This window comes from Schistocerca gregaria, chromosome 3, assembly GCF_023897955.1.
Source record: "Schistocerca gregaria isolate iqSchGreg1 chromosome 3, iqSchGreg1.2, whole genome shotgun sequence".
Classification (NCBI taxonomy): Eukaryota; Metazoa; Arthropoda; class Insecta; order Orthoptera; family Acrididae; genus Schistocerca; species Schistocerca gregaria.
The window spans coordinates 918,765,680-918,989,637 of record NC_064922.1 but is presented as its reverse complement, the minus strand read 5'-3'; the positions used below and the strand labels follow the sequence as shown (position 1 = coordinate 918,989,637).

The 223,958-nt window shown below is 40.0% G+C and overlaps 1 protein-coding gene across 1 annotated transcript; it reads left to right on the top strand.

Moving 5' to 3' along the window:
• The first annotated feature begins 48,286 nt into the window (after positions 1 to 48,286).
• LOC126355732 (RRP12-like protein) lies at positions 48,287 to 205,497 on the top strand. The gene is made up of 23 exons (XM_050006101.1): positions 48,287 to 48,527; positions 69,771 to 69,945; positions 82,335 to 82,461; positions 87,815 to 87,997; positions 100,873 to 100,989; positions 105,690 to 105,920; positions 114,919 to 115,154; positions 116,329 to 116,596; positions 120,508 to 120,672; positions 127,378 to 127,505; positions 134,051 to 134,183; positions 134,693 to 134,929; positions 139,280 to 139,506; positions 156,754 to 156,877; positions 174,375 to 174,539; positions 178,566 to 178,698; positions 178,784 to 178,941; positions 179,033 to 179,295; positions 181,438 to 181,601; positions 181,771 to 181,935; positions 199,609 to 199,728; positions 204,949 to 205,132; positions 205,242 to 205,497. Exons 1-23 carry the CDS (start codon positions 48,398 to 48,400, stop codon positions 205,348 to 205,350), a joined length of 3,942 nt encoding a protein of 1,313 aa, XP_049862058.1. The 5' UTR covers positions 48,287 to 48,397; the 3' UTR covers positions 205,351 to 205,497.
• Positions 205,498 to 223,958: the final 18,461 nt, after the last annotated feature.

Sequence of the window (223,958 nt, the reverse complement as noted above, 5' to 3'; positions counted from 1 at the left end):
CAATACATTGTTGACCATTGATTTCCGTGTCCGTTAAATATTCTTGGCACATCTGCAATGGTACCAGCAACGACGGCAATTCTAGTGACGAGGTATTCTTGTGTTTCCACAATGCTTTCATACACCAGCTGCTCCAACTGCTTAATCTGCCGCCAGCGGAAGAAATCCAGACACGTGAGGTCAGGTGAGTTGAGTGGCCAGACCACAAAACCACCTCGATCGATCCGTCGATTCCCGAAGGTGGCTCTCAGATGATTCCTTGTAACAGTGCTGAAACTGGCTGGCGCCCCATCGTGCTGTATGTACATCCTTCGTGTAACATTCAGAGGTACGTCCTCCAGCAGTTCCGAAAAGACATGTTACACGAAGATACTATACTTCCATCCTCTGAGATGGAGTGGAGAAACCTATGGTCCAGTCAACTTATGACCGAGAAAGCCGGCCCACGAATTAACGCCGAATTCCTATTGATAATTAGCACAAGGTCGAGTGCCTCATGGATATACATGCGCCAAACGTGCGAATTGTCGATATTTGAATGTCAGTTCACACTTCCACTCGGCAACACCAATACAGCAGCTTACGTCAGCACCACTTACAAAATGCTGCCTAATATTACATACATCAGATACCATATGTTCATTATCGAAGTATATTTGTTTCGATGTTCTTACGTCTCATATTAGTTGGAACGAACAGTTTCGGAACACCCTGTATTATAATTACTTGCATGATAATATCTTTTGTTGATGCTTTCTCTTATGAATTACGCAAAAAGTGCAGAACATGAATAATTTCCCATATTTTGCAACCGTATGTAAACTTCACAGTGAGCTTAGGCGGCATAATTCGGCTAGGTACAGGTCGGCAGAAGGCAATATAAACACATCAAAAAAAGTTTTGCATCACCTCGGTTCCGAGAGTTTCGGAACCTCTATAGAAAATTGGGATAGAGATCAACATAAACATCGTTTCGCCCTTTTTATTGCTCGTGAAAACCACACATTGCATGTTGTACCACCATACATCGAGACCTTCAGAGGTGGTGGTCCAGATTGCTGCAGACACCGGTATCTCTAATACCCAGTAACACGTCCTCTTGCATCGATGCATGCCTGTATTCGTCGTGGCATACTGTCCTCAAGCTCATCAAGGCACTGTGGGTCCAGATTGTACCACTTCTCAATGGCGATTCGTCGTAGATCCCTCAGAAAGGTTGGTGAGTCACGTCGTCCATAAACAGCGCTTTTCAGTCTATCCCAGGCATGTTCAATAGGGTTCATGTCTGGAGAACATGTTGGCCACTCTACTAGAGCGATATCGTTATCCTGAAGGAAGTAATTCACAACATGTACACGATTGGGGCACGAATCGTCTTCCATGAAGACGAATGCCACACCAGTATGCTGCCGATATGGTTGCACTATTGGTTGAAGGATGGCATTCACGTATCTTACAGCTGTTACGGCGCCTTCCATGACCACCAGTTGCGTGCATCGTCCCCACATAATGTCACTTCAAAACAGCTTTCGCTGGACAGTGTGTCTAAGGCGTTCAGCCTGACAGGGTTGCCTCAAAACACGTCTCCGACGATTGTCTGGTTGAAGGCATGTGCGACGCTCATCGGAGATGAGAACGTGATGCCAATCCTGAGAGGTCTATTCAGCATGTTGTTGGGTCCATTGTACTACGCTGCATGGTGTCGTGGTTGCAAAGATGGACCTTGGCATGGACATCGGGAGTGAAGTTGCGCATCATGCAGCCTATTGCGCACAGTGTGAGTCGTTACACGACATCCTGTGGCGTCCTGTGGCAGCACGAAAAGCATTATTCAACATGGTGGCGTTACTGTCGGGATTCCTCCGAGCCATAATCGGTAGGTAGCGATCATCCACTGCAGTAGCAGCCCTTGGGCGGCCTGAGCGAGGCATGTCACCGACAGTTCCTGTCTCCCTGTATCTCCTCCATATCCGAACAACATCTCTTTGGTTCACTCCGAGACGCCTGCACACTTCCCTTGTTAAGAGCCCTTCCTGGCACAAAGTAACAAAGCAGACGCGATCGAACCGCATGGTTGAACTACGGACAACACGAGCCGTGTACCTCCTTCCTGGGGGAATGACTGGAACAGATCGGCTGTCGAACCACCTCCGTCTAATAGGCGCTGCTCATGCATGGTTCTTTACATCTTTGGGCTGGTTTAGTGGCATCACTGAACAGTCAAAGGAACTGTGTCTGTGACACAATATCCACAGTCAACGTCTATCTTCAGGAGGTCTGGGAACCGGAGTGATGCAAAACATTTTTTGATGTGTGTACATCATACTTTCTCTCACTGGTGACTGTCCTTGCTACCTACAATGATTAGTTGGAATTACAATTGTACTTGAGCTATGCAGCACAGGAAGAGTGTTGCCAGCACTAAAAGATATACTTCCCTTCACACCAATACTCTCTCTAGCTCCTTGCCCTCTCACCGCCATCGCCTCTGTGGTGAGTTCAGTATGAAATTACAGTTTATTACAGACTATATAATAATTATTATTTAGACTTGAAAAGTTTAAGGAAACATGACAGGACGTTGCTTCGTGGAACTGTGCACACAGTGCAGCAAGAATATGTCACTAAACCATTTCCTTTCCACTGTTGCGAAATCGATCGACAATGAAACCATTTTCATTGTCACTAACAACGGAAAGTAGTTGAATTCTGTACCATAAGGGATCTAGTGAGGGAGAGTACGTGATAAATTTGTGCCGAATTATAACTTTTAGATACGGCTCTTACTGGGTACGCAAAAGGAGATCTAGTCAAATTGGATGGAGGGAAAGGAATTTCTAAGAACAGACGTTGCCGTCTTTTATTATGACTGTCACAATAAATATGCAAGCAGCTGCGTGTTTATCTTATTATTATCAGTCAGTGGTGTATTTGATACGTTTTCATTAGGTCGATTTCTTGTCTGTTTGTGTGTTCGGTACAAACTTTGCGATTGGTTCAAATGGCTCTGAGCACTATGGGACTTAACATATATGGTCATCAGTCCCCTAGAACTTAGAACTACTTAAACCTAACTAACCTAAGGACATCACACAACACCCAGTAATCACGAGGCAGAGAAAATCCCTGACCCAAACATTTCGATTGATTCTAAACTTACTTCCCGATGTGTTGGAGACTCTGTAATGCCACTTCCTTCTGTGGAAGCCTCTTCATCTCCCAGTACCTACTGCAACCTACATCCTTCTGAATCTACTTAGTGTATTCATCACTTGGTCTCCTTCTACGGTTTTTACCCTCCACACTGCCCTCCAAAACTAAATTGGTGATCCCTTGATGCCTCAGAACATGTCCTACCAACCGATCCCTTCTTCTGGTCATGTTGTGCCACAAACTTCTCTTCTCCCCAATCCTATTCAATACTTCCTCATTAGTTATGTGATCTACCCATCTAATCTTCAGCATTCTTCTGTAGCACCACATTTCGAAAGCTTCTATTCACTTCTTGTCCAAACTATTTATCGTCCATGTTTCACTTCCATACATGGCTACACTCCATACAAATACTTTCAGAAATGATTTCCTGACACTTAAATCTATACTCGATGTTAACAAATTTCTCTTCTTCAGAAACGCTTTCTTTGCCATTGCCAGTCTACATTTCATATCTTCTCTACTTCGACCATCATCAGTTATTTTACTTCCTAAATAGCAAAACTCCTTTACTACTTTAAGTGTCTCATTTCCTAATCTAATTCCCTCAGCATCACCCGATTTAATTTGACTACATTCCATTATCCTCGTTTTGCTTTTGTTGATGTTCATCTTATATCCTCCTTTCAAGACACTATCCATTCCGTTCAACTGCTCTTCCAAGTCCTTTGCTGTCTCTGACAGAATTACAATGTCATCGGCGAACCTCAAAGTTTTTATTTCTTCTCCATGGATTTTAATACCTACTCCGAATTTTTCTTTTGTTTCCTTTACTGCTTGCTCGATATACAGATTGAATAACATCGGGGAGAGGCTACAACCCTATCTTACTCATTTCCCAACCACTGCTTCCCTTTCATGTCCCTCGACCCTTATAACTGCCATCTGGTTTCTGTACAAATTGTAAATAGCCTTTCGCTCTCTCTATTCTACCCCTGCCACCTTTAGAATTTGAAAGAGAGTATTCCAGTCAACATTGTCAAAAGCTTTCTCTAAGTCTACAAATGCTAGAAACGTAGGTTTGCCTTTCCTTAGTCTTTCTTCTAAGATAAGTCGTAAGGTCAGTATTGCCTCACGTGTTCCTGTGTTTCCACGGAATCCAAATTGATCTTTCCCGAGGTCGGCCTCTACTAGTTTTTCCATTCGTCTGTAAAGAATTCGTGTTAGTATTTTGCAGCTGTGGCTTATTAAATTGATTTTCACATCTGTCAACACCTGCTTTCTTTGGGATTGGAATTATTATATTCTTCTTGAAGTCTGAGGGTATTTCGCCCGTTTCATACATCTTGCTCACCAGATGGTAGAGTTTCGTCAGGACTGGCTCTCCCAAGGCCGTAGTTCCAATGGAATGTTGTCTACTCCGGGGGCCTTGTTTCGACTCAGGTCTTTCAGTGCTCTGTCAAACTCTTCACGCAGTATCGTATCTCCCATTTCGTCTTCATCTACATCCTCTTCCATTTCCATAATATTGTCCTCAAGTACATCGCCCTTGTATAGACCCTCTATATACTCCTTCCACCTTTCTGCTTTCCCTTCTTTGCTTAGAACTGGGTTTCCATCTGAGCTCTTGATGTTCATACAAGTGGTTCTCTTATCTCCAAAGGTATCTTTAATTTTCCTGTAGGCAGTATCTATCTTACCCCTAATGAGATAAGATTCTACATCCTTACATTTGTCCTCTAGCATCCCTGTTTAGCCATTTTGCACTTCCTGTCGATCTCATTTTTGAGACGTTTGTATTTCTTTTTCCCTGCTTCACTTGCTGCATTTTTGTATTTTCTCCTTTCATCAATTAAATTCAATATTTCTTCTGTTACCCAAGGATTTCTACTAGCCCTCGTCCTTTTACCTACTTGATCCTCTGCTGCCTTCACTACTTCATCCCTCAAATCTACCTACCTTCTTCTACTGTATTTCTTCCTCACATTCCTGTCAATTGTTCCCTTATGCTCTCCCTGAAACTCTGTACAACCTCTGGTTCTTTCAGTTTATCCAGGTCCCATCTCCTTAAATTCTCACCTTTTTGCAGTTTCTTCAGTTTTAATCTACAGGTCATAACCAATAGATTGTGGTCAGAGTCTACATCTGCCCCTGGAAATGTCTTACAATTTAAAACCATTATATAATCTGTCTGATACCTTTTAGTATCTCCAGGGTTCTTCCATGTATACAACCTTGTTTCATGATTCTTAAACCAAGTATTAGCTATGATTAAGTTGTGCTCTGTGCAAAATTCTACCAGGCGGCTTCCTCTTTCATTTCTTAGCCCCAATCCATATTCACCTACTACGCTTCCTTCTCTCCATTTTCCTACACTCGAATTCCAGTCACCCATGACTATTAAATTTTCGTCTCCCTTCACTATCTGAATAATTTCTTTTATTTGATCATACATTTCTTCAATTTATTTGTCATCTGCAGAACTAGTTGGCATATAAACTTGTACTACTGTAGTAGGTGTGGGCTTAGTATCTATCTTGGCCACAATAATGCGTTCACTATGCCGTTTGTAGTAGCTTACCCGCATTCCTATTTTCCTATTCATTATTAAACCTACTTCTGCATTCCCCCTATTTGATTTGGTGTTTATAACCCTGCAGTCACCTGCCCAGAAGTCTTGTTCCTCCTGCCACCGAACTTCACTAATTCCCACTATATCTAACTTTAACCTATCCATTTCCCTTTTTAAATTTTCTAACTTACCTGCCCGATTAAGGGATCTGACATTCCACGCTCCGATCCGTAGAACGCCAGTTTTCTTTCTCCTGATAACGACATCCTCCTGAGTAGTCCCCGCCCGGAGATTCGAATGGGGAACTATTTTACCTCTGGAATATTTTGCCCAAGAGGACACCGTCATCATTTAACCATACAGTAAGGCTGCGTGCCCACGGGAAAAATTACGGCAGTAGTTTCACGTTGTTTTCAGCGTTCGCAGTACCAGCACAGCAAGGCCGTTTTGGTTATTGTTACAAGGCCAGATCAGTCAATCATCCAGACTGTTGCCCTTGCAACTACTGAAAAGGCAGCTGCCCCTCTTCAGGAACCACACGTTTGTCTGGCCTCTCAACAGATACCCCTCCCTTGTGGTTTCACCTACGGTACGGCTATCTGTATCGCTGAGGCACGCAAGCCTCCCCACCAACGGCAAGGTCCATGATTCATGGGGGAGGGGGGGGGGGGGGGGTAAACATCGATTACGAACGATTAATTACGATTCTTGGTGAAGTAAATAACTCACGCACGTCGACGTTTCGGTTCAGCACTGTTATTTTGTGTAATGTCGTCTTCGTAACTTGATAACGATCTCAACACTGTACCAACTGTCTCCGAATTTTAGCCGAGGCCAAGTACAAATCAAATCAAATCATCAAGAATAAGAGCCGTCATAACTTGTAACTTTCAACATAGATCGGAACTATATGACATTGCAGTATTAACTCATTTTCTTATCTGGTGTGTGGGGAAGGGTGCTTTGTGTCCCATTGTTACTTCACTCTTCGTCTGTTCCAGTCACGAATGTTTCGCGGTAAGAAAGATTCCTGGTAAGAATGCGCGTGATCTGGAGTCTCTCTAATTCTTATCTTCACGGTCTGTTCGTGCGATATCCGTAGGGTGAATCTATGCAGGGTGTTTGGGGAGGAAAGGTCAATAGTTTCTACAGTGATAATACAGATAATTCTGAACAAAAAATGTTATACGAACATAGGTCCGCAAATGCTCCGTTAGAGAGGTATGGGTATTGAAAGGAACTTTAATTCTGCAAAACTAATGTGCACAACGTAAACGTATACGCAATACAACTGGATCGTAACGTGATTTTCTTGAAAACAATGTTACAGAGAAGTACAGTTATGTTACACAATTTTACATAATGTTTATTTACTTTGCAATTAGTACACAATGCATTACAACGTGCGTGTTACATGTATTCAGTTGAAAAAAATGTACCACGTCTTTTACAAACGGCTTTAACACTTATCGTACAGATGTTATACAGTTCACAGAACAGGTTCGAATATCCCACCATCAACGTCAATGCACTTTTGCACTCTAGCGACAACATGTCGTGTTGCTTGTTCCGAGCGGTTCTAGGCGCTTCGGTCCGGAACCGCGCTGCTGCTACGTTCGCAGGTTCGAATCCTGCCTCGGGCATGGCTTTATGTGATGTCCTTTGGTTATTTAGGTTTAAGTAATTCTAAGTCTAGGGGACTGATGACCTCAGATGTTCTATAGTGCTTAGAGCCATTTTTTTGTTGCTTGTTCAGTTGCCTATGGTTGGTTCCTAATCAATTCAGTAGCGTCCATGATGCGACGAAGCAGTCCATCGCGTGCACCTCTGATTTCATCCAACCCCATCAACAGAAATCTAAAGGTGTAATGTTAGATGATCTTGGAGGCCAGTTAATAGCATCGCCACGGACAACCCAGCGATTAGGGTGGGTGCGTTTGAGATTGTCCCTCACACGTAAGGTAATAGGTGGAGGGGCACCGTCATGTTAGAAGCACATTCCAATTCATTTGGCTAAAGGAACGTCTTCCAGTAGCACCACAAATGAATTTTCCAAAAAAATGCAAGTACCTCTCTCCTGTCAGTTGCTGATTGATAATAAATGGACCTACCAAAAGGTTACCGGTAATGCCGCACCAAACATTTATTGCAAAACGAACTTGAAAATTGCTGTCCACTGAAGCGTGTATATTTTCCTGTAACCTTCGATGATTACTGCTTGTGTTGTTTATTCCATGTCGTTAAAACTGGGCTTCGTCTGTGAATAGTATGTATGGAAGCAAATGACTATTCTCAATTACCCAGAGATAGAATTGAAGTCGCCGGGGATTGTCGCTTATGTGGAGATTTTGCTCACGCTTTATGTGAAATGGGCACAGGTTTTCAGCATGTAATGTTTCCCGTACACGTGTCTGTGGAACATTTATGTGCAGGAACATTCTTCCTATGCTCGTACTAGGACTTTGCTCAGCACCTGTCATACTTTATTCCTGTTCTTGAAAAGTTTGTTGACGTGCACGCTCGGACGAAAAATGTCTAACAAAACTAACTGACCAATCGCCGGTACACTATACAATACGGCTTACAAGGCACAACTGCTCAACGGCGTCATGGACTGTGCGGCTGGTCCCGGCGGAGGTTCGAGTCCTCCCTAGGGCATGGGTGTGTGTGTTTGTCCTTAGTATAATTAAGGTTAAGTAGTGTGTAAGCTTAGGGACTGATGACCTTAGCAGTGAAGTCCCATAAGATTTCACACAAATTTGAACATTTTTAAACTACGTACGTCATATGACCGTAATACGTGGTAGGTTGCATAGCATAAACATGCCATGTACCCGTGCATTGTTTGCATGAAAATCACGTTACGCTCCAGTTGTATTGCGTATACGTTCATGTTGTGCACATCAGTTTTGCAGAATTAAGGTTCCTTTCAATGCCCATACCTACCTAACGAAGCATTTGCGTACTTATGTTCATATAATAGTTTTTATTCAAAATTACTTATACTATCACTGTTTAAAATATTGACCTTCCCTCCCCAAAACGCTATTATTGGTTGACTCAGGTGAAAAGAAACTTAAATAACCTAAAATTCACCACATGACTCTGTTGTAATCTCACCACAATGTTTGACTCGACTGAAAAATTTCACAGACACAAAACCAAAAAGCAGGAAATAACTTTACTTAAAAATTACTTTCGTATATCATATGCACATTTATGTGAAAAAGTACTTAGCAGTACAGTCAGTTTCCACATTCACTCACCTAAAAACACGAAGCAATTGTTTATTTTTGACACTGCATCAGAGAACTGCAGCACTTTTTTATTGTAAAATTCTAGGAAACAAATCTGGCATGTGAATGATTTTCTTCCATGAATGTAAAAATTAATTTTATGAATTTAAAATCGCCTCAATCCTCATGACATCTGCTGCATGAGTTCAGACACAATCCTCGGTTCCTTCCGCCGGCTGCTTCTCTGAGCCAGCCGGTGTGGCCGAGCGGTTCTAGGCGCTACAGTCTGGAACCGCGCGACCGCAACGGTCCCAAGTTCGAATCCTGCCTCGGGCTTGGATGTGTGTAATGTCGTTATGTTAGTTAGGTTTAAGTAGTTCTAAGTTCTAGGGGACTGATGACCTCGGCAGTTAAGTCCCATAGTGCTCAGAGCCATTTGAACCATTTTTCTGCTTGTCTGAAGACACCTGACCTAGCTCGCTCGTAAGGTGGAAGCAGAGCCAGCGTTTTGCTGCCGAACCGTTCACGATCCTCTGGTTTGGAGACGAGTAGAAGGCTCAGACGATTCTGTGACGATTCTGAATGCTGGGTAGCCACGCGGTCTAAGGCGTGTTGTCACTGTCCGCTCGGCTCCCCCCATCGGAGGTTCGAGTCCTCCCTCGAGCATGGGTGTGTGCGTCGTCCTCAGCGAAAGTTAGATTAAGTTAGATTAGGTAGCGTGTAAGATTAGGGACCGATGAAGTCAGCAGTTTGATCCATAAAACCTTACCACAAATTTCCAAAAAAAGCAAAAAATTGGGAATTTCTCGATCTCTGCTGCAATTGGGTGGAGAATTGTAGACCCCCCCCCCCCCCTCCGACAGGTCAGACGCGAATTAGTAGGACTAGGTAACTAGGGTGGCAGAGTATGGGCTGTGTGCACATGTGGGTTTTTTAGTACAGAGATATCCCTTCAGAAGACTGCTAAGATGCCTTCCGATTTCAGATAGGGAAAAATACTATCCCCATCAGTTAAGGAAAGTATCTTTCGTCGTGGCAGATTGGAGAAAGAAAATGTTAATATACGAGGGTGAATCAAATGAAAACCTTAAATATTTTTTAAAATATTATTTATTGTGCAGAAGTTGTACAAAGCTGTATCACTTTTCAACATAATCTCCCCTGTGCTCAATGAAAGTCCTCCAGCGCTTACAAAGTGCATAAATTCCTTCAGAAAAAAATTCTTTTGGTAGTCCGTTCAACCACTCACGCGTACCTCTTCATCAGAACGGTACTTCTTTCCTCCTATTGCGTCTTTGAGTGGTCAAACATATGGAAATCACTTGGGCAAGGACTGGTGAGTATGGTGGATGAGGAAGACACTCAAAATGCAGATCAGTGATTGTTGCAACTGTTGTATGGGCAGTGAGGGGCCTTGCATTATCATGTTGCAAAAGAACACCTGCTGACAGCAATCCACGTCACTTTGATTTGGTTGCAGGCCGCAGATGATTTTCTTAGGAGATGCACTGGTGACAGTAGGCCCTCTAGGCATGTAATGCTCCGAAATGACGCCTTTTTTCGTCCCAAAAGAGAGTCAGCATAACCTTCCCTGCTGATGGTTCTGTTCGAAACTTCTTTGGTTTTGGTGATGAGGAATGGCGCCATTCTTTGCTCGCTCTCGTCGTTCCCGGTTGGTGGAAGTGAACCTGGGTTTCGTCCCCAGTAACGATTCTTGCAGGGAAGCCATCACCTTCTCGTTCAAAGCGTCGATGAAGTTCTTCACAAGCATCAACACATCGTTATTTCAGGAGTCAGCTGCCGTGGCACCCATCTTTCAGACACTGGAGCACATCATGCACAATGTGATGTGCTGACCCATGACTAATCTGTAAACATGCTGCAATGTCATTCAATGTCACTCGTCGGTTTTCCTTCACTGTGCCTTCATCTGCTGCAATGTTCTGTGGAATCACAACTCGTTGTGCCTGACCTGGACGAGGAGCATCTTCCACTGAAGTCACACCATTTGCGAACTTCCTGCTCCATTCTTATACTTGCTGCTGTGAGAAACATGCATCACCACGCTGAACCTTCAAAAACCGAATAACAGGACGCTGTTCTTCCCTGGTGCAAGTCGCAAGTGGGACGACCATATTTATACTGATACTGCGACGGTATTTGTGCATCTGCACTATGCTGCCACCTAAAGGCCATTCTGCACGCTGTTTGTAGCACGCTTACCAACTTACAGGATAACGGCGCGAAATTCCGATTTGTTATTACAAATTTAAGGTTTTCATTTGACTCAACTTCGTAGTATTAGTTAAATGCAGGTGCGTTCATAGAAAGATCCCGGAACTAATCACGTTTGTAAACGGCAACAACGCTCACATAGTACTAGGGGCAAAAGCTGGCTGAAACCATATGTTAATAGCAAAGAATACCAAATTTTCCGCTTACAATGTACATCGCAAAAATAGAGTGAACTCCAGCGATGGAGGTGTGTATATAGCAGTAAAAAAATACGAGAATATGTTGTGTCTAGGATTCCTGCCTACTCGGTTTGCTAGACAAACAATCAAACAACTCGTATTAACGAGTTTTGTTACAAAAAGACAATTACAGATGATTAACATTGGCAGTTACACAGATGTGTCGTAAGCAAAGAGCGACATACGAAATACTCAGTCTTTGCAGTGACTGCTGATCTCTAACTGGCAAAAGTCTTTCCTTTATTGCTATCGAAGTGCCTAACGTTTCAAGTGGCTAACACTGAAGCTGCTATTGCAGTGCCTAACACTAACACTGCTATCCACCTGGGCCGTCACTGGTCGGGCGCGGCGCGTATGTCCTCTTCACGTAGAGGCCGCTGCTGTTACGTTGTCATCCTGGAAGGGGATCGGTCAGTAGCGGTTGGCTGACCTCTTCTCACAGCCACCACTTCGCTTTCGTTCCCTTCTGGCGTCCCGCTTGACTTTACGCCGTAACAGAATATCTAGTGAGAATAATACAGATTCCAAATGCGAAATAATTTGGGTGAAGACAAGAATTAAAGGTGGATCAAAAATGATCAATGCTTTCATAGACGCGATGCTTCAGGAAAAATAGTGATGGAACATTTGACGGGAAACTTGCAGAATGTTTCGCGTAAATTTTCTGGCTGTGTTATAGTGTAATGTGATTGTTTCAATTTAATAGCTATAGACTGGGAGACTCAATGATTAGGGTAGGTAGTAGGGACAGGAAATCGTGGTAATTTTACTAAATGCTTTAAACAAAAAAAAAACGTGAGCAGTTAATCAGATAATACTCTCGTGAATGTAACATATTAGATACGCTGGTGACGGAGAGACCTAAACTTTTTTACTAAGCGTAGAAAAGCGTATCAGTGATCAAAGGCCGTTACAGTGCGACTGAATAGGTATTAAACAACTACATAAAGCAAGACTCGGTGATGTTTACGTTTAACAAGTGTGAGAAGAAACAGATTTCGGACTCCCTGAGCTGTCAACAAGAAAGTTTCATCTCCGGCACTGACAATGTTGAGCGTCGGTGGATAAAGTTCGGGAGTGCAATACGCTTCAGACAGGTATATGCTGCGTGAAGTTGCGAGGGATAGATAAGATCCGCCTTGGTTCGAAAGTGATGTCAAAAAGCTGCTACGATGGTAAAAAGAGCACCACTGCAAATTTAAACGTAGCAAAAGTTTCACAGATAAACAAGAACTGAACAAACCCAAAATTAGGGTATGGAGAGGCCGCTTGAAACTTTCAGCGGGGTCGAAAGTAATATTGTACCTACCGACGTTACAGAAAATCCTAAAAAGTTATGGTCTTATGTTAAATCGGTGAACAAATCAACGCCACCTCTTCAGGCTGTCAGTGATCATAATGAGATCGGAACGGAGGGTCATAGACGGAAGACCGAAATGCTAAATTCGTTTTCCCGCAACTACTTCACTGAAGAACATCGTATTGCAGTTCCTCCTTTAAATACATTCATACGAACGTCAGAATGGGAGATATCGAAAATCAATTAAGATAGCTCACAATAGGAAACATTACTGCACTTTCTCCTAAGGGCAGGTCGTGAAATACGACGCGGGGGTGGCGTGGCTGCCTATGTTTGCTCTGATCTGAACCCTACTGTACTATGCACATCGGATGCAAAGGGCGAAGGAGAAGCAGAGTTCTTGTTTTTCGAAATAAATACATCAAATCAGAAACTGTTAATTGGAGTAATCTATAAACCTCCAAACGTCGGTGCTATATCCTCCTTTCAGTCTACCCTGTCCTCTCTCGTGACACAGTATGAACACATAATCGTTATGGGCCTCACAAACATCGACTTACAGTTAAAATCTCCCTCTGCAGAAAAACTAAGGAGACTTCCACTCCAGTGATATGAGTTTAACACCGCTGGACCTAACCCATCACACGTCACACATCTATAGATATAATAGCAACAAAGCGACTAGATAAAATAATTCGCACCAATTAAACGTCCGCTCCGGGACTCTCTGCTCATGACGTGATATTCTTAAATTACTCAGTGCATACTACCAAAGAAAAATCTCACCTGGTAACCTACAGAAACCTAAAAAATGTTAACCATGACGCTCTTCAAAAGGATTGCTCAGACATCCCTTCGCATGATATAAGCAACGAACCGACTTTAGACGGAAAAATTTGGGAATTATGTCGCAAAATTATTGCACTGTATGATAGACGTGCTCCTCAACGCACTGTCAAGGTAAAGAGAACTCCTGCTCCGTGGCTCACCACTGCATTACGCTAGTTAATGAATAAAAGTGATGCTGCAAATAGGTCCTTCAAGCGTAACCCAACTCCCGACGCATACAAAGCTTATAGGAAACTCCGAAACAGAACCAAGCCAAGCGTGAGGAATGCCAAAATCAGACATGCCCGCTCTCTCGTATGCGGCATATCGAAATCTGCTGCACTCTGGAAAAATCTGCGCAGTTTCGGTATAGGGAAGCGAAGATCTGACGCTGATTATCAAGCGTCTGCAGAAGAATTAAACGATTTTTTCTCAACAGCTGTAAACTGCCACGCAGCGACAAATTACCAGCCCCAAGATATCAATCTTTCGAGAGACAAGTTTTTCCTAAAACATGTCACTACCGGCACAGTACACAAGGCAATTATGAGAATCTCTTCCGAGGCAGTAGGAAATGATGCAATGAGCATTGGCATGATTAAGAACGTGGTAGACACTATTATTCCAGTTATCACAGACATCTTCAACCTCTCTCTTGTCAGTAGTACATATCCTACTGAGTGGAAGCACAGTTTAATTCAACCTATACCCAAGACTGACAACCCTAAGCCGCCAGGTGACTACAGGCCGATCAGCATGCTACCTGCAATATTTAAAGCCCTAGAATACATGGTCCATGAACAGCTGACGGATTACCTCAAAACTCATAACACCCATGACAAATATCAGTCAGGCTTATGAAAGCACCATAGTACAGCAACTGCGTTAATCAAAGTAACTGATGACATTAAACATGCTATGGACAGACATGAAGCTACCATACTAACACTGCAAGGCTTTTGATACAGTTGACTTTGATATATTACTAATTAAGATGAAACAGCTGAATTTCTCAAACAGCACAATACACTGGTTTGACAGCTACCTCAAAAACAGAAGTCAACAAGTCATTTGTGGGTCGGAAAAGTCATCATGGAAAAACGTGCTCTCTGGAGTTCCCCAAGGCTCCGTCCTTGGTCCATTACTCTTCTCACTGTATATTAATGATATTTCTTCAGTGATTCACTCCTGCGACTACCATCTATATGCCGACGACATCCAACTGTACATAAGTGCAAGCCCCAAGAACATTGCTGACGCAGTAGTGAGTATGAACACAGATCTTTGCTCTGTTTCTCGATGGGCACAGAATCTAGGTCTGAAACTAAACCCCAGGTCATACTTATATCTAATCCAAAGTTAATCAGCCGGTACTTTCGTGAAACAGTCCCTCAAATACTCCTCAATGGTACCCAACTACCATACCAAAAAACAGTAAAAGACCTTGGAATAATCTTGGATCAACACATAAACCGGTGTAAGCAGGCATGTAAGTAGGCTGTATAGGTTTTTTTATTGGTAACGCCATGTAGTGCTCTGTATGAAAATCACTGTCTGTGCTGTGTGGAGTCTGTGGCTATTTTGCATTGTTGTCTGCCATTATAGTGTTGGGCAGCTGGATAACAGTGCGTAGCATTGCTCAGTTGGAGGTGAGCCGCCAGCAGTGGTGGATGTGGGGAAAGAGATGGCGGAGTTTTGAAATTTGTAAGACTGGATGTCATGAACTGATATATATAATATGACTTTTGAACAATATTAAGATCTATTAAATAATAATTTTATGATCCATATTATTTCGAAAAAGGAGCACTTGGAATGGAAAGAACAATAATAAGGGATTAATAACAGTAAGTGCATACATAATTTTCTTTTCAACTACTTGGTAATTTTTTTGGTAGAGTAAGTTATCGTGATGCATCAATCTAGTGTTAAGATGTGACATAGGTATTAAATATGGCCATTTTTACTGTAATATTTTTTCTGCTTGAGCTTTGTCGTATTTAGATATAAGTTATTGCATCTGCTGCTGCTGTTTGCCAGGCATAGTGCTATTGAATTTCACTTTGTATTACTCTGTTAAGCCAATTTTACTACTCATTTATTTTTCTTGTTGCTGCACATTGGCTCATATTAGTTGTAATGTTGCATCTGCTTGGTAACTTATATTTACTGTAGCTTGCACTTTTTTGTTATTGTTGTTTGTGTTAATTGTTTTGTACTGCTGCATTGCCTCGTCCCTTAGTATATATATCTGAGCTCAGTAGATTTAAGTTAGCTTAAGAGGGGGTAGACTATATAAGAAACTAACTATGATGAATTGGAAGAAATGCTTTGAGAAGCTATATGAAAGTGGTTTCATCAAAAAAGTAGTGTACAAGGGAGAAAAACTATTTTTGAAAGAGGATGTGACAGAATACAGAAAGCATACTTGGATATAATTTTTTTTGGTGGAAACAGATGTTGGAATAAGAGGAAAGAGCTACGGAATGAAGTTTTGGGTTGGACTGCAGTACCAAATGTCACACTGAAAACAAAACCCTTTCCTGTATTTTTGTGTTATTACACTATTTGAATTTGTATTTTTCCTGTCTTCTTGTGTTTAGCTAATAAGATTTACGTTGTAGAATTTTTCTGATAATGTTATTTACTTTGCAAAGATGCTTAGACATTATTTATTCTGTTTTCTTTTAATGCTCATGTGTGAAGTTGATGTTTCAAAAGTTATTCTGATCTTTTATGTATGTACTTATGTCATAATTATTGTAACACTGATGTACATGTTGACTTGTATTCTTTTGTAAAGCCTATTTTACTACAAATGTTATCTGTATTGTTATGTTCTTTAATGATATATTTTGTACCTTTGTTATTGTATTCTTATGTTATAAAATTGTAATTGACACCAGTTCATCAAATTAAACAACTTCGAGTTACATTTCACTGCACACGTTTCTGTTAGTCGTAGTATATGGACAATATGTGAGAAGTAGGGACTGATAGTGTTTGCATGTGTGTTAATAATTCAGCAAGGGACTGGTTAACAGCATTGCTGGTTCTAAGGACAATTAGAAAAAAAACTTTGTGATTGAGCAAGTGGTGGTTTATGGACTTGCTATATTCTCTGCAAGACTCTTCGATGGTGATTGTGCACCTGCACAGTCGCAACGAATAGGTGCTAGCCATCTCTACAAGGACTACAGTGGGTCTACACCTTTGATGACTCACCAATACCATTATTTCTACAAGGACTGCAGTGGGTCTGCACCTCTGGTGACACACCAATACCATAAGCTCTACCAGGACTACACTGAGTCTACTCTGTGGCGACCTAACTACCAATATTCTTAAAAACTTTGACTGACTCTGTTGTGGGTTTGCTCTGTTCTGGCACACTCTGCTCTGTCTGCATGTCAAGAGTCAGCACTGTCTTTCCGTTGGAAGGAGAACACTACTTCTTCAAGACTGCATGAAAATCCACTACTTCCGTGTGCATTTTCTTTTACTGCTTAGACTTTGAGAAAAACACTGCAATTTTACTGTGAAGAACGATCAGGACTGTCTTTATGGACTGTGAGAAAATTTTAGCTTTTGACCAACACTGTATCGATAACTGTGCGCATTTGATATCTTTGTTACTGTAATTATGAAAATTATTTTTCAAATCTGTATTGCCCATGGCCCAAAACTATTTGTAAAAATTTTTGTGGGGAGCATGGGGTCTATGTAAGCAGGCATGTAAGTAGGCTGTATAGTTTTTTTTTTATCGGTAACGCCACGTAGCGCTCTTTATGAAAATCACTGGCTGTGCTGTGTGCAGTCTGTGGCTATTTTGCATTGTTGTCTGCCATTATAGTGTTGGGCAGCTGGATGTTAACAATGCGTAGCGTTGCGCAGTTGGAGGTGAGCCGCCAGCAGTGGTGGATGTGGGGAGAGAGATGGCGGAGTTTTGAAATTTGTAAGACTGGATGTCATGAACTGCCATATATATTATGACTTTTGAACACTATTAAGGTAAATACATTGTTTGTTCTCTATTAAAATCTTTCATTTGCTAACTATGCCCATCAGTAGTTAGTGCCTTCCGTAGTTTGAATCTTTTATTTAGCTGGCAATAGTGGCGCTCGCTGTATTGCAGTAGCTTGAGTAAGGAAGATTTTTGTGAGGTAAGTGATTTGTGAAACGTATAGGTTAATGTTAGTCAGGGCCATTCTTTTGTAGGGATTTTGGAAAGTCAGATTATGTTGCGTTAAAAATATTGTGAGTCAGTTTAAGCACAGTCGTGTATAAATTGTTCTAATGGGACGTTTCACTGGGAAGAACAAACAGTCGCAGCTTGCCAGAAATCGCTCGCCTCCCTACATGCAATTCAAAAATTTAGAAAAGTATTTCCAAGCCATGTTAAACAAAACTTAGTCCAAATACTAGTCTTGCATAATCTGTATTACTGTGATGTAGTTCAACACGACACAAATAGTGAAAATTCGAGATGCCTCGAGCTAGTGATGAATGCTTGCGTTAGATATGTGTGCAATATATGGTTGTATGATCATATCAGTCCTTCATACTCCCAGCTAGGTTGGATACGCCCACATAAGGCACGCGATCCCCACGCGATGTTCTTACTTCATCGATTTCTTAGCCACTGGTGCCCCCAATACATATCTTTTCACATTAAACACCTGTCTTCATTCCACGACCGCAATACCAGATCGGATACGTGTAGCACCTTGGCTGTACCTTTACATAACACAAAATCTTGCTCCGTGTCATTCTCCATCTCAGCCATACGACTATGGAACGCGCTCCCCTGTAAACTGCGTCCCATCCAGAACCACTCATTCAAGAGGGAACTCAAAAGTTACATATTAGGGACGGTACAGCCACCATTGTTGTGCCCTCTCATCTCTTTCTTTCTCCCCTCTATTAAAGCTTCGAATTTTACCATTCTATTTCTCTTCCTCTAACTTAGCTACCTCTTCTATATCTCTGTCACCCCATTCTACCGTCTTATGTCTCTGCTCGATGAGAATAACTCACAAGCTGCGAGAACATAACGAGAAAATTCCCTACTAGCAATAGGACTGACATTCATAAAACAAAAATATACATAGTCATTACTATTATTATTATTATTATTATTGATTGTTATAATTATTTTTTGATTGTAATAATTATCATTGTACTACTGTTATAACCTCTATTTTTTTCTTTAACATTAATACTGTATAACACGTTATATGTCCTTAATGTTCTGTACAAACTGAAATTCGTTCAGTCTGAGTATGCCTGGTTAGGTGTAAGAGAGGGCTTGAAGGCCCCAATCTTGCCAGGTAAAATAAATGCATAAATAAATACACGATCGTGTATGTTGTATGCAAAATTACTAGATCCTCTTCTAGCAGCATTCTCCCGTCCGTCAGTGGCGGAACGAAGCATTGTTAGCTTTTTCAAAACTTCGCAGGTCTTTCACGCTTTCAACAAGTGTCGTCAAACAGGAGCACACCACTTCAAGCCCATGTCTTAGAGCACGTGTTAAGGCACGTTTACATTGAGCTCAGAACATGTTTTTGTTCGGAACATTGTGTGCAACTTGTTCCTTCAACATGTTGGCAACATTGTTCGTTGTTCACATTCCCATTTACATTAGAGACCAACATTTCTACGTATTCGCATAGTCTGGTGCGGTGAACTGATAGGTTACTTTGTGTATTCACATCAAGAGATACGCTATGTCAAGTGAAGAGGAAAAATTAATGACATTTCGTGTTGCATTAATAATACTTAACGAAATAAACAGACGAAGAAAACGATGTAGTGGTCGTCGGTGGACCAAATTATACTATAGAAGATGTGGCGGGAATGACATTTTTTTGTGAGCTGAATTTGGAAGACGGTTCTGGCTGTCGCAACTTCAGTAGGATGTCGCCGCCACATTTTGAAATGTTGTTGAATATTATAGGACCAGTTGTTTCAAACAAAGTCACAAATTTCAGAAAAACAATCCCTGTGAACCAAAGACTTGCTGTTACTCTTCGTTTTGTGGCATCGGAAGACTCCTATCAAAGCCAGCCATATCTCAAATAGTTCCATATCATCTAGGAAACGTAGATATTTAAATCCAGACCACTTCATTTCGTAAAGTGTGTGAGTACCACATCCAGGTTATTTACTTTCCTCTATTTTTCTTTTCTCTCGTCAGTACTGAGACAAGAGAGATTTAACTTTTTTGTCCACGTCACTGCTGCTGGTGCCAAGCGGCGCAGCAACTTTTTGTAATGAATCATGTTTGATTTTAGTATTTTTGTAACCTGCGCAACGTACATTCCACAGTCACTCCTCTGCCTCAAAGAGCGACATCAGCTGGAAAGTTTTGTCTCGTGACCACTCAATTTCAAATAAAAATGAAGGGACATAAAATAAACGCACCTCTACACTCCAGCAAAACAAACACCAAAACACTCACTCACAGCAAAAGAACAGTAGCGCTGAGTAACGGAAGTTTGTGGTAGCGGCCCACGAACAATGTTTCTTTGATTTCTACCGACACAGCCGTGGAACATTGATTTTGAGTTGTAAACATGTTGCGAACATCGTTAGTCCATTACTAGCCACGAACAATGTTGCGAACAATGTTTTAACAATGTTGTGAACTCAGTGTAAACGTGCTTTTATACTCGCGTATTGTGACATTCCTAGAGACCGAAATTCTCCTCTGTAGGTACCAACATGGGTTTCGAAAACAACGATCATTTAGAATCCAGCTCGTTCTTTTCGTCCATGAGTGCCAGCGGCGGCCATGCTGATGCCGCGTTCCTTGGCGTCCGAAAGGCGTTCGGCACACTTCTGCACTGCCGCCTAATGAACCAAATACGATCGTTTTACGAGGTTTGTAACGTAGCAAATTATTACGTGTTGTCACCTTGCGTAGAAAGCATAGCTTGCCGTGGAGCCGAGAGGAGGGCAGATTTTCATTCTCACGCTGGCACAGCTGACTGGGCCGTGCGAGCCGTATACTATTGAATATTAATCGACCTTTTTCATATCCATTATACCAAATTCAATCGATAGCACAAACATACTAGTAAAATTTCAAATCAACAACGTCAGTATTTCTGGAGATATAATTTTTACCTAAACCACAAAATAACCGTGCTGGCATTGTAAAACTGAGTTGGGTAGTATAATGTATTCATCTGTAGTATCAACTGAAACTACAGCCAAGAGGATAGGCTCGTATAATCTAATTCTCTTTAGTTTCATTACGACATATTTGTGATGTAATTAAAAGTACTTTGGAAAATTATTATTTCATGGTGTTTCTGTAGTGTGAGAGTTTTTGGAGAGACTGAGACAGTAAATGGAGGATATACGTAAAGTGAGGATGTGATACTTTATGTAAATGTATCCATGAGAAAGCTATGCAGTAAGGGAATTGGTGAGATGTCGAAGTGAGCTTGATTTTGCAAAAGGCAGCCAGAAGGGGCCTTGAGTATTAAATTTGTTAGTAATTTATTTCGCAGAAAGTAGACGTATTATGCTTTCATTAAATTTAATTTAGTTTCTGAATTACGAAATTTCTAGTCTAAAATCCTTGTGGTAAATCATTGGCTGACATTAGAAACACCACAAGTATAGAGGTGCTCGAGATGATCTGATTGGCTGCTTAATCTACTAGCCCAGGGGATGTCAACATTTTCCGCACTTTTGAGCAGTGCCTTGTACCTCAGGCCTATGTGTCGATATAGTCTATCCAGAGCCGTCTTCTGGTAGACATCTACGTTAAGCCGCGCTGATCAAAATTGTACCAAAATGAAGAAATTCACGCGTTTGAGCGGTTCTCGTGTCGTTAGCGATGGGCGACCACAGTCGTGTATTTTATGAAAGTTGAGTTTTGTGGGTGGTTTATTTAAGGAGATATTCGCGTGTGAACATTTCATGTCGTCCATAAACTTCGCGTGGCGTATTTCGTGCAGATAAGGAGAAATTGTGGTGATCATTTCTTGACAAGAAGCCTACTGAACGGCTGAATGTGTTAACTCGCAAGGGGTCGTGGGTCACTGACTGTTTAGGACGTGAAAAATACCAGGTCGGACTAAATATCTTCCGGTTGCTTTCAGGTGTGAACCAGTCACATAGACAGTCAGTAACATTGCATAATTGATGTCTGAATACTAAATGCGGACTTGACAGCCATGATCTGTGTTTTAAAGACAATAAGCCAACTTAAATGACATTGTAGACATTTTTTTCAAACGAATCATGCAAGAATCCTCAATGCTCGATAGTTTAACTGACTTTCAGCTGCTGCCCACGTGAAATAAGTGGTTTGTGTAATGTTAAAACAACAGCTGATTACTCAAACAGGGTCCCACAGGGTTTGGTCTTAGGTCCTTTACTGTTCTTGATATATATTAATGACTTACCATTCCACATTGATGAAGATGTAAAGTTAGTTCTTTTTGCTGATGATACAAGTATAGTAATAACATCCAAAAACCAAGAACTAAGTGATGTAATTGTAAATTATGTTTTTCACAAAATTGTTAAGTGGTTCTCAGCAAATGGACTCTCTTTAAATTTTGATAAAACACAGTATATACAGTTCCGTACAGTAAATGGCACAACTCCAGTAATAAATATAGACTTTGAACAGAAGTCTGTAGCTAAGGTAGAATTTTCAAAATTTTTAGGTGTGGCCATTGATGAGAGGTTAAACTGGAAGCAACACACTGATGGTCTGCTGAAATGTCTGAGTTCAGCTACATATGCTATTAGGGTTATTCCAAATTTTGGTGACAAGAATCTCAGTAAATTAGCTTACTATGCCTACTTTCATTCACTGCGTTCGTATGGCATCATATTCTGGGGTAATTCATCGTTGAGTAGAAAAGTATTCATTGCTCAAAAACCTGTTATCAGAATAATTGCTGGAGCCGACCCACAGTCATCCTGCAGACATATATTTAAGGATCTAGGGATTCTCACAGTAACCTCACAATATGTATATTTACTTACGAAATTTGTTGTTGATAATCCAACCCAGTTCAAAAGTAATAGCAGTGTGCATAGCTATAACACCAGGAGAAAGGATGATCTTCACTGTGCAGGGTTAAATCTGACTTTGGCACAGAAAGGGGTAAATTATGCTGCCACAAAAGTCTTTGGTCACCTACCTAATAGCATCAAAAGCGTGACAGATAGCCAACTAACATTTAAAAATAAATTAAAAGAATTTCTAGATGACAACTCCTTCTCCTCATTTGCTGTATTTTTAGATATAAATTACGGAAAAAACAACTCAAATATTAGTCTCATGCAATATTTTGTGTAATGTAATATCTTGTACAGACATCCTTTATTAACCTGACACTTTCCACATCATTATGAAGTGACGTATTCATGAAATATGGAACAAGTATTACTGTAATCTAATCTTATATGGAGTTATATGGTCTTTGCATGGTAGGCACTTAGTCGAGTTTTTTATCAACGCTGCTTTTGTCGGCTAAACTTGTATCTTCCAATCTTCCATCTCAGAGTGAAGGGGCAGGAGTGCAAAACCCATGTTAGAAAGACCCACACATGTGTAGATAAACTTTTCAACTACAGTGATAGAACAAGGACTTAAATCTAGTGCAGACCCTGTGGACAATATTAGCAGAGGGACGGGACACAGTACACAGAGAGGTCAGTGAACTTCAGGGACGCCGACATAAGGAGCTTGGAGCAGCGAGCCATAGCAGATCAGCAGCAGGAGCAGTTGGCAGCCGTGGAGGGTGCTATGGACCAGAACTGGTAATCTCTGGCAGAGGGACTCGCAGTAGAGTCCTACTGTGTTGACAACTTGGAGGAAAAGCTATGTAGTGTTTTACTTGATTTGGTGTGTGAGTGTGGAAAGAAATTTGTCAACATGGAGAAAAGTGGTAAACCTGTAATAAGGGAAAGGAATGTGGTTTAAGATGTCGATGATTCAGTACTTGCAGATGATAGTATGAGAGCAAATTGTGGTTTGGGTGTGTCTCTAATTAATAACACTGGTTATCGAAATGCAGTCTCTGATACTGGTTAAATTAATGAATAAGACACTGTTGGAGCTGATGTTAAGTTGGCACCAAGTCTTGTGAAGGAAATAAAAAGGGAGTCAGGTTTTGAAGTTGATGAGAGAAATATAAATACTCCTATTCATGAAATACTTTGGGAACAAACACCCAGCCCCAATGTTAAATTAGTACCATTTACTGTTAGTGACGCAGAAAAAGAGGTTGGTGAGCAGAAAGTTAGCATTGCATGTTCCAAAACATTATGAAACAGATGGGTGGTATTAGCAGTATTATTATAAGTGGAGTGAGAGCTGAAATAAGCGATTTAAGTAATGAAATGAATGGACTGTGTAATGAAATGAATAGTAAAATATAAGTAAGTGGACTGGGTACTGATATAAGCAATATGAATACAAAAGGAAATGAACTTGGATCTTATGTCAGTAGAAAAATAATACATATATATATATATATATATATATATATATATATATATATATATATATATATGGTCAGAAAAGTTTGATAACAATTTAAAAAAATTTAAAGACGACATTCAGAGGAGAGTGGATCACAGAATTTCAGACTTGAGTGAGTCTGTAAAAAATGAGATATCGCAGCTTAACGAAAGCATGAAAGGGCAAATTTGCTATGCAAAACAAGAAAGTGAGAGTGATATTGTAACAGTAAAAGGTGAGATAACTATCCATATAAAGCGAATTGCTGAAGGTAGTACACACTTAGGTGAATAGTTAAATGCTGACTTGAATAAAGTCCAGGAAAAAGTAGATCATGTTGAATAATAGTGTAATGAGTATCATGAAGTTCTGGCTAGTAAAATTAATGAGGAAAGTCACAAATGTAAACTGTAGGGAGGTCATGTAAGTGCAAGAATAACTCTTTTAGAAACTAACTCCTCAGAATTTAGTACAACAGTAAATGGTAATCTACAAAAACATGACAGTAGACTAGGAAATGTAGAGCAGAAAATTACTGAATGAAGTGGTTAAGTAATAATAAATAGTGTTGCAGAATCCTCTGAAATTGCTTGTGTTAACCACAGACAGTTTTTGAGATTTGTTCCGAATAAGAATGTGCATCCCTAGGAGTTCTGGAGTGATTCTGAGGATGTTTGGATGTTTTGCGAGGTCATGGAATCACAAACAGAAAATAGGCTTTGTGGTGTCTAATTGTATAGAAGAAGCTCGTGATTGGGGAAATTTAGCTGCAGACAAGTATGACAGCATTGAATGTTTTAAACAGGCTTTATTTGAGGAATACTGGGGAAAAAGAAAACAGGTGGAATTATTAAATAGCTTTCGGTCAGGTGAAAAGTTTAACCCAAAGAATGACACTATTAATAGGTTTGTGCAGAAATGGGTAATAACTTTATCTTATATGATTACCAATACAGAAACAGAACAAATTAGAATAGGGTTAGAGAATTAGTTGCCTTTGTACTGGCGAAATAACATAATAACTGCATCCAGAGAGGACATTAAGAAGTTCAATGGTTATTTGGAAAGGGTAGAGCATCTTTTGTAAGAAGAGGGAAATAATAATAGAGATTATACGGCTCCCACTAGGCAAAATGAAGTGCAAATGAACAGAATAGGTGTGCAGAGATCTAACAATCACAAAGGACGGTCCAGAGGATGAGGAGGTTTTACTGGAAATAGAAATTACGACTGGAGCAGGAATGACAGTTATCAAAATCACTAATCAACTGAGAGAACAGAACAGCATTCCAGGTATTCGAATGAACGCAATGCTACGGTAATGGCAGAGCAGGCGATGAGGAAATCTAATAGCAGCCTGTAAGGGTGCCAGCGTTTGCAGACTGCTAAAACATAGGTTAAATTCGCTAGCAAAGCCCTTTGTAAGCCAGCAACCAACACAACAACACAGTAGTGGCTCAGATACTACAAACATACCGGAGGAAAGGGAAGAAGTTAGAATATTTACTTTTCAGGGAAATGTGGCAGAATTTTGTGAAAGACCAGACGAAAAATAACAAATCTAGGATCAGACTAGCAAGGAATAGAAGTTACCTGATCAGATTGTGGAGCGGCATCTTAGTCTAACCGATCACTGCAATACTAAAGAGGATTCTATATGGAACGTGGAAGAAAGCGCTGTACATGGATGAAGTGAAGCAGAGGAGGAAGATATACCGGCAGATGAAGTTTTAGATAGAATAGAGAAGTTTCTGTCTGTTAGTGATGGAGCAGTTGCAGGCGTCGAAGTAGGTGTAAGTGGAGTGGAAGAGAGCTCATTGGACAATTCTTGCCACATAGAAGGAAGTGTTGCAGAATCTGAGAGGATAAGAGACGACGATTTTTGGAAAAAAAATTTTGTCCATCACTGAACTGACTTGAACTCCGTCCGAACAGGCCTTGGAAGGCCAATCGGTGCCGACCGGCCACCGTGTCATCCCCAGCCCACAGGTGTCACTGGATGTGCATATGTAGGGGCATGTGATCAGCCCACAGCTCTCCCTGCGCTATGTCAATTTACGAGAACGGAGCCGCTACTTCTCAGTCAAGTAGCTCCTCAGTTTGCCTCAAAGGGCTGAGTGCATCCCACTTGCCAACAGCGCTCGCTGGCCGGATGGTCACCCATCCAAGTGGTAGCCCAAGCAGACAGCGGTTAATTTCGGTGATCTGACGGGAGCCGGTGTTACCACTACAATAAGGCTGTTCACCCTTGACTTGTCACTAATATAGATTAATTAAAGTGCCACAAGAAGTATGTGTATTCTTTCCACAGAATGTATAGGATTCGACAGAGCTGAGATAGTGTGGGATGTATTGAAAAAACCAGCTCCTGAAATTGTTGAAGAATCATCAGGTCAACCGGTAATAGAGACTCAAGTTTTTGATGAAAAGGTTCCTTGCTTACTTGATAGTGGGACATTACATATGTGTGTACAGTGACAAAAAATTTTATAGATGCTATTCCCAATCAGAAAGAAATATTTATTATCAATGGGATGACGTTCTTTGATAGATGCCTCTGTGCGTTGCAGGTGACCTCCTAAGCGTAATTAATCACCACCTAAATGTGGGTTGAACCATTTTACCTTGGATGTGCCAGGAAGTGGAAGATCTTTGCTTACAGCAATGATTTGCGTGGAGAAACATTCTTGCTGCACAGTTTTATTGCGATAATGACGAGCTTCTACTACCTCTCCTCCAGTGAATTTTTCACACTTGTCCATTTTTCTGAAGCAGTTCTCTTTCGAAGCGGAGGGCGTAAGCAGTGGTTCATAACAGTTCCCAATAAGAGCTGAACCTGTTTAAATCAGTGAGTGATAGTGTAGCCTCAATGACCAAAATCTGAGGAATTTTATCTAGCTTCCTAGCTTCCAAGAAAATTGTAGGTGCTTTAGATGCATGATGATTGTGTAACATTCCCTAGGCTGATGTGCTACTTTGTAACATACCCTCTGCGGAATGGCAAACCCTAACCTATAATGTACAGGACCTCTTGGACTGTCTGGTACGGTAAGCGGTAGATTTACAGGAGGTGCATAGCAGATCCTCATTGTGACTTACCTGCATGGTGGCAGCATAGTCAGCTACCGTACTTGCTTGACCTGTAACCTTACTTGCTCTTACCTGCAGGTCAGCTGCTCTTAAGTTATTCGGCTCCCTGTGGATTCTGAACTTCGTACATACATAGAACTAAGGGTTTGGAGAGGAATTCCGGTGCTACTAAACAATGAAACACACTTCTGATCAAAGCAGTTATATTAGCCTCAATATCATCTGACACTCTTTATTACAAACAAGTTGCAACATCGTAGTTTGCACACCAAAATCCATCCAGATAGCGCTCAGATGGACATGCTCCTCAACTGGGTTTAAAACGACTGTCGGACACCGATTGCATTTTGTTTTCGTCTCAATCAGGCTAATCCCAGTTGTGATCGTATTAATATAGCTGCGACATGGGTCTTTTAGTGCACAAGACCAGGATCTTGTACTACTGGATGCCACGGAACTCAGTCTTTACCTACACTTGATACTCCACGTGAAAATTACATCTACATCTACATCCATACTCCGCAAGCCACCTGACGGTGTGTGGTGGTGGGTACCCTGACTGCCTCTATCGGTTCTCCCTTCTATTCCAGTCTCGTATTGTTCGTGGAAAGAAGGATTGTCGGTATGCTTCTGTGTGGGCTCTAATCTCTCTGATTTTATCCTCATGGTCTCTTCGCGAGATATACGTAGGAGCGAGCAATATACTGCTTGACTCTTCGGTCAAGGTATGTTCTCGAAACTTTAACAAAAGCGTGTACCGAGCTACTAAGCGTCTCTCCTGCAGAGTCCTCCACTGGCGTTTATCTATCATCTCCGTAACGCTTTCGCGATTACTAAATGATCCTGTAACGAAGCGCACTGGTCTCCGTTGGATCTTCTCTATCTCTTCTATCAACCCTATCTGGTACGGACCCCACACTGCTGAGCAGTATTCAAGCAGTGGGCGAACAAGAGTACTGAAACCTACTTCCTTTGTTGTCAGATTGCATTTCCTTAGGATTCTTCCAATGAATCTCAGTCTGGCATCTGCTTTACCGACGATCAACTTTATATGATCATTCCATTTCAGATCACTCCTAATGAGTACCCCCAGATAATTTATGGAATTAACTGCTTCCAGTTGCTGACCTGCTATTTTGTAGCTAAATGATAAGGGATCTTTCTTTCTACGTATTCGCAGCACATTACACTTGTCTACATTGAGATTCAATTGCCATTCCCTGCACCATCTGTCAATTCGCTGCACATCCTCCTGCATTTCAGTACAATTTTTCATTGCTACAACCTCTCGATATACTACAGCATTATCCACAAAAAGCCTCAGTGAACTTCCGATGTTATCCGCACGTACATTTATGTATATTGTGAATAGCAATGGTCCTACGACACTCCCCTGCGGCACACCTGAAATCACTCTTAGTTTGGAAGACTTCTCTCGATTGAGAATGACGTGCTGCTTTCTGTTATCTAGGAACTCCTCAATCCAATCACACAATTGGTCTGATAGTCCATATGCTTATTATCATAAATAATTGGCCCTAATGATCATTATCAGAAAACAAAAACAAAACTAGCAACAAGAGGAGTGAGTGCATTAGCTGACTTGTCCTGTTTAATGACTGTCATGTTGTTGCATGCACTAAGCTTTTCTCAGTTAACTGTTGGCTTCTGTACCTCAGTGAACCCTGGCGGGACTGGCGCCAGTAGTATCTCTGACATGGGTACGATCGATTTCCGTGTGCAGAGGTTTGTGTTTGGGCTTGGGCCGGCTCGAGATATAAGGGAGTGCCGACCCCGAGTAAAGATACGATCTCATTTCTTTCCCCCACCTCCTCCTTTTCCTTCAAAGGATACGGATCCTGTACACCTCCCGCAAACTCGACCCTCCTCACCCTCTTCTCTCGCCCATCCTCTCCCACCCACGCCCGCTGCCGCGCCTGTATTCCCACATCCCACCCGGTCTCCATCTCTCCACCCTCCTTACCCTCTCCCAAGGTGGCTTCCGGCAGCTCCCCCTCCCTGATGAAGTCCTCCTCCCCTCCATCTACCCCTCCTATCAACTTTGATCCTACCCTCCCCCACTTCCTGTGGCCTCTCCACTTGGCACCCTCCCTCCCTCCCTTCTCTCTCCTTTTCCCCTGTCCCCTTCCTCCACCCCTCTTCCCTTGGGCTCCCCCCTTTTTTTCCTCCCCTCCCCCTGTCTCCCTTGCCCATGGCATCTGCCCACCCCTCACCCTGTCCCACTCCCCTTCCTCCTCCCCCTCTCTTGGCAGGTCCCCGGACTCGCACACGCTCAGTGAACATTCGTGCGCCGGAGATCATCGTTATCAGTGTCTCGTGTATGTCCTTCGTTTTGTGTTCAGTGTCCTTTCGCCATCACGCCACCACCGTTCACGTGTGCCGTCGCAGACATCCGTGTTATGTGCGCTGTGTCACCAAGTGTTAGTGTTTTTCTCATCCAGTGTGAACGGCTTCATGTTTACTGTTTTTTTTATCTACATTTTTTGCCCGCCGTTTTTATTGTATTGTCTGTGCCACCTATATGTCATGTTATTGTACCACTCAAGGCTGGAGAGCAGAGTAATATGCTGCTGCCAGCCCACCTTGTACTGAGGTGATTAAAATTACAATAAAGAAAAAAAAAAACGAGTAAAGAGAGAGAACGGAGTCGGCGATTGGCTGGCAGACAGAAGCGAAGACGGTGTGCCTGAGGCCGGGCGGCGGTTGTCACGTGGTTGTACTGGAGACGGCGGGATTGGGCAGGCGCTGTGCATTCTCTGGCAACCTCGTGAGCTGTGGATGTGTCTGCTTCCTTGGAGGGACATGCTGTTATGGTCTTGGGTCTGGCATCTTCGCAAAATCGTCCCAGTTAAGTACGCTTATTACTAAGAGCGCTTAGTTAACTGTGATTGTGATCGCTCTTGGTACAGTAAGACATTGCACGGCGTGTCATGTGATGATTGTTCCATTACATTTGAGGCCGCCTACTAAGCGTGTGCTCTTCTTCTGCATTGTATTGATGTATTTGCAGATGTCGGTTCTCGTGAGTCAGTTCATTTCCCATTCTTAGTGCTTGTTTATCAAGTACTGTTTTACATAAAGGAAGCACTCGCGAGTGAGATTAGTTGTTGTTTAGCCTTGACTTTATAGAGTAAATTTACTGCTTAATCTTAAATGTTTAAGTTAAGAAAAGTTTTTGTGCGTCCTGTTGTCGGGTGTGGTCTGTGTTTCTGTGAGCTGAGGCAGAGGGCAACCGAAGTACAGGGCTTCTCTATAGATTGCAAGTTTGGCTTACAGGCGGTGGACTTCACCTAAGCTCGTGTGTTCCTCTTCGGTAGTGTTTGCTTGGTTCACATTTTGGTGGCATACTCGTCGAGGGGTTGCAGACGGAGCCACACCTTGGTTCGAAGTTAAGTATTGCTAAATGGTTAAACTTCGGCCTTACAAGCTTGGACCTTGCTTCTGTTGCTATACATTTACCATAGTACAAAACTGCAACTTTCTATGCCCTAAAAGTCCATTTTACAAGTCAGTGGAGTAATTTCATGGTTCGATCTGCAAGATTGAACAAGTTATAAATATGTTTTAAGTATTTTGTTAAAGGTAGCCTCAATGGCTTCTGTCAATTTTGGTGGGAATTGTGGGCTGCATGTAATGTTAATTGAAATAGTCTTAAATAATGTGTTTTAACTAGAGTTGTTTGTTGAAGTTATTTATTAACTTGCATATGATTCCTGTAATTAATGTCTCTTAAACAATCTTGCCTGATTGGCGTCTGTCAAATTTTAAGTGAAATTCTTTTGGTTAATTAATATATCTGTTGGAATTGGAAGGTTCACTTTATGGGGTCAGCCCTTCCACCCCACTTCTGATTTAAAAGTTTAGCAAGTAGGTGTTAAGTCTCCCCGTTCCACTCAGTCTTATGCAGATTAAGCCACAAAGCAAGGCTTATTTGGTAATACTGTGGAAGCACAACCCCTGGTAATCCGTACTGCTTCCCAGTATAACCGCTTGTCCTCAACAATGGCGAGCTGTGCGCTGCTTCTCCCCCACTAAACTGCTTGTGACGTCAGCCACCCTCTATGCCCTTAAAACAGACACATTTTACTTTATACTTTCACTGTTGCTTTCTGTGCAAATACACTTTTGATTTTCACTCTTCTGCAAATTTTACTCTGGCTCTCTCCTCCAATTTAAAGTTTTTACAAACGAACTACTTTTTTACCCTTAGGCAGCCTCTGGTCGTACCAGTCCACCTTCTCTATCCCCAAGGGGTGCATGCCTGTGGATGTTGCGTCGTATTTCTAAGATACCCCTGGCTTTTCTGTGTCCTTCCGCCTTAACGTTCTTGCAAGTCACCGTGCTAGCCTACTGCACCCAACTTGGCTCTTATCGTAACCTTTCGTCACGCTACCTCCGCTCTGGCCGTCTGTTCGTCTGCCATCCTGCTGCATTCTAATTTGCGCCTGCTTAATTAAAAAGGCTTAAAACTAGTGCTTAGCTGAAGCGTGGTCATTCGTGCGCAGCACATTGCCACGTTTCAATTGTTTGACCATATATTAGGATGTTGTGATAGCCATGGTGGTCCATTCCAACATATATCCCGTATTCGCAAAGACAGATGTGTGAATCCTCTTGAAACTAAATCTGTTGGGTTGTCTTTATCTGGACAGTGTCTCCACCTCCGCTGAGGAGGGTGAGTGAGTTTTTGTATTTCTGTGACTCTGTTGCATACAAAAGTTTTCCAAGTGGAGGGACCACCCTTTATCCATCCAACGTCTACAGCAGAGTCAGTCCAATGTGTTGCTCTACTAAGGTCTCGCAATAGTACTGCAGTGATTGGGTCCTGTCAGTGATGCTAGCAGTTCACGCCCAGGAAGTGTTATTGTCCTCACGTGTCCCTACTTACTTTTACTACTTATTAATGAGGAAATGTTATTGCTAGAACTTGTAAATAAAACAGGCCACATGCTCTCTCAGATGCATCACATAGGAGCCATCGTTCTCTGAGGAGTTGGATCCACCTTGAAATAGCAATATTGCATTGGTCAGGAAGATCTGAGATGCACTTGCACCATTCAACCGATATGTTGTGAGGTAGGGGTTCGTCCCAACATAGTTTGAGCAACCAAATGCCTTGAAATAGAATTTTTCCTACCACGGAATCGGAAATTATTATTCCCAGAAGGACATAAAGACCCACTATTGCTCATAGTAAATTGATTTTTTGGGCAATTGTCTGAAAACTTTTCGGTGACTTGCTGCTGACTCGTTGAAAATGTCTACTTCCGAGTTCCATGTCATACCTAGGATCGTGACTTTCGTTTGAATGTCTCTTGCTTCCACCTTCCAAAATGCGGATAACTGTTGCGAATAAGACGCCAACTACGACAGTGTCAATTTTAATTTTCTTCATTAGTGAATATAACATATCATATGGCGAGACTAGGCTGCTTTCCGATTCTGTTCCTGCAGAAAAGTCATTCATCTACATGTTCTGACGCTGTGAAGTAGCTGCTGCAAGAAATTGGGAGTGATAAGCATCCAATAGTTTATGAATGGTTGCTGAAAGCAGAATCACGCTGCATTCAAGGGAGAAAGGAAGACGCGAGAACGGAGAAATTTTCCTTTGTCTTGCATTAATGTGGTATTCAAACTTATTATCATTTGTCTTGTACCAGAAGAATCTAGTAAGATCTCTATCGTCAAGGAGTAGTGGGAGCAGCAGAAAAGCATGAATACTGTTGGCAATGACTACAAGGCGTCGCAAACGGAATCTGTAAAGGAACTCAATCACTTCAGGTAACAAGTTTGGTTCGACTTACAAATTATAACTAAGAGAAGCTTGCACCTCATTCGTCTGAGGAACTATCAAAGATTATCCGCCACTTCGTGCTCACCTCTCTTTCTCGTCATACCAAATGATGAGGCAAAGAGGCTGATACTGCAGATTCTTCTCTAGGAGCCAACCCCACGAGGTCATTTTTAAGTGTTGTAAACGTGTCTTGGGTCATCATTTCAGCATAAGTACGCCTGCATAAGTATGCTGTAAGTACGCAAAACGCCTCCCAGCATTATGATAGTTAGGTAGAACAACAGCGGATTTTCGAGGGAAGTTAAGCACTCACTGCTGGCCAGCAAGCATGTACTTTGCGCGAAACTCTTTCAATACCGCTTGCTCTTTCTCACTCGTTAATCGTTCTCGGTCGTTGCTGATTTCGATGGATTCTAAGTCCGAAAATCTACATTTAGTGCCATCATTCGGTTCATTAACAGTAAATGAATGAGATTAACGGTTGCGTGTTTAGCTAAAACACTCAGGCGACATCAACAGAGAAGCACAAGCTTAGAGGGCAACAGTGCCAGAGACGGAGAAACCCGCCAGGTTAGTTGAGAGCGCTAATGCGCTGCTTCCTGGACTCGGGTAACGCGCGCCGGCCCTGGATCGAATACGCCCGCCGGATTACTGACGAGAGCCGGCGTGCCTGCGAGCCTGGATGTGGATTATAGGCGGTTTTCCACATCCCTCTAGGTGAATACTGGGCTGGTCCCCACTTCCAGCCTCAGTTACATGACTCGCAGACATTTGACACACATCTTCACCTTTCCATGTTTTACATTCGACGCAGACAGATGGGGTACTCTTATTCTGTCCCGGGGGGGAGGGGGGAAGGGGGGGTGTACTGGGTGGCGGCAGGAAGGTCATCCGGCCACCCCTTCAAATTAACATGCCAAATCCGATTTAACTCCGCCAACCCCGCACACAATGCGGTACAAAGGCGCAAGTAATAGTAGTAGTAGCAGTAGTAGTGATAGAGATGGAGAAATGCATAATGGCGCTGCATCGTCCACTTTTTCCCAGTAGTGATCCACTCCAGTAAGTAATGCTATGGAAATATCACCTTCCCCTTAAGTCGGGTCCGCCAGTTGTAAATGTTTAATATTTTGATTTATCTTGAAAGTTTGGGCACAGTCGAGTGTTTCGTGAATCTCTCGAAAACAATGACCTTAACAAGAGAGTTTTTGTATGAGCTGTTTAGCCTGAAAAGCACAAACTTGCGAGGCATGGACATCAAAGAAGACCGGTGGAGGCCGAGCATCGATAACGTATAGGTTTAGATTATCGGTCAGATTCCGGCGAATCTGTGGATTGGCTACATGCACTCGCAGTACAATGTGTGACTCAGCTTTTGCCTGTTATGGCATTGCCCACTGAACTATTAATGGGGACGCTGAGAAAAAAGGATTGTTTGCGGAATGGCCTAGCTTGATTCAAATCATTAGAAATTGATTGGTGACGACTCCCTTTGCAGTACAAGCAGGCAGCTCTTCCTGACTTCTAACAGTCTTTGACAATATGCCCATGATTAAGCCAAAGAAAACAGCGATTTCTCGATCTTAGTATCTTAAGGCGCTCTGGAATATTCCTTACCATATTGCAGTCTTGTGTCCAGCGAACACTATGTTCACAAGAAACGCAGTAAGGCTTCACAATAAGTGTGGTCTTACGTTTCGAACGGCCTGGCTTCGAGATAACGTAGCGAGTGGTTGTGGCAGGAGTTAATTTGCCGCAAGGACCAGATGCGCTCGTGAATGGCTTGCCCTTAGATATCTTTTGCACACTGAGTGCAGCGTTGAGTTCTTCCATTAAAATCTCCACTGAACATAGTACGTATACTTTGGATAGTTTCTCCCTCGTGACGTTGATAATCTAATACCGGTAAATGTCTGTGGGGAAAGCACACAAAACTTTTAGCGTGAGAATATTGCCATAGACATTTACATCTTAACCCAAGGATTTCAGAGCTTTGATGCGTTCATTGCATTCTAGGAATGTCATATTAAGAGTTTCAAGACCTTCACCTCGAATGAGTTGCAGTTCTTCTAAATAGACTCAGTGGGCCTGTAGTATGCGGTTGCCTTCTCCATATATTGTCCGAAGAATTCCTTAGTGTCTTCTTAAATAAAAGCAATCGTTACTATGCCAACGACTAGTTGTCGACATATCCTCTTAGGAACGCGGTTTATTAATAGTAGACACGCAAGCATTCCTATCAACACAGCTTTCAAACGGTTCCCAAAATCTGGGCCAGACCACAGTGTGTCTAGAGAATGGTCGAGCTTTAACATACGGCGATTTAATTGGCGTAGGAATCTGAACCAAAGACGGACTGAACCAGTCGGACACTATGTCATCAAAGAAGTAGGTAGTTTTTCCTGATACCGTCTAGGGCCTTGAAAATTGCGTCAAGAAATAAGTCCATAATATACTATTCGTCCGGGAGATGATTGTGTAAATTGCCGTCAAGCTGTGAGGGAACTGGCAACTCATCTTCCAAGCGTTCCTTGCGATATTTGATATCCTCTGGTGTTCCGTCACCTGAAAATGTCTCAATCGTGCACACTAGACGCCTGATAAGGCTTCTCTGACGAGGTCGTTTTCTTTTCTACATCTACATTTATACTCCGCAACCCACCCAACGGTGTGTGGCGGAGGGCACTTTACGTGTCACTGTCATTACCTCCCTCTCCTGTTCCAGTCCCGTATAGTTCTCAGGAAGAGCGACTGCCGGAAAGCCTCCGTGTGCGGTCGAATCACTCTAATTTTACATTCGTGATCTCCTCGGGAGGTATAAGTAGGGAGAAGCAATATATTCGATACCTCATCTAGAAACGCACCCCCTCGAAAACTGGATAGCAGGCTACACCGCGATGCAGAGCACCTCTCTTGCAGAGTCTGCCACTTGAGTTTGCTGAACATCTCCAAAACGTTATCACGCTTACCAGATAACCTTGTGACAAAACGCGCCGCTCTTCTTTGGATCTTCTCTATCTCCTCTGTCAATCCGACCTGGTACGGATCCCACACTGATGAGCAATACTCAAGTAAAGGTCGAACGAGTGTTTTGTAAGCCACCTCCTTTGTTGATGGACTACATTTTCGAAGGACTCTCCCAATGAATTTCAACCTGGCACCCACCTCACCAACAATTAATTTTATATGGCCATTCCACTTCAAATCGTTGCATAAGCATACTCCCAGATATTTTACAGAAGTAGCTGCTACCAGTGTTTGTTCTGCTATCACATAATTGTACAATAAAGGATAATTCTTTCTATGTAGTCGCAATACATTGCATTTGTCTATGTTAAGGGTCAGTTGCCACTCCCTGCACCAAGTGCCTATCTGCCGCAGATCTTCCTGCAATTCGCTGCAATTTTCTAATACTGCAACTTGTCTGTATACTACAGTGTCATCCACGAAAAGCCGCATGGAACTGCCAACACTATCTACTAGATCATTTATATATATTTTGTTATATATATTGTGAAAATCAATGGTCCTATAACACTCCCCTGTGGCACAACAGAGGTTACTTTAACATCTGTAGATGTCTCTCCATTGAGAACAACATGCTGTGTTCTGTTTGCTAAAAATTTTTCAATCCAGCCACACAGCTGGTCTGATATTCTGTAGGCTCTTACTTTTCAAACCTTGTAACTCTAAAAAGACTTTGTTCTTATCTTTCAAATGATACACTACATGCGCTGTTCACAATAGTCCACTGTTTAAAGTAAGCAACGATTGACTGCTTGAAGCAGCTCGCCATCGTCTCGTGTTTACTCCCTGTGACAATTGACGAGCAGTTCTATATTAAATATGCACAGCCATATAATTTTTTTCTTGGTGGACAAGACATTTCCTAGTGTTTTTCTAACCGTGAAAGCACGATCCACTGGCCGTGATTATTTTCTTCTCAACTGCAAGAGCAGTGGGCAGTGTTTTCTATGTAGTGTGCCTGCTACACAGCGTGCTTGCGTTATACCTTTTTAATGTTGTAGTAGCTCCATCCTCCATCAGTGGAAAGAAGGTGACAGCGTATCATCCAATAATAGCCCATGAGCTCCCAATTCCTGGATTCCGGCGTCAGAAAATGTCGTCATCTACTTCAGAAAGTGAGAAAGTACAAGCCGAGCACTGTAACGGAATGTTTATTTGTGTAACAGTAAAAACAAGACAATCAGCGATATTATACAAACTTAGGTACAAAGATAAAGCCCTCAGGCCAACGCTGTACAATGTCGCTGATATTCCACACTTAATGTTGCATGTCCAGATCGAGAATTTGGGCAGGAAACGTGATCCAGTCCTGTTCCTAAGCGCGTTTCAGTGCCTTTGGAAACAGGAAGTTTCTAATATCTTAGACGGTCCACGATATCTCGCCATAAAATTTAACATGAGTTGTGTTGAAACTTCCTGGCAGATTAAAACTGTGTGCCGGACCGAGACTCGAAGTCGGGACCTTTGCCTTTCGCGGGCAAGCGCTCTACCAACTGAGCTACCCAAGCACGACTCACGGCACATCCTCACAGCTTTATTTCTGCCAGTACCTCGTCTCCTACCTTCCAAACTTTACAGAAGTTCTCCTGCGATCCTTGCAGAACTAGCACTCCTGAAAGAAAGGATATTGTGGAGACATGGCTTAGCTACAGCCTGGGGGATGTTTCCAGAATTCCGCGAAAGGCAAAGGTCCTGAGTTCGAATCTCGGTTCGGCACACAGTTTTAATCTACCAGGAAGCTTCATATCAGCGCACACTCTGCTGCAGAGTGAAAATCTCATTCATGAGTTGTGTTGCAAGTTCAACACAGTAAAAAATGAAGCTGTTGGTTAACTCCCATACATTTATGGGTGCAAATTTGGTGCGATTTGTGATGCATTGCACTTTCTGAGTGGTTTCAGCGATCCGTTATGACATGAATACAGACCCAATTCTATGAATTTGACGAAAGATATTCGGAGAACGTCCTAATTAGGGTTCCTTATTTGGATATTTACACACAGATTTTTGATTTATTATGTGGAGGGCCCTTAAACGAGTATATTGCTCTTCCAAGGGATACAGTTATAAAACATGATACTGTTATTGTTCAAAACTCTAATGACATACACTTTGCGTGGTACCTACTGCCTTGTGAGAAAAATTTCAAGAGACAACCAGAGCGTAAGAGTCAATGCTACATGCTTGATATTGTGTGTGTTATAATCATGAAGGCACTGAATTCAGAATGAAACTCCAGGACGTTGCAGTATTCTAGACATGAATTCCTACATACCATATCAAATGTAGAGCCTGGAGAAAAACAAACATGATAATCTCAATGTACAGAAGAAGAAGGTCGAATGTAAGGTTATCAGACCCCTCCAATTTTCCCAGTCCGTATGTGAGTGCAAAAAATTGCGTATTTGTTGTTCATCTGTGGTGACACTAAGCAAAATTACTTCTGGGTCAAGAATATATCTCGTCTTACTTTCTCCTAGCTGACTGCACATAATATATTTGTCCAAGTTATATTAATTAATTTTATTCAAATAAATAATTAACAGAGCACCAGAGGTGTTGCTCCAATCAGGAACTGGTGAGTGTAGAGATGCCTACTGAAATTCAAACATTTTTTAAGTTTAAGAACGTTTCACACAAGGGGCGATAACCTTTTGTAGTGTATCCTGAGTTTAAATGCCTTCTCACTTCAGTAAGGTTTATCTACACCTCACATACAACTCTCATAGAATGACACATAACATTTGTGGCAACATTATAGACTGTAGTTTCATACAACTCAACTCATAATTATTTTAAATCTTATGATAGGGAAGATCGTGCAAAATGGTTGCTCTCTGAGCTACAATCACTTGCAAAGTAAGTTGACAAGATTTATCACACCAGCATTCCTTGAACTGTCCGCCACCATAACTGAGTGGACAGCATGCTGGCTTGTTATGCTGGGAGGCCCGGGTTCGATTCCCAGATGGCTTGAAGATTTTCTCCACTAGGGGACTGGCTGTTTGTATTGTCTTCATCATCATCACTTCATCCTCATCGACACACAAGTCGCCAAAGTGGCGTCACCTCAAAAGACTTGGATAAGGCGATCAGGTCTACTCTATCAGGAGTCCTTCGCCACATGCCATTTCATTTCATTCCCTGAACTATTACTTAGGAAATCTGAACTTCTCATTCTAATGTTATTTTATTTTTACTGCATAAAAATTTGTTTTAGAGGCAGGTTTGAAAAATATTTGATCTAGAATTCTCTACTGTAACCAGCTTTTTGAGTGTGTAGCTTGCATCTAGATAAAACGGACTTAGAGGGACGTTAGATAAGATTTTCGAGAAATTGTTGAAATTCATTTCATAAGAAACCTTAATGTTAAATATGCTACAAATTGTTAAGAAATTTGTTGAAGCCATACAAATCCTCATGATTTCACCTAAAATTATCATCCGATGAAGCCATACTTTTGATGAGTCTGTTCTTAACAATACACAAAGCGATGGAAGAAAAAGAGATGAACTTAACATGGAGTGAAACCTACTATGACATGCTTAACATGATGATTAATAATTTTGTTGTCAACATTGATAAGTAACTAGAAATCTGTCCCTGTGTTACGGAAAATTCTCCACATTAAAAAAATTATACAGTGACCAAACACATAAAAAAGGAATTAAGAGAAATGCAGCAAACTCATTTTGTCATAACAAAGACTTTTTACAAAAACTTACCTTAGGAAAAAGAAACAGAAAGAGAAGACTAGGGGAAATGATCGTATGTTGAAGAAGAAGACATAGGAGGAGAGCGCTAAGTGGAAGTAAGTATCTCTCTGAATGATTGTAGTGTCACACACATTGATAAATGAGGGATTTACTTTAAATGCACGCACACTGCAGGTCCAACAGAATGGTTGATTCAAGGTTCATGCAAGATATTTATGAGGCGATGGTTCTTCATGTCACTCACCTGTGCTTAAAGTATACCTATAGTTCAACGAATAAGGATTTTTAATAATCCACTGTTGTGAACATTAGTGCGTTAAAGTACTGTTCAACATTCATGTAGGCATTTTATTCGATATTCAGATTTAGTTTATTCCAAGATTTAGAGCACAATTTTCCAGGAGGTGCAAATAACAATAGCACATTAGTGGCGCTAACTACATATGTGGTTGCCCATGACTGTAATTTTTGATGCTGTAACTTTGCACCATTAAAAAAATATGACAAACTAAATAATTATTATCACAAAACTGTTTGTATTAGGAACACATGATACAAACTGCTTCTTATGTAGTTGTGTGAATTCCAGTGTTAAGAGTATAAGAAAGTTATCTGCATATTGCCAACAAATATGCAGTTGATGAAAATCTCCTGGGCTTCCAGCACTGTGGCTGTGTTACAGTATCATGATATTTTGAGGAGTGCCAACTCAAGCTGATGGCTTGACACTCTTGGAAACTTTGCAGTATTTTGACACATTCACCCAGCTGGAAACCCAAGACATTCTCAGCAGTTGTATGTGCCAGATAAGTCTACATTCACACAAGTATACAATTATTCCTTTCATATTTATTAAGAAAGGTTCAAGAGCAGCATCTTGGTTCCAGCCGAAGTACCTCCTATAAAACGAGAATGTAAAAGACAAACAAATAAAAGAATATTTATTTTGAAGACTCCAAAACCCTATTGCCTCACCAGTCTCAGACTGCTGCTCAACCAGAAGTAACATATTCCGCATAGCCTACACCTATGTACCTTCCTTATCATTTCCCCATGAAATTTCCATCTCCACAGGCAACGAAATAAGTCCTCACATTTATTCTTCTTGTAAGATGTCTTCCTTTTCATTTTCTCTCACATTTTGGTTCCCTCCCCTATCCCAACCATTTCCTTACTTCCAGTGTTTCTTTCCTCAGTGGCTTGGTTTCCATCCTAGTTACTCCATCTCATATCCCTTTTCATATGACACCTGCTCTCTGACAATAAATATTCCCAAATACCAATGGATCCCCTAAATTCTGAAAGTACCGTTTAATTACTGTATTCGTGACTTATGCATTCCCGTCCAGGTCCTTTGATTCACTGCACTGCAGTGACGTATTTCATTTTCGTTCTAAAGTGTAATGTTTACACTATGCGATGAAAAGTATCCAGACACCGGGCTGAAAATAACTTACAACTCTGTAGCGTCCTCCATCGGTTATGTTGGGATTCAATATGGTGTTGGCCACCCCTTAGCCTTGATGACAGCTTCTATTCCCTCAGATATACGTTCAGTCAGATGCTGGAAGGTTTCTTGGGGAATGGCAGCCCATTCTTCACGGAGTGCTGCACTGAGGAGAGGGACTGATGTCGGTCAGTGGGGCTTTGCACGAAATCGGCTTTCCAAAACATCCCAAAGGTATTGCATAGGATTCACGTCGGGACTCTGTGCAGGTCAGTCAATTAGAGGGATGTTATTATCGTGTAACCACTCCGCCATGGGCCGTGTATTATGAACAGGTGCTCGATCATGTTGAAGGATGCAATCACCATCCCCGAATTACTCTACAACAGTGGGAAGCAAGAAGGTGCTTAAAACATCAATGTAGGCCTGTGCTGTGATAGTGCCACACAAAACAAAAAAATGGCTCTGAGCACTATGGGACTTAACACCTATGGTCATCAGTCCTCTAGAACTTAGAACTACTTAAACCTAACTAACCTAAGAACGTCACACAACACACACAAAACAAGGGGTGCAAACCCCTCCATGGAAAACACAGACACACCATAACACCATCGCCTCCGGATTTTACTCACACACTGGTAGATTACGTTCACCAGGCATTGGCCATACCCACACCCTGCCATTGGATCGCCACATTGTGTACCATGATTCGTCACTCCACACAACATTTTTTCACTGTTCAATCGTCCAATGTTTACGCTCCTTACACCAAGCGAGGCGTCGTTTGGCATTTACCGACATGACGTGTGACTTATGAGCAACCGCTCGACCGTGAAATCCAAGTTTTCTCATCTCCCGCCTAACTGTCATAGTACTTGCAGTGTATGCTGATGTAGCTTGGAATTCCTGTGTGATGGTCTGGATAGATGTCTGCCTATTACACATTACCACCCTCTCCAACTGTCGACGGCCACTGTCAGTCAACAGACAAGGTCGGCCAGTATGCTCTTGTGCTGTGCATGTCCCTTCACGTTTCCACTTCACTATGACATCGGAAACAGTGGAGCTACAGAAGTTTAGGAGTGTGGAAATCTATGCTATTTACAAATCTGTGGGACTGTGTATGTGTGTGTGTGTGTGTGCGTGTGTGTGTGTGTGTGTGTGTGTGTGTGTGTGTGTGTGTGTGTGTGTGTGTGTGAGAGAGAGAGAGAGAGAGAGAGAGAGAGAGAGAGAGAAGGAGAGGGTTTTTTTATTCGTCTGCTGCTAGTTGATCAGTCAGTCTCGTCTTCCATCTCTTGTATATATTGTATAAAGGAATGGAAACTGTACAGGAAAAAAATGACTCTTGTAAAAAAGAGAAAAAATTGATTGTAAAAAATACGTAAATAATCAAAGAGAAAAATAATTAAATGCGAAATGCAGTATTAAGGTGCTACACCAGTGTATTTTTAAAAAATCTGGTTTTTTCAAAAGATGCATCTGCAAAATGAAAGTCAAGAATCATTAACTACTCCACAGTGAGTCTTGACCAATACCTTTGACCAAAAGACAGCCAGTATATAAAGAAATTTAGAGGATGTTGGACGATCAGATAACTGAACATTTACACGATGAATATTTCTACCTGATGCACACAGTAACCAAAGAGGCACTGTGCCTAAAACTGTGAATGCTCATGCTATGAACTGCATTATTCTGTCACAACACAAACAACTGGTGAACTTGGATTATCTTTTACAAAGGTGTAAAAAAGTAAAACACTTAAGCAGCTATGACCTAATGATTAGTTACTGGCAACTACTGTTAGATAGAGATATCAGAAAATACATAGAACCATTACTAGTTAAACCTATTTCTGGTGAGTCCCACATACTTCAGCATTAATATAGGTTATATCACAGGAGTATTTTTTAAGCTGTTTTATGTAAATTGTAGGTGGAAAGGGGAAGAAACGAAAGCAAAGGGAGGGTATCACTGCTAACAGCTCCTTAACGACATTACGCAGAATCAGCAGCGATGAGTGAAAATGTGTACTGGAACGGAATTTGAACCCAGAAACTCCTGCTTACTAGGTAGATGCACTAACCATAGTGCCGTTCAGGACACAGTCTTATCGCAATTGTGCACTGACAGCAGTGATCCCTTCCCTTTCCTTTCCTTTCTTTTTCTCTCCACATTCAGTTTACATATAATCTATCACAGCTATGGATTCCTCATGGTGTCTGTTCTTCTGGACATGTCCGAAAAACAAACACTACACACTCTCATATATTTCATAATGTCCTGATGCAGCTGACAGCAGTGTTCCCTTCCCTTTCCTTTCCATTCTTCCCCTCTCCAACTTCAGTTTACATATAATCTATCACAGCTGTGGATTTCTCATGGTGTCTGTTCTTTTGGACTTCTCCGAAAAAACAGACACTACACATTCATATATATTTCATAATGTCCTGATGCAGCTGACAGCAGTGATCCCTACCCTTTCCTTTCCCTTCTTCCCATCTCCATCTTCAGTTTACATATAATCTATCACAGCTGCAGATTCCTCATATATATATTCCATAAGCATTCTCATATGTTTACTGCCTTTATGTTCCCAGCAACTTACCAATGAACCAAAATCTGCAACTTGCCTTACTCATGACTGAAGCTGTATGGTGATTGCATTTCTAGGTACTTGTAGCTCACATGAAGTTACAAGTAACACTGACATGCCTGGGAACTGAAGACTCTCTTATTGTGACTATTGTGTGTTTGATGCATTTTTAAATGCGCAGTATCTATGTTTTGTATGAGAACTTACTATGCTTACTATTTACAATTTACTGAAGGTAAAACTGAAAGTAAAGTTCTTCTCTCGATTTTTATTTGCTTTTATTTTTAGGTTTATTCTGGATCTTCAAATGTCACACAACAAGATGGCGGCAAGTAGCGTCAGCTCCCAACAGAAGTAGAATTTTGATGTGCATAAATTATGAGAACTGTAATAAAATGTGAAAAACGGAATTCTGTCCAATGGCTGTGATTGTTGGATATATTTTCCATGTGTAAAGTTAAAAGAAAATAATAGGCTCAAATGGCTCTGAGCACTATGGGACTTAACATCTATGGTCATCAGTCCCCTAGAACTTAGAACTACTTAAACCTAACTAACCTAAGGATATCACACACATCCATGCCCGAGGCAGGATTCGAACCTGTGACCATAGCAGTCGCGCGGTTCCGGACTAAGCGCCTTAACCGCGAGACCACCGCGGCCGGCAGAAAATAATATTCCAGACGAAAATAGCGAACTGAAGTGCAAATTTTGCCTGGAGGGTAAATACAATGTGGTGACGCTGGAAGAAAACAAACACCAGATAAACTCAGTCTATGAGACTACTATATTTTTATATCTGCTGTTGTAGAGGAGAACTTAACTATGAATAAAGAAAATAAGGAATTGAGAAATGAATACACAGCAAAATCTTTCCCAAGATGAGGTCAGTTTATTGAAAATTTCCATAGTACCAAACAATCGATGTAGGCCAAAGGACAACTTAGGATACTGGGCCATTGTTCCTATCACAAAAAGCTGCAATCCAAGGCTGAAGGAAAATAATGTAAATTTACCATCCTTGAAAAACAGATGTAGTGTTCTTGAGCATGTTAAACATTAAAATAGCCTTATGAGTTAAACTGCTTAAGCCTAATGAAAGTGAAGTGAGTAAAGGGTGTAGTAAAAATTTCAGATCGAATGTCAATGAAAGTAATGAAATAAAAACCTCAAGACACCAAGCTGTAAAGGCAGACGTAGGCCTGTGAAAATACATATCTATGCAACAGCCAAGTAGGAAAATAAGGAACAATATCGAAACCCGTTTGAGCCATGATATCTAACCACAATAAACCTCGGTGCAAAATTTAAAGGTGTTTTGATACGTTCTTCACCAACAGATGCTACTGGAGGTGCAGTTTTCATGCTGGAACAAACTATGTAACAGGAAATGAGGGAAAGGTTTCTTATGGTCATTAAGAAAAACGTTGCATGAAGTACAAAACAGAAAAATTATGCTGTTCTCCATATCATTTTGCCATGATCTTCTGTTCTGACCATGTGTGAACACAGAAGTGACAAGAGTAAATGAAGGAATAAGAAACTTTGTAAACACTTTAAAATTGTCTCCTTTGTAAACATACCTGACTTGGGTAAAAGATTTATACCACTCGTGACCTCCATCTGAATAAACGTTGAAAAAAAATGTGAATGATGGATCATAAATCTAGCTGTCACTTAGGCTTAGCATAAATATATAGGCTAGAGTCACTATCACTTAGTTCTAAGGAAAATTACTTTTTAGAATTTTGCACACAGTTCCTCACCTTGTGATATGGTCCAGTCTAAGGTTAGTCATTGTTTTGAAAAAATAGCTGGATTAATTAATGTCCTTATATTACAACTTGCTCATCAACTTTGTCGTTTCAAATATACTGTCTCAATGTTGAAGGTATGAGAGGAAAACATATAGTTTCAAATGATTTTGCAAATGAGAATATGCTTGATTCATTATATTTGCATGAACAGTGGTGTAAGGTAAATGAAATAACTTGTCTTGTATTGGATGATTTCCATGTAATCAATGCTTTTAGCAGAGAGCAGCATATTCAAGGGAGTGTGTCAATTTATGTTAAGAAAGTTTTTATACATGGTAGTAGTGAATTAGATCTGTTTTCTTTGTGTATTGAGCAGCACTTTCAAGCTACAAGTATATATTTTGAGACCTTAAAATTGTCATTGTATCACTACATAGGTCATCCGATAGTGATCCACTAACCTTTTTAGAAGAACTTGAGAATTTATTAATTTTTTTGGTAGTGCTCGGTGGACAAAGAATAGTATAATGATGGGTGGTGATGAAACAAAAGATACACATAATATAAATGAATTTAAAAAATATGTTAAGACAATTTAACTATAGTTTCACTAACTGCAAATTTACAAGAGAGACTGCTTGTCTCCACAATATACTTATAAATATTAGTAAGGATTAAAAGTGTTCTGGTGTTCTGTTTATGGTTCCTTACATTATGATTCACTTTGAGTAGAAATAATTAAGCCTACTTTTTAGTCTAAAGAGCTCAAAGAGACTAAAGTGACTGTTACAAGATCAATAACGCAGGACAAAGTTTCTAATATTATGGTTTCACTTGAGAATTACGTTTGGAAAGGTTTTTTTAACAGTAATAGTTATTGTTGTGCAGATATAATCTCAGATACATTTTCTATGGTTTCTTAAATATATTTGAGACCAACTTCTTTCACTGTAAATGTAGAATCAACCCCAACACAAATAAACGTGGGCATAAGAATAGATGGCACACTTCTCAACTACCAAGTATGAAAAACAAAATGTTAAACTATTTCAATCTTTATGGGACAGTCAAAACAGAAATGCCTAAGCTAAGATACTTAAGAGCTCAAAAGGATTATAAGCATGCAACAAATGAGGATAAGAGACTAAGAAACAAAATAATTTATTTACTATAGTCATTCTAAAATAAATGCAAGAAACCATGGACTATAACAAAACTCTCTGCCCAAAAGCAAACAAAAAGAGGCTGTAGTTGTATCACCAGCTGAGTTTAACAACTGTTGTATATAGCCCATTGATTAAATTTGTGAAAGCATAAAATGCAATGGTGTAAGCTCTGCATCGAAGGACTATTTTTTTTTTGTCAAAGGTGACACCATATGTTGTTTTGAGTACTGGAAATAATTTTAGGCCTTCTGACGATGTATACATATATGATAATTTCACTAATATGTTAAAAATAGTTGGTTTTTAATATTTCCTCTCACTTATCGTATAAATAAGTGTTTAATGAAGGTGTATTTCCACAGGTGTTAAAATTGTGCCTGTTTGTATGTAGAGACAGTGAAATTGCCCCACAAGTTATTGCCCAGTATCTCTGACACAAGTTTTGTCTAAAGTTTTAGAATCTATCGTCTAATACCAGTTATATGATTATCTGGAATATAACAACATTTTTTTTCTGTTTCACAATTAGGCTTTAAGACGAGCAAATCTACTGTTAATGTTATTGACTGTTTGATTAAAAAGGCGTTTATTGCTTAAGGATAGAAAAACTTTGCTCAAGCTACTTTGTGGTATCTTAGCAAGGCTTTCGACTGTGTAGAGCATGATTCGTTTGTCAACTAATTAGTTTATTATATAATCATTAACAACTAAGTAGCTAACATTTTTCAATCACTTCTTAATGACGATAAACAAATTGTATGTATTGGGAAGGAGAGATTGCAGATAGCTTAAATTAAGTGCGGAGTGGGTTCAGTTTTGGGACCTTCGTTGTTTATTCTAATAATAAATAATATGTCATTTTATATAACTACCCACTCTCTCTACACTTATGATATCACTTTTAGTCATTTTACACGTTGATACCTTCAAACTATGACTAAAGACACCATATCACAGGTAGTATTCTGGTTTTCGAGCCAATGGATTCTAGCTCAATGAAAGCAAAACTCAACAAATTTTATTTGGTTTATGGGATTTGTCAGTAGAAGCCAGTTTCGGTAATGTTAAGTTTTTAGGTATTGGTATTGATAGTAAAATGTCTTGAATCCACATATTAAGTGTGCTTGAACAAAGTTGTCTAAAGTGGTGTATTTGTTAAGAATTTTAAAAAAACGTGTATCTGGCTTTTGATGCACAAAAGAAAGCTAAATTTCATATAGCAGCAATTGCTAAAGTTGTTAGGTGATGGTTAATTCGTTATAAGGAGTTAAGTATGGTTACATAGTTATTTACCTATTGTATAGAAGATATTCACGATAAACGGTATTAGTTGAGAAGAATCAACTGAACAAACACAAAATATATATTTAAAAAAAGAAATTAAATATTTACACGGCTATATTATGGCCATTTACGGGATATGTCTGTATGGATGGTTAATTATGGTGAGAGAAGCTACATGATACCAGTATACTGAACGGTGTTTTAACATTTTTTGGTAGTCACGCTAGTTGGCATTAGTCTGTGCGATATTTTCAATGTACGAGCGATGTAGAGGTATGCCGGCGCAAGTTTCTAATGCGCGTGGGATCGTAGTTGGTGACTTTGTGGTGTGATAGACTTTGGATACATGTCCAGGCGTATGAACTTTGGCGAAACTTGGAGGAGCCCATGTGTTGTGTTGTTTACAATTACACCTAAAACAGCGTGATATCGTCATGGGATCGTTTCGGCATCGTGTAAAAGGAAAAGGCAAGAGATGGAAGAAAGGTCATAGTTCCAGTTCAAACCCGGAAATTCAGAAACATAGAGATATTGCCAAATCTAGGTTCTTTCAGGAAAATTTGGGTATGTATAATCTCTAAATTAAGTTTGTGTCGCCCACGTTACCATATTGCAGTCAGATGCATTAAAAAAAATTATATTTGAAGAGTATTTATTTAGAGAAGGATTTCTCTGTGAAGTACACGTTCAAGTAAGAGACGGAGGAAAAAGTACTTGCTTTACCGCTACAGGCAGCAGTTTATTTTGTGTGTCTTTACTGTATGCTACTACACATTTGTTGTAGTACAACGTAGATTTAGACTTAAAGCTGTGGATGTTGTTGTATACAGCTTCACTGTTGACGTTTGCAGTTTGACAACAAGCGATAAGTACGGTTTCGCAGCAGTGCCATACGGGATACTACTGCATACGTGATCAACATGTATTAATTATTTTGCTAACACCTTTTATTTCTTACTGTAATCAGAGTTTAATTTGGCACGAAATTCAGTAGCTGAATGTGGCATATCTTGCACTAAATTTACGTACTGAGTATGTGATAGACATGCTCAAATAATTTTTCTATAGGTGTTCCCAAGCTCAGGAAAACAGTTCAGACAGTATATACCCCGATTTATCATTGGCAGAAAAACTTGTTTCACTATGCACTAAATATTCTTTACTCTGATCCTACTGTGCATCTTCAGTGACAACTTGCCGTGTCATTAACGCCTGTGCAGTTGTAGGTTTGGGTAAGCTGTTGCCTGAGATACTTTCTGTCGAATGTTAGAAGACTTGTGTGTCTTGCCTCGCATAAGTTTTTCCAGTGTCTATGTAGTTAAATTAATTACATTAATCAAATAGGAACTGCCATTAGCAATGTTGTGACTTGTCGTATGTTGGATTTGAACAATGATTTGTTATAGGAAAGTTAATTAATGGGCCTACTTCATTGCCCAACAGATAATGGTACAAGATGTGGTACAAATTTTAAGGACATTGTTTCAGCCCGAATCGTTTATAGAAAAAGGTGAGATGCAATATGTCACACGAACCTAAACTGTATGTGATTAATACAAGTTGTTGTCCATTTAAGCAGCGATTCCTACTGATCACACATTTTAACTTGACATTGGAGCAGACAATGCTAGGAGTGGAAGCTTGCGATTGGCTCCTTCTCCCAGGGAAGCCAGATTATAGCTTATCAATGAAACAAACATGTAATGGGTTAATGTGTTGCAGAAGTGACCCAGAAGTTGACAGCAATTTGCTAGAACAACCAGGTACAGCCTCTTTGGTCATTTTTGTAAATAATAATATCAATCGCCACAACCAGACATGAATAAAAATTAGGTTGTAGTGGCAGCTGCTGAGTCGAGAGGATGTGCAGCAGAGCAAAAGCAGCACTTGTCTGATAATCTGTGAATTAATTTAGTCTCTGTTTTTTTTTTTTTTATAACATTCTTCGGCAAAAAAGTTAACTGCCATGTGTATTTTACTGTGTAGATTAGTGGTTAGAAAATTAATCATTGTTTTACTTGTTACATAAATCTTGTGAATATCATTGTGTAGGGCGGCTTCCTAGTGTAAATTTTACTACCATCAGAAACTACGTCATGCCACTAAGAATTAATTTTGTGCTGGTAGACAGCACACAGTTTAGGTCAGTGCATTCTAGTTTGAATATTTGTCTTGTGCAGTAACTTTTCGGCGAACAGGATTTCTAATAACAGATATCTGTAACTACATCAACTTCGGTAGAGAAATTTATTTCTGTTTAATAGCTTGTGGTCTCAGAGTACAGTGAGAAATCTGTACAGCAAATTTTAGTGTTACTTTATACTCCTTTGGTATATTTTCAAACTCAGTAGAGCCATTTGAGTCCTTAAGTCTATTACACAGTACGATAAGGCTACGGACTGTGCTGTCCGTGAACAGCTGGAAGCTGTGTTGGCTGCTGTCAACATGCTTCTAGCTAATGCTCAAAGTTGCGGTGACATTGGGATGCCAGTGACGAGACCTGCTACACCTTTGGTGGCACTGGAATCCCCTGGTGACCTGGATGTCGTTGCGGCTTCTGATAAGCAACATCTGACTGGTCCGTCCTCATTCCAGAGTGGTTGGCTGACAGTGGTGGGTTCGCATGTCACTGGGTGGAAGGCAAAAGGGGGAGCAGGCCATGCAGCTGGCTCCCTACATCTTAGCAACAGGTACAAGTTGCTAACCAGTGTTGATGATAACTCTGAGCCAGCACGAGATGTCTCTCCTGCTGGGCCGGAGGTCGATTTTCCTGCACAGTCTGGACAAGTAATGAGGTTGATTATGCTAGTCATTGGGAGCTCCAGTGCTAGGTAGGTGGTGGAGCCCCTCACGGAGATAGCAAGTGGGAAAGAATTCCAGTGTGCATTCGGTATGTTTGCCAGAAGGTCTCATCCGTGATGTGAAGGAGGCTCTGCCGGCAGCTATTGAGCGCACTGGGTGCAACCGGCTGCATGTAGTGGCACAAAAAAATTTTATATTTGCTCGGTGAATTCTCCAATGTTTAGTGGCCACAAAAATATATATTTTTTAAATTGATCGTTTATTATTTTGAAATGGTGGCTATATTTGTTCCAGGCCACATGTGTTTTTTTTTTTTATATTTGCAAGCATCTACATTTTTTACAATTATTCAGTAGTGGATTCTCCTAAGCCTTTCAGATAAAATACATTTAGTTCAGCACACTCTGGGCTACAAATTAACATCATTATCACTTAGCTGAATGTATTTTTAATAGTTCAATGTTATCAGCCACAAATTTAAAAAAAAAAAAACCAAAAATACTTTAATTTTTGAACAGTATTTTTTCGAAGAAAGATTAATTTCTCAGCTTTAATATCAGTACTGTTATGACACTGTATAGTATAGTTACTTTTTATAGAGTATCAATGGTGAGCAGCTTACACTTAAAAAAGACACTATTTAAAAAAAAATGATTTATTTTTAATTTTTCCATTTTGTGGCCTGGGATGTCGTTGTTGACACAGTCCGGAATCGCGCGACTGCTACGGTCGCAGGTTCGAATCCTGCCTCGGGCATGGGTGTGTGCGATGTCCTTAGGTTAGTTAGGTTTAAGTAGTTCTAAGTTCTAGGGGACTGATGACCTCAGCTGTTAAGTCCCATAGTACTCAGAGCCATTTGAACCATTTTTTTGTCGTTGTTGACGGACCAGATAAAAATCTGAAAATTTCACAGTTAATAGACCTTTATGGTATCAAACTTCAGTATAAACTTCAACTTTGAGATTCAATTGGAAGCTATGGGGAAAAGATTACAAACATGGGTCAAAAATACGTATTTTAATGTCTGTGGTATCTGGTAGGCTAATTAAAAAAAAAAAAAAAAAAAAAAAAGACCTAATTTTCGGATGGGGCAGCAAGTCAATATACAAACAAAACAAAAAAATTATTAACATCTCCTTTCATAAAGAAGATTTTGGATTTGATGTAGAATGGCACTTTTTGCTTCATGCCATGGGGAGAATGCTTGTGATGGTGTCGGGGGTACAACAAAGTGAGCTGTCACAAAAGCAAGTCTGCAGCGGACCGATGGCACTCACATCATAACACCTCAAGAAATGTTTGAATTCTGTAAAAATCATTGCAAAGGAATTACCTAAGCTTTTGTACAATGTGAGGAAATATAAGAAGTCTATGACAGTGTCTTGAAGGGAAAGTACAACACTTGATCTTTTCATTGTTTTGGACCCCATTCACAGAACTTACTGAAGTGTAAGGTCATATCAACTTCACCTGATAGTGAACTTCATCAGTGTGGAAAACTTGTACAACTGGTAATTAAAAATAAAGACATAGTGGGTAGGTTAACGATGAACAGTGGTGGATTGGCGAAGTTGATAATATTGACTGTCAAAACGAAGATGTACATGGACCAAGGACATCTTTTAAAAAATTGGAGAAGGGTCGAGTTTGGATTCCGCTTAAAAATGCACCAAATGTCTCCCATGGAATTTACAACTGTGACTGTGGCTTGTAATCTAACACCCAAACTGAGTGAACAAATTTCTCAAATGTTCAATAAGCGATGTACTAAAAACAAATAACAAGAGAACAATATAATGTAATTAGTAGGTTTATTTACAATGAAAAAAGTAAGTAATCATAGATATGATTAAATTATATACTGTAACTAATATATTTTATTCCATAAGCCTAGATATCGCAGATGTTAAAAAGTGTATTTTTTACTCGTGTTTGTCATTTTTTTCTGTAACTTCCAATTTAATCTCAGAGTTGAAATTTATACTGAAGTTTGATATTATAGAGGTCTATTAACTGTGAAATTTTCAGATTTTCCTCTGGTTCCCCAACAAAGATATCGCAGGCCACAAAATGGAAAAATAAAAAAATCCATTTTTTAAAAAAAATGTGTTTTTTAAGTGTAAGCTGCTCACCATTGATACTCTATAAAAAATAACTACACTATACAGTGTAATAGCAGTACAAATATTAAAGCTGAGAAATTAATTTTTGTTTGGAAAACTACTGTTCAAAAAGTGCGTTTTTGAAATTTGTGCCTGATAACTTTGAACTATCAAAAATATATTAAAAAATACATTCAGCTAAGTGATAATGATGTTAATTTGTAGCCCAGAGTGTGTTGCACTAAATGCATTTTATATGAAAGGCTTAGGTCAATCCACTACTAAATAATTGTAAAAAATGTAGATGGTTGCAATTACGAAAAAAACGCTTACTGCTTGGAACAAATATGGCCGCCATTTCAAAATAATAAACAATAATTTTTTTAAAAAAAATTTGTAACTACTAAACATTGGGGAATTCATCAAGCAAATATAAAATTTTTCTGTGATGGTCCACTTGGTATGGATTGACCCAAGGCCAGCCTCAACCAATTATTTTTTTCTTGGTCCACTTGGTATGGATTGACCCAAGGCCAGCCTCATCTCCTTTCAGCAGCTGGATGATTTGGTGAAGGTAACTAGCAATGCACACACGGTGTATGCTAAGCTGTCTATTTGTAGCATCATACCCTGGGTTCATTGCGGTCCTCTGGTTTGGAGCAGAGTGAAAGATCTAAACAAGAGGCTCAGACGATTCTGCAACTGTTTTAGATGCAAATTACTCGACCTCCGCTATCGGATGCATAATTGTAGGATTTCCCTTAATAGGTGAAGCATGCACTACACACGGAGCAGCTATGAGCGTAGTGGATTACGTGTAGTGTCTACATGGGCCTTTTTTAGGTAACTTCCCATCCTTCTCCACCTCCACTGTAAATCTTATGTTCTGGTGTATACCAATCAAATGATCAACAAACTACTGCAGTGCATCATTGCCATGTGGCCAGATTAAAAATGTATTGTCAACATACCTGAAGAAGCAGGATGGACATAATGTAGCACTGTTCAGTGCTCGTTCTTCGAAATCCGCCATGAAAAAGTTAGCTATGGCTGGTAAAAGTGCCGAACTCATGGCTGTTCCGTCAGTAATTTCATATTATTTTCCACCATACAAGAAATAGGTGGTCGTCAAAGTGAGTCGAAATAACTTTAGTATTTCAGGAGAAATGAGCAGCCAACAGTTGTAACGTATCTTCCACTGGTACCTTTGTAAACAAAGAGACCACATCTAGGCTGATCATGATGTCCTTCGGACCTATCCCCATCTGCTTTATGATGTCAACAAACATTTTGGAGTTATTAATATGATGGTTACAGTGGCCGACTATAGGTGCTAATAATTTGCTTAAGTATTTTGCCAACCTATATGTAGGAGACCCAATAGCACCAACAATAGGTCTCAATGGGACCCCATCTTTATGGACCTTGGGTATACCGTATAACTTGAGTGGCCTTGGTGCTTTTGGTTGTAGATTCTTGACTAGTTCTTCTGGGAAGCCAGTGTTCTTCAGTAGCTCACTTGCCTTCCTGCTAAATGGTGCTGTAGGATCCCGTTTAAGAATGTAGTATGTGGTATCTTCCAAAAATAGGGCCACTTTCTTATGATAATCGGTAGCATTGAGGATAACTGTGGCATTCCCTTTGTCGGCTGGTTGCACAACTTTGAACCCGTGGTCTAGGGATAGCGTCTTTGATTCATGATCAAAACGTCTTCGGTCCCGGGTTCGATCCCCGCCACTGCCTAAATTTTGATAAATAATCAGCATTGGCGGCCGAAGACTTCCGGCATAAGAAGTCAGCCTCATTTTGCCAACGGCCTTGTGAAAGAGGGCGGAGGAGCGGATAGAGGTTCAGGGCACTCTCTTGTCCTAGGGGTGGGAAATTGCCCCTAAAAGCGGAAGAATCAGCAATGATCAACGACATGAGGATGCAGAAGGCAATGGAAACCACTGCATCAAAGACACGTAACGTGTATCCACAGGACATGTGGCCTGTAGTTGAAGAAGTGTCATGATGATCTCTCCATTGGCAAAAGATTCCTGAATAGTCCCCCCATTCGGATCTCCGGGAGGGGACTGCCAAGGGGGAGGTTACAATGAGAAATAGATTGAATAATCAACGAAAGGATAATGTTCTAAGAGTCGGGGCGTGGAATGTCAGAAGCTTCAACGTGGTAGGGAAACTAGAAAATCTGAAAAGGGAAATGCAAAGGCTCAATCTAGATATAGTAGGGGTCAGTGAAGTGAAGTGGAAAGAAGACAAGGATTTCTGGTCAGATGAGTATCGGGTAATATCAACAGCAGCAGAAAGTGGTATAACAGGTGTAGGATTTGTTATGAATAGGAAGGTAGGGCAGAGGGTCTGTTACTGTGAACAGTTCAGTGACCGGGTTGTTCTAATCAGAATCGACAGCAGACCAACACCGACAACGATAGTTCAGGTATACATGCCGACGTCGCAAGCTGAAGATGAACAGATAGAGAAAGTGTATGCGGATATTGAAAGGGTAATGCAGTATGTAAAGGGGGACAAAAATCTAATAGTCATGGGCGACTGAAATGCAGTTGTAGGGGAAGGAGTAGAAGAAAAGGTTACAGGAGAGTATGGTCTTAGGACAAGGAATGAAAGAGGAGAAAGGCTAATTGAGTTCTGTAACAAGTTGCAGCTAGTAATAGCGAATACCCTGTTCAAGAATCACAAGAGGAGGAGGTATACTTGGAAAAGGCCGGGAGTTCCCTGAAGATTTCAAATAGATTACATCATGGTCAGACAGAGATTCCGAAATCAGATACTGGATTGTAAGGCGTACCCAGGACCAGATATAGACTCAGATCACAATATAGTAGTGATGAAGAGTAGGCTGAAGTTCCTGACATTAGTCAGGAAGATACAACATGCAAAGAAGTGGGATACGGAAGTTCTAAGGAATGACGAGATACGTTTGAAGTTCTCTAACGCTATAGATAGAGCAATAAGGAATAGCGCAGTAGGCAGCACAGTAGAAGAGGAATGGACATATCTAAAAAGGGCCATCACAGAAGTTGGGAAGGAAAACATAGGTACAAAGACGGTAGCTGCGAAGAAACCATGGGTAACAGAAGAAATACTTCAGTTAATTGATGAAAGGAGGAAGTACAAACATGTTCCGGGAAAATCAGGAATACAGAAATACAAGTCGCTGAGGAATGAAATAAATAGTAAGTGCAGGGAAGCTAAGACGAAATGGCTGCAGGAAAAATGTGAAGACATCGAAAAAGATATGATTGTCGGAAGGACAGACTCAGCATGCAGGAAAGTCAAAACAATCTTTGGTGACATTAAAAGCAACGGTGGTAACATTAAGGGTGCAACGGGAACTCCACTGTTAAATGCAGAGGAGAGAGCAGATAGGTGGAAAGAATACATTGAAAGCCTCTATGAGGGTGAAGATTTGTCTGATGTGATAGAAGAAGAAACAGGAGTCGATTTAGAAGAGATAGGGGATCCAGTATTATAATCGGAATTTAAAAGAGCTTTGGAGGACTTACGGTCAAATAAGGCAGAAGGGATAGATAACATTCCATCAGAATTTCTAAAATCATTAGGGGAAGTGGCAACAAAAAGACTATTCACGTTGGTGTGTAGAATATGAGTCTGGCGACATACTACCTGACTTACGGAAAAGCATCATCCACACAATTCCGAAGACGGCAAGAGCTGACAAGTGTGAGAATTATCGCACAATCAGCTTTAACAGCTCATGCATTGAAGCTGCTTACAAGAATAATATACAGAAGAATTGAAAAGAAAATTGAGAATGCACTAGGTGACGATCAGTTTGGCTTTAGGAAAAGTAAAGGCACGAGAGAGGCAATTCTGACGTTACGGCTAATAATGGAAGCAAGGCTAAAGAAAAATCAAGACACGTTCATAGGATTTGTCGAATTGGAAAAAGCGTTCGACAATATGAAATGGTGCAAGCTGTTCGAGATTCTGAAAAAAGTAGGGGTAAGCTATAGGGAGAGACGGGTCATATACAATATGTACAACAACCAAGAGGGAATAATAAGAGTGGACGATCAAGAACGAAGTGCTCGTATTAAGAAGGGTCTAAGACTAGGCTGTAGCCTTTCGCCCCTACTCTTCAATCTGCACATCGAGGAAGCAATGATGGAAATAAAAGAAAGGTTCAGGAGTGGAATTAAAATACAAGGTGAAAGGATATCAATGATACGATTCGCTGATGACATTGCTATCCTGAGTGAAAATGAAGAAGAATTAAATGATCTGCTGAACGGAATGAACAGTCTAATGAGTACACAGTATGGTTTGAGAGTAAATCGGAGAATGACGAAGGTAATGAGAAGTAGTAGAAATGAGAGCAGCGAGAAACTTAACATCAGGATTGATGATCACGAAGTCAATGAAGTTAAGGAATTCTGCTACCTAGGCAGTAAAATAACCAATGACGGACGGAGCAAGGAGGACATCAAAAACAAACTCGCTATGGCAAAAAAGGCATTTCTGGCCAAGAGAAGTCTACTAATATCAAATACCGGCCTTAATTTGAGTTTGTGTCTGTCAGTAGTGGTTTATCTTGTAGTGAAGTCGAAATTGATACTCTGTGCATGGCTTCAGGAAACATCGCTCTTGTGCAACGCAACTAGCTCTTTATTCGCACGAAGTAATGGCCGCTATCGACAGGGGATCTCAAGTTGATTCCGTATTTCTAGATTTCTGGAAAGCTTTTGACACCGTTCCTCACAAGCGACTTCTAATCAAGCTGCGGACCTATGGGGTATCGTCTCAGTTGTGCGACTGGATTCGTGATTTCCTGTCAGGAAGGTCGCAGTTCGTAGTAATAGACGGCAAATCATCGAGTAAAACTGAAGTGATATCAGGTGTTCCCCAGGGAAGCGTCCTGGGACCTCTACTGTTCCTGATCTATATAAATGACCTGGGTGACAATCTGAGCAGTTCTCTTAGACTGTTCGCAGATGATGCTGTAATTTACCGTCTAGTAAGGTCATCCGAAGACCAGTATCAGTTGCAAAGTGATTTAGAAAAGATTGCTGTATGGTGTGTCAGGTGGCAGTTGACGCTAAATAACGGAAAGTGTGAGATGATCAACATGAGTTCCAAAAGAAATCCGTTGGAATTCGATTACTCGATAAATAGTACAATTCTCAAGGCTGTCAATTCAACTAAGTACCTGGGTGTTAAAATTACGAACAACTTCAGTTGGAAGGACCACATAGATAATATTGTCGGGAAGGCGAGCCAAAGGTTGCGTTTCATTGGCAGGACACTTAGAAGATGCAACAAGTCCACTAAAGAGACAGCTTACACTACACTCGTTCGTCCTCTGTTAGAATATTGCTGCGCGGTGTGGGATCCTTACCAGGTGGGATTGACGGAGGACATCGAAAGGGTGCAAAAAAGGGCAGCTCGTTTTGTATTATCACGTTATAGGGGAGATAGTGTGGCAGATATGATACACGAGTTGGGATGGAAGCCATTACAGCATAGACGTTTTTCGTCGCGGCAAGACCTTTTTATGAAATTTCAGTCACCAACTTTCTCTTCGGAATGCGAAAATATTTTGTTGAGCCCAACCTACATAGGTAGGAATGATCATCAAAATAAAATAAGAGAAATCAGAGCTCGAACAGAAAGGTTTAGGTGTTCGTTTTTCCCGCTCGCTGTTCGGGAGTGGAATAGTAGAGAGATAGTATGATTGTGGTTCGATGAACCCTCTGCCAAGCACTTAAATGTGAATTGCAGAATAGTCATGTAGATGTAGATGAGTACAGCATTGTATGGTAGTGAAACATGGACTGTGGGAAAACCGGAACAGAAGAGAATCGAAGCATTTGAGATGTGGTGCTATAGACGAATGTTGAAAATTAGGTGGACAGATAAGGTAAGGAATGAGGAAGTTCTACGCAGAATCGGAGAAGAAAGGACTATGTGGAAAACACTGATAAGGAGAAGGGACAGGATAATAGGACATCTGCTAAGACATGGGGGAATGACTTCCATGGTACTAGGGGGAGCTGTAGAGGGCAAAAACTGTAGAGGAAGACAGAGATTGGAATACGTCAAGCAAATAATTGAGGACGTAGGTTGCAAGTGCTACTCTGAGATGAAGAGGTTAGCACAGGAAAGGAATTCGTGGCGGGCTGCATCAAACCAGTCAGTAGACTGATGACCAAAAAAAAAAAAAAAAAAAAAAAGCGCAACTAACTCTTCATCCTTCCCCAACAATTTCAATGACAGTTTCACAACTCTGTTTACATTGGACTCAGGAGACTTGGCTGTCGGTAAGATCCGATTAGTGCAAGCCTTACCTCATCTCCTGCCTCTTCAGGAGGGTGCCAAACCGCTTTTTCTACTCCACTGATAATCTTGGCCACTGGTAGCTTTTGTGGAGTGGGAGAAAAGTTTAGTCCCTTACTGATGACGCCACCATCTCAGTTCTTTCCCCCATTCTTGTCAATCGTTCCCTAATGCTCTCCCTGAAGCTCTCTGCAACCTCTGGTTCTTTCAGTTTATCCAGGTCACATCTCCTCAAATTCCTGCCTTTTTGCAATTTCTTCAGTTTTAATCTACAGTTCATAACCAATAGATTGTGGTCAGAGTCCACATCTGCCCATGGAAATGTCTTACAATTTAAAACCTGGTTCCAGAATCTGAGTCTTGAACCAAGTTTTAGCTATGATTAACTTATGCTCTGTGCAAAATTCTACCAGATGGCTTCCTCTTTCATTCCTTACTCCCATTCCATGTTTACCTACTATGTTTCCTTCTCTTGCTTTTCCTACTATCGACTTCCTGTCACCCGTGACTATTAAATTTTCATCTCCCTTCACTATCTGAATAATTTCTTTTGTCTCATCATAGATTTCATCAATCTCTTCATCTTCTGCAGGGTTAGTTGGCATATAAATTTGTACTACTGTGGTAGGCATGGGCTTCGTATCTATTTTGGCCACCACAATGCATTCAGTATGTTGTTTGTAGTAGCTCACTCGCATTCCTATTTTCCTATTCATTATTAAACCTACTCCTGCATTACCCCTATTTGATTTTGTATTCACCTGACCAGAAGTCTTCTTCCCCCTGCCACCAAACCTCACTAACTCCCACTATATCTAACTTTAACCTATTCGTTTCCCTTTTTAAATTTTCTAACCTACTTGCCCGATTAAGGGATCTGACATTTCATGCTGTGATCTGAAAACACCAGTTTTCTTTCTCCTGATAACATCGTCGTCCTGATTAGTCCCCACCTGGAGATCCGAATGGGGGACTATTTTACCTCTGGAATGGTTTACCCAAGAGGACTCTGTCATCATTTAACCATACAATAAGGCTGCATGCCCTTGCGAAAAATTACAGCAGTAGTTTCACGTTGCTTTTAGCCGTTCGCAGTACCAGCACAGCAAGGCCGTTTTGATTAGTGTTACAAGGCCAGATCAGTCAATCATCCAGACTGTTGCCCCTGCAACTACTGAAAAGGCTGCTGCCCCTCTTCAGGAACCACACGTTTGTCTGGCCTCTCAACAGATATCCCTCCGTTGTGGTTGCACCTACGGTACGGCTATCTGTATCGCTGAGGCACGCAAGCCTTCCCACCTCGGCAAGGTCCATGGTTCATGAGGGTGGGGTACAATCAATATTTGCCCCTAAAAACTTTGTGTAACACAAACTATCTGTAGATTTATCGTCTATGCCTAATGTTACAGAGTTTTTTTTATGTTCAATATTAATTTATTACATACTCAGTACTGTCCAGTCATAAACATCCTTGGGGTTTCATTTGCTTTCTCTAATAGAAGTTCTGGTGTTTTATCAATGACTATGATATTGCTGTCATATGCAAAGACAACTTTTTCTCCATGTTTATGCTGTCTGAAAAGTCATAAAAAAATAAAAAAGTGAAATCGACCCAATATACCATGAGGACTACCTATATTTATATGAGTGTTGTCTGACAGTTGTTTTATTGTAATAAAATGAAAGAATAGTTGCTGCTCTCCATATACCAACTATTCTTTTCACAGTATTGTCATATTCCATCCTGGATTTTCCATATTTAGTTGTTTTACTAAATATTTATCTTCAGTAGATGTGTGAATTATCTTTACCTTTTGCAATCTTTTTTCTAGGTAAAACTGGAACCACTTGTTCACTCCTCTTATACGTACCGCTTCTAGTTTGCATAATAGTATTTTGTGGTCAGCCGTGCCAAAAGTGTTGGAGAAGTGAAAAACTATGCCTGTAACACAATCCACGTCAGGAGCTTCAAGTACCACTTTTGTAAACTTTGTAATGCCCGATATTGTACTACTCCCACTTCCGAAACCAAACTGTGCTTCATTAACACTCGAGCAGATGCACCGTTTCTCATAACACAACCGGACACTTGGTGAACTTCGTACACATGTAAAGAATAGCTGGCTTTATGTTACCAAGATAAACATGCTTGAACAAAATTACAGTTTAACCTTAGTTTAGTTAAACAACGATAAAATACTTACATTATATGATCTAAAGCATGGTTTAATTAAACAACATTAAAAAGAACTTTCATTGTATCATTCTGTTGCCACGTAAAAGTGTTACCCCAAAGTAATGACCCAGCTGAGGTGCTTCGTATCCAAGCAAACTGCTTATTCAATTACTAATTATCTCATAGATAACACCTCATTGTTGGACTGTGCTGCTACCTCATAATCTAGGTCATTTTCTTGCACAGTTCGTAAATTTTTTTCTCACCTAACTTGTTTTTGATTTTATATTACTGCTGCTCACTTGGACAAGTGACAAAGCAACTTATCACTGTGTTGGCTGAAGTAACAATGAAATGGTACAAGACAATTTTCTTTGTACAATACATATTGTAGACACATGAATGTACTTATTTATATAAGTTGTTAGTGTTTCTTTCACAGTTGATTCAGTTATTTTGAAAATGAAGGCAGTAGTGAAACTGGCTTGTGGTTTTCATTGCTTTCTGCATTAATTTTCTTTACTAAGGGCTAGTTGCCTTGTTTTGAAAGCTGGTTGTTGGTGCATTGTTGGCTAGTTAAACCTATCACAAATTCACCAGAGTCCCTTTAGCCACCATGTTTCAGAATAAGTTATTTGAAAGTGTCTGTAGAAGGAAGATCTGGGAAGTACTAGAAAAGAAGAGAGTGTAAAAAGAGACAACAAGCAGAATGGAGGAGATTTGCTGTGGTAGTCTGTACTTGTGAATGTGGAAATAAAAAGGACAGCTTGGTTCCAGCAAACAAATAATGTGAAACTAGGAGATGCATGGTCACCTCTCCTCTTCGTTGTGGTCTTGGATCAGATAGTGACTTAAGATGTCACAATAAACTGGAGAAGACAAGATGGAAGCATTGGTATTTGCAGATAACTTGATGATACGGGGAAATGGAGGAGGAGATTCACCAACAGCTCGATGCTTGGAAAGAAACTGTGCGACTGTATGAAATGAAATTTAATGGAAACAAATGCAGGATCCTTGTTACAACTAGAAAGAGAGAAAGACCAACTGGTGGAATAGTGATTGGAAGTAAACAATTCAAGAAAGTGGAGTGTCAAGTACTTGGGAAGTGTGAAAAAGAAAAATGGAAGAAATGAGAAAGAAATCAGTGAATGTGGCAGACAGGCAAAAGCATTCCTGCGAGGTGTTAGGAGCTTGGTTTGGAACAAAGATGTCACACAAAAAGCAACGAAGCATTACGTATAAATTACTGCATCCCAGTGTTGACCTATGCATCTGAAACAAGGGTAATGAAGAAAAGAGAAGCAGATGTGAAATGAAGTTCCTCAGAAGTAGGGTAGGAGTAACAAAGAGAGATAGGATAGGAGTGAAAGGGAAATAATAGAAGGGGGACCCTTGCAGAAACATCATGGGTACAATGGTATGAACAGTTAAAGAGAAGGAAAATGAGGATTTCCAAGACAATATATGAAATGGAAATGAGAAGGAAATGCCAGAGAGAGAGAGAGAGAGAGAGAGAGAGAGAGAGAGAGAGATGACTGAACCAGAGTGAACACAGAATGATGGGGTAATAGGACTACATGTGATGCTTATGTTCCAAACAGACCCAGCCTGATGATGATGATAAGGGCACAACTGTAGCATGATTTAGGTATTATGGAAAAACACTCAAATGAAAAGACTCATTTATTATGTCTGTTAATAGGGCTTGTATGCCATCTGTGCACACCTTTAGAACAGAGGAATGAACTCCATCTGTGCCTGCTGAATTATTATTTTTTAATAGCTGTGTTGTCTAAAGTCACTGTCAGTGCTACATGTATTTTAGGAAGATTTTGCTGCAGCTACTCCACGGTCCTGGAGAAATAATCATTTACAAAATTTGCTATTTCCTGGGGACTTTCTAAAATTCTATCCCCACTTTTGCTTATTATATAAGCGTACTTGTAGATTCCTTTTCTAGTTTCTTGTTTTATAAGATGCCATGCTAATTGGCTTCTATTTTCTGCATTATTTATTATTGTATAATTTTTTGTGGCAAGCAGTACCCTCCTACATAGGTTTACATTCCCTCAGGGACTCACACCTAGTGAGTATGTGACTAGCGGCCACGGAGCCCCGAGCTGTGTCCTGGCATTGCTTCCATTTACTTATGCCAGGCTCCTCACTTTTATCTTCCCTATCTGGCCACCCTCGGCGAACTCTTGTTCTTTTTCAACCCTGACTCTATTAGGTTTCCAGGGCGAGGGATCTTTCATTTTCCAACCTATACTTCTCATGCAGCATCTGACCCGGAGCGGGCGGCTGCGAAAGGCATCTATATCCCTTGTTAGGGGCAGCCTCTAGAACTGCGGAAGGCAATGGAATACCACTACAGATTATCTTCCCTGCATAATGCAGTCTCCATTTTATGCACAATAATGGCTTCCTCTCATGTTAAATCAGTATCCTGAGGTAAAATAGCCACCATTCGGATCGGGGGGGGGGGGGGGGGGGGGGGGAGACAACTTGAAAGGAGCCAAAAAATCAAAATGAGAATTGATACCTGGAATGTTAGAACTCTGCTACAAGCAGGAAAACTAGAAAACCTTAAAATAGAGATGGAAAAGAATCATATGGACCTCGTAAGAGTTGCTGAGGTAAGATGGAATGGATGTGGAGAGTTACATTCAGAGGAATAAGTATTGTACTACTGAGGAGAAGTAAAAGGAATGAATGGAGTAGGAATGATTATGACAAAGGAATTGGCTAAATGGGTGGAATATGTGGACTATGCAAATGACCAGATTATTGGTGTAAGGCTGAAAGAAGTGCAAAAAGGTTTACTGATTGTCCAGGTATATATGCCAACTTCAGAACATGATGACCAAATTGTAGAGTAAACATACAATGTAATAGTGAGAATAATGGATGAAAATAAAAAATGCTGCAAAATAGTAATGGGGGACTGGAACACCATTGTGGGAAAAGGGAAAGAGGGAAACATAGTAGAATGTCATGGTCTTGGAAAGAGAAATAATGGATGTGAAGCGCTAATTGACTTCTGCAGGGAAAGGCAGCTGGTAGTAGGAAATACAAGGTTCAATAACCACAAGGGGAGGCTCTACACTTGGAAATCCCAAGGGGATAAATACAGAAACCAAATTGATTTTATTCTACTAGAAGAAAGATATAGGAATGGAATCAAGAAGGTTCACACATTACCAGGTGCAGATATTAATAAAGACCACAACTTATTTATGGCAGAAATAGAAATAAGAATGAATAAACTGAAGAAGGTGACCATTGTGAAGAAGTGGGATCTAGAGAAGATAAGATCCAACAAAGAACAAATTACAGAAATGCTGTTACGTGAGTTTCTAAACACATTACCAGACAGAGAACCACCTGATAATGTTAACGAGTACTGGAATATGCTGAAAGAAGGAATCATTAAAGCAGGACAGCAAAATATAGGATATGTAAAAGGGAAAAGGGAAAAAAAACCATGGGTCACATGAGAAATGATATCCGAGATGGAGGAGGGAAGAAAATTTAAAAACAAGAACACTGAAGATTCAAGAAAGATGTACTGAAGGTTAAATAATGAACTGTGAAGAGAAACAGATTAGGCTATGAAAAACATGGCTAAAAGAGGAATGTGATGCAATTGAAGAACTGGATAGGAAGGAAAGATACAACTTACTATACATCTGAGTAAAGACTATGACACAGGGTCAAAATAGAGCAGGAAGTGCCACTATGGAAATTTTGAGTAGAGATGAAGAGGTAGTGTACAAAGATTGTGACAATGTCCTCTAGAGACGGGAAGAATATCTAAAAGAACTATATTACACAGATTGCAAATCAGGAACTCTTTAACCTGAATCACTCAACAGTGTAAGTGATGACGAGAAAGGACCAACCATCATAATGGAAGAAGTATAGTCTGCTATAGCTGCAATGAAAAACGGCAAAGCGGTAGTTACAGATATGATACCAGGAGAAATATTAAAATGCTTGAACCAAGATGAAATAAGATTAGATTAGATTAATACTTGTTCCATAGATCATGAATACGACACTTAGTAATGATGTGGAACGTGTCAGCTTAATAAAAGATGTGTGTACAATATATTGCAGTACACAAAATATTGCATGACACTAATGATTAAGCTAGTTTTGTTTCCCTTAATTTATATCTAAAAATTCTGCCAGTGAGTAGGAGTTGTCATCTAGAAATTCTTTTAATTTATTTTTAAATGTTGGTTGACTATCTGTCAGGCTTTTGATGCTCTTTGGTAGGTGACCAAAGACTTTAGTGGCAGCATAATTTACCCCTTTCTGTGCCAAAGTCTAATTTATCCCTGCATAGTGATGATCATCCTTTCTCCTGGTGTTATAGCTATGCACACTGCTGTTACTTTTGAACTGGGTAGGATTATTAACAACAAATTTCACAAGTGAATATATATACTGTGAGGTTACTGTGAGGATCCCTAGGTCCTTAAATAGATGTCTGCAGGATGACCGTGGGTGGGCTCCAGCAATTATTCTGATTACACGTTTTTGAGCAATGAATACTTTCCTACTCAACAATGAATTACCCCAGAATATGATGCCATACGAAAGCAGTGAATGAAAGTAGGCATAGTAAGCTAATTTGCTGAGATTCTTGTCACCAAAATTTGCAATAACCCTAGTAGCATACGTAGCTGAACTCAAACGTTTCAGCAGACCATCAGTGTGTTGCTTCCAGTTTAACCTCTCATCAATGGCCACACCTAAAAATGTTGAAAATTCTACCTTAGCTACAGACTTCTGTTCAAAGTCCATATTTATTACTGGAGTTGTGCCATTTACTGTACGGAACTGTATATACTGTGTTTTATCAAAACTTAAAGAGAGTCCGTTTGCTGAGAACCACTCAATAATTTTGTGAAAAACATAATTTACAATTACGTCACTTAGTTCTTGGTTTTTGGATGTTATTACTATACTTGTATCATCAGCAAAAAGAACTAACTTTGCATCTTCATCAATGTGGATTGGTAAGTCATTAATGTATATCAAGAACAGTAAAGGACCTAAGACTGAACCCTGTGGGACCCCGTACTTGATAGCCCCCCAGCTTGAGGAATCTGCTGTTGTTTTAACATTACATGAACCATTTATTTCAACTTTCTGCATTCTTCCAGTTAAGTATGAATTAAACCATTTGTGCACTGCCCCCCTCAAACCATAATGATTTAGCTTATCTAAAAGAATTCCATGATTTACACAATCAAAGGCCTTTGAGAGACCACAAAAAATACCAATGGGTGATGTCCGGTTATTCAGAGCATTTAATATTTGATCAGTGAAAGCGTATATAGCATTTTCTATTGAAAAGCCTTTCTGAAAACCAAACTGACATTTTGTTAGTACTTTATTTTTACAAATATGGGAGGCTACTCTTGAATACATTACTTTCTCAAAAATTTTTCACAGAGCTGTCAGAAGAGAGATTGGGCGATAGTTGTTGACATCCGTCACATCCCCCTTTTTATACAATGGTTTCACAATGGCATATTTCAGTCTATTGGGGAAAACACCCTGCTCCAAAGAGCTATTACATACGTGGCTGAGAATCCTACTTATCTGTGGGGAACAAGCTTTAAGTATCTTGCTGGAAATGCCATCAATTCTGTAAGAGCTTTTACTTTTCAGTGAGTTTATTATTTTACCGATTTCAGAGGGAGTGATAGGTGGAAATACGGTTGTTTCAAACTGCACAGGTATGGCCTCTTCTATTAGAAGCCTTGCCTCTTCTAGTGAATATCTAGATCCTATTTTCTCCACAACATTTAAAAAATGATTATTGAAAATATTTTCAATTTCTGATTGTTTGTTAGTACACTTGTCATTCAGTTTTATGGCACTAAAGTCTTCCTGTGCTCTTGATTGCCCTGTTTCCCTTTCAATAATATTCCAAATTGCTTTAATTTTATTATCAGAGTTACTGATATCAGATATGATACACATGCTTCTGGACTTTTTAATAACTTTTCTTAGTACTGCACAATAGTTTTTATAATATTGAACAATTTCGGGGTCAGTACTCCCTCTTGCTGTTAGATACAGTTCTCTTTTACGGTTGCAAGATATTCTTATTCCTTTAGTTAGCCAAGGTTTTATTATATGTTTTCTTGGAATTGGAGAAATATTGAGGTTATGTAATAAAATATATGACAATGGTGATTGGCCTGAGGACTTTCTGACAACAGTTATGATTCCACACAGGACAATCAGCCTTATTACACATCCAGCCAAGGTGATGTTAAGAAAAATTAATAAGAGACTTGAAAAAGAAATGGACGTGAATCTTGGTGAGGAACAGTTTGTCTTTAGATGGAATACAGGCACGAGAGATGCGATAGGACTTCTACAAATCTTGGGAGAAAGGTTTATTGAAAAAGGAAAAGACCTCTATATGTGCTTCATCGATCTAAAAAAGGCATTTGAGAATGTGGCTTGGGACAAGCTGGCGACTATAATGAGGGAAAAGAGTGGGTCGGAAAACCATAAGACTTGTAAACTCATTATATTTTAATCAGAAAGTCTCGGTTGAAGTGAGAGGAGAAAGTACAAACTGGATTGGACTAGGAAAAAGGAGTAAGACAAGGATGCTGTCTATCACCTACCCTTTTCAACCTCTACTTTGAAAATATGATTGACCAATGCTCATTAGATGACAAAGGAGTAGAAATTGGAGGAAGAAGAGTAGGGTGTTTGAGGTTTGCTGATGACATACTCCTCCTATCCACAGGGGAAAAATAATTACAGGATTTAGTGTACACCATTGAAGGAAACAGAAAAAAATTGTGGAATGAAAATTAACACAAAGAAAACAAAAGTCTTGGCACTACGAGGAAGTAAAAATTATGCTGAATGGAGAAATATTAGAACAGGTGCAAACTTTTAAGTATCTCAGAAGCAGAATAGACACTGACTGGAAGTGCAGCTCAGGAATTAAAACAAGGTTAGCAATGACAAAAGAGGCATTTTATAAGAAAAGGAGAATTTTCTACAGCAGTCAGACAGAAAACTCTGGAAAAGACTCATAAAATATCTTGTGGGGATTGTTCTTCTGTATGCTGCTGAAACATGGACTTTGAGGAAGAAAGACAGAGAAAGGTTGGAGGCTTTTGAGATGTAGACATGGTGGAGGATGGAAATAATAAGTTGGATGGACAGAGTAAAAAATGAAGAGGTACTGAGAAGAGTGGAAGAGAAAAGACATTACTAGATGTAATAAAAAGAAGAAAAAAGAAATTGGATTGGGCATATAGTAAGAAGAATGACTGTGATAGAAACAGTTTTAGAAGGTTATGTAGAAGGGGAAAGGCAGTGAGGAAGGAACAGATTTCAGATACTGGATGACGCGATGGATGGTGCAACATACAGAAGCCTTAAGAAGGAAGCAATGAATTCCAGAAAATGGAGAGGCAAAGGACCTGCTAATATAGTAGAAAATTGATGATAATGATATATCCCTGGTTTGGTTTGCCAATGCCCATTAAAAACCATATAGCTTACATTCTGAGAAGATTCTTTTGTAGGCCTGCAGTTTTGCAGGTTTTGGCAAGCCTGTCTTTAACTTTTCTATCTGACAGTAATGGTCTGGAATGTCAAGGGCTATTACAAATACTTCACATTTTTTTCTGTCAGTATCTGTAGGTACTTGGTCTAAATCTGAAGTTGGACTTCTTGATACACTCATAGCAGTGTTAGCTATATATGCCACCCCAAAAGAGCTCAAAATGTTTGGGAAGTTATTACCAATTTCACCCTCAACACCTATGTTAATATTCATGTCTCCATATATTATGTTAATTTTGGGGGCTGAGTCTCTTTCCAGGACTTCATTTAATTTGTCAAAGAAAATACTCGCCATTACCTAGATGAACGGTACACACATGGAATGATTTTCTTAAATGTTTAGTTTTGTTAGTTCAACAGCTGCTAATTTAAAATGTTTATCTTCACTAATTGTTATTAGATCATCTAAAATGTGTGCCACCTCGATATAAATACAATATTCCCTACCCTTTGAGGTAGCTCTATAATCTTCACACCCCTTCCAGCCTGGCTAAAATCTATCTCATATGTCTGGGCTCAGAATAAATTTCATCTCTCCCCTTTCTTCTTCCATTGTTTTGTGGATGGATAAAACCAGAAGTAAAATGTTAGATGTGTTTAATACTTTCTGTAGTGAAGTTTTTGTGTCTACCTTCTCTGGTTTACCATGTAATATTTTTAAGAAAAATTTTCCCATGTTTGATTTAAGAAAAAGTTTTCTTGGTGTATGCAGCCTTACCTGAAAAGACATTAGTTCTGACATCTAAGTTACACAAACATTGAATCAATGTTGTTATATTTTATTTTCAGGACAGAGTGGATTGACAACCGAGGCACTTAAGAAGCATGATGCATTCACAACGAAAATGGATACTGAATCTTCAGTGGCCGGGGATTTTGAGGAAGGGACAATTGGAGGAACTTTCAAGACATTTCAGACCTTTGCAAGTGACTGGAGTAGTTGCAGTAACATGTCATTTAGTCGGTAAGGGAGTTCTTTCATTGAGTACAATAGGCATTTTGTACAAGAATAAATATTAAAGTCAGATAATTATGTTGCATTATTCAGGTTTTCAAGACAAGGTATATGTGTGTGTGTGTGTGTGTGTGTGTGTGTGTGTGTGTGTGTGTGCGCGTGCGTGCGCGCGCACGCGCGGCTCAGCATATGAACAACTTGATGGATAGTGTTTGCTGTGTAAACTATTATGAATATCGTTCAGTAGTATAATATGATGTTTAACGCTGTTAATATAGCCATAGCAGGCACTGAATGAAACTTGTTTTCATGTTCAGAAGTTATTCCAAAGCATTGACTTACATAGATAAATTGTTTGGAAGATTTAGAGCACTCTGAGTAGAAAGACATCCTCTGCCTATCTGAACACCATATAACTGCAACGTTAGAGACATTAAATATAAAGAATTATACTTTCTAGTCTTCTTCATGTAGAACTAATATGGGTGCAGTACGTGAGTTCAGAAACATTGAAACAATTATATTTTGTAGGAATGGGCACAAAGAACTTAGTGCTTGTGAATTAATACTGAGAAATATCAACAATGGAGGGAAAAATAGATTGCTACTTACCGTAAAGAAGACACGTAAAGTTGCAGACAGACATGATTAAAAGACACACACACACACACACACACACACACACACACAAAGGCAAGCACACTTAATGCGTGCACAACTGCTAACTCCAGCGTCTCCGTCCCTAGATGCTGGAGTTGGCAGTTGTGTGTACAAGAGGTGTGCTTGCCTTGTGTGCGTCTCTCTCTCTCTCTCTTTCTCTCTCTCTCTCTCTCTCTCTACTGACTAAGACTGTGGCCTAAAGTTCAATGTGCATGTCTTTTAATCCTGCCTGTCTGCAACTCGTCTTCTTTACAGTAAGTAGCAATCTGTCTTTTCCTATACTGTTAATAATCCCACCTGGAGTTTCCATTGTTGAAATACTGAGAAATGGTTCACTTTAAGTTGTAACTGTGTATAGATTCCCACTGGGAACTTTCAAACTGTTTATGAGGCATATAGATTCCTTACTACACTCTGCCAAGCAACAAGAAGCTGTTAATAGTCCGTCGATTTCAATGTTAATTTTCTAAAGGTTGTAATTGGAAAAATTGATGGGAAATCTTGTTTTTCTCCTACTGTTTGACTTCGTTAATTAAATTTCCAACACTGGTGAATAAAGGCAGTAGAGCTCTGATAGTGTTTTCTTCGGTGAATTGTGAAGCAAGAAAATAACTGTACAGGCTCCTGCCCAGCACAAAATGCTCTCTCTGATGATGATACATAATTAGGTGCAAGATAGTGCCTCCCAGTATAGATTTCCTCAGTGTAAATCTTTCTACGAGAATGTTTAATCCCTCTAGTGGTCTGTTTTGCATGACAGTTTGTCCTTAGTGATTAGTTTATGAGAAAAGCTGTTTTCAAATAGTGATATGAATTTTACATAGGATGTATTAGATTTAATGCCATCATCTGTTTCACTACAAAGGTCATGCAGTAGTTGCACATTGCAAAGATTTTAAAGAGCAGTAATCAAAATCAAGGAATGTCACATTATCTCAGAAATAAGTAAGGCTGACAATAACTTAGTGAAGTGAGAGACAGGACAACAGGTCAGAGCAGGGTAACGTTACTGTTGATTTAAATGGACAGCAAGTATGTTTTGTAATCATTTCTTAAATGTAGTAGAAAATGTAGAAACAATCATTTCAATAGAAAAATCAAAGCAGTATGTTGAAAAAGGAGCACTCATAAAATACAGAAATAAAGACATCTCAAATACCTCTGAAATAAGGAAAATTATACATTCTCATTCAAACATGAAAGCTCATGTGAATTTGATGGTGTCTCCAACAGAGTACTAAAGAGCCGTTCTCATACAATACTATATGTACCGTCTTTTCTGAAGTATGTTATGCGTTACTAATTCAGTGCATTTTTCAGCAAGATTGAAATATGTTGTTGTTAAGCCCCTACCTAAGGAAGGTGATATGAAAGAGAACAGCAGCTACTGACCCATTTCAACTACTCACATTTTCTAAATTTTTGGAGTAGGTGATGTACTCTAGTATAGTATCCTACCTGAGCAACATTAATATCCTTAGTAAATCACAGTTTGAATTTCATAAGAATTGTCCAACTGTGAATGCCTTTTATGTGTCAACACACTGAATTTTACAAGCATTAAATGACAAAATCGCACTTACTGGTGTTTATGTGACCTACCTAAAGGCATTTGACTGTGTTCGTCACAGTATCCTCCTAGATAAACTGAAATTTTACAGAATTGATGTTTCAGCTAACAGATAGATGCCATATCTAACCTAACAGTCCGAACAACGTAAGCAGGGGAGAATCTTCTGACGAGGCAGAAATCATGTAAGAAGTTTCAAAAGACTCAATCTTAGGTCTACCACTATTGTTTTAAAAACAAAGATTCCAAGACTTACCAAGCGGGAATGCGCCGGTAGACAGGTGCGGATGGATGTGTGTGTGTGTGTGTGTGTGTGTGTGTGTGTGTGTGTGTGTGTGTGTGAGAGAGAGAGAGTGAGTGTACACCTGTCCTTTTTTTCCCCCTAAGGGAAGTCTTTTCGCTCCCGGGATTGGAATGACTCCTTACCCTCTCCCTTAAAAACCACGTCCTTTCGTCTTTCCCTCTCCTTCCTGAAGAAGCAACCATCGGTTGCGAAAGCTAGTAATTCTGTGTGTGTGTTTGTGTGTTTTGTTCATTGTGCCTATCTGCCGGCACTTTCCCGCTTGGTAAGTCTTGGAATCTTTGTTTTTAATATATTTTTCGCATGTGGAAGTTTCTTTCTATTTTATATATATATATTAAAAACAAAGATTCCAAGACTTACCAAGCGGGAAAGCGCCGGCAGACAGGCACATGAACAAAACACACAAACACACACACAGAATTACGAGCTTTCGCAACTGGCAGTTGCTTCGTCAGGAAAGAGGGAAGGAGAGGGAAAAATGAAAGGATGTGGGTTTTAAGGGAGAGGGTAAGGAGTCATTCCAATCCCGGGAGCGGAAAGACTTCCCTTAGGGGAAAAAAAGGACAGGTGTACACTCGCGCGCACACACACACACACACACACACACACACACACACACACACACACACACACACACACATATATCCATCCGCACATACACAGACACAAGCAGACATATTTAAAGGCCATATATATATATATAAAATAGAAAGAAGCTTCCACATGGGAAAAATATATTAAAAACAAAGATTCCAAGACTTACCAAGCGGGAAAGCGCCGGCAGACAGGCACATGAACAATACACACAAACAGAGTTACTAGCTTTCGCAACCGATGGTTGCTTCTTCAGGAAGGAGAGGGAAAGACGAAAGGATGTGGGTTTTAAGGGAGAGGGTAAGGAGTCATTCCAATCCCGGGAGCGGAAAGACTTCCCTTAGGGAAAAAAAGGACAGGTTTACACTCGCGCACACACACACACACACACACACACACACATATATCCATCCGCACATACACAGACACAAGCAGACATATATAAAGGCAAAGAGTAAGGGCAGAGATGTCAGTCGAGGCGGAAGTGTAGAGGCAAAGAAGTTGTTGAAAGACAGGTGAGGTATGAGCGGCGGCAACTTGAAATTAGCGGAGGTTGAGGCCTGGCGGAAATCGAGAAGAGAGGATATATTGAAGGGCGAGTTCCCATCTCCGGAGTTCGGATAGGTTGGTGTTGGTGGGAAGTATCCAGATAACTCGGACGGTGTAACACTGTGCCAAGATGTGCTGGCCGTGCATCAAGGCATGTTTAGCCACAGGGTGATCCTCATTACCAACAAACACTGTCTGCCTGTGTCCATTCATGCGAATGGACAGTTTGTTGCTGGTCATTCCAACATAGAAAGCGTCACAGTGCAGGCAGGTCAGTTGGTAAATCACGTGGGTGCTTTCACACGTGGCTCTCCCTTTGATCGTGTACACCTTCCGGGTTACAGGACTGGAGTAGGTGGTGGTGGGAGGGTGCATAGGACAGGTTTTACACCGGGGGCGGTTGCAAGGGTAGGAGCCAGAGGGTAAGGAAGGTGGTTTGGGGATTTCATAGGGATGAACCAAGAGGTTCCGAAGGTTTGGTGGACGGCAGAAAGACACTCTTGGTGGAGTGGGAAGGATTTCATGAAGTGTGTCAAGATATAAACACACACACACACACACACACACACACACACCCACACACACACACACAACCTTACATCTGATATGCGGAATTGGTTCTTTTTGCAGAGCACACTGGTATTGTAATCAATCCAAACATACACAGAATAGAAGAAGTGGAAATTAATGGTCTTAATATAGTCTCTCTCTCTCCATTTCAAAAAGACACGATATATTCAGTTCTGCACATCAATAGAGGTACATCAGTGGTAAGTGTATTAACTTGGGAAAATAATAACTTGTATGAAAGCTTCAAAATTTTTAGGTATCCATATTGATGATAATGTAAACTGGAATAAGACATTTAAAAGAACTCGCTTAGCCCCATTTTCACTTCAAATCATTGCAAATCTTATTGAGAAAAAAATCGGTAAGGTAGCATATTTTCATTCAGTTGTATCACACTGAATAATGTTCTGAGGTAACTAATTTTTGAGAAAGAAAGAAACTTTTCAGTGCTCAAAAACATGTTGGATGTGCAGTATGTTACGCTTACCCAATATAATCAAGTACACGACTGTTTAAGGAGTTACAATACTGACTAGTGCTGTGCAGCATTTATATTCCCTTGCGGAGTACTTCAAATAACCCATTGCAGGTTCAGAAGCAACAATGATATACATAACTACAATACTAGAAGAAAGAACGGCTTTCACTATTTCACATCAAGGCTGACTTCAGCACAAAAAAAGGGTGCATGGTGTCGCCACCAAAATTTTTGATCACATACCTATTGATATAAAAAGTATGACAGACAGTAAAGTTAATTTGGGGAAAAGCTGAAAAAGGTAGAAGTTTCTCCTTGAAAGCTCCTTGCATCCCATTGAAGAATTTCTATTTGTGTAATATGTTCAAGGTTTTGGAAAAGAATTATTTATTCGCATCTGTATACAAAACCTACCATTGTGAATGGCCTGCATGTAGCCAGACAGTTAATTTTATAAACAATATACAAAGAGAACTTAATATCTTTTTGAAAATACACAGTAGTCAAGCAAATTAACTGTAACAGCGCCATCTTTTAGTCTTTACGGAAACTACTTTTATGCAAAGAACAGAATGAAAAGAAAGTTTTTTACATACAACTGTACAATACAGAAAATATTTTCATGAAGGTATTTCAGCAGCACATAACTATGAGATTAGAAGAAAATAGCGTTTCGAAACCAGAAGCAGGGAAAATATAGTAAAAAAAGAGGAATCAAAATCTACGAGCAGTACAATGGAACCATTGCAAAAATGTTTGTTACGTAGTTGTTCTCTAAGGATGAGGCCATCATTCTTAGAAATATGCTTTAAAATCTCTAGCTCTTCGAATAGATCGAGCTTATGACCTTGCTTTTCTGTATGTAAAATGGAAATTCCTTCAACACATTTCGTTTTGTGTCTTGACATTAGCAGATGATCAGCAAAGGTGGAATTGTGTACATTAGTGCCTCTTCTTCCCAACAAATATTCCTTGTACCTGCCACTAAAAGACCTTCCAGTTTGTCTTGTTTAATAAACGGGACATGTATCACAAGTGATTTTATATATTCCTGAATTGTATATTGGAGCAACATTTGTTACTTGAGATTGTGGGTGAGACTTTTTTGCAACTTATTATTTGTGCAAAGGGCAACTTTGAATCCATATTTTTTTAATCAGAAGATGGCAAAGTTTATATGAAATAGGGTGTAGAAATGGTACCGAGAAAACATTTTTATACTCATTTCTTATGGGAATGAGGATCCACTGACCTAGCAGGCACGATTTGATCTGCGTTAGTGGCTTTTTGAAAAATACTGAAAGGAAGTCTGTTGTCGACAATAGCAACACTGAGGTCCAAGTAATGAAGCTGACAGTCATTATTTTTTTAACTCACAAGTGAAGCTACTTTTTTCATGAAGACTATTCAATATTTCAAACCAGTGCTGGATTCCTTCCCAGCAGCCACTTCATATGATCAATAATTTATCTATGTACTGAACATAAGACAAAATAACAAGCTCAGCAGTTGAGAAATTATTGAAGAATTTCTCTTCCAGGGAATTAATGAAAATATTGGTCAAGATGCCTGCCAGTGGGTTACCATTGCCAGACCATCAGGCTAATGGCTTTATTTGTCGTTGAAAACAAAATAGTTGTATTGTACTACTATTCTTAGCAGACAAATTAGGATAATGATTTGCTCACGAGAAATATCTTTTTTAAAAGTACATAAGTTTTTCTCAACAATGTCAATGGTTGTTTGAACAGGTACATTAGTATATAGGTTCATAATGTGTAATGAAAACAATTTAGTATCTTGGTCGCACTGCAGATCTTTGATTTTACTGACTAGATTTTGACTATTCATCATGCTGTCTCTATGCCTTTGTCACCTGACAAGCTTAATGAAGAGATGAACATAATAAAAACTATTTCAAGTTCATAATGGCTATGATCCCATGTTAGTTGACAAGATATTCAAGTCAAAACTGATGCTAATGGGACCACTGTAGAAAGCGGTGCTGTTCCTGACAGTAACGAGTATAAAAATGTTTTCTCTATAATTTCTGTTCCCAATTTCGTGTAAAATTCATCGTCTCCTGATTAAAAAAAAAAATACGGATTCAAAGTTGCCCTTTCCATAAACAATAACTTGCAAAAATATCTCACCCACAATCTCAAATCCACAGTTACTCCGATATGCACAATTCAGGAGTGTATAAAATCACCCGGGACACGTGTCCCATTTATTAAATAAGACAAATTGGAAGGTCTTTTAGTGACAGGTACAAGGAACATTTGTTGGGGAAAACAGGCACTAATGTACACAATTCCACCTTTGTGATCATCTTCTAATTTCCGGACTCAAACTGAAATGTGTTGAAGAAATTTCCATTTTACATACAGAAAAGATGTACTCGAATAGCTGGAGATTTTCAAGCATATTTCTAGGAATGATTGCCTCATCCTCAATGAACAGTTACAGCTATGTAACAAAAATTGTTTTCAAGGGCTTCAATGCACTGCTAGCAGAATTTTGGTTCCTCTACTTTTACCGTATTTCCCTTCCTCTGGTTTCGAAATTTAGTTTTCTTCTAACTTCATAGATACATGCTGCTGAAGTTAACTTCATGCAAATATTTCTGGATTGTACAGTTGTTTGTAAAAAAATTCTGTGTCATTCTGTCCTTTACGTAATAGTTATGTCTGTATAGCCTAAAACCCTGTCTCTGTTACACTTCACCTGCTTGACTGCTGTGTTTTCAAAAAGACATTAAGCTCTCATATATTGTTTTTAAAATTAACTGTCTTGTCCTTCTCAGGTACTTCTGTTATAATGTTTCAAATGGATACTTTACTGTCCGCACCTGATAGTCAGCGCAACTTATATTGCTTTTGTGGCAGCAATGTAAGCCACTGGGCCGATCAGTCTGATGGTGTTCCCAGCTGGGCACATGTGGCTAAGGCTGCAATGTTATATTTCACTTTTGCCAGGAGCATAGTTGTTCCAAATTTACTATTGCTTTTTGGCAATGTCGTTCAACATAAGTAACCTTTGTGCGTCATGAAAATTGTCATCTCGATTAATATGTTTTTGGTTATATCTCATTTCCTACGTATTATGTTCCAGGATTTAGCAATATTTATTCTGATGATGACACCCTGAGTAGGTGTTGAAACCTGCTGTTTATGTGCAACTAGTTGGCTGATTAATCAATTCTATGCTGAGCAATGAAGAAAACATGTCAGATTCAAAAGAAATCAGTCTCAAAGGACAAGACAGATTCAGGTCCGACAAGTAGCGTCATTGCCTCTGCCCTGACCAGCATATCAGCTTGTTCATTACCACTTGTTCCCGAATGACAAGGGAGCCACTGCATGTATATCTTGTTGTTTTCCCCTGGTCTAACAAGGGATTGATGCCTTTTTGCAATGATCTTTGACCTCATTGCAGGGGCTGATACTTTGCTTCCTGAATGAGTGCAGATACTCTGATCCTTGTAAGCCCAGTGTAAATTCTCCTCCATGCAGATTCTGATACTGAATATATCTGCCTGGAATACCATAGCCAGCATTCCTAAAGAGAATGGATATCTAGTTTATGCTGTATACCCTATTTTCAATCTGTCAGTAAACCAGACTCTCTCTCCTGACCTGAATCGTGGTTCATACTTCCACTGGTCCCTATCTCCAGTCATTATGCTGACAAGTTTCTTGAAGCAGATGGAAGTTATTGTGTAGTCAGCTGACATTTCCCCAACTATTTATATATTCATCACTTTCGTCATATTAGTGTGGGACTCCAGATGTTCTAAAGCTCCCAGTTTTTAACCTGTATGCCCTTCCACTGCTGTCATTGTAACCCAAAAATATGAAATGTGCATGCCCAGTTTGATCTCAATTTCAGTAGTGGTTGTGCTACTAAAATACCTGTTATGGCTAGCAGCTAATCTCTGCATCTTCCCAAGCTCCTTAGCAGCCACCTTCTGTTCTACTTTATTCCACTGTACTACTGTAGCTCCATAAATTATCATTGGTCTCATTACAGTGTTGTATATCCCGTACATGCTCCTGGGTTTGGACCCCAGTTTTTATCACAAGCCCTTCTAATGCACATGAGAGCACCTTTTTTTGCCTTGGGACTTGTGAGAGATCCACATTAGTTTTGCATCTGAGGTTACCTCTAGCCACTTTGCTACCCCTTCTACAGGTAGAATTCTGTCGAAGCGATTAAGATTCCCGTACATTTGGATGTGCTTCCTCTTGAACGGTACTACATCTGTTTTCTTGGGACTAATCCTTAGGTCCTGTTTCCTATGCCAGCTTTGCACAATGTTCAGAGCACATTTTGCCATTATTGTAACATATTGGCAAATTTGCCAAATGTTACTGTGATTAAATTCATTTGCATATCCTAGCCAAAGTAACCTCTGCCTTTCCACTCTTTAATCAGTCCATTCACCAGTAGGTTTCACAGTAGGGGGGACAAAACCCTACCTTGTGGACACCATTGGCGATGTTTATTGCCGTTTTAATATCCCTCAAGGTGGCTTCTATCTTTCATTCACTCAGCTCGGTCTTAGTCCATCCACATATAGTGGTCTTAATGGCATGCTCTTCTGCACTTTTAACCATGGATTCGAAAGTCGTGTTGCTAAAAGTCCCCTGAATATCCAGGAAGAAGCAAAGAGCAGTTTCCTGAAAGTGTAGAGCTTTTTCCACCTTCTCAACAAATAAGTGGTGAACTGCTATTTCACATGATTTGCCTTGTTGATGCACAAGTTGGTTTTCATGTAGAAGACCCTCAGTTAACCTCCTTTCCCTAACATGCACTTTTCTTGTTTCTTTAAAAGGAAGGGCAGAGTGATCAGTTTTATACTCTTAGCCTTGGTATGATGAATTCTGTTTGTCTTTGGAATGAAAACAACCGTCTCTGTCCTCCAAACATTAGGAATGATTTAGAGCCAGAAAATTTCCATCTGGGACTGAGGACTTCAATGGTTGAAACATCCCCACTGACAACTGGATTTTCTCGTTTCCACACATTCTCTGGCAGATTTCCAGGTCTCCCATTGGTGTATATCCTCATTCAGATTGCACAAGGGAAGTGAGTCTTGAGGAGCACATCCAGAGTCTCATGTGCTGTCCTTGTATCTCACTGTCCTCCTTCATTAGTGTGCCTCCGGGATTTGTTGCTGTTCTTGTAAGGATTTTATAAAGGAGGCTTCTGCCAGCTGTAGCTTCCAGTTCCTCGCAGAATGCCTTCCAAGGTGATTGCTTTACTTACGTAGTAGCAAGGGCTTACCAGTATTTTGCCCATTGTCCTTCACTTCTTGCAAACTTCAACAGCCGTCTTACCTGCTTCCTTTGCAATACAAGATTGTTGTTCCACCAAGGTACAATCCTGTTAGTGCTCTTCATGGAGATTTGACCGTTTCCTAAGTATGGGATTAGTTCACAATGGCAGATGTGCTTCATCTTGCCATTTCCTCTGATTGTACTGAATTTCTTATCAAAATTTTAACTTCAGAAAAGTGCGAGTGTGTCTTTCCTATATGAGCCCCCTGTCTGTTTCCCTAGCATTCCTATACACTGTAGCATCAGTCTTCTTTAGGTGTGCCTATCTGCCACTCAGCACTTCCTCTGCGTGGTGAGTAGCAGTCTCTTATTTATATGTAAAATAAAGGAAAGGCAACCCCTCACCTGTAGCTGACTGACTTGTGGTGCAGAGAAACAATTGATAGAATACAGTATTTACACTAGTTTTTGACCTCTTAATTTTTCTGTAGCAGAGATACACACATTCACATACACAACCACACAGACACCCAAACGGTTACACATGCGGCGGCGGTGGCAAGAGTGACTGTTGATTATTGATGGCAATTGCCAGGGTAGATGGAGATAGGAAGGGGGTAGAAAGAATGCAAAAGGTGAGGAGGAGGTAGTGGTATGGTATAAGGCAGGTCATTAGACAGATGAAACAGTGGCTGCACAATAAGACAAAAGGAGATAAGAGGGTAGACCAAGCCAGGGGTAGAGAGAAGGTGAAAGTAAGAGGAGGAAAGAAGATGAAGGGAGAGACAGCGAAAGGAAAGAGAACGGGAAAGGGTTGGAAAAGGGAGGGGGGGGGGGGAGAGAGAGAGAGAGAGAGAGAGAGAGAGAGAGAGAGAGAGAGAGAGAGAGAATGCCCTCATGGGTGGGGGGTGGTATATGGCAGTACACAATATTGAAGGGGAAGGAGCGGTGGGGACAGAAGAGAGAAGGAAAAGGTAAGTTGGAGCAGTGTGAAACAGGTTACTGGAAATGTAGGACAGGAGGGTTGTGAGAGTGCAAGATATGCTCGAGAACAATTCCCACTAGTGCTGGAAGGGAGTATCAAAACGACTTGTGTAGTGAAGCAGCTGTGGAAGCCATTTGTGTTGTAGTGTGTAGCGTGTTCAGAAACGGGATGGTCAAGTTTGCAATTTGTCAGAGTTTGACAGTGGCTATTCGTGCAAGTTCGTAGTTGGTAACGTGTCGTGTCATGCTCATATAGAATGCTGCAATTTAATATCTTTTTTCATATTCTTGTCATAAATAAAGCTATGTGTAAAGTTTGTGGTTGCTATATTTCTTCAGGTGAATTAACTAAACAAAGACAGATTAATCACACTTGAGAGAAATCGAAGTTTGGACAATTTTATCACTGTGGAGATAAATTTTAACGTGTAGATATCTGGAGCTTGCTTTATTGTTCAAAGAATAACGTCAATTGCTATTGATGAGCTGCACTTTAAACCTTTGTTGATCAGAGCTTATTTTTAAGGCTTTTTTCGTTCACCTATTAAGCTTCTATTGGTATTGCAATAGTCATCATTGTACTTCACACTTAACAGTTCATCCCTAGTAGTATACCATTGACCCTTCTTATCGTAACTACTACAAGGGGTAAATGTAGACACTTGCAAGTACAAGAAAACCAAATGTGTAACATCTAGTTCACTGGATTGCCTTATCACATGCAGGATAATTAAGGAGGGCAGCTTTATACATTTGGCTACACACAAATAGTTTTCCGATGAAGAACCCAGCATCAGTAGATAAGCCACAGTAATCACTACTTCTTTGTAACCTTCATTGAACAAGGGTCCACAGCTGTGCCAAATTTTTAAAATGATTTGAAACCGCCTGCAGCTGTGTATTATTGCACAATTTTAGCTTCTAACATTCTCAAGTAACTGTGCAGAAACTCAGCATTGGCACATACATGGAAATATGTGTAATTTTAAATTCATGACATACATGCATTTATTTTATGACAGTTACACTTGTACTTACAAGCACATTTACAGTGGGTGTTATTCACATGTAACATGTGCAGGGACTAGTATGGCATTATGTAACATGATTGAATTTTTGTGCCGATACACTTGAAAATTTTCTAAGACCAAAATTGTACAATAGTACACACAAAGAAAAAAACAGAAATCATGCTGTACCATGTCACTTAAAAAATACGCTATATGCATAAGGAACTGGCCAGGACTGCCAAGTTATAACAGTGTTTGTGTTTCTTCCTTTTATCTCTGTTGTCCAGAATTTTTGGTTATTATGATCAAAAGTTGAAATTCGTTTGTACATTTTATCACATATTTACAACTGTTCTGTAAGAACTGTGAAACAGAATGAATTTAATGTGTTATACAGGCTCCTGAATGGTTTCCGATCAGATTCTGCCCTTCATAAAGAAATGCTTGCTGTATTAGCAGCAGTTACTGAGGTCATTAAGTCATATAAAGGAAGGGAGTCATCTGTGGAATACTTTGCAGCACTGGTAAGCTCTTCTGTGTTCCTTTTTTCTTTTAATACAAATTTGTAATTTTAATACTAAGTACAGTCTAAGCATGTTCGAAATACAGCGCAACACATTAGAAATTTAAATGGAAAAACACTAACTCAGTTTTCTGGATTGATTTAATTTCATTTATATTTCAGAACCAATTAAAATCTTCTTGAAGTTTCTGGTAATAGATCTACTTCAGTAAAATATTTAGGTATTCTGAAGAAAATATGATTTGATAGACTAGAGAACAGTGACACTGACAGCAGTTTTCCCACCTCTCATTTTCCCTTCGTTTATAACTGCAAATGAGCAGTCTGTGGTCTGGTCTAACGTTGACTGTGATTCCAAATGCACATTGTTACAACAGTTTCTTTTCTGCCACAGTTGCTAGCTATCATCATAAGAAGCAATGACTGCTGAACTGTCATCTTAAATTGCGAGGCACTAGTGTTGGCCAATTCGTACCTTCAGAAGGCAAAATGTTTAGTGCTGCATATAAAAGTGACATACATTTCTGACTTTTAGAACTAGAAATTACCTCCTCAAGGAGGAGAAAGGAATAGGTTGGGGAAAGTTAAACAGGAAAGGCAGGCTACTGATGTCATGATGAGAGGGACCTACCTGTGCTGAGGGCAATGGTAGGCAAAGATCCCCTCCTTTCCCTGAGGAAGGAACTAATTGTTCCAAATACCAGGAATGCATGTCCCTTTCATGAGTGTGTATTGTGTGTACCTGAAGACAAGTGCTGACCAGCAGTTCTTTCTCATGGTTTGTAAGTTTTCACAGTTGAATTTCCCTTTGATAAAATGGACAGCTGTCACATACAGAGTTAATGTGGCATTGCTACACTTCATTCATGCTGCCATTGGTACAGCTTTTTTGTTGATTCTGATCATGCTTGTGTTAACTTTATGGGGCTGTTGCACATACACAGAGAGAGCTGTGATTTAAATCACATACTATACTGTAAGACGACTCATTTAAAAGGCACATAGAGCCAAACAAATGGAGTCATATTACAAAGTGTAATTTTTTTTGTGGCCTTAAAGACAGCTCCAGAAGAGAGAGAATCTTCTTAGCACTGCAAACTGCTACAGCAAATGCATGTGGTGTTTCACTACATTACAGTATAGAGAATATGTGCAGATGCACAGAGATTGGAAACCTGTGATCAAGAAATCTCCAAGGAAATATATTATTAAAAAATGTACTGCCACTGATTTTGACGTTCATTCAACATACTGTACTGGAATTTTACAATTGTGCGAAGTCTCCTGCAAGACAGATGTACTAAATGACAATTCACAAGGGGCCACCATTCAGTAGGAAGAATTCAGAAATCGTAGGGATTCAGGTACAGAAAGTGCAGTGAGGGAAAAAAAGTGTTCTGATGGAGATATCCATTGTTATAGCAGCTTGGGCTACTTTTTGGAGAAAAATGTGTATCATCAGGAAAGAAAATCATTGCCCTATCATGTGTCTCAGTGAGACCTGGCTCAATGAGAATCATGCCAGAAAGCACACCTGTCAATATTCGAAGGACAGTGGTGATCTTAAGGGGCAGTAGGCAGAGGAAAGAGACTTACTGTCTTGTGCAGGATCATCTGACCATGGCTTTATCAACAGTGCAAAGCCAATATTTATATCCAGTGATTATAATGATGTGATGAATAGCGATTTGTTTAAATTTGTTTTTCGGATTTGTTACATGATTTAGAAGTCGATTGTGTGATCGTCATGAATAACACCAGTTATCATAAAAAGGGAGAAATTTCCTAATTCAAACACAAAGAGAATTAAATTGTGTATTGGCTAGAAGACAAAACTAATTCAGTATTGAGTTGCTGTAAGAGAGCTTAAATGTTGAACGAAATCAATATGTACTTGACAGCTTAGCATCAGAAATGGAGAACCAGTTTCTGAGGATTCCCCCTTATCACTGCCAATAAAACCTAATAGGAAATATAGGGGTGTTAGAGAAAGGACAGGTCACATCCAGAAGTTTCAAATCCAGAATTAAAGACGTGCAAAATTTACTTGAAGCCATTGACGGAGGTACCATGGCTAAGTATCTACACTGTGCAAGAAAATTACTTTCTGAAGAAACTAATCTGAGAAAATACTGTTGATAGAATTGTCATTCTTCAAAATTACTTGTCAACTAGAAACTTGTCTAATACACTGAGTGCTTTAGAACAGGATGGTTAAACAAATTATTTAAGTGTTCTTCTTTCGAAGTTGTAGGCCATCTCTCTCTCTCTCTCTCTCTCTCTCTCTCTCTCTCTCTTTCTCTCTCTCTCTCTCTCTTCTCTCCCCCCTCTCTCTCTCCCCCTCCCTCCCCCTCCCCCTTTTCTCCTAATTATTTAGCAGTACAAGGCAGAAGAGGAGCAGAGTAATACTACGTTTGTTGGGATGTTTGTCGCTGTTGTGGCAAACACAAAATCCTTGTTTTCTGGTTTGTGTCAAGGTTAAAACTAACACACAGAGCTAATGAATATTTAAATGTTAACATAATTAAAACTGAAATATCTTTAACAGCTAAGCAGAGTACTGTATTTTGCTACAATATGTCTTGTAATTCACTTAAGGATTCATTCGTGTGGTAAGACTTTAGAATGGAGCTATGAGTGTTTTTTCCTTACAGTAATTTCAATTTCTTGACAATTGGTTTTCCAGCCATAATAAATTATAACTTATTATCTGATTCTTTATTGCAGTGTGCTACGTGTTGATTTCGGTATTTGTGCTATTTTGAAGTGAGCACCTGGTAATGCATTGCACATACTTTTCGGATAGCATTATTTGACAGTGCAGTTTACCAGTTTTGCTTGACACGTGGTGGCCCTTTGGTCTGAAGGCTCCAGTTTTTTTTATGGCCGAAGTGAACTGAGAGGACATGAATGGGAGGAAATGTGGAGAGGGTCACTTCTATACTTGGCCCTACAGCTGCCAGTTTCATTGCTCCATAGTGTACAGTAGTTCCATGACTGTTTTGAACATTTGCAATGTATTGAATGTTTTTGATGCAGCATTTCACCTGTCTCCCCCCCCCCCCCCCCCCTTTCCCCCCACCCCCCAACACACACACACACACACACACACACACACACACACACACACACACACACACACACACACACACACACACACACTCAGCCAAAAAAAAAAAAATACTGTGTACACCATTGAATATGTTTACCAAAAATGTTTGCATTAACGTGATGCTCATTCCTATGGTCTTGATCTAGGCTGTTTTCCTAATGATTACATGGTGTTGCAGTTATGAGCATTGTTACGGCACAGCTTCACCATTCCTGGGATACTTGGCATTTGAATTAAACATTTCCTCCTTATTAGTTAGTTGTTATACATGTGACCATGGTATACATATGTTATAGCTCTGCAATTTGCTTTACAAGACTTACAAAGAGCTCTAACGGTTTCAGTGACAAGAGAAGCGGTGCAAAACTGGATTGCGAACTTCACACTTCTTATCCAGTCCTCTTCTCTGGATATGCGGCTGCATCAATCTCCATAACTCCTTCTCTGAAGAAATAATGCTGGTTAGAGGAACCAAAAAATTACTCTTTTCTCTCTCACTTGAAATAACTCGGTACTCTCATACTTTCAGTTGAGCTCAGGTGTATTTTCCTTTCCACAAGTTTCATATAAGCATACAAACTCTTGCAAGTCAACTACACCAATATCCATTAGATAGAATTAAATATAATCACAATTGCCTGTTTTTAACATGCAAATAATTTATAGATGCCCCGTGATGCATCTTGCTTCGTTCAGAGCTAAGACATGAAGTAAGTTAAAAGTCTATAGTCAAATGCTCATTTTTTTTCTCCAACAGTCACATTCACTAACACAGCAAAGAATAGCATTTAATTACTCCCTGTCCTCACACACAGTGTCTGTGGCTCTTGCGGCAACACTTGTCGGTGTCATTTGACTGCCCCACTTATCGTTTTCTCATTATTAACTTCCAACCTGCACACAGAAACCGAAGGCACAGTAGATATGTTTCCGCTTACTTACTTTTAAAATATTGAGTGTTTGAGATGGTGGAAGGCCGAGTATCTCTAGAATTTACAGCGAAATTCTCGAGTCGCTACTATTTGTTTGATAACAATCAACAAATGACAAAGTGTATTTAATGTGATTTTCAGTTGCAGAAGGAAATTTTCTGTTCTTGAATGTGTAAACAGTGTCTTAATCATTGCACTGCCACTTTCAGTAATAATTTGCATAATAAGACAGACAATTTTTTTTGTCTATTTTGGTGCTAGACCACACTATATTATGAGTAAATGTGCCTATTATGTGAAACAAAATATTGAGAAATGGACAGAATAATTTAAGACACCACAGTTCGTAAACAACTGAATAGTCAAAAGATGCTTTGAACAGTGGGATAGCAACTAGTTCCATTAGTACTCTCTCAACAATTGTTTTTTAAAAAAAGTTGAAGTCACAAGATTTCCCAGATTCATGGTAAACTTCTGGGAACTGAAAGCGACGCAGAAAGGAAATATATGTACCATCTATTGCAAGAAAACAAAAGATTAGTGCTACAACTTTCTTGTATGAACTGTGTGAGGAAACAGTTACAGATTGTTTACAATGTGAGGTTTTAATCACAGGATATGATATGAGTGCTGAGAAACCGGGGTGGAAGTAAAATACCATGGATTTACCTTTTAAATTACCTCTTTGTCTGTGCCAGTGGGTTGGAGAAGTATACAGTTTTTGGGTTTTGAACTGCGCTTAACTTGTACAAGAAGTCTGACAATTTGAGTGTCACTTCCCTTGTCTTCTCATAGAAAGTCATTGAATGGGTCAGGCCTTTTTAATAAGCTCGTCCAGCTGGATATCTATGGACTTAACATTAGCGTTAGTATATCTCATATTCTCTTCACATTGCTAATGTTCCACATAAGGTGCCTCAGAACCATTTACTCCAGAAAAGACTTACTTCATTGGCGTATATGAATTGCAAATGATAACTTATAGTAAAATATTTTCACATTTTATATGTGCTTGCAATACAACTATTGGATAGTGTGAGGAATAGAACATCCATACTGTGGTTATATTTTGATTGCTGGTGTGGTACTCCTGTTTCAGTCTGAGTATGCACTTGAATTTTGAAAGCAATTTCCATGTGTATTTAAAGGGCAACATTCCAGTGTGCAAAATAGATATCTTTCATCAAAATAATAGTAAATTTTTTGGTCTTTTGATATCAGGTATTTTTTATTGACTTCATGTAATAATGAACATTGAATGACTAAATTGAGATGATTGTCCACAAATGGATTTTTCCTCTTTCTTACAGATGTCAACATTGGAGAAGAGCGATACAGAGATTTCAGTGGCAGCTGTCCTTTCGTTAATTGGCATGTGTATAAAAGGAGTCCCCGAGAGTCTTCTGAAATTGAAATTTTCTGAGACATCAAAATTGTTAGTTGATTTACTTGGAAAATATTCCGAAACTGAGAACAACGTGATACTGAGAACAGTAAGTACAAAGCTGTTATGTATATCTTTGTGTTTACATAATCAAGGAACCATCAGTGACAATATGTTCAACTACCTGTTTCCTGTTTTAAATGCAGCATCTACAAATTTTTTATGCTCAGTGAAAATATCTGCCATCTTCCACCCCCCTGCGGGCTTGGGGGTTAGAATAGGCCCGCGGTATTCCTGCCTGTCGTAAGAGGCGACTAAAAGGAGTCTCAAACTTTTCGGCCTTGTATGATGGTCCCCTGTTGGGTTTTGACCTCCATCTCTCAAAATTTTCCGAAGAGCGAGCCGATTGGGGAAGGGCGCCTTACTTGGTGCATTGTGTCCATCTTGCGATCAGACCTTTCGCCAGCTTATACACTGTTGAAACTGCAGTCCTGTGCGCTCTCCATCTCTTGGGCATGACTCTTTTTTCTGCGTGCAGATAACACCTTGCACTGTGCAGTGCCTCTTTCTGCACCGACGGCGACCATGGACCACATGTTACCTAACATCCAGCACGGTAGCCAGTCCGTTGTGGTGGGGCCGCCACGTACCCTGTTGGTTGTAGCCCCCTGACAACACAGGGATCGCTCTACTGATGCCTGCGCCGTTAATTCCCCACGTATGCCAAGGAGTAGATGCCTATCCTCCTGGGGTATCGGGACTCCCGGCAACGGCCAACCTGCCAGGTGGCTCTTGCCGTGGCTGGGGTGGCGCCTGTGGGGAGGGCCCTTGGTCGGAGTAGGTTGCATCAGGGCGGATTACCCACAGTGAACCGTGGTACATCGTCTCTCGCTGGTGGCCAGCTGCCAGCAGTCTCTAAGCGTTCTCGGCTCAGTTTAACACTCAGAAGTACGATCCGAAAACGTTCCCCTCCCTGGCCACACCGTGGGAGGAACGTAAGTCTCAGGATGGCTAGTAACAGTTATTCGCCCCGCTTCTTAGTTTGTACGAGGGTTGATGGGGGAGTCTTTTCTCTCCACAAAGCCTCAGTTCTTCGTCGAGCATTTAGAGGACAAGTTTGGGGAGGTGGAGAGCTTGTCAAAAATGCGCTCTGGGTCAGTCCTGATACAAACAGCGTCCTCTGCCCAGTCACGACGGTTACTCGCTTGTGACAAGTTGGGGGATGTTGCCGTTACGATCACACCCCATAAGAGTTTAAATATGGTCCAGGGAGTTATTTACCACAGGGATCTTCTTTTGCAGTCTGATGAAGAGCTGCGCGCCAATTTAGAGCACCGAGGTGCACATTTCGTCTGGCGCGTTCATTGGGGTCCGAAGGAAAATCAGATTGCTACCCATGCCTTCATCTTGGCCTTCGAAGGGGGTACATTACCGGAAAAAAGTCAAGGTGATGGTCTACCGATGTGACGTTAAGCCCTATATCCCTCCCCCGATGCGGTGCTTTAAGTGCTGGAAGTTCGGCCATATGTCTTCTCGCTGCACTTCCAGCCTCGCATGTCGAGATTGCGGATGCCCATCACATCCCAATACTCCATGTGACCCGCCTTCCATCTGTGTCGACTGCGGGGAGCACCATTCACCTTGCTCGGCAGACTGCCGAATTTTCCAGAAAGAGCGTAAAATCATGGAATACAAGACCCTGGACCGACTAACCTTATACTGAGGCCAAGAGGAAATACGACCGACTCCATTCTGTGAGAATGACATCTTCCTACGCTGCTGCTACAACACCTATGCTAGCCCCGTCTGTTTCTCCAGTTGTCGCCGGATCGATGAGTAGTAAAACTCCTCCTGCCCCCTCGCCAGTGGGGGGGCTCTACCCACCGGGTTGCTCCTGCGCCACCTACCTCAGGAGCAAACACCATCTCACCCATCGGGGACGTCCGTCCCCACTTCTAAGCTGGAGAAGTGTCCAACTTCTTTGGCTTCTCACGCTCGCAAGGGGTCCCTTGGGTCCCTCCCTTCCCAGGTTTTCCGCCAGCGAGAAGCCTGACGACCGACAATGGCGTAAGTGCCCACAATCAGCTGGTCGTAGGGCTTCACGATCCTCCTCCGTCCCGGAGACTGAATCAGTGAAGCCCTCCCAGCCGGTGTGACCCAAGGAACGGCGTGCGGCGTGAGAAACCCAAGAAGAGCTCTCAGCCCAAGGAAGTCGCTGGTGGCAGCCATCGCACCGCAACCTTCCAGCTCTGCGTCTGAGGATGCGGTGGAGCTTCAGGCTTCCGCTGAGGACCTCGATCTCGACCGGTCCATCAGACACCATGGAAAGCACTATCACAGGTGCTAAATCGGATGGCAGCAGGTGACCCAGCGGCGTAATCTCCCCTTCCCAGTCCCGTCAAGCCTTTCTCAGCCATGGTCAACACCATCCTCCAGTGTAACTGCAGCGGTTTCTTCCACCATCTAGCTGAGCTCCACCAACTTGTCAGCCTTCACCCTTTCCTCTGCATTGTTCTGCAGGAAACTTGGTTTCTGGCAATGCGAACCCCCGCCCTCCGTGGCTATCGGGGTTATTATAAGAACCGGGCAGCTTATGAAAGGGTGTCTGGTGGCGTCTGCATCTATGTCCTGACTCTCTTCACAGCGAGTCTGTACCTCTCCACACACCTTTAGAGGCTGTCGCTGTTCGGGTGTGGACGCCACAGGCTGTTACCGTCTGCAGTCTTTACCTTCCACCGGATGGTGATGTCGTGCAGCATGTCCTGGCTGCTTTGATAGCTCAATTGCCTCCACCTTTCCTGTTACTTAACGCCCATAACCATCTGTGGGGTGGGTCAGTGGCAACAGGTCGAGGCGCCATCGTTGAGCATTTATTGGCGCAGCTCGATCCCTCGATCTTAAATGATGGTGCCTTCACACACTACAGTGTGGCGCATGGCACATACTCCGCCATTGACCTTTCGATCTGTAGCCCTAGCCTCTTACCGTCTGTACAATGGAGAGTGCATGACGACCTTTGTGGCAGTGACCACTTTCCGATCTTTCTGTCACTGCCACAGCGTCAGTCTTCTGGGCGCCCTAGCAGATGGGCTCTGAATAAGGCTGACTGGGACTTGTTCTCCTCAACTGCCGCTATTGAGCCTCTCTCTACCGATGCCATTGATGCAGTGGTTCAATCGGTCACCACCGGCATCGTTACTGCCGCCGAATCTGCCATTGCACGTTCTTCTGGGTCCCTTCGGCGGCGGACTGTGCCTTGGTGGTCGCCTGAGATCGCTGAAGCGATCGCACAAGCGACATCCCTCAATCGACCACCTTATCGCCTTCAAACAGCTGCGTGCGCGAGTCCGCTGCATTATCCGCCAATGCAAGCAGGAGTGCTGGGAGCGGTATGTGTCCACCATTGGCCTCCATGTCACTCCATCGCAGGTCTGGGCCAAGATTCGCCGCCTCTATGGCTATCGGACCCCTGTTAGTGTCTGTGCGCTCTCACTGAATAGAGCAGTTTGTACTGACTCCGACGTCATTGCAAACCACTTGGCAGAGCACTTTGCTATGAATTCCGCTTCTGCCAACTACCCCTTGGGCTTCTGCTCCATTAAGGAGCGGATAGAACGTCAGAGTCTTTCTTTTCGCACTCACCATCCTGAATTGTACAATGTTCCATTCAGTGAGTGGGAATTTCGAAGTGCCCTCGCCGCTTGTCCTGATACTGCTCCTGGGCCAGATAGCATCCACTCTCAGATGCTGAAACACCTTTCAGTGGACTGCCAGCGACGCCTCCTCGATCTTTACAACCACATTTGGGTCGAGGGTGAGTTTCCGTCGCAATGGCGGGAAAGTCTTGTTGTCCCCATTCTGAAACCAGGGAAGAACCCTTTGGAGGTGGACAGCTACCGTCCCATTCGCCTCACCAACGTTCTTTGCAAGTTGCTTGAATGGATGGTGAGCCGGCGCTTCAATTGGGTACTGGAGTCTCGAGGCCTTCTGGCTCCGTCTCGGGGTGGGTTCCGTAAAGGCCACTCCGCCGCCGACAATCTGGTGAGCCTGGAGTCGGCCATCCGTACTGCCTTTGCCTGCCGTCAGCATCTGGTTGCTGTCTTTTTCGACATGCGGAAGGCGTATGATACGACATGGCGTCATCACATCCTTTCTACGCTTCATGGATGGGGTCTTCGGGGCCCTCTGCTGATCTATATCCGCAATTTTCTGTCGTATTGTACCTTCCGCGTGCACGTCGCGGCCTCATATAGTTCCTCCCAAGTCCAGGAGAACGGTGTGCCGCAGGGTTCTGTTCTCAGTGTGTGTCTGTTTTTAATAGCTATTAACGGGCTCGCTGCGGCCGTGGGAAATACTGTCTCCGCTTCCCTGTATGCTGACGACTTCTGCCTTTACTACAGCTCTATTGGCATTGCAGCTGCTGAACGTCAGCTACAGGGCACAATCCGCAAGGCGCAGTCTTGGGCTGTAGCGCATGGTTTTCAGTTTTCCGCAGCCAAGACCTGCGTTATGCATTTCTGCCAGCGACGCACTGTTCACCCGGAGCCGCGGCTTTATCTTGATGGCGAGCTTCTTAAAGTGGTGGAGTCCCATAGGTTTTTGAGGATGGTTTTTGATGCCCGGTTGACTTGGCTGCCTCATATTCGGCAGCTTAAACAGGCGTGTTGGCGGCATCTAAATGCTATGCGATGCCTGAGCCACACCAGGTGGGGCGCCGACCGATCTACTCTTCTACGGCTTTACCAGGCGTTAATCCAGTCCCGTCTGAACTACGGGAGTCTGGCTTATGGCTCAGCATCCCCATCTGCGTTGCGGGTGCTGGACCAAATCCTCCACAGCGGGATACGCCTTGCCACTGGTGCCTTCCGAACCAGCCCTGTGAACAGCATACTTGTGGAGGCAGGTGTCCCTCCACTGCGGTTACGACGCCAACAATTACTGGCTGCTTATGCTGGCCATGTTTTTAGCTTGCCCGGGCATCCAAATTATCGTGTCCTCTTCCCGCAGTCAGTCGTTCATCTGCCAGAACGTCGGCCCCGGTTGGGTTGTCCGATCGCCGTACGTGTCAAACAGCTTCTTTCCTGTCTTGGGTGTTTCCCTGTTCCACCTCCTTTCCGGGCCCCTCTGCGTACACCCCCGTGGTGTGTGCCTCGCCCTTGCCTTTGGCTCGACTTGGCACATGGCCCGAAGGACTCAGTCCCTCCGGAGGCCTTCTGACGCCGCTTTTATTCCATCCTGGCCACGTATCAGGGCTCTGGCGTTGTCTACACCGACGGTTCGATGGTTGCTGGTCTCGTCGGTTATGCACTAACTCTAGGGGACCATTCTGAACAACGTTCGTTGCCGGCTGGCTGCAGTGTTTACACTGCCGAGCTGGTCGCCATCTTTCGTGCCCTAGAGTATATCCGCTCCTGCTCAGGTGAGTCCTTCGTTATCTGTAGCGATTCCCTGAGCGGTTTACGAGCTCTCGACCAGTGTTTCCCTCGTTCTCATCTGGTGATGGCTATCCAGGAGTCCCTGCATACTCTCGCCCGTAGCGGCAGGTCTGTGGTCTTTGTTTGGACCCCAGGCCATGTTGGTATACCCGGCAATGAAACTGTTGACCGCCTGGCGAAAGAGGCCACCAGTGCGCCATCTCTGGAGATTGGCCTCCTGGCGGCTGATTTGCGGACAGTCTTACGCCGCAAAGTTATCTCGTTTTGGAATGCTGAATGGCGCGGTCTGACCACCCCTAACAAACTCCGTGCCGTCAAGGACACGACGACTGTGTGTCGGTCATCCGTGCGAGCCAACCGCAGGGACTCAGTCGTCCTTTGTCGGCTCCGCATTGGGCACACCCAACTCACGCACAGTTATTTACTGTGTCGTGAGGATCCCCCTATTTGTCGTTGTGGGGCGTCCTTGACGGTGGTCCATATTCTGTCGGAGTGCGCCCTTTTAACTGTGCTCAGGCAGACTTTTGCAATGCCTGACACGCTCTCTGCTCTTTTATCAGATCACTCTGCCATCGTGGACTTGGTTTTGTGTTTTATTCGGGCAGGGGTTTTTTTATCCTTTAATCTGAGTGTTTGTTTTTTTAGTGTTGATTCTGGCTTTTAGCCTCTGATTTTAAACAGAGTTTTTAAAGTGTTCTTGGTGCTTGGCTTTTCCTCTTTTTCTTTACAGTCGGCCAACCACCGTCACACTGTGTGTTTTAATTTGTTTTGTCTGGTCTCTGTCAGAGTATTTCATGTCCTGTTTTGTCTGCTGTCTTTCCTGTTGTTCGTTTTTTATTCTCTTCGGGTGGTTTTAGTTTTTATGGAACAAGGGACCGATGACCATAGTAGTCTGGTCCCTTTAATCCCACAAACCAACCAACCAACCATCTTCCAAAGTGAGAGAATGTTCTGGTTAGAACCAGGAACAGTTTTGCCTGATGTATAAGTTACATAGTAGCTGGCATAGGTAGTGTTGCTGATATGGTGCATTGTTCCCTTGCATGTCAGCATGTATGCCAGGTAGTAAGATTTATGTACAGACAGGAGTGGAAAGTTTATAGTGATGACCATCATCTATTGGTGGTGCCATAAACACACCCAGAAGGCAACATTATGTAAGGAAGAGAACAAAACTAAGTAGTAGTAGTAGATCCAGTATGTTGCTAGCTCATACCAGAATAGTTTCTGTACCACGGGTTAACGATATATAGCCCTACTTTTTAGGATTATTGTCAGGCTTAAAAATGTGGACAGTATTCATGTGAGTGTTAGATCGCTGTGTACAATTTTATTTTTATATTTTCGCAGAATGAGTATATACAACATGTCTTATGCAGATTAACCTCAATATGTCTCCATCATATATACAGTATATTACTGAAATATTACAGTGGGAAATGTGCAGTAAATTTTCCATTTTGAATCACATGTAGGCCTAAGGTGTGTTGGAACAAGGAAAGTGGTAGTATTAACCTTGCTGTCCAAATATTTAATGAAGTGTTTGTGATTTAGTTCACTATCAGATGTCGTGTTTACTTGACAAGGTTTCTCAAACACAGGGGCAGTTCTTTAACATTGGTGTCACTAATTTTGTGTATTCAGATTCCTTTACATATGCACAACAGTTTCCCTGAGCTCTTGCAACAAGTCTTTCTTCTATTTGCCTTCTGTACTTCTGTTTATCTATGGTCGTCCAGTTTCAAATCACTTTGTAATGTTATTCCAAGATATTGAACCAGTTGGACAGGCTTTTCAGATATGTACCACCTCTCTCTCTCTCTCTCTCTCTCTCTCTCTCTCTCTCTCTCTCTCTTTCTTCATTTGTCAATTACTTTGAGTTTCTTACAAGAAGCGGCTTACTTAGTTTTACCTGTACAGTGTGTTATTTTATTCTTAAATTTCTCGCGAGTGTGTGTATTTACTAATCAGTTACACATTGCAACTGACCGAGCGAGGTGGCGCAGTGGCTTGCACACTGAACTTGCATTCGGGAGGATGATGGTTCAATCTCGCATCCGGCCATCCTGATTTAGGTTTTCCGTGATTTCCCTAGATCGCTCCTTGCAAATGCTGGGATGGTTCCTGTGAAAGGGCATGGCCAACTTCCTTCCCCATTCTTCCTTAATCCGATGAGACTGATGACCTCATTGTCTGGTCTTCTTCCCCACACAACCAACCAACCGCATTGCAACAACTGTGTATTGTATAGTTCCCCCATTTTTAGTATGGGTAGGTATTGTGATTGCTGTGTACAGATGCAAGCTGAGTTGGTGAGCCTTCACTCATAGCTCCAGGCAGTTGTTGCTGGCCTCATTCACAGAGCTTGAGGATGTTGCCAATGGGCATCATTGGGGGAGCAGGGCTTGGTCTGACAAGAATGAGGCTGCACTATGATTTTAAGGGTGATATGAGCTAAAGTGTTTCTGGACACATTCCACATAACATCTTTTCTTTCTTTGTGTGTGAGGAATGTTTCCTGAACGTTTGGCCTTACCTTTTTGTAACACCCTGTATACTTGCTGTGCCCGTATATATTTCCAACTAAAGTGACTTCTTGTTGATACACACATTGATGAACAAGAAGTTAGAAGCCATGGCAATGCTGTTACCCTCAGGGCTGACTACATTAATGTCTATTGCTTGGGGGTCCGAGGGTGTGGCTCACGTGGTTGGTGAACGATGTATCCCCACAGTTTGTCCTTTCATATGACTGTGCTGACAGAAAGATCAGTGCATGGGGCAGTCAGGCCAGTCATCTTGAACAAACGAGTGGAGCATGAAGGAAAGGGCTTGCTGAAAACAGCTTGTCTTGGACGTGTTTGTGATATGTTTGGCTTATGGGCATGCTGCGCCCCCGTGATTTCCACCTCCAAGGATGTGCCAGGTCCAGAGTGCTTGCCATTGTCCAAGTTCACAGCATCCACATCTGCCCTGTGCTCCAACTGGTGGGCTGCCGCATGAAAAACTTCAAACGATTGACGAATAGAATGGACCTCCACCAAGATGGGGTCTTCAAATTGTAGTGCCCATTGCCAGACTGAGCGGAACCTACGATCTCCCTGACGATAGTATCAGCTTAAGACTCCTTGTCCTGAGAGGCAACAAAGTGACACTTTTGGCTGAGATTTTGCAACTCTGCAGCCTGAGCATGATTCATTTAATGAGGATGCTTCCTGCACTAATAAAATTCCACCATCAAAGAAAAAACATGAGTACACCAGTGATAATATGAAATCACTAAGTGACAAGTTTTGTCAAATGAGAGGGAAGCAGGTTTCTGAAATGAGGCCAAGTTGCACAACAAGTGATGCATGTGGGCATAATCCACGACAGTAATGCTATCGGTGTCCATTACATTAAATGCAGCAAAGTGTTGGTGTAACACGTCATATGTGTTCCTGTCCTCTGTGGACTCACCTTAGGTGAGGAAGGGAGGTGATGGGCTGGCAATTGCTTTGCCAGCAGTCTGGTGAACACCCTGTCCAACATGGCTGTGTGTTCATACTGTCACAATTCTGAATGCCACTGGCTTTCCTGCTGCTGCTGCTGCTGCTGCTGCTGCTGCTGCTGCTGCTGCTGCTGCTGCTGCAACTGATGCTGCTGCTGCAACTGCAGTAAACTTTGAAGCACCACATCCAAGGATGCGCCTGTCATCATTGTCAAATCGACGAGAAACACACATGAAAGTCCAACAGCCCTGGTCATCACTTGTGGAGTAATTCCATATACGAATAAAAACATACACTAAGTTAAATTATTTTAATGTGAACTCAGTTCCAATATTCCATAGAAGTCCAGAGTACAATCTAGGATGAGTCGAAGAGACAAGTCACAAATCTCCCGAGAGCAGAGACCAAGTTACTTACAGAAATTACAATAATGAAATGTGAGAAAGTGCCCTCTGCTCTGGTGTAAATATGGAGTTAGCTTGTTGATTGGTGAGTTGAGATGGTGCTGACCACATGCGGCACATGCAGGCTCTGCTCTCCCTGATGCAGTCGCTGTCTTCTGATGTTCAGTCATGCAGCTGCCTGATGGCCAACCCCGGTTCACATGGTGCTTGCGCGGGTGAGTTGAATAGCAGTGGCTCATGACGGTGCCTCATGAGACGTTATGGCAGACTGGCAGTGGTGCCAAAATGAGATGGGTGATAACATGGTGGGTCACCACATTGTGGTTCCATTCAGGAGGCTATTGCACTCAGTGGCGGTTATATTAACTTGTAAATAATAGATTTCAGCTATCAGTTGTCCTTTTTAAATTTTATTGGCAGATCTAGATTTCAGCTAGAAACTAGCTATTCTCAATGCACTATCATTTTTGATCAATGCTTGTAATGCCTGTTGGTCGGGCTTCATCCACAGTTCATTGAATATGCAGTAAATATTTAGTGAGTGAGTGACATTGATTTCCTGATTTGTGTGTTACTTTCTACTTTTATTTGAAGCATGTAATTTTATTTACATCTTTAAATTTGTCAATATTTTGTGCTGCTGTTGTGGTTCTAAGTCTGAAGATGGGTTTGTTGGAGTTCTCCATGCTACGCTATCCTGTGCAAGCCTCTTTATCTCCAAATAAATTCTGCAACATCCATCCATTTGAAAATGCTTATTCTGTTCATCCCTTGGCCTGACCCTACAATTTCTGTCCCCCACACATCCCTCCAATACCAAATTGACAGTTCCCTGATGCTTCAGAATGTGTCATATCCCTGTGACGTCCTCTTTTAGTCAAGTTGTGCCATAAACTTCTTTTCCTTCCTCGATTCAGTACTACCTCATTAATTACATGATCTATCTACGTCATCTTCAGCTTCTTCTATAGCACCACATTTCATTTCCATGAAAGGCTACAATCGAAACAAGTATCTTCAAGAAAAGACTTCCTAAGACTTAAATTTATTTTCAGTCTTAATAAATTTATTTTTTCCAGAAACACTTTTCTGCTATATCCAGTTTTCAACTTATTCCTCTCTGCTTCAGCCGTCATAATTTAGTTTGCTGCCCAAGTAGGGAAACCCATCTGATACATTTAACATCAAATTTTCTAATCTAATTACCTCAGCACCATTTGATTTAGTTTTACTACATTTCATTACCCTTGTTTTACTTTTATTGATGATCATCTTATAATCTCATTTTGAGACACTATCTTTCATGTCATTTGCTGTGTCTGAGAGAATTACAAATTCTTTGGCAATCCTCACTTTTTATTTCATCTCCCTAAACTTTAAATCCTTCCAGATTTTTGCTGGTACCCTTTACTGCTTGCTTGTTGTACGAATTGAATAACCTCAGGGTTAGGCTGCACCTAGAGGGAACCCAAATGGAATGTGCAGACCGAGTGAGAAAATCACTGTTTTTGTGCATGGCGTGACCATTGGAGCATGTGGCTCCAGCAGAATGAGAGCTGCTGCTGCAGTGGGAGAAGGTGGAAGCTTGGATCTTTGTTTGTTTGTGTTTGTGTTTGTGTGTGTGTGTGTGTGTGTGTGTGTGTGTGTGTGAGAGAGTGTGTGTGTGTGTGTGTGTGTGTGTGTGATTTGAAGAAGTGGAGGATCATGTTGTAGACCCAAGTAGTAACATTCTTGTTGTTACGGTTCATGAACTTTGTTCGGGATGGCAGCAGCTGATATTTTACGACTTTGACATTTAGATGACAGTGGCAGTGCCAAACTCAATCCTTTCCTCATTTCATAATATAAGCGATAGTGTCATCGCAGTCATTTCTGATCTTGGGTTGAAAAATTGCTACAAGACTCAGTGAAAAAATGTTGGAATTTTCAGATGTCCCTCATATATACAAATTACTTCTCAGCCACTTTCCTTATGACAGCATAAGGTTTTCCAATGGAAAAGTAATTACAAAAGCACCAATCAAGAAACAACTATCATTAGATAATGCAGAAATTAAAATGTTCCCCAAACTGTCACAGTCTCCTCTCAGTGTTGGAAAAGTAGAGAGCGCCAACATTTACATCTGGCTCTGAAACTGTTTCCGAATACAACTGCTCAGGCAATTTGTTATCTGTTACCGGAAGAAGATGAAACAGCAGACTTCTTTCAACTTATTAATAACTCTTTTCACGTTGTGAATTATTGTAAATGGTTGGCAAAAAGACAATAGGGAGTGCTTGTGAAACTAACGAGCAGCTTCAGAAAACCATCCTCAACAAAACGTATTCTTATTGTGAAAAAATGCAGGTAGGCAATAGAAACTAACTACTGCCATTCCAAAAATGACCGTGAACTGAACATCAGTTAATTTTTTATTTGGCCTTCAGTCTAACCTTCTATCATAGCCTTTGAGTGTACTTATGGCTGAACCAGGATTGCCTCGAAAATTTGTTTTCTCAGGTTGAAGGTGTCGGTCAATTTTATCAACACCCTCCTCCAAAAGAAATGAAACATCGCCTGTGTTTGTTGCTTTCGGAAAAGAATGCCCATGACATTCCACTGTTGAGCACGTTATCTGTGAGACTGGAAGATGACCAACAATTCCTGTCATTGAATTCTCTTTCTGGAATTCTGCCTGATATGTCTGAAGCAATAGCCATGCCAGATGGGGAAGCAGAGATACAGAACATAAGTTTTGGCTGTGAGGCTGCTGTGTTGTCTGCTCTGAGATGATGTTCAGTGCTCAGCAGGAGGATTTAGATATCTGTCAACTTATATTCCACATCATGCTGCAAAATTTGAGCACACACTTGGGACATCATTGAATGAATTGCTTTGCCCTCTTACAATTCCTCTCAGGATTTTGATGGATAGAATTTCTATTAGGAGGAGATTTGTTAGTGCTGTGTAACAAGTGGGTGCAACAGATATCAGAATTTGAGCTCGTGTTCAACAAGGCAAACAGAACTGATGCTGTCAGAAGAGAAAAATACTTCTAAGAGATTAGCCAACATGATTTTGCAGAAATATCCTTAGGTAGCACCAGAGGTCGTTAAAATATCCTTATGCACCCTAATTGTTACTGTCACCTCTGTCTTTTCTGGTTTTTTCCCATCCTTTAATGAAGGTAATTCAAGTTACAATATAAGCATCTCTCTCCCTCTCCGTCTCCCTCTCCGTCTCCCTCTCCGTCTCCCTCTCCGTCTCCCTCTCCGTCTCCCTCTCCGTCTCCCTCTCCGTCTCCCTCTCCGTCTCCCTCTCCGTCTCCCTCTCCGTCTCCCTCTCCGTCTCCCTCTCCGTCTCCCTCTCCGTCTCCCTCTCCGTCTCCCTCTCCGTCTCCCTCTCCGTCTCCCTCTCCGTCTCCGTCTCACCCTCACCCTGCCCCTCACGCTTTTTAAAGTTATTCTATGCTATTCTTATGTTTTTAGGCCATACTTTGGGAAATGGTAACCTCAACTTTTCGATAAATCCTTTTTTTGTCCTAAATGATGATACTTTTTTGTTTTCAGTAAAATATGACCTCAGAGTTCAGTGTTTCTTGTATCATTACTTGATGTCTAATATTGTGTTTATATGTTTTTAAGTAATGCTGTAAATGTTTTATTTATTTACAGCTTATAGGGTGTCTATCAGTGCTACTCAGAGCCCAAGATGCTGCAGTGTGGACATATTCTTCAACATTGCAAGTTCTTGATTCTATCCTCACTTTCACAACTCATTCAAAACCAAAGGTATAAATATATATATGTTATGAATACTTTGTATGTAGAAACTGAAAAATGAGCTGAAATGAAGTTAAAAGTGCAATTAATGGCTATTTTTGTACAATTTGTGGTAGCAACATTTCCTTTTTTCTCCATTTTTAGAATTTTTTTTGTATCAGTGTGAAAATTTAGTTCTTTGTGAATGACCAACAGAAATATGTTTCATCATGTCAGCTGGTAATACATTGATTCCCTTAAAAGTAAGTAACTTGCACAGCTATAGATTCCTTGTTCTGGAAGAGAACTCATATTTTCAGTATTAATTTGTGAAATGTAATTTATCACAGATAAGCTTTGTTTTTTTAATCTCTCGAGCAGGTGTGCCTATGTTTAATGTGTGCCAACTATAAGTAACATTTTTTTGTACCATTTATTTTATTTATTTACACGTCAAGTTCTGTAGGACTAAATCTCCAAGGTCATGGAACGTGTCGGTACATGAAACTACAACATAAGAGTAATAGCAGATAAAAATAAAAAGTTTATGAACCGGAAAAAAGTCAATCCATAAGTTTAAGTAAACGCAATCAACATTGCAACAAGAATCAGCTTAATTTTTCAAGGTTCTTCTTGACAGAATAGAAGCAGCGACCCATGAGGAAACTCTTCAGTTTCGATTTGAAAGTGCATGGATTACTGCTAAGAGTTTTGAATTCAAGTGGTAGCTTATTGAAACTGGATGCAGCAGTATACTGCACACCTTTCTGCACAAGAGTTAAAGATGTCCGATCCAGATGCAGGTTTGATTTCTGCTAAGTATTAACTGAATGCAAACTGCGTATTCTTGGGTATAAGCTAATATTGATAACAATAAATGACAGTAAGGAATATATATATATTGAGAGACCAGTCTCAAAATACCCAGACTCACAAACAGGGGTGTGAACTTACACCATTTACTGCCTGAGCTGCCTGTTTCTGAGCCAAAAATATCTTTTTAGAATGGGATCAGTTACCCCAAAATTTAATACCATATGACATAAGCGAATGAAAATAAGCAAAAGAGACTAATTTTTGTGTCCAACAATCACTCACTTCAGATAACATTCGAACAGTAAAAATGACAGCATTAAGTCTTTGAACAAGTTCCTGAATGTGGGCTTTCCATGACAGTTTACTATCTATCTGAACACCTAGAAATTTGAACTGTTCAATTTCACTAATAATATGCCCATTCTGTGAAATTAAAATGTCATGTTTTGTTGAATTGTGTGTTGTAAACTGTAAAAACTGAGTCTTGCTGTGATTTAGCATTAGTTTATTTTCTACAAGCCATGAACTTTGGTCATGAAGTGCACTGTTTGAAGCCAAGCCAATGTTGCACACGACATGCCCTACTACCAAGCTAGTGTCATCAGCAAACAGAAATACTTTATAGTTATCCGTAATACAAGTGGGAATATCATTTATCCTAATAAGGAACAGGAGTTGCCCCAACACTGACCCCCCCCCCCCCCCCACTTGGCTGTACCCCAGTCAGACCCCACATCACAGCCATTCTCAACATTGTGAATAATGACCTTTTGCTGTCTGTTGCTAAAGTAAGAGGTGAACCAACTGTGGGCTATTTACATAGTTGTTTTACAGTTGTAAGCCTGCATTTATTCCTTCAATATTCCTTCACCTAACACAGTGATAAGCAGTGTTGCTATACGCCGAAGTGAACAAGCAGTAATATAAATCCACCAGGTAAGTCTCCCTTGATCTGGGGTTTTGGGCAACTTTTATGTAACACTTACTGTTTCCTAAACCTCACTAGCTGTCTTGTACAGTGGTCAAAATGCAACATATTGCCAAAAATTTAATACTGAATATTGTGATCCAGAAACGTGTTTTAATGTCGACACACTGTTTTGTTTGTAATGTAGGAGCAGCAGACTCAGTCCACATTTCCACTGGGGAGGGGGCAATATATACAGCTTGTGACAACCTTGTCACCTGTAAATGTTGCAGTACTCGTGCTAGTTGTCATTACAAGAGTTGCGTTGCTTCAAAATGGTTCGGACAACAATAAAATACGATCAGAGGCTCTGTATAGTCACTCTAACATATGAGGGAATGATACAGGTGGACATTGCAGAGAATGTCTCTGTGAGGCAAAGTGATGTCTCCAGAATCTGGCACAAGTTTCTAGCAATAGGATCAGTTGAGGATCGTCACAAAGGTGGTTTGTCCGTTTAGTCTTTGTATCAATCTGGGAAATGTCAGACACTGATGTAAGTGATCACAGAACAGAAATTCTTATATCTCTAGGGAAATTGTCTTCCTTCATTGCATTAGAGTTATGCAAAATATTTTAAATTACTGTGCCTGTGGGACATTAGGCAAGGAGTTCCATTTTTTAAGGAAACATTTATGTGTGAGGAAAGGAAGCTGCGCTAGTAATATGGTTATGATGGCATCAGGTAAAATCTTCATGCCAGCAAAACTGTACTGAAGCAACTTCTGAAGACTGTGGACAGAGACAGATTCTATTTTCAGTTTTTATTAGGTTGGTGCATAAGTACATAACATTTTTATTTTTCAGGCTGGTATTCTGGTTGTTACAGGTTTATGGATCGAGAGTCATTTTTTATTTGTAGTTCACTGTTGCTATTTGAGTTTACATGTTGTCATTTTGTCATTTGTAGATAGTGAGTGGAGCTGTGTAAACTAGAAAATGGAGTGCAAAGTGAAGGAATCTGAATATTTCTGACATAGTCTTTGTTTTGAGCTGAGTTGAGGGTGGCAACAGTGCAGGCAGCCAGAAAGATTGGTGGATAGGGGGATAAGCCTGTTGGACAGAGCACTGCAAGAAAATGTTTTTCTCATTCTAAACATGATTGTTTTGACATTCGTTACTCTCCATGTTCAAGAAGACCTTCTCGGTTTGATGAAGATTGTTTAAACACATTAGTACAGAATGATCAATGTCAGTGCACTCAAAAAATGACAGATGTGATGATTTATGATCATTCCACTACCGTGCAACATTTGCAAGCAATGGGGAAGGTTCAAAAATCGAGTGTATGCTCTAAGCCAAAACCACAGAAATCGATGGGTGGTTATATGTGCATCTCTGCTTGTTCGTTGTCATTTGGCTCTTGAACAACACTGACCATTCCGAACTTGTATCATTACTAGTGACAAGAAATGGTGTCTTTATGCTAACATAAGGAAAAGAAAGTAATGATTTAGCCTAAACAAAGCAGCAACTCCCTGTACAAGGACCTGCGTGCATCCACAAAATATATGTTGTGTGTCTGGTGGAATAGTGATAGTGCAGTGTACCATGTATTGTTTCCCCGAGGCGTAACAGTCACCACTGACATTTATTACCAGCAACTGAGATGAGATGTCTTGCAGACACAATCCAAGAATGACATCCAAAAAGACTGCATGAAGTGGTGCTACTCCACGATAACATCCACCTGCAATCTGCTAGACTGGCAAACACTATATAGGAATTCGGTTGGGAAGTCATTCTTTACCCAACTTATTCACCTGATATAATGCCCTCAGAGTTTCAGCTTTCCTGTTCTCTATTGAACAACTTTCAAGAAACTTCCATTCTGCATGAAAATGTGCTCTGAACATGGCTTGCCTCAAAATTATGTGATTTCTACAGCTGCAGACAGACTTTTGTAAATAGTGAAGGAGAATGTCTCTGTTATGTGAATTTGTTGTGTTTATTAAACTTGCAGAATATTACTATGAACTTGTGCACCAACCCAATACATTGACTTACTATAAAAACTAAAACCAGAAAAAATGATGGTTCATAAACCAAAAAATTTGAAGATAGTTAATGTTTTGTAAGATCTGTTGGTGAAATGATGCCTATGAGGTTGTCAGACTACCAGTCTGAATGTGTATTTTTCAGTCCATAGGTGGCCCTAGGTTTTACCATGCAGTTTCCATAACTTCTATTGTGTGACAATATTTTGGTCTATTTAGGGAAAATTTGGTCTCTACATTTAGGTAAATGTCCCTCTATAATTTGCTCAATGGTTTGTTCAACTGAGTTTCCTTCCTTCCTTGCTTCCATAATTGGCCGGGCAAGCCACACCTTCACCAGTGGGACCATGTCTATGTAAAGCTGTGTGATGATCATATCAGCTTTTAGTGTTGACTGCAGCTTTGTTTTTACATATTATTAGTAAATAAAACAAAGCAGATCTATGCTGTATGTTTGCTTGGGAAAATCTTTCCAGACTTGCAGAAACCAATTAAGTCAGAAAGTAGTAAAGAGGATGCTTTCAAATTTTATGATCTTTATTATAATGCACCGATTTCTTCCCCAGAACATCTTGTAAGTCAAATATGGAATCCCAATAAAGAGCCCATGCAAAAGAATTACTAAAGAATTTGATACCAGATTGCTGTTTTGACCTTCAGATGAACTGTCTTGAAATATTTGTGTTCGTATTTAAATATATATTTGTTTGTGGTAAACAGTCAACTTATTAATAAATATTTATAGCAATAGCAAATAGTGCACACACTAGGTTCTGCTTAATGTCCAGTGTAATTGATTACATACATGAGTTGTATCTCTGAAACCATAGCTACTGGTATTTTGCTGATTATTGTAGCAATAGACTAATATCAGACTTGTCTTCTGTACCACACATTTATTGGTGAGTATTGGTTAATGTTTCTTGACAATATCTGCATGCCTGTTGTAGGTTCGCAAGGCAGCACAACATGCTGTCTGTGCAGTACTGAGGGGTAGCAGCATAATGCTGGATGGAGCCCCTACTCCACCGCCAGCTCATCACCCTGCAGCAAAGCATGTTGCCAAGTTCTGCAACACACAGATGGAGACAAGTGGTTCTCTCGGAGGCTCCACGACAACACTACATGTTCTTAATCTCCTCAAGGATATAATTTTTGCATTTCCGAAGGCTCAGGTCAAGGTTAGAGACTTGAATTGCCATTGAATTTTGCCGGGTTTTGTTTTTCTTATTACCAAGTGCGTGTATATATCATATCATCGTCATTTTATTCCCATTCTCTTGTCATTGTGCCATATGTCTCCAGTATTGCAGTTGATGTCAATATAAACAAGGTGGCAATGGTGGACTCCACTTGGAAGACAAATTAGCAAAATTTTAGGATTAAACATTTGCTTCATTTATTGTAACCTGGCTTTCTGCCATGTGTGTATTTTTGTGATGTTCTCATGTAAATTGAATCATTCTAAGGCATTACTATAATAAGGCAATACTATAATTGTTAGCTTATATAGATCACCAGGAGGAGATGTAAATACATTTTTCGAAAGATTTGAGCTGCTTATGAGGAAAATACTAAAATCTAAAATAAAACTGATTATCTGTGGCAATTTCAACATTGAAATGGCCAACATTGATGAACATGTTACTAAAACATTTTTTAATATCTTAAGATCACTAAATTTACAATATACAAATTACACACCAACACGGGATAATGGGTGCTTAGATAATATTATAGTAAATTTTTCTAGAGATATGTATGACGTCAGACTTGCCAGTGCCTAGCTGATCATGAACCATTTATTCTACATCTACATCTACATCTACATCTACATGACAACACTGCAATTCACATTTAAGTGCTTGGCAGAGGGTTCATCGAACCACAATCATACTATCTCTACTATTCCACTCCCGAACAGCGAGCGGGAAAAACAAACACCTAAACCTTTCTGTTCGAGCTCTGATTTCTCTTATTCTATTTTGATGATCATTCCTACCTATGTAGGTTGGGCTCAACAAAATATTTTCGCATTCAGAAGAGAAAGTTGATGACTGAAATTTCGTAAAAAGGTCTCGCCGCGACGAAAAACGTCTTTGCTGTAATGACTTCCATCCCAACTCGTGTATCATATCTGCCACACTTTCTCGCCTATAACGTGATAATACAAAACGAGCTGCCCTTTTTTTTTGCACCCTTTCTGCTTTGATCAGTTGCCTAAATCAGACAAATTGGTCAGAATCAAGTCTAATACCACATGGGTAAGATGACAGAAAGATGAATAAATTAATTTATGTATTGACAGATTATCTGATGCTAACTGAGACTTTGTATACAACACACAACCTGAGAAGGGTGCTGGTGAAATGGTGTTAAACAACTTCCTGAAAATACTCACATAGTTACGGTACTCCTGCTCTCCATTAATCTAAAGTAGCCCTAAGCATAAACAGAAAAACAAACAGCTAAAATGGTATACAGATGAGCTAGCTCTCACTAGGGAGTAGATGCTCAGACTGCACAGAATATATAAAAATTCTTGTAAACAAGGACCTGAGCTAGATAATACTTCTTATAGAGCTTATCTAAAATGTAAAAACATCTACAAAGACAAACTGTCCTTGGCCAAAAAACAGGCATGTGAACATTACATTGAAAGTGCTCACAACAAATGTAAAGCAGCATGGGATATCATCAACCAATATAATTCACAAACCCATACACAAGATGCAATGCTGGTCCCAGAAGAAGTAAATAATTACTTCTTAACCTCAAAGAGTGAGCTGAAAAACAAAACCAAGCAAAATGGCACTTGTGCACTAGATCTTCTTGGTGATGTGTCCCATAGGAGGTATACTTTCCACTGGAATGTTGTCACCCCAGAGGATATTATAAAAGCTGTGGCAAGGTTCACCAATTCCAAAAGTATGGACTGTTATTGATTTTCTAACTATGCAATGAAAAAAAAATAATACACCTTATCTGTCAACCTCTTTCTTTCATTTTTAATATGTGTTTAGAATCTGGAATTTTCCCAGATGCACTCAAAACTGCTAAAGTGATACCAGTCTTTAAAAAGGGAGATAAGCATCTGCCCCAAAACTATCGACCAGTTTCTGTTGTCCCAATTTTATCAAGTTTTTGAATAGCTAATGTACAGTCAACTAAATAACTAATTTGAAAAGCATGATCTCCTCTCCAACAGACAGTTTGCATATCAACATGGTAAAAATACCACTACTCCTGTCACTGAAGTTGTTAACCAGATGTTAACTGCATTCAAAAATAAGGATCTAGTATCAGTTGTACTGTGTAATCTTAGCAAAGCCTTCGACTGCATACCATCTAACACCTACTTGCAAAACTTGATATTTATGGCATACACAAACCATCTTTAGATGTAATCGGATCATACTTAAGTAACAGGAGACAGTTTGTATCAATTAAAAATAGATGTTCCTCACTGAAGGAAGTTCAGACTGGAGTGCCTCAGGGCTCGGTCCTAGGTTCTTTTCTGTTCATCATTGCAATTAATGATTTACTTTACCATGTAGGAGCAAATTCAATTGTGTGCTATGCAGATGACACAACATTGCTCAGCACACACTATGACACAACAGAACTGCATCAGACAACGCAGGAAAAACTAGACCTAGTAATTAATTGGTTTTCTTCTAATGAACTGTGTGTAATCCTGATAAAACACAAGAACTAATTCTGGGTTTAACGACAGCTGTTAAAAGCAAATCAGTAAAATTGTTAGGATTCCAAATTGATTCAAAATTAAACTGGGAGGAACACATTAGCCATATCTGCAAGAGAATAGCAAGAGTGTGTTATCTCATCTGGAGACTGACAGATGTAGTCACTGATGAGTATCTAAAGGTGGTAATTTTGGCCTGTTCCAATCACACATTTCCTACGGCATATTGTTACGCGGACATTCTTGCTTTGTCAGTGAAATTCTGAAAATTTAAAAAAGAAGTAATCAGTATAATGAACAAAGTTAAGCCCTAGGAACACTGCCGCCCCCTCTTTATCAAGCACATGATATTAACTGCTGTGAATCTATACATTTACACAGCACTACTTTATGTCAAAAGCAACTTAAATGAGTTCAAGACCAGAGAGAACATAAGTCCTCACTACACCAGAGGCAAACTGGACATTGACATACCAATACACAGACTCACAGAGACTTTCTCAGATGGGTCTACTGTGCAACACAAAACAAGGACTACGTAAACCTCTGTTTCCATGAGGAAGATTTTGAAGTGGAAGCAGAGTGGCCCTTTTTTGCCACAGCACATGGAAAAGGGGCTTGTGACAGTGTTGGAGCATCTGTAAAGAGACTGGCAGCTTGCACTAGTTTGCAAAGGCCCAATGAAAACAAAGTACAAACCCCATTGCAACTTTTTGAATGGGCAGTAGAAAACATTACCAATGTAGAGTTCATATTCAGCTGAAGAAGACTATGTTGAATCAGAATGTTTCTTGAAAAATCACTTTGAACAAACATTGTTTACCGAAGGAACACATCAGTACTGTTGGTACACACTAGTGAAATCAAGGAATCGACACAGTAAAACTTCTGCTCACACACATTTATTTCCACAACGTCCAATTTCAGTGAAGAACTTATATATCCGCTGCAGAGGGCAGCTCAACCTACAGTATAAACACAACAACAACAGATGGCGTAAGAGTCTTTATTCCCTGACACCCTCCCCACCCTGGTCCATCTCGGGAGGGATGACCAGCTGGTCCGGCCGGCAGATCTTCATACCATCTGGCTGGTGGAGGACGATGCACCATGTTTTATTGTTTCTACTGTGCCACACTTCTTCCACCACAGTCCTCTTCGACAAGTGCTGTGGTTTGCAGAACAACCTTTCCAATTCTCAGCTTCCTTTGTGAAAGGTATCCCTTCACCTCATGGTATTGTCTTGGCAGCAAGAGGTATTTGGTCTTCCACCTACGCCAAATGTTCTCATTGACCTTTTGTCTGTCGGAACTCCTCAGCAAGGTCACTTCTAGTTGCTGGCTTTGGCCCAAATGGAATTGTTACTAATTTTCCATTGTTTAGAAAGTGGGCTGGCATCAATGCAGTATCGCTCTTTCCTTGAGTGATGGGTTGTGATGCTGATCAAGGTTGTGTTCAAACTCTCTTCATCCACGTGGGGGAGACCAAGAACTTTTCTCAAGCAGCATTTGACAGAGTCTGTCATGCATTCCTACCAGCCTCCCCATCAAGCCACACTTGGTGGTACGAATTTCCAAGTGATTCCATGGTGGGCACAGTAGAGCTGTATGTCAGTATGACGCATGGTTTTGGAAAGCTCTGACAGTCTGAGTTGGCTGCATGGAATATTGTAGCATTGTCCGAGTAGACAGTGACTGGTAGGCTCTTATGTCCTGCAAAGTGTTGCATGGCCATCAAAAATCAGTCGCCAAGTTCAATGTGAATGGCCCATCTTGTGGCACATGTGAATAGGATAAGTAGGACTTCTTTGTTTGGTGTCCAGATTTGAGATATAATGGTCCCGCAAAATCGATGCCTGTTACTGCAAATGTTCTCGAAGACTGAACTCTGTATAGTGGTAGTGGAGCCTCCATCTCTTCATACCGGTGACTGTATTTATGGTAGGCAAGAATGAAGAACTCTCCAAACAGCTTGTCATCCTCACAGAATCCAAAATTCTTCTCTCAGTTTCCCTAACATAATCCGTTCACCGAGATGATACAGTCTTTCATGTGTGTGTTTCTGAGGAGAAGCTCAGTGAAATGGTGACATCCATCCAATATAATTGGATACTTCTCTCAGTGTGACAGTGCAGCATGTTGCAGCCTACCACCATGTCGAAGGATGCCATCATATATAAAGGGATAGTATCGAGTGATCTTTGATTCCTTGGGCAATTTTTCTCCCTTATGCTGTGCAGACAGTTCAGCAGTGAATAGTTTCTCTTGAACTTTTATGATCCAGTAGGTGTGTGCATTTTGTAATTCCAAAGCATTGAAACTGCCAGAGATTCTATTTTTATTTCTTGTTGTGCTGATAAATCGAAATACAAAGGCAGTTACATGCAGTACTCGCCAATATGAACTAAACCCTGCTGTGTCCAGTAGTGGTTCAGTGGTGGTGATCAGGGTGATATTTGCTCCCATTTTGGCTCGTGGCATTGATGGAAGTGGGGCTGGGCTGTCCAGTGGCCAGAACTGCTTGTCTTCTGAAAGCCATGGTGGACCACACCACCAGATATCAAGAGAGTGACCAGCAATTTGTTTGTAATTCCCACGTGAGATGATCTGCAGTATTTTGGCTTCCCAGACAGTGTCTCCATTGGCTCTGTGTGGTTTGTGTCAATATCTCTGTCACTCAATTACAAATAAAGGTTTTCCATTTGTTTCAGGGTGTGTACGACCCGGGACAATCGGGAGATCCAGGAAAAACCCGGGAAGTTTTTAGAATTCCCGGAATTTTTCATTGTTTTAGTTTTCAGTTAAATTTTTATAATTTTGACTGGTAAGAACTGATAATCTACCAAAGGATATTACTGTATCCCCGTACTGCAGAATAATATATCAGAAACATAAACGAGAGAAAAAACAAAAATAACTCAAATTGCAGAGGAAATGTGCCATGTACAACAAGGACACACGGTGTTCATGCAAGCGTCTGCCAACAGCAAAATGTGTCAAAGGCTTTAGGAAGATTATGCAATTCTTCATAACAACAAATTGCCTCTGATGAGTGTGAAGTCACTACTGTTTACATTAGATTCGTTTTAGCAGTTACGAGCAGGCTCATGTGCAAGCGCAGTTGAGTCACATTTGAGTAGTAGATTCTCCGGCTTATGGCTACAGGAATGTGGCTGTTGGCTGTGCGAGCAGTCGCAGCCAACAGCTAGATGCTACCGGGAAAAGGGGGTGCCAAATTCATATTCTTGTGGGGGAAAAAAACTTATTTCACAAAGCACCTAGCATCCATAGACATTTGTCTATTGATTAATCATGATTTTGAAATGCATCCCTGTAGGTTTTTGAACATTTTTCAACACATTTTAAGTTGATTTCTGAACGAATCAAAAGTTGATTTTTGAATGCATGCATAGTGTATGTGATGTCTCTGTCAGGAGAATCCTCGTGGCATCTAGAAATAAAGTTTCCATAGACAAAAGAGGACGGGGCTATACAAGCTGAGAGGAGTAAAGCCGAATGGACGAACTCCAATCGCTGTCTGATTATGTGGTTAATTGGGCTTGCAAATGTTCAACGTTGCTATAATTACTGGTGAAATCCATAGAGTCAGACTACCAGGGTGGAAATAAACAACTAACAGGAATAACAGGTGAGAGAGATTACATATTATCTTCTTGGTGTATCCAAGAAAATGAAATTTTGACAGAAAATTTTTGGCCAGATCGCTACACTAGTAAGAACCAGTTGTACAGTCCCCGGCTAGAAAATGCTTAAGTTACGTTCTGGAAATAACGCGGAAAACGTGTTGTACGAATATATAACAATGCCTAACCAGAGAATAATCATGGGATAACTAAACCTGTGATTCTGGCAGGGTTTGTGAAGTTAATCGGTGAACAAATTTTGACAATGGCAGGAATAGCTACAGAATTTATGATAACAAGATTGTTTGTTAGAACAAGGAAGGGAAGAAACAGAGACATCACACAAAGTGTGGAAGAATAAGATGATTACAAATTCATATAAAATTTTGTAATACTACTTTTCGATCTCGTGCTTGAGAAACTGGTGTGTATGAATGAAATGTGAAACTATTTCCTAACATAAAGCTTATTGCTAGTAGTAGGCCTTATATGCATCTGATGATATTGGTACTTCGTGAATTATATTTTGTCGTGTTATAAAAATGACCATTTGTGCCAAAACAGTCTTGTTTATTTGGTGTGTGTTACAAAATTTCTTCAATATTAGAAAGGCCTATTTTGTTTTATCTAGTAGACAGTGACTAAATAGATTTAATCAAATTGAGAAACCTCACTAATCTTGGGTATTATTTGTATTAACAGCTTTTTCAGTATTAGATAACGACATTTTGATTTTTCATGTAGCAAAAGTCTGACGAACTTTGATGAGGTAATAGATTCTTTTGCAGAAAGGAAAGCAACAAGAAATAAATGTGGTGCAAGAAGAAAGCTGTAGCAAGATTGGTCTAATAAGTCACGGCTGCAAAATACTAATGCGAATTCTTTACAGGCAAATGGAAAAACTGGTAGAAGCCGACCTCAGGGAAGATCAATTTGGATTTTGTAGAAATGTGGGAATGCTTGAGGCAATACTGACCCGACGACTTATCTTAGAAGCTAGATTAAGAAAAGGCAAACCTACATTTCTAGCATTTGTAGACTTAGAGAAAGCTGTGGACAATGTTGACTGGAATACTCTCTTTCAAATTCGGAAGATGGCAGGGGTAAAATACAGGGAGCGAAAGGCTATTTACAATTTGTACAGAAACCAGATGGCAGTTATACGAGTCGAAGGACATGAAAGGGAAGCAGTGGTTTGGAAGGGAGTGAGACAGGGTTGTAGCCTCTCCCCGATGTTAATGAATCTGTATGTTGAGCAAGCAGTAAAGGAAACAAAAGAAAAATTCGGAGTAGGAATTAAGATCCATGGAAGAGAAATAAAAACTTTGAGGAGGTTCACCGATGACATTGTAATTCTGTCAGAGACAGCAAAGAACCTGGAAGAGCAGCTGAACAGAATGGACAGTGTCTTGAAACGAGGATATAAGATGAACATCAACAAAAGCAAAACGAGGATAATGGAATGTAGTCGAAGTAAGTCAAGTGATGCTGAGGGTATTAGAGTAGGAAATGAGACACTTAAAGTAGTAAATGAGTTTTCCTTCTCTGTGTGATGAGTAGCAATCAGTCCTTTTCAGTTGCTGTTATTCCATCCTGGACTTTCCATTGTGTGATACTTACTGTTAACATCTTTTGGGTAATAATATGGAATTTTTGTTTTTGGCCATCATTAGGGAGGGAGATAAGGAAAGGAAGGAACAAACTTTATTGTCTGTAATAAATCATACAATCTCCGTTGATCTTTATTTTACAATTACCATTGCCGACTTTGGCCCATATAAACAGGTCATCAGCATTTAACTTCTTCCTTCTCGTAGTCAAAACAAATGGCATGCTTGGAACAAGAGTACCATAAGGCTGTTTAGCCAAGAGCCCTGTAGTCTCAGCAATACTCCATGTCTTCCAAGCCAAAATGTTAGCATCAGGAAATGCTTCAAGGCCACCATAATCTGCCTGATTGCCCCATACAACAGCAAGTGTCAGCCAGGTACTACCTCCAAACACTGCTTGTACATCACAGGTGAAGTTCAGATGGAGTCCATGAAAAACATTAGGGCCTCCAATCAATTGCTGTTTATTAAACTGTCCAGCCAAGTCATGATCTCTAGTATTACTAGGCCCGTGTTGCACTATAATTCACTTCCGGTAGCGGCAGTCGGCTGAGAAGGCATTAAACAGGCTTATAGATAAGTAAAAAAAAAAACTGTGCACTTGCACTGAAATCATACAAATTCATTTTAATAAGGAGTATTTCATCTTTTTCCACTTCTCACCATACCAGCAGCATAACTTGCTTGCCAAATATTTCCTATTAGAGTGTCTTGCTGCAACACTGCATGAATTTCAGGATGCCATCTGATGTAATGTCCATCAGGTGGTGTTAACTATTTCACATATATTGATATTACCTTGACAGCTAAAAAAAATACCAGACGAGATTCGTTTCTAGGCTACCATAACGGAAATACAAAACACAGCATTTAAATTTATAGAAATCACCTACTTAATTACTTTGTTGCAGCATTAATGGCCTGCTTAATTTATGCGATTAGGTTGAGTTTGAAGTGAATAGAATGATGTGGTAAATTTAGACTGGCAAGCCAGTAAACAGTTTTGGAAGAATATTCAGCTACATTTTCACAATTAAGGGTTGCAAATAATACTGTAAAAAGTCTTACTTGTGCAGTTCCCTGTGAACTCCATGTACAACATATGTCTCCTTTATTCTGCAACCACATCCATTTTTTATTTGTTTTAGTTTTTTATGCTCTATAATTGGTAATACCTAAAATTATTATTATTATTAACAATTATTCAAAAACTGTTTCAGACGGTGTGCGAGACTGTTCTGAAAATAATGACACTTGGAGATACTCGTATAATTTCTTGTGGGCTGCAAGCTTTGCATGGTCTTTTCATTTCCCGTCCATCATCTAAAACACTACCTGGAGAGCTCAACGCACAACTGGTCACAGCACTTTTTGACTATCAACCTGCTGCCAGCGATACAAGTCCTACTCTCGCTTGGTTGTTAGTCATGCAGGAAGCGCACATAAATTTGGCAAAGTGAGTGCTCTTTTTCAGATTGATGTGTAATGTTTAACATTTTGCTTCCAGGTTAGATTATCTCTGTAGTTAAATGTAATTGTTATCTGTGTATTCTTCCTATTTTTCTTTTCTGTGATATGAATCAGTAAAGCATTCTGCAAATGCATGTTTTCTGTTTGAACTTACAGGTCTTTAAATAAGTCTGTAATGAAACTGCTGCCTTTTCGTCAATGTGTTCCCTGAAGCTGACTCAGCTGACAGTGTATTGATCCAGTAGTTATGTCCATATATTTTTCTGTTGCTGGGATTTCTGTACCAGGTCAGCCTTCAGAAATGTTCTTCATAGTGAGAGCCATAACTTCCAGTTTCCTGTGTTTCCTCCTTCAGTTCCTAACTACATATAACCCCTTCTACAATTGTGGAATTAGGTACTCTAGGAGAAAAGATAATTTTCCTAAGATTTGCATACACCATCTTCACATGACTTTTTCTCACAGAGGTACCATCTTGTCCTGTAATATCATGACTAAATATTTTGGATTTATGAACTGGATAGATAATCCTTGCCAGGCTGAAGCTATAAGTTGAGTTTTCCGTGTGTATGGCAAACAGGTTTAATCTGTCAGCCGAGTTACATTAATAATGATGAAATATTGAACATACCACTTACAATAAATTATCTCTGTAATTAATACTTCCTGTGTTCTTTTCACGTATAACTTTTGGTAAATAATGTGGGAGAAAGATGATAACTTATCAAGTAGTAGAGGCCTTGTGTCATCAACAGTCACATAACAATGAATCCTTTTTTGAGCTGCAGTACACAATCATCTGTACAGCTACAGCGAGCATAGTTGTGCGTGTGGGTGTGTGCACTGTTGACCAAAAAAAGAAGTTGTCTGAAAGCTACTGAGTTTTCAGTCTAGTTTATGTGCTTGTCAACAAATCAGTGCAAATGAGAGTTGGGTTTGCTCCTAAGTTATTCACATTCTACCAGGACTTCCCATTACAATATTTCAGCGACTTAAAATTGTGTACAGTATCAAGGCAGTAACTTTCCAAGTAGATCATAGTGTAAAACCAACTTTTCGTTTGAGTAATTTTTGTTAATGTCTGTCAGACACTGTGAATCTTTGTTGATAATTGTGCATAACCTGTTATAGAAGTTGCTTAAAACCTGTTTGTTCTTCAGGGTGGACATAAATTTGTGCCTGGTGAATGTGCCCCGGTTTTTCTCAGTAGCCATACAGATGTGGTCATCTGAACGACCTGAAGTCAGAGCAGGCACTACACATGCTATGGAGGCATTGGCACAGGAGTGTTTCACAGACCACTCTGCAGCCAGCGATGTGCGAGATGTAGCTTTGGCAAAGGCAGTAAGCTGTGCACAGGCAGGCTTGAGTTACCAATACCATGATTCTTGGCCACATGTCATGCATCTTCTAGGAATTCTGTATGAGGTATTATATCTTAGTTTCTTCTGTTTTTATACATCTGTTTGTTATACTTACTTAAAATGTCTCATTTTAATGTTAATGAGTTGTATATTGAGTTGTTCAAATTTAGAAGAGCAACTGTGTTCTGCAGATCAATGAAGTATGTCATTAATGTTTCAGTAATAATACAAATAATAATAGTGTTAGTAGTAATGGTGGCAGTAATAGTAATAATAATAATAATAATAATAATAATAATAATAATAATAAATGTACATTTGAATGAAGTAGAAAATTTTACAATAGTGATTTTAAACAATGGAAAATCTAGGATGGAATTGTTATGAAAAGGGCAGTTGCTATTCGCCATGCAGCAGAGATGCTGAGTCGAAGATAGGCACAACAAAAAGACTGTCAAACAAAGCTTTTGGCCAAACCAACCGTCATCAGAATTACACACACACACACACACACACACACACACACACACACACAGTGTCTCTGGCTGCCAAGGCCAGACTGCAAGCAGCAGTGCATTATGGGAGAAGCAAACTGGGTGAGTAGTAGTCTGGGGTGGGGAGGGGAAAGGTTAGCAGGGTAGGAGTGGGGGACGGTAAAGTGCTGCTTGTGGGAACATACAGGGGAGAGGTGGTAGGGCAGCTAGGTGTAGTGAGGAGGTTAGACAGAGTAGGAGGGGGCGGGGGTGTTAGAAAAGGGGAGAAGTAAAAAGCTGTAAGTGCATCAGAGGGCTGTGTAGTGCTGAAATGGGAACAGGAAAGGGGATAGGTGGATAAAAGACAATGACTGATGAACATTGAGGACAGGAGGGTTATGGAGACATAGGATATATTGTAGGGAGAGTTCCCACCTGTGCAGGAGAGCTAGCATGGTCCTGATAAGGGAGAGGATCCGTTATACTTGATACTGACATGATGAGGCATCAAGAGAGAACTCTTCTCACTTGACTTACAGCTGGCCTTGACACTCTTACTCGACTCATGGGAGTGAGTAGATGCAGTTAGCTGGTCCCAAGCCAACAGGGAATGGCAATCTGCCACCTGCAGACAAAATGCTAAATACAACCACCTTGCACCGAGCGAGGTGGCGCAGTGGTTAACATACAGGACTCACATTCGGGAGGACGATGGTTCAATCCCGCGTCCAGCCATCCTGATTTAGGTTTTCTGTGATTTCCCTAAATCACTCCAGGCAAATATCGGGATGATTCCTTTGAAAGGGCACGACCGACTTCCTTCCCCATCCTTCCCTAATCCGATGAGACCGATGACCTCGCTGTTTGGTCCCTTCCCCCAAACAACCCAACCACCACCTTGCAACCAAACCATTGCAAGAAGTCCCTCAAAGTGGAAAGGAAGATCACTGATGTTCTCCAGTACACATTCCCAGGTAAGAAGATGGTGAAGAAACTTATTCCACAAGCAGCTGCACCTCCTAGGCTTTACGGACTACCTAAAGTCTACAAGGAACGAATGCCTCTCCGCACAATTGTGAGTGCCATTGGAGCTCCAACATATGACTTAGCAAAACACCTGACTTTGGAGCTCACTCCGTTTGTGTGCAGCTCTACATAAGAAGTTAGGTGCCTTTCGTCTAGGAACTACAGAATGTCTGATTGGGCCAAGAAGACCTCATGGTGAGCTTTGGCATTGTATCCCTTTTTACTAGGGTACTTCTAAGAGACTGGCTAAGGCTCATAGGAGAAATGTTTGGACCAGTGCTAACAAAACTGCTAGATTTCATGCTTACGTCAACCTACTTCTGTTCGATGGGAACTTCTAAAAACAAACATGGAGAAACGATGGGCTGCCCACTAGCACTAGTAGGCCAGTATGTTTGTGGAGGCTTCTGATGAAGCAGCCCTGGAGTTGGCAGTGTATAACCCCTCTTGCTTTTTTTCAATACATAGAGGATAAATTTGTAATCTGGCTGCTTGGACGACATTGCTTGCAAGACTTTCTGCAGTACCTGAACTCACTGCACCAGAAAATCAAGTTCATGATGAATACATCAACAAATATTGACAGATTGCTCTGAAAACACAATGTCAAGTGCGTGTTTCACCCTCCACTCAAGATAAAATACTTATTAGGATCAGTCAAGGATGACTTAGGAGTCCATAAAACTGGGAGTTTATCATATCCCTTGCAGTGTGGGAAAATGTATGTATGATGGACCATCCGGATTGTAACAGGTGACATGCAGTGAGCATAAACACCACACAGAAAATGTACAGCTGACAAAGGCCGCCACGACAGAGAACTGCATCTTCCATGGACATGACATGAACTGCAATGGCACAAAGGTGTTGTAGCAATCAAATACCTTCTGGGATTGTATTCTCAGAGGCAGTGGAGATATGACTGCACAACAAGCTACTTGAAAAGGACAGTCACATTCACTTAAGAAAGGCCTAGGGTCTTGAGTATGATCAAATCGCATTGGATGTCTACATGGAAATCCATTCCCATCAGGACATATGGAGAAGAAGACACATTGTTACCATGGTGACTGAAAGCTACATGTGGCTGTGACTGCAGAAGGAGTGAGGTCATGATCTGTAGCGGGGTGCCCTATACTTCCTCCACCAACAGCGATGCACCATGCGGAGGCTGCTTGGTGTGTGTGTGTGTGTGTGGTGTGTGTGTGTGTGTGTTGTGTGTGTGTGTGTGTGTGTGTGTGTGTGTGTGTGTGTGTGTGTGTGTGTGGAGGGGGGAGGGGGGTGTAAAGACTATATAGAGTCAGCAGCCATTAGAGATCAATCACACTCCAGGAACTATAGAAGATGGCAAGGAGTCGGCTTGCCAAAGTATTGCACTTTTTGGATGATGCCTGCCGGCTGAATACCCAAGAAATATTCAAAAATTCAATTAGGTGTGGTTTCTTCTCCCCTGCTCCCCTCCCACCTTTTAAAATGGTTGCTGAAAATCAGTGATTAAACTGCTTTATGTCATTATTTATTTTATACAGAATATGTAATGGAAAATAATTCCTATCATCAAGTTTGTTTTCTTGCTGTATAATGGGATCTTAACCCTTTCAGACCCGAAATTTTTATGGAGGAAGAAAAATTTTTCTTTATGTCATAGTGGTCTTATGTGATTTTTTTTAATGATTTTAGGAGCAAGATTTATACTAAAAATATGTACCCGTTTCCAACATGTACTTTGTTCACTAGGCTTCACTTTAAGGACCAAAAGTAACTAATTACGAAATATTCTCTATTGTAATAAATAATGAAATGATTATTCAATAATTTCCATGCAAAATAACAGCAGCAGTATATAGCGAACCGTGTATTCTGGTGGTCACGAGTTGCAGCACACTGCTACTTTGACTTGCTGATATTTTTATAGTGATGCCCACCGGTTGGCAGCACTTGCGCGCGATGGAAAAGTTGAACATTTATAAGTGTGTAGCTCAGGTTCGCCTAGGGAAGAAATAATTTTGTTGCACCTAACAGACTGTAAAAGTTAATGTACACAATTGTAGCCGGAGGGTCTGAAAGGGTTAAGTGTGAAGTTTACTGGTTGTGAGCTGCTGAATTGTTTTGATGGATTTGCTGTAAGTAGAAATGCACATAAATTATTGGTACTGATGATATGTCTTATTGACACTGGCAAATGTGACTGTAATTGTACTTTGGTAATTCCGAAGTGCCTTGGTGTGTGGTAAGAAACAGATGTGAGTTTCAACATGAGAGAGGTGGTCCCATGACTGTCTTGTTGCCATATGTGACAGAGCTTGAGAAAACCTTTCACATGCCCAACAACAGTTGTAACACCAGAGTGTAAATTACAAGCTTGCTAATACGGTGTTGCGTTATTGATACTCTTGTTTCATCTGTAGAACAATGCCTTCTGAACTGTTTTATTGCTTGTCGTTGATAATTCAAATGTTTTGTTTTCTCTTTGCAGGTAGCATTGGAAAAGGATTATAAACTCTTTCTACCTTCATTGAAGATACTGGGTGATTTACGTGACTCTCACCAATTTTCTTATTCTCGAGAATTGGAGTATGCTGTTGGAAAGGCAATTCGCTCTTTGGGACCCAGAACAGTCCTCAGTGCAATTCCATTAGAGGTAATGTTTTGGTATACTTTTAAAAGAAAAGTTGTAGGATTACTTAAATATGAGGGTTACCCAGAAAGTAATGCATCACATTCTTTTTTCCTTCAACAATTCTGTATTGAACATAATGAGAATTACACATATGAATGAATTGGTTAAAACAGTCTTGGTTGCAGTTTTATTTTTTTTTATTTTTCAACTTCGTGTTTTGCCTTATTGAGGTATCTTCAGGTTGATCTTAATTTGGTATTTCTTGAAACAATCCTTATGAATGAGTGGTGTTTTATCTACACACCCTATTTTTCCACATAATCTCCATCCCATTCTGGGGCCTTCCTCCAGCGGGAAACAAGGGTGTGTACGCCCCATCGGTACCAATCCTTGTCGTGGCGGTGGAGCCAGTGCTTCAATGTATGAATCACCATCTCATCATCCTCAAAATGTTTTCCACGAATAGCAACCTTTAATGGCCCAAACAAGTGGAAGTCTGAGGGGGCTAGGTCAGGTGTGACAGCTGTGGACGGTCTCCCTTACCGCTGCAAAGCATGGTGCTCTGCTGAACCACCTTCCGATGACTTCACCCTCCATGCCCAGAGACTAATTGTGTTTCTGTCAAGAGCAGATGCTCTATAAACATTGCACAAGAATTTGTGAATATTCCCCACAGTTTCTTTGCCTATAGTGAGAAATTCATTGCTGGCATGTTGCTTGTAACCTACATCACCTACAGACACCATTTTGAAACTGCCCTGCAGCTACACTATCTGTCGGAAGTGGCAGAAACGTGGTGCAGTCACTCAGGAGACTTCAAATAATACATACATAACGTTTCACATTTGTAGCGTTGTTTTCGGCTGGGGGGGGGGGGGGGGGGGGGCAGTGCATTAGTTTATGGACAACTCTCGTGTTATATGATATTTATTTAAATTCCTGTTGAGTCCAGCCTCAGTGGCCAGGTGCAATAGTCATATGTGTGAGTTGTGCATGTTTTTGACTTCAGCAGGAGGCCTTTTGGCCAGAGCTTAAATGTATAGCTGCCCTTTTGTTATACATGTCTGCAACTCAGTGTCTCTTCTGTATCTGTCCTTTTCATAATATTGTTGATATTCCTTTAAAATGTTTTTGTTGTGATACATTACAAATTAATGAATAATCAAGTGTAGATGATGAACGTCACTCTTGATAGAGTACAGTGTTGTTACACCATTTTACAGCAGCACAGTGAGTTGAAAAAGTAAAAACGAATATGTGTAGATTATGATAGTGAACTACTGACAACTGTAATTTAAAATTGAATTTACTGGATAAATTCCATCTCTGGACATCAGTATACAATTCACTTGCACACATACTCATCTTGGCCTTGGGTCCAACACTGTTTCACTGAAATGTGGGAACAGATGCAGTATTACCTCTGTAACATGCCGGCATTGCTCTCAGTGTACACTTTGTGCCTAACCAGGCCCAGACTTTTAAGCATGGTACACAACTGGAGACCACAAGTGTGGGCTGTCAGTTCTCTGTGCAAATGTTACTGAAAAAGAGTGTTTATGCCACTGCAGTTTTAAAGAGAGTTGTTATGTGTTCATCACCGTATTTACACATTGGGTTGCCCTCCTGTGGATTGAGGAGGAAATTCCATCAGGAAACACATGAAAAATATTAGCCTTAGTCAGGGAGCACCTTTTTTCCTTGCTACTTAACTGTCGTGCTACTGTGGGAAGAAACAAAAGTTTAGAAGGAGTAGGTGATATCTCACATTTTCTCAGTGTGATTAATTGTGTGCTTCTAGGTGTTCTGCTAAGCTGTTTTTGTTATTATATGCCCAATATTTCGACAATTGACCTGCCTGCACTTAAACCAGCCTGATTGGGCTGCAGGTACACATAACAGCAAAACTTGCATCGTCTGAAGAAGACAGCTGGGTTGGTTGCCTAAATGTTGTTAGATTAGATTAGGTTAATACTTGTTCCATAGATCATGAATACGACACTTCGTAATGATGTGGAACGTGTCAGGTTAATAAAAGATGTCTGTACAAAATATTACATTACACAAAATATTGCATGACACTAATGTTTAAGTTAGTTTTTTTTCCTTACCTTAATTTATATCTAAAAATTCAGCCAATGAGTAGCAGGAGTTGTCATGTAGAAATTCTTTTAATTTATTTTTAAATGTTGGTTGACTATCTGTCAGGCTTTTGATGCTGGTTGGTAGGTCACCAAAGACTTTTGTGGCAGCATAATTTACCCCTTTCTGTGCCAAAGTCTAATTTATCCCTGCATAGTGAAGATCATCCTTTCTCCTGGTGTTATAGCTATGCACACCGCTATTACTTTTGAACTGGGTTGGATTATTAACATCAAATTTCATAAGTGAATATATATACTGTGAGGATCCCTAGATCCTTAAAAAGATGTCTGCAGGATGACCGTGGGTGGGCTCCAGCAATTATTCTGATTACACGTTTTTGAGCAATGAATACTTTTCTACTCAACGATGAATTACCCCAGAATATGATGCCATACGAAAGCAGTGAATGAAAGTAGGCATAGTAAGCTAATTTGCTGAGATTCTTGTCACCAAAATTTGCAATAACCCTAATAGCATACGTAGATGAACTCAAACGTTTCAGCAGACCATCGGTGTGTTGCTTCCAGTTTAACCTCTCATCAATGGCTACACTTAAAAATGTTGAAAATTCTACCTTAGCTACAGACTTCTGTTCAAAGTCCATATTTATTACTGGAGTTGTGCCATTTATTGTATGGAACTGTATATACTGTGTTTTATCAAAACTTAAATAGAGTCCGTTTGCTGAGAACCACTTAATAATTTTGTGAAAAACATAATTTACAATTACGTCACTTAGTTCTTGGTTTTTGGATGTTATTACTATACTTGTATCATCAGCAAAAAGAACTAACTTTGCATCTTCATCAATGTGGATTGGTAAGTCATTAATGTATATCAAGAACAGTAAAGGACCTAAGACTGAACCCTGTGGGACCCCGTACTTGATAGCCCCCCAGCTTGAGGAATCAGCTGTTGTGTTAACATTACATGAACCACTTATTTCAACTTTCTGCATTCTTCCAGTTAAGTATGAATTAAACCATTTGTGCACTGCCCCCCCTCAAACCATAATGATTTAGCTTATCTAAAAGAATTCCATGATTTACACAATCAAAGGCCTTTGAGAGATCACAAAAAATACCAATGGGTGATGTCCGGTTATTCAGAGCATTTAATATTTGATCAGTGAAAGCATATATAGCATTTTCTATTGAAAAGCCTTTCTGAAAACCAAACTGACATTTTGTTAGTACTTTATTTTTACAAATATGGGAGGCTACTCTTGAATACATTACTTTCTCAAAAAATTTTCACAGAGCTGTCAGAAGAGAGATTGGGCGATAGTTGTTGACATCCGTCACATCCCCCTTTTTATACAATGGTTTCACAATGGCATATTTCAGTCTATTGGGGAAAACACCCTGCTCCAAAGAGCTATTACATACGTGGCTGAGAATCCTACTTATCTGTGGGGAACAAGCTTTAAGTATCTTGCTGGAAATGCCATCAATTCTGTAAGAGCTTTTACTTTTCAGTGAGTTTATTATTTTACCGATTTCAGAGGGAGTGATAGGTGGAAATACGGTTGTTTCAAACTGCACAGGTATGGCCTCTTCTATTAGAAGCCTTGCCTCTTCTAGTGAATATCTAGATCCTATTTTCTCCACAACATTTAAAAAATGATTATTGAAAATATTTTCAATTTCTGATTGTTTGTTAGTACACTTGTCATTCAGTTTTATGGCACTAAAGTCTTCCTGTGCTCTTGATTGCCCTGTTTCCCTTTCAATAATATTCCAAATTGCTTTAATTTTATTATCAGAGTTACTGATATCAGATATGATACACATGCTTCTGGACTTTTTAATAACTTTTCTTAGTACTGCACAATAATTTTTATAATATTGAACAATTTCAGGGTCAGTACTCCCTCTTGCTGTTAGATACAGTTTTCTTTTATGGTTGCAAGATATTCTTATTCCTTTGGTTAGCCAAGGTTTTTTATATGTTTTCTTGGAATTATATTTAACTATTTTCTTGGGAAAACAATTTTCAAATACCCTTAAAAATGTATCGTGGAATAAGTTATATTTCAAGTTTGAATCGGGTTCCATATACACTTCATCCCAGTCTAGCTGCTTTAGGCTTTCCCTAAGGTTTGCAATATTCATATTGTTAATTGAACACACTGCTTTGATATTCTGATTTGATATACTGCTTGGAGCTATGTCATGTACTGTAACTAGCTGTGCACCATGATCTGAAAAACCATTCTCAACAGGATAAGCATTTATGTCCTTAAACTTATCTTGGTCTATAAAAGTTATCTATCAATGTCCTGCTGTTCTTTGTTATCCGAGTAGGAAAATCAATGACAGAGCCCAAATTGAATGAACTGAGTAATACTGCAAGGTCATTCTTCCTATTACACTCTTTCAGGGAATCAACATTGAAATCCCCACAAATGATAATTTGATTCCCCGTGTCTGACAGATAGCACAACAAAGCATCCAAGTTTTCTAGAAATAGCTGGAAATTCCCTCAGGGGGACCTATACACTGTTACAATTATGAAAGTGCCATTGTTTAGTTTTAGTTCAGTGGCACATGCTTCCACATGTTGCTTTACACAAAATTTTTTAGTTTCTACATTTTTTACGCTGTGGAAGCTTTTGACATATATGGCAACTCCTCCTCTCATCATATTATCTCTACTTACATGTGCAGCTAATTTGTACCCATTGATCTTACACTAAAAAATAGTTTCCACCATGAGATGTAGTTCCTCCCCCCTTTAAATTTCCTGCTATCAGCCCAGCCAGTTTACCCTGCCCTTTCTTGTTGAGGTGTAGGCCATGTCTAGTATAGTCCCACCTACAGAGTGAATCAACAGGAACCACACCAATGTGTGACCCTGCACCAGATCCAAGTAGCCGTTCCAACTCCAAATTAACTCTCCTGACAGAAGAGCTCAAATGAGGCTGATCGTGGCGCTCCAGAACCGACACAAACCCAACACTGGTATGACTCGATGCTGATGCAATCTTTGCCAGGTCACACTATGCTGTATCCCGGATCTCTGTCAGTACTGTTGCCTGGCCCACCCACAACAACCACGGTATCTTCCTTAGTAAAGCATCTATATAGTGAACCTAAATCCTCTGTAACCTGCCCCAGTCCAGCACTAGGTTTGAAAAAACTTGTGACGTGGTATTCTGACCCTAATTCATCCTGCAGAAGTTGGCCCACACCCCTAGCATGCGAACTACCTAGCAACAAGACTTTCTTTCTTTTTGCAGAATTCCCTACCTTCTTATTCAATTTGCTGCTGAAAGCTTGTTGAGCCCTGTCTACATCTACTTCTGTGAGAGGCTCATCAGTTTCTGACTGAGGCAACAGGTCAAACCTATTTTGTACATTAATAACAAAGCTGTCAGAAGAATTTCTTGGCCTGTTCCTTATGCCTGTTGCCACTTCCCACCCCTGTTTACCCTTCTCCCCCCCTTAACCTGCCCAGTTCTCGCCTAGCCTCATCTAACTCAGCCAGAAGGGCAGCAATTTTTCCCTCCTGTTCCACAATCTTTCTATCTCTACTGCATAGCCTACAGAACCACTGATGAGTCTCGCTCATTTTCCCAATTCCCACGCCACTACAATCGCCTCAATGAGAAAAGTTACTACATCCATCACACAGACCCCGGAGCTAACGATTCTACGGCACATTAGGCACTTTACACTCATGGTACAAATGGATTTTAGTGACAGAAAGACAATTACGTTACCAGAAAACAATGAAAATATGTGTACGAAAAATTAGGCCTACTCGCGACAATGTAAACAATAGTTCAGAAGTTTGTTACTGGAAATTACTTAAGAGATGATGATACTCTACAGATATAAAGGGGTAGGAAACGTATTTAGCACATTAAACTATCAGTAAATGAACTTAAAATTGTGGTATGAAGTTTAATCTGAAAGCTCAAAAGTTCGGCCTGGTTGCAATATGTAAACAAAACAAACTTTATGTGATCACTGTGAAAATACGCGAGTAAGACAAAAACTTTTAATGGTACGCTTGAAGAGCACTATAATTAACGTAATAAATTAGTTTAAAACGTTAGAAACAGGTAATTACTACTTAAATTACTTATCTTGTACAGGAGCTGTGACTCAAACGTCTGTATAGCAGGCGCAGGGCTACCAAAGGCATGAAAAGGAGAGGGGGGGAAAAGGAAAAAACTTCGCAGAACACCCAGAAGCATGTGTATGATCAGAACAAAAGTCCTGCTTCATCCTATGCTTTCTTCGTTGTTTCTTTCTTTTCTTTCTCTCTTTCATTTTTCTCGCAATTAAAAACAGGCAGGAAGAAAGTAATCAGTTTCTTTGCTGTAGTTCATTACTACCTGCCTAGATTTCTTACGCTATTGGCAGCTGTTTGCCTGGGGAGAGTGTATACAAAAGAAATTAGATGGAAGTTAAATAGTATAATGAAAAATAGATAGACAGTAAACACTCTGATAACTAACTCAAAGTTATATGTATAGTTCCTAGTTGCATGAGAAAATAGGTATAATTGCTGTATTAATTCTTAATTTCTACAATTTAAAAGTATGAATATAAACATTTTATTGTTTTGCAGCTTGTTGGTGAAGAGAGAACTTATGACTTTAAACGCAGTTGGCTCCTTCCAGTTTTAAGAGATAATATTCAGAATGCTGAGCTTCGATACTTCGTGCAGTTCTTTCTTCCATTGGCGTCAAGATGCAGGTTTGTTTTAAAAGTTAATTACCAATGCTATATAAAGTGATAATGCTGAAAAATTAGAACATTAAAAAGAATTAAAATCTCTGTCTTGCTTTAAAAATTTTCCTGCAATTGGATGTAATCAAACATTCATAGAACATAGCAAAATACACACATCCACATCATAATTTGTCGTTTGCCACGCATAGGCCCATAAGCTTCTGTTTCTGGCTCTTTAATGGTGTCATAAAATGATAATCTGTTTCATTTTTTGGTAAAAGGATACTGATTTCAGAATCAATTCTTCATCTTCTTATTTACAATACTTTTACTCATCAAAAACCTGTGCTCTAAGCACAGCCTCATGACACATAAAGAGAAACTTAATGTAGTAGCTGTCTAAGAACCATACTTAGTAAGGTAGTGTAGTATTCATGGGTCTGTACACTAAGGTGACAAAAGTAATGGAATAGTGATATGCACAAATAAAGGTGATGGCAGTATCACATACACAAGGTATAAAAGAGAAATGTATTGGTGGAACTGTCATTTGTACTCAGGTGATTCGTGTAAAATGGTGTCTGACATGATTATGGCCACACGACAGGTATTAACAGACTTTGAATGTGGAAAGGTGAATGGAGTTGGAGCTAGATAAATGGGACTTCCCATTTTGCAAATCATTAGGGAATTCGACATTCCGAGATTCACAGTGTCAGGAGTGTGTGGAGAATAAAAATTTCAGGGATTACCTCTCACCACGGACATTGCAGTGGCCAACAGCCTTGACTTAACAACTGAGAGCAGCAGTGTTTGTGTAGAGTTGTCAGTGCTAACAGATAAGCAACACTACATGAAATCACTGCAGAAATCAATCTGGGACATACGACTAACGTATCCGTTAGAACAGTGCAGCGAAATTTGGCATTAATGGGCTATGGCAGCAGACGACTGACACGAGTGCCTTTACCAACAGCACAACATTGCCTGCAGCGTCTCTCCTGGGCTCGTGACAGTGTCGGTTGGACTCTAGATGACTGGAAAACTATGGCCTTGTCAGATGAGTCTGTATTTCAGTTGGTAAGAGCTGATGGTATGATTGTGGCACAGACCCCTCAAAGCCATAGACACTAGTTGTCAACAAGACACAGTGCATGCTGATGGTGGCTTCATAATGGTGTGGGCTGTGTTTGCATGGAATAGACAGGTACTCTGGTTCAACTGAATCAATCATTGACTGAAAACCATTATAATCGGCTGCTTCAAGACAATTTGCAGCCATTGATGGACTTCATGTTCCCATACAATGATGTCATGTCACCAGGATTGAATTGTTCTTCATTGGGTTGAAGACATCCTGGATCACTCAAGAAAATGATTTGGCCGCCCAGATTGCCTGACATGACTCCCACGGAACATTTACAGGACATAATTGAGAGGCCAGTTTGTGCACAAAATCCTGCACCGGCAACACTTTTGAACAGCTATAGAGGCAACATAGTTCACTACTTCTGCAGGGGACTTCCAACAATTCCACATCATGTGCAGTTTCTGCACTTCACCGGGCAAAAGGAGGTCCAGGACTATAGTAGGAGGCATCCCATGACTGTTGCTTCAGTGTATGTGCACTATGTCCTTGGTTTCATTCAAGCCAAACTTTTTTCGCTAGAAGTCACTACAAGGAGTTATTTTAGGGATTTTTTAAGACGCTTACAGAAGTTGAAAAGTGTGGTAAGTTCAGTTTTACATTGTGACAGCTTCAGCTCCATTCAGAAAGATGTCAGCATGTATCAATGCACATCAAACCATTTCTCAATGCTGCCAATATTTGTGTTGCACTGCCTTAATTTAATTTCTTATTCAGAAGTACAAATAAGTTCCACATCTGAACATGAACATCCTTACAAATGAGCTTTTACAAAATCTTTTTACTTCCATGAGAGGTCTCTACCACAGCAGATGATCAATACGAATCATATGTTATTTGCCCTGCATGCAGCGGGTGAAACTTTTGTGCTGCACTCCCCCTCTTGTAAATTCATTTCTGTTTCTTCCACTGGCCCGTAGGCCGCTGAGAGCAATACTCATTACAACATTTGCAAGGGATACATTCAGATTTCATCTTTGTTTCAGTCTACTTTAGTACGTTGCTGAAGAGCCAGGTTTTAATCTATCACGCCGAAAAATTTTCACTATACCGTTTCTCACTGAGGAAACATCAAAACATGATGCAAGTCAAAGGTATAGGATTGATGAGAGTAATGTGAGACAATGCAACCACCAAAAGAAACAAATTTTAGGTTGTTCCAGCAATAGAAAAAATTTTTGGGCGGAAGTGTGCCCACTGTTCTAGATTATAAGTTGTACTGAATGATTTTGTTAGGGAGCAATGCCAGAAGTGCTTACCCGTGGGTGCAGAAATTATTCATGTTAAAGCACATGATGGTGCTCAACAGCAAATGATTTCAGAGAAGCTGCAATTCGGTTGCCTGTTTCATGAAGTGTTTGGATTTTCTCTTCAGAGGAGCTCTTCTGTTACACAGAAGTTACCAGAAAACCGTGAGGAAAATCTTGCCACATTTCTTAGTCAAATGGCATGCCAAGAATAATTACCTTCTTCATCAGATAGGTATTGCAGACCAAACGGTAGTGTATTTTGATACACCAAAAATTATGTGGTAGAAGTGAAAGGGAACAAAGACGTCAAGACACTGTTTGCGGGTTGTGAAAAGCAGAGCATGTCTGTCACGGTTGCTTGTACAGCGGATGCCCATAAAATGCAACCACTCATTGTTTGTAAACACAAGATGTTACGTAAGTCTGAGGTTTTTCCAAAAAGCATTACTGTATGTGTCTGGTTCGCAGAGGATGTGGTATTAGCCTTGGTTAAACTTATATGTCAACATTGTCGTAGGGCCTTGCTAGGTTTGCCAAACATGGTTGTACTAGATTTGCACAAAAGTCATACGGCTCCCATTCCAGGAGGGATGACATCAATTTTACAGCCATTAGTTGTTTTAAACAAACAAAGTTAAAAATATGTTCACACATTGGCTAATGAAAGAGGATAGGCAGTCAATGTCAGCAGGAGGTGTTGAGCGTGCAAGCTTGTCTCAAGTGTGTGAATGGACTGACCAGTCTTGGAAATGTACCCCAAATAAAATTGTCCAACATGCATTTAAGAAAATGCTGTTTTTCTAATGTGCTTGATGACTTAGAATATGGAGCTCTCCATAAAGAGAGTAGCAAAAAGGAATTGAGTGATGACAACTGAGAATCATCGGAGCAATGATTAAAGACAGTCCAGATATGTTTATGTAAAATTTCTGTTTTTTACATCCATTTTCCATTTCTAAGTAATTTTCTTCGTAGGTATGTGACAATACCCAGGTAGTCAGTGAACCTATGCACTATTAATGAGAAGACTCCCACTCAAATGCAACTCGCACACACGACTGCAGTCTCAGGCAACAGAAACCCCACTGCAAACAGCAGCACCAGTGCAAGATGGAAGTGGCGACTGGGTGGGGGTAAGGAGGAGGCTGGGGTGGGGAGGGGAGGGGGGGGGGCGAGGGCTAGTATGATGGGGGTGGCTGACAGTGAGTTGCTGCAGGTTAGACAGAGGGCAGGGGAAAGGTGGGGAGGGGGTGGGGAAGCAGGTGAAAAGGAGAGAAGTAAGAAGACCGGGTGTGATGGTGGAATGACGGCTGTGTAGTCCTGGAGTGGGAACAGGGAAGTGGCTGGATGGGTGAGGACAGTGAGTAACGAAGGTTGAGGACTGGAGGGTTACGGGAACGTAGGATGTACTGGAGGGAAACCTGCGCAACTCAGAGCAGCTGGTGTTGGTGGGAAGGATCCATATGGCACAGGCTGTGAAGCAGCCATTGAAATGAAGGATGTCATGGTGGCAGCGTGTTCAGCAACAGGGTGGTCCACTTGTTTCGTGCCCACAGTATATCGGTTCCCATCATGCGGATAGGCAGTTTTGTTTTTGTGCAAGATTGGGAGGATAATTATGGTCTGTAAAGGCTTCAGCTAGACCCTTGTTATATTTCAAGAGGGACCACTCGTCACTGCAAAGGCGATGACCACAGGTGGGAAAGCAAATGGAGGAATGTGGATATCATGTCCTCACCCTCAGTTCGTTGATGAGATCTTTGCGATCTGGATTGATGGTGAGCACACCCTATCCACGTTCATCCAAAACCTTAACAACTTCTCCCCCATTTGCTTCAGCTGGTCCTACTCAGCCCAAGGAACCACTTTCTTGGATGTTTACCTCCACCTCATAGGCAGCTAAAGCAGTACCCCTCCGTCCATATCAAACCTACTACTCGTAACTACCAGCAATACCTCCACTTCAACAGCTACCACCCTTTCCATACTAAGAAGTCCCTTCCGTACAGCCTATCCACCTGTGGTCATCGCATTTGCAGTGACAAATAGGCCCTCTCGAAATAGAACGAGGGTCTCACTGAAGCCTTCACAGACTGTAATTATCTTCCCACACCACCTCCTAAAGCCCCACCATCCAGTCACAGAGGAGCCTTCCCCTCATAGCTCAGTACCACTCAGGACTGGGGCAACTGCATGACATTCTCCACCAGTGTTTCGACTACCTCTTGCCGTGCCATAAATTGAAAAATGTCCTGCCCACTATACTTTCCACCCCTCCCACAGTGGTATTCTGCCGTCCACTGAACCTACACAATAAACTTGAAATTCTTACACAATCCCTGCTCCCAACCCTTTACCTCATGGCTCATACCCCTGTACTAGAAGATGCGAGACCTGTCCCATACATCCTCCCCCACAACCTACTTCATTCCAGTCACTAATTTCACCTACCCTATCAAAGGCAGTGCTACCTGTGAAACTAGTAGTGTGATCTGCAAGCTAAGCTGAAACCACTGTGCTGCATTCTATGTGGGCATGACAACCAATAAGCTGTGTGCTGCATGAATGGCCACCGACAAACTGTGGACACGAAACAAGTGGACCACCCTGTTGCTGAACACGCTGCCACCATGACATCCTTCATTTCAATGGCTGCTTCACAGCCTGTGTCATATGGATCCTTCCCACCAACACCAGCTGCTCTGAGTTGCGCAGGTTTCCCTCCAGTACATCCTACGTTCCCGTAACCCTCCAGGCCTCAACCTTCGTTACTCACTGTCCTCACCCATCCAGCCCCTTCCCTGTCCCCATTCCAAGACTACACAGCTGTCATTCCACCGTCACACCCAGTCTTCTTTCTTCTTACTTCTCTCCTTTTCCCCTGCTTCCCCACCCCCTCCCCACCTTTCCCCTGCCCTCTGTTTAACCTGCAGCAACTCACTGTCAGCCACCTCCATCATACTATCCCTCGCCTCGCCTCCCCTCCCCTCCCCTCCCCTCCCCACCCCACCCCAGCCTCCTCCTTACCCCCACCCAGTTGCCACTTCCATCTTGCACTGGTGCTGCTGTTTGCAGTGGGGTTTCTGTTGCCTGAGACTGCAGTCGTGTGCGCGAGTTGCATTTGAGTGAGAGACTTCTCATTAATAGTGCATAGGCTCACTGACTACCTGGGTATTGTCACATACCTACGAAGAAAATTACTTAGAAATGGAAAATGGATGTAAAAAACAGAAATTTTACATAAACATATCTGGACTGTCTTTAATCATTACTTCGATGATTCTCAGTTGTCATCACTCAATTCCTGTGTGTGTGTGTGTGTGTGTGTGTGTGTGTGTGTGTGTGTGTGTGTGTGTGTGTGTGTGTGTGTCAGTCAGTCATCTGTTGTTGACAAAGGCCTTAATGGTCAAAAGCTTTTTTTGTGACAGTCTTTTTGTTGTGCATATCTGTGACTCAGTATCTCTATGTGCTGAGTAGCAACGTTACTTTTCATAATGGGATTGAAAGATAAGTATACAGTATCTGGCAGTTATCGGATAGAATGAAGTTACATTATTGAGAGAGTTAAGTGTTCAGCTTGAAGTGCTCAGTAGTCAATATGGTCCCATAAGAATTTACACTTTTGCTGTTCTCTTCAGTGATAGAAGGAAATAAAAGAGAAAAAGAAAAATTCTGTCTGGAGGGGGGAGATGCACTGTAAGCAGTCACAATGGGCTTTATAAACTGTAATGGTTACTACAGTGCTATGTGGCCTTGGTCAAAAGTACCTGGATTTCCTTTCAAAACAGCAAAGTCTTTAATTATTATGTTTTCAGATGAGCACTGATTAATGTGGCTGTCAAATTTCTTTCCTTTCGTAGTGTCAACTAAGTAAAATTTTTGGCTTATTTTCACATAAGTTACTTTTTCACTGTATGGGGCATTGACATTTCTACACGATTTATTGCAGTAATCAAGTATGACGTATCCAACAAGAATTACAGAAAACTGCCAGTATGTTAATAATTAATTCAGCTACAGTTTATATTTTTATTTGAGTTATTGTAGAAAATGAATAGCTCATCATGTTACTCATGATGGACTCCCCCACTGCACATCTAAGATTATTTTTGTCCTCTTAAAACCAATAAAGGCTTTAAAGTGATAACTTCATATGTATGATTTTTTCATAGGGAAAAATCTGTTGAGTGTGAGAAGCAAAGTGATATGGTTGGTGCTCACAGTTATGACCTGCTGCAATCACAGATTTGGGCACTTTTACCTGGCTTCTGTAACAGACCATCTGACATAAAAGAGAATTTCAAGGTTAGTCTTTTCCGTAATACAGCAATTTCCTTTCTAGCATGATTATACTACCTGTTGAGATAATTAGTATAACTTTAATGTCCAAATATAATACTCTGCATTATGTTCAGTGTCTGAGTGGGTAAGTGTCAAACAACAAATCCAAAGGTGCAGGTTCACACTCTGTTTCTCAGATTTTTTCCCTGCACCATGTGCTGCAGTAACATCATTGTATATTAGTATATAATCAAGTGCCATCCTTTAATTAATTATGTAGTTTGCTTTAAGCACACCTGATCACTGTTCCTAGATATGCTTCTTTTGCAAAATTAGCAACTCCAATGCACCTTCTTTTAGAATGTGCTAGCTTTCAGTCATATCGTAGTGTTACATTATAATTTTACTTCATAAAACAATCAGTTATTCTTAAACTATATTTCTTGTTATTACTTGTTGACCACATATAGTGACAAATCAGTTTATGTGATGATATTGAGTGCTGATCATTGCCAACAATATTTATTTGACAGAGCATTGCAAGAATCCTGGGTACGGCAATTAATGAACGCAAGGACCTACGTCTTTCTGTCATGGCATCATTGAGGAAATTAATTTCTGGGAGTAAAGAAATGAATAATGAGGAAGATCTGGCAGAATTGTCCAGATTTGCAAAAAATTTCCTTCCAATTCTCTTCAATCTGTATACTATTAAAGCTAAAGGATCTGATGAAGAAGGCCACAGACTATCTGCATATGAAACCATCAAGGTAGGTGTTAGTATTCTGCACACATTAAATTTTAATTTGAAACATATAAATTGCTGCTTCTTGTTCGTAGTGGATTGCATGCTTACTGCAAAGTGATAGTGGAGTTGAATTTCAGTATTTTATAAAATATATCCCAGGATTGATGTAGATAATTTATTTTTCAAATTATACTAAAAGATATAGTGTTCTTGAAGAAACAACGAATTAAATACTACAAATATGACAGAGAAATGTCTTTTCATAGTTTCTATTGTGATCTTGGAGAGCTTGTGTAATAAAAAGATGACAACCACTGCCTGTATGCTGTCTGCTATTCACATTTCAATTGTAACATTTTATGAAAGCTACACTAATGAATTACATTAAGAAAATTTGAATATTTGTAGCTTAATTGTGCTACAGTATTAACCTGTGATGTATCTAAGTATTTTGCAACTGGACATGCACTTTTTTTTAAGGTTTTAGAATGGAAAGCTTGTTTATTTAAACATTTGTTTAATTCAGACGTATTCACAAAGATTCAGAAATAGTTTGATGAAGCTGTGAATAAATAGTGGCTGATATGCACTTGATGACATTTTTGATGCATAAGTGTAAATAAATAAAAAATTTAAGTAACTTGGAAGTAAAGATAACAACTCTTTGAATGGTAGAAGTGTAGCGTCATTGATGTGCACACAAAAAAAGAGTGAAAAAATTGGATAGCTTTTGGTTGGAGGTGGCCTTTGTGTGGATTACACACATAAGTGCATGCACACGCACACGCACACGCACACGCGCGCGCGCGCACACACACACACACACACACACACACACACACACACACACACACACACACAAAATTCCCTAGGGGTGTATGTGAGGAATGTGGGGCTATGAATGTGTGTGTGTGTGTGTGTGTGTGTGTGTGTGTGTGTGTGTGTGTGTGTGTTTAGCTCAGAAAAGGTTTTGTTTAAAAGCTAGCAAAGGTTCCATTCTTTTTTGTGTGCATGTCAGTGACTCAATGCTTGTTGACTTTACTCCTAAATTATGTACATTTTGCCAGAACTATCCATACCATATTTAAATCTAAAATTAGTCAGCTGACATGATTAACCTAATTTATTGCAGCTTTACAATCTTTTCCATGTACTTGATGCATCTCATACAAGTGATTGCTCAAAATTTGTGAAATATTGATTATTACTTGATAAATTTTATGTCAAGGAATAAAGGCGTCATCCGTTACTAATGTATATCTTCATAATTGTTTTGACAATGCAACAGAGAATGATAGCCAGTCGCATCACCTCCAAAATTGTCACTACTTTTAGTTGTGGATTTAAGATGATCTACAGATGGTTGGCATGAATTACATAAAGCCTTTTTATAAAAATTTGGTAGTGTTTGCTGTTGACTTGAGATGAGCCGAAATCAGGCACCAGTTACATTATACAGCTTTGCAGTATCTAAGGAAATGTAATTTTTAAACATTTTTGGAAGATGACAGCCATTAAGTAACGTATAAGATGCATGTTTGAACCATCAGCTGCTTTTATTTTTAACCCAAATATCAACCAGTTTCTTGGACCATCTTCACTGATAAGGGTTGTTGTTGTTGTCTTCAGTCCTGAGACTGGTTTGATGCAGCTCTCCATGCTACTCTATCCTGTGCAAGCTTCTTCATCTCTTAGTACCTACTGCAACCCACATCCTTCTGAATCTGCTTGGGGTATTCATCTCTTGGTCTCCCTCTACGATTTTTACCCTCCACGCTGCCCTCCAATACTAAATTGGTGATCCCTTGATGCCTCAGGTCATGTCCTACCAACCGATCCCTTCTTCTGGTCAAGTTTTGACACAAACTTCTCTTCTCCCCAATCCTATTCAATACTTCCTCATTAGTTATGTGATGTACCCTTCTAATGTTAAGCATTCTTCTGTAGCACCACATTTCGAAAGCTTCTATTCTCTTCTTGTCCAAACTATTTATCGTCCATGTTTCACTTCAATACATGGCTACACTCCATACAAATACTTTCAGAAATGACTCCCTGACACTTAAATCTATACTCGATGTTAACAAATTTTTCTTCTTCAGAAATGCTTTCCTTGCCATTGCCAGTCTACATTTTATATCCTCTCTACTTCGACCATCATCAGTTACTTTGCTCCCCAAATAGCAAAACTCCTTTACTACTTTAAGTGTATCATTCCCTATTCTAATTCCCTCAGCATTGCCCGACTTAATTCGACTACATTCCATTATCCTCGTTTTGCTTTTGTTGATGTTCATCTTATATACTCCTCTCAAGACACTTTCCATTCCATTCAACTGCTCTTCCAAGTCCTTTGCTGTCTCTGACAGAATTACAATGTCATCGGCGAACCTCAAAGTTTTTTTTTTTCTTCTCCATGGATTATAATACCTACTCCGAATTTTTCTTTTGTTTGCTTTACTGCTTGCTCAATATACAGATTGAATAACATCGGGGAGAGGCTACAACCCTGTCTCACTCCTTTCCCAACCACTGCTTCCCTTTCATGCCACTCGACTCTTATGACTGCCATATGGTTTCTGTACAAATTGTAAATAGCCTTTCGCTCCCTGTATTTTACCCCTGCCACCTTTAGAATTTGAAAGAGAGTATTCCAGTCAACATTGCCAAAAGCTTTCTCTAAGTCTACAAATGCTAGAAACGTAGGTTTGCCTTTCCTTTATCTTTCTTCTAAGATAAGTCGTAAGGTCAGTGTTGCCTCACGTGTTCCAGTATTTCTATGGAATCCAAAGTGATCTTCCCCGAGGTCGGCTTCTACTAGTTTTTCCATTCGTCTGTAAAGAATTCGAGTTAGTATTTTGCAGCTGTGGCTTATTAAACTGATTGTTCGGTAATTTTCACATCTGTCAACACCTGCTTTCTTTGGGGTTGGAATTATTATATTATTCTTGAAGTCTGAGGGTATTTTGCCTGTCTCATACATCTTGCTCACCAGATGGTAGAGTTTTGTCAGGACTGACTCTCCCAAGGCTGTAAGGAGTTCTAATGGAATGTTGTCCATTCTGGGGGCCTTGTTTGTGGTTTAAGTCACCATATTACATTAGCCATTACTTAAAATGTGTAGTGCATCCCATGAATGTCATTATATGACACAGGACGTTTAGAAGCAAACATATGAATGATAAAATGTATACAGAGCAGTACTAGAATGAAGATCCTGATCTTCTCTTCTGTACTCCTCTTACCCGTGAAGATGGTCCAAGGCTGAAACTGGTTGATATTTCGGTTTAAAGTAAAAGCAACTGACGGTTCAAATATGCATTTCATACAAATGTTTTTTTTTTTTCCACATAATCCTTAAAATTTTATGTGCAGCAACAAGTCAAGACTACTGTGTTTCTTCTGTTTAGGACTTTTTAAATTATTGCCAGGTGAAATATAATAGTATACAAATGGGAAGCAATTGAGAAAAAAATTAGTTTAGAATAACTGAAACTTTTTGTCAGACAAAACGCACAATGCTTTGCCATCAGTTTACATGTCTTCAGTCATTAATTCATTACTTTTTTCCTTCTGTATAATTGTTCTTTTAACACATTTCAATATTTACTAAGTCAATGTAATTTACTGTTAAGCAAAGTTAGCTGATGTCAGGAGGTACTTTCATATGTTAGTTCATATGAAACAGTGATGCAATTCAGAGGCATGTATAAGCAGAACGTGCATCTGAATTTTTTGGAATCTGAGGTTTCTTTTTGGAATGGCAAGACTAATCGAAATCATGGGTTTTGCATGACAAGAACAACATAAGATTGTAAAGGATGCAAAACTGTAATGACAGAAACTATCCAGGGAATGAAAATTTAAACTAGATCAAAGGTTAATGAATATTTGCAAGTATTGACAGATAACAAGGTGTTTACTAGTGTTTGGAAGCAGAAACCTTTATGATGGATGATTTATGTTTGTTGGATCTGGAATGGAGTTCTGAACTCTATATGCAGAGATAATTTGTACCCATTGTACAAATTGAGACATTCCTCACATAATCATTAGCTTGTAGTCACTTCATACAACTTCTGAGAGAGACTCAGACTGTCAGCAATAATGCCACCTCTCATGTTGAGAACAAAACTTGTGACCATAGATGGCTTTGTCTTCTTATTCTTGTGTAAATTCAGGTCCTAACTGCACTATTATTAATAAGTAGTGTAGAGACTATAGCTTATTTAATTTGGTTTTTAGATGCTAAGCTTTTTGTATGATTGCTTTAAAAAAATTCATTGTGGTATCCGAAACATAGTTCACTGATCAGTTTCTGCTGTTAATAGTATTAAGTGAGGTTGTGATCGATTTCTGATATTGATTATAGGTGTATTTAGAAATAACAGACTCTCCTCTTCGGAACGACTTGTTTGACCGGGCAGTCATTAAGCTGAATGCTGAAGATTCTGATGACTTTGTGAAAAAGAGCATTCTTGACCTCCTACGACTGTTGCTGCCATATCAGGATGTTAAGAGGCTTTCTAAACTGTATGAGCATTGTAAGCAATTAGTACCTCAAATCAAAGATCGCCAGCAGCAGAAGAAATCTTATAGGTGAGTACCTGCAGCCTGTACATTACTGCAATATACATTCAGTTTTTCAAAGAATTATTTTGGTTTCAGTATATGAAAAATTTAGATTTGTGTAATTTATCTAAACAAATATTACACTGAAGTAGCTGATCAACCTGTTACTTTCTACTCACTTACGTAATTTGTTGTATTTGCTTTAACAATTTTATGTTTTGAAAGCAATAACACAAAATTGTCTCCATCTTCAAAAAAGGGAATAAAAGACTTTGTAAAAACTACAGAGGAATACACTTATGAGTCATACAGCAAATATTTTTGAAAGAATTTTGCTAAATCGAATAAGTGAAAAGATGAAAAAGGAGCTGAGTGAAGAATAGCATGGGTTTAGGAAAGGAAGAAGCACGATCAACCTGATATTTTCTATCCATCAACTGATGGAAAAAAGTTGGGAGCATAACAAAAGGGGATAATGGTTTTTATAGACACAGAAGAGGCATATGACTCAGTTAACAGGGAAAGTCTCTGGGAAGAAATGGAGAAGATATGTATAGAATGTGGACACATTAATGTAATAAAGACAGCATACAGAGGGGACAATTGTAGAGTTAGAACACCATTGGGGAATTGTGAATACTTCGAAATAAGACAAGGACTTAAACAAGGAAGTATTCTATCACCTGCACTTTTTAATGCTGTGATGGAGGGAATGAATAGGGCAGTTAAAGATATAGTAAAAGGAAAAGACAAAAAGATGATTTTTGCAGATAATAGGGTAATATGGGACAATAAAGAGGTAAATGTACAGTTACAAGTTGATGCGTGGAAGGAAATAATGAAAAGGTATGGATTAAAAATAAATAAAGATAAGAGTGATGTAATCGTATTTGGAAGAGACAAAGGGATCAACGGGAATATTACTTTGAAAGGAGAACCTCTCGCAGTGGTAGACAGTTTCACTTAATTAGGGAATGAAATATCTAGTGATGGAAAAATAACTAACGAAATTAATAGGAGGTTATGGAAGAGAGGCAATTTCTACCAAACAATAGAACACCTGATTTGGAATAAAGAAATTTCAGGAAAAGAAAAACTCCTTATGTATAGGAGTTATTACTCCCCTATTGTCACCCATGGATGAGACACATGGACAATGACAGAAAGGGACTGGAGCAGACTGCAAGCAGGGGAAATGAAATTTCTCGGAGCAGCTAAGGGAAAAACAAGAATGGACAGAGGAAGGAATGTTGATCAGCTAAGGGAAAAACAAGAATGGACAGAGGAAGGAATGTTGATCAGGTAAGGGAAAAACAAGAATGGACAGAGGAAGGAATCAAAAATAAGAGATTAAGACGGTGCGGGCATGTTAAGAGGTTGTGTGGGCAGAGACTTCCCAGAATTATGGAAGAACTAAAGATGAATGGAAAAAGGCCTAGAGGGTGCCCAAGAACACGGTGGAAAATGGGAGTGAGGATATCTGTGGAAAGGAGAGGTGTGACCTGGCCACAAGTGGAGGAAGAAAAGTGGTGGGGGGACTGAGCCAAATGGAGAGTATTAGTCAGCATCCAGACCCAGCAGTAGCTGGAGTGGGATCCGGGTACAAACAAACCTTTAACAATTCAATTTATAACACTGCTGTCTGCAGTGTGAGGCAAATAAAAGAGAAAATCAAATTTTCTTTTATAAATCCATATTCTTTAATAAAGTCTCCTTTTTATGTGCTAGACAGTTGAAATCTTCATTTTTATGTCACTATAAAACCTAAGTCTTAAGGAATTTGTCACTCCTCCTTTCATTTGAAACAAACTACTTGTTCCCACTATTGATGATTTCTGGGATTTGGATGATTTCTTCTTGAACTGCTGAATGTTTTCATCTGATGTTTATGCCTCATGATTGTGAGTACTGATCATTTTCATTTTTGACTCTCAAGGCAAATCAGGATCAACAAATACAATGATGATGGATTCAGGAGACAGATATCATAAATAATTTTTCAGTTTGTGTAAAGCCACACAAGACATCACAACTGTCAGCGTAATATGTACAAAGCTTCAAAACAATCTGGAATCAGTATTTGATGCTTTTTCTATGGAGCAATTTCCAGCATTGTCCCCAGAACTGATCGTAGCCCCTTGGTTCTGAGTCGAGAGTATGGACTGAACCAGAGATTTCAATAGTCAACGTAGGCTGCAGATGAGAAGGATGCTCCTAAATGGTTCACGTGTGCACTACACACCATAGGATGACACTCAGGTAGCTGACTCTTTGTGGGCTGCACACAAGGCTTTTTAGATTAGGTGACGCTCCATCCAACCCAGATAATGATAACTGTAGGATACAGAAGTATCGGTGTAAGAGTGAAAGAAATGCCTCCCACAGGTGGGAGTATTAAAATCCTAATAGTATACTGCCAAAGCATTTACAACAAAGTGCCAGAGTTTGAAGTGCTCATGGAAAAGCACTGAAGCCCACATAATGCTAGGTACAGAAAGCTAGTTGAAACCTGAAATTGATAGCAGTGAGATTTTTGGGGAAAATTTAAGTGTATATCGAAAGGGTAGGCAAAGGGAAATGGAGGTGATGTATTTGTCACAGTTGACAAGGAACTCAGATCCACCGAGATAGAAATTGAAGCTGTATGTGAGATTGTTTGGACAAGACTCAGTATCAGGGTGAACATAAAATAATTGGATCCTTGTATCACCCACCAGACCCGTCTCCTGGCGTAACTTAAAACTTTAGAGAAAACCTCATGTCATTATTATGTTAAGTTCCCAAATCATACTGTAATCATTGGTGGAGACTTCAATCATCCAACAATTAATTGGGAAAATTATAGTTTTTTTTTATGTACATGATAAGATATAATGTGAAACTTTACTAAATGTCTACTCTGAAAACTATATGGAACAGATAATTAGGAATGCCACTCGTGATTGAAATACATTGGATCTAATGGCAACCAATAGACCTGACCTCTTCGAGGATGCCCACTTTGAAAGTGTTATCAGTGACCATGATGCGGTTGTGGCAACAATGATTACCAAAGGACAAAGGACAACTAAAACAAGAGAAAGACATATATGTTCAGTAAACTAGACAAAAAGTAAGTAGTATCATATCTCAAAGAGAAACTTGAAACTTTCATCAAAAGGGAGGAGCATGTGGAAGAACTCTAGTTCAAGCTCAAAACAATAATTGACCAAGCACTGAATATACATGTACCCAGTGGAGCAGTCCATAATGGGAGAGAATCTCCATGGTATACAGTCACTGCAAAGAAACACATTATTGTATAATAGCTGTAAAACAAAAGCATAGGGTTATAGCTACAGAGATGCTGGATGAAATGAATTTGGCTGTCAATAGAGCTATGCGCAATGCCTTTAGTGACTACTGGAGCAGAATATTGTCAAGTGATCTTCCACAGAGCCAAAAGATATTCAAGCCAGCCACCATGCTTTTCGAAAACATTGATCACGTGAAACTCAAGTCGCACTTTTTCCACATGACATGATGAAAGCTTTGGATCAAGCCAGTCAGGTAGATGCAGTATTTATTGTTTTCTGAAAAGAATGTGAATCTGTATCACACATGTGCTTATTGTCAAAAGTATGATCATGTAGGGTATCAAGTTAAATTTGTGACTGGATTGAGGACTTTTTGGCAGGGGGGATGCAGCAGGTTATCTTGGATGGAGAGTCGTCGTCAGATGTAGAAGTAACTTCGGGTGTTGTCCAGGGAAGTGTGTTGGGACCCTTGCTGTTCATGTTGTATATTAATGATCTTGCAGACAATATTAATAGTAAAATCAGACTTTTTACAGAGGATGCAGTTATTTATAATGAAGTACTATCTGAACGAAGCTACATAAATATTCAGTCAGGTCTTTAAAAGATTTAAAATGCTACAGAGATTGGCAACTTGCTTTAAATGTTCAGAAATGTGAAAAATTGCACTCCACAAAATGGAAAAAAAGGAGTATCTTATGAGTAAATATCAATGAGACACTGCTGGAATCAGCCAACTCATACAAATACCTGGGTGTAACAATTTGTAAAGATATGAAATGGAATGATTACTTAGGTTCAGTCATGAGTAAAGCAGGTGGTAGACTTTGGATTTTTGGTAGAATACTGGGAAAGTGCAGTCAATCTACAAAAGAGATTGTTTACAAATCACTTGTGTGACCAGGTTTTGAATATTGCTCAAGTGTGTGGGACACATACCAGATAGGACTAATGGGGGATACTGAACTTGTACAGAGAATGGCAGCATGAATGGTCACAGGTTTGTTTAATTCATGAGAGTGTGTCGCAGAGATGACTGAAGGAACTGAACTGGAGGACTCTTGAAGATAGATGTAAACTATTCCAAGAAAGTCTATTAATTCTACAAATGTACTGACAAGAATAATAAAGATATCACAAATTACATTCCTTTCTTCGGGTGATAATTCAGATTCATTACGTAACACAAGCATTATCAAGCAATAAATGGCTTTCGCCATCTATCTTGCGTGATAGCCACTGAAACATGGAGGAATACTTGGGAGAAATCGTTGAATTTCGTATTTGCTTTGCCCTCAACTCGTTGTAGCTAGCTCTGCATACTCTCAGATACTCCTCTCTTATTCTCATGTAGGTGATAATTGGTTCTGTCAGGGTGTATACGACCTGGGACAACCGGGAAATAAGGGAAAAACCCGGGAATTTTTTCATCAGGGAAAAACCTGGGAATTTTTCGGAATTCCGGGAATTTTTCATTGTTTCAGCTTACAGTTAAATTTTCGTAATTTTGACTTCAGAATTGATTCTCTAGCATAAAACTTTAGTGCCAAAGGAAATGTGCAACTTACAACAACAAAAAACCATGCACGCACAAGCGTCTGCAAATAGCAAAAATAATATGTCAAAGGCTGTATGGCGAAGACTGTAATTCTTCGTAACAATAAACTGCTTGCTATGAGCATGACATCACAACTGTTCACATTAGGTTTGTTTGACCAATTGCCAGTGGTCTGTTGCGCATGCGCATTTGACTCGCCTATAAGCAGTATCTTCTCCCGCTACTTGAAGTTTGACTGTTAGCTCTATCGGTAGTAGCAGCAAACAGCCAGATACAAATGAGAAAAATTTTTCTCGCGCGCTTGCTGCCTGATTCGCACTTGCACAGAGTTGTCTGAGTTGTAGTGGGGAGGGTGTTAACCTTCACGTGACCCGTGTTAACGTTAAGTGATTTCGCTGCTTCTCTTCATGTACAGCTCCCACGTCAAATGAAAACAAAACTGATTTCTGTGGCCGGGAGCTATTAAGTGAATTAAAATACATTCACATAGTTACGGAGGGCAAAAATATATTATTAATTTCAGTTTTCTGATTTTATTTTATTTCCAAGTTCGTAGCAGTGAAGCATTAATCGCCTTGCAGAACTGTGAAGTTATTTTTGCAAGTTTGCTAATGAAATTTGGCTTTGTTAATCTTTCCACCGAGGCAATCACTTTATTCTATAGTATTGGCTATTTCCAACTGTTTGCTGAATTTCAAGTTCACGTTATCATCTTCTGCCATATATTGCATTATGCCATAATAAAGAATCAAAAATGAGATCGTAGAGTACTGGGGGGGTCTGACTTGTAAAAACTGATGCGCTAACAAAGAATGTTACTTTAGCCCACTACTGCTGAATAATACTGCAGCAGTGCAACATAAACCAGAGAGTAACACCAAAATAAAACTTGAGTTGCAAAGAAAATGGATCATTACAACAACAAAACACAGTGCAAACACAAGTCTTCCAACACTGAAATGTGTCAAAGACTTTAGGACAAACACTATACAGTACTTCGTAACAACAAACATACATTCGATGAGCATGAAAGCACAATTGTGTACATTTCTAACAGGTTGCAGGAAAATGTTACAAATGGTGGCCTGAGAAGCGTTACTTTCAAAATAAATTTCCATGCATGATGAATTGTGTTAATTTAAGAATTTAAGAATGTGCAATACATTTCTTAAATCATGGAGGGTTTAACTCTCATTCAAAACTTAACACTTTGAGGATCAGCCGTTTCAAAAATTGTGGGCCCAGAAGACAAGCCGTTTGTGCCATTATTTAAAATTTTACTGACACACTTGTGTTTGATATGTCTCAAAGGGTAACACACTCTAAAAAAAGACCAAGCTTCAAAATTAGTTTTCATATTTATTTTTGTTCTTTCATAAATTAAAAATTATGAAATGATGACAGCTAAAAGTAAAAAAAGAGTGCATAATGAGTTATTGAGCAATGTCACACATTATTGCCTTTTCTATGGAAAAGTCGAAGTGTTCGGGTGTGCAAAGAGATGTGTTGCAGTAAGAGCAATTGCTTCTTTACTACTTGCTTTGCCAGTGAATTGTATCTTATTCTCCAAACAGATCTAATGTTTGCTACTACTTCTTTCTAAGTAATGCTATAAATAAAATAGAAAGAAACTTCCACATGGGAAAAATATATTAAAAACAAAGATTCCAAGACTTACAAACTTAAAACACACAATCCTGTGTGTGTGTTTGTGTGTTTTATTCATTGTGCCTATCTACCGGCACTTTCCCGCTTGGTAAGTCTTGGAATCTTTGTTTTTAATATAAGTAATGGTATAAATAGACAACAGAATGCAACACCAGCCAAGTGACAGGTAGTGAGCTGTCCGTATCTCTCTCTCTCTCGAATGAAATTAGTCCAGTTTCAAAGCAAAAACCTGTAAGTGCAGCTCCTGTATTCACCGCTCTAAAATTTGCTTTCAACTGGGACAAGTATGTCTTTACCTCTTTCATTCCACAATTTTTCTGATTTTATTATTCTTATTTTTATTTAAATACAAAAACTTGCAGTTTAATCATTGTTAAAATACATTCAGTTACTTTCTTTCATTTTAGAATAATAAAGGAGATTTTTCCATAAAATATTTTGTCCGTTCTGAATTTTGGCTCTGGCATTGCTTTATTTTAATACTTAATTTCATAAATTTGGTTTATTATCCAATCATTTTTGAATCACGAAAGTTACTGTGTGAAATATTTATTTAAATATCTTTGGGAGTTAGCAAGTTAAAATAAATAACTCTTTCATATTCATTTGTTTTAAAAAAATTATTAAAGAAACATTTTAATTATTATTAGACAATACAACAAATAATTTAGGAGTACTGTAGTTTAACAACAGATACTGTAGTTCAGGAATTGACTTGGGAGACTAGCTCACTTGGAGCTTTTTCGAGAGCATTTATTCTTTCTGTAACAGATTCTTGCTCTATCTGAGTGTTTTGAATGCTCCCATCAAATTTTGCCTTCTGCTCTTTAAGCTCTCTGATTTCTGTGTCGGCAATCTTCCTTTTAGTCAGATCATCCTTTTGCCTGGACTCCTCATCATTTCGCTTCTTGAAGTCTTTAGCATATCAATCTCATGAGTTTCTTACATGGTGTATAAGGGACTTCATTATAGGCACTAATTGCACTCCACTGTTTGTGTCTTGACTGTGCTCACTACAGATTCTTCTCTCATATTCTCGAAGAGGCACTCTTCGTTCACAGAGTGTCCTTGCTTGACAACTGCTTTCCCTTGCAATTTTTTATTGTCTTCTGCAGCTCGTGGCATTCTGGTTCTTCAGACATTACATCCAGAACTCATTCAGCCATTCCTCCTTTTCATTGAATGTTTCGAATTTTGTCTTGCATTTCTTCTTTACAGCAGAAGCTTCTGCTTTATCAGCACATCCACCGTCCATCCAATTGCTATCCACCAAAATCTGTAGAAAGGAATGAAATTGTTTGGGGTTGGCCTCCCTCCATCCTATGGTGGGATCAAAGCAGCTAACAGCTTTTGTCAACCTAAAGTGCAGGGGAGATTTCTCCATCAATATGCATTCATTCCGGCACTTAGCAATTTCAGGGGCTGTGAGAGACTTGCACTTCCTAGGCTCATTTTTGATGGTGAATCCAATCTTAACATAGTTCACACCCAGAAGATTGGATTCTTTGTCCAAATTAATTGACGAATCATGTCATTGTTGTCTCTATTATCTCTGTCAAAGAAGAGTGGAGGAACAGTGCTAGTGGTCAATTGGATTGGAAATCCTTTAGGAAAGGTGTCAAGTCTCCAGCAAGAGTCTTGAAAAAGACAATTTTTGGACCGAGTAGCTTATCCTTGAGGTGATCTTCCACTACCTTGTAGCTAGCACTTTTTTTTTCCTTACAGCTTGGCAACAAGTATTCACAGAAACGGAAGCATTGCTAGAGCTTGCTCAGCAGCTTCCACATTCTACAACCATCCGATCACACAAAACCTTAAGGGAAACAGTTCTGATTTTGTTGTCAAAATATATGTAGCTCTTCTGGCAGGGACATCCTTTAAAAAATTCTAAAAGTCACATATAAACTGAATTAGCATCTATTGAGTTTCCTGCACTGGGGGCTTGAAGGTGCTGTGAACAACGTGAAGCCCATACATTCCACTAAAACTGTGTCTACCCCTTCAATTTCTTTCAAAAAAAATTAAGTTCCCTTAAGAAAGCAAGGTTGACGTTAGAGCCATCCATTGATACTTGTAAAAGTTTTTTCTTGAAGAAGTTGAGTAGATTAGCTGCCGTTGAACTGCAAAGAAAAGCCGATGTGTAGTAATGGGTGCACACTAGATGTTTTTTGGCCCAAAAATCCACTAAAATATTCATCTGTATTCTTTTGCACACTTTATTCAAGGATTTGTCAAAATAAACAACAATCCGTGATGTATTTGTGAGGTTAGCTTTAACTTCAGACTTAAAAAATGGAGCTAGTCTGTATTGCATGATATAACTGATTTTGTCTTTTTGTAAATGCATGCTCGTGGCCACTTCATTGTCAGGGGACATTGTGGGGATAAGTAACATGTCATTCACAAAACAACGCAGTGACTTGTGTGAAACGATGCACTCCAAACACCACAATATTTCCAGCTTAATTATTTCATCATTTATTGTCATCCAATCAAGTCCTCCCAGTTTATCCACGGGCTTTGAAGTTGCAGTGAGGTCCTTCTGTGGAGGCAAACAATTGAGGTGGCCAACTTCACTGTTGGTCTGGCTGAATCTGCAGATGTTGTAGTGGAAGTAGAATCTGCCTGCTAGGTTGAAGTTGTCACTGTTGGTCACGAGTAGACATACAAACTTTCTGTGCTTCTCATGGCAGCTGTTTTCGCTATGTGCTCCTTGGATTTTGTCATGTGACTTGTAAGAGCCAGTCTTCCCATAGAACGGATGTTAATGAGGGTCCCTAGACATAATCCACATTCAGCATTATAAAGGTCTGCAGGTACTTTCACCAACCAGTCCTTGAATGCTGGATCTGAAAGCAAGCTGTCTTGAAAACTAATCATTCCATTTCATCAGCATGCTGGTAGGAAAGATAGATTTAAGAAAGATTTCACTATGAATAATAAAATGTGACACAACTGAGCATTACCTACATTGTCAATTAATAGAACTTTGCTCCACATGTCAGCAGAACTGAATTCATCAGTTAAGCCGAGCACACTGACTGGCTACTGACAGAATGGGTGATTTGAAAAACAAGTGAGGCAGGTTTGATAACCCTGTCCCTCTCAAGCAACAGTCAGTATTAATTACGAAATTATTAGTAGTGCTGTGTTTGTTGACCCTTTAAGAAACTATCAGTTACAAGATTATCAATCAGTGTTACTCCAGTAATCGATTGTGTGTGTCTAGCTGATTTTACATGTACATTAGAGCACCTCAGTTATAAAAACATAAGATATGAAGGCCGTGACCCTCTCTGACCAAAGTTCTGAAGGCTGGGTGGTTATCCCTTTGCCACCTTTTCGTTCTGGCTCACTCCTCACCATAACTCCTCTTCTCCTCTGACACAAAATTCAAGCTTTCGCAACCAACAGAGGGAAAGAGAGGCAAAGACGAAATGATGTGGGTTTTAAGGGAGAGGGTAAGGAGTCATTCCAATCCCGGGAGCGGAAAGACTTACCTTAGGGGGAAAAAGGGTAGGTATATACTCGCGCACACACACATACACGCATATCCATCCGTACATACACAGACATAAGCGGACATATTTAAAGGCAAAGAGTATGGGCAGAGATGTAGGTCAAGGCGGAAGTGTGGAGGCAAAGATGACATTGAATGACAGGTGAGGTATGAGTGGCGGAAACTTGAAATTAGCGGAGATTGAGGCCTGGTGGATAACGAAAAGAGAGGATATATTGAAGGGCAAGTTCACATCTCCGAGTTCGGATAGGTTGGTGTTGGTGGGAAGTATCCAGATAACTCGGACGGTGTAACACTGTGCCAAGATGTGCTGGCCGTGCACCAAGGCATGTTTAGCCACAGGGTGATCCTCATTACCAACAAACACTGTCTGCCTGTGTCCATTCATGCGAATGGACAGTTTGTTGCTGGTCATTCCCACATAGAAAGCGTCACAGTGTAGGCAGGTCAGTTGGTAAATCACGTGGGTGCTTTCACAGGTGGCGCTGCCTTTGATCGTGTACACCTTCCGGGTTACAGGACTGGAGTAGGTGGTGGTGGGAGGGTGCATAGGACAGGTTTTACACCGGGGGCGGTTGCAAGGGTAGGAGCCTGAGGGTAGGGAAGGTGGTTTGGGGATTTCATAGGGATGAACCCAGAGGTTACGAATGTTAGGTGGACGGCGGAAAGACACTCTTGGTGGAGTGGGGAGGATTTCATGAAGGATTGATCTCATTTCGAGGCAGGATTTTAGGAAGTCGTATCCCTGCTGGAGAGCCACATTCAGAGTCTGATCCAGTCCCGGGAAGTATCCTGTCGAATGTTGCTGGTAATGAGGATCACCCTGTGGCTAAACATGCCTTGGTGCACGGCCAGCACATCTTGGCACAGTGTTACACCGTCCGAGTTATCTGGATACTTCCCACCAACACCAACCTGTCCGAACTCCGGAGATGTGAACTTGCCCTTCAATATATGCTCTCGTTCTTTAGTTTCTTTACACAAAACCATGGAAGAAACTATGAGGAAAATTCCTTCACATAGAGTCAAAATAATACTGGGACACTTCAATGCTAAACGCAGGGAAAAAAAGGAATACAGACATACCACAGGAAAACATACTCCACACACAAGGTCACAAACAAAAATGGAAAACATGTGATAGACTTTTGCAAAAGACACAGCCTCACTATTATGTCAACAAAATTCAAGAAACCAACATGGAAACTTACCTCACGGAAATTCCCCAGGGAAAAGCAAGAACTACAAATCGATCACGTAATAGTCCAGAAAGACTCACAAAAAGAAATTTTCAACATAGACACAAGTAAAGGCTACTCTGACTCAGACCACTACCTACTACAGATCAGGATTTGTCTTTTGATCAAGAAAGAGCTCCAGAAGAACAAAATTGTTAGACCAGATTCAGAATACCTTACTTTAAACCAGACACAAATATTGGAAAAAATTAAAATGGATAAAACAACAGGCTGGACACAACTTTCAGGAAGAATCCAAGAGGCCATGAAACTAGCACAAGCACCACGTGCAAGGAAACACCGTTGGTGGAACCACACACGTGACCAAGCTTTTGACCAACAAATCAGTGCATGGAAAAAATTTAGTAGCCATAAATCCCAAGAGAATTGAATGGACTTTCTGAAAACAGAAACAATCAGGCAAAATCTTTCACAGTGAAAAATGACAGTATAATAAACGGCAACTGATGGAGATTGAATCGGACTTCACAAAGAACAATACAATAAACTTCTACAGAATTGTCAGAGAAAATATGACTGGTTTTGCAACCCCCCCCCCTCCCCCCCCCCCAATTTGTGCTTCAGAAGATGGGATGGAACCCTAGAAACCAATACCAAAAACAATTGTGACATTCTGGCAAAGTACTTTGAAAGACTCCTCAACACGGACCCACCTATGGAAGAACTGATGACAGAAATGAGCACGTTCAATCCATATAGTGAACCTCCAACTATAGAAGAAGTTAAAGAAATAATCAAGTTACTCAAGAATCATAGAGAACCAGGAGAAGATGGCATAATCGCAGAAATGTGGAAGTTACAAGACCCAGAACTCACCAAAGCGATCCACAGGGTCTTGGAAGATACCTGGGAAACCATGAAAATTCCTGACAACTGGAAAACTACCCCGATACACCCACTACACAAAAAAGGTGCCAAGACTGACCAAAACAACTACAGAGGAATATCCCTACTACTGGTCACATAAAAGATCCTCTCTAAAGCTTTACTAAACAGACTAGAATGCCAAACCGACCACTTGATTGGGGAATACCAAGCAGGCTTCCGTAAAGGGCAGTCTTGTGCAGAACAAATTTGGAGCCTGAAAATGATTTTACAATACAAACAACAGAACCTGATCATTACCTTTGTTGACTTCAAAAAGGCGTACAACTCTATCGTCCGGAAAACTCTCTTCAAAATTCTAGCTGAATACAAAGTAGACAACAAAACATGGACTATCATAGAGCGAACCTTGACCAACACGAGTTCCAAAGTTAAGTTCTGTGGGGAACTATTAGCGCCCTTTGAAATTCGCACAGGTGTCCGACAATGCGATGGCCTCTCACCTTTACTTTTCAATCTAGTGTTAGTTAAGGTAATAAAAGAATGGGAAATATCACATCACCTTAAGAAACCTACAGATTAAATGCCTGGCTTTTGCAGACGATTTGGCGATTGTCAAGAAAGGTATAAAAGAAACAAAAGAAGCTATTGAAAAACTACACGAAATTTCTTCCAAAACTGGACTACAGATCTCTTATGAAAAGCACAGTTTATGAGCACAAAGAAACCTCTGAATACAAACTACAACATGATTTCCAAAATGGCAAACTTCAAATACCTTGGTAAAACACTATAAATAAGTGGACATAACAGAGACTCAAACAAAGAAATAAATACTAAACTGGACAAGGCGTACAAAGTAGTGTGGAATCATTACAAGAAGTAGTCTATCCCACAAAAAGCCAAATTACGCCACTACAACACGGTGGTGCTCACCGAAGCACTGTATGCAGCAGAGACCACACTAATCCTAGGGCATACATGTATCAGACAACTGGAAAAAGTAGATTGGAAAATACTTAGGAAAATATTTGGCACAACTAACAACAGTGCGATATGGATCAAGAAACCTACAGAGGAACTATACAAACCTACAGAGACAATCACAGAAAAGATTAGAAAACACAGACTACAATTCAATGAGCACCTATACAGAATGCCATCACACAGACTGACCAAGCAGATCTTTGACTGGTAACCACTAGAAACAACAAATGGGAGGCAGAGGTAAAAAATGACCTAAACAAACTCAACATCACACCAGACACAATAAACGACAGAATAAAATTCAGAAACATCACTAAGAAAAGTAAACTGCATGAGATACACTGTGACAAACGAACAGGCGTAAAATGGACCGAAGAACGCAAACGAGATCACAGACGGAAGACGAAGGAAATATGGGCAACTAAAAAGGAACCAAGATGAAGCCGAAGACACGAAGCCGACAAGAAGCCTGGACATAGGACCAGAAACAGAAACACAGTGAGCGAATGAGGGAAGTTTGGGCAGCAAGGAAGGCAGAAAAAGGAATTGGCTTTGTGGTGGTGGTGGTGGTGGTGGTGGTGGTGGTGGTCTTCAGTCCAGAAACTGGTTTGAGCCCTCCATGCTTCTCATACAGTAAAGCTGCATGCCCTTGGGAAAAATTACGAGTGTAGTTTCCCCTTGCTTTCATCCGTTTGCAGTACCAGCACAGCAATGCCGTTTTGGTTAATGTTAAAAGGCCAAATCAGTCAATAATCCAGACTGTTGACCCTGCAACTAATGAAAAGGGTGCTGCCCATCTTCAGGAACCACATGTTTGTCTGGCCTCTCAACAGATACCCCTCCATTGTGGTTGCAGCTATGGTACGGCTATCTATATCGCTGGGGCACGCAAGCCTCCCCACCCACCAACAGCAAGGGACATGGCTTATGGGGGGAAAGCTTTTTATATATCCATCCGTATCTAAAAACATAATAAATACTCCTCATGTGTTATTGTGGTCATGTTACTTTTGTTTGCGGTTGTTTGATATACTTGCAATCCCCATCTCCATATTTTTCTAGCTAATCAAGTCCAGAGTAAAGAAAACACTCAGGATGATAATTCAGTTTTTATGTGCCTTGTAAAACCTATTTAAGGATTTCTTTGCCAAAACAGTTCTGTGTTTTTTTAACACAAAATTGGAACTGTTGCCCTTGAAGTTGTTTGTTATCCGATGGTTGAAGAACGTAGATGTTGCAGACTTTACTGTAGTAATTGCTTCCATATCTGCAAATATTTGTTACAAAGGTAGAACACAGAAACATCCTGAAATGTGCTAGCTACACAATAGTTAAAGATCATCTCAAGAATAAGCTACTGGGTCCAAAAAAATTCGTTTTTAAAGACTCTTGCTCCAGACTTTTCTTCTTTAATTATTGACCAACTTACTTACGTTATTGTTTTGCACTTCCCCATGCCAGCTAGTATTTTCCTCTAAATACTGTCTTGGCATTTTTTTACACATACCAAATTACATTTTTTTGGCATTGGGTGTATAAACAGTAATTGTTTTATTTGTGATTAATTATGTTAACAGCAGCTGTATGATTATGGCATTTCATTGTATCGGAATTTTGAGCAGGGATGGTATAACGTTAGCTGCTGTAAGTGATGGCCCGTGTTGCATGTGTCAGATTGCTGACTCGCTCACCTCAGCTCACAGTGGTCTCTCTTCCCCCTTCATCCAGTTCCTAGATCACTGTGCATAGACCAGCTGCTGATGTGACTGCTCCTATTCTGTCCCATCCTTCGTTGCCACTCCAGTCCCAGTCAGGTAGAATGCAGAACGCTTGCAAAGATCCCTAGACCTTCCTGTGAGTGCTCGCAGCCTTATGTCAGTGGGCGTTTAAATATTGTACTGTATACTCAGAGTTTTGAATAAAAACAATGTAAAAGTTGTTGCATCCCTCTTCAAGAAAACATGAAACTAGCTACAGCTAAGTATAAACTTTACTTTGTAAAGGCTGTCCTAAATCACTGCATCCATGATCACAAAATAAAAATTAAATAAATTGTGTTATTGGAAAATGGCTTATGGAAAGGTTACAGTTTTTATACTTCTGAATACTTTAGGAAATGAAATCCAGAAAAACCAACACATTTTGGAGTTATCTTTGATTGGCATTGGCATTTGAACTGCACGTTTATGTAAGACGAAAATAGAAGTACGAATTACACCAAATACAGCAGTTTAGTTTTTGAAGCACTCTTAGGTTCCTGCCTAGCCACTCCCTTGGAGAAAAAACAGCAAAAAATTGTGGACGCCCAGTATTATATGTGAAAGTTTAACTTTTCTTGAAGCTGTACTGCACTTATGTTAATTTAAACCATAAATTTTTCCTCTGTGTGGTCACACTACTTAACTGTGTTGTTGCTGTTGGTTGATTATATAACATGTCAGATGCTCTGAATAAGTGCCATCATTGGCTGGCAAGATCACGTGACATGAGCTATGATTGGCTGACAAAAGCGCATCCTCAACGCAATCTCTATTTCAGAGCTGCGGAAGCTACTGTGCTGTAATTGGTGGAATTTATGTATATACTTTAGCAATATGAAAATAAGCAGTGTACATATTGTCGGAAGTCAAAGATCTTTCCAAAACACATTGTTTTGTGCTGGATTTTGTTTCCTAAAGTGCGGGGAGTCCTACGCCGGTATAAGACCTCTGCCATTCAAAGGACTGATAGGTTTTACAGCTCCGAGGAAAAGTATACTGTTGCTTAACATGTAAAAAATATGTTTTCATCTGGTTTATAAAGTATTTTCATCCTGGAAAAAGTGTGATTTTATTTTTTGTGTATACACCCTGAGATATGATTACCACCTAGCTGATCATCAGAATGAATAGCTACTTCTAAACAGTGGCCAATATGGCCAAAAACTGAGTTGATCTCCCAGTGGCACAATACACTGCTGAGCACAAAATACTTGATTCAGTGTCTGCTTTACAACCCATGCCACCTTGATGCTTCCCTACAGCACAAGCTTTTCTGAACTAAATAGATGAGTTATACTTGGAACACATCCTTTGCTGCAGTAATCCTTCTGGCTTCAATCAAATGAGCAGCCCATGTATCTGCCACCGTTTCCTCCTACATTCCTATCCTGCACACCTACTGCCTCCCTCCTAGCTGCCAGCTATCCATCTCCAATGCCTTCATCTACTTCCCGCTTTTTCACTTTCTACCCATCCCACCTGACGAAAACCTCCATCCCATTCACTTACCAAATTACAATCTCTGCTATGTATGCCCAGCTGGCAAAATATGGTTCATAGTGCAGATTTCTTTATGAACATGTACCAAGTAATACATAAACAATGTGAACAGATAACAGATCTAAAAGCTGCTTGTTAATAAAGTCTGTGCTATGTCAGATGTAGTGGCCTATACCAACACTTTATTTTACATGGTGGAATCATTGACATCAGTTGTATATCCAAACAGAAAGGTCGACTTGTACGATGTATAAGTTTTAGGTCGATGAAGACGTTGTACACTCTAAGGAGGTTCTAGTAAGGATTCTAAAGAGTGAGATATTTAAAATTGCAGCAATAATTGTTTCACAGATGAGTGTGAAACAATAAAGTTCATGCAGTAAGAGAATTCCACCTAAAATATTTGGACCTATGAAATGCATGTGATTTTTTTGTGGTATACCAGAATCTCATGGCACTGGCTAAACATTCATTTCTAGCTGAAGCTATACTGGTAATATGTGCTTGTTTTGCTAATGTTTATGAGAGAAACTTCGCTGCTGTCTTGCAAGTGAATATATGTTTTCGTCAGCTGTATGATTAAGCAAAAGCCTTGGTCTGATGGGTGCATATATGAGAATACTGGTCAAGCTGTTAACAGCAAAGCATCATAAGCTGTAGACCATTGTTGTCTGTTATTATGTGAAGTGTGATTGCTTGCATATAGAATTTTTTGTTTAAGATATTTCTGCTGTGTTATGTAAGAAGACGTGTAAGTACATGATGTTTCCTTAATTTATTAGCTCTTTTTGTAGATAGTCTTTTTTCAGTACTCATTTGTGTAGTTTTGAAACTGCCAGGCTGTCTCATTATAATGTCTTAGTTGTCAGTATATTTCTCACATAATTTTTTAATAATGCAGGTTGTTGGAAGAACTGTGCAGCAGTAAATCTGAAAGCTGCCAAAAGTTTGTGAAAGAAAATTTATCAGATTTGAAGGCACTTTTGATTACCTCACTTTCAAAGTCTGCTCCATCAAGCAAAGGGGTAAGTCATTCAGTTTGATTTATTGTATCTTGTGGTTATTTGGAGAATAGTACTTTTTATTTATGCATTTCTCTAATACGAAACAGGTTAGATTTTCATGGGCCATACAGTACAATGGATTTGTGTATAAAAGAGCAAATTTGCAGTTGCTACTTTGAATGTTCATACAGAAATATTTCCGTGGAAGGTAACTCATAGTTATTGTGTTACTTCACTTGCGGTACAACACTGGATGTCTTATATAACACAAATCGTTCCTTATGCAGTTGGTAAGAAATGTTATGACAGCAGGTCCATGTAATTCACTTGAAAATAAAGGATGATTTAGTATAAAAAACAGTACCAGTGATCTCCCTGAGCAATCAGCTAATGAAATATTTGTAAGTATCAATGGGTGGTTCACTGCAGATGGATTGTCACTGAATTTTGACAAGGCCCAGTACATACAGTTTAGTACCTCACAAAGAATACCAGACTCTATAAGTGTAATGTATTAAAACAATGAAATTAAGCTGTAGATAGTGTCAAATTTTTAGGGCTACAAATTGACCTCAACCTAAATTGGAAAACTTACATTCTAGACTTAATGAAACGCCTTAGTTCAGCTACATTTGCAGTACACATGATAGCAGAAATAGGTGATTTCAAAATGAAGAAGTTAGTTTATTCGGCCTACTCCCATTCACTAATGAGTTATGGAATCATCTTTTGGGGAAAATCCTCTCACAGAGAGAACATTTTCAAAATTCAGAAAAGAGTCATTAGAATTATTTCTGGTGTCAGTCCTAGATCATTATGCAGAGACTCTTTAAGAAACTTGGTATTCTAACTAATACTTACTCACTGATGTTCTTTGTCATTTCCAACATGTCTCTTTTTACACAAAATAGTGCAAAACATGATTATAATACCAGAACCAATAACTGTCTGTATAAGGACTATAAAAGCTTAAGATTAATATAGAAAGGAGTCGAATGCATGGGTACTCATATATTTAATAACTTACCAGAGCATATCGAAGGTCTTGTAAGTGATAAAGTTCGGTTTCAAAGCGAATTAAAGAACTTCCTGTTGGCCAACTCCTTCTACTCCATCGATTAATATCTTCACAAGGATTATAGCTCATAACTCTCCCTGCATTAGAATTGTATAATATCCTTCTATCTGAATTAAAAAAAAAAAAAAAAGACTTTCCACATCCCAGAGACTCCTCTCCAAGGGATCCGTGGAAAATGATAAATGTAATGTAATAAAATGTATCTAAATTCGGTGGTATGGTAATGTACTGCTTTATTAAGTTCACCAAGTTGTTTTGTCAGTGAAGATGAGATGAAGAGTTCGTAGCCTGTCAGTGAAATATTTAAAGTCAGCACTCTAATGTCCAACATTCTTCCAGTGTGTAGACTACTCCTCAGGCAGGCAATTCTGGTTGGGTACCCCTAGATACCATAATGTCTTCACTGGATTTTCATAGGCTAGGCACATTTCCTAAGGAATACACAAGACCATGTACTGACATAATTATTGTATTATACTTTTCTGATTCAGGTCACACAAATATTTGTATGGCCTGGAGCTGAAAATTACACAAAAAAATTTTTTCACACGATGTTTTCTTGCTATGAAATTTGTTATACAAGGGAGTAGATGGGTGCCAAAGAATGCCAGTATGGAGAATAGTGAGTTGTACTAATAATTTGTATTTCAGATCTGTGATTTTTGGCTGGAGCACCTCATGGGTACATATTTTCCCCCAAGGAAATGTACTTTTTTGGTGTTGAAATTCAGGTCTTATTTATAATTTTTCCATCCAGTTGTTCAAGAAGATTTGTGTAGTATTTGCCAGTTATTGCTTCAACCTCCAGGAGGTGATCGATAAAAAACAAAGGCAGCAGTAGTTTTCAGATAAATTGACTGAAAGTTTGTTTCCTGCTTTCACTTCCAGGGTCTTCATATTCACCCACAGCGTTAATGGTTATTTCGTTTTTAGCAGGAAGTCACATATAACTGTGTAACCTTGCTGATAAACTCGTTCTGATATTTGCTTTTGTTCAATATTCAAAAAATTCATCATAATTTTTTGTAGTTAATTCCTGTAGTAAACTATACAATACAATGATGTGCCTATCATATCAACTATTTAGTCATCCAATACCATGTTACACACCTTCTCAATGTTTCTGTCTGTGGCTGTAGTTTTGTTAGGTTCTTCATGTGAATCATCATCAAGAGAAGTTATGACTCATTTTAATTTCACCTCACATTTCATAACTTCTTAAAATGAAGGTGCCTAGTCCTTATAAACCTTCACCAACATTATATTATAAATTTCTGTAGACATTAAACTTTCAAAATAAATAATTTCTAAGGATCAGTTTTCCAGTTCAGTATGAATGAAACACATCCCACACAACTACTCAAAAAAATTCTAATGTATACCATCAAAACTGCTAAAATGTTGTTATGCTGTAACTAGTTTTCACAATTTAAGTAACCATCTAGAAGACTTGATGATTTAAATTGTGTTTACCATATTTTGTACTTAAATTATGTCAGATGATGACATAAATAGTTGAAACTAGTTGCAGTCTGATAGTTTTAGCAGCTTTTGGTGGTGCAACTAAAAGTGTGTCTTCTTAAACTGTGGAGCACAACCTAAAGAAAACTTTAAAAGCTGTCTAAACAAAATTCTTCCACTACTTAAACATAACAAAACATTTTTTTGTTGTTACAAACAACATCCTATGTCAGTACTTGAACTCTCCACCTACCCTCATAGTATTTCCTTGAGATTTCAGCATTCTGAATTTGAAATGTATAACCAGTATACTTAACCCTCTGAAAGAATCTTTTTGAGAAGTATAAACTGGCATTGAAAGATCATTTCTCCCATGGCACGTGAAGCTTTTACAGTGCCAGTAACTTATTGTATTTAAAATCAATAAGTATCAGCAATGAATCAGTTCTCAGCATATCCATGATATTGTTACATAGCCATGTTTCTTATTCTGTTCCCACTGCAGAATTTGATTAGTTCTGCAAGCCATTTATTCACATCGACCATTGATGTACGTGAGGGTAATATTATGGGAATGGAAGAGGACATAGATGAAATGAATGAGATACGATACTGTGTGAAGAATTTGACAGAGCACTGAAAGATATAAGTTGAAACAAGGCCACAGGGGTAGACAGCATTCCATTAGAACTACTGATAGCCTTGGGAGAGCCAACCATGACACAACTCTACCAACTGGTGAGCAAGATGTATGAGACAGGCAAAATATCCTCAGACTTAAAGAAGGATACAACAATTCCAATCCCAAAGAAAGCAGATGTTGACAGGTGTGAAAATTACTGAAGTATAAGTTTAATAAGTCACAGCTGCAAAATACTGGTACAAATTCTGTACAGATGAATGGAAAAATCGGTAGAAGCCGACCTCGGGGCAGATCAGTTTGGATTCCGTAGAAATTTTGGAACACGCGAGGCAGTACTGACCCTACGACTTATATTAGAAGATAGATTAAGGAAAGACAAACCTAATTTTCTAGCATTTGTAGACTTAAAGAAATCTTTTGATAGTGTTGACTGGAATACTGAAGGTGACAGGAGTCAAATACAGGGAGCTAAAGGCTATTTACAATTTGTACAGAAACCAGATGGCAGTCATAAGAGTCGAGGGGCATGAAAGGGCAGCATTGGTTGGGAATGGAATGAGACAGGGTTGTAGTCTATCCCCGATGTTATTCAATCTGTATATTGAGCAAGAAGTGAAGAAAACAAAAGAAAAATTCAGAGTAGGAATTAAAAGTCATGGAGAAGAAATAAAAACTTTGGGGTTTTGCCGATGACATTGTAATTCCGTCAGAGATAGCAAAGGACCTGGAAGAGCAGTTGAATGGAATGAACAGTGTCTTGAAAGGAGGATATAAGATGAAAATCAACAAAACCAAATTAAGGATAATGGAATGTAGTTGCATTAAATCAGGTGATGCTGAGGGAATTAGATTAGGAAATGAGACACTTAAAGTAGTAAAGGAGTTTTGCTATTTGGGGAGCAAAATAACTGATGATGGTCGGAGTAGAGAGGATATAAAATGTAGACTGGCAATGGCAAGGAAAGCGTTTCTGAAGAAGAGAAATTTGTTAACATCGAGTATAGATTTAAGTGTCAGGAAGTCGTTTCTGAATGTATTTGTATGGAGTGTAGCCATGTATGGAAGTGAATCATGGACGGTAGACAGTTTAGAAAAGAAGAGAATAGAAGCTTTTGAAATGTGCTGCAGAAGAATGCTGAAGATGTGATGGGTAGATCACGTAACTAATGATGAGGAACTGAACAGATTGGGGGGGGGGGGGGGGGGGGGGAAGAGAAATTTGTGGCACAATCTGACTAGAAGAAGGGATCAGATGGTAGGCCATGTTCTGAGGCATCAAGGGATCACCAATTTAGTATTGGTGGGAAGTGTGGAAGTTATAAATCATAGAGGGAGACAAAGGGATGAATACACTAAGAAGATTCAGAAAGATGTAGGTTGCAGTAGTTACTCAGAGATGGAGAAGCTTGGACAGGATAGGGTAGCATCGATAGATGCATCAAACCAGTCTCTGGACTGAAGACCATAACAACAACAATAAAAACTGTTTATCATTGGTAAGTTGCTCAAACAAAAGTGTGCAGTTTCTAAGCTTCTATTTTAAAATGTTGCTGTTGTCATCGTCGTCGTCTTCAGTCTTAAGAGGAGACTGATGCAGCGCTTGATGCTAGTCTATGCTGTGTCTGCATAACTATTTAAGGTATAGCTGCTCAAATTTGCTTTTGCAAATACATTTCAAAATACGTCATATCAACTATTTAATCACCCAATACCATGTTACACACCTTCTCAATGTTCTTGTCTGTGGCTGCAGTTTTGTTAGGTTCTTCATGTGAATCATCAAGAGAAGTTATGCCACATTTTAACTTACCTCGCATTTCTTAACTTATGTTTATTATTACACTGAGATAGTAACCAAAACTCATATCTCTTTCATGTCATTTTTGTCACTAGTAGTATGCTGGAAGAGTGGTTAGATGTCTTCAAATATTTAGGAACTAATATCAGTAATTTAGGATTAAAGGAAACCATACACTAACAGAAGCATTGAGTCATCAACAGGTCCCTTCCCTGCCCCCCTCCCCCTCCCCCTCCTCCTCCCCCTCACCTCCTCCCCGCCCCCCCCCCCCACACACACACACAGAGAGAGAGAGAGAGAGAGAGAGAGAGAGAGAGAGAGAGAGAGAGAGAGAGAGGAATTAGCTAATAAGGATTTTGGTAAATCGGCATATGTTTCTCCTTCTTCCTTGTCATTGTATACTCGTAACAGGAGGAAAATATCTGTTAACGAATCTGTATTCATTTGGGTTAAAGGCAAAGGTGTATGTGAATATGTAAAATTTGTTGGTGATTGTACTGTATATTTTCATAAATAAATTTTTTTTTTTTTTGCAAACTGATCTGTAGTGTAGCTTAGAACCGGACATGGGTACATCTAGAACCGGGGGGCTCAAGGAGGCAACAGCATGTCACGCCACAAAGGCGGCTGACGCAATCCGCCGACCTACTTACGTAATCTTTGCAGCGCGCCTGGCTGGCGCACAGCGGACGCGAGCACCTAGAACAACTAGTGCTCGCATCCGGGATAACGCTCCGCCAGCAGGCAGAAATATTCTAAGTCCGAATCAAGGTCACGCGTGTTCGGACATGTATATAAGCGAGTGAATGCCGCGTAGTGGCTATGTCGCGCTGCTGCTGCTGCACAGGCAACTGCATTGAACGGTGCCAAGATGCCTTACAGAAGATATCGCCGCCGTTCTAAACAGACAGTCTACAAGACCATCGAGAACATCGAATTTGCTACAACAGCTGGAGACAAGAAGAATCGTATTCCAGTTAAGTCTGTCGCTGCACAAGCTCTGCTGGATGGTCCTGCTGTTTTCGTCGGTTGTAGACTTGTGCGCCCGTGTTTGCCCTACATATTTAGAAACTACTACAGTGGACAGTGGAATCTCTGTATGTTTTGGAAAGGATGAGAAATTTTGAGCGCCATAATCAGGGAAAAATACTACCGAAAAATAACTAATTTCATAATAATTCAATTTTTTTGTCAGTGAAAATGCAGAATTAAGGGTACCATATTTGTGTAACATGCAGTCTCATAATGCCACACTCCTTGACATGCTATGTCAATAAATTAGTAGTCATTTTGTGGTCATGCTCAAAATATCACACCTAGAAACTTAAAATTATGTGTTAGTGTGCAAGAAGCAAAAATGTGTTAAATACAGTGACATTGGCTAAATGTAATATATCGGATGTGTATGCATATGCCATTTGCCCATTGGAATGCAGGAAACTGAAGTGATGTGAGAGCCTAATCTTTAGCATCCAAAATATATACACATGTGATTTAGAAAAATAAAAGTTGACTAAAAGTGCAATTTTGATTCAAATAAACATTGTTCATTTAGCATCTCTCCATTAGTGAATCATTACTGCTAACTGAATAGGGGTTGTCATTTCAACAAACTATTGGTATGTTGAACATCTTGTTAGCACAACTACACTGTAGGAAAATAACATACAGTGCATAGCCCTGTCTTCACAATTGTTTGAAGAATGTATCAATAGTTAACTGTTTCTTGTACCCTACTTTTAATGTTGTATTGTCCATCTTAGTTAACATGTTCATCAGTTCTTCTTCATTGACTTCAAAACTCATGACATATGCTTAACTGTGTTTATAGCTTCAAAAGCTTTTGATATTGTAGGAACTGATAATGATTCTGACTCGTCCTCATCTTCACTTTCTTCTTATTCCTCTGCCATCTGTTCCTGAAACACCAAATCAAACAATGGAAAATCCACATGGAAATATCAACAATGTTGGAATAGACGGTTTACTACTTGCGGTAAAGAATACATGTTAAGTTGCAGAAATGCTTAATAAAAAGACACATACACAAAGCTTACAGTCTTAGCCTTCACCAGAAAAAGAGAAACACACACCATTCATACACACAAGCAAGCACATGTCACACACACATCATTGCCAACTCTGGCCAGAATGCAACTATCACATGGGATGCCGGCAGCAATATAGAGGGGGCAGGGAAGGGAAGGGATAGTAGTGTGTGGTCGGGGGATGGAGGAACACTGTGTGGTGGAGAGTGCGGGGTCTAGAATGCCAACAGGCACTGCATCAGGATATTGTGGGGCAGGGAGGTGGAGAGAAAAGTTGCAAAAAAGGAGAGGACCGGGGAAAGACGGGTGGGTGCATTGGCCGAGGGCAGCATACAAAGAGGCGCTGTGATGTGAAAGGGGAAGAGATGATAGGTCAGATAGGGTGGAAACTGTTGGGTGCATGGTGTGGAGACGATATGTTACCATAGATTGAGCCTGGCCTAATTATGAGAGCGGAGAACGTGTTGTAATGATAACTGCCATCTTTGCAGTTCGGAAAAGTCTGGTGGTAGAGAGGAGGATCCAGTTGTCCTGGGTAGTGAAACAGCCATTGAAGTCAAGTGGGCTATGTTTAGCTGTATGTTGTGCCACAGGATGGTCTACTTTGCTCTTGACCACACTTTGGTAGTGGTTGTTCATCCTTGTGGAAAGCTGATTGGCAGTCATACCAATATAAAAATCTATGCAGTGGTTGCAGAAGGGCTCGTAAATGACACTGTAGCTTTCACAGGTGACCCGGCTGCTGATGGGGTAGGCATGATGATAGCTAATCAAAGCTATTGCGAAGTATAGATTATGGAGATATCATCAGTGGACCTGAACCAAGGTTTGGTGTTTTGGGAGGCTGGGAAGGTTTCCTCTAGGTGGCCCATGAAGAGGTGGGTGTGGAGGGTACCATGCGGGTGCCCATGGCTGTGACGCATATTTGTTTGTATATCTTCCCTTCAAAGCAGAAGTAACAGTGGGTTAAGATAAAGTTAGTAACTTATATGAGGAATGAGGTAGTGGATTTGGAATCTGAAGGATGTTGAAAAAGGTAATGTTTATTAGTGGTAAGATTATGGGCATGACAGATATATAGGCAGGTGGTGTCTATGGAGATGATTAGAGGTCTAGGAAGTAAAGGGATTGGTGAGGTGGAGAGTCAGCAAAGGAAGTGGTTGGTATCTTTGATGTGTGAGGCTAGATTACGAGCAGTTGCCTGGAGGTGAGGTCCGAAATTCTTTCAGTGGATGTACAAAAACCAGCCACAATGGAGTGTCCAGGATTGTTGGGTTTGTGTATTTTAGTGAGCATGTAGAAGTTGGTTATGTGGGATGCCATAGGATTGAGGAGGAAAATGGATACATTGAGGTTCTGTGAAGGGCTAAGGCCTTACGCAGAGGTGGGAGGTTATGTTGGCCTTCCAGGATGGGGTGCACAGCACACTGGTCAGTGGATGTGTTTCTTATTTCTAACTTCCAGCATTGCATCGCAGGCATGCAAGAATTGTTCCAATGTAGTTGTTGTTGCCCATAATTCTCATTTCATGTGTATTTACACAGAAATGTCCACACATTTTTGAAGGATCATAGACTCTTCACTTTTCCACTTATGTTTGGTAGCAACTTACCCACTCCATAATGAAACAATTAGCCTCACTTTACTAAATTTTATGCCACAACATTTGTCTCCTCTGAACTCGAGAGCTATTGTTAGGCAGAAGGCAAACAAATAAGCCTGTTTATCTGCATTAGAAACATCATTGCGACTGTAGTTTCCTGTGATTGATGGAAGAGTACTTTTTCCAAGTGTCAATGTTCATGCTTCCAGCCTGTCTTGAGCACATTTATATGTTAAATTGTGTATGTCCGTGAACCTGTAGATCAAACCATTTGATGCTTTGAAATCAGCGATTTGCCAACTTTTATGCTACATAAATAACTTTAGGTCAAATCAGTGTACCTTCGCTTGGAATGTTTGAAGCACGAGCTTGCAGAAAATAGCCTTATCAAATGCAGTAAAGTTACATTGAGAGCATTAAGAGAATGGTAGCAAGATTCTCAAACTAATCAAAGATATGGGGAAACAAAGTCCATTTCATAATCACAATACACAATATATTCACCAGCTCAAAAAAGTTAAGAGCTCAACGTGATGATTTACAAATTATCACACATGATACAAAGAATAGTAACTCATACTCCATCTACACTATTCTGTAATACAAGTGGAAGAAGTTAGAGTCCTACTCTGGAGCACATTCGGGCCTCTCAAAATATAAAGTACCTTCAGAAGTTAAAGTATGGTAGTGGCCATTCATCACCCAGAATAAAGCACCTCCATGTTCGAATGCCACTCATTACCACAGGCAGGTCTGCCTCCTTCCAGAACTCGCATAAAAGTCTCCAGAATCACTCTCTTGAGATTTTCATTTGAAAAAGTCCCTGGCTCCACTTGACTTCCGTAGTTTGTCACTACTGTCTGCTTTTCCATTGGCTGAAGGCTGTCCCACCAAAACTACATCTATCTTGAGTTCTACAGACATCATTTGACTCAACGTTACCACTTCCCAGACTAATCTAATGAATTACAAAAATATTTAAATAAAAAAATGTTATAAACACTCAGTTACACCTAGGCCTATTCAAAATAAATACAAATAAAAGTTTGTCTGTAAACAAGTAAGCCAATATTCTTGTGCAAATGTACTTATGTTAAATGATAGTGACTTTTTGTAAAATATTGTTCAAACAGTTATTTATGCCCCCATGAGAGAAGCATCTTCTGGTTATATTTTCAGTTGTGGTGTGCAGTAATGCATGCGACTGACCACTTGTAAATTAACATAGATTTTTTTAATAGCACTTGCAATCAGCGTTTAAGTAAAGTTACTGGCAAAACAGCAAACTGTTCATTAAATAACTACACAAGTATGACAATATGTGAGGTATTCATGCTGTATTCATTTACTGCGTAATTGTGGAGGATACGATGTTCTGACAAATGTTTGCATAATGAAAAGATATAAACACACAACAAATCAGGAAATAAAGTAGATACCTATATGTAGCTTTCAAAGATGATAGCTAATAGTTACAGTGCAATGCTATCATCTCTTATATCATACGGTGAAATTGCGTGAAATGTTGAGAAGTTCTTAATTCAGAGGTTCATAATGAAAATGTTTATTCGCTGTGAAATATTAACTTCTGTAGTTTTAAAGATACTGAAGAAAAAAATAGTCAAAATGGCTTCAAATTCTATTCAGGTTTTCTTTAGCACTTGACTGTAAATTATCATAGATTCTCAGAGAGTTGTACGGAGCCATCTTTCAACTTGTCTGACACTCTGCCCTTTTTTGGACGTTGTCTGGTCTCTTAAGTGTCAAAATACCCAATACCGGAATTCACCCCCCCCCCCTCCCCCCCCCCCCCCCCCCCATGAACCATGGACCTTGCCGTTGGTGGTGAGGCTTGCGTGCCTCAGCGATACAGATGGCCGTACCGTAGGTGCAACCACAACGGAGGGGTATCTGTTGAGAGGCCAGACAAACGTGTGGTTCCTGAAGAGGGGCAGCAGCCTTTTCAGTAGTTGCAGGGGCAACAGTCTGGATGATTGACTGATCTGGCCTTGCAACATTAACCAAAACGGCCTTGCTGTGCTGGTACTGCGAACGGCTGAAAGCAAGGGGAAACTACAGCCGTAATTTTTCCCGAGGACATGCAGCTTTATATAATTAAATGATGATGGCATCCTCTTGGGTAAAATATTCCGGAGGTAAAATAGTCCCCCATCCGGATCTCCAGGCGGGGACTACTCAGGAGGATGTCGTTATCAGGAGAAAGAAAACTGGCGTTCTACGGATCGGAGCGTGGAATGTCAGATCCCTTAATCGGGCAGGTATGTTAGAAAATTTAAAAAGGGAAATGGATAGGTTAAAGTTAGATATAGTGGGAATTAGTGAAGTTCGGTGGCAGGAGGAACAAGACTTCTGGTCAGGTGACTACAGGGTTATAAACACAAAATCAAATAGGGGTAATGCAGGAGTAGGTTTAAGAATGAATAGGAAAATAGGAATGCGGGTAAGCTACTACAAACAGCATAGTGAACGCATTATTGTGGCCAAGATAGATACGAAGCCCACACCTACTACAGTAGTACAAGTTTATATGCCAACTAGCTCTGCAGATGATGAAGAAATTGAAGAAATGTACGATGAAATAAAAGAAATTATTCAGATAGTGAAGGGAGACGAAAATTTAATAGTAATGGGTGACTGGAATTTGAGTGTAGGAAAAGGGAGAGAAGGAAACATAGTAGGTGAATATGGATTGGGGCTAAGAAATGAAAGAGGAAGCCGCCTAGTAGAATTTTGCACAGAGCACAACATAATCATAGCTAACACTTGGTTTAAGAATCATGAAAGAAGGTTGTATACGTGGAAGGACCCTGGAGATACTAAAAGGTATCAGATAGATTATATAATGGTAAGACAGAGATTTACTAACCAGGTTTTAAGTTGTAAGACATTTCCAGGGGCAGATGTGGACTCTGACCACAATCTATTGGTTATGACCTGTAGATTAAAACTGAAGAAACTGCAAAAAAGTGGGAAATTAAGGAGATGGGACCTGGATAAACTGAAAGAACCAGAGGTTGTACAGAGTTTCAGGGAGAGCATAAGGGAACAATTGACAGGAATAGGGGAAAAAAATACAGTAGAAGAAGAATGGGTAGCTCTGAGGGATGTAGTAGTGAAGGCAGCAGAGGATAAAGTAGGTACAAAGACGAGGGCTGCTAGAAATCCTTGGGTAACAGAAGAAATATTGAATTTAATTGATGAAAGGAGAAAATATAAAAATGCAGTAAATGAAGCAGGCAAAAAGGAATACAAACGTCTCAAAAATGAGATCGACAGGAAGTGCAAAATGGCTAAACAGGGATGGCTAGAGGACAAATGTAAGGATGTAGAAGCTTATCTCACTAGGGGTAAGATAGATACTGCCTACAGGAAAATTAAAGAGACCTTTGGAGAGAAGAGAACCACGTGTATGAATATCAAGAGCTCAGATGGCAGCCCAGTTCTAAGCAAAGAAGGGAAGGCAGAAAGGTGGAAGGAGTATATAGAAGGTTTATACAAGGGCGATGTACTTGAAGACAATATTATGGAAATGGAAGAGGATGTAGATGAAGACGAAATGGGAGGTACGATACTGCTTGAAGAGTTTGACAGAGCACTGAAAGACCTGAGTCGAAACAAGGCCCCCGGAGTAGACAACATTCCATTAGAACTACTTACGGCCTTGGGAGAGCCAGTCATGACAAAACTCTACCAGCTGGTGAGCAAGATGTATGAGACAGGCGAAATACCCTCAGACTTCAAGAAGAATATAATAATTCCAATCCCAAAGAAAGCAGGTGCTGACAGATGTGAAAATTACCGAACTATCAGTTTAATAAGCCACGGCTGCAAAATACTAACGCGAATTCTTTACAGACGAATGGAAAAACTGGTAGATGCAGACCTCGGGGAGGATCAGTTTGGATTCCGTCGAAATGTTGGAACACGTGAGGCAATACTGACCTTACGACTTATCTTAGAAGAAAGATTAAGAAAAGGCAAACCTACGTTTCTAGCATTTGTAGACTTAGAGAAAGCTTTTGACAATGTTGACTGGAATACTCTTTTTCAAATTCTAAAGGTGGCAGGGGTAAAATACAGGGAGCGAAAGGCTATTTATAATTTGTACAGAAACCAGATGGCAGTCATAAGAGTCGAGGGCCATGAAAGGGAAGCAGTGGTTGGGAAAGGAGTGAGACAGGGTTGTAGCCTCTCCCCGATGTTATTCAATCTGTATATTGAGCAAGCAGTAAAGGAAACAAAAGAAAAATTTGGAGTAGGTATTAAAATTCATGGAGACGAAATAAAAACTTTGAGGTTTGCCGATGACATTGTAATTCTGTCAGAGACGGCAAAGGACTTGGAAGAGCAGTTGAACGGAATGGACAGTGTCTTGAAAGGAGGATATAAGATTAACATTAACAAAAGCAAAACGAGGATAATGGAATGTAGTCAAATTAAATCGGGTGATGCTGAGGGAATTAGATTAGGAAATGAGACACTTATAGTAAAGGAGTTTTGCTATTTAGGAAGTAAAATAACTGATGATGGTCGAAGTAGAGAAGATATGAAATGTAGACTGGCAATGGCAAGGAAAGCGTTTCTGAAGAAGAGAAATTTGTTAACATCGAATATAGATTTATGTATCAGGAAGTCGTTTCTGAAAGTATTTGTTTGGAGTGTAGCCATGTATGGAAGTGAAATATGGACGATAACTAGTTTGGACAAGAAGAAAATAGAAGCTTTCGAAATGTGGTGCTACAGAAGAATACTGAAGATAAGGTGGATAGAGCACGTAGCTAATGAGGAGGTATTGAATAGGATTGGGGAGAAGAGAAGTTTGTGGCACAACTTGACTAGAAGAAGGGATCGGTTGGTAGGACATGTTTTGAGGCATCAAGGGATCACAAATTTAGCATTGGAGGGCAGCGTGGAGGGTAAAAATCGTAGAGGGAGACCGAGAGATGAGTACACTAAGCAGATTCAGAAGGATGTAGGTTGCAGTAGGTACTGGGTGATGAAGCAGCTTGCACAGGATAGAGTAGCATGGAGAGCTGCATCAAACCAGTCTCAGGACTGAAGACAACAACAACAACAACAACAAAAACAACAACAACAACCTCTTTCTGGTCACTTGTTCCTTGTCTCTGTACCTAATCTTGCGTGGAACAGCCATGTGACATCCCCACTTGCTCGCACCCATCCAAGATCCAAGCAACTTCACTTCTCCTCAGTACCAGCAGGAGGTGAACAAATAGCTTGTGCCCATACTCGTAATGATACAACTGGTGTTATGAGTGTGCCTCAGTGAAGATTTAATAGATAACACCCACCTGGTTTTTACGTATCTGGGAGTCCCATATCTTGCTGTACTGAAAAAAATGTAACTGGAAACTGTTGTTATGAAAGATTGTGTCAGATGTGGTCGACCAAACAATAAATGAATTTTCATAGTAGGTCATCACACTTCATTTGCACTGTTGTTGTTGACTGGCAGTTCCAGTTTTACAAATAACCATTTATACGGGTAGAAAGACATGTATTTATTCCTTTTCAGACACATATGGAAGAAAACTCATCAAACCACTTACCAAAGTCACAGCATTTGTTCAGTTTCACCATGGCGTAATGTACACCAACAGAAACATGAAGTAACGATGCACACAGAGTAGTTTTTAATGTGATCACCAAGATTAATAATATTGCTCAGAAAATAGTTTTAGTAGAATATTAGCACTTTAAAGTTAGCATGCTGACTAAAGAGCCTGGATAGTGTCATAAATGATAGAGATATGGTATAACTTAGTTTTTTTTTATGTTGTACCAAAATGTAAAATTTCACGGAAGTGTTATAATCTTGTTAAGCTGTTACCAGCTTTAATGTAAATCACCATCATGATGTGACACTGCAGTTATCTGGTCGCAGACTTTTGCTGTAACCAATATAACCTCTTGTGATCACTAATTAGATTTGACATGGAGATGTTAAACGAGTGCTTTCCAATCCGTGACTGGCAATTTTGGGGGAGAGGTGGCTATTTAAAGACCGGTGTAAGAATATGATATTTCTGAAACTAGTTAATGCTTTCTAGTTTGGCTAGGTTAGAGTTTATTATTCTGCATGTGCTCTAAGACTTAACTGTTTGCTTGTTGTAAGAAAAATGTTACAGGTTAATAATTCACAAAAGTTTAGGGAGCAATATTATACATGCATCATCTGATAGCTTCTATTTATGAGTATGGCATCCGTCTTAAAATAAATGTTTTATGATTCTACATTATACAAAATCTTAATTACTGAATGAATTAATTTGTGAGATGTGTAGTCCAATTCAAAAAAATTACAGCAATAAAATTATGTCATCAAAGTTCAGAATCTTGCAGTTTAATTCTAGGTAATTCAGTATATTTTTCTCAAAAAGTTGAGAGTATCTGCTTTTGAATGAGAGGGAACAGTACCTCCTATGCTGTCAAACTGCTCAAAATATTTTTTAGTGATATGCCGTTGTTGCAGCTTCAGTTAGCCATAACTTTTAATTACTCAGGCCTCTAATAAAACCATTTGCATAATTGTAGTCAGTAATATAAATATAAACCATTGAAATACAAGTGTACATACAGGGTGTTTCAAAAATGACCGGTATATTGGAAACGGCAATAAAAACTAAACGAGCAGCGATAGAAATACACCGTTTGTTGCAATATGCTTGGGACAACAGTACATTTTCAGGCCGACAAACTTTCGAAATTACAGTAGTTACAATTTTCAACAACAGATGGTGCTGCAAGTGATGTGAAAGATATAGAAGACAACGCAGTCTGTGGGTGGGCCACTCTGTACCTCGACTTTCTGCTGTAAGCGTGTGCTGTTCACAACGTGCAAGTGTGTTGTGGAAAACATGGTTTATTCCTTAGAACAGAGGATTTTTCTGGTGTTGGAATTCCACCGCCTAGAACACAGTGTTGTTGCAACAAGACGAAGTTTTGAACGGAGGTTTAATGTAACCAAAGGATACAATAAAGGATCTGTTTGAAAAATTTCAGCGGACTGGGAATGTGATGGAAAGGTTGGGCGAGCGCGTACAGCAACCACAGAGGGCAGTGCGCAGCTAGTGCAGCAGGTGATCCAACAGCGGCCTCGGGTTTCCGTTCGCTGTGTTGCAGCTGCAGTCCAAATGACGCCAACGTCCACGTATCGTCTCATGCGCCAGAGTTTACACCTCTATCCATACAAAATTCAAACGCGGCAACCCCTCAGCGCCGCTACCATTTCTGCACGAGAGACATTTGCTAACGATATAGTGCACAAGATTGATGACGGCGATATGCATGTGGGCAGCATTTGGTTTACTGACGAAGCTTATTTTTACCTGGACAGCCTCGTCAATAAACAGAACTGGCGCATATGGGGAACCGAAAAGCCCCATGTTGCAGTCCCATCATCCCTGCATCCTCAAAAAGTACTGGTCTGGGCCGCCATTTCTTCCAAAGGAATCATTGGCCCATTTTTCAGATCCAAAATGATTACTGCATCACACTATCTGGACATTCTTCGTGAATTTGTGGCGGTACAAACTGCCTTAGACGACACTGCGAACACCTCGTGGTTTATGCAAGATGGTGCCCGGCCACATCGCACGGCCGACGTCTTTAATTTCCTGAATGAATATTTCGATGATAGTGTGATTGCTTTGGGCTATCCAAAACATACAGGAGGCGGCGTGGATTCGCCAGACATGAACCCCTGTGACTTCTTTCTGTGGGGACACTTGAAAGACCAGGTGTACCGCCAGAATCCAGAAACAATTGAACAGCTGAAGCAGTACATCTCATCTGCATGTGAAGGCATTCCGCCAGACACGTTGTCAAAGGTTTCGGGTAGTTTCATTCAGAGACTACGCCATATTATTGCTACGCATGGTGGATATGTGGAAAATATCGTACTATAGAGTTTCCCAGACCGCAGCGCCATCTTTTGTTGACAATTGTAACTACTGTAATTTCGAAAGTTTGTCGGCCTGAAAATGTACTGTTGTCCCAAGCATATTGCAACAAACGGTGTATTTCTATCGGTGCTCGTTTAGTTTGTATTGCCGTTTCTAATATACCGGTCATTTTTGAAACACCCTGTATTACTTATTATGTATACAGCTGCAATAAGTATAGAGTGAAAAAGTGAAAAAAATTTGTTCTTGGGAGCAGAAAACATAGACTAAATTCTAACTGGCTAAATTTCACATAAGGCTGTATTTTTAAAATGTACTTTCTTCAGCACTGCTAGATTGAGACTTGGCTCATTTTGGAGTGCATTTACAACAAATCTGGATACACTGTCCTCATCTCATAATACAAAAATTGCGTGACATGTGTAATTGTGTATAGTACGGTTGAAAAAGTGTGTGAGCTCGCTGATGATACATGACAGAGTAATACTGACTGCTGTGGATGCGGGTGCACATTGAGTCTCATAGTGCACCAGCTTTCTCAGCAGTCTGTATCACTCTGTCGTCTATCGTCTCAGTGAAATGATGTCATTCCTCATTACAGAAGGTCTGATAACAGTATGTCCACTGTTCACTTTGGAAATGAAGAGCAGCTGTATAGATGCACAGACTTGTGTAGTGATGACTAGATTTGCACTGCCACAGGGGATGTGCCTGGAGTGGTAACTGATGACTTATACACCCTAAGAAAGTGCCTCCCCATTGTGGAGACTGTGATTAGTTGGCCAGACTACAAGTGCATGTGTACATAGATGTAAGATTTTACTGTAACAACATCAGTTCAGTGTTGCAGCATTAGCCCACCAGCTGCTTATGGTTATAAAACATTGTGTGGAAACTTTTACCTTAGGGAAACTCACCATTTCATGTATTTCTGTTTGTAGCCTCGGCTACGGTGTCTTATACATTTGATGAGAGAACTTGGGGAGCCTGACAATGAACTTGTTGAGCAAGTGATACCAGAAGCTGTCCTTTGCTGTAAAGACATAAATGAACGTTGTCGAACTGCTGCTTATGCACTGCTGGTTGAAGTTGGAGAAGCCATGCGGGTATGTATGCTTGCAAGTGATCACTTGAAATACATTGTGAAGCTTTCTTGCTACTAAGTTAATGAAATTTGATTGAGAGAGTCACATAACTAAATTTATCTTGCTTGCCAGTGGTAATTTTGCATGTCCTGTGTGTTGTTGAGCTCCATTTGATGGAACAAATTAAAAACATTCCATATATATCAGGAGTATCTTGAAATTAGCATTTTTAGTAGACTAACATGACATAAAACCATTAAATACAAATAATGTATTTTAATCTTATGTACCTCTCATAAAAGTTTTGTGCATATAAAGATATTGTTGAATATCTCGGAAAAGATTGACAAAACATTTTTAAATAGATATATAAAATGTCTATTCTAATAACTGTGGAAATATCAGTAGTTAAGAACTTGTATGAAGGCGAATCAGTTAGCCTTTGCCTCCACTGTAAATGCAGTGTCAACATATTACTGATCACATACTATAGACATTGGTTCCTGCCATCTACTAATGCACATGTGTGTTTAGAATCAGCTTCTAGCATTTGTGCCGAGTGCTGATCTGAAAGTCTTCCTACATTTTGTAACAACTGCGTTACTGCAAACAGGCTTAGAGAGGTGCAAAAATTATCTCACCATTCTTATATACATGGCACTAGTGACAACAATCATATTTTGATTCATTGAGGTATACTGAACATTATTTTTTACTTCTGACTATATCTTCATGAAAAGAAAGATGTTCTGTTGCTTGATTTTGCTATTGCATATCTGTTGCAATATTCTATAAGTATGTATCTTGTTTGCTAAATGATGGTTGACATGTGCTTTGAAGGTTCTCTGGAACGATACTGTCAACCTTGCCTCCATTATGTAGAATCTCTACACCTCATTAATGAACAGTGCATGCTTGTTTTCATATGATCAGCACTTGAGGATCCCATATTGATTCATGTGCGTGACCTGTTTGTTCTCCACAAATGTCATCATCTTTCGTGGCATGCAAAATATGTGTTGTTCATACTTTTTTTCAGAAGAAAAATTTTCGTCAATAAACTATGATATTAAAATTTCTGTTGGTGGTTGGTGTGGATGTCATCATTAGCAAGCAACTAGTGGAATAAGGATGGAGGCTTATGGTAGGAACCAAATTTTGACTCTGTTAGGAGCAAGTCTTTAAAAATATCTAAATGGGCAGCATGATGGAATTAAGTTGTGTTTGATATGCATTTTCTTTAAATGAGTTCTCACAGTTATTTCTCAAGTTAGCATAGATTTCATTTTCTTCCAGTACATTAAGTAAGATGACTCTGTTCGTTCTCTAAATATCATATTGACAATGTGTTCACCATATCCTGTCTTATAACTAACTTCGCACATATGAGGTCGGTCCAAAAAGTTCTGGAACTTTGTCCATAAAATTTTTATTATGCTTACCCTTTACTTATTGTGCATGGTTTTCCTTTGGAATACTATCCTCCAAAATTGATACAGTGCTCCTAATGTTGTTTCCACTTCTACAAGCAGTCTTGGTATGCCACTTGCTGGATTGTCTGCAAATTTTTGTACACCCGTGTTTCATCAGCATTTATGATTTTCTTAAGAAACATCTCTTGCTCAGAGTTGTGGGATGAACTTGGTGGCAGCACGATGCTTTCCAAAATGCTGTATCAGGGTTTCATGACATGATACAACTAAAATATTACATGCTTCTGCAATCTCTCGGACAGTCTGTCTTCGATTGGCATGCACAGTTTCAGTGATGTTCTTGACATGAAAGTCATCAGTAGATGTCGAAGAGCATCCTGAATGAGGGTCATCTTTAACTTTCATCCGCCCATTTTTAAATCATGTGAACTATTTGTAACATCATGTATGGCTTAAGCACTCATCACCATAAGCTTCCTGCATCATTTGGGGCATCATCTCTGTAAAGGATTTATTAAGATTCACGCAAAATTTAATATACAAAATTTAATTCAGAGGGATTGCTCCTCTACTCTGTCATCTCAAAATTCACAAACTGTGTGACACAGATTCAGATGGCACAGGATGTGTGAAGCAGTGTTGAAGTCGAGCTTGTTGTGCTCAGTGGTAAACTCTGCCACTGAATGGTCAACTTTGCTTTTGTCCACAATTTGTAGGGGGGCATTCATTTGGGTGGACAGCTTGTTGGTGGTCACATCCATAAAGAGGCTGTACAGAAGTTACTGCAGGGGTGCTGTATGTACATAACTGCTTTCACAAGTATTCCAGCCTCTGATAGGACAGGATGCGCTTGTGACAAGAGTAGAATAGACTGCACTTACATCAGCTACAGGGTTATGACCAATGTGATGTTCGTCAGGTGTGTAATCTGAATCTTTGTGACTCATAAATTGTTATCTCAAAATGTTTCTTGTGTCCACAGAATATTCTAACTATAAATGAACAAGTAAGCACACACAATGTGCATGTCTGCTAAATTTATAAAGTGAAAATAAGACATTCGAATATAACAATGAAAACAATCAATTTTTGACAAAATAATTTAATTGGATGGATAGAAAATCTACTCACCAAGTGGCAGCAGAACTCACATGTACAAGAAGGCTGTAATCAGGCAAGCTTTTGGAGCCAGTGGCTCCTTCTTCAGGCAGAAGGGTTGAAGGGGAAGGAAGAGGAGTGAGGGAAAAGGACTTGAGAGGTCTAGGAAAAGAGATAGATTTTGAGAAAGTCATCCAGAACTGTGGGTCAGGGGAGACTTACTGCATGGGATGAGAAGGAAAGAACCAGTCTTTCCTTCTCATCCTGTGTGATAAATCTCCCCTGACCATATTTGTGTTCTGCTGCCACTTGGTGAGTAGATTTTTTATCTATCCAATTAAATTATTTAGAAATGTGAATATGTATGATTTCTTATGACTGCTTGTAGAGCCCTAAGATGTATGTGGGAGTTACAAATGTATGTTCTGCATTGTGGAACACCATCTTAACCTGCATGATAGGATATTATGCCTGTCAGCCTTTCTCATTTCCTGCAGTCACAGTAATATTTAGCTACATGCTTAAGTGTTTGTAATACTTCTTTCTCATCTGGTAAGTAGTATCAGCAGTGTTGTTAGATGTTAGTGGTTCATGAAAAAGTCGGGCAGTCCTATATTTAATGTGTAATGTTGAACTCCCACATTAGACTTCTTTTAATGCTTACTACTTTTCCTATAGCAGTGTGGTAAACATAATTGATTATTTTAATGTTCAGGCACTTCGCGTGGTGTTAATTTTTGACAAGCAAACATCATTGGTACACAATCATTATGTTTCTCAGAAATTGTTAATGTTATCTTAATATTAGTTTTGTTCTTCTGAATTTTGATTAAGAGAATGTGTTTCACTTTTATTGTAAGATATTTTTCCACACTCCTATGATGATCTATCCACATTTTTAAAGATGTATGTGCGATACTACATCTGTTGTTGGTTGAAGGTGCAAAAATGTGTTTCTTATCTATAAATATAGACTGCATAAAATTTGCTCATGATAAGATGTCCCATTAATGAGAACTGTGTTCAGGAAATTGATTAGTGACAGTGTTCCTGTCAACCTTTCTTTTTTTCTAAAGTAGGAATGGTTCTCTCGTTTAGTTCAATGATTTCTGTGTACTTTGTCTTTATTGCGGTTTCATTTCTCTCCACTATGCACAGGACCCTGCATTGGCTTATACAAGGTGTCCCAAGAGGAATGTCAGTATTCAGTGGTGTGACAGGAATGATCGTTCGAAGCAAAAAATTCTACTAAACGTGGCCACTAAAACACAGACTTTAAGAGCTATGAGTTACTCGTTCATCTTTGCTACTGTGAAACGCGTCTTTTTCTGCTGAACAAGTGCTCATAACTCTTAATGTAAATATTTTAGTGCTTATGTTTACTAGACTTTTTTTTGCTTTAAATGATCATTTCTATCACTTGGTTTTGTTTCATTAAGTAGTTGGAAGTGATACACCTTCCATCTCTGTTTCATGCTGTTACTATAATGCTTAATGTAAAGACTGTGGTTTGCAGAGATGGGCACATAAGCCAGACGTTGATGTGCTCCGAGACTACATGGGACTGTTGATGGTGGGCCTAGCAGGGCAACCAAGAATGGCATCTGCATCTTTGTTGGCTCTCACTAAAGTTATCCATCACTTGAAAGGTGAGTTGTTATATCACCCTTATGTATAAGTATTTAGACGTCTGTTAGAAGTATTTGAAAGTTCTTACGACATTACATGTTGCAGATATAATTCCGGTTGATTTGGTTGAGCAAATGTTGGACAATGTTTGTCTTCTGCTGCTGTCCTCCACTCGTGAAATTGTCGTTTCTTGTCTCAGTTACATCAAGATGTTTGTAACTTCCTTCCCACCAAGTATTGTCACACCAGCTGTGCCCACAATTGTAAGTCTATGAACTTAATGGTAGTGAACCTTTTGTATTTTGCCATACATTCTCTCTTCTGCCAAATATGATAGCATGATTTCTGTTCCAGGTAAAAAGTTTTGTTGGCATGACAGAAGATTGCAAGAGACATTTTAGACTGAAGACACGAAACATACTTAGCAGATTTGTCCGGAAATATGATTATGACACAATAGCAAATATGATACCAAGCTCAGATACTGTCATGCACAAGCGATTAAAGAATATACGAAAAGTTCAGTCAAAGAAGAAGCGTGATAAAGAGAAAAGTGAGGTTGGGTCTTCTGATGATGATGAGGATGAACAATTCAAAATAAAAGGACAACCAAAGAGGTGTGTAACTTTTCATCCTGTGTTGGAAATTTAAATTTATTGTAGGTGAAGAAGAGTTTTTTACATTATCATTCTTCATCTTGTTTTTGGTTTCTTCCCTTTTGCACCTCCACAGCTTAAAAGGTGAAGACAAATTCAAACTATTTTTTATTGCCTCAATAACAGTTGCGTCATCTTGTCTTTGATTTATGATAAGAGTTTTAGCTTAACCTTCAGTTAAACATTGCTTACCCTTACACATTCAGTTTAACTTTTCTTCATCAAATAAAGTCCTAAGGTCATAATTTAAACTCAAGAACAGAGGTAAATAAATTTTCTTCAAGCATTTCTTGTCAAGTAAGTGTTATTACTAACCAGGAAAAATATACCAGTCAGTTAATTGATCTCAACATTTAGAGCATGCAGCTTAAGGAGCAAAAACTGTTACTACTACTCCATGTGTAATTATGTTACACTGAAATGTGTGTGTTGTGATAGCACTCGCAGCGGCCCTGAGTTTTAGAGGGTTTTTTTTCCACAGCTTTAATAAATTGTAGAAATGACATGTATAAAATCATAAGCTGTTTAATTTATTCTTTATTCTGCAAACATTTTTGGTTAAAGACTGTTATCAAGTGGCTAGTGACACCATCTCTCACTTGCTCTTCACTTCCTATTCACATGTAGGCTACAAAATAGTTATTGTTGCTGAACAGATAATTAATATTTGTATATTAATTGTATCTAGTTACTGTATCAAAATGGAATTGAAACTCTGTCACAAGTGTTGGAGGTGCTGAGTTGCAGACAGGCACAACAAAAAGACTGTCAGACAAAGCTTTCAGCCAAGTAGGCCTTCATCAGAAAAGACAACATTCACGCAAACACCTTTGTGCCAGAGGCTGTGGTTATGTGCATGAACTGCATCTCTCTCTCTCTCTCTCTCTCTCTCTCTCTCTCTCTCTCTCTCTCTCTCTCTCTCTCTCTGTGTGTGTGTGTGTGTGTGTGTGTGTGTGTGTGTGTGTGTGTTTGTGTGTTTTATCTATTCTGACGAATGTTGTGCCTATCTGTGACTCAGCATCTCTGTTATATGGTGAGTAACAACTATCCTTTTCATAATATTGTCACTATTACATCCTGGATTTTGCACTGTTTGATATCATCTCCACTAAATACTTGAAGTATTTTGCATGTGCTATATGTGCATTCCAAAGACACTCAACACGAATGAAGATAAATCTGATCTCGGTCAATTTTTAACGCTATTCAGTGACTGCCAACTTTAGCTAGCAGAAACACTGTGTTTAGTTCATCGGTTAGTCAATAAATAATAAGGTTTCTGCAGTACCCAGAAATATTGCTCCTGTAGGGTGCAGTACACAGGCTTGATTAGAACTACACAGGACTATCTCAGAACAAATAATGTTGATGAAACCCTACTAAAGACAGCTTCTCTTGAGCAAAAAGGTGACCACCAGTCTATTAGCAGGAAATCAATGAATTGTGAAAGTGGCCATTTAATCAGAGTGACAGTCAATCCAAGCAGTAAACCATTTGATCTTCAGACACCAGTGTAGCAGCATCATCCCTGTAGCAAAATATGAGTTGTTGTACTGTAATTTAATTCTGGCATGACAAACTTGCTTTGCATCTTAAATTGTGCCTATTTGTAGTTAGCTAATTTTACAATGTTGAACATGACACCCAGCTGTCACTATGGTTCAACTCAAGGGCTTTTGTCACACACTGTTGATATATGGCAAAGCAAATTTTCTCCTCCTATCAGGATGCAGAAGCTTCAGATTCAATTAAATAGAACTTTCAAGCAGTTTGTACCTCATTTGTCATTCCTACTTTCATAGGCATAGATGCACTAAGCACATTGTTGTCTGCTATCTTAGCTTGTCAGTAACTGAAAAACAACTTTTTCTAATGTGAAATATTGAACTGATCCAATTAAGACGCATACAACAAATGATGGCATTGTTTTCATCAGTGTTTAAAGTCCATTGTCTTCTTGGAAATTAAAAAATAACTTTTTCTGAATACTTAAATATTTATCATAAAATGGTTTCATTTTCTAAGATGACTTTAAGCAAATTCGCACTTCATTGACTACTAAGGCACTTTTATAACTTTGTTTAATTTATTCGTATTTTACAGTATTGAAGAAATTCTTGCAGAGTCAGATGACTCTGACTTTGAAGAGCATTCTGAAAAAAGCAAAGTTGTTTCTAAAAGGAAGAAACAACCAGGCACATGGATCAAAGAGGATGAGGAGTCATTCATTGATTTTACTGATTCATCAGCTGCAAAGAGAATTACAGGTACTCTAGTGGAAAAAAGATCAAAATTTTGATACACATAAGCAGCATTTTGCAACAATGCCTATTTAGTTCCCAATCATTGCAGATTTATTCAGATGAGTTAATATATTTGTTTATATTGTCTTAGCAAATGGAAAAAGGATAAATCATTATTTTCCTACAATTTCAGCAACAAATCCACGTTCTGTAGTCTCAAAAGAAATGCAGAGGAAGAAGGCATCATCAGATTTCAAGGTTGCTTCTGATGGGAGGCTAATAATTACAGAGGACAGTGATGATGAAAATGAGTCTTCAAATAAATTTAAGAAGCTTCACTTGAGTGACTCGGAGAGTGGTGAGTTACAGTTTCATTTATTTTAATACTTTTCTTGTATGTGATGCTTATTACTCTTTATGCCATATGACAAATATTGCAATGATGTTTCAAGGAAAACTGATGGTGCTCATCACAGCTAACATTTATATGCCAGCTAGCCCCACAGATGAAGAGATTGAAGAAATGTATGATGAGGTAGAAGGGATTGTTCAGATAGTTAAGGGAGAAAAAGAAATTTAATAGTCATGGGGGACCGGAATTTGATAGTAGGAAAAGGAAAGGAAGGAAAAATAGTAGGTGAATATGGACTGTGGGAAAGGAATGAAAGAGGAAGACGCCTGGTAGAATTTCACACAGAGCATAATTTAATCATAGCTAACTCCTGTTTTAAGAGTTGTGACAGGAGGTTGGATATGTGGAAGACACTGAAAGGTTTCATTCAAATTGACTATATAATGGTAGGACAGAGACTTAGAAACCAGATTTCAACTTCTAAGACATTTCCGGGGACAGATGTGGACTCTGACCACAATTTATTGGTTATGAACTGTAGATTAAAACTGAAGATGTTGATTTTGTTGTGAACAAGAAGGATTTTTCAGGAAATGGCCATACTATGCCACAAAGGAAAAGGATCTGATTACCTGTAGTAATTTAAGGAGATGGGACCTGGATAAACTTAAATAACCAGAGGTTGTAGAGAGCTCCAGAGGAAGCATTACGGAATGACTGACAAGAACAGGGGAAACGAATACGGTAGAAGAAGAATGTATAGCTTTGAGAAACAAAATGGGGAAGGCAGCAGAGGATCAAATATGTAAAAAGAAGAGAGCTTGTAGAAATCCATGGGCAACAGAAGAGGTATTGAATTTCATTGAAGAAAAGAGAAAATATAAAAAAAATTAAATGAGGAAGGCAAAAGGTAATACAAATGGCTAAAAAATGACATCAACAGAAAATGCAAAATGGCTAAGCAAGAATGGCTAGAGGACAAATGTAAGGATTTAGAAGCACATATCATAAGCCCCCCCCCCCCCCCCCCCCCCCCCATGAACCATGGACCTTGCAGTTGGTGGGGAGGCTTGCGTGCCTCAGCGATACAAATGGCCGTACCGTAGGTGCAACCACAACGGAGGGGTATCTGTTGAGAGGCCAGACAAACTTGTGGTTTCTGAAGAGGGGCAGCAGCCTTTTCAGTAGTTTCAGGGGCAACAGTCTGGATGATTGACTGATCTGGCCTTGCAACATTAACCAAAATGGCCTTGCTGTGCTAGTACTGTGAACGGCTGAAAGCAAGGGGAAACTACAGCCGTAATTTTTCCCGAGGACATGCAGCTTTACTGTATGATTAAATGATGATGGCGTCCTCTTGGGTAAAATATTGCGGAGGTAAAATAGTCCCCCATTCGGATCTCCGGGCGGGGACTACTCAAGAGGATGTCGTTATCAGAAGAAAGAAAACTGGCGTTCTACGGATCCTAGCGTGAAATGTCAGATCCCTTAATCGTGCAGGTAGGTTAGAAAACTTAAAAAGAGAAATGGATAGGTTAAAGTTAGATATAGTGGGAATTAGTGAAGTTCGGTGGCAGGAGGAACAAGACTTCTGGTCAGGTGACTACAGGGTTATAAACACAAAATCAAATAGGGGTAATGCAGGAGTAGGTTTAATAATGAATAGGAAAATAGGAATGTGGGTAAGCTACTACAAACAGCATAGTGAACGCATTATTGTGGCCAAGATAGATACGAAGCCCACACCTACTACAGTAGTACAAGTTTATATGCCAACTAGCTCTGCAGATAACGAAGAAATTGAAGAAATGTACGATGAAATAAAAGAAATTATTCAGATAGTGAAGGGAGACGAAAATTTAATAGTAATGGGTGACTGGAATTTGAGTGTAGGAAAAGGGAGAGAAGGAAACGTAGTAGGTGAATATGGATTGGGGCTAAGAAATGAAAGAGGAAGCTGCCTGGTAGAATTTTGCACAGAGCACAACATAATCATAGCTAACACTTGGTTTAAGAATCATGAAAGAAGGTTGTATACATGGAAGAACCCTGGAGATACTAAAAGGTGTCAGATAGATTATATAATGGTAAGACAGAGATTTAGGAAACAGGTTTTAAGTTGTAAGACATTTCCAGGGGCAGATGTGGACTCTGACCACAATCTATTGGTTATGACCTGTAGATTAAAACTGAAGAAACGGCAAAAATGTGGGAAATTAAGGAGATGGGACCTGGATAAACTGAAAGAACCAGAGGTTGTACAGAGTTTCACGGAGAGCATAAGGGAAAGAAATACAGTAGAAGAAGAATGGGTAGCTCTGAGGGATGAAGTAGTGAAGGCAGCAGTAGGTAAAAAGACGAGGGCTGCTAGAAATCCTTGGGTAACAGAAGAAATATTGAATTTAATTGATGAAAGGAGAAAATATAAAAATGCAGTAAATGAAGCAGGCAAAAAGGAATACAAACATCTCAGAAATGAGATCGACAGGAAGTGCAAAATGGCTAAGCAGAGATGGCTAGAGGACAAATGTAAGGATGTAGAAGCTTATCTCACTAGGGGTAAGATAGATACTGCCTACAGGAAAATTAAAGAGACCTTTGGAGAGAAGAGAACCACTTGTATGAATATCAAGAGCTCAGATGGAAACCCAGTTCTAAGCAAAGAAGGGAAGGCAGAAAGGTGGAAGGAGTATATAGAAGGTTTATACAAGGGCAATGTACTTGAGGACAATATTATGGAAATGGAAGAGGATGTAGATGAAGACGAACTGGGAGATACGATACTGCGTGAAGAGTTTGACAGAGCACTGAAAGACCTGAGTCGAAACAAGGCCCCCGGAGTAGACAACATTCCATTAGAACTACTGACGGCCTTGGAAGAGCCAGTCATGACAAAACTCTACCATCTGGTGAGCAAGATGTATGAGACAGGCGAAATACCCTCAGACTTCAAGAAGAATATAATAATTCCAATCCCTAAGAAAGCAGGTTTGACGGATGTGAAAACTACCGAACTATCAGTTTAACAAGTCACAGCTGCAAAATAGTAACGCGAATTCTTTACAGTCGAATGGAAAAACTGGTAGATGCAGACCTCGGGGAGGATCAGTTTGGATTCCGTCGAAATGTTGGAACACGTGAGGCAGTACTGACCTTACGACTTATCTTAGAAGAAAGATTAAGAAAAGGCAAACCTACGTTTCTAGCATTTGTAGACTTAGAGAAAGCTTTTGACAATGTTGACTGGAATACTCTTTTTCAAATTCTGAAGGTGGCAGGGGTAAAATACAGGGAGAGAAAGGCTATTTACAATTTGTACAGAAACCAGATGGCAGTCATAAGAGTCGAGGGCCATGAAAGGGAAGCAGTGGTTGGGAAAGGAGTGAGACATGGTTGTAGCAGCTCCCCGATGTTATTCAATCTGTATATTGAGCAAGCAGTAAAGGAAACAAAAGAAAAATTTGGAGTAGGTATTAAAATTCATGGAGAAGAAGTAAAAACTTTGAGGTTTGCCGATGACATTGTAATTCTGTCAGAGACGGCAAAGGACTTGGAAGAGCAGTTGAACGGAATGGACAGTGTCTTGAAAGGAGGATATAAGATTAACATTAACAAAAGCAAAACGAGGATAATGGAATGTAGTCAAATTAAATCGGGTGATGCTGAGGGAATTAGATTAGGAAATGAGACACTTATAGTAAAGGAGTTTTGCTATTTAGGAAGTAAAATAACTGATGATGGTCGAAGTAGAGAAGATATGAAATGTAGACTGGCAATGGCAAGGAAAGCGTTTCTGAAGAAGAGAAATTTGTTAACATCGAATATAGATTTATGTATCAGGAAGTCGTTTCTGAAAGTATTTGTTTGGAGTGTAGCCATGTATGGAAGTGAAATATGGACGATAACTAGTTTGGACAAGAAGAAAATAGAAGCTTTTGAAATGTGGTGCTACAGAAGAATACTGAAGATAAGGTGGATAGATCACGTATCTAATGAGGAGGTATTGAATAGGATTGGGGAGAAGAGAAGTTTGTGGCACAACTTGACTAGAAAAAGGGATCGGTAGGTAGGACATGTTTAGGACATGTTTTGAGGCATCAAGGGATCACAAATTTAGCTTGGAGGGCAGCGTGGAGGGTAAAAATCATAGAGGGAGACCGAGAGGTGAGTACACTAAGCAGATTCAGAAGGATGTAGGTTGCAGTAGGTACTGGGTGATGAAGAAGCTTGCACAGGATAGAGTAGCATGGAGAGCTGCATCAAACCAGTCTCAGGACTGAAGACAACAACAACAACCATAAAAACAACATCATAAGGGGAAAGATAGATGCCATCTACAGGAAAATTAGGGAGACCTTTGCAGAAAAGAGAACAACCTGTATCAATATCAAGAACTCAGACTGAAAATCAGTCCTAAGCAAAGAAGGGAAATCGGAAAGGTGGAGGGAGTATATAGAGCGTCTATGCAAGGGAGGGCAGTATTATGGGAAAGGAAGATGAGATGGGAGATACAATACCGCGTGAAGAATTTGATAGAGCACTGAAAGATCTAAGTCGAGACAAGGCCTCAGCAGTAGACAACATTCCTTTAGAACTACTGATAGCCTTGGAAGTGCCACCCATGATGAAACTCTATCATCTTGCATGGAGTGTGTGAATAAAACCAGCTTATGTAATCACCCATGGGCCTAGGTGGTATCACACTTGAAATCCTATCATTTCATCGTGGTTTAGCCTCTTTTCCTAGTGTCTGGCATGGCACTAATTGGTGTTTGCTTGTGCAGTGGCTGAACTGTTGGGGATGGGCCAGTGAAGTAGTGGCTGGCAATGTGTCTGTTACGAATCCATGAGTTCTGCAACTAGGAATGGTGTGTAAGACTGCACACATATTGTGCAGTTTTATTAATAAAGTGCTAAAGGCTCTAGACTTCTGTTTTGTTACTTATACAATGTTCTGGTAGCATAGTCTCCATCAAAAGAACATTAATGTCATCTTTTAAACTTTTTCCACTGCTCCACCAAGTATGGAATATTACTGAGTCCTGCCAAATGCCTCACTAGTAAAGTGAGCTTTATTAGATTCAAGATACCTCTGCTGGTTCCACATTGTCTACCTCTGGGATTGGTTGCCACCCTGAGAGAGTAACTTGTCCCTATGTTAGGGCGAAACCCGCAACCATACCTCATCATGATAAAAGTATATTACTCTCTGCAGTCCTATGTGCCCCATAGTGCATGTTGTGCCCCATAGTGCATGTTTCCACACCTCTGATGTCAAATAAGTATCTATGGGTTTGAAGCATACCAAGTGAGACTGACATGGCATGCATTGCTCGCACATCCTATTGCTAAAGTCCCCTTACTGCTCTTTTCAGATCTGTCAGCCCATTCTATGGGTGCAGTTCTGTGGCAGCATGTCAATGGAATCTTGGGAGCCCTTATCTTTTTCACCAAAAGATCAGCAGAAAAAGTGTTCTTCGCCATCATTCTATACAGAGCGCCTGGCTACCTCGAAGTCATAAATTATTTCAGGGTTTTGGTCAAAGGCTTTGTCTTCACCATATTTATGACTGTTGCCTTCTGAAATTCACATTTTCACAACCCCAGAACAACTATCCACCAGTCCAAATGAACCATATAAATTTCATTGCCCAGTTCATGACCGAAATTCGGTACATCAGTGGTGCCAAAAATGTGCTTGGTGGTGTTCTGTCCAGAATTTGTGCCATATTTTAAGACCGTAAATTTCAATTGATGACAGTGGCACAGAACAATGGTGCAAAACTCAAGGACCTGCTGCAAGAAGTGTCAAGAGCACTGTGACAAAGCCACATTCTGGCCATGGCCGTACCTATCCAAATTGCTCATCACCACATATTCCGCATCACTATGCCATTGCATGTTAGAGTTCTTGTATGGAAGTTGGTGAAGTGGTGGAAAAAGTCTTCAAGATAACAGTTGTGTTCTTCTGGTGAAAATAATGCCACCAGAATGTTTTAGATGTGGGCAAAACAGAAGTCTAGGCCCTTTGGCACTTCATCAAGAAACCTGTGGAATGACTGCCGTGTTACGCAGCCCATATGACATGTAGGGCAATTACAACAGTCCAGTGATGTTGTGTTAACTGTTTAGTGTATATCCTCTGGCACCACCAGCAACTGATTGTAGACCTTGACAAGAACTAGTGTGAAAAGAAATATACGACTGGAAAGACGCTATCCGAATCACTGGTTACTCTCTCCTAAGGGCAGATCGTGAAACACGACGTGAGGGTGGTGTGGGTGCCTATGTTCGCTCTGATCTGACACCTACTATACTATGCACATCGGATGCAAAGGGCAAAGGGGAAGCAGAGTTCTTGTTTTTCGAAATAAATACATCAAATCAGAAACTGTTAATCGGAGTAATCTATAAACCTCCAAACGTCGGTGCCATGTCCTCCTTTCAGTCTGCCCTGTCCTCGCTCGTGACACAGTATGAACACACAATCATTATGGGCGACACAAACATCGACTTACAGTTAAAATCTCCCTCTGCAGAAAAACTAAGGAGACTCTTCCACTCCAATGATATGAGTTTAACACCGCTGGACCCAACTCATCACGCACCACACAGCCACACACTCATAGTTACAATAGCAATAAAGCGACCAGATAACATAATTCGCACCAATCAGACATCCGGTCCGGGACTCTCTGCTCATGACGTGGTATTCTTAAATTACTCAATGCATACCACCAAAGAAAAATCTCACCTGGTAACCTACAGAAAACTAAAAAATGTTAACCATGACAGTCTTGCACCTCTGCTCAGAGGTGCAAGAGGGGAGGCAGTCCTGTAACAAATTTCACAATCAGACCACCCACTAAATTAGTGGGCTGGTTCTTAATGAAGTTAATTGACATCCCTTTGCATGATATAAGCAATGAATCGACTTTAGACGGAAAAATTTGGGAATTATGTCGCAAAATTATTACACTGTATGATAAACATGCTCCTCAACGCACTGTCAAGGTAAAAAGAGCTCCGGCTCCATGGCTCACCACTGCATTACGCCAGTTAATGAATAAACGTGATGCTGCACATGGGGCCTTCACGCGTAACCCAACTCCTGAGGCATATGAAGCTTATAGGAAACTCCGAAACAGAACTAAGCAAAGCGTGAGGAATGCCAAAATCAGACATGCCCGCTCTGTTGTATGCGCCATATAAAAACTTGCTGCACCGTGGAGAAAGCTGCGCAGTTTAGGTATAGGGAAGCGAAGATCTGACGCTGTTTATCAAGCGTCTGCAGAAGAATTAAACAATTTCTTCTCAACAGCTGTAAACTGCCACGCAGCGACAAATTACCAGCCCCAAGATATCAATCTCTCGAGAGACAAGTTTTTCCTAAAACATGTCACTACCGGCACAGTACACAAGGCAATTATGAGAATCTCTTCCGAGGCAGTAGGAAATGATGGAGTGAGCATTGGCATGATTAAGAACGTCGTAGGCACTATTATTCCAGTTATCACAGACATCTTCAACCTGTCTCTTGTCAGTAGTACATATCCTACTGAGTGGAAGCAAAGTTTAATTCAGCCTATACCCAAGACTGACAACCCCAAGTCGCCAGGTGACTACACGCCGATCAGCATTCTACCTGCAACATTTAAAGCCCTAGAATACATCGTCCATGAACAGCTGACGGATTACCTCAAAACTCATAACTCCCGTGACAAATATCAGTCAGGCTTTCGAAAGCACCATAGTACAGCAACTGCATTAATCAAAGTAACTGATGACATTAAACGTGCTGTGGACAGATGTGAAGCTACCATCCTAACACTGCTTGACTTTTGCAAGGCTTTTGATACAGTTGACTTTTATATACTACTAATTAAAATGAAACAGCTGAATTTCTCAAATAGCGCAATACACTGGTTCGACAGCTACCTCAAAAACAGAAGTCAACAGGTCATTTGTGGGTCGGAAAGGTCATCGTGGAAGAACGTGCGCTCTGGAGTTCCCCAAGGCTCCATCCTTGGTCCACTGCTCTTCTCACTGTACATTAATGATATTACTTCAGTGATCCACTCCTGCAACTACCATCTATATGCCGACGACATCCAACTGTACATAAGTGCAAGCCCCAAGAGCATTGCTGACGCAGTAGCGAGTATGAACGCAGATCTTGGCTCTGTTTCTCGATGGGCACAGAACCTAGGTCTGAAACTTAACCCCAAGAAATCCCAGGTCATACTTGTATCTCATCCAAAGTTAATCAGCCAGTACTTTCGCGAAACAGTCCCTCAAATACTCCTCAGTGGTACCCAACTACCATACCTAAAAACAGTGAAAGACCTTGGAATAATCTTGGATGAACACCTAAACTGGGAAAAACAAACAGTCACAGCTTGCCGTAAATCACTCTCCTCCCTACGTGCAATTCAAAAATTTAGAAAAATATTTCCAACCCATGTTAAATAAAAATTAGTCAAAACACTAGTCTTGCCTAATCTTTACTACTGTGATGTAGTTCAAGACAGCACAAATAGTGAAAATTCGAGATGCCTTGAGCTAGTGATGAATGCTTGCGTTAGATACGTGTGCAATATACAGTTGTATGATCATATCAGTCCTTCATACTCCCAGCTAGGTTGGATATGCCCACATAAGGCATGCAATCTTCACACGATGTTCTTACTTCATCGATTTCTTAGCCACTGGTGCCCCCAATACTTATCTTCTCACATTAAACACCTATCATCATTCCACGACCGCAGTACCAGATCGGATACGTCTAGCATCTTGGCTGTACCCTTACATAACACAAAATCTTTCTCCATCTTAGCCATACGACTATGGAACGCACTCCCCTGTTACCTGCGTCTTATCCAGAACCACTCAACATTCAAGAGGAAACTCAAAACTAACATATTAGGGATGGTATAGCCACCATTGTTGTGCCCCTCTCATCTCTTTCTTTCTCTTCTCCATCATAGCTTCGAATTTTACCATTCTATTTCTCTTCCTGTAACCTAGCTAACTCTTCTATATCTCTTTCACCCCATTCTATCATCTTATGTCTCTGCTCGCTGAGAATAACTCACAAGCTGCAAGAACGTAACGAGAATATTCCCAACTAGCAATAGGATTGACATTCATAAAAGAAAAATATGTTTCCTTTCATATACATGGTCATTACTACTATTATTATTATTTATTATTATTATTCTTGATTGTTATAATTATTTTTTTGATTGTTATAATTGTCATTGTACTACTGTTATTATCTCTATTTTTTTTCTTTAACATTAATGCTGTATAACATGTTATATGTCTTTAATGTTCTGTAGAAACTGAAATTCGTTCAATCTGAGTATGCATGGTTAGGTGTAAGAGAGGACCTGAAGGCCCTAATCTTGCCACGTAAAATAAATGCATAAATAAATAACAGGCAGTGGTCAGGAATCTTCAGTGCTGGGCTGTGCTTGCTTGAACCATAACATGGAATTCTCCCTTTGCAATCCCTAGTTTGTCCAGACTAAGGCTCTGTGGTAGAAAGAATGTGGGAGGACCAGCTTTGGTGGGCGTCCATCACACCCTGGTCGCATAACCAATGGAAGTTCTGCTCAGAGGTGAAAGAGGGGAGGCAGTCCTGTAACAAATTTCACAATCAGACCAGTGCACTAAATTAGTGGGCTGGTTCTTAATGAAGTTAATTGAACCCAGTCACAACTATGCTGCATATCAGGTATGAGTTCATAGGAGGACAGAAAACCTAGGAATGTAATTGAGTGGATGATGTCAGTGACAACACCTGCCTCTTGAAAGCTCGTCGCAAGCCTAGGTTCAAGTTTAATATCACTTAGCCTTGAGCTGCTAAGGAGTGACATGTTTGCTGCAACCAGACTGAAGTTTTTGCAGGGTCCTCACTGCCTCAAGAGTGCCACAGAGAATACACATACAGCTGAGCCAGTGCTGGGAGGGGGGGGGGGGCTTGGTGACTTTATCATGTGTTTCTGTTCAATTGATGGCCAATTTTCTGTTGCTGGCTTCCTCACCCTTTGGACAAGGGACACATTATTGCTTTCCTCAAACAGAAGCATGGTTATTTGCATTGCTGTGCTCTTTCTTGAAATCTCAATGATAGAAAATGTTCCCCCAGTGTAGTAGGTAAGGACTATGTTGGGCAAATCCACGTGAAGCAGTGGCTGCTGTTGCACAACATGGCCCCTATGGTGATAGGGATACTGATTTCCTCACTTTAAAAGGAACCAGCAGTGGTTAAGCCATCATGGACCATACAAACACATTTACATAATTTTTCATATGTACACTCTCCCCCCATGAACCATGGACCTTGCCGTTGGTGGGGAGGTTTGCATGCCTCAACGATACAGATAGCCATACTGTAGGTGCAACCACAATGGAGGGGTATCTGTTGAGAGGCCAGACAAACGTGTGGTTCCCGAAGAGGGGCAGCAGCCTTTTCAGTAGTTGCAGGGGCAACCGTCTGGATGATTGACTGATCTGGCCTTGTAACACTAACCAAAACGGCCTTGCTGTTGTGGTACTGCAAACGGCTGAAAGCAAGGGGAAACTACAGCCGTAATTTTTCCCAAGGGCATGCAGCTTTACTGTGTGGTTAAATGATGATGGTGTCCTCTTGGGTAAAATATTCCAGAGGTAAAATAGTCCCCCATTTGGATCTCCGGGCAGGGACTACTCAAGAGGGCGTCGTTATCGTTATCAGGAGAAAGAAAACAAGCATTCTACGGATCAGAGCGTGGAATGTCAGATCCCTTAATCGAGCAGGTAGGTTAGAAAATTGAAAAAGGGAAATGGATAGGTTAAAGTTAGACATAGTGGGAATTAGTGAAGTTCGGTGGCAGGAGGAACAAGACTTCAAGTCAGGTGAATACAGGGTTATAAATACAAAATCAAATGTAATGCAGGTGTAGGTTTAATAATGAATAAAAAAACATAGGAGTGCGGGTAAGCTACTACAAACAGCATAGTGAATGTATTATAGTGGCCAAGATAGACACGAAGCCCATGCCTACTACAGTAGTACAAGTTTATATGCCAACTAGCTCTGCAGATGACGAAGAAATTGAAGAAATGTATGATGAGATAAAAGAAATTATTCCGGTAGTGAAGGTAATACTCTCTTTCAAATTCTAAAGGTGGCAGGGGTAAAATAGAGGGAGCGAAAGGCTATTTCCAACCAGATGGCAGTTATAAGAGTTGAGGGACATGAAAGGGAAGCAGTGGTTGGGAAGGGAGTGAGACAGGGTTGTAGCCTCTCCCCGATGTTATTCAATCTGTATATTGAGCAAGCAGAACAGGAAACGAAAGAAAAATTCGGAGTAGGTATTAAAATCCATGGAGAAGAAATAAAAACTTTCAGGTTCGCCGATGACATTGTAATTCTGTCAGAGACAGCAAAGGACTCGGAAGAGCAGTTGAACGGAATGGACATTGTCCTGAAAGGAGGATATATGATGAACATCAACAAAAGCAAAACAAGGATAACGGAATGTAGTCGAATTAAGTCATGTGATGCTGAGGGAATTAGATTAGGAAATGAGACACTTAAAGTAGTAAAGGAGTTTTGCTATTTGAGGAGCAAAATAACTGATGATGGTCGAAGTAGAGAAGATATGAAATGTAGACTGGCAATGGCAAAGAAAGCGTTTCTGAAGAAGAGAAATTTGTTACCATCGAGTATAGATTTAAGTGTCAGGAAGTCGTTTCTGAATGTATTTGTATGGAGTGTAGCCATGTATGGAAGTGAAACATGGACGATAAATAGTTTGGACAAGAAGAGAATAGAAGCTTTCGAAATGTGGTGCTACAGTAGAATGTTGAATATTAGGTGGGTAGATCACTTATCTAATGAGGAGGTATTGAATAGGATTGGGGAGAAGAGAAGTTTGTGGCACAACTTGACTAGAAGAAGGGATCGGTTGGTAGGACATGTCCTGAGGCATCAAGGGATCACCAATTTAGCATTGGAGGGCAGCGTGGAGGGTAAAAATCGTAGAGGGAGACCAAGAGATGAATACACTAAGCAGATTCAGAAGGATGTAGGTTGCAGTAGGTACTGGGAGATGAAGGAGCTTGCACAGGATTGATTAGCATGGAGAGCTGCATCAAACCAGTCTCAGGACTGAAGACCACAACAACAACAACAACATGTGTACACTAATGTTCCACATGAACCACAAAGTGCACCATATTTTAAATCAGAATTATACTAGCACACAGTAGCATTACATGGTAAAATACATACTAAAAATTCTCTATAACATAAATCCATTCCAAAAAATTTCGGGAAACTGCTGTGTACTTCACCAAAGTTTACCTGATATGACAATGGTGTAAAACCTGTTGGCTGTTTATATACAACATGTGCTGCAGCTTTTATGCAGCAATTTTATTTCTATTACCTCAACTGCCTTTGTAAATCACAGTTAAATTGTGAAGTTTGTAACCAGTTTGATGCTGTAGTTATAGGAGAAAAACAGACTGAATTATGTCACTATGAGTCATGACAAAAGCCACCCTTTTTATTAAATTTTTGGAGTTATTTGGACTTTCTCTCACTTCCTACTCATCAAGACTTTTGGTATTGCCTTCTCCAAAGAGTATTACACAATTTTAGAACATAATAAAATATGTCAGATTTAATATGAATACCAGCAGAACATGGACTCATCTTCAATGCACCTCCACCTTGTCATTATCTTTTTAGTGCTTATATGCTCGCATCCCAAATCAGAATATAATTTTTAAGATGTTTATACAGGGTCTCTAATGAAAATTGTGGAAGAGTTGGCAGAAAACATTTTTTGTAAAAGTGGACAAAAATAGTGATTTTTTGGCATTTTTAGAATAATCAACTTTGCTCTCAACTTGTAACTATTGGAAAGCAATAGCAATATTAAATTTTCTACTCTAAGATTTTGTATTGCCGAGTTATTACGTACAAGGATTCAGATGTATACTGCAATTACTTCCGGAGATATAAAAAGCTAAACTCCTACATTCTTCCGGGGTTTTGTTTTTTCTGACAACTTCAAATTATCCATATGCAAATAGCTCACAATTTTTTAAATTATTATTTCACTTAGGAGAGCTCAAAACATTGTAAAAGATGACGTAGTTCTGTTTCTTTCAAGAAAATATTACTGGAGATATTATGTCTTGATGTTGCCAAAAACTCATGGGTGTTTTGCTGATAGGTCCACAATGAGGTCAAACTAATGACTATATCACCAGAAGCACCGAATTAATGATGTGAGACTTTACAAATGTTCACTGGAGAGAACATGTGTGATGTTCATGGAAAAATTTCAACAAAATGTATGATGGTCGTTTGGGAACCTGTAGACCACCTGCCATGGAGTGATCCAATTGCATAGTAATCATGAGGATATAGATCATGTAAATAAAATAGAAAGAAACTTCCACATGGGAAAAATATATTAAAAACAAAGATTCCAAGACTTACCAAGCGGGAAAGTGCTGGTAGATAGGCGCAATGAATAAAACACACACACAGAATTTCGAGCTTTCGCAACCGGCGGCTGCTTCGTCAGGAAAGAGGGAAGGAAAAGGAAAGATGAAAGGATGTGGGTTTTAAGGGAGAGGGTAAGGAGTCATTCCAATCCCGGGAGCGGAAAGACTTACCTTAGGGGGAAAAAAGGGTAGGTATATAATTGCGCGCACACACACACGCACACACACACACACACACACACACACACACACACACACACACCCGTCCATACATACACACACACAAGCAGACATATTTAAAGGCAAAGAGTAAGGGCAGAGATGTAAGTCGAGGCGGAAGTGTGGAGGCAAAGATGTTGAAAGACAGGTGAAGTATGAGTGGCGGAAACTTGAAATTAGCGTTGAGGCCTGGTGGATATTGAGAAGAGAGGATATATTGAAGGGCAAGTTCCCCTCTCTGGAATTCAGATAGGTTAGTGTTGGTAGGAAGTATCCAGATAACTCGGATGGTGTAACACTGTGCCAAGATGTGCTGGCCGTGCACAAAGGCATGTTTAGCCACAGGGTGATCCTCATTACCAACAAACACTGTCTGCCTGTGTCCATTCATGCAAATGGACAGTTTGTTGCTGGTCATTCCCACATAGAAAGCGTCACAGTGCAGGCAGGTCAGTTGGTAAATCACATGGGTGCTTTCACAGGTGGCCCTGCCTTTGATCGTGTACACCTTCCGGGTTACAGGACTGGAGTAGGTGGTGGTGGGAGGGTGCATAGGACAGGTTTTACACCGGGGGCGGTTGCAAGAGTAGGAGCCTGAGGGTAGGGAAGGTGGTTTGGGGATTTCATAGGGATGAACCAAGAGGTTACGAAGGTTAGGTGGACAGCGGAAAGACACTCTTGGTGGAGTGGGGAGGATTTCATGAAGGATTGATCTCATTTCGGGGCAGGATTTTAGGAAGTCATATCCCTGCTGGAGAGCCACATTCAGAGTCTGATCCAGTCCCGGGAAGTATCCTGTCACAAGTGGGGCACTTTTAGGGTTCTTCTGTGAGAGATTCTGGGTTTGAGGGGATGAGGAAGTGGCTCTGGTTATCTGCTTCTGTACCAGGTCGGAAGGATAGTTGCGGGATCGAAAGCTGTTTTCAGGTTGTTGGTGTAATGGTTCAGGGATTCAGGACTGGAGCAGATTCGTTTGCCACGAAGGCCTAGGCTGTAGGGAAGGGACCGTTTGATATGGAATGGGTGGCAGCTGTCATAATGGAGGTACTCTTGCTTGTTGGTGGGTTTGATGTGGACCGATGTGTGAAGCTGGCCATTGGACAGATGGAGGTCAACGTCAAGGAAAGTGGCATGGGATTTGGAGTAGGACCAGGTGAATCTGATGGAACCAAAGGAGTTGAGGTTGGAGAGGAAATTCTGGAGTTGTTCTTCACTGTGAGTCCAGATCATGAAGATGTCATCAATAAATCTGTACCAAACTTTGGGTTGGCAGGCTTGGGTAACCAAGAAGGCTTCCTCTAAGCGACCCATAAATAGGTTGGCATACGAGGGGCCATCCCGGTACCCATGGCTGTTCCCTTTAATTGTTGGTATGTCTGGCCTTCAAAAGTGAAGAAGTTGTGGGTCAGGATGAAGCTGGCTAAGGTGAGGAGGAAAGAGGTTTTAGGTAGGGTGGCAGGTGATTGACGTGAAAGGAAGTGCTCCATTGCAGCGAGGCCCTGGACGTGCGGGATATTTGTGTATAGGGAAGTGGCATCAATGGTTACAAGGATGGTTTCCGGGGGTAACAGACTGGGTACGGATTCCAGGCGTTTGAGAAAGTGGTTGGTGTCTTTGATGAAGGATGGGAGACTGCATGTAATGGGTTGAAGGTGTTGATCTACGTAGGCAGAGATACGTTCTGTGGGGGCTTGGTAACCAGCTACAATGGGGCGGCCAGGATGTTTGGGTTTGTGAATTTTAGGAAGTAGGTAGAAGGTAGGAGTGCGAGGTGTCGGTGGGGTCAGGAGTTTGATGGAGTCAGGTGAAAGGTTTTGTAGGGGGCCTGAGGTTCTGAGGATTCCTTGAAGCTCCGCCTGGACATCAGGAATGGGATTACCTTGGCAAACTTTGTATGTAGAGTCGTCTGAAAGCTGACGCAGTCCCTCAGCCACATACTCCCGACGATCAAGTACCACGGTCGTGGAACCCTTGTCAGCCGGAAGAATGATGATGGATCGGTCAGCTTTCAGATCACGGATAGCCTGGGCTTCGGCTGTGGTGATGTTGGGAGTAGGATTAAGGTTTTTCAAGAAAGATTGAGAGGCAAGGCTGGAAGTGAGAAATTCCTGGAAGGTTTGGAGAGGGTGATTTTGAGGAATAGGAGGTGGGTCCCGCTGTGATGGAGGACGGAACTGTTCCAGGTAGGGTTCAATTGGGATAGTGTCTCGGGGAGTTGGATCATTAGGAGTGGGATCAGGATTATTTTTCTTCGTGGCAAAGTGATATTTCCAGCAGAGACTACGAGTGTAGGACAGTAAATCTTTGACAAGGGCAGGTTGGTTGAACCTGGGAGTGGGGCTGAAGGTGAGGCCTTTGGATAGGACAGAGGTTTCGGATTGGGAGAGGGGTTTGGAGGAAAGGATATAGCTCTGAGGATATAGATCTGTAGACATAGCAAGAGGTTGCTCATTAACAAACTAGATAGCAGTTACTATTAAAGTTGTGCATGACTAGCTGTTGAAATGCACTCGCAATAAAACATGAAGATATGTTGTTTTAACTCAGACATTTAAAAGATATTGTATCATTGTGTCCATTTATGCCCATTATGTGTATTTGTGTTGAATGTGAGCTGCTAGCCTTTGTACTGTGTGCTGACCTTATGCAAATCGTCCTATGTTTTGCAGCAACTGAATTATCTGTGGACAGCCTTAAACAGCTGCAGATGTTATCTGCCCTTTCATTTATTTCATTTATACATAGTATAAACAGTAACAATCCCATTACACTTCCTCAGTGTATGTTGGACACTACTTTTACTTCTGATTCTTGCCCTTTTATGAAAGATGTATTGGTTTCTTTCTTGCTAGGAAGTCTTCATTCCCATTGCGTACCTGTTGCAATAATCAGTAACTTGTTTGCTTGGTGATGTAACTGAACACTTTGAAAGGCTCTTCGGAAATCAAGAAAAGTATGGGCAACCTAGCCTCCACAATGTAGAAGATTCTAGATTTCACTAATGAACAAAACAAGCTCGGGTTCTCTCGATCAGTGCACTTTTGTAACTTTATTTTGTAACTTACAGATCATGTAACATTAGTAGTTTGTGATTTCCTTTTTTTATGTCATAAGTAATAACTGTTTTTTTTTACTGCCACTCCCTCCCTCCCCTCCTCCCTACCTCCCTCCAAATTTTCCTGAAATGTCTGAGCTCCTATGTCAGATCTTGACAAGATGAGTGTGTAGTTCAGGTAACAAAATCGCATACTTGAAGTTTTGGTTGCTTACATTCCAGTACATGTGCTTCAGATTTTTCCATGAAGCTGCAATCAATGAACATAGATGTCTGCTTGTCACCATCCCATCCATATGGTCATGAGATTTGTTGTTCACTTTGAAGTATGTGTTCATTGGACAGTGTTTTTACAATTGTATTTTCAGCATGAAATAATCCCGTTTAGCTGTTTCAGTACCCCCTTTAATAGAACTATGGCGAATGTCATCACTTGAAAGCAAACCAATATTCTTCTGGCTACACACTATCCAAGTTAGTGTATTAATGAAATATGTCAAATCTTTGATACAATCAGACCACATGTGACCCAGATAGTGTAATCAAAAACTATGCAGTGGGACAGGTGGGCAAACTGATAAGATTCACTACAGGCCTTACTGCAACCTTTTCCTGTGTGTATTTGATAACCCACATAGCTTCAGTGGTAGCACAGCTGAAGTGAGCAAACCATTCAATGGTTCCCAAGAATCATAATTTCAGATACTGTCAGTATAATGCATTGAAGAACACACAGGTGGTTAATAAATGTCTTACAGTGAACTATCATATCAGTACCAAGGGAAGTAAATGTATAATCTTAGAAAACAATCAGTGTAATATCACTGTGTGTTTTGAGGAAAGTAATATTGCTAGTTTTGTAATTAACGTTCTCATATAATTCTTTTTTTCAGGTGATGAGGATGGCGAGACCAAGAGTGTTGCAGCGTCATCAGTTGGTCCCATTGTTGGAAGAAAGAGAAGAATGAGTGTTAGCACTGATGCACAGAGTGAGCCAGCTATGAAATACAGAGGTATGTTTAATATGCCAACAAAGTGATCAGTTTTTCAAAATATGATACAGTCGTGTAGATAAAAAAAAATAAAAAACAGTGGTGGCAGAACAAAACATATAAAAGAGGTTATGAAGTTTCCATAACTTTTGTGTTTTGTCCTCCTACTGCTGCTTGGCATGTAGTATATGTAAATGATATCTTTGATTATTTGTATTAAAAGGAGTTAGTTCTTTTTTAATTGCAGTTAGTGTTGTGAGTGTATACAATTGATGCACATTGTATCATTATTACTTTTGTTATGACAAGTGAAACAATATAAAAGATTGGAAAGTACAGAAATGATATTTCAGCAATATTATGAAAAGGATAGTTGCTACTCATCATATAGTGGAGATGCTGAGTCGCAGATAGGCACAACAAAATGACTTGTCAAACATTTTCCAGATATGTTTGAAAAATGTTTGACAGTCTTTGTGTTGTGCCTACCTGTAACTCAGCATCTCCGCTATATCGTGAGGAGCAACCATTCTTTTCATAATATTGCTTTTATTCCATACTGGATTTAGCTACGATATTCTTAATTTTTTTAGATTCGTGGCCCTGCAATTTTGTGTTCCATAACGGATGACATACTATCCAATTGACATTAACCAGTTCATCTGATTTGTGAGTGCTGTGGTGTGTATGACTCTCATCACTTTGTAAATTCTATTATTGGTCTTTAGTTTCAGGTTATAATAATTCATTTGTTTTTGTACTTAAACTACACCTTTTAGATACACAGTAATGATAGAACTAGTATCCCATGATGAGCTATACAACATTTAGTGTCACACTAACAAGTTCATTTATACCAAACAACAATCTTTGAGAAATATATATTTTTTTGTGTGTATCATTTCAGGATTCTCATTTACTCAAATACACAAATTCTGGAAATATCTTCGCAACTGAAACTACACTGAATTAATGAAATATAGTTCCTAATATCTTGGATAGACAACAACATCATGTCATTCATTTCATTTTGTAAGCCTATTTTCTTTTTTGAAGTAGTGCTGCATGGAATTTTGCTTTTGATATTGTAGAAACCTGCAAAACTCGCATAATTCAATCAATTTTGTAAGAATTATGAGGTTTCCATTGTATTTGGGACTGTTGTGCATTCTTGTCCAGTTGAGTCTTATTGGTTTTGAATGTTGTTGGAGCAGTCTGCTTCCAGACTGCAATTATGTAATTTACTCAGAATACAGCACTACATTTTCAATTACATTCATAAAGAGGCAGACGAGTTGGCCAGTGCTGACCTTCAGGTAGTTCGCCTCTCAGTAGAGCTGATAACTGAATACCAACAATACTCGTAACTTTCAGGACTTGGGTGTTCTTGAAGGCAGAAAAAAGGGAATTGCTGGCAAAGCTAGAGGAGGGAGGGTGAAGGGTAGCCAGGTCACTTATGTCAAGTGGGACCCACATACTTAATATGAAGTAAGCCAGAGTTGAACAAAAGCATGTCAAAAGTAAGAATTCAGAGATAACAGGCCTATGTCAGTTCAGTGATGACAAGAGTGATAATGAAAAGAAAAGTTGGTTAAAGGAGGAAGAAAAACAAAAGATGGCAAGTGGAGACAATAAAACAAATGGTATGGAATAAACAGAGCAAAAGAAGCAAACTAGGGGGAGAAAAACAAGTGAATAAAAATGACACACACACACTACTTGTTCACAATTGTGTTAAGAGGTCTAATATGTTATTGCAACCATTTACACTAAGTGTCAGCTCCCTGCTCAATCATTTTTCCACTACTACAATTTCAGACATTGGTTTATGCCTACAACCAACTTTAAACACAAATATTTGCTAATGTATTGAGGGGAAATTGAAGTCTCCACAGACTACAACTGAATTTTGTATGTCATTTTTGAACACTGTTAGGTCCCTGGTAAAAACATATATCCAGCTTTCAGTACCTAGAACGATTTCTACTTCAATGCCTCCTGGTAGAGCTTGGAGATCTGGTTCTTTCCCAACACAGCTATGAAAACGTTCAACTGTAATACTGATGTTTGCTAGGCGTACCCTTGTTCTATGTTTGACCTGCACTGTTTGAGACTTGTGCCCTTGTTTGTACTTTTCCAAGACCCTCTAAAATAAAAAAAAAACTATTCAATGCACTTCACACAGCTCCTGTTACCTGTGTGGCCACACCCTATGTGTAATGGAACCCTGACGTATAAAATTCAGCAAAATTATTCTGAGCAGTTGATGCAGTGAGCTCGCATAGTGACCTCTGCGGTACAGCTGCTCTTTTGTTTTCCATAAAGAAATGTAATAAGACAGAGCTAATATTAATACAATCATTTATATCTTTTGGACAATTTTGTAAAGATAGCCAGACAATATTAGTAGATGTCTGTTGATTGAATTAGAAAATACAAATAACAGTAAGTGAATTTAACAGAGAACAGCAACATTAGAAGACAAAATGATGGAGAATTCTATGATGAAGAGACAGCAGTATCATTAACAATGCAAGGAAAAAGATGGCTTGCTACTCACCATAAAGCTGACATGTTGAGTTGGAGACAGCCACAACTAAAGGACTACAGTCATTTCATATTGGTTGTCTGCAACTCAGTGTTTCATCTTTATGGTGAGTAGCAATCTATCTTTTTTCTTATATTGTTGATATTCCAACCTGGAGTTTCCATTGCTTAATTTCATCAGTAACATTAGTAACTTCCTCTTATACATCAGCTCAACTGAGCCTTACCTTTTCATGGCACAGTCTGTTCTTTTCTCACAGATCACTTTAATTAGTTAGATAATAAGGCCTAACTGTAACCGTGAACTGATCTCTCTAAAATTTGTACCAAAAATCTACTCAGATATCCGACACCTGACATGTGCGGCTGATGAAAGTGGGTGCAGGCAGCAAGTGCTTTACAGATATCTTGCAGGTCAAGTAATTTGATTTTTTGCTCAGTAATTCTTGTGTGTCATAGTAAACATTATAAATAAAATAGAAAGAAACATTCCACATGGAAAAAAAATTAAAAACAAAGATTCCATGACTTACCAAACGGGAAAGTGCTGGTAGATAGGCACAATAAAAAAACACAAACACACACACACACACACACACACACACACACACACACAAAATTTCAAGCTTTCGCAACCAACGGTGGCTTCATCAGGTAAGAGGGAAGGAGAGTGCTTGTGTCTGTAAATGTGTGGATGGGTGTGACTGTGTGTGTGTGTGTGTGTGTGTGTGTGTGTGTGTGTGTGTGTGTGTGTGTGTGTGTGTGTATACCTGTCCTTTTTTCCCCCTAAGGTAAGTCTTTCTGCTCCCGGGATTGGAATTACCCTCTCCTTCCCTCTTTCCTGACGAAGCAACCGTTGGTTACGAAAGCTTGAAATTTTGTGTGTGTGTTTGTGTGTTTTTTTATTGTGCCTATCTACCAGTGCTTTCCCATTTGGTAAGTCATGGAATCTTTGTTTTTAATATAGTAAACATTATGTTATATTTGCCTACCTATCAAGCAGAATTTTCTAGACCAACTTAATATTACTCCAGTAACACAAATTTTAAGACATTTTTTCACTATGATCCTCTCTGGTTGTAAGGGGATATCTGTGTTTGCCTTGAATGTACTGTTTCCATTCCTGTTGACTTCTCCACAAAACCAAGTATGTTTCTTTGGCGAGTTCACAAGGGGGATGACACAGTTTATCCATTTTAAGTTTGAAATAATCCATCATAGGATGAATCTTACCAATATGATCGTTTGAAGATAAGTCTCTATATACATTTAAAGATCTCAGAATCCTTAACATGATGTTTCATGCAGTAAATTAAATAACTTTTGTTGTTGGCTGACTGATGTGAATAAACACCAATAAGAAAACAATTCCTATGAAAGTTTTCATTTCCATGGATGTTACATCTTTCCATTCACTTTTACTTGACCTTAGCTTTGAATGTCAAAACAAAATGTGTTTAGAGTAATCATGTGTTTCATCAACAAGGAGTTGAAAAAACTCTAGTGTGAAAAAATTTGAAAGTAGAGAGAAGCTAGTGCTTTTTCCTACTTGTGCAGTTAAATTACAGTTCCAGGAGTGGTAGCTCCGATGTTACAGTTTAATGGACGGTATCTTTACTGATTTAAATAATAAAATTACTGCACCTTTTATGGTTTTTTCGTGTGTATCATATGGCAAAATATAACTGATTCAATAACTTTATCGTCTAAACTGTTGTTGACACAATGACAAGCTCTGCAATAACATCATTTATAGTAAATGAAGTTAACATGATATCTTTCTTTGCATCAGTTTAATGTATCTTTTTAAACTGAATTCGCTTAATATACAATTGTCATGTGTGGTATCGTTCAGTGTTGCACTGTTGTCTTCTCACATTGTCTGTCAGATAGTGTCAGTGTTGTGAATGGCTTTCTCAGTTGTAAGACACTTGGCAATCATCTTTGTTTTCCTTGACATGTTAATATATTAATTGACAATAAGGCCTCTATTTATTGTTCTCATGTATGAAATCAAATTTCATCCATTGTGATTTGTTGACACCGTGATTTGTATGGTGTATGAAACAGCCAACAAGTAAAGCATGACATTGCTCTGAATTACTTACGTATGGTGAGGCTACCACAATTGAAACCTACAGTGTTGTTGTAACTCGGGAAGAAAATGATAAATCATAACAGTGAGTGTGTAAGATCATTGGTTGTTTTCCAGAATCAGCGAATGATTAACAAGTAGCATTGTTATGGTAAACAAAACATTGTCATAATATAAGCTACAAAGCAAAACAGTATTAGTGAACTGTACCTGAATGAGTACAGTAAAGGTAGCTGAAGAAACACACACACACACACACACACACACACACACACACACACACACACACACACACACCTACCTACCTACCTACCCTACCTACCTACCTACCTACCTACCTGTTTTTGTTTTGCTTCACCGTCTAGTGAAGACTGAATATGTTGGAATAACAAGTAATTACAGTTTTGTAGAGGAAAAGCATGACTTATAAATCCCTATGTGGTCTCTTTCTAAAATTGAGTGACAGCTTTAATTTACATTTTGGATAGAGTACATAGACATAGTTTTTATGCATTCACTTGGAGTTCAAGTTCTTTTACTCATATTCTCTCTTGCTATATTTTGTAAAATGGTCCAATGTAGTTTTCACTTTTCATCAGCTGGAGGTACTGGCATTCATCGACCCGTGAAGAAGGCTGTGCATAAAGGCAAAGGAAAAACAGCTCCTTCAGTGACCTTGGGATCAGAATATCGTGCAAAGAAAGCTCAAGGAGACATGAAGAGAAAGGGTCGTCCAGATCCTTATGCTTATCTGCCTTTGTCTCGCAAATTTCTTAATAAAAGGTAACAACCAGTAGTGTTTTGTATTCTTTGTAAAAAAAAATGCTTTTTCTGAAGTGTTATAGTTTGTAATTTTTTTTACTTCATTGTAACAATTTTTTCTCTTTTTTAGGAAAAAAGCAAAACAATCAGGACACTTTTCAAGTGTTATAAAGGGTGCAAAGAAGGGGGCTATGAAAGGAAGCAAAGCAAAGAGCAAAGGACTTAAAAGAAGGAAGTAAAAATACAAAGTTATGAACCTCAGATGAATGAATGTGAATATATAGGCTGTGCTTTGGCTGTACATACGAGGAATGTCTTATTTATATTTATGATTATCTCTTCTTGTGTATAGACTTTTTAAATAAATGTTTGATTGTGAAAACAAATTTTCTTTATGAAATTTACTTCTTGATATAACAATTTTAGTTTTGTTAGTGTGTGTATTATTTTCATTGTACCACAGAGCATAAATTGAATCAGGCTGTCCTTACACTGAGGCACAGTTTGATATTGATTTGTATATGAAATACAGTGAAGCTACCAGTTTTACAGTTACTGCAAAGAAAAAAATATATTTTTGGAATACAGTTTCTCCCTCAGTTGCAATCTTTGACCTGAATCAGTCATTAATGATTCCTTTTAGTCTGGTCAGAAATACGTATGTGTGTTAACAAACCCACTTTTAAGGAATTTCTGCTTCTAACAAATATTTTTGTTGGACTTAGTGACTGTCATAAGAATAATGTTACTGAAATTTGGTTTTAATGAACAATGCCATAAAAAGTAGTACTCGTATCAGGAATAGGGACTGGACAGTTTGCAAACTGAAATCCAGTTAAGGTGAAATTCCGTAAGTTGCATTAAATTTGTTGCAGGAAATGTCTGTATTGCTTAGGAGGGATGCAAGAACAGAAACATATGAAGCTCAAATATGGAAACAAGGTGGTTGGGCCGATGTCGAGTTACAATGATGGCAAGGTGTGTGTACATTGACAACCTCATGAGGTAACACACCCTACTTGCTAACAGGCCATCATTCATCTTGATGGTTCAGGTATTTAGCTTTTTCTTGTGGGAGTTAAAATGAGGCCTCTTTATACATTTGCAGTCACCTCCAACCTGTGGATGACACAGATGCATTTTGCCTAATCCTGTGTTTCATTTGTTTGTCTGCTGTACTGTCGGGTGACCTGAACAAGGTGTTTAAAAAAATCACCTTGTACTGTCGGGTTACCTGTACAAGATGTTTTTTTTAAACATCTTACTCCAACTTCCAGGTTTGCACACACCTCAGGTTGGTGCAAATCTTCTGTCCACACGCGACGATCTGTTTGCGCAGATGTGATGGGCGCAGACAGATCGTTGCGTGTGGACGGGCCTTAACACACACACTCACACACACACACACACACACACACACACACACACACGCACACAAAAGCATGAACATCAGCTCAAACTCACACATGGCCACTGTCTATGGCCACTGAGGTTGGCCTCGGCAGTGGCTGTGTGTGTGTGTGTGTGTGTGTGTGTGTGTGTGTGTGTGTGTGTGTGTGTGTGTGTCCAAAACTAGGGAAAACTATAAACATATGTCTGGGAGCAAATATTTATTGAGGTATGGGCCATTGTCTCTTATGACAGTCGTTGGTCTACTGACTTTGCAGCAGTTTCTCACTGCAATAGCTGCGCATTCTTACACATCCTCAGCCTTTCTAAATGAATAACAAAATCATGTGGACACACCTGGTTGTCCTTGTGTTTGGTCATATGCTTGGGACACTATATCCTGTAAAGTGTGTACATTAACAGTGGATGTAAATAAAATAGAAAGAAACTTCCACATGGGAAAAATATATTAAAAACAAAGATTCCAAGACTTACCAAGCGGGAAAGCGCCGGTAGAGAGGCACAATGAATAACACACACACACACACACACACACACACACACACACACACACACACACACACACACACAAACGCGCGCGCGTGCACACAAGCAGACATATTGAATACGCCAGTGCCTTTAAATATCCATACGGTCAGAAATGTACAGGATTAACACCAAGTGAATGACCATGGCCATGCTACTTCACCACTGTAACTCAATAAACATTTAAGATAGACATTGTTGAGAGATCTCATTTAATACATTCATCCAAAGTTTGCTTTCTTGTGTCAAACTCTTCACCACAGTGTAGCAGTTCACTGAACACCCTCCGTTATTTATTCTATATATTTTGGTGTCTGTTTCTCCTAAAACTTGTGTCATTTGCAGTTCCCTCTAATAAAGGGTTTTGAAACTGTGTGTTGTGGCTTCTAGGGGTGTCGCAGCAGTTTAATAAAAATAATGATTTGGGTATTTGCTTTCTGAGTAGAGAAATAAAATGTGCCCTAGCAGTGTTATCTAATGGACTGATAAGTAAGTTTTGTTAGCATGCCAGTGTGGTAGATGCCAACAGATTCGTACTACATGACTCATTTGTTTTTATTCAGATCAATAAGTTTGAAGGTTAGTTTTGTCAAATACAGCCCCTTCCCAATTGTTGTTTGTCTTTTGTGATTTGTATTTCTCTGTAAGGATGGACATATTTTTAAATGTGAGTACAAGGTGTGATACTTCAAATGTATTGTGCATTTCTAAAAGCATGAATAGACGAAAATGCAGGAAGTATGTCGACAGTTACTTGAATTTTGCTATAACTTGTAGTACTATCGGAAATAAAGACGCACCACAGTGTGTCATTTGTTTTGATGTTCTAGCTGCTGAAAGCATGCTTCCTAATAAAATGAAACAATATTTGGAGTCGAATCTCAGTCATTTGATAAACAAATCACAAGAATATTTTTCCCACAAGTTAAAAGAAAAGAATGACAGAACAAAACAAAAGCTTCCACTAAATAAACAATTCATACAAAGGCACTTCTCTCATAAGACAAAGTGCCTCACCATGTATCAAAGAACAAGAAACTTGGCACCTTAATGAAAGATCTTATTTTACAAGCTGCATTGGACATTGTATCTGTCATGGTGACTGAGTAAGCTGCTAATGTGCACGACACATCAGAGGCTGCCACTCAGATAGCTGACTGTGTGTGTGATGCACACAAGGGTTTTGCAGATTAGGTGACTCTCCACCCAATCCAGATAACAGTAGCTCTAGGAAACCCAGAAGTATCAGTGGGTAAGAGCAAAAGAAATGCTTCCCACAGGTGAGAGTATTAAAATCCCAATGGTAAACTGCCAAAGCATTCACAACAAAGTGTTGTAGTTTGAAGTGCTCATGAAAAGCAGTTTCATGTAACAAAAGGTACAGAAAGCTGGTTGAAACCTGAAATTGATAGCAGTGATATTTTTAGGGCAATTTAAGGGTATATTGAAAGGACAAGCAAACGGGAAGTGGAGATGGTGTATGTGTCGCAGTAGACAAGAAACTCCAAATCATCAAGGTAGAAACTGAAGCAGCATGTGAGTGTGTTTGGACAAGACTCAGTATCAAAAGTGCAGCACATAAAATGGTAATTGGATCCTTCTATTGCACACCAGAGTCATTTCCTGATGTAACTGATAACTTTTAGAGGACACCTCTGTTCTCTTTCATGCAAGTTTCCCAATCATACTGTAATCATTGGTGGAGCCTTTAATCATCTGACAATTAATTAGGAAAATTATAGTTTTGTTAGTGATGGGTGTGATAAGACAACCTATGAAACTTAAGCAAATGCCTTCTCTGAAAACTATATAGAACAGATAGGAATGCCACTTATGTTGGAAATACATTGGATCTAATGGCAACAAATAGACCTGACCTCTTTGAGAATGTCCACACCAGAAATGGTATCAGTGACCATGATGCAGTTGTGGCAACAATGATTACCAAAGGACAAAAATCAAGCAGAAAGATATGTGTTCAGTTAACTAGACAAAAAGTTAGTAGTGTCAGATCTCAAAAAGAAAATTGAAACTCAGCAAAGAGCAGGAGCATTTAGAGGAACTCTTGCTCAAGTTTAAAAGAATAGTGAACCATGCATTGGGTAGATATGTACCCAGAACAACATTTCATAATGGTAGGGGTCCCCATGGTATATAACCACTGCAAAGAAACTTGTAAAGAATCAGATATTACTACATAATAGGTGTCAAAGTGTGGGTCTAGATAGAAAGCTGCAGAATGAAATACATTAAGCTGTCAAGAGAGCAATGTGTGATGCCTTCAGTGACTACTGCAACAGAACATTGTCAATGTCGACATCTTGGATATTCGGGAATCCAGCCGGCTGGATTCCCGAATATCCAAGATGTCAACAGATCGCCGGGAAAGCATGAAGAATTATTGTCAATGTCATTTCACAAAATCCAAAGAAATTCTGGTTGTATGTAAAGACTGTCACTGGCACCAAAGTTAGTGTCCAGTCCCTAGTGAATGAAACAGGGACTGAAATAAAGGGCAGCAAAGGAAAAGCCAAAATGCTTCACTCCATTTCAAAGGAAAACCCAGGAGTATGGCCCCAGTTTAATCCTTGTACAATTGTAAAGGTGACTGAAATAAGTATTAGTGTTGGTGGTGTTGAGAAACAGCTGAAATTGTTAAAAATGAACAAAGCTCCAGCTTCTGATGGAATCCCTGTCAGATTCTATATTGAATTTGCGGCTGAGTTCGTCCCTCTTGTCATTACAGCCTGTCATAGATCCCTTGAACAAAAAGCTGCACCCTGTTCTTGGAAGAAGGTACAGGTCACACCCATCTAGAAGAAGGTTAGTAGAAGTGATCCACAAAACTACCATCCAATATCCTTGACACAGATTTGTTGTAGAATCTTAGAACAAATTTTGAGCTCAAACATAATGTGCGGTATCTTGAACAGAATGACCACCTCAATGCCAACCAGCATGGTTTCCTAAATCATCAATCGTGTGAAACCCAACTCACTTTCCTCACATGAAATACTAAAATTTTTGGATCAAGGAAGTTGGGTAGAGCAGTATTTCTTGATTTTCGAAAAGCATTTGACTCAATACCACACCTAAGTTTATTGTCAAAAGTTTGATCATGTAGGATATCAACTGAAATTTGTGACTGGAATGAGGACTTTGTGGTAGGGGGGACGCAGCATGTTATCTGGGATAGGGAGTCATCGTCAGCTGTAGAAGCAACTTCGGGTGTGCTGCAGGGAAGTGTGTTGAGACCCTTGCTGTTCATGTTGTATATTAATGATCTTGCAGACAGTATCAACAGTAAAATCAGACCTTTTGCAGATGATGCTGTTATCTATATTGAAGTACTATCTGAAAGAAGCTGCATAAATATTTAGTCAGATCTTGATAAGATTTGAACATAGTGCAGAGATTTGCAACTTGCCATAAACATTCAGAAATGTAAAATATTGCACTTCATGAGACGAAAAACATAGCACCCTATGACTGTAATATCAATGAGTCACACATAGAGGCATTCAGTCAATCATTCTTCCCATGCTCCATATGTGAATGGAACAGAAAGAAACCTTAATACTGATACAATGGGACGTACCCTGTGCCATGCACCTCATGGTGGTTTGCAGAGTATAGATGTAGATGCTAAGCTACAAGCAAGTGTGCCTTTGTCAGACAATTATGTTAGTCATCAAATACTGCATATGGCTGATGACATAAATGATCATTTGGTCAAAAAACTCAAAGGTAAAGGTGGTTTCACTATGCGGTTGGACAAAGTTACAGGCAACTACAATGATTCACATCTAATTTGTTACATGTGGTTTATACAACACAACAAATTTCTCGAAGATCTTCTACTCTGCAAAAAAAAAAAAAAAAAAACAACTTGGGGCAAAAGCAATGGTTCTCTTTGAAATAAAACACTCTTCATAGAATAAAACAACATAAAATGTGTAGCTGAGTGTACACATGAAAGTCATGTTATGGCTGCCTGTTATGCCATGAAGAAGCTGCTAATTCTATTGGGACATACTGGTTTATTTGCCTTCATGAAGTTCTTCAATCAGTGATCGAAGTAATAAACTTGATTAAAAGTCAGCCAAGTAATTCAAATTGTATTCAACTGTCACATAAATTTCAAGATTCAGAAAGAAACTAATATGGTGTAAGAAAAAGTTGGATCATCTCCAAAAGTTGTCTTTTCTTTCATCACATTTTCCAGGATGTTCTCATTTGGAATTGATGTAAGTGGGTGCTCTCAAGATGAATGCATGTCTCATTCCACTTCAGTGTCTGTGTCGTCCTGAAAGTTGAAGCTATTCTCGTAATCAGCATAGCTTATTAAATCCAATATGTCATCCTCAGATTCTTTCATTTCGGAATCAGTTCACTGTGAACATTCACTCGTGTTCTTATTTTGATTTGCTACATTTATTCCTTTTTTGTATCAAATATACATCCTAGCTGATAAGACTAGGAGATGAGATGGAAGAACTGTAATGAGGAGGTGATCAATAAAATCGTCTGAGCAGGATGCTTTGTTCTTTCAGACTTTCTTTTGCAGTTCATTATGGTGAATCTGGAAGTAAAATAATCAAAATCTAGTTAAAAATAACTCAACAGATATCTATGTACAAAACATGTGAGTGTGGGGTAACTTTGCATATGTCACAAACTGCGTGTCAACATTCCCCTAAACTAATATTACATTTTGCCCTCACATGAATTTTTAGACAAGGTAGGTGCCTCCTCTTCCACAAAAGTTCCTTGAAGCAGTTCAGCACCTGAACATGTATCTGCAGAAATTTATCCAACAGGACGAGACTCTGCAAATGCCATTTTTGATACAACTGATTCAGTAAGTTTGAGAACATATATTGGCCCAAAAGCTAAATTTGGTAGGAATTAAACAGGACTTACTACTACTCAAATGACTGACTCAGTGTTTTTTAGGTACCTTACTTTTATACTTTAATGGTAAGCCTTATTAGTATGAACTAAATAGATATTTTTATATTATTAAAATGAATATGGATGCCACTATTTTGATTCAGTGATAGAAAATGATATCCTTTTTATGATTAAATCCAAAGTATTCAATGAGTTATTCACAAAAAATTTAGTTCATATATCAATTGTGTTAGATTCATGCCAAAAAGTAAAAACCTCAAACAGCAAAAAATCATAACAGTGTAGAAAATATTGTTCAATAGCAACAAAAATAACATGGAAAAAATGTTAAATAAAACAATGGAAAATCCAGGATGGAATAATGACATCATTATGAAATGGACAGACTGCTACTCACAATATAGTGGAAATGTTGGGTCTCAGACAGGCACAACAAAAAGACTAGTAAACAAGTAAAATTTCAGCCAAAAGGACTTCTTCTGAATTAAACACACACATTCACACTAATGCAACTCACATCCACATGACTACTGACTCACGATATAGTGTACATGTTGAGTCCTTTATTACTACACACGTCAACAAAAGTGTGGAATATCATAGAGTTACCTACAATGACTTCTTGTAGTATACCTATTGAGATTTGTACAACACCTTATTAACAAAATAAATATAATTCATTCTGAAAACATGAACAGTTTTGTTTAGTTACAAAAAGTCACTACAAAACAATGTAGACTCTTATGTTAAGTGTACTACCTGAAAAAAAGTGAAAATCTTTATCTCATGATGATGATTATCAGTTTTGAGTAGTATGTATGTCCTATATGCACACAGATGAGTTCTTCCACTCAGTGTGGCATGCTCAGGATGAGATGAACAAGTTTATCATGGGGTATGAAGTCCCACTCCTCAGTGGCAGCTTCAAGAGGTAGAGCTGTACTGGCAAATGCATTCAGTTGATGTTGCATCTTTGAAGATATCAAGACACTGCTAGAGTACTGTGCGGTCTTGCAGTGTCGTTGACTAGGATGAAGTTGTCACCGACTTCACGTCTGTAAGCCATTACAATCGTTTGTAACACCTCTTGCAGGTATTGGGGACCATTCAAATTGCCGGAGATGGAAATTGGAGAGGTCCGCCGTCCCAACATCGTTGGCACCCAGAACATTGCAATTCCACCTGCATTAAACGGATGGGCTTCCTGAACATATTGGCATTCCTGGTGTTGTCTAGTGCGTTTCCAAGCTGTAACACGTCTAGTGTCCAATTGCAAACCAATCCTTGTCTCATCAGCAAACAGGACATCACCCAATTATGTAATGGTCCAATGTTGATGTGCAAGAGCCCAGGTCCTTCGATTGCATCAGTTCCAGCAATTCAGTGCAGAACTTCTCACTGGTCTTCTGGAATGAAGACGACACTGAAGTAAACCTTTATACACTGTTTGGTCTGAAAGACAAATTCCTGTTGCCCAGGAGAAGTCATTTCCACTATTTCTAGCAGTTGATATTGGACACCTGCGAGTTGACAGCTGGAGGACAGGATCCTGCATTGGTGTTTTCATATAAGGACAACCACTGAGAGGTCTATCGTTCACATTTCCTGTCTCTCTCTACTTTTTCCATGCTCCACTTTGAGTGTCATGTAACTGGATGGCAAAGTCTTGCTGTGTATGACCTGCTGAAAGTAAAGCCACTATCCCCATTCTATCACAGTGTTGTATGTCTCTACATTGTGTGTTACAGCAGTGCTGAACACAAACTGAATGAAGCAGTTGTTGATACTGGACTGCTTGCAGTGTGTCCTCTACAGCAGCAGTATGTTTATGTGACTAAACGCTGTCCAGTATATGGGCTCTAGGTGGATAATGCATGAACTGTCTTCATCAGTGAGACCTCTAGCGTTGTAGTTTACAATAGTATTCAAAAATTTTGTTAATTAGTGTACTTTCTGCAGTGAGTGCAGAAATAGAATTAAACTTTAAAATCACTGTATTTTCCATTGTACTCTAATATGCTGATTTGGGTATTTAGTACAATCTACGTCCACATCTACATTTACACAGATACTCCACAAGCCGTTGTATGATGTGTGGTGAAGGGTACCCTGTACCACTACTAGTCATTCCCTTTTCTGTTACGCTCGCAAATAGAGAGAGGGAAAAATGACTGCCTCTGTACGAACCCTAATTTCTCGTATCTTATCTTCGTGGTCCTTACGTGCAATGTATGAGGTGCATTCAAGTTCTAAGGCCTCCGATTTTTTTCTCCGGACTGGAAAGACACAGAAACATGCGCATTGTTTTAAAATGAGGCCGCGTTCATTGTCAATATTTCCCAGAGATGGCAGCACCTTATGGCAGATGGCATTTTACCGCCAGCGGCGAGAATGAGGTTTTAAATACTTAAAATGGCGACGTTTTCCTTACTTGAACAGCGTACAATCATTCGTTTTCTGAATTCGCGTGGTGTGAAACCAATTGAAATTCATCGACAGTTGTAGACATGTGTTGATGGAGTTATGGATGTGTCGAAAGAGCGTTCGTGGGTGCAACAGTTTAATGAAGGCACAACATCATGTGACAACAAACCGAAACAACCTCGGGCTCGCACAAGCCGGTCTGACGACATGATCGAGAAAGTGGAGAGAATTGTTTTGGGGTATCGCCGAATGACTGTTGAACAGATCGCCTCCAGAGTTGGCATTTCTGTGGGTTCTGTGCATGACGACCTGAAAATGCGAAAAGTGTCATCTAGGTGGGTGCCACGAATGCTGACAGATGACCACTTGGCTGCCCGTGTGGCATGTTGCCAAGCAATGTTGACACGCAACGACAGCATGAATGGGACTTTATTACGTCGTTTGTGACGATGGATGAGGAGTGGTTGCCATTTTTCAATCCAGAAACAAAGCGCCAGTCAGCTCAATGGAAGCACACAGATTCACCGCCACCAAAAAAATTTCGGGTAACTGCCAGTGCTGAACAAATGAAGGTGTCCATGTTCTGGGACAGCAAGGACGTAATCCTTACCCATTGTGTTCCAATGGGCACAACGGTAACAGGTGCATCCTACGAAAATGTTTTGAAGAACAAATTCCTTCCTCCACTGCAACAAAAAAGTCCGGGAAGGGCTGCGCGTGTGCTGTTTCACCAAGACAACGCACCCGCACATCGAGCTAACGTTATGCAACAGTTTCGTTGTGATAACAACTTTGTAGTGATTCCTCATGCTCCCTACTCACCTGACCTGGCTCCTAGTGACTTTTGGCTTTTTCCAACAATGAAAGACACTCTCTGTGGCCGCACATTCACCAGCCGTGCTGCTATTGCCTCAGCGATTTTCCAATGGTCAAAACAGACTCCTAAAGAAGCCTTCGCTGCTGCCATGGAATCATGACGTCAGCGTTGTGAAAAATGTGTACGTTTGCAGGGCGATTACGTCGAGAAGTAATGCCAGTTTCATCGATTTCGGGTGAGTAGTTAATTAGAAAAAAAATCGGAGGCCTTAGAACTTGAATGCACCTCATATGTTGGTGGCAGTAGAATCATTTGGCAGTCAGCTTCAAATACCAGTTCTCTAAGGTTTCTCAATAGTGTTTCTTGAAAATAATGTCACCTTCCCTCCAGGGATTCACAGGCAATCAATACTAGAAACGCACAAAAGTTCCATTAGAAGTATAAGTTTTATACCTTCAGATTTCAGAAGGAAGCAAGTGTTTTCTTCCCCTGATGTGTGAACATCTACGCACTTGAATATAATTATATCAACAATATTACCCACTGTAACAGTTTAATATTTTTGACATACTAAAGAGCTTCACAAAATAAGAAAAACTTTATGTGAAAGAGAATAATTTGCTCTGAAAGTTCTCACCACACTGAAACTGCATGGAAGATGTCTTTTGTGGCAATACTAGCGCTTATTGCTTAAAGAAGTGTAAGAAAAAAAGTTTACCTCTTCACTGGTCATCGGGGCTGAATTCAAAGTGGGGCTCTTCACTAAAGACAATTCACCTCCAGTCAATGAGATTGCTGGCCAAAGACCTGTTTGGAAATGCCCCAGGCAGTGGTGGGGTACCAACCTGACTGTTGCCCGCCATATGGCCAGAGAACCAAGAGTGATGGTCTGGGGTACCATTTCTTTCTGTAGCAGGACTGCATTGGTTGTCATCGACAGCACAGCAGTATGCCCCGTTTTGTTGCCCTTCAAGGCAAGACATCCTGTGCTTACATTTAATCTAGATGACGCCCAGTTACATATGGTGAGAGTTTCTACTGCTTGTCTTCATGCTTATTGAAACCTACCCTGGCCAGTACGGTCGCTGGATCTCACATCAACTGAGAATGTTTGGAGTATTATTGGCAGGACCCTCCGATTAGGTTGGGATATTGACGATCAAATACGCGAATTGGTGAGAATTTGACACAATATCCGTCAGTAGGATATCAAACAACTCTGTCAGTACCAAGCCAAGTAACTGCTCCAATGAGTTACTGGCGTGGGCAAGTTGTGAAGCTCATTCTCTTGAATAAATCATCCAATTTCTTTCAGATTTTGAACTCGTTTGTTCATGTACATCACATCTAACAGTTTCTTCCCCATTCAGATGAATGCTTCATGGTTCCTTATTTTTTTCTTTTCTTTTTTGTATGTAAACAAGGGGATTATTTTTTCGTTATTTTCATGGTATCAATAGTAATTATTAATACTGATAAATGTTGCTAAAAATTAAATACAGTACAGTGATTGATACTCAGTATCAGAAACAATAGGCCTATACCTCCATCTGTTGTTTGATGTACTTGTACTTAGAAAAACTCACTGTACACACCTTAATCTCTTGTGAAACTGGACTACATGCTGTGCTTTCCGTAATTTGAAGGTACCAGTAGCGATAATTTCCCCGACATCAATTAATCTAGCTCTAATGACATTCTTGTCTGCATACCATTGTCTACGCCACGCATCATTTCTAAGACATATTTTATTATTTTAACATAGCGAAAGACTTCTCTTGACTAGTCGATTTACTAAATTTACCACTTTTCCTTCGCATTTTAAATTTCCCTCATATTTTCCTATTTTTAAATTATCCACGAGGGTAGTGTGGCGCCAGTCACTCGTCTAGCTACGCACTTGCCATTATTGTTGGATGATTTTCTTAATTGCACTAATATCTCCCGCGTATCCTTTTAGAGTAAACAACACATCGTAACATGACACTGGTCTCAACAATAAAGGTGTGTCTGCAGCCGTCCACGCCGTTGCTTAGCAACAGTTTGAAACCATGGAACTGAGGAACCATCCACGACGCATTCGTTTGTAGTCATCAAAATCTTAAGAAAACCGTGAAATGCAGAAAAAACACGGAGCAACGAGAGCAGTCAGAAGGCAAGCAATCAACAAACATTTGATTGTGAATTGCGCCAATCCCTGCCACCCAAAACAGCCTGATTATACTTTTCTGCGGTCGTATAACATAAATTCTCCCAGGCATATTGTATATTTAATGAAAATGAAGACATTCGACATTGCAGGTATGTTCAGGGTAATTTGATTTCGCAAATCAGTCTCTCGCAGATATGTCATCCGGACTGTTTATTAAAGTGTGATGCCAAATCTAGTGTTGATTCCAGTCGTCGGCTTTTGTCAAAGCCGAATGTCTGACTAGATTAGCGGTAAATTCCAAGAATGATTGCCTATCGAAGTTGGAGGACTGCAAAGGATACATATCGAAGAGGCAATAGTAAATCGATTATGGAAGTCTCATTGCGCCGTTATATGATAAATTATTTGTGATTGTAATTTTTATCAGTTTTCCGCTGTTTCTTCAGTTCGAGTACATTACATTACCGCCGTAATTGTTTGTGATTTTATTGGGAAACAGACACAGAAAGGCTTATCAACAGAAAATGCTATATACGCTTTCACTGATCAAATATTAAATGCTCTGAATAACCGGACATCACCCATTGGTATTTTTTGTGATCTCTCAAAGGCCTTTGACTGTGTAAATCATGGAATTCTTTTAGATAAGCTTAATTATTATGGTTTGAGGGGGGCAGTGCACAAATGGTTTAATTCATACTTAACTGGAAGAATGCAGAAAGTTGAAATAAGTGGTTCATGTAATGTTAATACAACAGCTGATTCCTCAAACTGGGGGGCTATCAAGCACGGGTCCCACAGGGTTCGGTCTTAGGTCCTTTACTGTTCTTGATATACATTAATGACTTACCATTCCATATTGATGAAGATGCAAAGTTAGTTCTTTTTGCTGATGATACAAGTATAGTAATAACATCCAAAAACTAAGAACTAAGTGATGTAATTGTAAATGATGTTTTTCACAAAATTATTAAGTGGCTCTCAGAAAACAGACTCTCTTAAAATTTTGATAAAACACAGTATATACAGTTCCGTACAGTAAATGGCATAACTCCAGTAATAAATATAGACTTTGAACAGAAGTCTGTAGCTAAGGTAGAATTTTCAAAATTTTTAGGTGTGTCCATTGATGAGAGGTTAAACTGGAAGCAACACATTGATGGTCTGCTGAAACGTCTGAGTTCGGCTACGTATGCTATTAGGGTTATTGCAAATTTTGGTGATAAGAATCTCAGTAAATTAGCTTACTATGCCTACTTTCATTCACTGCTTTCGTATGGTATCATATTCTGGGGTAATTCATCGTTGAGTAGAAAAGTATTCATTGCTCAAAAACGTGTAATCAGAATAATTGCTGGAGCCCACTCACGGTCATCTTGCAGACATCTATTTAAGGATCTAGGGATCCTCACAGTATATATATTCACTTATGAAATTTGTTGTTAATAATCCAGCCCAGTTCAAAAGTAATAGCAGTGTGCATAGCTATAACACCAGGAGAAAGGATGATCTTCACTATGCAGGGTTAAATCTGACTTTGGCACAGAAGGGGGTAAATTATGCTGCCACAAAAGTCTTTGGTCACCTACCAAACAGCATCAAAAGCCTGACAGATAGTCAACCAACATTTAAAAATAAATTTAAAGAATTTCTAGACGACAACTCCTTCTACTCATTGGCTGAAATTTTAGCCATAAATCAAGGGAGGGAAAAAAACTAACTTAAGCATTAGTGTCATGCAATGTTTTGTGTAATGTAATATCTTGTACAGACATCTTTCAGTAACCTGACACGTTCCACATCATTACGAAGTATCGTATTCATGATCTATGGAACAAGTATTAATCTAATCTAATCTAATCTGTTCATAGCGAGTGTAATGTGTGCTGCTTTCTCAAGTTTCTTCTGCGGTTTGCCTCAAATGGAAAACTCTAATTCCATGCATATCCAGTATAGACAAGTGTTTGACTTTTTGCCGGAAATATGGACTTCTGCCGGACGACGAGAAGAGAGACTGTGTTGACTGAGGTGCTGCGAAGTCTGTGAAACTGTGTTAGAAGAGTGTGGAAACTGACATTCCGTTGCAGTTTCATTGCGGACTTCGCGGATAGCGAATCAGTATCAGGGAAAATACGTGGTTTGTGTTCTCTAAATTATCGATTCAGACAAGCGTAATTCTTGTGTCGTGCTGGATTCGAGATTATACTTTGCAAGCCACAGTATCAGAAACTGAGCTATCGGCGAATACCGTCTGCGACTACTTCGGGTTTTGCCGAGAAATGTGCTACGTGATAGTGACAAATGACAGTGTGCCAACTGGTGGACTGAATAAAATAGGGGAAGTAGACGAGTCTCATATTGTTAGGCGAAAGAATCAGTGAGGACGACCTTCTAAAAGTGAAGTAGATCATATTTGGGTTTTGGTGGGATAGAAAGGGAGTCACGCAAGTGTTTCGTTGTGAGGGTATTGTCCCGAGACATGGTGACTTTAGTGGGTCTCATAAAACATTTCATACTGCCTAGAACAAAAGTCGTCACAGACGCGTCTCAGTTGTACCAGACTCTCAAAGCTGAAGGGTTCGAGCACGAATTCGTGAACCACTTTGTGGAGTTTGTATCCTCAGATGACGCTAGTGTCCATACCCAGAATATAGAACGGCTGCGGACGTCTGTCAAGTCCACCACAAAAAGAGAAGGGCGTCCAGGACAGAGGAATGAACTGTATTTGTTCCAGTGCCTGTATTTCGCGACTTGTGCTTGCAGGGGAAAGTCGACGCATGCGACACTCTGCCGATATTGGCAGAGTTTACCCTGAGTACGGGAGAAAAGGAATTGTCCCTGCAGCTTACACATCACGTGCACTATCGTAAGACGATAACACCGACGACGACTAAGGTAAGTCGTCTCCTTTCAATTTTCAAGTGCTTCTCTAACGCTTTTCGTTGTCGTTCTGTAGTGACACCTTCAAATATACTCGAAACGCGCGCCACGAGACTTCCATAATCGATTTACTGTCGCATCTTCGATATGTATCGTTTGGAGCCCTCCAACTTCGATAGGCAATGATTCTTGGAAATTACCAGCTTAGCTGGTGCCTCGACGGGACACTATCAGATGAGGATGCAGTATTGAAGTCAAAAATTTATTTGATATAATTACTTTTTATTTAGAACACAATTACATGGGACTTGTTGCGGCACTAGTAGTTAGTACATCATATTTTTGGAAAAATTCCACCTTTTCAGCAAATCTTTTTTTTCCTTTTACGTATTTATAAAACACCATGCAAGTTAGCTTAAAGTTAAACTGCCCTGTAACAATGATTCCGCAGTCACTGGCAGCAGTCGATTTCTTTCATCAGTCCACTGGGCCGACATTTACGTTTAGGATTTGCGGGTTCTTTAAGGAAGTAAATCCCCATTGCTTCCGGGGCAGTATTTAGACTTCCATTCTTCCGAGTCACGATTAGTTTCTAAAAAGCTCTTGAGATACATACATTCCTTAAAGCAATTATCGCCTGAAATATTACAGTATTTTTAGTCAGATATATAACAGTGTTTTCAATCAACATCCAATCTGAGGTTTCCAATCAAATACTCGATATTTATTAAAAGGAATAGTCCATTTCTCAAAGTAAGCAAATGTTATGGCATAGAAAGCCATTGTCTCTTCCTCAAATTTCGAAATCAAATTAATTATTTCTTGGTTAGAGACCGCAGTCTTTAATTTCTTCAGAACCATCTTACTTCGCATGCCAATAAAATTGGCAGTCTTCCTTTCATTCAAACATCTTTGAGAACTGTTAGTAAATTTCTTATTTTAATTTTAATTTATTTTTTCTTTTATTTTGTTTTATTTTTTATTTTTGAAACAGAGCCAGTTTTAGTGCAGAAACCTGAAGTGAATTTCAGTGGTCGAACTACTGAAAAACTCTGAAATTATTTTAGGTGGCCTGTCTTCGGCTTCAGGAAATTGTTTTAATGGAATCCAAAGCTAAAGAATGTTCTCAACTGCAGGTATTTACGACAACTATCTTGTTTTTGAGTGAGATAGAAGGATCTGATGATTAACATCAACGTATAAGCAGAACTCTTTCAGCTACTCAGTCCTCACCGTTCATCCTGAAAAATAATAAAATATTTTCATAACGATTATTTCAATGTCGACTGTTAAGTCTTCAGCAGCGCTCGATATAGTAATGTGAAGGATACGGTCAGGACATCCAATGTCTTGTACGTTTTTTCATAGTTCTTTAATTGGATGAAACACATTCCGTCCATCAAGCCCTCCGTAGTTGTTATTAGTATTGTCTGCACAAAATCCGATTAATTTATTTAATGGACTTTGCGGATGTTTTAAAGTGTCTAAACAAAACTTTGCAGTTGTCTCCGATGTTTTGTTGTTCAACAGCTTCTGTTGGATTTCGTCAGTTTCAGTTAAGTATTGGACAACTAAAGAAAACAGCTTTGCAGTCTTGTGGTTCGATGCACGGTGCTTATGCCGCAAAATGAAATATCTGCCATTGTTTTATGCATTCGGACACGAGCGCGGTGCGGTAATATTTTTAACAATCGCTCTAGCTTTGGTCCGCTTTTCGTCGACTTTGGAGTCAGGATACATTGCAGCGTTCAGTTTTATGTACAGTCAAGACAACTGAAAGGTTGATGATGCTTGACAGCTTAAGTTGTTAATCCAACGAGCAATTCTCCCTGGGTATCTTATTTAATCATGAACGTAGAAATAGGCTTTGATGTCGATACTACCGCGAATCTGTTTGTATGATTCTTCATAGAAATGTAATGCCTCACATCCGCCTTAACTCGCTGAGTTACCCAGATGAAACAGCTACAAATCTCACACAACGCTTCCTGATCCTTACTTCCTCTCTTTCTCTTGTTTGTAATCATCCGAAATGTGACACTTCGTCTTTCCGTCGTGAGGCACTTTAGTAAGCTATAATAAGTTTATTAGACCATAAACAGTCGACAGAAACACTTCAGTCATCGAAGTACACGCCACTATACACTCCCTATGTTTTAATGTGGTCTTCAGTCCAGAGAGTGGTTTGATGTAGCTCTCCATGCTATTCTAGCCTGTGCAAGCTTCTTCATCTCCAAGTAACTACTGCATCCCACATCTACATTTACATCCATACTCCGCAAGCCACCTGACGGTGTGTGGCGGAGGGTACCCTGAGTACCTCTATCGGTTCTCCCTTCTATTCCAGTCTCGTATTGTTCGTGGAAAGAAGGATTGTCGGTATGCTTCTGTGTGGGCTCTAATCTCTATGATTTCATCCTCATGGTCTCTTCACGAGATATACGTAGGAGGAAGCAATATACTGCTTGACTCCTCGGTGAAGGTATGTTCTCGAAACTTCAATAAAATTCCGTACCGAGCTACTGAGCGTCTCTCTTGCAAAGTCTTCCACTGTAGTTTATCTATCATCTCCGTAACGCTTTCGCGATTACTAAATGATCCTGTAACGAAGCGCGCTGCTCTCCGTTGGATCTTCTCTATCTCTTCTATCAACTCTATCTGGTACGGATCCCACACTGTTGAGCAGTGTTCAAGCAGTGGGCGAACAAGCGTACTGTAACCTACTTCCTTTGTTTTCGGATTGCATTTCCTTAGGATTCTTCCAATGAATCTCAGCCTGGCATCTGCTTTACCGACGATCAACTTTATATGATCATTCCATTTTAAATCACTCCTAATGCGTACTCCCAGATAATTTATGGAATTAATTGCGTCCAGTTGCTGACCTCATATTTTGTAGCTAAATGATAAGGGATCTATCTTTCTATGTATTCGCAACACATTACACTTGTCTACATTGAGATTCAATTGCCATTCCCTGCATCATGCGTCAATTCGTTGCAGATCCTCCTGCATTTCATTTCAGTACAATTTTCCATTGTTACAACCTCTCGATATACTACAGCATCATCCGCATAAAGCCTCAGTGAACTTCCGATGTTATCCAAAATGTTATTTATGTATATTGTGAATAGCAACGGTCCTACGACACTCCCCTGCGGCACACCTGCAATCACTCTTACTTCGGAAGACTTCTCTCCATTGAGAATGACATGCTGCGTTTTGTTATCTAGGAACTCTTCTTTCCAATCACACAATTGGTCTGATAGTCCATATGGTCTTACTTTGTTGATTAAACGACTGGGAAACTGTGTCAAACGATTTGTGGAAATCAAGAAACATGGCATCTACCTGTGAACCCGTGTCTATAGCCCTCTGAGTCTCGTGGACGAATAGCGCGAGATCGGTTTCACACGACCGTCTTTTTCGAAACTCTTGCTGATTCCTACAGAGTAGATTTCTAGTCTCCAGAAAAGTCATTGTACTCGAACACAATACGTGTTCCAAAATTCTACAACTGATCGACGTTAGAGATATAGGTCTATAGTTTTGCAAATCTGTTCGACGTCCCTTCTTGAAAACGGGGATGACCTGTGCCCTTTTCCAATCCTTTGGAACGCTTCGCTCTTCTAGAGACCTACGGTACCCCGCTGCAAGAAGGGGGGCAAGTTCCTTCGCGTACTCTGTGTAAAGTCGAACTGGTATCCTGGTATCCCATCAGGTCC

What these genes read in the sequence shown, in the direction of transcription:
- LOC126355732 (XM_050006101.1), top strand. Translation starts at nt 48,398, where the DNA reads ATGGGATCGTTTCGGCATCGTGTAAAAGGAAAAGGCAAGAGATGGAAG. An exon ending in TCAGTGCAATTCCATTAGAG is followed by an intron (nt 120,673 to 127,377) that starts GTAATGTTTTGG and finishes ATTGTTTTGCAG; the next exon opens with CTTGTTGGTGAAGAGAGAAC. An exon ending in CTGCTCCATCAAGCAAAGGG is followed by an intron (nt 156,878 to 174,374) that starts GTAAGTCATTCA and finishes TTCTGTTTGTAG; the next exon opens with CCTCGGCTACGGTGTCTTAT.